Raw genomic sequence first — 282,855 nt, 5'->3', positions numbered from 1 at the left:
TGGCCACCGCTCCCAAGCAAAGAAAGGAAAAAGCCGGTCCGAGAGCTCTCCAAGGATCAATATGTACACACAGTGGTACCTGTTTCGCATGTTAAAACCGCCAACCAGCACCAGCCCCCTTGTCCACTGACAGACAAGCCTCTGAGAGCCAGTGGGCGGGGGAGCTGACTCTGAAGACTTGAGGATGCTTACGTGACGGCGAAGGTGCATACGTGGAGTCTGTCAGCAGATTTCCAGAGCGGCTTGCGTGTCAGAAAACTCAAGGTCGAGTCGGAACACGATACACATGTTTATACGCAGGCTGGCGAAAAGCGCAAACTATAGGCGAGACTGACAAACTTATTATAGAAATAATGAATGCATGCCTGTTTCACTCTCGAGATAACACAGAGGTGCTAATCCATACCTTTATCTCCAGTCGCATTGATTACTGCAATGCTGTCAAAGATCTACAGTATTAGCAACTTAGAACGACAGCAAAATTCAGCAGCCCGTCTGCTGACGAGGACCAGAAAGCGACCGCACATTACATCCCTACGTGTTTCATGATTGATTTTTAAGGTTCTGTAATTAATTTTGACATCACTTCATGGTGTTTGGCCCTCTAATCTCGCACATCTTTGATCATATCAATTGTCGCAGGCCCCACATTTAGTTTGCCTAAACACATTTTGTGATTCTGTTTTTCTTTGTAAATTAATGAATGGATCAAAATGGGATGGGAGTGCGGCAGGTGGCAGTAGATGAGATGTGAACCGAGGAAACAACAAGCTGTGAGCGGCTAATAGCAAAGACAGGAATAACGATCCAATTGCTCAATCTTATTGTGGCCCCAATGCTGCAAAGGCCTCTCACTGCCTTCTAGCCCCTCTGTGTGATTTGATTCCATTTGGAGAGCCTCATTTTCCCCTTGATCTCACACATTAAGGACCTTGCTATTCAACCGGTCGGGAAAAACAGTCAGAGCAATGGACTGGATTCGCACGCAGGTGCTGAGACAGAGGCAGGTCAATGTTTTATAGCCCTGGCCCTGTCCAGTTTGATCTGCTGGCCTGTAGTTCACAATGTGAGGAAAAATAAATAAACATTGTTGAAAAGGGTGAGGTCAAAATTTGGCTTTTTGGGGTTGGGGGGGGGGGGGTGGCAATAAAGATCATCCTTGGTGCGACAACAAACACCTTAAACCGGTTGCCAGCCAATCGCAGGGCACACAGTGTCAAACAACCATCCGCGCTCACAATTTACACCACAGGTGTCAAACTCAAGGCCCGTGGGCCAGATGTGGCCCGCCACGTCATTTTAAGTGGCCCACGAAAGCAAGTCAATGATGACAACCTCCATGATGTTTTCTAAAATCTGGACCAAACTTTCAAATTTTCAGATGCAATAAATCATTAACATATTGTAAACATTTTCTTGTTACCAAACCTCTCATTACAGTTACTGAAACAATAATCGAACAAAACATTAATATTGACTTCTTGATATAGTTTCAGTCATCACGGCCCTCCAAGGAAAACGGTCATTGTAATGTGGCCCGCGACATCAATGAGTTTGACACCCCTGATTTACACTGTTCAATCGCCTGCCATGCATGTTTTTGGAATCTGCGAGGAAACCGGAGTACCCAGAGAAAACCCACGCAGGCCCGGGAAGATATGCAAACTCCACACAGGAAGGCTCCGGCCTTCCTGTGTTCAACAATGACATCAAAATAAACACACCCCAGTTCCTCATTCCAAAATGCCACCTTGTGTCCGCGTGTGTGCGAATGCATGTGTGACATGCTGAGGATGGGACTACTGTACAGTTGCAGCACTGTTCTGCCTAGAGAAACATTCAGCCAATTATCCCTCTTAATTATCTATTGACCAGATGGAATTGATGTTTTTGGAGAGCTGATTGGATAATCAGGAATGTTGGCTACAATTAGTCTCCTTGGACGAGCGTGTTCATCAATCCAATCTGGCCTCCTTATTTGGGTCGTCTGTCGTCAGCTGCCTGGTATATTCACACTCAGGGTTGCTTCGGTTTCAATGGTTTGAAACATCAAAATGTTTCCTCAGCAAGAGACGAAAAGGCAACTAGCCATCTTGTCCCCTTCATTAACCTCCACATCTGTAGACAGGTAAATGCAGAAGTTTCTTGTGGAGCCTGATATCCAAATCGGGCTATTTCTGAACAAAGAAGATCCCACCTGCACACAAAGAACCCCGCCGCATTCATTTCTGCCCCGTCTTGCTTCTTGAATTAACAGCCCATTCTCTTAATTCACTTGGAGGGCATGCTGGCATAAAACCAGGAAGGCAGCAAGAACAGGAGCGCGCAAAAGAGGAGTGACACTTGATTGGGCCTCCACTAATTAAACCCTACCTGACCCCAGTGTTAGGACATCATTAGTTCTCCCTCGTAATCATCACACAGCAGCAATTCCATTCTGTTTAGTCCCATTGTGAGTTCCTGGAATAGTTAAAGGCAGATCGGGGGCAAGATTGAAGCTAAATAAAGCAAAAGTCTTTTTTAAACGCATGATTCAAGTTTGGGCGGCTCGGTCGATGGTCGATTTGTTAGCGTGTCGGCCTCGCAGTGCAGAGGTGCACGGGTCGATTCCTGCTCCGGCCTTTCTGTGTAGCGTTTGCATGTTCCCCCCGGGCCTGCGTGGGTTTTCTCCGGATACTCAGGTTTCCTCCCACATTCCAAAAACATGCACAGCAGGCTGATTGGACCCTCTAAAATTGTCCCTAGGTGTGAGTGTGAGTGTGGATGGTTGTTTGTCTCCGTGTGCCCTGCGATTGGCTGGCAACCGGTTCAGGGTGTCCCCCGCCTACTGCCCGAAGACAACCGGGATAGGCTTCAGCATGCCCGCGACCCTCTTGAGGATAAGCGGATCAGAAAATACATGGATGGATACATTTTCATATCACTATACTGTATGCCTGCGTTAGCGCTTCCATTTCCAAAGGGGAGCTAAGTAACGACATGTCCATCAGTTTCCATGATGCATCGACGCATCAGGGCTCGATTGATGATGTCTTGGTTGTGACTGTGCACGACTTTATTGATATAATTCAGACCAGCTATTCCGGACCTGAATGATCACAGTTTTTGAGTTCAGGTGAAGTTAACTTTTTTTAAGAGCATGTTGAACCTGCTTCACGGAATAACCTCGGGATGTACGATGGCACTTGCCAATGACAAATCTGAACGATATAAAACGGTTATTTGGACAAAAGTGAAATTTGCAGGTCAATATACTGTATAACATCAACAGTAGGGAGTACACAAAGCAGGGAACAAATGCATCGGCCTACCAATGAAAGCCAAACCTCCTTGGCAGAACTCAATTCAAACTAAGCCGTTTTACAAAAAGTAAGCCTCAAACTTTTAAAAAGATCAATACCGGCCATGTCTTAAAAGTTCTGCTTGTTGAGCACCATGAATTCTATCTTAATAGCGTCACTACGCCGGCACACAAAAAGCTGTTCAATAAAACGAGACTCCTTTAGAAATTGCAATTACCTTCTGAGGAAATTAATCATGCGAAAAGGAACAACGTGATAAGAACTGTGAACAGGTTATTACAACATGCCACGTTCAGCCTGGCTAAAAGCTTGCTTCCATCAGGAGGGAACAAAGTGCATCCTGGAGCCTGATTTCACATTAAGGCAATTTAAAATATTCAAGATCTGCTCATTTTCGTGGTCCGACTTCTGTGTAACTTAATTTGACAAGATTAATTATACAATTAAATACAAACTTCTCTCAATTATGTGGAGCAATGCAGTCCGCCTGCTCGGGCCGACCTCTCACCTTTGCTGAGGCAAGGTACCCGATAAGCATAATTTCATCAAGAGACGAAGAAATTGCTGCCTATTTTGTGACCGGGCTCAACTCAGCATATTAGTGTGCTTAATTGCGAGCAGACTTCGCAACTGTGCCTTTGACACGGAAAGGCAAAATGTTACGGCCGCTCGCTCACACATTAGCGACACCGCGGCGTCTCTTTTGCTGATTGACGGGACAATCGACTGAAACAAATGACTTAATTGTGTGTCAATTGTTTGTGTAATTACAAGTGGCAGGCTTGCCACTCCTGCTTCGCTGATTTCTCATATGTGAGAAGGACTTAATGACATCATATGCTGTTAAGGCAGCGGCCCGGGAGAATTACGGCACCTTCCGAATGTGTCATCACGTTGGTTGGAGGAGCTTACCCAATGATGCAAAAGAGATGTTCATGTTGTTCCTGCACCTGTGCGCATGTTCTACCTCCAGGATCTTTCTGCCTGAAAACACATTTGGCAGCTCTAAGGGGAAGTTATGACCAATTAGAATCCTGAAGCCGCCTTGGTCTCATTTTCAGATTCTTCCTTTCATCAACAGAGACAAAATTTTCGGTGTCGATTTATGCTTACGCTATGTTTCAAATCAGCACACACACATTCACGCACGCTATACGCCACCAAACTTTCTCTCTATAGCAGGTTTTGAAAAAGACATGACTGACAGTGCGACAGGATGTCTTTTCCTCCCACTTGGCGTCACTTCAGAATTGCGTTTTGCCGAAAGCAGTCATGAGCCCCTAAGCGATGATAATAAAAGCCCAAAAAAAAAATGCGCATGACAATGAAATGGCAAAAAACTGTGAGGTCACTCACATTAAACTTTGATGCTAGATAGGGGATGGCAAAATACTATCTGCAAAGGGCTTCGTGATTTTGAGAACTTTGATAGATTTTGAGAACGGGGTGAACATTCCAGAGGGAGCTAGCGCAATTTTTCCCTGGACCTAAAAAATGTACACCAATGCAAGTGTGATTTCAAAAGAAGAGCAAAATTTGATGCCGATTTTTTCAACCCTTTTCATGCACCCTGTAACCTGATAAACATGACAAGCTGTCCACTGTAGTAACCGCTGTCCCCAAAATGGGTTAAAATGATAGTAACCAAAAATAAAATAAAAATCTGTCACTAGTCAGCTAATTTTAGAACAGACACGCACTAAGGTGGTACCCCCGGGCACCAAGTTAGTGGCATTTGCTGTATACAACTTTATTTGTCAATTAACATATTCGTTTCAAATGACCCAGATAGGATACATTTTTTTCACTGCATACAAATGCCAAATTGGGACACCTCAATGACAATTGTGGGGGTTGGAATTTATTCATTACTTTTGAAATATTCTTTTGATCGGAGCAAGTATTGTTTGCGCATTGTTTAGATTTTAGAACTGAACCACTTTAGTGGTTTCAGTGAAAGACTCGCTGCTGGTCTTTAAGGGTTTTTTTCAGCGTCTGTTTAATGACATCATTTCCTACTTCAGAACTCAAGTAGCATGACTGATGAGTTCGTTGATAATTTCACTCTCAAACAGTTAGCACCCAGCAGGGGATTGATACAGACATACTGTATGAAAAACATACTTGGTGATTGCTGAATTCTGAAGCGCCTCAATCAGGGTAACTAATGAAATCAAATGCTGTTCAAAGAGTGCTCGGAGGCCAGAGGGCTTTTTCCTTGAATGAACTCCCTATCAAACTATCATGTGGCTTTTTCCAGTATCGTGCACATCCATCACTAACTTGATCAGAAATAAAAAACACTTGAAGAATATTTCAATTCGTTCAAGGATGTCCAAAAAGGCCTTTCTCGCCTTTCAAATCAAGTCACAAACGTTATCACGGATTTGTCAGCTTACCGCAAAGAGTGGGACAACATACAGCACAACAAGGGGACCTGAAAATTAATTGAATGAAAAAAACAAGGAACGTAACACAGTACATTTCTGTACAAAGAAGTTGGAATCATCATAATCAACGGTGCATCTCAAATGCCGCATTTTGTCTTGATCCAATTCCTGTTGGGCAGCTGAATAGGTCGCTTTCACATGAAGTCAGTCCATTCATCCATTTTTCGAACCGCTTTTTCCTCACAAGGGTCGCGGGGGGTGCTGGAACCCATCCCTGCCATGTTCGGGCAGTAGGCGGGGGACACCCTGAACCGGTTGTCAGCCAATTGCAGGGCACACAGAGACGAACAAACATCCGCGCTCACACTCACACCTAGGGACAATTTAGAGTGTTCAGTCAGCTTGTCATGCATGTTTTTGGAATGCGGGAGGAAACCGGAGTACCCGGAGAAAACCCACGCGGCACGGGGAGGACATGCTCCCCACACAGGGAGGCAGGAGCCGGAATTGAACCCGGTACCTCTGCACTGTGAGGTCAATGCGCTAACCACTGGACCACCGGGCCGCCTCATTTTAGTTATTTATTGTTCTTGTCATCACTTGTGAAAGTATAGTGTCGGAAAATTTTTATATACATTTATGCCGAGAACAAAATTCGTGCTAAATTCAATAGTTAAAAAAATTATTGGACCATGTGATGGCTTATTTATTTTCCGTTGAGGTAGAGTGAGAGGTGACAGGTACACACAAAACAGTGTGAAGGAAAAGTATGCTCATTGCAATGAGCTGAAGATGGTTGCTATGGATGAGCTCCATTCACTATTTTCATAAATATTTATTAATATTTGTAAACACTCTTTTTGACTTTTTTTTTTTTACAGTACTTTTGTACTTTTGTTGTAAATAATATGATAATGCACTTTGGGATGCCTGCGCAATACATTACACTGGTGTATATTTTCTGACGATGTCATTCATTTGGGAGGAGGTCAAAGAGAACCCCCACAACAACTACACCGATGGGAATACACAAATCCATCCATGGTCACGGGCGTCTGATGAGTTTCCTCTGGGTTGATGACACAAAGGATCCAAATGCCAATCCCAAGAGTTTCTTGGGTTAAAACATAGTACCCAATCCACAATCCAATGCACAGGATCCACCCCCGCAACGCAATCTATAGTCGCACCGCAGTCCTTGGTCACAGCTGCTCTCCCCCGCCTCGGGAAGAATTGCTTCCATTTGGCCTGTCACTTTGGCCATGGCCATGGAGGCTTTTCTCATTTGTCAGAGAGCAGTAGCGTTCACCGAGCTCTAGCAACTAATCTGTAGCCACTGGCTATACAGGAATGCGCACACATGTTTGGCATTGAACCAAGATCAGCACTGGTGGGCGAGGGCCTTTTTACACTTTCACCCCCAGGGAGAATTGAGGATAACGGAAAGGACAACTACAGAAACACTGTCATGATTTTAGACTTGACACGGTCAAGATTTTAGCAAAGACTGGCAAGCATTCGTCGTTCGATGATATACCATGTTTTTTTGTCAGGTAAGCAACAAAAGCTTGCACATTAATATACTGCAGCAGTGACACATAAAAAAAGGTGATTTGTGGATGTTTTTTTTTTTAATTTTCTGACAGTTTTGAGTAACGGCGGAAGAAAAGGGTCAGATCGCCGGTGAATCACAATTAATATCCATCCATCCATTTTCTCCCATTATCCGGGGTCAGACTACGGGGGTAACAACAAGCCCAGACTTCCTTTTCCCCAGACACTTCTTCCAGCTCTTTCCGGGGGATCCCGAAGCGTTCCCAGGCCAGCTGGGAGACATAGTCTCTTCAGCGTGTCCTGGGTCATTCCTGGGGCCTACTGCCTGTAGGACATGCCCGGAATACCTCACTAGGGAGGCATCCTAATCAGATGCCCGAGCCACCTCATCTGGTTCCTCTCAATGTGAAAGAGAAGTGGATCGACTCTGAGCTCTTACCGGATGTATTGAGGTGAAATTCTATATCTAGACCAGGGGTCACCAACCTTTTTGAGAGTGAGAGCTATTTCATGTGTACTGATTGTGTGAAGGGCTACCAAATTGATACACGTCCGAACTAACATTTGTACGAATTACATTTAATAAGATTAGAATGTGTTATTTTTCATATTGATTTTAATTCTCAGGCTCTGATCATCTTAAAGATGTCTCACAATACTGCCAGTGTTTGCATTTTTTAAATCATAATTTCTACTAGCAAATCACAATCCTAGCACTGGCGGGCTATTGGTGTTGTCCTCATGGACTACCTGGTGCCCGCGAGCACCACATTGAAGACAAAGAGCAAACAAATGCGTGTTCCAATAAGTGGATCAAATGAAAAACATTCATCCAAGCCGACAACAGATGATTCAAAACGTGGAGTACCCTACGCCAGGCAAAAAAGCTAAACTTGGACAAAATGTATAATTTCAACCACAGTTGACAAATAGAAGGTGAAACGGATTGGAGCAGCTCTAGCCGCAAGAAATGGACAAAGCACGACGGTCCCTTAATAAAAACACAGCACATTTCATTATCGACATAATATAACGTCAAATAAAAATGTGACAAACGTATTGTTAAACTCACTGACGGCGTCATTCAAATCCCAAAACTATTATCTTTGAGAATGCAGAATTCGTCCTGCATCTCATTACCCAGTTTGCCCCTCCAGTCTTTCATTTCCAAAACCATGCAAAACATATTAGAGCAAACACAGTTTGAGTGATGCTCATAACTTTTTAAATATATCTGACAGTCATAATGTATTCCCACATTTAATCATTCCTTTATATTGACATTTCTAATTAAGCGGCATAATTGGAAAGCCTCTGTGAGGTGGCAATCATGTCGGCGTCCACTGAAAAATTAATGCAAAAATTATTAATGAATCCGTCTGCTTTTAATTGCCGTGTACCTCGTATCCATTATTGCCGCCGCATCCTCCTTGAAATGGCACAATGACAAATACAAGTGTCATGTCAGCGCTTTCCGTCCTCATCGCACACCTCAATCAAAGCTAATCCATTTCACCTCGGCGTTGAGCAGTCAACAAATTAAAGTCCCATTTCATTTTCCTCCTTCATTAAAGCATCTTGTTTCCAAGGTGACGATCATTTAGCGACGGGTGCAAACAATTTGAAAGCCGCGTGGGCTTTTGATATTTTCACTGCAGCAACGGAATGGAAGCTTATTACAAAGGATAGAAATCAGCACACTTTTAATGCTCTGGTGCACGTATGAAAATAAAGACTTTTTCATCTCAATGAATATTTTAATATCAGACTTTGAAGGACTGCCCCCTGGCTTCATCATAAAGTCACTAAAATTCGGTCGTGCTTTGACTTTTGCGTGACCCGACTTGCTAATTTTTGAGACGCGAGACACCGTCGCTTTGCCGATTTATGTTTTTTAACTTCTGACTTCCGAGCAAAAATGTGCCATACCAACACCAGATGGTGGCAGTGAACTCAACTCAGCTGATTCCAGGCAAGGAGCAGTTTGGCAGACTGTCACACACAACATAAAACAGAAAAGTACATGTTCATTGAGGAAAAAAACACACAACTGCCTTAGGAAACAACGCTAGCACAACACAATGCACAAATGAGCTAGCAAATAGCATTGGTGTTGCGGTATTATCACTTTGATGCTGACAATATTTTGATGTTATTGAAAATCTGTCAATGAACCCAAAGATGTGGTATATGCATATGTAATACTGTGTATCCAAAATAGTGAGAAAAGCAGCTCAGCGATAACTGTGCAATGTCATAACGTCCAAAGTGGTTGCTTCTTTTTATGTGACGTTAAAAAAAAAAAAAGAAAGAAAGAGAAGAAAAGGCAGACACAGTGACCCACTTTGGCTGAGAGGCTGCACCAAAATTGGCTTGCACCATAAATACACCAAGACACTCTACAAGGCAACGTGACATTTTCCTGCATGCAATGAAACACGGCGATGAAGAAAGTCCCATTTTGTTGACATGTCACATGTTCTTTACTCACGTATGAGGAAAGAAAAACACAGAGCCAATAGAACTGACGAACGGGGGAGGGCGGGGGGGGGGGGGGGGGTGGCACTGATGACTTCTGAGACGAGCCTCTTTTGCATGCAAATCATATCTGAATTTCTCATTAGCATAAATGCATGAGCAACTTTAAATGCTTTTAATTTTCAATCTAGCCAAGCAGAGGAGTAATTTGTCACTGTCAGGATGGAAGACTAAAAGGGTGGGGACCAGAGGGAGCCAAGGACTGCACGCTCAAATGGAATCACAGAACATTTCTGATTTACTAATTGACTGATGTGCAGTTCAGTGGAATTGCCTTGAAGGTGTAAATAATTCTGTGTATATCTAAATGGCTCAAATGAGAAAGTGAGGGGCGGATACGCGAAAGCACATTACATGATGCTTCTCCCCGGGCCATGCTTTTCTCCTGTGATTCTAATTCCCAGCCTTTTACATTTTCACTGGTTGTCTCCAAAGGCTTGCGTGTTTGCTGTTTTTGTACTCAACCGCGGATAATCAACTGGAAATTAAAATGGAAAGTCAATTTCCTTCACAGCTCCGTGGCAGTACACAATGACAGACTTTCAAAGAGCACCGAAAAAACTCAAACTGCAAGGTTAGCGATATATCATTGCAAGATGTCACGTCACAATGACATAGTAGCCAGGTGCACTCAGTTACTCAACTACAGAAAGTACCGAGCGGCTTTAGCATAAATAGAAAAGGCAGGCTTAATTTGGAGCAATAAATTTAAAAAGAGAACCCCCACAACTAAAACCTCCTGAAAACTCGCCATCCTCATTTAAATGGCCGCCAACAGAAGTGAGGCACGCCCCAAGTGTAAACGCTTTTAAACCCGAGTTTAAAACGCTCTTTTCCCAAACCCATGATTAAGGTCTTTCAAACCATTTTTTTTTTAATATCACGTTCTCCAAAATCAACTTCTTGTACTGCCAGGGGTACAAAAGTGGTGAACATTTGTGAATACAGTACCAACTTTGCGATTGACTGATCATCAGAGCTATAAAGGAGCAATAACTTGAGAAGGGCTTCTAATTTTGGATCATATATTTAGGAACAAGAAGGGGTGGGTCAGAATCCATTCAACCGCTCTACAGATGCCATGAGACGTAACATTGCTAAATTAAGTCAATTTAGTGCACGCTGGGCATATTATAATTGATCAGTCAAGAGACTTTTAAATTATTACTTTGCAGCTGTTTTATAGTCATTTGCAGACCTATACACCCAAGTCCAACCACGCTACAGAAATATTGCACAATTTAAACAAAGCCAATGTCACCTCCGATGATTATTCAAGACTCCCGTCAATCCCAGTGCTACCATCAGTTAACAACCAAATTGTAAAGTCAACTTTCTCCTAATATTTTTGCTCAATGTCCAAATAATACTGTTTAGCTAGCCAGCTGGCTAGCCAGCTAAATGGATGGGCACAATACAAACAAAATCATGATCAACGTTGTTGCCTACTTTTAGCTTAGTTGTCTAAGATAAGATTCAGAAGTCAAAGATCAAAGTGCACAAGGGCTATCAATCATCATCTCTATGGCAGCAATAAGCACATTTGTGTGAAAATTGATGCCACACCTGCATGTTGACTTTAGTATAAAAGCTTACAATAGAAATACATCATCAAATGTGTTTTTTGTCCTGCCCTCTTTCCCTCCATTTTTTTAATGAAGCAGGAAAAAAAATCCGAGAATTTTCATTGAACTTGTCAAGCCAAAACAACTATGAACTCTGCTCCATGCTCACACTGCCTCCCAGTGTTAAAATATGAGTACAGCGGTTTGGCATACAGAATGTGCACACAATCTTAAAATATGGAATATATACAGTAAACCATCATAAATTGGACCGATTTTTTCCCTGTTTGTTGAATTAAAATTTATGATTTATGTCCGTGAATTCCCCCCTATATAAATACAACTTACCTTGCATGACAGTTGCCGGATAAGTCTTCCAACCATAACCAACTACAACGATGATGATGACAATGATGATAAGGTGATATATGGCATATCACACTTACAATAAAAACTGGGAGGAGTCTGAGCACTGCACTGTGAGATGAATAAATAAATAAAATTACACATATAGTTGACCACACGTGAGAAGTATCCAAATTGACAGGCTGCCTCGTTAAGGGCCGCATTTCCGCCGTATGACGTCATTTCCGGCGTCGCTTGAATGAATTTGTATTGAGCCACAGAGGATGACTCTCCTCCTCCACCTCCTCAATAAACATCCATTTTGAGGATAAAGTACTTATTTTACGCAGTAAAATGCATAACACTTGATTATTTATTCTACATGCATTCTGACTGATATACTGCCCATAATTAATAAACCAGAAAAAAAATCTCTGAATGTTGATGTGAAAAACAACTGTAAATAGCACTGCGATTTATCCATTTTGTATTTATATTGCACTTAATTGAACGGTGTTTGTTTGTTTTTTCTTCTTTCTGCCTACATTCTTGCTGCTGGAGGCTGTAAATTTCCCCAGTGTGGGACAAATAAAGGATATCTTATCTTATCTTAATTTCTTTGCAAGTGAGCAAATTTACAAATTTGGCAGGAGTTCAAAAAGATCTAGCGATATAAAACTACTCTGGAATAGCTACTGTTTGGACAGATTGAATTACATGTTAACTTTTTTTGGAGTGACGACTTCATGTTTTTGTTTTTGTAACCTTTATGTACAAGATTAAGAAGCAATTATTTCCTTTTGGGGGGGGGGGGTCATAGGGAATGTCCTCTGTTTTCCTTGAAGTCCAGTCCAATCGTTTCAGCGTACATTTTATGAAAGTCGTTGGCGTTTGTCAGTTGGTGCTACTTTGGCAAATGTCCACTAGATGGGAGAGTCTGCCTACTTTTTACATTGGAGCCATAAGAAGGAGGAAAAAAAAGTCATACAATTGAATGGTTTTCACACATAAATTTTATTCGAAGCACTTTCTTTTGACTGATAAACATTATCCAACACCTATTGAGTTAGCCCATTCCAAAGCATTTCACACTGGAAGTTTTTACCTGGCAATTCAGCACCGAGCTGTCATCACAGGAATAAATGCAAATCATTCATATCCATAACGAGAGAGGGGGGGAAACCCCCCACAAAATATCAAGGCCTCACAGCTAACGTAGCAAAACCACATCCATTTTGTCCAAGATATACTAAGTGCATTGAAATACAAGCATGTGATATGAGCAGAATGTTGTTGCTGCTCTGTTTTACTTACATGTATAGCCTATGACGTCATCTTAATGATATCTATGTGTTCCGTCGTATTATTGTTCTTTTAAGTCAAATGTTTGGTAATGCGCTTTGCTACAGCTGCAGCTGTTGTGAAAGCACTATATAAATAATGCTGCATTGTATTGTAAACTCACATTGTGCTTTTGTAGCAGCAGCAGCAGCAGCACATCCTTTTCAAGACATTTCTCCAATAAAAATAGTCATGTTATGCATGAAGAATAAAGTATATCATATACGAGATCCAGAGAATCTTACTGGTGATGCCAGTGAAGGCCATCAACAGATTGACTGAAGCAATGTGGCATTTGATTTGATTTGACCTTTAAATATCACAGATGAACTGGGCTCTGTGGTTGTTGTCTTATGACGACTTTCCAGTTTTGTTAAACATCCCTGAAAGAGCATGTTGCGGCCAACATTGGACCCGGAACAAAAAGAGAGAATACTATCAATATCACACACCCAAGATGGGCAATGTGTCACTTGTGAACTTAGACAATTCAATATCTTTGGCAAATGTATATAGGTACTGAAGCATACCCTCATGGAGTATGCAATATATTCACCAAAAAAGCTGATTCATGTGCTCTTCTGGCAGCGAGGTGGTGATTCACAGGTCTGGTTCACAGTTCGGAGGAACCTGTTTAGAATCTCAACTCCAACCTTCCTGCCTGGAGTCTGCAGGTTCCCACCGTGCTTGTGTGGGTTTTCTCCCACATTCCTAAAATGTGCATATCAGGTTCACAGCCTCTAAATTCGAGGGAAAAAAATGTTTTCAGGCGTGTCAATCATACAGCCGCTAGAGGGTTCAATCTGGCCTACAGGATGAGTTTCAAATGGGGGGAAAAAATACATTAGACAGGGTGGTGGCGGAGGTTGGGAAGGATTTTGAGAGTTGTTACGCTGATGTAAATAATGGAGTAAAAATCATTTCTAGATCTTCAGAAATAGATTTAATTTTAAAGCAAAATGCAATATTTGTCACTTCCAATTGCATGTGAATTATAAGTGCCTTTACCTCCAATCGCTGTGAGCCATTATGACTTTCATGACATCGAAGGTCACTCTTAACGTTTTGAAACATGACAGTTTATGAAATGAAAATGATCTATTTGTGTTGCTTTGATTGAAAACAAACGGAAACATATATTATTTACATAATAATTAAGCTATTATTTTACTGGTCCAGTCCACTTGACACAAAATAAGGCTGTATCTGACTTCTTATTGTGTATTAAAAAAAAAACGTGAGCCGAATGATTCACCCTAATGACATATGTGCGAATTCCTAATGCATATATTTGTTTGTCTATGTGTGATGTCACGTCAGTTTGGTCTAGGATGTTATTTGGGCGAGCTATTACCATTGATGTGCCTGTGAGGTGGTTTGTTTGGGTTGAATAATTTAACTGCTAATTAAAGTTACGCGACATGGGTTCATGATTGTGTACATGCACTCGAAACATGATGGTGTTGGTTTATGATTGTCTATGTTTTTTGTTTTTTGTTTTAAGTGCTCAGCTCACCCATGACCCTAATGAGGACACATGCTATTGAAAAAGGGTGGTAATATGTTATTTTGTCACAGTTTTAAGTCTAAAGACTTCAGAGGTGACAAATGCAGGTCCAGAAAGGGAAAACCCTGCCATAGCACAGTTTGGCTTTAGTCGAGGGTGCTTCTCCACAGGTGCTCCTGGAGTGGTGCCCGTTGAGTAGAAGCGCCTGTGGCTAAAGCCAAACTATGGTCGGGTTTTTACTTTCAAGACCAGGATTTGAACCCTCTGGCAGACTTGGGCCAATTAGCGGCATCCAGAGTTAAAAGCAAAAATGGTGAAGCAGCATTTAGCTGTTACGCTGCACACATATGGAATAAATTGTTAAATGAGGTGAAGTTAGCCATGAGTATAGATGCTTTTAGATCCAGGTTAAAAACCTTGTTCCCCCCCCACCCTCACCCAATACATACCATTGATTAAAGTCTTTTCCACATGTTTCAATAAATTTAACAGTACAGCCATTTAGTAATTTTATAAACCTACTTTTATTTCTTTACTTTAAAATATCCATGCATCCATCCATTTTCGAATCCTCTTATCCTCACGACGGTCGTCATTGGGCCGATTAAATGTTGTCAAAGTACATTATTTACTTCGTTACTTTCATTTTCCATGCTTTGCTTCTGAATGCCGTTAGCTATTGTGTTTGGAAATGATTTTAGGGGTTGTGTGTTTGCTTGTGTGAAGCACATTGAGTTGCCTTGCTTATGAAATGCTCTATCGAGTATACATCAACTCATTCAGTACCAGCCAATTGTGGACCAAGTCTGAAAAGACGTTTAAAAACGTCTTTGGGAGTGAATGAGTTAAATAAGCTTGCCCTTTCTATGAAAATCAACGGCATCCATCCGAGCCCATCACCAATTATCTTAACATAATTGAATGGGAATTTGAATGTGCATAAAAGGTGACATTTTAACAATCATTTAGAAATACTTTGTATCCGTGTGTTTAATAGCAGCTTGTGCCAATGTTGATAATGTGACCTCTGCAATTGGCTGGTCCGTCTCTCACCCAAAGACAGCTGGGATTGCCTCCTGCTCACTCACATCGAACCTTAATGACAACTGTATAAAAAATGAACGGTGGGTGAATATTGTGCCCTTGTCCCTCAGTTTGTGAGAAATACTGCTCTGAATCCATTCACTGACATTCCAGTCATCAATAGTGAAGCCCTCCAGCTGTTTCTTTTGAATAGAAGCCAGATCGCATCATTCATCTGCACATTTTGCAACAAAATGTCAATAAGCCCACATGGTGTAATTAATATACGATCCAAACACAAAAGTGCACCAAACAACACCAGCCAGGAGTACTTTGTACTAATCTACTGTCACTTCCATCACACGAATATCGTTGCATTCACTCAACACCGAATGTTCCCTTTTTAAGGCTCGTCTCCGCAAACACATTAAATTGCCATGCAATGCGCACATTCTTTTGCAAACGGGCAATGACACACTAATACAGACAGCTGACACACGAGAGACAGCGAATACGGTCTGCGTTCTAGTTTTGTAACGCTGGATTGCACCCGGGCGGAACTTTCTCAGGCTTTTCAGGCAACGTAAGCACAAAAGGAAAAAGAACGCCTTTGGCTTCGAGAGGCGCCCTCAGCGGCTCCTCCACAAAGAAGGCGTTCTCCTCCTCCACCACGAACTGAAGAGTCTGGCTTTTGTTAACACAGTAGATGCAGTTGCCTACGACGACGCACCGAAACGGCAACGAGCTGCCGAGCCTTTGCGACGCGCAATCGTGCCACATTTTCACGATGCTGTTGTACTTGAACACATTGATCCCCTGCTCGCGGGTCACGTCGAAGCGGTAGATGAAGCTCTTCAGCGCCACCATATCGGTCGACTTTTTCCTGCTGTTGTTGTACGGGCACTCTTGCCACTCGTCCCTCTTGGTGTCGTACTTGAGGAGGCGATAGAAGAGAGAGCCCCCGGACACGTAAAGCTCCCCGTTGCAGGTGGTGGCCTCGTGAGCTACGGCGAAGGCCCCCTTCGGCAAAGGGGCCACGGCGGTCCAGCGGTCCGTGCGAGGGTCATATTTTTCGACGGTAAACAAACACTCCCCTCCGACAGCGTACAGGTACCCATCCATGGACACCAGCTTCAGTTGGGCACGGGCCTGCGTCATGGGTCGGATCTCTGCCCAGTGGTTTGTTTTGGGGTTGTAACAGAAGACCTTGTCCGATACCCTCCCCTTGTCCCCATAGCCTCTTATCCCCCCTGCCACAAACAGGTAGTTGTACATTGTGCAGATTCCACAGCCTTTCGTATTGACGTCCTCCGGCATGGCTGTCAAAGCATTCCAGTCGTTGGCCCCTTGGCTGAATGAGTAGATGGTGTGACTTTCCTCCAGAGACCCCACGGACAAGGGGCTCTGGGGACGGCTTCCACAGCGGCTCGGCGGCCGGCTCCCGACGCGTTCAAATACGTCGTCGATCTCAGCGGCCATGAGGGTCTTCCTCCCGTCCATTCTCTTCTTCAGGACCAGATCGCGCTCTGACCCGGTCAGGCGCCCGTACACGCAGGGGTCCTTGAGTATCTGCAGGAAGTTGTCGCTCATGAAACCGTAAGCGGTCTCCTTCAGTTCACTAAGTCGCTGCTTTTTGGCGATGCTCAGAATCTCATAGCAGTTGCCCGCAGTGATTTGTTCCGTCATGCGGTCCATGGCTGCCTGCACGGCGCAAGGGATCTGGAGGATTTTGGCCCCCGTGATGACATCCACGACATTGTCCTTCGAAACATTCATCTGGGAAGTGTAAACATAGTCAATTAAGGTGGACAAAGTCTTATAGCTCATGCCCTTCACTTTGAGGATGTTGCGCGACAGCCGAGCTTTGAAGTAGTCGCTCTTTTCTGCCAGGACCGACTTGTGAGCGTTGATCGTCTGACCGCCAACTTCGATGACTAAATCAGGCTCGGTTCTACCGGACAATGAATTGACCGCATCTGAGCTGCCCTCTGGATTGCACGATGGGTCTGATTGATCCGTTGCTGGTTTCGTATCAGCAATGCGTAACTCTTTCGCTCTTGCGCCATTGGGGATTTGACTGCTTGCGCAGTTGGATTGCACGTGGGACGCACTCGAGTTCACCTGTGATTGAAAGTCCACCTCGTTCTTTTCTTTGGAGAGATGAAACTTATTTGCACCCCCCACGTATGAGCCGTTACCTTTTTGACAATCGTTAGCATAGTTTTCAGTTATCAGTCTTCCATCCAGCAGATATTCTTTCTCAAGCACCGTAGGGAGGTCGAAGTCTGGTTCGTCCCCCAAGAACCCTTGGACAAAACCTGTATGCAAATCCCTGGCCTTGTCAGGGCTTGCCACGGGGTTGACCGTGTGGCGGATGACATCGGCCTCGATCACGGCAACTCCTCCTCCCGGTACTTGACTCTCGGTCATCCTGACGTACTCACTTGTAATGGAGGATGTTGTCCGTACTGATCATTCTGGGGGAGGGCAAACTTCTGTCTTTTGTGTTTTTCTGCCACCTACGTGGAAGGGAGGAAACATGACTCATTAAGATGCAATAGCTGACGGGCATTCTTTCTCTGATTAAACCAAGACTGACATTGCAATGCGGTGTCGTAACTCTAAGGTATTGCTGTCTCATCATTTCAACCTAATAAATATGTGTAAAGCCAGCTTAGTGGGGGATTCGCATATTGGAGAAGTAATGATTAACGTATGATGACAAGAAGCAATGGTGTAAAGAAAGCACCAATATAGTGAACAAAATGAGCAATTTTCTATACCGCTTGTCTTCGGTAGGGTCACAGGTCAGTAGTTGCCTTTGGGTGAAAGGACACTGTCGATTGCTTGTCGGGGAATCACAAGGCACATTTTGACAAACCTATGAATAATTTAGAGTCTGTAATGAAGTTAACTGGCGTGTTTTTGAAATATGGGAGGAAACTACAATACCCAGATAGACCCCAGAAAGCAAAACATGTTCATTCCACACAAGAAGGAGGAAGCCAAGATTAGATCATCAAAAATGAAAACTTTGAGGCAGACGGGATGAACGCGAGTCGACCGTGCTGCCCACAAAACTATGAGATGGATGCAAAACAATACAGAGCATCGCGGCTCAAGTGCCAACATGCAAAAATGGGAAATAATTGTTGTGGAAATGCTAGCCTGCGTTGTGCCGTTTATCAAGGTGTCCTTGAGCAAGGCATCGTCCCCATTGCCCAGCTCAAATTTAACAGTGACGTCTCTCCTTTAAAGTCTGCAGGTTTGGTTCTTGTATGGATAGATATGCAGTACACGCATACTGTCCGCCAGGGTGTACTAAATGCTCCATTTGAGGTATTCTAATTAATATAATACATTGCATTACGGACAAATTAACATTCGCTTAAAACTAACAGGTATACAGAAAGAAACAGTGGGCCCTTATGCTACTAAATTCTTTTATGGTCACAACTGATATTGCAAATGACGGTGATTGTGTTCAGTCTAAAAACTGGAATATTGCACACGAGAAAACTAGGGCCACACACAAGGTCTCTTTAAGAGTCAAACTGCGTGACCTGCTGTAATAATCACCCGAGCAGTCCATCAAGAGCTTGAATCAGATACATTTAGTGCGCATGCGCACGGATAAATTACTCCTTCAAATGACAAGTAAAGGGTGAAAAGAGCCTCGGCTGAGCCTGTTCCGTCATGCTCATGCAACAATGAGCAAATAAGCGGTAAAATGGAGGTCGGTTGTCTGATTGCAACCTTTTAAAAATCTACGCTTATTTCCCTGCAAAGTTAAATGCAACCTACCTGTGAATCCAGGCTGTGATTAAAGCGCTCGGAACCCGCAATCCCTCCAAACAAAGCGTTACGTAAAGCCTCCACAATCCTGACCGAGCAGTCACCCGAGATGACTTTATTTGATCCACATTTTCGTCTTGATTCCGTCCGCCCGTTCTGCTCTTAAGCCACCCGATCCTATGAATGGGCTCGTCTTCGGCTCCCCGAATGACAAACCTCCCCGCGGCCGAGGCGAGGCGAGGCTGAAGCGGCGATCGCACAAAAGTCAAACCCCCCCCCCCCCCTCCCCAGGTGGGCGCGCCTACCAAACCAGCCTCCACGCGTGACCATGCAACCAATAAATGTGGCGCTTGTCCAACACTGGCAGCATGACTTGTCAGTGAATGTCTTGGTAGTTTTTCCCCTCTACAGTTGACTATTTCGCTAAACCACGCCCCTTCGCTTAGTATTAACCCTCAACTGTACAGGGCAAAGCTTCATCTGTTGGACGAAGCATCATTCTTTCAACACCCCACCCCGTCCCATGGTACCCCCATGGAGGTGGTTGATAGGACTATACCACGTACTGTAAAGTAAATGAAATCTGTGGATTTAAGTGTACTTTATCACTAAATATATCAAATGTACACTTACCACGGCAGAAGTGGCACAAGTACTCACACTCGGGTAAAAGTAGAGGTACAAGTAGAAGCGCTGATTCAACTGCTGTACCTAAGTTTTTAAAAAAAAAATCGAAACAATACAAGCTCTGAAACCTACTTCGGCAAAAAGAAAAAGGACAAACGCGAATTGATACTGTCCAGTATGCACAATAATCTCCGATAATAATGGTCATACTGAGAAGAAAAAAAATAGGACGCGCTATTAAACTGTTCACAAAGATTTGTTAACAATGTAAAGTGGTTGAAAGGCTGAATCAGCAAATGCTTATAACTGAAAAAATGCACAATACCTGGGGGGGGGGGGGGGGGGGGTTCAGATTATACAGATCATTTTCGACGAGTAGAATCTTGTAGTTTTTAGGCTAGCACAAAACAGCGCTGTTGCTACGAATCATTCCTGGAACCGAAAAAAATGAAACACTTATCTTAAACGAGGCCATGGATGAGGAATATCGTGCTTCTACGAATCTGTTGCATCGTCGTCGTTACCGCTCCTCAATTGATGTTCCTCCATGTCGTTGTTGTCAATCAAAGTGTCATCCGCACAGTTCAAGTTTCCCAAATCTATTTACATTTTTTATGTTGCATCACCATCTGTTAAAAAAAAGTAATCAGCATATTTTGACAACGTGAGGAAAAAGTGCACATATCTACTTTCAAATGTTAGGGATATTCAAGTACAGTTTACTTAAGCAACAAAGTAATTATAACGTCAAATCGACATTCAGAAACATTACGATGCTAATATAAAACCAAGAAAAAAACAATCAAAACAGTTAGTACTCACCAGTCGAGCCTTAATGGAATAAACACATTAGAAATAGCTTTTCTATAAGGATATATATACAGTATAAATACGAGACATTAGAATGTACTTGGGAGCCCTAGACACTTGATAGCATGGTACTAGATTGAGATTTATTTCCAACAGCATCAAATTGTGCAATTTTAGACTCCATTGCCAACTATCTGGGTCTGCACCCGGAGTAGTGTTTGTAGGCTTGTGCCTCACACCTCAACACAGTAGTTCTTTTGTACCTTTGCTCAACAACGGCAATGAACAACCTCCTTGAAAGAGGTTTAAAAGAAAAAAAGCACAACCTACAGAGCAACAGAGGGTCCATTTATCCTCCACGGTGAAGACTGTCCCAGTAACTGGTCGGCCATTGTATCTGTAAAAGGGCAGCGCGTAACCATCAGGCTTGTGAGATTTTGAGGTATTCAGATTGGAGGTTTCAATGCGAGACATATTCAGAGAACAGAGACAGGCCGGGGACAGATGTGTGCACACCAAATGAGCGTCTCCATGGATACCCCAGTGTTGTGCATGCCAGCCACCAGCCAAGACGAGTTACTCGTAGGCCACATTACAGAGAAGTGCAACTGTTTTATAAAGAACTGATGGACAAATACAATTATAATAGCACATTAGAAGAGGATCGCACTGTATGAGCTATGGACTAGTCTGTACACATTCTGGATCTGATCTCACCCCTTGAATGTAGGTGAATAGTGAAAATGGTTGCGCAACTGTGGATGTGGGCGTTTGGAGAGAGAAAATGCCTTGACCCGCTTTGCTCAGCAGTGGGAGAAACGAAGAGTGAAATCCCAGAAGTGCTGCATCAGGCTTCACTCACCTACCTCAGGCGCACTGCTAGTCCCAACATGTAGTAAAGGCAATCAATCGCTGGAGCATTGGATACTCTGTTCTTTCCGAAAACTGCTACCGTTTGTTTATTAATCTAACCCTTCACATCCAATCAAGTTTTTACAGTGCTTAGTACTTTGTATTCCCTCGGTTGGAATATACTGTCAAGCGATTGTTGAAAATGCTGCATTGTAAGAACACAAACTACATAAGTATCTCAATAAATCAAGGTTTATATATTAAGAACATAGCAGAAATACAGTACCATACATATAAATGTATACAACAACAACAAAAGTATGTTTTACAATCTTTTAAATATTCTTAACTGAGAAACAATGAGCATTCAGTCTGGAGAAAAAAAAAACTTTCCATGTCAAGAACAACAACAAAAATCTTCCATTTGTAGAGAACACTGGCCAGCCAGACCTCCTAGTCTTTCCAAAGCTCATCAGTCAACGTTACTTCAACTTTTTATCCATTATCTTTGTAAACGCACGAGTGGGGGAAACACTGGGCCACTTCCATGAAATGATATTTGATCCAACTCAAAGAACCTTTGTCTGATCTCCCTCAAAAAACACTTACAGACAATCCTGAGTGAACTCCAGATTTACACCTCAACTAGTCATGACAGATTTCCTTAAACTTAATCCTAACCTTGAAAAAAATAAAATGAAAGTATCTAACAACCACATTTTAACTTCACATGCATCATGCAGAAAAAAATGAAAGTCTCAACACCGTTTCACGAACTGTGGTCTTGTACAATTTATACAAACTATAAACAGTGGCAGGTCACAGAGTTCTTTTATGTCGCAATGAGATATCATCAAGAATACTGTAGTCGAGGCAAATATTGCTGTTCTGGTTGAAACAAGCCATTTTGCTTGTTGCCATTGCTCCGTCATAATTAGTAAAAGGGTAACATCAGATGTCTTTGGGACATACAGTGGGTATGAAAAGTCTACACACCCCTGTTCAAATGCCAGGTTTCTATCATGTAAAAAAAAAAAAGTCCAGCTGGGTGGTGGACAGTAAATATTTTAGAGAGCGAAAATAAACAACTGAGACCAAGTGGTTGCACAAGTGTGCACACCCTGTTGCAACTGGGGTTGTGGCTGTGTTCAGAATTAACAAGTCACATTGAAACTCTTGTTAACTGCGAGTCAGCGCACCCAACGGCGAGTAAGAGGGCTTTTTTTTTTTTGCGTTTGAGCACGAGCCTGAATGTTTTGTGCTAACACAGACTAAGGAATAATAGCACTCCAGAATACAGTACTTTATAAAAATAGAGTAGTAAGATAGTAATTTTTCATTGATGATAGCGAGTACATGCTTTTGGGTATGATTACATTATTTGACTAAATGTGTTATTTCCATCGTTTGTGTTCATAGGTTTCTTTTAAAAGGGCAAGTATCAAGTTTTTGGTATGATTTATCTTGGTTCTATACTTTTATAGCACAAATCCTTGCATTTGAAAAGGGGCGTAGAGACTCTATCCAGCGTATGTGTGCCTGAAATGAGTCAAGAGACATTTGAATGATTACATTGGGCAACCACCAGTTGTAATCAGAAATGGCTTTATGTGACCGAAAAACATTTTTGACGCTGATTTAAAAAAAAAAAAAAACGTATTTACTTTTTTCTAGCACTTTTTTTTTATGTTTAAGTTTGACCTATATTAGTTCGTGTAAACGGATTTTATCATGCATTGTCATTTTTAGCTATGACATTTCCGGAAAAAAATCCCCTTGTTGCCGAACCTAACCCTTAATTGATACATATTACCACTACATATATTTTAATATTACATATTATATTTTTGTTATTATAATATTAATATTGTTACTCTGAATATATGTGGTACAGAAAAAAAACAAGGGGAGATTCTGAATCAGCTCCAAAAAAATAAACAATCTAGAAAGGTTTATTTCCCCCCAAAAATTGTGTGACTGGTAATTCACTTCTCTTTCACTGGTGTACTGGTTGGGTGTCACATGTTAAGCAAGGGGATCTGCCAGATCAGGATGGTTGAGGTGTTGTCCTCATGGCGTGACTGTTTGGTCTTTTTGTTCACCCTGCGGTGGCCCAAACCTCCAGAAACCACCAGGAGAGAGCTGACGTCCACTTTGCTCTTGCGACGGCCCTTTTGGTGGTGGGCTGGATCATGGAGCATGTCGTAAAGGGCCCCGTCCTCGGGCCCGTGCTCCAAGGAACCTTGGGACTGAAATAAAGAGCCGCAGGATGAGGAAGAATGTGAGTCCTGCAGCGCCATGGTGGTGCAGCCTGCCTCTCCCAGCCATACTCCTTGGCCCTGAGGTGGGGTCGAATTAGAGTCCGAGGGGGGCAGAGCGGCTTCTCCGTCCTCTGGCTCTACTGGCTGGGCTGTCGCTGAGGAGGCGGAGCATGTGAGGCCTGAGGGTCGGTTGCACACTGCTGTTGCCACAGTTAGGAACTTAACTGGGCCATTGTGAGCATGCAAGGACACCATACCCCGACCTGAAGACACACACAACCCTCTGTTCATTTATAAGGGTTCCTACAGAATATGCACCTGAGTTATTTGTAAATGTACTGTTACAGCATTGCTCATAATCATATTCATTAGCCTAGGTGTTATTTGTTTCCTCATAATGCATACATATATCCACAAATACAAATATGCTGGACCTGTGTTACCTGTGACCTTGGGGATACCCTGTAGTCTGGGGACGGAGAGAGAGACAGTCACGCCCAGGTTGGTTCCGACCAGTAGCATACCGTGGCAAACCAGCAAACTGCTCACTGATACTCTCTGGTTCCCTGTGGGAAAAACGCAAGCGTGACGTTCGATACAACTTATTCGCTGTTGGTGTGGAAGAACACCTTTGAGATGGAACTGCAGCGGAGATTGTGACCAAATGGACAAAAACCTGCACAGATACTCCAGAAGAGTTGCAAGATGTTATAGCCAACCCCCAATGTTACTATTTGAAGTCCCGATAGTTTAATGTTCAGCCCTCTACTTTTTTGTATCGCTTCCTGTCATTACCGTTTGCTGATGAGTTGGAGCCTATTTGAGGAGGCTTTGGCTCATGTTTACTCAAAGCTGCATTATTTCATCAATTAGTAAATATGGAATTGTAAATATGGTTAAGGGTTGTTGTAAAACACAATGTGGAATGTGTTTTTGTCTTCATGGCGGCTGTGTCCCTTTCCCTTAAACCCAGAAATTGATTTTTCTTCTGCATGTGATAGTAATGGAAAATTGGCTATACAGACATTCATTCACAATCAAATTCATACTTCAGGCCAATTTTAGAGTCTTCAATTGACGAAACATGCATGTTTTTAGAATGGGAGGAAGCTGGAGTAGCCTAAGAAATCTGGGTGAACATGAAAATTCCACACAGAAAGGCCTATGTCCAGATTCGAGGTCCCAACCTCAGAACTGTGAGGCACATGTGCTAACCTTTCGCCCACCGTGTCCCAACACTTTTGTCCAATTGTGTCTTGTGAATCCCATGGAAAAAGAAACCACTTCAGCAGGCTATAAAATGTTGTTTGAGGAAGGTAAGTCTGCATATTTCTGCAGCTCTGAGGTTGATTTATCTCCAAGGCAACACGAAAAAACCTCCTGAATAAATGTAGTGCTTTTCAAGCCTCCGTTTCACAAAGAAACACAAGCGTGTTACATAACACAATGACCGATGCGTGATACTGTAATCAAGCAACAAGCAGCGCCTCTATTCAGGAAAGCTCGTGGTCGTTAGAGTGGAACAATGCCACCTGTTTGTTTCCCTTGGTCACAAATATCAGTACAACGCACTGTAAAGTCGTGTTTACAGCTCAGTTCATAAAGGAAGGCAATAAAGTCTGACATGTTGATGGATTGTGGGAGTGGAATTTAACACTCACGACAGATATGAGCTTTTTGTCAGCGCTACAAATAATGACGATCTAAAGAAATAACCCCAACCGTTTTTTACTGGTACATGGTGCCGGTCAAGTCACAGTTGCGCCAGCAGCTTCACTTAAATTTCCCTCCCACACAGTAAATGCTCTTTTGCCTGGAGGAGAAATGGTTTCCAGTCCTTGCGATTGACCCCACTGACGAGAGGTGACCTCTTACAACACCAACCACTCTGGCATTGCTCCAGGAATCACGCAAGCGAGGTAGACAGGTACATTCCTCTTTTCTAAAGCCCAGCTGAGGACAGAGAATCTTGGCCACATGTGCTTCTAATGCAGGCACGCAATGGGCAGAAAAACACATTGCTGGTTGCGGGAGGGTGAGGGGGGGGGGGGCTTGGTCAACTTTCCCCTTTCATAATATTTGGAGTTCTCCAACCAGAGGGTGAACTAAAATAAATCCTGAGGGAACATCCACACGAATCCTGATCCTACAGCAGAGCACCACTTTGATCCGCACTTAGCCCTGACAAGCAACAGCAGGAGGGAAGAGTAAATCTCACACACTACAATATGAAACAGCACCAGCGATTCAGGCACACTAAGAATAACAGCACCATGTGTGCAATTGTGCTTCTCTCTCTAAGGCGGGAGAAGATGGACTTCTTCTGGATTAGCCTTTTAAGCTGATAAAGTCCTCTGTGTCTACTGTTAATGTGCACATTTTCACTCTTTAATCAGGGTGACCAGAGCTCCATTTTGATCAAGCGGAACGGTTTGGTTCATGGTTGAGTTTAGCGATGTTATACAAGCCCTTCTGACATACTGTAGGTATGGACAAGATTTGTGAAAGTATTGCGCAAGAATTTTCATGACAGTCGTGACAGCAGCATTTTTGAAAGACTTATATGGTCAAGATAATTTCCCCCATATTTGGTTAAGTTCCTAAATTGTGCGACTTCCGGGGCATTCGGCTAGATACTATTGTGCCGGAACATTTTTCGGCACCCTTCTTTTGAAGGTGTTAAAGACGCCTCCAGGGTGACGCTAGTCTGTAACTGGTCATGATGACAAAAACAAAATGCTTCAAACAGCAGCTAGCTCGATTAATCCGGTATAGATCGGTATATCAGTGGATGGCGCATTGATCACTTCAAACACCTTTCCCGAGTGCTTCTGCAGACTTCATGCAGATCCGGTGACCATCCAAGAAAGCTCGCATTATAACCGATGGCAGATTAGAAATAATAGAAGTGTAAATGACAAGCCAGAGATATCATTTGTTGCCCCACCCCTCTGATGCTTGTCTCATTAAAACATGCATGGCTGCCTTTTTAGGTCACACAGCAGCAGACAAAAGCAACACCCTGGGCACGCCCTGCAACCTGATGGCCACCATCCTCTCGCTTTCTTAAATCAGCATTCTGGACAACAAATACATTCAGAAAAAAAAAATGCCCAATATAAGAGACAATATAAACTACTACTACCACAGAATGACTCTAAATTATGAGCTGCACGTCGCAAAGGATAAGCATGAAAATGACTGCTATTACAGCACATTATGCTAAGGCGTTTCTGAGGTAAGAACCACCAGACAGAGTTGCAATTGTTCCAACATGTGTGAACCTGAGATGGGCAAAATTTCAAGTGCTACTGACTGAAGCAATCACAGAAAAGGCAACACCCAAATTTTCCTGATATCCAATATGTTCTGTAAACACACAAAAATCCTTTCATAATTTTACTTAATGTCAACATTATTTTATTTGTCTGCTGTGGAACATTGAAGCACAAGCAGTATCTGTTCTGGGGTAACAGTTGACCACGCTTTGTTATTCTTTGTTATTATGAGTTAAGCAGCAAAATACCCTTGTTTTTTGTTTGTTTGTTCTGTTTTGTTTTGTTTTTTTGCCATCTCAGGGGACGGCCATTTTGCTACTTTCTGTCAACTCGATATGACATCACAGTTGCTCAAGGATCAGGTCACGACCAACCACGGCTCACCTGTTTGCTGATGTCGAGTCATGATTGGTCGTTACCTCAGCTTTTTTTTTTTTTTATTTTTTTATTTATATTGAACATAAAACATATATACAGTAATAATTTGACAGAAAATAAGGTAGATAAAAAAAGTAAAAAGAAATAAATCAATCTTCATTCAACACAGTTATTATGTTCAAGGGAGTAGGAAGAAGTAAAAAACTTATCTAGTCCTACCCCGTTATGTGATTGTATCTAATAAATCATTTTTATATCAATGAGAAAAGAAAAAAGTAAGAAGAAAGAAGTCTCCATTAAGGCTCATACTTTACCCTTAACCGTGATATTTTTACAACTTTTGGTTTGTATCGGGATTATATACTTCCACACCCTGACACTCTTGTGTCAATTTTCTCTTGTATTCATAATGGATATTTATATACCTTTCTCTATTTATCAACTTAGTTCTGATTTATCATTATATTTAATGTTTTGAATTTATCATTTTAACTCTGATTGATGTAGGTTGTTTGTACGATTTTTTTGAATTTGTTTTTGAACTCAGCATATAAGATAATATAACCTTTATTAGTCCCACACTGGGGAAATTTGCAGTCTACAGCAGCAAGATGCTGATTGCTCTGTGTATTTCCTGTGTGCATACATTTATTTTCGCAATACCCTTAAATTACAAGCATTTGTCAAAGGGATCTAATAATAGAGCTGTGTTTGAATCTGCCCAATGATAGGTCCCGCTTTAGATACTTGCTGAATTTGAGTCACTTTGTACCACCCCTGTGGGTCATTTGAAGTTCTAATGTAATTAGTCTGTCGACTAACTTGCGTTTCAGACCGGTTCCAGATCATGAAAACATGACATGTTTCTCTTGCAGCCAACCCTAGTACTTTATTTTCGTCACAGATGATGCACAGGCCGCACGTTTCCCCGCTCTAATTCTGGCCTACAGTAACAACTTTGCAGTCCCCTGGAAAGCATTCTGGAAAAGTCCAGAAAAGAATAAAAGCAAAGTGGTACCATTTGTGGTATAGTTTGTCACAGAGAGCAGCTTCCTCTTCACTTGCATGGAGCTTATTAGTCAACACGGGCACTCGGTACCTACAACAGACTGCTTTTATCATTCACAAGTCTCGGAGGGGGCGGCCCGGTAGTCCAGTGGTTAGCACGTCGACTTCACAGTGCAGAGGTACCGGGTTCAATTCCAGCTCCGGCCTCCCTGTGTGGAGTTTGCATTTTCTCCCCGGGCCTGCGTGGGTTTTCTCCGGGTGCTCCGGTTTCCTCCCACGTTCCAAAAACATGCATGGCAGGCTGATTGAACACGCTAAATTGTCCCTAGGCGTGAGTGTGAGTGCGCATGGTTGTTCGTCTCTGTGTGCACTGCGATTGGCTGGCAACCGGTTCAGGGTGTCCCCCGCCTACTGCCCGAAGACGGCTGGGATAGGCTCCAGCACCCGCCGCGACCCTAGTGAGGATCAACCGGTTCGGAAAATGAATGAATGAATGAAAGTCTCGGAGGGAGAGGCCTGCCGTTTGTAACAGGAAGGTCCCCCCCACCCCCAGATCATGTGAACACGCGAGCATTTCAACAACGTGGCTTTTTTTCTTCAACAGAAGAAAATAAATTGTCGCGATTTTCCACTTAAGTCAAGAGATCTTTTATTTCTTTTTTTTTTTTTAACATTTTGGTTTTGTACTTTCTGCCAAAGAATTGCATTCCATTTCCACAAATCTAGGCAATTCATGACTTGTGATTGGACTTTCCACATCCTTTTAGATGCGGCTGGACCTGAAAGAAATACCAGATGTGCAAAAAAAAAAAAAGAGCCCCAGGAATCTGCATCCTTTGAGCCAAATAGTTGTAAAAGTTACTGTCATCTTGAGGTAGAAGAAAAGCGAATGCCGTGAGAGCCGTTTCGGTCACCGTGGCGTTATCGATGCTGACGAGGGATTGAAGAACAGTAACTGGAGGCAAGCATTGCACGCATATGGCTCTCACAAAGCACGAGGGACATGTCAGATGACATGACTAAATGTTACTCGCTATCATTACAAGACAAAGACCCAGATCCGGAGTATGCACAAACGTGTAATCTCCCCCCTGGAACTGATTGCGTTCATTCTTTTCGGCTCTGCGTTTTTTGTTTTTTTTTGGGTCAAGGCTGATGTAACACAGCGGATTAAAAGATCTAAAGTAGCAGCCAGCGTCTCTGATGACTTCAGCATGCGACATTTACTGCGCTGACATTTAATTTGATTTGCGCTGAACGCTGTCAGCAATACTTTGACTTCAACCTATGTTGCAGCAGAGTCCTCCTCTTTTATTGTGAGGACACGAAGAGCCCAGGAATTTTCTTCAAATAAAACGGTGTCAGTGTTTCAAGGCTTGTGGACTTTGGCTAATAACCACGTTAAAGTTTTTCTTTTTATCTTAAAATGGCTAACCCTAACTAGAATATTGCGTTGCATCGCAGCCAAAGGCACACATATTATAACATGGAGACTCACAGCTAATAAAGCGAAGCGGCCAGTATATGCGCATAGTTATTTTGATGGCTAAATTTAGCTGCTGCGGTTTTTAATCGGGTGCGCTTCTCAGTACGGAAATTACAGTCTTTACTGTAAATGATGTGATCTTACCAGGTAAGATATTGTTGACAGGCGTTGCAATATTGATGTCCTGCAAGTGTTCAAGGGTCTCAGTGTGAAAGAGGCGCAAGGTGGAACCTGAGCTGAAGGCAATCCAGATGCCCACGCCAGCCACCACCATTTGGGACACCACCATACCCTCCTCCTGATGGGCCTCCAATTGCCTCTGGGTGGGGAAAATAGCACAGGTGAGAGGGCAAGTATAGTACCAGGAATAGGTGAATCATAAAAAAATAAAAAAAAGAACAATATGATGAAGACCAGCACGTGACACCCAAATGTGGGTCTCAAAGATTGGCAAGTGTTAAATGTGTAAAACTGAAACCACATCGAGGAAAAAGCACATTCTCCAAGCCAAAAGTTACATAACCGCACCACACACTGCACTACGTGGAGGTAGGGTTAAATTTAGTCGAGTGGTGTCCATTCACAAGCGCCTCAGAGCAATATCAAGAATTAGCTCACAATCAAGCAGGAAATGTGTTCAATGTGTGTTTCATTGATCAAAAGGAGTCACATGACAACTCAATGACTTGTAATACGTCTCGCCCTCTGTTACTGGCCGAAGTCTGATTCCTCGGTGGCGAATGGAATAAGAGCAAGATAGGCAGGTGGTCCAACATAATGAGCTTAATGAGGCTAAACAGATTATGAGTGAGTGCATGTCAGTGGGACGGGACTATTTTTGGTCCCTGGCAGGTGCTTCCTTTTCTGAAACTAGAATGGAACACAAATGTGGAAGGCTATATTCTTAGTCATATTTCAGACTATGAAAAGGAGGAGGCCCAATCGCGGGAAATCAGAGATCCCTTATTATTCTCGTCACATGAACTTTTTATTTTTAATCACCTGTGTGTTGTTGTTGTTGTTTTTAATTCTCACTATGACACCGTCAGTGCGACTCTGTGTCATTTTTAGAGGGACACATTTTCTCACGGACTTAACAATTGGATCGGAGATGATTTGGGCCGCTATCATGTCTTCCACTTGAGAGTACTTCCTGTGTGATTTGCACAAGCAGACGGGGACGGATAAGAGGAGAATGAGCACTTTTTTTCCCATACTCCTCACAAAGATTAGCCCCCCCCCTCCCAAAAAATGAACTGGCCTCTTTAAGTAACATGTGCGGTACCTACCTCCACAAGGTGTGTCTCTGTACTAATGATGAAGACCTGCCCGCCTGATGAAGCCCAGAGGCGCTCTTCTACAGCCAGCATGGCTTTGATCGGCAAGACTCCCAGCTTCACCACCTTGGGCTTGTCGCTGATCCATAACCCCTCTGCAGTGGGTGGTGACACATCGATATGACATCAAGACATGAGTCATTGTACATTGATGACAACCTTTGCACTTGCACTACTGCACGGCCCATTGCCATCTCACGACAAAGGCCAGTCTTCTTGAACTTTATCAAGGAAATGTTGACACTGCCTTTATAAATGTCACCTATAAAGGTCATTTGCATCAAGAACACTTCGAATACTGCCGGAGAGGCCATTGCCGGTTTTCATAGCCCCCCACTATGAATATAGATGCGCCGTGAAGCATTAGTCATCGCCAAGCTCCATCCTGCTCGCACTTCCTACACACTCAGCTCTCCATGTGGCTGGCACCCACGGTGGCAGATCGACACAGATGCGACACGCAGAGGGAGCAGACATTTGATTGCCCAAAAAAAATAATAATCTTAAATTAAACGAAAGCCAGTTGGTGTCGTGGCATGATTGTGCAGCCATCTGCAACGGTTCGATGACTTTTAGTGTAAAAGACCTTGCAAGGCGTACACAGTTGTGATGCTAACCCCATCTAAAACATTTACGATGACGTCAACAAGGTTTCCCGTTCAAAGTGAAAGCCCTCTGACCTTACAAAAAGATCCACGGGATAAACGGACATATTTTGCCCCCACTGACAAATGACCATTGTATGGTGTAAAAAAAACAAAAAACGAAGGAGCTTTGCAATGGAAAACCCAGGCAAGCATTCTCCCACCGAATCATATACGAGTGACAAATATAGCATCAAGTATTATCTTTCAGCAAAAAGAGTTGCTTTGGGGATGAAATGAAGCATTAGATACAGAGGATAACACAACAAAATGAGAATATTCAGCTGCACCAAAGCCAAACAAAGACACTGCCATGCTCTCTCCTTATTAGCGGGTGCCGGATGACGGAGGAAAAAGATGCGGCAAGCGGAGCAAGTTGTGATGGGAAGTCAAGAACACAATTCAGTGCATTTGACTAATGCTTCTCCCAGAAGTAATTGGAATGATATACTGTATTTTGGTTGACCAAATACATGCGTATTATTATGAAAAAAATGAACGTGAATAATGAGAAAATAAGTAAACTGGAGAGAATGTCTGAAAGCCATGTAACAGATGGAACAAAACGGGGAATGGCACAGACGGTGGGAAAAGAGTCCAGCCTGGATCTTTCCTCTCTCTCTGTGTGTATGTCTGAAAGCGAGGATATTAAATAGGTCACCTCTTTCAGAATGGCTTCTCCCAGACAACCAGGCAAATGGAAACAGGACCACAACACACACGCACATATAGACACCCACAAAAAGTTGACCCACGATCACTCGATGCACAGTCAGCACTTACTCCACCAGCCACCGTGACAGAGCCACCAACTTCGCAACAATGCACTGATTCACATGTGTTGTGGTTGAAACTGACATCCATTTAGGTCAGGCTCAGACCAAATATCCGCGCAAATGGTGCTCGGGTTTGAAAAACACATTTCAAGTAACGAAGTGAATATGATTTTGTTTGATACAATTACAGTGATGTCACCAAAATTGGCCTCATTGGAGCCATTTAAGGAAAGGGGGTCAACGAGCAAGTGCATTAGGCCATCCCACGGACAGACATACCCTGAGATCTGGAGTAGATGGCCACAGAGCCGCTGACCAGGCCAACATACAAACAGTGTTTCATGTAAGCCAAGCTGGTGACAGTGGATTTGTCTGGGGCGAAGAACTGCTGCAGGCGCACTTTCTTGGACCGCTGGCTGCTTTTGTAGACAATAATGCTGAAAACACAAAGAGATATATATATTTTACAGGCCTTTCAGAGGACAGCGGTTACTAGAGTGGACAGCCTATCATGATATCAGGTGAAAGGGTGCATGAAAGGGTTACATTATGTATCATAGTTGTAGAGTGGAGTGGTCTAATACCATCCTGCATTGTTCTGTCAGACATTTTAAAATCGTATGTAAAGCCCCCCTCCTCATTAGGGTCGTGCAATTCATCGAAATGTTGAGTTGTTTAAGTAATTTTGAGTTGTTTTGAGACATGCGCCATGCCATACCCTACTATCAAGCTAGCAAAATTGTTGGAGTTCGCCAGAGCGAGTCACTTGAATGATTGTTTTGGTCAATGTTTTTTTCAGACAGATGACCTTCCAGAACCATGCCACGATTTTATTTTTTTTAAATCGGGGTTTCAGACTGACCGTGGTTCGGAATAGGCGCACTTGCAGGGATTCAAACCTGTGCCATCTGCAATACAGGCAGCATGTGCCAATCAGAATGTTAAATTCATGGTTAGCCGTAATGATAATTTAGCATAAAAACACCATTCATTGAGTATTACTATATTTAAATATGGAATTGCTTGAATTGTACCAAGCAGAAATAATGATGTGCAATGTACCGAATATTCAGGCCAATGAACGTATGTTTAACATTAACATTACAATACTATATGCATATAGTATTTGTAGTTTTATTGAAGATGACCCCTTATTTCATTGCATGACATGAAAGAAATATAGTAACGCAACAAACCTCAGTAGCTCATGCTATTGCAAATTACACCTTGTACGGGGACATGTGACATTTAAGTATTTAGGGTGTGCAGTCATTTTTCGAATCTTATGCTTCCATTACCTGCCCTCCTCCATGCCAAGGCAAACAGTGGGTGTGACACTGGCTTTTGACAGCAAGACCTGGTTGTTTTGTTGGACTTGACTTTCATCATTTTCCTGAGGCTCTTCTGCTGGGACGTATGCCATGCACAGGATACGGGACTCCACATTAAAGCACTCCGTCACCTTTGGGCTACAGCTCTGCATGGCAACAATGGCTATCTGGCCCATCTGGTTGGTGCAACTCGCAACCTACAGAGTGAAATGTGTTTAAAAACTCAAGCCCCGCGGGATGTTTTAAACTGTACTCTTAAAATTACACACTAAGCCAAGACCGATGAGGCACCTAGTCATGAAAGCTAAGAAAACATTCACTGCTGGGAGAAATGCCTAAACCCAAAGTTATTATTAAAAAGAATGGAAAAACATCTTGATTGTGAAGTACAGAAGCGTCCGGTTACCTGGCATGTGTGCTTAATTTAACTATAGTCAGGAGTTGCAAGCAAAGGGGTGTGAAACTAGGTGACCTTAAGTGACCTTCAGCAGCCAGCTAGCTGCAGGATGCGTTCAACATGCGGTACCGGTATATTAAATCGCCACGTCTTAACTTCATAATTTTGTTATTGTTCAGTGCTGAAGAGGCTATTACCGCAGTAATTGTTATCTGAAAGAAGGCAGAAAGACATCGTACCCAGACACAACCGTGGCCCACGGCGGGAGTGTCTGCTGTGCTCTCGGTATTGATGTAGGGCTCCGGGTTGTGGACTGCACACTCCACCTGACACAGAGACCATGGAATATCATAGATTTACACAGTCACTTATCAGAAATTTTAAAAACAATATATATTGAATATAGAGTATACCGAACAGCACTTTGCAGAGTTTAAATAGCTACTGAATGGAAGAGACACGTCAAAAGCTCAACACACGATCAGGGACACAGACTTGGTTAAACTCTGAAAATAACCAAGGCATTTTCTTGCAGATGTCATCTTTACAAGAAATTTATTGGAGTACTTATTCATGCACAAAGCTACCGCCTGAAGCAAGAAAAAAAACAGTCTCACCTTGAACTCTTGTAGTTTCGACATGACCACGGGCATCTGTTTGAGCAAGAGGGGGTGTTTCTGCTTTTTGAGTTGATTTCCATCATCTTCTGCAAACAACCAGCCCTGAAGGTTGTCCTCCTCTAATGTAAAAATACACACGCAGAATGCTTGATCATCCTGTACATACTTGAAACTTATATGCGTGTCATCATAACAGTGAAGCGCCAAACAATTCAGCATTTTATAGCCTAGAAGTGGACTGTACCTAGAGCCAGTTTAGCCATTTGCAAGTTATTGATCCACGACTGTTTGACGGCTGGGTTGAGAGTATTGAACACTGCACTAAAGTATGTGGCTTTGCCCAACCTGCGAACAAAAAGAGAGGGGAAAAAAAAAGATAAGCACAGCGTTGAAGCTTGGAGCCTTTTTGCATTTTTGAGGTTAAACGTACTGTCAGATAAACAATGCAATAAACATGCCAAAGAAGCAGATTTCAATTTGTTATTATTGTTACGTACAGAATCATTTTTCGCAGACGTTTGTCACACATACTTTTGACTGTGTTGCCCATGCAACAACTTTTGATTCACTTTTACTTTCTGAGATTTTAATGTTTGATTAGCCATCCCTCCATTTTCTGAACCGCTTTATCGTCACAAGGGTTGCGGGGCGTGCTGGAGCCTATCCCAGCTGTCTTTGGGCAGTAGGCTGGGGACGCCCTGAAGTCAGTCAAATAAAATGAAATGACATCTGTCTAAGCTGATGCCACCTGAAGGGGGAGGACTCTTTCAATGCGGATTGATAAATGCAGGCTGACAAAAGACGAAGACATATCACTATTCTAGCGCTTGCAACTTTCCAAGCATCATCTCACAAGCTGAGGGCATCAGAAATGATGAGAATAAGAAAGTAAAAGCCAGAAGGAGAAGACAGTTAAGGAGAATGCAAGAAAGCCCCCCCCCCACCATAAAAAAGTGGGGTGCGCCCTTGGGGGAGGGGGGGCAGCATCCAGGCTTTATTGGTACATGTGTAATAGTGACATGAGTAATAATGTTGGGAAACAGCTGCAACGCTGGTTTGCCATGAGAAAAGGATCCGCATTTCCTCCTTTACGATTCATATCTCCGATTAGGGGTAATGCAGGAACATGCTCATTCAAGTGTGTTCTAATGGTCTCTTCTACAGCTATAAACACGGGAGTGGGAATAAATGAAGGAAATGGGATACACATGGGGTGAAGGCGAAGTGAAGGAATACCCATGCATAAATAAACGGCTGAGGATTATAGTTCATAGCTACATTAAATTGCAACAACAACAACAAAAACAGACTTGTCTTGTTTGCCGGGCAGCTGAAGCTGGATTCTGCAGCGGTCAGCTGCCCTAATCTCTTCTTCCTTTTTCAGTATCAGCCTCTGGAGACCCGAAACCCAGTCCTGGGCCACTGTGGGGTTCACATTCTAAACAGGCAGAATAGATTTTGAAAAGCCAGAAGCAAAGAGGAGAGCAATCAGATTAAGGGGAAAAAATGTAATGTATACATTACTAATCAATAAAACATTGTGTGAATCTTATGTGGCAAACAGAAGTTGAAGACCTCCAAATGTAGACAACAACAAAGTAAAAAAAATACATCATAAACATCTCAAGTGCCTTTTCGACAGACTGCATACCTACGAAACGTACACACATCATATCTCAGTTGAAAATAAAGAAGGCCAATTATTTGTATGCTCTTAAATGTTGAATTCCAAGTTTCCACGCCCCTTCATGGTCGTAAACTTGCACCTCTTAAGTGGTGTGAGCACTTGTGGGGAAGCGCTAATTTAAAGCTTCGTCACATTGTTTGGGGTCCCTTGCTACTGTTCTTCTTCAAACAAAAACTTTCGTACAAAAATTCAAAAGCTTAAAAAAACGTAAAATTAATACCACTGTTTCCAAAAAACTGGAGCAAAGAGAATTAAATGGACTTTGGTCTCCATCAAATAACGAACTATAATTGGAAGTGCCAGTTTAATAACCAGTGGCTGAATCTTTCATGGAGCAATTTGCAAAATTATAATTAGAATCTGTGTCATTCAGAATATTACATTTATATCAAGGGACACAGCCTCTTTTAATTGGTATGTCCCACTTAACCGATACACCTGAGACAAGTACACATAGGAGCTTAATCGGTAATGTACCTCACTCAGTCTGCCTAGTCCTAAAAAAAAAGAAAAAAGAAAAAAAGGGACTTTTCCATTTTCTTAACATCACTTTGGACTTCTTCCTGAAACAGTAAAGAATAATAATCCGGACACAGTGCTACGACACAGCTACCTGGTAGTTGCCTTTGAGGCTGCTGATCATGCCGGAGATCTGGTTGACCAGGTTCAGGTCATGGATTAGGTTCTGCAGATCCTGGTACAGCTGACCTGGGCCCATGTAGAGTTTGTCTACACAAAGACACAGAAGCATCAGTAAGTCACGTGTGGTGTACAGCATTCACAGGAAAAAGGCAGCACAGAGAGTGAGATGCGTCAAAAGGAGATGAATAAAGGGTGATAGGTCTGTTTCCCATGGTAATCGCCAAGAGCTATGCAAACTAGGCTACTGAACACGGGCCACATATATTTTTTCACAAGGTCACCTGAATGGCTTTACGCATTGCCTTTTTGCACTTCTCAAACAATGTGTTGGGGTGCAAGCACTTGCTGTAATAGGCAATGTGAACAGGTACCATTATTTTTTAGCCGAGCAATGCTGACCAGAAGATCCAAGGGGCTTATCCGAGCAGAGTAAAAAAAACATATCCAATGTCAAGGTAACAAATAAATGATATCTTATCTTATCTTATCTTATATCCCTGTGAAGTTTCCCAACTGTTAACTCAAAAAAAAAAAGGGAAAAAAACGGTCAGACTACGAAAATGCCAGTACTACCCTTAGAAATGTATGAGCGCCCCCTGCATGCTGCACATCATCCAACAGTTGATTTTCGCGATTTAGTGAGTAGCCTACTGCGTTATTCTTCTTTACTGTACTGTAGATGTTGACAATGTCATTAAAATTATCCGCATTACTTTTTATGTGCATAAACTACAGACAAGACAAAATTCAAAGAGGTATGACGCTCTTTTGCTCCACGTGGTTTCATCTGAACTGTTCGGTACAAAAGAAGCTGTATGTGATTTTCAAGGATCATCCGACTGAATAAACAGACAAGGGATTGAATTCCGGTCAGGAATTCAGGCAAAAAGGCTGAATAAACCATCCATGAATGATATATGGCGTGTCATGTCAGAAGCGCGTTCTGTAACGGTCCGTGTGCATTCTGTCAAGGCAGGGGGCTGCCTTACCAGAATGATTCGACTGAACATTTGTTCCAATATCCAAACCACTTTCTGTCACTCGTTTTTTGTTTCTCTAAATAGTTTGTACGTGCAAAACCATTTTTTTGTATTTGATGTCAATTTGTCTACATCAAAAATGAAGATTTCACACAAGCAAACACAGACACAGCATTTTAATGTCTACATCGAGAACTTCTGACAGAGGTAGAAGTGTATTCATTAGAATAACTGACCTCATTAAATTGACCATTCACTGCTGAACTGCGGTGATTGCCAGTGAAATTAGTGTCCAACTCGTGAATGACTCTTTGTGAGAGAGCCAGCATTTTCAAACAAAATAGACAAAGAGGAGCATCCTCACACGAGACCCACCCCAGCAATTAGACCGACCCCAAAAAAAATATGCCAGACTGATGGTATTGACTGTTGTTGTGTTATGAATAAGGATAAGTGGTTCGGATAACGGATGGAAGGATTTATACTTTTAACTGTCTGTTTTTGTATGCGTTGAAGGTGCACGTCCTCTTACACTGATTTGTTTTTGTCACATGAATTATATATTGCACAATTTCAGCAAGACACCTTACAATTTAATCGGGGGAGGGGTATCCAGTCATTTTTTTTCTGGCTTTCTCCTAGCATGAAGTGCAAACACACTTGTGTCATGGCCATTCTGTCAGTTGGAAGCTTGTGAATGCCCTTCAGATGTTATGGAAGTCTGTCTGTGCCATCTGTTACACAAACTCATATTCAGTACTGTACTGGCTGGACAGCTTATTTAGCTCATTGACAAAACAGTGACTGGTGAATTAATATGACATAGATCACATATTGGGCTCATTAGGTGTAGTAGTAGTCATTCTATAGTGAATAGGAAGAGCAGTGTGTCGGTTGAAAAAAATAATTGTATATGCAAGACTGTATTGTATTGTGCAGGTAGCATAAGAATTAAATGGAGCAACTCATCAACATTAGGGGCCCGCGATGTGAAATCGTTATTAGCTGTGGAACGGAAGAGACGTCACAGCTGCAGTTGCACCTGGCCTATTTAACCATTCAATCCTGTGTACGCCATGGCTGAGATGCAGCGGCTTTGAGAGGAAGTGTTCTTGTTGTGAAAGACATTAGCAAAATGAAATCCAGCAAGGCTCACAACTCTGGAATTACTTGGAGATGATTATGCTTGTGATTATGGTTTATTAATTATGTAGCTTTTGGACATGTTATGAAACCAAATTCACACCCTCGCGAGTAAAAAGACCTAAAAGTGGCAGGCCTCACAAATGATGTTTTGAAAGAATTTTTTCAGATAAAGGAGACAGCAGCAGTTTTGACAGCTTGGGGTTTGTTCCCCTCTAAAGCGGCTCAGTGGGCATCGGTGACAGGAATGAGCCAAGAGTTTCCACTGACATCATTGCACAGGACAGCTAACAGTCTTGAGGATTGAAAGGGGGAAATTATGCACTCAACTGGCGGGACAGACTTTTGGTAAGTTTTGGAAACATCTGTAAATTCCAGGAAAATGACAACAATGGGCGATAACGTGAATAATTTCATCTGAGACCCGTAAGTCGAGGCCCATAGACTTACACTGAAGTCAATGGGCCTGAAAAAAAAAATGAGGCGATTTTAGGGTTGCGCTCTATAATGCAATCCATCACAGAAGTTGTTGGCTGAGTGTTTCCCAAAAAGGTATCAATATTCATTACCTTAGCATTCTGGACTCTGTTCCTGAAAGGAAAAGAGTAGACAAGCAGACATACTTGGCTTTGCATTGATGACCACTTTCTCCCCAGAATGGGAGGTAGGGTATCGGGTGGTGTCTGGAATGTCCTCACTGGACCCAAACTCCAGCGCTTCTACAAAGCTCAAAGGAACACTCCACTTTAGAAGGTAGCGCTGGTCAATTGGGGCACCACCACTACTACTGCCGTCCTGGCACCTGACAAGAGAAGATAATGGTTTAAATAACAACAACAACAACAAAATTGAGCTGGGCAACCATTTGTACTTGGAAAAATAAAATGAGATTTTGCTCAAATTCAAAAGGATAACTGTTTCGGAGAATACATTGGTGAATGAAAACAAGGGTATATATTATCTCATTAAGTACCAGCCAATTCTGGACCAAGTCTGAAAAGACGTTTAAAAACGTCTTCGGGAGTGAATGAGTTATGTGAGTGTACATTAATTAACGATGCATCAGATGCACACAAAATCGCTGTTCAAAGAATAACAAAGGAACACAACGTGAATTCCATAAAAAGAAAAATTAACTCAAAGAACAAATAAATGTGACTTTTACTGTGGTCTTACATACTGGAGGTAAAATGTTATCACTTATATGCCGCTTTTCTACCTCGGGTACTCAAAGCGCTGTACAGTGTTAACTTATTCACCGACTGATGACACAGTATCTCATTTTGGCAGTAAAGAAGGGTTACAACAAAGTCATTTAATTTCGACCATCTTCAAAAGGAATTGCTTGCAAAGATACTTGGAAAAATTCCATGGTACAGTGGCTACCTATGCTTCCAAACCCAAATCTATAGGACATCACTCACACTTAGTGTTTAGCATCTCTCTGTTTTACTACTAGTCTAACTGAAACACACAAACCAAAACCCAATACGAAATAAATGAAAGAAACACGTCTCTCAGAAAACAACGGAACACAGTATATTGGTACTCATGGAGAGGAGAAGACGTCATTTAAGGGGGAGCGTTAACATAATTTACAGTAGTTTACGGTCACTGACCGCATATTGGCCGTGGCACACATCAGGACATCGTTGAGTAGGAAAAGGCACCGCTCCTTTGTTTTGATGACTTCACCACGCTCATTGTAGACTGTCTCCACCATGTCGTCTGAACGAATCAGGTAGCAACTCCCGTTGCTCAGAAGCTAACAGGATAAAAGTAAAGCAAAGAGTGTGCTTGAGTGTTTGTTTCCTTCGGTAATAACATTCAGTGACGCAAAAGTTAATGAGAAAATAAAATTTCATTCCTGCTCATTTGCTCAACTTGTATTCATAAAAAGTGAGATAAAAGCAAAGTCATGTGAGGTCATGAAAAGCAGAATCCATGTAAATTAAAAAACTGTTTCCTTTGAGAATAGAATAAAATTTTAAAAAACAATTAAAAGACAAAGTCATTTTAAGACACACAATACAATACAATGCATCTTTATTTACAAAATGTCGAAAACTTTCATATGTTGAACTAAGTCAACTTAAAAACCCGAGACTATACCCAAACGGTGCACACCATGTACAGACCTTGTTGAGGTAGCGCTCATTCACAGCCTTTGCAATGTGACGAATCTCGCAGCGCTGGTCGGCTTCTCTCTTCTTTTCATTGAGCTTCTCAGCCAGGGTCTCGAGTTCGGTTAAGGCCATCTGCAGGGGCAGGCGGTCTGCATGTCCCACTGGTGTGTTTCTGAGCATGTCCTGGTGAGGGGAAAAAAAACAGTCCACAAAGACCCATGATGTGTAAAAACAGTATATAACTGAGTTCCACTTTAACATGTAGTGCACTTTAATTTTAGCTGCCTTATAATAATAATGTAATCATGCAGTGTGCCACTATGTCCCAGTTGTTTTAAAAGAGTAAAAGTGAACCACATTTTTCTTCATGAAGAACCATTTTGCACGCCATGCATTTATTGGCTGTCCTTGATATGGCTTGCATTGACCCAGTGCTTGTTTTCAAGAGTCAAACACTCCATCTGCTGGTGAATTTCATACATGCAACACCTTAAATGTACTGTCTAACGTGAGCAGTTCGTTGACATCATACCTGGAGAAGCAGAATGAACTGTGGGAACCTCTGGATCGGTTTCATCATCAAGCCATACAAAGTCATCCTGTCAGTGCTTGTCTCTTGACGATGCTGGAATAAATAATACAAAACAAATTTGAAATATCCACCAAACAGGTGTTGGCTTTCAAACCAGCAAAGAAATATTTCACCAGCAAATATCGTTTTTAATGTCAAAATGATAAGTACTTAAATATCTAACCTTTAGGAATTCCAGGAAGCCAGGTTTTGATGCACAAGTTTTTCTCACGACTGACATTGCCGTACTGAAGTTGTTCACATACTCACTGTAGGCATCCAGCACCATCGACTTTGAGAACTGTTGAAATAGGCAAAATAGCAAAGAAGTGTTTCTTTCTTCTTCCTGTGTTCCCCACAACAAGAGCTCGACCTTTACCGTTGCACATTACTGCCTCTCAGGGTGGAATATTCTTCAGGAAGAACAGTGGTTTAAGAAATATGAGCGCAAATCAGACGAACGGAGTTAATGCTGTGTGTTGCATAGGAATTACTGTGAAAAATGAATCGTTTTTTTTTAACAATACATCATTATTTATATAGCCCATGGTTTAATTAGTGCTGCAATGCCCCTATTTTTTCTGTAAAAATTCTTCTTCTCCTCAAAGAATCACATTTTTTTGTCACTAAACATGTACGAAAAGTCAAACATGGACCACACACCAGGCCTGGGGAAGTTTTTTTTATATTTTAGAGGTTCCATCAATGGGTCCAAAACATGTGGGTCTGTAGCACCCCCTACAAGGGGTTAACAGAGCCCAGTTTCAGTACGAATACTGGAAGGCACACGTAGAAGCCCGAGATGTACAAAAAACGGTTTTGGGATCCATACCCTAAAATGTACTGTATATGAATGTACAATTTAGTGCCATTATTTTCATATTTACAGGGGTCATACTTTTGCCCACTTGTCCTAGATGCTTAACCCACCTGCCCTCAAATTTCAAAAAAAGGATACTATTTTTGAGGGGATAAACATGGGTGGAATGTTGAACACACGCAAGGTGGCTAAAATATTTACATTTTAGAGGGTTACTGTCTTATGTTCCAATACACCAACGTACCAGCACCATGACGTGGCCAGGGTTACGAGGGCCATTTATAGCTGCTCGTAGCTCTGCTTTCCAGTACTTGGTCTATCTTGATTCCAAGCTTACCGAGGCTACGAAGACATCGCCGATCATTGCCAGACTGTCCCATTCTGCCACTCGACTTGCCAGAGCAATCTGGAACAGGAAGTGGCACTGCAGGATCTCTCGCACTCTGTAGAAGGTCATCTTCAGTTTCCTGTCGCTCAGTAACCTCGGCTCAATCTGGGACAAGGGCTTTTCATAGTGCTGCAAGAGCAAAAATCATTTTACGTGTAAATGCAATCAAGTGCATCACACAACACAGACAAATTGCTGCTTCTGTCCTGGTATACCTCTAATATTCTCTTCAATGCATCAAGATAGTTCTTCTCACTCTCTAATATAGAGCCCAATATACATCGTCTCACCAGCTGTAGGGGACAGTTTTTATTATAGTTTTTAAATTGGTCGTTTTACGAAAATGGGAACTAAATCGCATTTTGCTTACTTGTTGCTGTGACAGCCCCTCTGGGGCTGGACCCAAAATTGTCTCAATGTTAAAACAATCCACCTCAATGAAAAGTTCAGACTCCTCATCTTCCAAACAGGTAGACTTCCTCTCTAAATCGTCATGAAGACAACAACAAAAAAAGAAATATGATTTCAATAGAATGAACTGTCAAGAAAGAAAAACAAATGCTGTAAAACGTGGTACAAACTGCATAATTGCATAAAGGAATAAAGTAGGGCATATTCATTTTTACAATTTACTTACCATTATAGAAAGACTTGGTTTTGATGAAAGAACGTCCCTTCTTAACTGCGGCTTTGGTTTTCTCAAGCCCATCTTTGGTCCCTTCTTTAGCTGCTTTCACCAACTTTTGCATCTTAAAAGTGGGACAAAAACATAATCAGCCGTTTTTAAAACACAACATCAAATGGTATACATTCTACCCAAACTGATGACTGCACTTTGAAAGTTTAGTACATGTAGCCCAAGTGCTACTGAGCGTAATGCAACACACAGAGTAGGAGGTGTTGTTAAAATATGGACGCTAATATAGGATGGCAGCAAGTAACACACAGCAGAGAACGACACAGTAACTGGGACATCTGATAAGTGTAACAAAGACTTCCTTATCTGGCATTAAGTGGCTCTAAATTTGTTCCTGCAGGTTTTGAACTTTGATTTATATATGTTATCATTAAGGAGGGTTGGATCAAAGGTTCTAATTATCTAATTAAGTTTCTGGCAGCTAAATGAACTTGTGCCCCAGTTCACTGTAAAACAATACGTATATAACTAGGCAACACAACTTTTGAACCTTCAGTGGGATTCATAATGATGAGAGCAGCCAGTGCATTAGTCAATGAGCCGAACCCACCACCACTACCACCACCAACACAAAGTAATGACATTCGTGCAGGAGAGGCGTACCACAGGGTCAGTTACAGATGATCACAGTCAAGTCATCCAGACTGAGAGTTAAAAAAACGGTTGAAACTAGTGGAACACAAGTCAGGCGAGGCGAGCTGCAGCTCGTTTACCTTCTGCTCGTGTTTTTGTTTGAGCTGCTGCAGCTCGACAGTTCCCACTGTATTTGCCATTAGATCTTTCATCTTTTTCTCATAGTGTTCTTTCAAACGGCTCAGATCCTGAGAGAGCTAAACAAAAGCAAAGCAAGCATTACTGATGACGCTTGGCAAGTGTGCTCTGCAGCAAACCCAAATATTTGGTTATTTTATGTTTGAACACAGTCATAATTATAATGACTAACAAAACGAAAGAAAAGTATATTCTTTCGATATTTAAATTTAAAAAGTGCTTTTTTGGGGAGTACTTTTTTCCAAACTCTGATTTCCATATGATTTTTTTCCACCAAATCAGAGGAGAGAGTAACATTAGTAGTAAAATAAAAGTGTATTATAAACATGTATAACTGTAAAAATGTCATAAATGTAACAAAATATTATTCTATATTTTTTTATTGAATTCAAATCATTTAATTAATAATATTAATTTCCATGTAATTTAAGGGGTGTAGAATACTGGGTAAAAAAAAAATCTGAATGTGTGGCTGATACGTTCACATGTGCATTTCAAATCCAAGCATACACTCAAATTTTTTCTTAGCTCTTTTTCCTGTTGAAACAGTAACAGGAAAGAAAAGGCTGAGTAAGTCCAGTAATTGTGGTACCCACATGGGTCTTCGTCTGGGCGGGCTTCCCCCTCATGAAGGCAACGGGCAGGCCATTCTCAGAGTGCCCTTCCCCATCGCTCGCCTCATCGTAGCTTTCAAACTCACTCGAGCTCCAGCCATTGTCGAGATCACCTCCTTCCTCACCGAGCTCCACGTCGTCATAAATCATCTCATCCGGTTCTGAGTGAGCGGAGAAGAAATCGGGATGTGTAAAATAAAATACATAACAGTATCATCTCTACTAAAATAGTGAAGCGATATGAAACATCTTGAGCAAAATGGGTTATAGTTTAATTGAAATTGACTCTCAATATGCATTATTAAGGGAAACAATGTTCTAATTTGCAGGTATTTTTTTCTATTTGGCAGCTTATGTGTTGCAGTTACAGGCGAAAACAGCATTTGTTTAGATTAGGCAATAAAACTCAAATTTGATTACAAAATGAAACTAAAATTAAAGAAGAGGTGCAATGTAATTGAAGCTTTTGACATAACTTGTAAAAAAAATGATGAAGACATGAAATACCTGTATTGGAGTCAGAGTTGTCCCTCGGAACATCATCGTAAATCACCTCATCAGGGTCTAAAACCATAAAGCACAAATCATGAGCTGCAATGCAACGCTCCTAATTCACAACCATGAGTGGATGTCCGCAGTGGTTTGCTTCCTCAATAAAAAAAGGAAGGAGGTCCAAGACCTCAGACAAATTTTGAAACAAAGTGAAACAGTCTGAAGGAAGGGCAACAACTGTGTCTAAGGACAGAAAATGACACTGTTTTATGCAGTACTTACTTTCCATCCATGAAGTATTTGCAGGATCCGATGCCCACTTTGCCAGAGCATCCTCCTCTCTAATAGGTGGGATATCTTCACTGAAAACACTTGGAAGACATTGAAACAAATCCATCAGTCAGTCTTTTCATCTTACTAAAACAGAAGTGGATTAACTGCAACGGTATTTGAGAGTTACGGTACCAAATGACAATGTGTCATACACACACCTGTCAGCGGAAATGTTCCCGGTCCGAATCACTGTGACTGTAGGGAAAGAATGGAGCAAATGTGGTCAAAGCATTCACTTCTTAGACAGATTTGAACCATAGCTGCTCGTCTAAATTGGAGATTATCCAACTCACTGGTCAGTGCATACATATTGGAGATACTGTGACACAAACCAGGTCCATACTGCAAGTGGGCTTTAAAGAAATGCTGTACTTTTTAAAAATGTGCCGCACGGTGTCACTAAAATTCCACTTTGCCTTGCAGCAGAGCTAGAAAAAAGTGAAGTGAAATTTCCAACAAAGCTTGTGTAGGGCTGGAACAAGCGAGATCGTATTACATTTTGAGGCGGAAAAGTTAAATTAGTGCTTTGGGTTTAAGTAAAGGCCGGCGCTCTCCGAGTGCCCTGCCATTCTCTCGACAGATGGTGTTTTCACATATTTCACTGGGTCAACTCTATGTTAAGATAAACCATATGTGCTTCAATATGGTAAAGAAGGCACGTCTGACTGTCTTGTAATAATGATGTCAAATGGTTTGATTTGGTGTAACTTTAAATGACTTTCACTCGAAGCTGACTCTATAGCATGCCAGTCTTTCAGGAAACAGCAAAATATTCAATGCCAAAACATTATGGCAGGGGACTAAAATTAGGATAGATTTCCATGTGGCAAGGCTTGAGGAAAAACAAAGTGAGAGACTGGAAAAGTGGGGCGCAATGAAAGTTGAGTAAGCACTTGTGTGCCGTGACCTTGGCTACAGTATGTAGGTCTTTGTGCAGGCTGAGAGGAATTTGACCCCTGGCAGAAAATGAAATGACCTTTGACAATAGCAAGACAGGCACTTGAAGCCGAAAAAGAATGCTTTCCTTTGAAATGTTTTCTTCAATTGTGTGGATGGATTGTAAAGGCATCTTTAATTAAAACGGTCGTACACCATTTTGAGGGGCTCCTAGATCCTGGCTGGTGCTGACCATGCCCTTGCCTGACTAGAAAAAAAGTGAGAGAAAAATAAATAAAAAACTTTGAATTGATTTTTACCATCCTCATCTGCAGAGAGGTGCCGAATGATGACAGGTGTGGTGTACGCAGGCGTGATGAGCGGTACGCCAGACGGAGTCGCATAGCCGCAGGGCACTGGTATGGAATAGCCTGAGGTGATGCCACCGGAACTGCTGCGGGTATCCGGGGATTCTCCAACTTGTTCCGTGGGCTCTACTGGTTCAGGCGGAGGAGAGGAGCAATCCTGCTGCTCGTGGTGCTGCGGCTCAAGTGGAGTGATGTCGATCACAGAGTAGGGATTGACTTTGGAGGAGCTCTTAGGGAGACTTCGGACATCGCTGGACGCTTCCTGCTGTTCACTCTCTGATGTGAGGAAACACATAGTTAGGAGATAAAATGGTGGCATCAGCCACAATATATCATTCCCTTGTAAACGATAAAATGACCGATTATGGTCACTTGTCACATTCAGGGGTTGCATAGTAAGTGCATAGTAAGGGTGAAAATGTGTCCCAAATATTCCTTTTACATTCATTAGAAATGTAAATATGAGCTTATAATGAGAATTCTACTTTCAAAATACAACACTTAATGCATTGCTCGCTTACATATTTTAGCGAGATGAAAATTAATATTGCCTCAAAATATGATGTAAGCATACTATTTCTTACAACCATAACAATATTGAAGGATTAATATTTCTGAGACAATATCAATAAAAGTTTTTGTCTTTGTCATGGAGGCAGCATTTCAGCAGCATGTATTAATAGAGTGAAGTCTATTTAGGGGTGCTGGAGAGGAGGCTGCATCAGCAAGTTGAATCTCAGATTTAGGAGGAGCAGTGTGGTTTTCATCCTGGCGGTGGAGCAGTGCACCAGGTCTATGCCATCGGGAGGGTGCTCGAGGGTGCATGGGGGGAGTTCGCTCAACCAGTCTACATGTGCTTTGTGGACTGGAGAAAGCGTTCAACCGTGTCGCCTGGGGCAATCTTGTGCAGGGCGCTTCATGAATATGGAGTATCAGATGTCCTAGTACGGGCAGTTTGAACCCTGTACGACCCGTGTCAGAGTTTGGTCACATTGACGGCAGTAAGTCAAATCTGTTTCCGTTGAGGGTTAGACTCCGCCAAGGCTGCCCTTTGTAAGCAGATTCCGTTCGTAGCTTTTATGCACAGAATTTCTAGGCGTAACCGAGGTGGTGAGGGTGTGTAGTTTGGTGATCTAAGTTTGTCAGATGATGTGCTGGCTTCTTCACGCCGCGACTTTCAACTCTCACTGGAGCAGTTTGCAGCGGAGTGCGAAGGGTCTGAGATGAAAATCAGCACCTCCAAATCTGAGACCATGGAAAAGGTGAGAATACCCTCTCCAGGTTGACAGTATTAAACTCATTCAGTACCAGCCAATTCTAGACCAAGTCTGAAAAGATGTTTAAAAACGTCTTTGGGAGTGAATGAGTTAATCAAGAAATGGTGCAAGTTAGAGATGATGAGTCTCTGCCTTGCATTACATTCCTTCACTAGAAATACTATAAACTGGCCCCAACTGCTGCTGGCCGCTGTCAACTGTTAGTGACAGAAACCAGAACCAGTCCAGCAGCAGGCAGTCAGTGATACAAGGTGTCATGAGAGAAATACACCACCCCACTTTAGGATTATCCAGATAACTAATCAAAACAAATCAAGGGAATGTGAACAACAATGACCAATTGACAAACACTCATAAGATAGTGACTTATATCTAAAGAAGACGCATATCAAAGAAAGTACTGTATTATTAACACAACAATTTGTGTGACACAAACCTGTTCTTTTAGCATCGGTTTCTAGAACATCCTCGGGTGGAGGAGGCAATGGTAAATCTAGCTGGTTCTCCTCAGTCTCCTCAGCAGCAGACAGGACATCTGCTGCTGCTTCAAAAGCTGTCAAGAACCGGCATTCGGATGATTCCGCTGAGGGAGGCGTGTCAGGTAAAGTGGAATGTATGTGGGGGGCCAGACTGGGGCTAACACCCTCTGCCGGATGACACACAAGGTCTCTGCAACTCTGATCCTTGTTGCTGGGTTTAGGGTGTGGCCGGTCAACCTCAAGGATGTCATCGCCACTGTCATCAAAGTCAAAGGCTTCCCCTTCATCTTCGTCTTCATCCAAAACTGCATATAGAAATATAAATGATTCCAAAATATGAAGGCGTATAACAGCAGATCCCGATTAGAAAGAAATGAAGTATAACTAACTATAGTTATCAATATTTTTTTTAATCAGAGGTTGGTAACAACCACCTATATTTTCTCCGGCACATTTACTCAAGTAACTTTCTCGATTATTGAGTCACAACAGCACTCTTGCCTGAGTACAAATTCTGCCGGCTGCACGGAAGACACTTGCCCGACCCACAAAGTGAATTTTATGCACTTTCCACATGGCCATTGAGCTCAGTTGGTTCGAGTCTAAGAGTGTGGTGCCAAGTCATGGGTTCAATCCCTGTGTGGAATTTCAGGACTTGTCATCCCCCAAAGGTCATTTTGGAGCATAAAAATTGTTCAGAACCCCCCCCCAAAATGAGAATGTCGATCAGTGTCAAAAGTCAAGAGGCTTCAGACATAACATCAAAGTAAAAGCCAACAAAGCAAGTGAGTGCTTTGAATTCGATTTCTCTTTGTTTTGCAAATGCAACAGCAAATTAGCAAATCTAAACATATGAGATCAAATGCAACATCACTAAAGGCTTTGTCGGAAAAATACATGTGAAAATAATCAAATGGGTTTTTCAAAAATAACTTTAATGCCTGGTCGCTCTATTTCTGTCCATTTAAGAGCTACCCACAGACTTATAATTAAGGGTGGGGTTAACAAGAACAGTGAATTTTCTCACCCCAAAAATAATATAGCTCCAAAAAAAGCAGATTAGGTTTTCAGCTGACTGAGTTAATGATTCAAGGAATCGCAATCGCATCAGAGCGCTCACTCGGCAACAAACTGGAAGCCCGCAATTAATGTCTTTCCAGTTTCCACACAGCAATGAGGCCAGCCAAATACACAGCTGTGAGGGGAAAGGAGTGCAGCGCATGTTGATTTATCTTGGTTTAATAAACGGGAGCAACATTTGTGACATTCAAAACAGAGTCAGACAAAGAGGAGAATACTGCAGGATGAAAAATGTGTCAATATCGGCCCTATACTCTAATATTACAGGTCTCCCACTTTTTCTAGCAAGCGCTGCTCAGTCTTCATTTTTCTGCAGTCATGGCTTGATTGTGTTATAATCCACATTATGACTCTCACATCCTGAATACATTCCCAAAGATAAGACAAAATTCCAACTTTGCACCGGGTGTTAAATTTCCCTCACAACAACGTGGCATGTGCTTCACAGTTTACCTTGTTAACATCTCATTATCTTTTAACAGACTCTGGCCCTTCATGTTTAAGTCATCTGCTTAAATTATTCTGGTTGCATTTTTTAAATATATAGTTAGTCGTTGTTATTATTATTATTATTATTATTATTATTAAAACTAGTACAGTGGAACTCAGAGGTCAAACATAATTTATTCTGGGATCCGGGCGACCTACATCAATGGAGGCAGAAATAATGCGTTCCAAAGATCAAACTGTGGTCATCATAAAACCTGGACTCTACACTAACTTAGGTGAGTTGAATCAATCGACCAATATAAACATTAGCATGTTAAGTTTCGATTGGGTGCAAGGTTATGAGGGGCAAACGCTCTGTGACACCGCGTTAAATGATGCGTATGTATGAAGTAACGCTTACTTTGCAGCACTTCTGGGGTACATTCTTCCTCTCTTTTGGACCATTTTAGATTTTAGGTGGAATGATGGTTCTTCAAAAACTTTTCTCATCCACATTAATGTTGTAATAAGTCATAAGGCTACATGTTTTCCATATTCCAGGTAGGGAGCACTCATATGGGTTGGTATCACGATATTTATATTATAGCTCTAAAATACCCTTTTTATTAAAATATTTGCAAAAATTAAAACTGCAAAATTTTCGCCGCTGAACAAAAACGATATCTATAGTTGAAATCAATAAACGAATGAATGAATGCACATTTTTGGGAAGTCGCAGTGCCCCATCGCTGGTAGTATATTTTGAGAACAGACCCATGGGCTACTCATGTTGTCATTGGGGGCTAACTAGTACCCACTGACACCATGTTGCGATATTGTTGCTGTTATTTTGTTTGTAGGACAGTGTATATTAATCATTTCGAACAGTACACATGAATCAAAGGATCGGCAACAATTCATTTGCAAAAGCGTGCTGTGAGTAAGTTACAACATTGACTCAATTTCTCTCATCTGCCTCGCTCTTAGGTTGGGTGTGTGTAACTGCTCACTCCTACCGTCTCTGCACAGTCGGCCGAGAAAGAGAATGAAAAAGTGGTTGGCCTCTTATCGATATTTTCAGAGGCAGTTCGTTTCATGCAAGACTGGACTAGTATTCTTAAATGCCATAAACCTGCTCAGGAAATGTGAACCTTACATTCCGTGACAGCATCAGCTATCTCCGAACAAAAGCTGTTTTGGCACTGGTACTCATTTGCAGGAGCACATCAAAGCATTTGACAAAATCAGAGGGTTCCTCTCTGTCCCACTTTGCTCATGTTTCTCTTATTTAATGGACTATTGTTACCCAGCTTCCCTTACCTCCCGCTGGAAATGTTTCACTCTGTTCTTTCATCATTCCTTGAGACACATGACCCTAACCATCTTCTTTTTTACACATTTGAGTAGGTATTTTATTTTTATTAGGTGGCTGATAATGTCTTCTTTCCATGCCATTACCATGAAATGAACCACATCAAAAGGGTGAAGCTTGCCGCGCCTCCGTGCCTAAGTGGCACACTGCTTGCAGGCAAGTAAATCTGAACTCGCAACTCGAAAGCTGGATACTTTGAAGTCCCTCACACAGCCGTGCATCCATCTTTGAATTACTGCTGAAAGTCCCTCACACTTTCTCAGGTGGTTGTTCCACCTTGTAGTCACGGTGCTCAAACACTGACGATGAATAGTGCCACAGGTCAACACTCTGACCCTGTGTCAATCTTTATCACATTCAAGGTTTGTGAAAAATAGAAAACCTGCAAGCAGAGATGTTATCGGTCGTTTTTTTTCCCATCTGTTTTCTCCTAATGGTGCATGTGGAACAAAGACAAAGCATATCTACTGGTTCACCGAGTGTGAAGGACATTATTTCCCTGGTAAACTCTTTTGGAGGGTACGAAGACAAATAGTGGATCTGGAATAGAACAGAACTTGATTTTTTATTGAATTTGGCCTAATGATGCTGCACAAAAAAGGGTCAGTAGAGTACGATCTAAATAGGCTGTTTTTACAACCGCATGATAAAAATCAATGGGATAACTTTTTTTTGTGCTAGTTACACACATTTTTTGGAGTGTATTTTTGTGCATGAGTCTGCTGGAAGGCGCACAAATGGAACAACCAAGCATGATGGTCATTGTTCACCATTCGGTAGAAAATTCTAAACATATCGATAATTTGTACCAACAGAATATCTTTGTATGAATGTAGGAAAGCTGTTCAAAATTATTCATTTTATTTTATTTTTTTGTTACTTCAGTGCTCACACTCTTTGGTGCCCACGTACCAAAAGCTCCAACATGAAACAATAGAGGAGATCAGGGCATGCAAACATTTCTTGCCAGCAATCTTCATTTATTCATAGCAGACTGCAGGAAGGATTGATTTTAAGCATCTTTCATTTTTAACTGGTTTTGAAAAAGTTCATTTTGGGGCTCTAACGTCACATTCCTGGACCATGTTTTCTGGGAACCACCCATTCGAAGTGCACATTATGCTTGGGAAATGACAGTAATAGTTAACAACACTAAATCTTAAGAACTGTGCAAGTGAGTGACCAGCTGGCGATTTCTCTGGCCTGTGTCTATTCCTGAATGCCGTGTTTAGTCGATCTGTGTAGTGAAGCAGCATTCAGTTAAACACTGAGGCACATTGTCTCCTGCACACGCAGCACATTTTACTCTTGTAACTCCCTCGATCGTCTGCCTACATTACACAGTGGAGGAGTGGCATTGTCTGTGTTTGCATTGCAAGGACTCATCCCAGCAAAAGATGATATGTAGCTGTCCACAAAGGGGTGAATAAAACGATTTCAAGCTGTAATTTTTAGGCCTGTCACGATAACATTTTCTAAGAAAACTTATTTGTGTTCCTATGAATTGACGTGAAACATGCAACTGAAACTTAAACATTGTATGAGCGCATGTGAGTGCCAACAAGCACAGCAGCAAGCACACAAGGTGACTGACAGGAGACGAAAGGAATGATGATGACGTATGTAAAATATCACACATATAGATAGCCAATTGTCAAGTCAGGAAAAAAAAAAAACCCCGATTGTGTCAATTTTATTCATTGAGTTGATATAGAATTTATAGTGGCAGGGCTAGTCATCTTTCTCTCAAAGATGACTAGGTTGGAATGTATTCCTAAAGTTGTTTTGATTATTCTAAAAGACCTTACACAAGATCGGGAGTGACTTTCAAACAGTGTTTGTTACCTTATTAACGTTTTAGTGCACTTTTAAAACAAAAGTACCTCCACTAAAACTTTGGCCCGTACGGGGATCGAACCCGCGACCTTGGCGTTATTAGCACCACGCTCTAACCAACTGAGCTAACCGGCCATGATAACCCACATGGTCTGTGTGATCTTTTCTAAGGGAGTGCTTTTGAACTCACTTTCGGCAGGCGGGGGAGGAAATTCTTCCATATCCATCTTTAAGGCTCTTCTGCTGTACAAGCTCAGTCCAGATAGCGTGCAGGGGATCAACTATGCGCACAAACATTCCTAAAGGAAATGAGAAGAAAGACAAGAAGACCTGTAATAAGGAGGCAAAACAGATGGTCACTTCCACTGAGTCTAAAAGTGTTCATGCTGGGCTCCATTCTGAAATCTGCGTGTCAACAGCGGAATCCCAACCAGTGCTAATTGACATAAATCAGTGGATGAATGAAAACAAAAGAAGCGCTTGTACTATCATGCGGTACAGTTGACACAAGCATTGAGTTGTGGTTTACACATTTTCATGCAAATTGCAGAATAGTGTGAAGTCGTGTCTTTGATTGACAACCATTACAATGAATAGTTAAATAGTATGGGGACCATACGTGTAAGTTTACTCAACTGGAGCCACATCAAATGAGGCAAAGTCGTTTCAGGTCTTCCACCAACACTACTCTATCTCGTCCCACATACCACCAGTTTGTCAAAGCATATTTTAAATAACAGATTCCTTAAATTTTTAGCTTTTAAAAAGCAAATAATAAGCATTTAAGGACCAAAGGTCAATGTAGTAATTTTAGGGCTCCCGGGAAGTGGTTCACGCAAGCTAACAAGAGACTAGAGCAATGTTAATTTAGACCTGCATGGGCATGAGAGCCACTGCATTCCTCACCAACACAGTCTTTGTTGATTCACAGCCAGAGGTAACACTTTCTGTTGAAGGCCTTTAACAACAACAGAAAAAAAATCTTGCTACCCTCAAGAATAGATTACAAGGCTATGACTTCATCATGCTTGTAGCATAAAACCGCCATTGTAGAGGTATGTATGATGCACATTTTATTCATGAATTCGTACAGCACAATACGACATAAGTCCCCGGCTGTCCAGTTATGTGGAAAACAAAGCTACAAGGAGGGGACACAGCCACCAAGATAAGTCATTATGAGTCTGAAAGCTTGTTTTGTCTGAGAGCAATGTGAAATCCTCCGCTTTTCTGTCCTCTGCCCCATGCACAGGGCACAAGGCCAGGAGGGAGAATGTGAACACGGGGCCTGTGTCTGCAGAGAGTTGGGTGACTGGTGGACAGTGCTACTGCTAATGCTAACACTTTCAGGTAGAGTCCACACGGCCAGAGGCAAAGCAGTTTTTACAATGGAGGGGGAGGGGGAGAGAGTGACCTATGACATTACCAAACAAAACTAAGGATGACAAATCACTATACAAGTTATTAGGAACCCCAACACCATATGAAAATGCATCCATCTATTTATTTGGTATCACGCATGTCCTCAGGTCACGAGTAAACTGGAGCCTTCACCAGAAGACTCTGGGTCAGAGGTGGGGGTACACCCTGGACTGGTTGTAGGTCACAGAGCAAAAATAGACCATAATTTTGTATGGACAATTTCAACCGAACACGCATATTTTTAAAATTTGGGTGTAAACCGCAGTACCTCCAGAAAACTTTTTTTCATTTATATTATTCAATACTTTATGGCTTGTCGATATTTAATTGAAGCTTGTGAGAGTATCGATACCATGGAAACAATACTCCGATCGCTAAGGCTCACTCTGGTGAGAAGATGAACAGTCAAGCCCTCACAAAATCTCAAGAGGGTGACTCATCTAACTATGAATTGCCTAGGATAGGGTATGAGGGAAGGAAGGGTGGGCAAAGGAAGCAATGACAATGTGTGTTATTCATCAAATTCAGAGAGTTGAAGTTACAAAGACAAGAAGAGCAAATTCAACTTTTGAGTGCCATGTCAGTCCAAGACAAAGTAGATATATTAGATAAAATATATACCGTAGATAAGGGGTGTGAAACTGAACCCAAATATATGTATGATAGTCTCATAGTACAAGAAAAGCTTTGTTCAAATATTCTTGCATTTATTTTAAAGGGGCATTTGTAACAAAGAAAAAGCTTGCAACATCAACATTTTTAAAACTGAAGATAATTTACAGGTTTGGTATTTTAGCTCGAAATATGAAGCCGGTGCACATCGTTTACTCTTGCAGACCACATAAAATGATGTGGAGAGCCAGATCAAGCCCCCCGGGCTTTGAGTTTGACACATGTACTTTAGATAGACAGAAAAAAAGTGCGGGATTAGAGAGATGGATAAAATAGATAAGATAAAATTCATCATTTATTTTATACCTGTATATCCTGTAATGGAAAACAGCTAAAATACATTTGTCTATTTTGTGATTTGTGTTGCCTTACTTATTTGTCAAAGAAAAAAAAAATCACCTTTCCATAAGACAACCATCTGAAGATAAACCTTTGCTGTGCATGACCACCATTGTAGGAACAAAAAAAAAGTCAAAAGTAAAAAAACTGAAAGGAGCAAAAGACAACATCAATCCACCCCATGGTTGATGACAGACTCAGCTGAGCATGTGATTACATGTTAGGATCGCTGAGCTACTTCAGTCAAGAAAATATCTGACTTCTTGGTCTAATACAGACAAATTGTTCTCCTGTGTTTAAAACCCCTAAAAATAATCAAATTTTCTCAACCATACAATCACCAAGCCCTACTTATTTGTTCTTTGGGAAGTAACCGACACTGTGTCGGTGTCAATTTTTGTTCTACAAGATACAACTATTTGTGATGTATCCTACAGGGTTCACAATTGAACCCCTAGGTTCAAGTAAGTTTATGTCTGGTTTATTTTTAGAATTCTAGTTTTCTTGTTGCAATGATATTTTGAACATGTTGCATTTGAACATATGAAGTAACAGCCAAGCCACCGTGGTGATTCGTTAAACAAATCAACAGGGGAGACTTCGATAAGTGTGTGGTGTGAACATCAATGGCAAAAGACAAATCACTGCTGACTGTAACTTTAATACCATTGTTGAGAAGATGAAATTACATTTTTATGACAACAAATACTGAGAAATTGGGAAAATAGGATTTTATTATTTATATATTTTTTTGACTGCCTGTAAAGACATATACTGTATTCCAGATGACTGGAGCTCGGCAGCCTGCTCTCTCAGGAATGCTATGCATGACTACTCGAATTTGTTGTTGGCTTGAGTAGGCCGGCTCCCAAAGACTTCACATGGAACAGACCACACTTCCTCACTCAATTTAGGAATAACTCATGTCAACTTGATTTATTTTTGCTTCAATAAAACCCGGTTCACATTATTTATGTTTACAATAACTACTAGCAAAACTGGCTATGTTTTATATGGTGAACGTAAGATGCTATGAATCCAGTTTGAATTTGAAGTTGTATACTGTACTGCATTAAGTACACCAGTGTGCTCATTTGAGAGGCAAAACTTGACGAAAATGATGTGTTTTTAGGACAAGAAAACTAAGTAAAATGACAGAGAATAAGGACTTCATTACCTTTTTTCTCCTGTCACCGTTTTATTTGAGACACTATGGTTTAATGAATTACTCGGGTTTTTTTCCACAGCCATTGTTTTATTTGGGACACTGTGGTTAATGAAACACCTGGCGCTGAAAAAACAAGTGTCTACAACTCGGACACGTTGACACTGAGTAATGTTATTGGACAGCTTTGGCAAATTGACAACCTGAGGCGCCACGTTAAAGGCGTGATCCAACACGCCGACTTGGAACATCAAAACTGTGCACTGCAAACGAAGCGGGAAGTTTTAGCAGGTTTTCAACCACCTACATTTAAAGTTCGCAAAACAGCTCTTGCGTTTTGGGCGGGCTGTATGGAACTTTACCATAAACAATAAATCACGTTCTCAACTCACCATTTCACGACTTCAAACAAGTGCTACAGTTGATCCCTTTGGTGTAATCCTGTTCCCGTTAAAAAGCAATGTTGGGCATTACCGAAAAGACATCAAGACACTTTCTCCTGGTATCCTCCTGAACAAGAATCACTTCGATGCAAACTGGCTCCATCCTGGGAAAACCCTCTTATCCAGGGCTAGTACCTGATTGGTCAATGGCTGAGCTCAGAAGGCGCCCATTGGCGGAATGAACGCGTCAATCAATTAGCCAACGTCTTCCTCTCCAGGAGGAATGGAATGTGCTCACGTGACTTGTGAGGTGGCTCCCCACCGCACAGCTGTCCAGAGGTTTGGGATCGATGGATGATCTTCTGAAGTAGCACGATTGCTTTCTAATCGCTCTGTTTCCCGATTTTATGTTCATGATTAATACCCAATGATCATTTCATTAACTTCACGCCCACACACTGATGAGATTCAATGAAAGAGTTGGATCAAAAATGTGCTACACTCTGGCGCTATTTAACAATATGTTATTGTTGTTGTAGGTTGCACATGTGCGCTGCGTCACAATGAAATGTGTTTTTTTAATATATTTTGCCACTTTCATGTTGGAACCAAACCATTAGGTCCACGTCTTAATATGATGGAGTGTTCACCTGCGATTCCGAATTTCTCAAACACCGTGTCCTGGGAGATTATCAGGTGTACTCTGGGAAATTATCCATTTAAATGTAATTCGTTCTAAACGTATTCGTTTTTACGACCAAAAAAAGTATGTTTATTCATTTAACTATGCCAGTGAGTCAGTGACCTCTAGTGACAGGCGGGACGACTAAATTGGAAGTCAGACTGACTTCCAATTGACGTCTATCAGCGCCACATTTTTTTTTCTCCTGAGGCGGACATTCATTGACCAATTTGTGAGGACGTCAATAAAATAATAGATTTTTATAACTCCCTATTTATATACTGTATATATTTTTTTCTCCTCAGTAAAAGTGTGATACAGAGAAGGAGCATGTTTGGCTAATTAAAATTATTCAACAATAAAAACACATTAGATACTATTTTGAACTGTACACTACAATGCTGGAGGGACTTTTTGGGAGCTGCACAGATTTCTGACAGGGCTATAGCACCCTCTAGCCCCGGTGGAGTGCAGTCCATGTAACCTGTTGCCATTCAATATACCTGTTGTAAAAGAAAACAGGCCCAAGTTTCACACTAAGTTAATTTTGCGACTTAATTTTTGACAACATCGTTTCTAGCATGCAGTGCATACTGTATAATCTTAGTGACAATTTTGTTTGGTGGTCTGCCATAAGTTTTGTAATTATTCTTTTGCTCAATACCTGTCGGAAGTGGTTGTCACGCCCTGTTTAATGTCAGTCTTCTATGGACACAGATAAAGACTTAACAGGTAAATTGGAAATGTTTTATCCATCTATCCATCCAACTATTATCTATCACTTATCTGGGGTCAGGTTATGGAAGCAGTAGCTTCAGCTAGGGAAGCCCAGACTTCCCTCTCCCCTCATCTGGCTCCTCTCAATGTGGAGGAGGAGCACAGGCTTGATTCTGAGTCCCTTCCGGATGACCGAGTTTCTTACCCTATCTCGAAGGGGGAGTCCGGACATCCTGCAGAGGAAACTTTATTTTTAATTTAAAATAAAATTCTATTCTTAAACAACACTGTTAAAAATGCACTTCAAATGAAGTAACAGGTAAAACAGAGTGTCATTTTTATATTAAGCAGGGCTGTCGGTAAAAATATTGTAATAATGTGAACACAGTAGAGACAGAGTGTTGGTATATAAACCAGTCTTTCCCAAAAAGTGAGGCAGAGGGAACGTGTGTGTGTGTGAGACTCATGCCTTTTTTTTACGGTACCAGAATAAAGTGCAATTGTACATTCACTACTGTAGGTGGTAGAAGTGACCTCTTTTTTTCATGCAAATTGATCATTTTTACTGTTATTTGTGCACGCACGCAAATAATAGTAGTTATTCTATTCAGCTGAATGTGCAGCTAATGTGAAGCCACGACTTGAAGATGAAAGAATTTTGACAAAAGACATTTCTTCCAAGGCTTTTGTGGAGGTATTTCCAGAGCGACGTGGATGAGGAAGCATTTGTGCAAGGTATGTCGTTATAAAACAAGTCAATACAACAAGCCAGTTGAATCATTTTATCAAGTAGCACCCAAGTGATGAAGTGGAAAGCATGTAAATGCGAGCAGAGTTCACACAAACTAAAAAAAGTTTGTTTGTTTTTAAAAATAGTTTAAGTCAACTTAAATTGTAAGGAAGCCAATTATAAAATGAGGCAAGCAACTTCCTTGCTACTCCTCAGCTTGCATGGGGTTTGACAGCAACATCAGCTTGATCCCCTGTAATATTTCCAGGTTTGATTTTATGGTCAAAGTTCCAGGCAAGAGAGTTGAACAGTTGCATGGTCTTCTTGTAGGTCCAAAATGGATTCATGATAACAGTGAGCAGAGTCAGGCCAATATAGAAGATGAGGCGTAAGGCCAGGCGAAAGTTGTTGTTGATCGCTGCCCAGTGGCTTAAGCATATCCACCAAATGTAGTAGGTGACGACCATGCGAATATGGAACGTGTGGATCATCACCCATTGGTTGGCTTTCCAAAGTTGACTCTTGCCCCATCCGACCTAGCACGAAGAGAGAAAGTTATTAAAACTTGACAGTACATAGTGTATATGTAAGTGCTTCCGTTGTGACACAAAGTAATATCATTTGTTGCATTAAGCAGGTGTATGTTAAAAAAAATAAAATTAAATAATGTGGCAAAGGTTATTTGAGGCGTGTGATGAAAAAATTTTGACACTTCTGGTTTTGAGCTATTGAAAAGCAAAACCAACTTGAGCACCTCAAGATAGAGCAGAAGATGAGAAACAATTAAAAAGAATGCTCAATATAAAAATTTGGGTGAAATTGGGTTTACAAAAGTATTTTCACATGTGTTTTATGAATTGATACCATGCAAAGTTGTGTTGGTGAGTTTCACTTTTCTACAATATTCAAATTCAGAGGAATGTTGGTAAAAACAGCCGATTTTTCTGATTTAAAAAAAAAGACCAATAGAACAATTCACAGTTTGTCTCCGTTTTTTTTTCTTCAAATGTGAATAATAGGATGTGCATTAAGTCCATACTAACTAATATGGTTGAAGCACCGTTTGCTTTTAATTACAATCTCAAACGACTACCGGCAATCTTGGTTTCATCACAATGTCACATCACACAAGCTCTAAGGAGTTTTTCATATTACCGGTACATGAAACCTGTCGACATTTCTATTTGAAATTGAAGTAAAAAGAAAACATTTCAAAGGTATCACCATTTCCATTTTCTTTTGCATGAAATTGTTTTTGGTTGCAATTATCACGGTGCTTTTGTTCCCCGGGTTCCTGATTTTTGAAGCAAGATTGTGGTCATGACAACCGTAATAATTTTGGTCATTCAGTATTGTGACGGGACACTTGAAGATCTTTTATCTGTAACAAATACATCAACTTGAAACGTATAAGATCAGTTTACCTTCAGAAGCATCCAGGATATGCAGATGAACGGCGTGCTCATCTCCAGCAGGAGAGCCACGACTGGCACATAATGGCCACTGGAATCCGATATAAATGCCAGGCAAACAAATGCTGACAACGCGTATAAATGATGAATTGCCAGGGCAAGGTCAAATGACCGAAACACGAAATTGTAGGTGTGAAATGCTACATTCTCAAAGAGAAAGTAGCCCGTGGTGGTGAAGATCATGAACCACGACCAGTTCTCCTGTCCCCTCATGATGTCTCTGCTCAACTCAGAATCCCAAGTGAGTGCTGTTAAGCCAGCTACTAAACTCTGGATGCCGTACACTGAACGGGTAGCTAAATGGTTCCAGTAGAACTTCTGTTTAGCTTGCAAGGAGTTGTACACGTGCGACAGTGTTGAAGACAGGAGGTGAAAGAGGAGCAAGATAGACGCATAGAAGCCAAAACCTAGGCCAATAAGTTGGAATCGAAATTCTAGCATTGCCTGGGAGGTAGAATTCGACGGAGGCAGCTTCTGCCCAGGATCCATTGTCAGGACGAAAGAGATCACTAACTTTGATAGAAATGAGGTTCCGGTCACCTGCAAGGTTTAAAGAGGTGTGCTGAGTGAGGCATCCAAGCGTATCAAGAAAAGGGTGCGGGGCATTTCCGCAAAGCATATCAAGGCGTGCTCATATTGGGGAGGAGAAAGGCATCTATTAGGTTTTACACTTGGATATGTACACTTAATTTGTTCAAGAAAACCTTTATTAGTCTCGCAATGGAGAAATTCCCAATTCACAGCAATTACAGCTTATTTTACATTTTGTAATATTGATATTTTTTTAAGTACAGTCACATTAGCTTTGAAATTTAAGAGATTGGTAAAAACAAAGGCAGCCAATTTATTTTGTCAGCGGATGTAAATAGCTGATGGAAGGAGTGGCACACAGAATCTCATCAAGGCCTCCAAATTTGGTGGTTCTAAACAGGTTCTGCTGTCAACAGAAATTTTATTCTCACTCCAGTTCAAATTAAAACATTGCAAACAAAAAAACCCCGTTTTTTTAATAGAACACTTATGCATAAACGCAGCCCGAAGTGCTATGTTACCCCGCCCCACTACCCTCAAGAACACAAACACACATCTGCAAACATACCAGGGTTCCAACAGGTTTCTTCGAGTTAAGACTTTTCAGACTATTTTTTAAAAATCATACCTGTATATGTAAAAATTCTATATCTATCTATTTTATTATTTCTGTCTATCTATTACTTCTCCCCCTCCCCACGGTACAGAGGTCAAGGTTTCGATTACAGGCCTCAGCTTTCCTCTGTGGAGCTTGCATGTCATCACGGTTTCCAAAAACATGCATGGCAGGTAAATAGAACACTCCAAATTGTCCCTCGGTGTGATTGTGAGCGTGAATGGTTGTTTGTCTGTGTGCCCTGCGTTTGGCTGGCAACCAGTTCAGGGTGTACCTCGCCTAATGCTTGAAGACACCTGGGAGAGGCTCCAGCAAGCCTGCGACCCATGTGAGGATAAGTGGCTTGGATAATTGAGCTACTGATGATTAATTTGGTGTACATTTTAAATTGTGTGCCATGTAATCTTATAATAAAGAGAATAGTGTATGTAAATAGCCAAGGGAAGGGGCGGCACGTACTGCAGAATCTCACCTTGAGCACAACACCCGAGTGGGCTCTACTGCCAACAGAAACGTTATTTGCTAACTTTCGTTCCAATTAGCACATTTCACAACGTTACATAAATGAAACAGGCAAACCTTCCCCCACTCGATAATACAATTTCAGAACTTGTATTTCTGTAATGTGAAAAACATAGGAGGTTCTCCACCATTTGGTGTAAATACTTTTTTTTTGTGGGGCGGGATCAATACTTATATACTCTGTCATTTACAGAAAATCAAAGTGGACATGATGCTTTTATGGTGTATGCAACGCTCCAAAGATCAGTCATGATAATACAGTGGTATAAATAATACACATGGTAGGCCATAAATTTCCATACATTGGGTTTGTGTATCTAAGATACTTACGAAACCTGTGCTATCTGAAACATTAAAAATACATACATTATACAAAAGTAGGTATTATCATTGGGGGGGGGGGGGGGGTTCAGTAACACATTCCCGTAAGTCTAGTTTGTATAGTCAGGCATACTTTGATAGAAGGGTCTTTTTTATCAACTCCTTGGCAGACTTCTCGTGAATTTACAAGTCATCAACAGTGTCTGGTTTTCTTCCATGTACTGTACTGAAGCTTGGACAACAACCCAAAAGAAGAAATCCATTAGGATAGAGATGGGCATTGACCTTGAACTGACCTGGCTTGCACCAAAAAAAAAAAAAAAAAAAAAAAAAAAAAAACAACTACAAAAAACTTTTGAGGTAATTTTGAATTAAGTTCGGTGCAGCCTTGTCGCATTACATAGCTTGACAATGAGCACATAAAAAAAAAAGTCTTCCACCCATCCAATAATTTCACGCAATTATGAACATTCCACGCTACACTCAATCATACTGTCAAACATAACCAAAGTAACCAGTGGCAATCCTTTTTTAACAACTAAAGTCGATAATAAAAAGCGTCAGTCGAGTAGCGCCTCAGTGTGAATGTGACTCAAGTCATAAACATATACAGTACTAGTTATATATTTGACATTAATACTGTGAAAATACTATTGTTGTTTTGTTTTTTTGTATGGAGGCCTCATAACACCCGCCCATTTGGTAAAAATCTTTTTTGGTACGTTACCCATTCAATAAGTGCGTTTTATAAGAGTAAATCTAACCTGTTATTTTTAAAAGATAATTCAGGTTATACTTTGTCAATTCAAAGCAGTCTTTCCAGTGAAGAGCTTCTCTGCACATACAAAAAAAAAAAGAAACAGTCACTCTGTCATCCAGTATTTTCTTATCAACCGGTTCCTAACAACTGAGGTTTGGCTCAGTGGTCCCCAACCATCGGTCTACGGCTGGTGCCATTTAGTATTTATTTTCTGGCGAGCAGACATGAGCTGTGAGCTATTTACTCAATCAGATATGGAAATGTAAGCGACAGCAGCCAGTCAGAATCCAGACGTTTCTTTTCTACTTTGGTTTAAAAGTTGAAGTAAACGGAAAGTAATAGTACAAAGTGAGGAATGACCGAACGTGCAGTTTAACACATCGCTGATGGGCAGCCATGACTTGGCATCGTTATCCAAAGAAGAGGGCGGTATCTTCAAAGCTTCATGGGGTAAGAGAAGCCATTATGCAAGGTATGTTCTCAAAACACGAGAATCTTCTTGAATAATTTGAACCGGTCTGGCTGCCTGCCAGCCGGCGCCCCAATCAAATTCTCCAAACTCTTGTTAGGCCAACTGCGTTAATATTTAGATGTGGTCAGAGCAGGGGTAACTTTAGGTCGACTTTCTGGCACCAAATTGTCACTCCGCCAGGCGCATCTCCAGACTTGTGCTTGTACGAAAATCAGGACCCGAGGCATTTGTGCCCTGCTGTCAAAGAACATCGAGCCCATTTGTGTTCATTTACAAAATACAAATGTGTAGAACAAGTTAATGAGAACTACTTCGAAAAAAAAAAATTCAAGCGAAAAGTCTGACTAATGTAGGTAGCCTCAAATGGATTAAAAAAAAAAAAACAGTCAGTCAGTCAGTCAGTTTAAAATACAAAGCGGCCAAGTACTCAACTTCCCTGTCACTTCTCAGCTTGCATGTGGCTTGACAGGAGAATCAGCTGAATTCTCTGTGGGGTTGTTTCCGGGTGCTGGCTTATTGCCAAAGTTCCAGTCGACAGGGTTGAACAGTTGCATGGTCTTCTTGTAGGTCCAAAATGGATTCATGATAACGGTGAGCAGAATCAGGCCGATATAGAAGATGAGGCGTAAGGCCAGCGGGAAGTGGTTGTTGATCGCTCCCCAGTGGTTAAAGCTTACCCACCAAAGGTAGTAGGTGAGGACAATGCGACAATGGAACATGTGGATCATCACCCATTGGTTGGCTTTCCAAAACAGACTTCTGGCCCATCCGGCCTAGCATGAAAAGAGAAAGAGCAGTTTTAAAAACTTTACAGTATGTCCTAGGGATGTCACAATCGCCACAATACTGTGATATTAAAAGTGCTTCAATATCAACGTGGTGTTATCACAGCATAAAATAATGAGCCGTTATTGCTTAAAATTCCGTTTTTGGGTTGGCTGTACGTAGGCTTGCGCTGAATATGGCAGCAACAGTGCTCTGCTCCAGCAATAATCGCGTTTTGGGGTTATATCAATGTAAACATCAGATGGATGGGGATAGAAGTGCACAGTAATATGATTTGAAAATGCCTATTTCAAAAACCTCCTGGAAATCGGTGTTAAGAATGGCTTTTTCATGTTACAGAAAGTAGAGTTGAGAATGACTAATGTGCTGTAATGAACTGAATGTAGTTTGAAAGACGGAACAGAGAAAGTCTAGCTCAGAAAAGGTACTATAACTTCCGTGTTTAAAGGCTATAAAACATGCTTTTACAAGTGTGTTTTAAAGAAATGAAACCTCAACATTTGACCGATACCATATAGAGTACAAAAAAAAGTACTGTATTACTATTTCAAAGCCATTGTTTTAAATGAAAATGCCATTTAGTTGCTGTAATTTGTTTCCAATGTGCAAGATGACTTTGAGTTTCTGATTTTATTGACCTGCACATGTAGTGCGCTCGCATTACCTTGAGCAAAATTGTGGAAATAATAATGTTGATCATTTTTGTCATTGTAATTGTGACATTTGAAAGGAGTTTCATCTCTAAATGTGTCCCAAAAAGAGCATCTATAAAAAAAATACAAGCAATGCAATATTGTTTCACCTTTAGAAGCATCCAGGATACGCAGGTGAAAGGTGTGCTCATTTCCAGCAGTAGCACCACCATTGGCACAAAGTGGCCCATGGAATCTGACATCACCCCGCCTCCGTATCCTGCCAGAGCGAAGAAATGGTGCACTGCCAGGCCGAGGTCAAGTGACCGAAACACCAAACTGTAGACATGAAATGCTGCATTCTCAAAGATAAAGAACCCTGTGGCTGTGAGTATAGTAAACCATGACCAATCTTCCTGCCCGCTCACAATGTCTCTGCTCAACCTTGAGTCCTGAGTAAGTGCTCGGAGACCAGCTACTGAACTCTGGATGCCAAACACTGCGCGAGTTGCTGCAAGGTTCCAGAAAACCTTCTCTTTGGCTTGCAGGCAGTTGTACGTGTGGCATCGTGATGAAGATAGGAGGTGAGCGAGGAGGAAGACTAATGCATAGAAGGCAAAACCCAGGCCAATAAGTTGGAATCGAAGATCCCATGGAAAGTGTTCTGCAATGGACTGGTAGGTTGCATCAGATGGAGGTAGCTGCTGTCCAACATCCATAGTTGGGAGAAAAACTATTAGCTCAGCAGTTTCAAAGAGACACGCTGTGCCAGACACCTGTAAGGTAAGAGAAAGCATAATGTATTTTATTTTCTACAATGGGTTTTAATTGTATTGTATTTATCTTGAGTAAGGTAACACTGTTTTATTTAATGTGTTTGCAATGGATTGTACAGCACTATGAGTAGATTAGGTATACAAAACACGACCTTGTAGTGTTCATGTAATTGTCCACCTGGGATTAGTAAATGTATTAGTAGTAATCTATTTATTCACAGTATCTGAGAGAGAATCAAACGTCTTCATGTGATGTTCAACCCCATTTAGAAACGTCTTAGCAGCGAAGAGACGTTTGCATAATGCTCCCTGTTTCTGTTCGTACCTTGCCTAAATTATTTGTAGCTACAAATTACGATAATTGAAATGAAGAGTCAACGAGAAAATAAACTAGTCCGTCAAAAACTCCGAGGCAGTCAAAATGAAGCATCAAGCCAGTCGCGTTCAAAACATGTATGCAAGAAAAAACATCTTTACAAACTCGTTATATAACACGCGGCACCGAATGAAACTCAAGATTGAAATTAGAATATTCGGCAATTTACATAAATTGAGATACAGTACTGTACTCACATCGGTGTTTGCATATGGTCACACGACTTCAATTTGGTCATATGACCAACACCCCGGAAGTCACGCCTACTTGGAATTTTCGGACACACCAATTGGACAAAATCTTTTTGTGCATTTTACTTGGCGGTTGGCAAATGAACTTTCGATGCATTACCCCCATCTAGCGGACTGGAATGTTGGAGGTCGAAAAGGCAACAACAACATCAATAACAATAATACTGTATATTAATTAATCTGATTCTGGACACAATTTCGGGACGCCCTATCCATTTGTTTCCTGTCTCCAAGTTGATATTTGACGTATATGAATATGAATGTATGCATCCGTGTTTAAAATTCATACCAAAGTCTAAATAACGAGTTTATTTCACGTTGAACCCATATATTTTAAAATATTTGGAAAAATAGTTCTTTTTTTCTGCATCAAGGCATTGTAGTGCCCCCAATCCATGTTGTAGGTGGCAAAAGAGAATCAAATGAAATAAAATGTTTTTTTAAATCCAATTTCTTCGACAGAAATACAATTGACAATTTTCAAACCGCTGCAGAGTCAACCAAATCTTGTGAAGTATTCCCATCTGGTGGTATGGTTTTGTCACTGCAGTGTCTTACCTCGTCTCGGGCTACTCTAACTGAACAAAATGTGACCAATTGTCACCCATAATGCTGGTGAGTAGACCGACTAAATTTGATTTATTTCTGTAAACTGAATTTAATTTGGTAGATTATTAGAACGTCGATTGCCTCATCCATCATGATTGTTTTCATTCCTCATCAAAATGCTGTATTGTCCACAAATACCTTTGTTGTTGTCTCCTGTTGGCACGTTCTTTATCCACGTGTTTTTTTCGTTCTAGACGTGCAAGATCACTAGAAATGATTCTCAATTAAATGGACTATTAAGTAGCAGAACAAACCACTCTGCTTTCATTTTTGTCACTTCAATGGTATGTTTAACATGATTGTAAAAGCTCTCTGCAAACGCATTTTCCCTGGCAAGTATATAAAATGAGGCTTCAAAATCGTGAAAAATCGAGCCGTTCATCAAGCCTTTAACTCAGCTCTCAAATGCTGGGGGCCTGTCCACTGAATGTGTGAAACCGCACCCCACTGATGAATTGATACTTCTTCATCTAGCATCTTTCTTATGCCGACAGATACCTACATGTCTGAGCCGTGAAAAAAAATCTGCTTAAAGTCTCTGGTGGCTGGAATATACCTCACTAGGTTAACACAGGCTTTCCACAACACAAAGAGCGGTACTAGCTACCAGCTAGCTCGCGAGCTAACTGGATTCTGGTGGTCCTCAAGCCGGCAGATGGGGCGGGCTCGTCTATGGCGTAAGCTCCTCGCATGGGAATTTAAATAACAACACCAAGTTGCTCTGTAAATCGTGCCATCTGGGGAAGATGCACTTTCTGGTAGTAGGCATAGATAGCTAGCCAGCTGCAGGCTGTAGTGGCAAAAATGGGCATTGTAATAATAACAAAAGGAAGCAAGCTTTGAGGTTCTTATATAGTGGGGCAGGGGTGACTCATGCCAGATACCTATACAGTATATGTGCCTGGGTCACATTTAGCAACAGCTAAAAAATAAATAAATAAACCGAAATAGTGAAACACTGTTTCGCGTTACATCTCTGTAATTCAATAGATTTAGTCAATAGTTTCTCTTTTTCAGCAACTACCTTCAAGCCTACATGACAGGCAGCAGCAGCAAAATCTGGGCCCCCATTATGAATAACAAACGTGTCGAATGGGGGTAGGGCTTCACAACAGTTTGTGGGCCCTCTTCACATGTCACCCCAGATTGACACCCAAGATTATTATTAACAAACAAGGTCTTCAGAAACAAATCTCCGAATTCACTTTACAGGGACTTGAAATATAGTATTGAATGTCGAAGTGCACACAAGTAATATTTGATTATACTGTATTTTATTTAACTATGATTGTTTTTAACCCAGTGAAGAAAGTGCTTGCATCCAGCATTGAATATATTATACAGTAGCTGAAGAGGGGAAAGAACAAGTGATTTAAAGAGGCTGAGAGCATATGTAATGGAGGGTGGGAGGGTTGGAGAAAGGGAAGGGGGGAGAGGGAGGACAAGCGGGTGGGTGCTGTGAAATCTGTTAACAGGGGAGCTCTGTGTGTTTGCTAGCTGCCTTGGCTGCTTGCCCAACTTGGCTCATTGTGATCAAGGCATGATCGTGGACTCCAGGCAGCCCTCGCCGCCGCCTTGGCTGCCGTGCGTCTGGACCCGGCCTCGCTATCAGCGCTGACATGGAAAGACCTGTGAGTGCCTTCTCTCCCTGCCCGCTGTCTTCCTCTGCCTCTGCCTGGTGTTGCCGTATGCTCTGTCGCAGATTCAGCTGCATTCGCATGTAAGCGTTTCACTCGTGTTTGGCTACCTCTGTCTTCATGGAGCTCCTATAGGTGGGAGGACGGCTGGTTATGGGGACCACCTTGGCAGCTTTCTCTTTGCACGCTCACCCTTGTCCCTTGGCCTGCCTTTCCGGGCACAGATGCCGTCCACCCGTGTCCCCACCATGCCTTTGTCTGGGTTTGGTATTGTTTTTTACACATTTACGTCACCCTTTCAAAGAAGGAGCCGAATAAACCCAGAAAGGTAGCATCCCCCCCAGAGAGGAGCAGCTGAGAGCGTGCGGCTGGTGTCAGCAACAACCGCTTAACTCTGACTTTGTGAGATTCAGACTCGGCTGCGACTATTCTCGGTGGTATGTCCTCATGATATGTTGTGTTTGGATTCCCTGACAACTCAAAGCGGTGCGCTAAAATGGCTCTGCGGCACGCTGCCTCTCAAAGTGAGTCCTAACTTCTCTCATGTTTTACAGGACTTGAGAGAGTTTGGTAGCTAGAAGAGTCAGGTCTCAGCCAGTCTTTTCGATTACTCAGAATAGAGGCTGCAAGGGAAAACCATTCTGAATCTTTGCAATGTGATGGTGTGGTGTGTGCGCTTATGTGTAACATTACCCAGATGGAGCTACCTCAATACTGTCATCGCTGCTCCACTACTGGTGGACTACCTTATAATCAGGTTTGGGAAGGTTACTTGAAAAATATATCCCAATACTAGTTACTCAAGTTCTCAACTTATTTTATAGTGGGGAAGGAGTGACTCATGCAGGAGCAGAAGGAGATAAAGCCATTCCAAGAGAAAGTGTCCAAAAAATAAATAAACAATGACGTCGACTATTAAATTAATTGTCACTGTGTAGTAGTAGTCCTACTCTCCTCACACTTTCAGCAATTACCATCAAGACACGTATTACAAGCAGGAGATTGGTTAATTAATTGATTGATCAAAGACCGTTTGAAACAATTGCCAAATTGCATGAAGTTATCCAACAGCGTTATATTCGGTTGTATTAATTTGTCCAAATTTTAGTCTTTCATTGACCCAATATTTCTGGGCCAAACTCAACATCAGCTGGAGTTGCTGTTCTGTAATCGCTCATGGAATCTTTGGCTAAGGAGCAAAGATGCATACCGTGCTTGCCACATTGAGATGTTTGGGATGTCCTGCATATGCGTTCCCCGCTCTGTAACGGAGCTGCATCTTGAACGCTCCGTCTGTGGCTTAATGGGCATGTGACTGTGTGCAAACGCAGCAGGCGTAGCAATGCACATGGGCAAGCTGTGTAGCTGTAAGACTGAATCGTGTATACCGGTATATATATTCGAGTAAGTCTAACTTGGAGGGAGACTTACACGATCACCTGTGGGAACAGCCCTTCACTCTCCACGTTTTTTCTCATTCTTCCTTCGGACTTTGGTATTTCTCAGGCTTTTCATGTTTTGTTTTGTTTTACGGATGTTGCTACCATTGGGGATCGTGACATCTATCATGACTGCAGTCTTCTAATGTTTATCCACCACCACTATGTCAGGATGGTTGCCTATCACCAGTATGTCAGTCTGGATATGCAAGTCCCGCAGGATCATGCCCTGGTTGTTCTCAAACACCTTTTGAGGGATCTGCCATTTCGATACTGAGGCCTCTAGTCCATATTTGGTATAGATGTCCGGGTACTTTATTCCTGCTCCCTGGTTATGCCGCTTCATGTCTGCCAGCATCTTATACCTTGCCGTCTCCGGGGCTTTTTTGAACAGCCCACACTGGGGTCCCGTCTGATGTGGTCGACGCCAGCCTCTATTGATCTGATATTTAGGGACTGTTCTTGTGCTGCCAATTAGCGCCTCTGTGCTGTCTTTGCCTTTTTTCAGCCATAAGCGGCTCGGATAATGGATGGAGTGATGGATATGGTTATACTGATTTACATTTCATTATTATTGCTGCTGAAAAATGTGTGCCTGTCCAGACACGCTGTGACCCGGCGCTCAGAAGGGACCATGAGAGAGACTTGGAGCTGGACAAAAAGATTGAGGCTCTCAGAAGAAAGAATGAGGCGCTCATAAAGAGATACAAGGTGAGGACAAGTGCTTGCAGGCGTAGAAAACTGTGTGTCGTTGAATATTTGCACTTGTCGTAATGAGGCCTTACACTGTGAAATCTGTTGAAAGTGTTTGTTCTCTTATATGCTTCCTGATTAGTTATCTATTTGGTCGAGTTGCCTTTAGGAGGTGGAAGAGGACAAGAAAAAAGCGGAAGAAGAAGGAATGGCGCTGCAGAGCCGTAAGGGCAAAGCTGATGATCTAACGATCACAGTAAACAAGTCCACTTGTGTGAGTTCTGACATTATTTCAAGCATTACCATTTTGAAGCTTTAAAATTATTTTATGGGCTTGTTGTCCATGGCGTGAAACAGGTCAGCCGTGTGGTGGTCACCAAGTCCTTTAACAGCGGCTCACCTGCTGGGAAAGGACAAGAGGAAGCAGGAGCAGGCCGATGGGAGGAAATTACTGTGCAGCCTGCCGGCAGTGTCGGCAGAGGGCACAAGAAGCAGCTCATTGTCACCATGGCTGGTAAAAAGGTGAGTTCTGCATTATTTTGGAGTGAGTCGAGAGTAGAGTCGCAGAGTGAGTGTCTTACATTCTGGAAAATACAGTCAATGCATGTCTCACAAGCATGTTTTGAACAACACGCCGATGATCAGATAAATAATAAATCAATTGCATTTTTTTTTGCACTTCATCCAGTACCAGCCAATTCTAGACCAAGTCCGAAAAGACGTTTAAAAACGTCTTTGGGAGTGAAATACGAGTGAGTTAAATACACCTGCAGAATCTGATTAAAAATTCTGTACTTTCAATTGAATAGAACTTATTGCATCATACTGAGAAGTGTTTCTAATATTAATTAAGCTACATGCGTCAAAGTTTGACACAGCTCTCAGTATGATGCTAGCAGTTCTACATAACTGGAAAATACAACAGCAAAAATAAACATGGTTATTCTTTACGGTTGATGCAAGATCAGATTTTTGGCATTGGCTAACCATTGTTCTTTTCTATTGCAGTACATTCTGATCGTGTAAAACTGCAGCCATCATAAAGTCAAATATTTTGATCCTCTCATGTTACAAAATATAATATTGGAAACACGTCTCAGTATAATGCAGTGTGAGTGACTCAAATATTGTGTTTCACTCTGTTGTTCAGATCTCATGTTTGTGATTCACATTTCTTCAACATGCACGTTAATTTTATGGCAAAGTCAGTCAAACATGACCAGGATCCTTATTAATATTTATGAAGGTAGAAATGTTGCTACAGCTGCAGCATTGGGATCTCATTGCAGGTGTACCTAATAAAGTGTCATGACAGTAGACCTTGCCACACTTACGCCAACATTAACAAACCCTTTCTAGGGTAAGAGAGTGGTGTGTGAGAAGCCTGAAAAGAGGCCAGACCCCCCATGTCCGTCAGATGTCAAGAACCCAGCTGATGAGCTCCAAGCTGGCAGTGTGGAGGTGGCAGGGATCGGAAAACAACCATGTCACATGACCAAGATGGACATTACAGCAGCACAGGTGTGTTGCAGACTTGAACTCTTTCCCGATGAGCCATTTAAAAGGCAGCTCCGACTCTCATGCCCTGTCTGTGTTTCCCCTCTCATGCATCACAGAGCTGTTTTACATAGATGCCAGACCGGCCACACCCCTGCAGCAATGGCGCACAAAGGCTGGCTGACAGGCGGTTTATCAAGGCTGTTGCTGGCATGGGATCAGGATAGGGAGGCTATTAATACAGCTGCTGCCCTCTGAAATGCTGATCTATGTGGTCTACATGAATTACAAATGCAAAAAAAAAATTACATAATACATTTCCATGAAACTTTGTAGGGCAGCGCATATGGAGAACACATTAAATTGGAAAATTCGCTTTAAGATTGCTGTTTGAGTCATGATCGAACTCCGGAGTTTAGAATACAAATAACCTAGTGTCATCTGTCAGTTCCCATCATCTTACTTTGTACATGTTCATAAACGAGCTAGAAAAGGGGCAGACAAATTAATTTATTAGAGTTTCTAAGGTAAAACACAACCTGTTCAGGGATGTTGGTTAACCTCGTTGTAAAAAATAAATAAATAAAATAAAAAGTTTAATGATGAAGACAAAGTTAAGACAAAATTATTTTCTCTCATTTGACTCAATGAAAGTATTCCTCCGCCACCAAAATGAAATTTCAAGAAAATGTAATGAACGCAATCATTTGGGACTTCCCCGGGACTTCCCCTAACCTCGTCTTCCATGAAGTAGGGAAGTGTAGCCTGATAGCATACAGTTAGACAAAGGAACGCTCATCATGAGCTGCTTTGCACTTCTGTTTTATACTCAAAATGAAACTTCAGTGACACTCAATCTGGAACAGGTTATGATATTAACCCAAGGCCTCGAGATCTATCTCATGCAAGGAAGGCCTTGTTATTGATGAGTTGACATGTTGACATGTCACATCAGATACAATTTGTTTTACTCTCCAGCACATGTTTAACATTAATGGGCTGAGACACACATGCGCATGAAGTAGCCCCCTTCAGCTGGGGTGTGAAATGCCACACTATCAATGACCTTATGCCACCCGAATGTGAAAAAAAAAACATTCAGACAGCTGTTCCGTTTCACGTGCGCCCGCAGACGGCGGATCGTCAATAAGATGACACACAGACAGCTGATCCTCGTTGCCGCAAGCGACGTCTCGGGAGGCGGCACTAAAATAGGGGTAGAGCAAGTTGACGTTATGCTCACTAAACCGGTGTGCGGAACATGCTGTTCTCTTTTCTGTCCCGTTATACATCTCCTGCACTGAATCTGCACTTGAATAATAGCCTGCGCTCCAGCGCACCAGTCATCTGTGACTCCCAAGTCTCCTGTTTCTTAACCAGTGCCATAAACAGTAATGCACTGTACTTTCTGCACAAAGAAAAATGCTGCTCTTATACATGGGGAATAATAGGACTCCTCTTTCTTGTGTGAATAGACTGCATGAAGATTAATGGCACATTTTTTCGAGTTGTTCGTGCTTGGAAATGAAGTGGGACTGAGAAAGGGGTGTGGCTATCTGGCACTTTGTAATGGCTTGAAGCGGGCAACTGCTATCTGTTCACACACACTGAGAGTGACAATGGAGAGGTGCGAGGGGAGAAAGTATGTCTGCTCCCAGCCTCGTATTTCTCTATTCCTAAGTGGTCTGCTCTCCTCCAGCACGATTGTGTTGCATTTTTCATCGCCCGCTGAAAAGGCCGATTTCATCTAATTAACATTCAACTGCTTTCTCGCCATGAAAAGGCTCATTATGCAAACAAAATGAGAGGTCTGGAAAGTGCCAGCAAAGGGTCAGAGAGGAAGAAGGAGTGTGAGACAGGCCAGATAACAAAGAAGAAAGAAAAGGTGGAAGGGTGTTTTTGTGTTGCTGTCAGTGGATTTATGATGAGAGCAAAGTGAAAAATCTGCTCGGGCACATGAGAGCACCGCTCAGAGTTCATTAGAGCACCTGTTATATTTGCACCAGAGCGGTCTGCTTTCAGAAATGCGTACACAATTTCCCTCCTCTTTTCGTGAATTGACTTGTCCCCCAAACTGTTCTGATGACATATTGCAGTGGGAATTTGCAATCAGGTCTTCCCTGCGTTGGCGCTCTTGATCCACTTGGGTGCGGTGTTGGCTCTTCATTCCCACCGTGACCCTCCTCGATTTGATTGCAGTCGATGGCTGCATTGATGAGTATGGCAAGCCATTTGAGCATTTATTCCAATTCCCTGATATCAGACATATATATCAGGGATTTGGAATAAATGCTCAAATGGCTTGCCATAGGCTCCGGCACACCTGCGGCTCTCGTGAGGATAAAGCGTTTCAGATAATGGATGAATGAATTATTTTGATGTGTCTCGATTCTCAAATTACTATGCATTCAGGTCACACGGACGAGCAAAAGGGTATATCTGGGGGAAAACGGAACGAGAATAGGTTGTTAGAACCGTAAACATCATGAGGTGAAGTTATGTTCTAACAAATGAATCTTAAAACATGTCACTACATACATATATATGGATGTCATATCTCAGCTCGTTGCGTAGGATGACTGGCTGCAGTGTCCGATTGGAGGTCTCACGACTTGTCACCGCAGAAACTGGCCTCTCACATTGCTCTTCATGAAGGCAGTCCTTTGACGAGTAATATTTAGCAGGGTGGCCTGGGTTGTTTAGCAGCAAGCAGGCCTGTTGGAACATGCATGGAGTAACTTCCCTAGTGGTGCCCAGTCTCCTTTGGGGTCCAGAGGAGGAGAAGGAGGAGGAGAGGAGAATGGAAAAACAGTGAGATGAGTACATGCCATTTTGATGTTCCAGGAAGGCAACATGTTTACACGGCTGTGATTGGTACAAACATGAGTGTGGACAACATCACCCTCACTCAGCTCTTTTTCTCCCTTTCATATTCTTTTCATTGTTTCCGTAAGAATGAATGCACTCAGAGGCACGTTGAGTTTCCTCCTTCCCCCGGCATTACGGCATTTTAAAGTTCTTTACGCGACAGCAGTAGTCTTTTCTCTGCCTACTTTATGAAAATAAAAAAGCGCTTTTTTTTTCTCGGAGATAGCTTTTACGTGATTTCCCACATTAGTCCCGGTTCACTCCAGGGTTTTTGTAACAAGCGCACACAGCCTCAGTCCTCTTTGATGTGTTAAAAAGCATCCGTCACATCTCCTTTTAGTATCGCACGCAATCCTTTCTGCTCCCATCACTGTAATCAATAAACAGGTTAAGAGCAGAATGAAGGGAGGGGACATAATTGCATTTACTGTACACTCTGCTTTTCCTGGTCTATTATCGCAGTGTATCCCATTGTGTGGATTCACGGTAATCATGACAGACAAACACACAGCTTTATTGTAATCCGTGCAACCCGAAAGGGACGACGTTGGCAACCAATCTTGCATTGAGGCAGCACTGATGTTTAGATCCACTTCATCATAATAATAAAATCTCATTGTTACTTCTTTTTGAATATCATCATACATCATCGTTGCTGTCATGTTGGCGATTAACGAGCGAATTGGAGACGAGATGCACTTCTTGTTTTTGGCGGCCTATCTTTAATGAGATTAATTTCTTCCACTCCACTGCACTGTTTAGTGCGTATTAGCGTGAGTAATGCTTCAAATGTATTCTAATAAAAACTAAATGGCATCCGTGCTTATGCTGCTCTTTAGCTGATGCTCTAGTCCAGGGGTGCCCAAACGTTTTGGACCGAAGATCTACTTTTCGATCAACTAACCTCACGGGATCTACCCTTACCGACACACACACACGCACACGCAACACGCACACGTACACACAAACGCACACGCACGCGTACGCACACGTACCCGTACACGCACACACACACGCCATGATGAGAAACAGCCTGAAACTGAGGCATGCGATCCACTTTTGCAGTCTGTTAACCATTGTAGCTCACACGTACCGTTTTAAAGTGCTTCCCTGGGCCCTCCTAGGTTCCTATTCTTTGCCCGTGCCCTCAGTGAATTGTACACGAAGCAAACTCTGAATGAGAATAATGTCGATAAAAGCGCAACAGCTCTGATCACAAGCTGCAATTGCAGACTGCTGAGCGCTAACAACTTCCGGTGACGTCATCACGCGCCACTTTTTTTAAAAAATATTTTGTGAAAAGGAGACTGATAGGATGATTATGGTGCAGCGTACATTAACACTAAGAATATATTACTAACATGTACAAAGACACACAAATGGTTTTGTTTTTTTTCTCCTCGACACTCTTCGGATCTACTTGGGACCTATCTCAGATCTACCGGTAGATAAGGATCGACGTAATGGGCACCCCTGCTCTAGTCTATTGCAAGGCGGCAATGCCGTGATTTTAATCTACATTCATGTACAACTGAACCCTCTAGGTCAAACACAATATACTTTCTTTCAAATGTGTTCACATTTAAAATCTCTTCTGCCATAGAAAATTGAGAAAGAGTCACCACCATAAACATTTAATTACCGGTACTGGTCAGGCAATATATAATATACTGTATATTCAATGTGTTGGTGACAAATACGCAAATGGAAATGTGTTCTTTGATATATTAGAGTGAGTTAACTTTCCATTCTACTGTATTTAGTCTACTAATAGTAAAGTGAGCAGGCAGGGCATTGAACCCCACTTATCCTAATAGTTTCCGTAGTCGTTCTTGGAGTGCATTAATGCGGCACTCATTTTCAAAGGGAGACAGGTCTGGACTGATGGCAGACCAGTTCAGTGCTCATATTATTTTACTGTGAATTCACGCTATAGAAACACATGCAGAAAATGGCTTGGAGTTGTCTTCCTGAACTAAACAGGGACGTTGCCGAAAACTAGAAAGAACAAAAAAAATCTCCACTTTCTCAGAATCTTTTGCTGAAATGTACCAGTGACGATGAAATGAAATTCCTTGCAACTTTGAGAAGTGTTGTTCTTAAACTGTTGGACAATTTGACCCACACAGTTTTTGACAAAGTGGTGAACTTGACCCCATCCTTGATTGTGAACAACTGAGCCTTTCGGGGATGCTATTTTTATAGCCAAACATAACAATTCATCCCGTTTCCAATTTACCTTTTCACTTGGGGAATGTTCCAAACTGGTGTTTTTTGAGGATTGTTTCCCCTGTCCCAGCTCTTTTGAAATGTGTTGCAGGCATTAGATTCAAAATGTGAGGATATTGAATGATGTCATGGATGATGGCAGATCCAACACCGGGCGCGACTTGAGAGGCAAATGTTCCCACAATATTGCAATCATAACCACCAGGGAATTTTTTTTTAAGTCTCACAAATGCACTGGGCTGTTTTTTTTTCTGTGTCAAGGAGCTGGAAATCACAGATCTCAACGTCCCCACATCGAAGGAGGAGCAAGAGGAGTACCTGCAGTGGAAAAAGAAGCGTGAGAAGATTGACAAGGAGAGAGTGGCGCGTCACAAGAACGCCAAGGGACAGTGGAGGCGGGCGTGGGACATAGACAAATCAGAGAACATGTAAGACTTCTTACCTCTGCCGCGCACGTCATTGAATGCTTATTGCTGTTGTTGTACGTGACAGTGGTTTGGGGTCCCAAAGAATTTTGCCTCAGCGTCAGTATTTTCAGTCAGTTATGTTTCTTCTTTTTTCAGCAGTAAAATATATGTTATTGTGTATTCCTCTCCCGTGTGATGTACGTTTCGGTGTCCCACACGTGTTTCAATGCTATGCTTGAATAATTTGACTTCTGCCGTGAAAAGGTGAATTTTGTTTAAAATTCCAAAAAGCTCACTGAAACCAAGAGTCCAAAAACGCTTTTATGATGTTGATCATTTATGGCAGACGGGCTGGGAAATTTGTTACGCACTGTGTTTGCTACAGAAATGTGTTTTAGTTGATAGTTGTTGTGATTTTAAAAATCAGCCAATGTTTTTAAACTCAGGCAATCTTGCTGTATATTATTCATGTTACAGAAGGTGTGGAAGAGAACAAATCTGAAAGAAGACTCTTGGCACTCGTAGCGGAGTGAATGAATGTACTGTTTAGGGAAGCATCAAAACGTAAAGAGACAAGGGAGGAGCGGCTATTTTAAGACGGGGCTCATCCCCTGATGGAATACCTTGCCTTATTTGGTGAGGCTTAAACAAGGACCACCGGGAAGAATAGAACACGTTTGCGTCTGATTCACCAATTGTTGAGATGGTATTCGTGAGCTGGCAAAGCAGAAATTCATCACGCTGCACTTTCATTATTTAAATTCTTGTTGCGTAAGAAATACACAACAATGATCTGCTAATTGGAATAGGCTTGAATGCTCATAGATGATGATCAACGGCGTCAATGGACAAAGAGAATTTTTAGACTACTGAGCATAATCTCTTGACAATTTTAAACTCATCGACTAAAGAAAACTTTTGCCTGTAGGTTTTTAGACAAATCCCTGCCGGACAGAGATTGGGTGCCTGCAAATCGAGGTGAGATGGTCCCCACCGAAAAATGTTCTGATGCAATTGTTTTACTTTCATCCCGATATTTTCTGTTTCCAGGAGGGCGAAGCACCAGAAGAGGACAGCATAGGTCTGGTGCTGACACACGAGGTGATTGTCAAAAGTAAAGCGGTTTTGCCTATATTTGACAAAGTATTGCTTTAAATATGAACATATACCACAGTACTTGTTTAAAGGCAAAGAAAAATTGGATTCAACGACTCATTGGCTACTCAAACTAGAAATATGGCACCAGCTTTAAAATCTGTTGATTCATATGAGCATCATAAAATATTGAATAGTGGGGCTCAGGAGGTTCTAGAGATTTTATAAATGTACTATCCGGCAGGAGGTGGTGCAGTTATGAATAAATAATCAATTTAATCTAAGCAAGGGGGAGCATTGAATTATGCATTACAACTTGGTCTTGAACAACCTGTTAAAAAAAAAAAAATCAACTTAAGGGGTTGTTCAAGATGGAACAGCCATTTAGCTTTGATGTCTACCTAAAAAATGAACACTTAAATACGATGGTGTGGAGGGAAAATCTGCGGCCCCTTTTTAGTTTTAAAAGGTAACTCATTGGCAGCGTGGTCATTGAGAAGTTAGCACTTGCTCATGGTTCGGAGGTTTTTTGGTTCGGATCCCAGCTCCGGCCTTACTGTGTGGACTTTGCACGTTCTCCCCTGTGCTTGTGTGTGTGTTTTTGGATACTCCCACGATCCAAAAAGCCCAGAAAAAAAAGGTTTTAATCAAAGGCGTAAACGCAACTCATTTAGTCAAGTATCCGCCCACTTCATGGTTGGTTCCCACCCACTCAACTCCACCAACCGCGCAATGTCACCAACTCAGAGAACTTCAGTAAGAACTTCATGATTGACTGCTACATAAGTTCACTCCAGAGGAGAGAAATTGGCTCGCGCTGACCGTGACCTTTCATTTGTCTTAGGTCATGAGAAGCGAGGCAAAGACAAGTCAACTAAAAACGTACAAGTAATGAGCAGCAACGCAAAAGGCAAAGATCGTCTGACCGGGAGGGCCAGAAGGTCAGTACAACAGCTCTGACATCTTCTTTTAGAGCCCGCTTGCACGCAAACAGCACTCGGATGAACAAGTTAATTCAACCATTGGGATATGGAATGTCTCACACCGCATGGGAAGACCCGATTTTCCGCACTGTGCGCTAAAATATAAATTCCCAAGGATGTCATGATAGATGAACTGGAAGTTGTGGCAGCTGATTAAATATCCCAGAAGGTTCCATTCACAAAAGTGAATCTGCCTGTCGGTGAAAATTTCCAAATTGTTTGTGCCCAACGCAGCAATGTTGGCAACACTCTGAACCAAATTTTCAAATTGTCATATGTAATTCACAATACCGGGTAGTTATATTTGACTTCTGATTTTAAAACTCCTTATCCATCATCTGTTGAGGTCCAATTTGAAAATGTAGTAATTCACGGCTGAGTTATTTTGAGGAGAGAATCCATTTAGGAAGCCAAAGAAACAAGTGACAGTCCAACACATCACTCAGGTGATACCTAAAGGGGCTTCTGACATATGGCTGCACTGCTGCCAGCTGCCAGTGGAACTATCAAATGCATCCCGCAATAAAAACATCAATGCTTCTCATGAATACGACTAAATGGTGGGCCTTCTTTTTAGATGGCAAGACCAAGAAGAAGAATATAACCTACAGGTGAGGTCAACCATTTTGATAGGGAAATTCCCCTAAAGAAGCTGAACACATCTGACTGTATGTCTCGTTCATGTAGACTTCTGATACACCATTGGAGGAATTGCTGGAGGAGCTTAATGCGCTGACAGACGCTGAGGCACAAGAGCAAAGAGACCAGGACTCAAAAACTAAGCCGTCGCAGAGTCCAGATATTTTAAACGCCTGTGAGGAAGTGAGGGGATCCAAAGGTTCTTTGGCTACTTTGAGAGCAGACACCTCAACGCAGGAGAAAGCAGATGCCTCGCCCCCTGGGGCTTCAGAGAAGAAAGTGCGATTCTCACAGGAGCTCATCCAGGGGGCTCACGCAAAGCAAATCACAGGCTTTCAGGATTCCTCAAACTCTGAATCCGGGCCAACATTCTTTTTAAAAGCTTCCTCGCAGAAAAAAATCTGGCACAAAGTGCCCCAGCAGCATCTGGAAAGTGCCATGGATGAAGAGAGTCATTGCCAGCAGCAGGCTTCTGAAAGTCAATGTTCAAAAAAAGACATCAGTGCCCCCACAGCGCCCTGCTGGCCCCCTGCTGACAAGGCCTGCGCTTCTCTACTGGAAAGCTCTGTCCAGCCCGTGGAGCTCACCAAGTCCAACGCAAACACAGGTGGGGTACTCCGCACGCACTCGTCACAGCATTTGGTACACCTGCACACTCTCCTGCTTGCGCAACATTGCCAAACAGTATCTTTTTTTTTTTTGCTGTCAAACTCCTGCTTCACACTTCAGCCCATTTATCAGTCATCTAGTAAGTCTGAGTGGAAATGTGAACATTTACACAAGTCGCATTTCAGTGCGCGGCCCTAAAATTTCAGGCTAGTAAAAAAAAAAAAGGAAAAAAAATGGATCCCTACACGGGATTATGCAGGTTGAACGAATGAAGTGGCCACCGAGTTACCCGACAGTTCAACATTGATCCCTGTTTTTATTTCACAGAAGAAGCTACTGACTCGCATGTATGCGTCTCCAGCCTGGAATCAGGGACGTCACACCCGGAACACTTTAGCTGCAACGACAAGGTCAGTGCGAGGCAGAAGCAGAGGGCCGAGGGGAATCGATAGGTGTATAAATTGACTGATGGAAAGTGCAAATAGGTGATGATGTTAAATGGATGACGACAGAAAAACGACCCGCGTGTGTGAACGGCCACCGTGTGATATTCAATTTCTGTTTAAGTATATCAGGCAGCCCCCGGGGCCAGTTAAGAGTCCAGCAGAAATAGCGTCACGCCCCTAGTGGAATAGATCTCCGTCTTCAAGTGTGCAGAGTGAGATGTATTGATTACCTACGTGATGAATGGGAAGGTAATCACCGTTTCCGCTGTCTGTTTGCAGGCAAGAGAGCACGGCAGAATTGTTTAACATGTTCGGGATGCAAATAATGAAAGACTCGAATGCGGATGCTCAATGGAGGTGTGGCTTCCTGGCCTTGCGGTGTGTCATATCTCTTTGATCCGACATAAAGGAGTATCGCTGCACCCGAGGACACGAGCATACGTGGCGACACATCATTTCCTATGTGTGCATTTGAGTGCAACGCCGCTGACTGCTTACGTGTTGTCGTATGCGGGCTGGAAGGTACGTTCGTGTAACATTACAGGAAGTTGGCCTTGAGAAGAGACATTAGACTTAGTCTATTTGTGTAGTGCCCGATTGTGCCCTTGGGCCAGTTTCAATAATGGGAAAACATCTGCACTATAAGGGGGAATGAAAAAAAAAAGTATGAGGAGCTACTGTGTTAGCAGCTGCGTCCAGCATCAGTCGGTGGCCTTTTGTAACTCACCTGTCACTTTCATTACTACATACAGATTTTTTTTTTTTCAGCAAATGAGTTGATTTGTAAACTAAACTACTGACATTGAACCTGTACGCTGTTGAAAAAACAGTAGAGACAGAGAGCATTTTACAAGGACCGCTCGGATGCATGGTCGTCTCATACCGTATCCATTTGCACATACGCACGCCATAACTTGTGCCGGCCTGATTTAAAAACGGAAAGATCCTCTTGACACGTTGACATGTTTCTACGCTTCAAATGGAAGCAATACGCGCCGATGTGTAGTTAAGAACATAATGGGGTCAAAATATGACTGTAATATTTTATGCACTGGAGAAGAAATGGAAGTTTTGCACATTTGTCGGTTTGACAGCAGGGATATGAAGTCTACTGGTCATGCCTTCAAAACTAAGATTTTTGCACTTGGTTTTTATGCCGTTTAAATTGACAGACAGTTGTGCAACTCGTAATTTGTCCACCGAGGCCTCGAGGCGCATCTGGGAGGGAATCACTTGAGATGTTGAAAATAAATCAAGCGCGGCCATGACCGTTTGCCAGTAACACAGATTCAACCGCAGCTGCCATTTCACGCTGTTTTCTTTTGTCGGTTGTGGAGGGGGGGGAAGAAAAAATTGACAAAGCATTCTGAGAATGTTGTCGTGCCTTGTATTTTCGCTTCATCAACTATAATTGACACAATGTATTCATCAACGCACACTTTCACTTGTCTATCACGCTTCTTCACGGAAGCGTTTTTAAAATGTGTTTCCATTCAACGGAGTCGAAATCACGCTACGTAGCCTTATCTTTTTTTGTCCAAATATGATCTTGTAGTTGGGGCCCGGCCGGGCTCAGCCCGAAGAGGCAACGTGGGTCCTCCTTCTCATGGTCTCACCACCCGTGGGAGGGGTCAAAGGGGTCGGGTGCAATGCGAGCTGGGCGGCAGCCAAAGGCGGGGACCCTGGCGGTCCGATCCTCGGCTGCAGAAGCTAGCTCTTGGGACATGGAATGTCACCTCTCTGGCAGGGAAGGAGCCCGAGCTGGTGTGTGAGGTAGAGAAGTTCCGACTGGATATAGTCGGACTTGCCTCCACACACAGCCTGGGTTCTGGTACTAGTTCTCTCGAGAGGGGTTGGACTCTCTTCCACTCTGGAGTTGCTCATGGTGAGAGGCGCAGAGCAGGTGTGGGCATACTCATTGCACCCCGGCTCAGTGCCTGTACATTGGGGTTCACACCGGTAGACGAGAGGGTTGCTTCCCTCCGCCTTCGGGTGGGGGGACGGGTCCTGACTGTTGTTTGTGCATATGCACCAAACGGCAGCTCAGCATACCCACCCTTTTTGGAGTCCTTGGAGGGTGTGCTGGAGAGTACTCCTGCTGGGGACTCCCTTGTTCTGCTGGGGGACTTCAATGCTCACGTGGGCAATGACAGTGAGACCTGGAGGGGCGTGATTGGGAGGAACGGCCCCCCCGATCAGAACTCGAGTGGTGTTTTGTTATTGGACTTCTGTGCTCGTCACGGACTGTCCATAACGAACACCTTGTTCAAACATAAGGGTGTCCATATGTGCACTTGGCACCAGGACACCCTGGGCCGTAGTTCGATGATCGACCTTGTGGTTGTATCATCGGATTTGCGGCCGCATGTTTTGGACACTCGGGTGAAGAGAGGGGCGGAGCTGTCAACTGATCACCACCTGGTGGTGAGTAGGCTCCGATGGTGGGGAAAGATGCCGGTCCGTCCTGGCAGACCCAAACGTATTGTGAGGGTTTGTTGGGAGCGTCTGGCGGAATCCCCTGTCAGAAGGAGTTTCAACTCCCACCTCCGACAGAGCTTTTCCCATGTTCCGGGGGAGACGGGGGACATTGAGTCCGAGTGGACCATGTTCCGTGCCTCTATTGTTGAGGCGGCCAATCTGAGTTGTGGCCGTAAAGTGGTTGGTGCCTGTCGTGGCGGCAACCCTCGTACTCGCTGGTGGACACCAGCAGTAAGGGATGCCGTCAAGCTGAAGAAGGAGTCCTATCGAGCCTTTATGGCCTGTGGGACCCCAGAGGCAGCTGACGGGTATCGACTGGCCAAGCGGAACGCAGCTTCGGTGGTCGCCGAGGCAAAAACCCGAGCGTGGGAAGAGTTCGGTGAGGCCATGGAAGCCGACTTCCGGACGGCTTCGAGGAAATTCTGGTCCACCATCCGACGTCTCAGGATGGGGAAGCAGTGCACCACTAACACTGTGTACAGTGGGGATGGGGCACTGCTGACTTCGACTCGGGACGTTGTGAACCGGTGGGCAGAGTACTTCGAAGACCTCCTCAACTCCACCAACACGCCTTCCTTGGAGGAAGCAGAGCCTGGGGACTCTGAGGTGGGCTCTCCTATCTCTGTGGTTGAAGTCACCGATGTGGTTAAAAAGCTCCTCGGTGGCAGGGCCCCAGGGGTGGATGAGATCCGCCCGGAGTTCCTCAGGGCTCTGGATGTTGTGGGGCTGTCCTGGTTGACACGCCTCTGCAACATCGCGTGGTCAACGGGGAGAGTGCCTCTGGATTGGCAGACCGGGGTGGTAGTCCCTCTTTTTAAAAAGGGGGACCGGAGGGTGTGTTCCAACTACAGAGGGATCACACTCCTCAGCCTCCCTGGTAAGGTCTATTCAGGGGTGCTGGAGAGGAGGGTCCGTCAGGAAGTCGAGCCTCAGATTGAGGAGGAGCAGTGTGGTTTTCGTCCCGGCCGTGGAACAGTGGACCAGCTCTACACCCTTAGCAGGGTCCTCGAGGGTATGTGGGAATTCGCCCAACCAGTCTACATGTGTTTTGTGGACTTGGAGAAGGCGTTTGACCGTGTCCCTCGGGGAGTTCTGTGGGGGGTGCTTCGTGGGTATGGGGTACCGAACCCCCTGATACGGGCTATTCGGTCACTATACCACCGATGTCAGAGTTTGGTTCGCATTGCCGGCAGTAAGTCGGAATCGTTTCCAGTGAGGGTAGGACTCCGCCAAGGCTGCCCTTTGTCGCCGATTCTGTTCATAATCTTTATGGACAGAATTTCTAGGCGCAGCCGAAGCGTTGAGGGCGTCCGTTTTGGTGGCCTCAGTATTGCATCCCTGCTTTTTGCAGATGATGTGGTGCTGTTGGCTCCTTCAAACGGGGCTCTCCAACTCTCACTGGAGCGTTTCGCAGCCGAGTGTGAAGCGGTTGGGATGAAAATCAGCACCTCCAAATCTGAAACCATGGTCCTCAGTCGGAAAAGGGTGGAGTGCCCCCTCCGGGTCGGGGGAGAGATCTTGCCCCAAGTGGAGGAGTTTAAGTATCTTGGGGTCTTGTTCACGAGTGAGGGCAGGAGGGAGCGAGAGATCGACAGGCGGATCGGTGCAGCGTCTGCTGTGATGCGGACGTTGTATCGGTCTGTCGTGGTGAAGAAGGAGCTGAGCCGAAGGGCGAAGCTCTCAATTTACCGGTCGATCTACGTTCCAACCCTCATCTATGGTCACGAGCTATGGGTCGTGACCGAAAGAACGAGATCCCGGATACAAGCGGCCGAAATGAGTTTTCTCCGCAGGGTGTCCGGGCTCTCCCTTAGAGATAAGGTGAGAAGCTCGGTCATCCGGGAGGGGCTCAGAGTCGAGCCGCTTCTCCTCCACATCGAGAGGAGCCAGATGAGGTGGCTTGGGCATCTGATTCGGATGCCTCCTGAACGCCTCCCTGGTGAGGTGTTCCGGGCATGTCCCACTGGGAGGAGACCCCGAGGAAGACCCAGGACACGCTGGAGTGACTATGTCACCCAGCTGGCCTGGGAACGCCTCGGGATCCCCCAGGGAGAGCTGGAAGAAGTAGCTAGGGAGAGGGAAGTCTGGGCTTCCCTGCTAAAGCTGTTGCCCCCGCGACCCGGCCCCGGATAAGCGGTAGAAGATGGATGGATGGATGGATGATCTTGTAGTGTAGTTATGTTACATAACCATACATCTAGTGGTTAAATGACCTGTTGCAAGGTTTTTACAGTTTCAACTGTGGTTACATTAAAAAGAAGAGGGGTGGGGTGGGGGGGGGGGGGGACGTCAGGTTACAGGCAGAAATGTACTGGGGAAGAACACAGTTAAGGTTTTTACAACCATGAAACAAAAATCTGTAATTTGATAGAAGATGTGTGCAGTTGACCTTATTTTTAAATCCCCTTTGGGAGTTTAGAAGTTTAGAATATTTATTTTTAGCAGGTTGTTCCACGTCATTTGTATTTCGATGTAACTGTCACGCCTCAAATGGCGCATTAAAAAGATGGTTGTGGCTCCACAGCTGTGTCCCTCGTTTTTTTTGCCCTTGTTATTCCAATGTGTGTGACAAATATGAAGAGGACATGGATAAAAAAAACAACAACAACAAAACAGTGTTTCTGTACTGTCGCCTCAAATTATGACCAACTGTACTACGTGACGCTCACCTCCTCCCCAAACACGCACAATGATTTTCAGCTGTGTAGACTTTGCATCAACCTGCATACGATCAAATCAAAAGCTTTCGCTCTTTCCCACTTGGCTGAGGTACCACACACACACACATACACAAATAAGTCAGAATATAGTAGCAGAAAATGTGACGCGCATGCACGGACTTTTCACGCCTATCAACCGTGGCCCGCTGAATCCGCTTTCATGTTGGATTTGATTAATTTCTGATGAGCTCTCTGCAGAGGTATCGAATTGAAAACTGCTCCCTCTTTGCCTTACAGGTGGGACCTCCCTTATGTGCTTCGACAGTATTTTAATTATCTCCTCCTGCAGCGGTCACCATAGCAGCCTTTCTATCTCTCGGGGACAACACACGTTGGCTCGCTGCAAAGCGTTCCGAGCTTACTTTCTGTCCATGTCAAGTGTTCTCTTCAAACAACAAAGCAGATTTGCATGCTTGCTACAGTCCGAGTGCACTTCTGTGCAAAGGTAGCCAATAGTTCCCAGGGTATGACGCAATGCGCCGCAGTGGGGGTGTTAATATAATAGAAATAAGTCCTGTAGGCTGTTTGAGGACTCAAGTGCAGTGTAGGATTACATTAGTGGCAATCCACAGCACAGAGAGGCCAGTTTGAGGAAAATATTGTTCGAGGTCAATGAAAAGCTCCAGAAAGGAAAACAAAAAGGGCTTGACTCTCTGTGTTTATTTTAAAAATATCATGCGTAGCTGATCTGAGCGACAGTCATATCTTACACGCGATGAGGTAACAGCTGGAGGCTCTTGAGGTGTTTCATTACAATCCGCGGATGTTACTGAAGAGGATTCGAGTACTGTGTTGACCCTGCCAGAATCTTAAGGCGGCCTGGCGGTCCCCACCGAGCTCTGTGCGTCATCTCCCGAACCCCGACGGGATGTTCACAGCAAGACCTCGGTGTCATCGAGTGAAGCCCGAGCTGAGACGAAACGATTTGGAGTGGCGCAATAAATGTTAAATCCTGTTGACGTACGACTGAATTGCACACGTCGGTTTCATTTGATACTCCATTAGAGTTCAATAATGCTCCTGAAACACTTTTGTTGAGTTGTTAGACAGTTATCACAGCTGGGTAAAGACCTTACGAGCGTCATCATGATGAAAGATTTTTTACGTTTACACATTTGTTTAGCAAAGATTTACACTCATCATTACAAGCCTATTTCTTAAGCAGCTGACATGGAAGTAAACTCCGATTTCTGAGGCAAACTAATGCGTAGTGCTTGTATTTATTATTTATGGATTTTTCATACCGTTGAATGCTTCAAAACAAGAACGAGGAAGTCATTGGTCTCCATCTAATGAAATGCGTTCTCATTTGCTCGGAAAATGTCTCTGCTGCATCATTTCAGCTTCATCCGCAACTGTTTCTTTGGATGTGATTCAGCTTTTTATTATGTAACTGTTTTTGCCTTTTTAAATGAGATCGTTACTCCTGAAAATCCCTTTTACAAAACTTCCTTATTCATCTCTGAATCCCTGTTATGTATTCCAGATAGGAAATTGTAGTGCATTACAATCTTCAGGCGTTATGTAATGCCGGTCAAAATAAAGGCCAGAGAAACTCAGTTTCTAGCAAACAACCCCCCTTTTTTGTGCATTGTCATAGGCAGCATGACAATGCAGTATTTGGACCACTTTTAAATGTATATGCAATGATTTATTCATTCATGGTTTTGAAATTGTACAATTATGAAAGTGTAGGTTTCAAGCACACAACCGCTTTTAGAGCAATTTTACTGGGGTGTGGTCTTAGATCAGGGCTTTTGACAGAGGGCCACAATTATACATGGTCAAACACACCCATACACACACGCACGCCCTAAAATGCTTCACTATATTTATTTGCTCATGGTATTTATTCATTAATTTTCTTCATCTAGGGGGGCCTGGTGGTCAACTGGTTAGCACGTCGGCCTCACAGAGCGGAGGTGCAGGGGCACGTGGGTTTTCTCCGGGTACTCCGCTTTCCTCTCACATTCTAAAGCAGGGGTGTTAAACTAATTTTTGGCGCGGGTCACATTTTAGCTACCGTTTCACTTGGAGGGCCATTATGACTGAAACCATATAAAGAAGTAAGGAATAACTGTTGATTCAACTATTGTTTAAGTTACTATCATGAGGGATTTGGTCACAAGAAAATGCTGAGAATATATCTCTTATTTATTACATGTGAGAATTAAAAAACTTGGTCGACAATTTAGAATGGATCATGGAAGATGCTGCTTTCGCGGGCCACATCAAATGATTTGGCGGGCCAGATCTGGCCGCCGGGCCTTGAGTTTGACACCTGTTTTCTCAAGACATGCATGGCAGGCTAATTGAACACTCAAAATTGTCCCTCGATGTGATTGTGAGCATCAATGGTTGTGGGCCCTGCGAATGGCTGGCAACCAGTTCAGGGTGTCCCCCGCCTACTGCCCGAAGACGGCTGGGATAGGCTCCAGCACCTCCCGCGACCCTTGTGAGGATAAATAAGCAGATGGATGGATGTCTTAATCGAATGGCACACTACGTCGTCACAGTGTATCCTGCACGGGCGTGCGCGTGTGCGTGTTTACAGTATAAACACAGATGAATATCGCTACATTACTCTGCGTATCTTTTGTTCATTTTACAGACCTCTCAGTCAAATATAACCTCAGAGTAATTTCATATCAGAAAAGATCATCCTCCTCCAGGGTGGAAAGAGTCAAAAGGTCACCAGCCGCCTACAAGTCGTAGCTTTCAGTAATAACGGTCAGCACGGATGAACCCGCTTCAATCAATGGGTTGGCCGTCGGTCGTTGGTTCTTTCATATATCACAGGGCACTGGAAACACATCTGTCGATTGTTGCACGTTAATAGAGAAGCCAGAGTATTGACAGAGCTTTCGTTGTGGCAAGTGCACACCTGTGTAGCATCTTTTGTCTTGTTTATTCTAAATTCACCACAAATAATATATTATGACAGTTGTGTTGTGCTTTCCTCCCCGGACTTAAGTTTCTGTTTGGCAAAGCAAACATACTCCACTGCTTGCTTATGATTCATGTCAGCAAGAAAATGACCTTTGGGCCCCAATGCAAAGTGAAAACATTATTTCGGGGCCCTTGTCATTCATGTACCTTCATCACCACTTTTTCTCCTCCTTTACGGCAACCACCAACCTTGTCAACCGCCAGCAGAGGAAGCGAGTATCTCTTCTTAATGGTTCTTTTCAGAGAGATGGATCAAAAATAGCAGCCGGCAGCATTGTGTAATGTGTTCCTCTCTGCCTTATACAGCGGGCGCTGAGATCGATCCACCTCCCTCACATGCTACTGGCAAATAGCTCGGAGTGAGGTTGCTCTTAATTCCGCCTCATAGTTGGACAGCTGTGACATGTGTGAAGTGGATCCAGTCAGAGCTGCTGCAACACATCTGTGAAAGGCGAAGAGGCCTTTGACAGTTCATTCCCACGAGATACCTTTTAAAAAATCAGTGGATCCGAAACTTTCCCTATGTGTCTTATATAATGAGACTGTGCAAACATCGGGTCATTATTAGGTTTGTTGATATCGAGATACTTTCATCATCACATGCAATATAACTACAGCAGATTTTTTCAAAAAAACAATTTTTTTACACCAAGAAATTACTTTGCTCTCCAAATACTACCATAATGATCAATATTAGAATACTGTCGTGAAGTAAGTGTTCATTAAAAAAAGGCAGTTATTGGGTTATTCCTAAATAAAGTATTTCATATTATTATATAAGCCGCTGTAAAATTAGGCAAAGTTTAAAAATGTACACAGTGCTTAAATATAGGGGGAAAAAAAACAAAAATAATGATTTAACCCTTTCATGCACCCTGTCACCTGATAACATGATAAGCTGTCCGCTGTAGTAACCACTGTCCCTGAACGGGTTCATTAAAATACATTGCACATAAAAGGTTTCGTTTTTTAACTTAAAAGTAAAACAATTTATAAGATTCAATGTAAATATATAGTCATGTACTTGAAAGTTAAAAATCAGCTGAACTGTACTTAAAAAAATATCTTGTTGAAAGGTTTTTAAAATAATAAGTACTGTATGGGATTTGGGCGGCCCGGTAGTCCAGTGGTTAGCACGTCGACTTCACAGTGCAGAGGTACCGGGTTCAATTCCAGCTCCGGCCTCCCTGTGTGGAGTTTGCATGTTCTCCCCGGGCCTGCGTGGGTTTTCTCCGGGTACTTCAGTTTCCTCCCACATTCCAAAAACATGCATGGCAGGCTGATTGATCACTCTAAATTGTCCTGAGGTGTGAGTGAGGGTGTGCATGGTTGTTCGTCTCTGTGTGCCCTGCGATTGTCTGGCTACCAATTCGGGGTGTCCCCCGCCTACTGCCCGAAGACAGCTGGGATAGGCTCCAGCACCCCCGCGACCCTAGTGAGGATGAAGCGGTTCGGAGGATGAATGAATGAATGAATGAATGTATGGGATTTAAGAAAAAAAATCATGTGATGTATGCATAACTAAAACCTTCATTGGAATACATTTGACGTCATTTCAAGGTTTAAATGCGATTGATTTGATTTGGATTTCATTGAGTGACTCTTTCACATATCACCCGAGAAAACCCAAGTTCCACTTGTGGTACTCATACCACACTTTGAGAATCACTCTCTTATTGGTGTCAAAGCCATGCAGCGGATTTTGGGTTATGGGCAGGGTATCTAACCTGGACTGGATGCCAGTCATTCGCAGGGCAAATCAATATCGACAACCGATCATCTAAACTCACATTCTCTCCTACAATATGGTTCAATTTAGAGTGGCCCATGAGTTCACCTGCCAGCGCAAAGGAAGGCTCACACTACCATGTGAGGCACCTTTCTAGCTACAAGACGTATACTCAACAAATACTTCATTAGCCACCCTAGCAACTTTGTAATGGACATTGAATCTTTTTTTTTCTTCTTGGTTGTGTACAGTACCTGTGCTGTCTGCCTCTACATGCTAGTGATTTTTTTTCCCCACTCGAATAAGTAGGTACTACGAGGTCCTATTTCTAGTAATCTAGTATCCCAAGTCTGCCATTTTGCTGCGGCTGTGTCCGTTTCCTTGCTGCCCTCAGTCGCCTCTTGGATAAATTGTGCCTGATACGGGAAATCCTTGTTATCTGTCATTGATGTCGTTCTAATGTAAGTCATGTCACTGGCTGATGTATATTTTTTTTCCCTCTGCTGTACTCTTGAAGTGGAAAATCAACTATCCCAGTCCGGAGTGTGGAGAGCAAAGAAAGGTAATGGAATACTGTATGGATCCTCTGGGCCTTTATCCAGGCTCGTTTTCTGCTTTAGCCACCCTTGTAAGACATTTGTGGAGAGCCCAATTTGTGTATTCGTGCTCGCTGTATTGTTCCGAATATTATATTAGAAGGCTGCAACGATGACATAAGAATCCATGAATCTGTTGATTATTTTGTTGATTAATCGAATCGTTTTTTGTTGATGTTGTTTTGTTTTTAATTTCCATCCCTACAAAGTAAATTTAATAGAGTACATTTCACTGTAAAAAGACTATATTTAGATTCCCTCGCAAAGTAAATTGTACTCTACAAAATGTATTGTGTATATTCCAAAAGAGGGCATTTTAAGTTTTAAATCATATCACATTGCCTGAAGTGTGACTGACTTCATTCATTCTTTGAAACGTCTCTTTTTTGTTACCATGTGAAAGCAAGAGCCTGCATGAATATCATCAAACCATAGAACCGAATATATTTTTCAGGTTGTTTATTTGTATATTTGGGATATAGTTATACCTATTGTACATAAGGTACCTTTAATAAAAATTATCTAATTACACTATAGGTTTATCAAAGCCAAAAAAGATGTATGCCCGCGTCTATATTATGTACATAACCAAGAGCACAACACATTTACAAAGTTATATGCGCATACCTGAGCATAACTCAATAATGCAAGTTCTTCTACATGAAATCCAGGCTTGATCCATGAAAGTAAATACAGCCGATATGTCAAAATGCAACAAGTCAGTGTTCAAGAATGGATGTGATGGAGCGAGTTCTGTCCCATTATTTCAGCAAAATATTTTGACTGGAGTTGCACATCCAACTGCAGACAGAACCTTAAAACAATCCAACGTGGGTTTAAGGCATACAGATGGCCCAAATAGACAAACAAACTTAAAAAAAATAGCTTAGATGGGGGTTGTTTGAGAGAGAGGGGTCCCCTTAAATATCAGTCATAGATCACAGCAAAGTATCAGGTCAAGTGGAGCTCAGAATCCATTAGTGAATTTGCAAAACGAGTGCTGTGTGTTTCTGTCCGACCAGCGGCTGCCTATAAACACAAGCCTATATGTACGATCACTTTTTTGTGACAGGGATGGAGGGATGTGGAGGCCCCGGTCACTCAGAACTCGTCCCGGAGCTCGGTGGCACGGTTGACGCGTCGGAGGCTACCTGATCCCGATCTCTTTCTCCTGGCCTGAGCGCGTCTTCCTCCTCCTCCTCCTCCACTCGCGTCTCCCTGTCCACACTCGCCGATCTCTGCGTGGCTCCGCGGGTCGATGCGTAAAGTCCATCCGCCATATCGTCGCTCTCCTCAGTGTAATCCCACTGAAAAGCCCGGGCGTGCGTCGTCGAGCCCTGCCCGGCGGTGTGGTTGACTGGCAACTGCGTGGAGTTCCACTCGGACACGTTCGCGGCGATGTTCGCCGGAGGAGCCGTGACCCCCGGCTTTGCGGCGGATGCGTTTGAGGATGCGCTGGTGGGCTTCCAGATGAGGCTGTAGTAAATAGCCAGGATGATGGCTGCTAAGGACACGGACAATACATAAGCAAAGACCGTGGCTAGTCTCACCCACTTCTTGTTGGTCTTAGCAGCCATCTTAGCCTTTTTGTCCCCCGTATAAGTAGCAGGTTTGCCCCTCTCCATATTGGGCATGAAGTCCCGCTCCCTCATATTACCCCTGTTTTTTCCTCGATGCTCCACCACCCCCTCCGTCTTGAAGCCTTCCTCTGACCCACAACCCAAGAAAAGACGGGAAGGCAGCAGTGTGGGCTCTTAAAAAATAAAACGAGGATTTACTTAGTGTCAAAATGAAATGCGTCCAGTGCATGCAGCATTGCGTCTCATCACGGACCAGCGAGCATCCACAGGCTGGGACGCGACATCCGACAAAGGTCCTTAACCTGCCCACATGTCCACGGAGCCGCTGGCTGTGTAGGCCCTTGGCCAGTCCGCGAGCGTTACACTGGATGTCATTTATCAAACGATGAGAAGAGATCACACGGCGCACTGTCCTATCCAGCAAATGAAGTGGCTGGCTCAGCTAAAAATATAGAGAGGGGCGGGGAGGGGTCTCTTAAAGAAGCCGCAGCTAGCAAGCAACTCACTCCAAAATATGTATTATCCCCAGAAGTGCGCTGAGAACAAGGTCTGGCTTTATCGTGTTTAATAATGCATTAAACGAGTAGACGCATTTACGCCAATAGAGTAATATTTTTCATGAAATGAGGGTTGGACAAGAATTCATACATTTTGTCTTCCTAAACCTTCCTAAATACCCCCAAACACACCCAAGGGCAGACAAAAGAGAGTCTGCTTCCAAAATGAAAATAAAGTTTTCCTACCTGCCCGGGTGAGTAATTGTCTTTTCAGCACAATGGACAGCGACTATGGCTCTTAACTATTAAACGCGCGCGCGCGCGCGCACACACACACACACACACACACACATTGGCACATGAAACTCCTCAAAGAAAGGTCTGAGATAAGATTTGAATGTGAGACCAGCAGCCGAGAGGCAGCCGCATGCAGGAGTTCTTATATGATATATGTTAAAGGGGAAGTCAAGTCAAAAATGTGTTTTACCATAAAATGTTCTGTGGCCTCACTGGTCTCAACACGGCATACTGGTTAATATTGCATTTGTGGAAAATGAATAAAGCAGTATAATCCACCTGTTTTTATCCAACTCAGGGGGGTCGGCCATTTTGTCACTTCCTGTGGACATCACATTTGCTCACGGTTCAGCTTATGAACGTCACATCACCAAGCTCAGAAAACATTCGTGATTGGTTGTTACCTGAGCCCCTGTGCGCGCTGATGTCATTTTCAGATGACAGTAAGGGGCAAAATGGCTGCCCTATGAGAGAGATAAAAGTGGGTTGTTTTTCTGTTTAATTCATGTTCCACAAGTGTTATATTAATTAGAAAACTGTGTTTAGACTAGTGGGGGGCTCATAGAACGTATTATGTTAGTGAACATTTTTGACTTGATTTCCCTTCATAAACATCAAATACAATTTCTGTCAGGCGTCATTTTGACGCCTGACAGAAAATTCCTCCAAGTTAAAGATTTAAGGAAAAACAACTCAGCACACTTTTTTTAGAGCAAACAACTTGCGTACTTTGTTGTGAGAACTAACATTGTTGTCATGAATATCTTCAATGTAGATTTGAGTTATCCCAACTTAAATGACTTACTGTTTAGCACCCCAAAATGCAAACTGTGTTTTTTTACAGTGCAGGACTAAATCGAAATTGCACTGAGAACTGGTTAGCTGCCATACTGAGTTGCAATAAAGGTGCCGAATGGAATCGAGGATGATGAAGAATGTATTGGGCTCCGAAACGAAGTGTACAGACATCATCCTTTGAGTTATGTTAACTTCATTTGCAATTCATATTCCTTTGGGCGCATCCTCGTGTAGGTTCTCCGTGTCCAACGACTCCACTTCACTTCACGGCTTCTTTCCAAGTGAGTGAGTCAGCGGAGAGGAGTAAAGTGTTTAAACATATACGTTGCAGTCTTAACAACAGTGGACTACAAAGTCACGAAAAGAAGACGATGAATAAGAAAAGATACTTTCTGGATTCCCCTGTGATCAAAGATTACATGGTTAAAGGAGAAAGATTTACCAAGTGGTCAGAGGTGAGTAAATATTTAAATAGAAATGCACTTTTGTGTTTAACTCCTTGAAATACTCTTTCTTTGATGCATTAAGTGTTTTTTTTTTACTTCACTAACATTTACATTCGCTGCATATATAGAAGAATGATCAAGATAATGTAATTTTAAAAGGTGACTGAATATCTACTTTTTAAAAATTTTATTATAGTTCATTTTTTATAAATCAGTCAGGGGAAAAAATTACTTCAAAAGTAATCTGGTGCACAATTTTGGATGAATTGGTTGCTCTTATGTTAATTGTCAACCATCCTACAAAGGTGCAATGATACAATTGCATTTTAGAGACATTTTCATATTGAATTGTTTCATTTAATTGGCATGTTTAAAAAAAAATCACATTGTTATCAGACCCCAGGATGCTTCCTGGTTCATCTAAATGACCAAATATGGTCCCCGAAGTGCTAAAATGATCACACTGAAATCAAGTTGTTCTTCTATCAAAAACGTGTCTCCAACAAGGACTCGACCAAGACTGTCCCTGTCACCATGAAGATTGACGTGAAAGGCTTTTACCTCTACTGGATGAATCAAAGCAAGGTAATACATTACAGTTGAGGCCACTGCACAAGCTAAGTTGTGTGCTGGCATCCGTCAGGCAACACGCATCATGTGGAAGTGGTGGTGGCTCCATGAGAACCACTAGAAAGCTGAGAGCTGCACTGCCTCTTTCTGTGCCAGCTGTTTTGTGGAGATTATTGATTGGCGCTGATTCGGGCCCGCCATCCCGCTGCATTTTGCAGCTCAACTGTGATGTACTCGCAAGAGAGGACGATTTGTCTTTGCTGCTCTCTCTTGCTATTTCTCAAAATGAGGCAACTTTTGTTTTACACCACATAAATCCAGAAAAATCCAATGAAGCCGACATGAAATGCACTCCTGCCTCGTGTCTCACCCATACTGGCACTGTTACGTGTTAAAAAAATAAAATAAAAAAAGCAGTGCAATCCAATTGTAAATGATAAAGCATTCACCCTGCATCCAAAATATTGTTTACTAATCAAAGTCAAGTTTTTTTTCCCCCTCCAGTCTTTGTCCATATTTGGACTTGCGCCTACGTCCTGAATCCCGTGATGGAGATGACTGTCTGCTTCTTGTTTCTAGGAGACAACGCTTTTGGATGTTGCTACTATCAGAGATACCAGAACAGGAAAATATGCGAAACTTCCAAAAGTAAGTATTATTTACTAGAAAATCCACCAACTGAGTTCGTAAGAATATCTGCAGGGATGCAAATCAATCTTTTGAGCCCCATTAGTATGAAAAACATATTTGCATTGCAAATATGGCAATAGCCGCATGAACCCAGCCCTTCTTCAGTAGACACAGGTGCACACACATCAAAATTAAACACACAGCTCATGCTGAATCATCGTTTCATGAGACAAGAGCGTCATCATCTTTTTCTTTCTTGATCAAGAGAAAATGGTTTGGGATCTCAGCTCCTTTCTATTCATCACTTGGCCGTCGCAGTGAGCCGCCATCTTCATCTTTCTCAGAGGGTTCAGTGAGAGGTGAAATCTTAGGGAGGGCGGGCGGTGGGGCTGAGCTCTTCGACGCAAGCACGTCTTCATGTTGAGAAGTTGGCTTTGGAGATGATGTAACCTCTTCGCAAGCATCCAAATTGTGTGTGTGTGCATGTATTGTGTGTGCGCGCGCGTGTGCATGTTTCCTCTTTGCATGGCCTGCAAAGCAAATTTGCATGTTGGGTATGGTTGTGCACACAGGTGTTCAATCACTTCAATTTATACGGGACACCGGACAACCTTCAAATATTTTCCAATTGGAAACTGACATAATCCACTCATAATGTCGTCAAGTTTGTCATCAAATCTTCAGTCATAGAAGTGTAAAAAAGAAATTAACTGCTGACCACCTTTTGGATGAGAATTCAGGTTGCAAATTTAGATTGCTGTTTGTGATAGTGTTTCAGACAACACAGAAGGCCTTGCTAGCCCTAACCGCTCACCACTGCGTTCCTCACACAAGTTGAAAATTTGACGATTGAGCTGTGTTTTAGATGTGTACGTATGCTTAATGTTTTGGTCTGTTTCCAAATTGAATATTGAAATCAAGAGGAGTGGTTTTTATGCAGAGAGAGAAAAAAAAGGTAAACTACACCATCTATCTCCACCACATCTCATTGTAAGCCATTTTGTTTCTACCTCTACAGCACCCAAAGGTCCGAAACGTGTTTAACCTCGATTTTCCAGACAGTAACCACTTGGCCAAAACACTGACTGTTGTCTCTGGTCTTGACACCGTCAACCTGACCTACCATAACTTCTTTGCCTCCAAGGATAAAGTGACACAGGTAATAAAGCACAGACGGCTTTATTGACACTGTCTGCTTCCTCCAGACGTTTACAATGTTAGGTTATTGTTGCTGATCCATTGCGGTGACAACAATGAAGCTTCCTTTTCTCCATTTGTGGTCTTTATTAGACTTTATGAATGCAATATCCGGCTTTTATCAACAGTAATGAAATCACAATTGCTATTTGTTCAAACTCCCAGTGCACTCATCTCATTCACGAGGTTGCTATTATGCCATTGCCCTCTTGTGGCGGGTTTCTATCCCTTCATATGTTTTTAATGTTGCTCGTAAGACATTGCAAACTCCGGTAACCTTCTGATTAAATGCGCACCAGAACTGGGCGAATGACATTCTTGCCATTGCCTACAATACTTCAAGAAATAACGCCTGTAGACAAGTCTTCCTGGACAAAATGTGAGTGGAATCCTGCGTGAGCTTCGATCGTGTTGAGTGAATCGCACAAGATTCAGTTTTAATTTGTGTCGTCTAATCCTTTAGTTATGTTCAGATTTGTCTCCAGACCAACAAAGATGGCAAGATCCCGGTGAAAAAGTAGGCTAACCCCCTCGCTTGCAGTGTTTGGCGATTCTGTGTAGTGTAACGTCGGTTTACAACGCATCAATATTGTGTGTGTTTATCAGCATTTATAAGATGTTCCCCGCTGATAAGAAGCGCGTGGAAAGCGCGCTGGCTTCAGCCCAACTCCCCAAAGGAAAGGTAACCATTTTCCAACTTGCTCACGATTGACAATCTATCGAGAGCGATGACATGTAATGTGAATATCATATGTTACAGTACGACAGTATGAAGCCTGAAGTTTTCACTGAATCAGCTTTCAAGGCCTTCTTGGCACATCTCTGTCCTCGCCCGGAAATCTACGAAATCTTCACTACTTAGTGAGTGAGACCAAAACGATACTAAATCGTTTCTTTGGTTCTAGTAACATTATAACGTTGTATTATTTTAAGAGAAAGTTATTCTTCCACTGGTGCTTCTATATTTTTGTCATTACATTCGTAAGATACATTATCGCACGTGTCATTGATTTTACAGGAGACAGTTGCTAGTGTAAGTTGAGGGGTTCGTAGGTTTTAGATGGATTGCTCTACGTTTAGAATGGGCAAAAAGGAGAGGACACTAGGTTTAGTTACCATTTAGCTTGTAACTGTGCGGCCAACCATTTATCCACACTATTGGTGTGAATATGAATTTGAAAGCTTGTCTCTCTCGATATTTGCCCCATGAGTGACTGGCTACCAGTGTATGGTATTGTCTTTACCCAAAGTCAGCAAGATTAGGCTCCTTCCATTTATGACACAGAATGGGAGTTAGGGTATAGAAAACGGATATCCTCATCCTGTTGTGAAGTTACTTTAAATAACAGAAAGTTTTACATGGCTGAAAGTCAACAAATGTGTTATGCAGTATCTGAGGAATTCTTGGTTCCCGACTTTGCCCTCCAGTTCCAACAAACCCACCATGACAAAAGAGAACTTCACCAAGTTTCTCAACGAGAAGCAGAGGGACTCCCGACTCAATGAGGAGCTTTTTCCACGACTACGGCAGGACCAGATAAAAGCGTTGATGTTAAAATATGAACCCTGCAACACCAACTGTAACAGAGGTGACGTTCCTCACAATACTAACTTGGACAATTAGCGGAAGTATTTTCATGTCTTAGACCTCTTTAACCTTTTTTTTTTAATCTGCAGGTCTCATTACCCCAGAAGCTCTCTTGGCCTTCCTGGTGGGTCCTGAGACTTCAGTGGTCATGCAGGACAGGCTGGCCAAGTGTCAGGACATGACCCAGCCCCTACCCCATTACTTCATTAAGTCCTCCCATAACACATACCTGACAGGTCACATATGTTTTGTTTGTTAAAAAAAAGCTACAAAAATACCGTAACACACATTTAATCCTCACAACTACTCTTCCACAGCTGGTCAGTTTTCCGGCATCTCCTCGCCGGAGATGTACCGCCAGTGTCTGTTGTCTGGCTGCCGTTGTCTGGAACTTGACTGCTGGAAGGGGAAACTTCCGGAGGAAGAGCCCATCATTACACATGGCTTCACCATGACCACTGAAATCCTTTTCAAGGTACTTGACTTATGCATAGTGTCCATTTATGCAACAAAATATATCACTAAAATGTGATGTCAGTTTTGTGGTAATTTGGGGATCTTAAACACTCAGGGCTCCATGTACATCTCAGGGGAGAGCGGGGCTGCCATTTTGTCCCGTATTGACACAAGCTCAGCTTGTTCGTGTCACATGACCAAACCTAGAAAACAAGTGAGATGTGATGTTCGCAAACTGAGCCCGTCCACAAATCGAAAAATGCAATATTAATCACTATATCATGTTTACACGAGTGGGGGCACATCGAACACACAGTATTACTGCAAGGAAAATTTTTGACTTGATTTGAAGTCTAATCTCTGGTACAATATTATTCTTCCATTGTACAAGTTGTTCCATTTTCTTGAAACAAATTAGTTTTCCTTCACTGTTATGAGTCAAATTCCGATTAATGTGATCTAAAGGTCAATAAAAGTCTTCTACTTTTTTACTGCAGAAATGACAACAGTTACAATTAAACCTTTTGAACATTTGTTTATTTTACTATCTTACAATGACGATCGTAATGGTCGTAGCACCGTGATGCCAAGATGAGAAATGAATGAATGAAAACCATGAAGGTCATCTATTCGTGTTACAGTGCAGCAAAAGAAAGTAAACAGCAGAAGAGAAAAATACACAGGAAAGCCCCCCCCCCCCCCCACATCGTGCCCGTGGTATCAACACTTCCATTTAAGGGCAGCATCTTGTCAGACCCAACGTTTTAGTTAAGCACATCTGTCCAGTTTAGACAGAGCCACCCTCATGCTTGCTTTCAAACTTTCAAATACCAGTAATCCTTATGAGCACTCATCTCATGTGTTTGTGTTATTGAGTTGTGTTTTCATTTCAACCCCGCTCTTGGTCTACCTCAATCAAGCCTAAATAAAAAATAAAAAAGGACCATACTTTTTGTGATGCTCAACAGGATGTGATTGAAGCCATTGCTGAGAGCGCCTTCAAGACCTCACAGTATCCCGTTATCCTTTCCTTCGAGAACCACGTTGACTCGTAAGAGTTTTTTTTCCCATGAGCTCATACTACATAGTAGTCCTAAATGTGTTGTAGTCTTTATCTAATGATCCAGCATGAAAAATGCGACCGTCTGAAGATTTTGACTGAGAGAATGTGTGTTTAGCAAAGCAGACAGCGGTGCGTCATTTTTGTGCTTCGTTTTAGAGTGAAGCAACAGGAGAAGATGGCCAACTACTGCAAAACCATATTTGGTAATGCCCTGCTGACAGAGCCTCTGGACAAATACCCTGTAAGTGCTCCAGTGCGGCACCACAGCAGTTGTATTTCAGTTAAACATTATTTTTATGGCAGTGCATTAGTTGGATGTCAGCTTTGCCCAGTGGCGGGCCATGCATTTTCTACCTCGGGCCTTCAGTGGGGACTTAACCAATTTAATCTGTGCCATGTGCATCATCATAAATCAATAATTATCAAAGAACATGCCAAAATGATCCAAAAAGAAATAAAATATACTATACTTGCCAGAGATTCAAATTATTAAATATATTCATATATGAAGCTCGCTACAAATGTGTTGCTTGTGGAAGTTGGCTGTGCCGAATTTTGTTTGAATCTACTAATAAGAGTGTCACCAACAACCAGCTTACTGGCCTTGTGAGGACAGATTTGAAATCTGATTGATTAAAGAAAACAGTCTTATTGCTAATATTGTATAGTTCAAGTTACTTCGGCCAGCACTAAGAATTTTAAAAAGTTTGAGTAGAATGGCAGCACAGTGGGAAAAAAAAAAGAAAAATTACATACAGAATTGAAAGCAGTGCAGCCAAGAGAACCGCGACAAAATGAAGAGCACAGACTGCTAAAAAATGTACTAATACAGTTTGAGAGAGCAGATTTTGGAATTTAGATTGAAAATGTAGGTCAATGATTTTGCTCGTGTTTAAACCCGCACAAAAATTTTGGTTCCGTATGGGCCACTGATATCGAATTCCTCTTGTATCGTGTCCTTACTCTTTGCATCAAATAATAAGCTTAAGCCAGGACAGCAAATCCCAAGTCCATCTGAGCTGATGGGCAAGATCTTGATCAAGAACAAGAAGGGAAGCCACGAGAACACAGACCAGACAACCAAGAAGAGCAGCACAGCAGCCAGTGACCAGATGACAACTGATGCTTCACCTGCACAAAACACTGACTCATTTTTCGAAGATCCTGTCCACTCAACCAATCTGGAGAACCAGGGTGAACAAGACTGATCCCACTAAATCACTCAAATCCCTTACCACAAATTGGTTTGCTTGGATCTAACCTGACGATTATTATGATGTTTGATCAGATGGGGATATGGCTGTGGAAGACAATGAGGACCATGAGGACACAGAGGAGCAGGATGAGGAAAAAATGAAGACCTGTGATGAGGTAGGGAATGTTGATCCCATGACCAAGCATTTTTTCTCTGGAAATGTATCATCCTCGTCCTGCCGGAAAACATCTGTTTAATTTCCTGTCAATCTGTCATAGGGCACAGCTGGACAGGAAGTCACAGCATACGAAGCAATGTCATCATTGGTCAACTACATCCAGCCGAACAAATTCATCTCTTTTGACAATGCCAGAAGTACGTCTTCGCTTCTTGAAGGAAAACTGATTCGAGGATATGTTTTGTGCACTGTTAAAAAAACAACAACTGTTAAACATTTTGCTCACCACTCCTCAGAAAAGAACAAGAGTTATGTCATCTCATCTTTTGTGGAGACCAAAGGGGAAGCTATGATAGCCAAGACTGCCGTTGACTTTGTTGAGTATCTTTTCATGTGGCAAAAGATGCACCGTAACACAAAATCTGTGTAGCTTTAATATTAAAATACACAAAGTAATTAGGAAATGAACTGTGTTACTCCTTAACACTCATCACTTCTCAGATATAATAAAAGGCAGATGAGCAGGATTTACCCGAAAGGAACAAGAATGGACTCATCAAATTTCAACCCGCAGCCCTTTTGGAACGTCGGCTGCCAGATGGTGGCGCTCAACTATCAGACAATGGGTAACAAAAAGCCATCTCAGTGACATACGACTCTAATTTTGTCCGAAAAGGGGGGGGGGGGGGGGGGGGGGGATAAAACAATCCTAGTTTAGCTGCCAGAATTTCTTGTCTCCCACCACAACAGGTCAGTGTTGCACCGTCTCAACACTCGTCTGTGCTCTGCTAGCCAAACAGCTCGTGGTGCCAAGAGCGATGCACCAAGAGGTTCTGTGTGTGTCTTTTCAGACTTCCCCATGCAGCTGAACATGGCTCTGTTCGAATTCAACGGAAGGACGGGCTACCTTCTCAAACACGACGTGCTGCGGCGCGGAGACAAGACATTTAATCCTTTCTGCGACAGGGTTGACACAGTCGTGGCAGTCACACTGACCATTAAGGCAGGTTTACAGGCTCTCGCTCAAACTCGGCTAGGGTTGCCTCGACGTCGGTTGCAAATCCAATAAAAACAAGCTACGAAGTTTCAAGCACATTTCTGATGAATGAGGAGTGTTTTCTCTGATGAGAATGAGGCAACAGCGATTGCCCTTTATTCTAATTTATATAATCATGGATGGACACGTATCTAAGTATGATAACAGCCAGATAACGTCTGGCAACTTAAAAGACGACCAATTAAAATGCACCTAAAACCACAAGCTGTAACTCAATGACATGCTAAGTCAAACGGACGTACCAATTCTTATTCAGGAGCAGGCTGAATAGTTTTATCTTGTCACAAAGAGAAAAGAAGGATGAATCCAATTTATTTCACAAAAGTGACGTTCTTGTTTATTCGTGTTTTGTAGGACATTTTCGGTCATGTAGTTTTATGGCAGTCTTGCTTAGCAACAAACAAAAGCAAATAGTTCAAACAATTGGCCTTCTGTCAAACTGCATTTGAATGGTCCCTGAATGTGTCTGTCATAGAAAGCCCCCCCCCCCCTGATATACAGTATTTCCTCACCAGATCTATTCAGGACAGTTTTTGTCTGACAAGAGTGTAAAAACTGGAGTTGAGGTGGAGATCATCGGGCTGCCAGGAGACCCCAAGAAGAAATACCGTACAAAGTGGTCCATCTCCCCTAACTCTATTAACCCAGTTTGGAACGAGGATCCTTTTGTGTTTGAAAAGGTGCGTGTCAGTTCACCTCACACACTCTTAAATTAGAGACGCGTGTTGATGTATTGTGACTTTTGCATTGCGGCAATTTGATCCTTCACTATGATTGTTGATAGATTCTCCTCCCAGAAATGGCCTCTCTGAGAATGGCAGTCCATGAGGAAAATGGCAAATTCCTTGGACATAGAATCATTCCCCTTGAAGCCATTCAATCCGGTCAGTCTAATGTAAACATGACAACTTAATCTCTGTTCTAATGTAAATTTGCCCAAAACAGAAGCAGAGTGTTCAAGGCCGCGGGATTTTTGCCAATTTGTTAATCAGTTGAGTAGCTTTGTTTTCATGGAAGTTTGTGGTGCCTGCAGGCTACCATCACATCTGCCTGCACAATGAAAGCAACGTGCCGCTCACTCTGCCTGCACTCTTTGTGTACATTGAGGTCAAGGACTACATCCCCGCTGCTTTTGCAGGTGCTTTTTTTCTTGCTCTGTGCCTTTGACATCAGATGGAGTTTGGTTATATTCAATGAAAGCTCCTCTTTCTTGCCCAGATAAATAATGTTTATTTCTCAGATTTCACGGATGCCTTATTCAACCCAACGAAAGGCGCAGAGAAGACGATGCGGACCCCGAAAGAGGTGCATAAATATTCAACATATGGGTTTTCTCCGGGTACTCCGGTTTCCTCCCACATTCCAAAAACATGCATGGCAGGCTGATTGAACGCTCTAAATTGTCCCTAGGTGTGAATGTGAGCGTGGATGGTTGTTCGTCTCTGTGTGCCCTGCGATTGGCTGGCAACCGATTCAGGGTGTCCCCCGCCTACTGCCCGAAGACAGCTGGGATAGGCTCCAGCACCCCCCGCGACCCTAGTGAGGATCAGGCGGTTCGGAAAATGGATGGATGGATGGAGTTAAAGAATTTGCAACATAGGCCATTTCATGATCCTGTTCAAATTTCAAAGGATTTGGTGACACGTGACTTTCATGTTGCATTTGTCGGGTCGTGCTGATGCACCGAGATGTCATGTCTTTTGAATTTGACATACACTGTATTCCTCGTGCTTGCTATTGGCTACCCAATGTGTTAATTGCAGTGCTGCCTTCCTTGCAAGGGGACTTAAGGAAAAATTGATCTCTGAAAAGTTATTTTCTTTTTTTTTTTTGTGAGGCACGAGGTTCTGTTGTTTACACTTATTTCTCATCATTTTTAATGAAAAATGCATATTGTTTATTTTTTTTCTATGCATTTCAGTGGGTGTCAATTTTACACAAATTTTCGTTATTCAATGGCCAGCCTGGTCCCTGTCCTCCACATTATTTTACTATACATCACATGTGACTGTCTACACTTCTCAACTAAAACCAGATCACCACGGCCTTGAAATTTCAAATATTTTTTGACATTTAGTCATTGTATGTCTTGGAGAAACAAAAACGGCATGGATGTATACACATAAACGAACGTTTCAAAATCCTGGCATTACAAAAAAAGCAATATCGTTTGAGTCTGCTACACATCGTGGACCGTTTATTGATATTTTTTTTCATCATTTTGATCAATTAATTAATCGAAGGGCGGGCCAGTCAACTGTTGATTGGCATGTCTGCCCCTCTTACAAGTTGTGAGCTTCGGTGACATCCCTTTTTGCGCCCATGCAGTCATCCTCAGACTACATTTCTCCTTATGAGCTGCCTTTTGTGCCTCAAACCGAAGTGACAAAGGTGAAGGAACCAACAGGTAATGCTCCTTGTAAAAATACATATCTTCATTTTATGTATTTATTTTAAAGAAGCTATCTGATCACTGCTGTGCCTCCCAGAGGAGGTTCCTTCTGAGCCAAATCCACTCAGACCTGAGGTCGGTGAAACACCATCCCACAGTGCGTCACCTGCAGCGAGTGCAGACGAAGCTGAAGAAGCGAGCACGCCAGACACTCTGCAACCCGAAGACCTTCCTCTGGATGCCGAACTAGGAAGTTTTATAACCGAGACACTTTCTGGTGAAGAGGATGTCATCCAGCCTGAGACGATCACCAAAGACGTAGAGGAGTCGAGCAGTGACTCGATACATTCTGAGCTAATCTCAAATGATGAACAAGTCGAGGAGGAGGTTCAAGAAGAGCCCGGTCCATTAAGTGCTTCACCGGAATGTGTGGTGTCAGATCAATTGTCTGAAGCTTGTGGTAAAGGTAAGTGGCAACGCAGTTGAAGTGAACGGAAGAAAATGCAGCTCAAATGATGTGTTAATTTCTTCTAAAACTATGCCGTCCACTGCTGACAATAAAAGCAATGCCTGCTTTCGCTGTTAGAAACACCCACCGTGACAACTGCAGAACTGACACAGCACAAGAGCTACCTGAAGGTCATCAAACGTCAGGAGAAAGAGACGAAAGAAGTGGAAAAGAAGTATCAGAGAAAAACAGAAGACCTGAGCCAGAAATATTCTGACGCTTTCAAGGCCTGCAAGAAGAAGGCCTCCTTGAAGAAAAAAGAGTGAGGCAATTTGTTTTGCATTGCTTTTCTCAAAAGGCCATTTCAGTCACTTTCCAACTTGTTTTGGAATTCGACAGCATAGCTCCAACGGTTGTTTTGTTCTTTGGAATAAATGATGTTCGCCTGCTATTAATGGAGGATAAGAACCGAGCCTTGCCGCGAATAGTGAAAATACACAAGCAATTGACACTCGCCAAAAAGGTTCATAATTGCCTACCGATGCCACAAGAGGCTGGAAAAGCATTACTATTCAATTAGATATGTTATGGCCTGACGAAATGAAGCTCCTCACCATTTCAACATAGTTTCTTGAAACCCAGATGGCACCAAAGAAATACTTTTACATCAGACCCAACTTTGGCCTGAGCACAAAACCAACAATGGATTTAAAAAAAATTGTGAGTAGGTAAATATATGAATAGTAAATCATAATTATATGAGACAACACTTTGATCAAACTGTATCACATGGAGATTGGCCGATATTTCTCAGTTGACGCAATTTTCTAACTCGAGCAAAATAGAAAATGTAGCGATTCAAATGAGTGAAATGTGAAGTGAACAATGATTTTTCTAAAGCGCAGGGTTGAATGAACAGTTCTGTTGCGGTGACTGATGGAGATGTGTTCAATTCTCTTCCCATTGTGCGGCAGGTCCTTGATTGGAGAAGGCATGTCGGACTGTCGCCCCACAACAGTGCAGGAGCACAAGCAAAAGCTGCAGGCCGAGCTGCGCGCTCTGTGGACGGAACAGTGTGATCAGCTGAGGAGGAAGAAAGAGCAGTGTGCCACGGAGGTTTGTTTTGAACTCATACACTCCATACAAGGGAAACTAAAACTGTAAAACTGAAATTCAATGATGGTAATTGGTACTCTTTTTAAATTTGAATCGACTGTACCTCATTGTACATTTCAGGTCTACTCATTGACTTGAGTAGACCTGAAATGTATCAAAAAAAGTTACAAGAGACAGCAAGGAAACGGATAATATGAAAAAATATATATATTTAACCCTTTCAGGGACAGCGGTTACTACAGTGGACAGCCTATCATGTTATCAGGTTACAGGGTTGCACGGGTTTTATTTGAGATTCAATTTGGGAGGAGGGACAGGAGAAAAATTGCATTTTAGGGGGTATTTTTACATTTGGTCTCAGGACAAGTGAATTTACTCAGAAATTGCATGGTTTGGTATTTTGTATGTGGATAATTTAAAATGTAACGTAAAATGTCCTCCAATTCCTGAATGACCCACCTGAAAAATACAACAATACTGGATTATTGCTGTTGTAGTTGTTCTGCGCTACAGAACAATGGTGTTCGTTTCTAATATTTCCGTGACCTCGTTGAGCAAGAGAAGGATCAGTGCAGCTCATTAGATGTGTGCGGGTATACCTCACGGTGCACATTTTTCGTATCTTCGCTGAGATGATATCAAATACTTGTTGTGATGTGGCAGAGACTGGCTAAACTGATGGAGATGGCCAGTGAAAGACACAGCATTGAACTGAAGACCTTGGAAAGGTGCGTCCTCACTGACAATACCCTCGGGACACGCTGAGTTTATTTAATCCGTGTGTTGGGATTATAGACTCCCTGCGATGTTCATGTGTGAGGTAGAGGCAACGTGAGGTGACATCTTGTAATGAGAAAACCTCGAATAATGAATGAATCGCCGTGTGGTTCCTTGAACCTACTTTAGCCAGTTGATGGCAACGCGCGTGCGTGTGTGTATTTTGTGCCCGCGTGTGTGTCCTGAGTCCCCAGATGGCATATGGTTATCGCAGGATAACTATTATCTAGAGGGTGTTTAAACAGCAGTGTTGAGCTGCGTTCTTCTCGCTTTCCACATTGACACTATAACGACACACAGAGGCTCTCGTTTCACTCGAAAGAAAAGGTCACGTCTGCCGCTCACAGCTGTGCAGCAGTGGTTGAAAGGCAAAAGGTTTTTTATTGGGTCATTTTTTTATTTGAACAAATATAATCAGACAATGATCCTTTCTCAACTTGGCTTGTTTGCAGTGAAATCAAAGACAAGAAGAAGACAAAATCTTTCCCACATAAAGCCAAGTGAGTTTTTGAACCTTTAAAAAAACAAAAAAATAACTACTCAGCACTTGTCTTGAAGAGAAATTGATTTGGGAGAACAAGTGATAAGGTGCACATTTAAATATTGACCATAATTGTTTTCTCAGGCTGAAAAAAGCAACAAGTCAAGAACTGTTGGATGAGCCTGATGAATCGGAATGCGTGGTAAGTCATTGAAAATTCTTTCACGAGAAAAATAAAACTTCAATTGCATGTGTGCCTCAGGCCACCTTCCAAAAACCATGCATGTTTTTGGAAGGAAACCTAAGTACCCGGAGAAAACCCACACAGAACATGCAAACTCCACACAAGAAGGCCAGAGGCCTCACGACCTCACAACCTCTGCACTGTGAGGTCAACGCGCTAACCAGTCGACCACCGAGCCTCCTTCTATTTACCATTCACCCTTTTAAAGAAATAGGGATCGTGCTTTTTGCCCCACGGACGTGAGTGTGTCTGGAAGGTTAATGTGACAGCTCACTCATCTTCATCTAACACGTATAAGAGTAACTATGGTAACGACGAGGCAGATGGTCTTGTGATTTGACGAAGAAAAAAAAAATCAGTCTCTTTATGTCATCCTCACACACACAGTACACACACATCTGCAAACATGCTCCAAAGAGGGTTGTTTATCAATACAGGTATGCACAGTGCGTATCCACAGGCAGTCTTTCTGAGCATAACGCCTGGCCGGCCCATTACTCAGAGGCTGTTTACTGGAGGATGTTTCATCCACGTGTGGCCTATGACTCAGCCCTCATGGCTCTCCTCCCTTGGCTCATCAAGATTCAGACATGTAGCATTTGGGTTAAACTTAACTCCACGCTTCCCCGTCCACTCCAGCCGTCCTCACCTCTATTTGTTAAGGTCACTGAGCACCTCATTTTGTCCCATTGAATCAGCATCAGCTCATTAATTTCACCAGCACAATAAGACGTTTAAACAGCAGGGCCGCGGTACTGACTAGCTGTGCGCAATTAGCATAAATAACCTGCAGAAGCATGACCTGCTATGACTTAAATGTATTGATCCTCATGCTCAGGTTTTCTCCCAAGGGCGCATTTCTCTCACGGATAGACACACACATACGCCCGGCTTAAGTGGGAGACAACAGGGAGCCACCAGGCGATCACGTTTTAAAAATAAATGCTTTTTTTGTTATGTTGTATTACAGTCTTGCGAGTACAGCTCGCAGCAAGAGACTCTGATGGTGAAACAGGCGGCCACGCTAGAGGAGATCAAGGCTCTCACTAATCAGGTACAAACTGACCTTCTTTTCGTAACCTTTGCATGTTGCTGCATGCGTCACCACCTTTTGTATTTTCTTTCACACAAAAAAAAAACACGCATCTGAAATTCTTTTTCTCCTCCCGCTGTGAAATTGGTACACAAATGTATATTTCCGGTACCGACTTGCTTATCGATAACACCGATGATCCGTCATCAGCGTGTTGCTATATGACACATTTGGTTTGAGTGACTCAATTCCTCAGCTCAAAAGGATGTCGGCATTTTGTTTTGAATTGTGAAATTCCGAGTAGGAAAAACAATAAGTGTTGGATAGTTTTAGACAGTGAGGCAGTGCGAAGGCCAGATGGAGAGCTCTTCTCACCAGGACTGGTGTTTTTTAAATTGAAGGAATGATTCAAATAAGAATAAGTCGATGAACAGCACTGTAAAAAAAACAACCAGTGTTCCTCATGGCTTTACCGTGTCAGTCTGCAAACTTGTCCTTTCATTTTAGTCATGGTTGGTTTTTCAGCAGCGTCACCGGTTCAGTGCAAGCCATCTGTTTTGGTTTACTCGAGCTGAGGAGGTTTCGCATTAAATTTGAAGTGAATGTGCAGACCACACTGAGAAATGGAGCTACCTTCTTCTCTATCTCTGTGTCTGTAGCTTAATCAGGAGGCCTTGAAGGAGCACGAAGACAAAATGAGGTCTCTTCCAGCAGAGGTGATGGAGGCTGTTAACGCCTGCGTGAGCGCCCACTTCCCCGAACTTATCGACAAGGCGGCTAACAATAAAGCAGAAGGGTCAAACATCTACGGAGATGTCTTTCTAGGCTAGAGGTACTCTTACTTCCTGAATCCTGGTCCTTAAGGACTTTCAATCACAAGAGCTCAGACGGATGTCTTCACTTTTACGATGGAGTGTAATTTTATGTGTGAGACATATGTATATATGAAGGAATACTGTATGAAGAAATTGAAGAGAAAATATGATACTATGACAATTAGGTCACCGAGTTCCAAGCATAACATCAATATTCAAATAATAGAGTCAAGTCCCTTTTAGTGGAGTGAGTCACTTGACTGTACTGTATTGGCAGCATGGTTCGGATTTCCAATGAAGTCATCTCGTCTGCCTTCAGGCTGCCTGCAACCCCGAACGGTGGTAGAGAAAATTCATGGAGGAATATTATGCAAAAAAGTGGACATTTGAATTTTACAGGAATACATGTGTACTTGCATTAAGATAAGGTCTGGGTCGGGATCACGTCAGGTTAGACTTATGCACATTCAACACATAGTCAGGTGATGTCACCATTACCATCAGGATGATCATTTTTTATGAATTCTTTTTTTTTCCCAGTAAAAACAACTCGTAAAGTGACCAAAAAATAAAATTAAACATTCCTGCCTTGATGTCAAGTTAACTGATCGACTAATGGTGAGCAATGCAAATCCTTTCTTGTTAGCTCGTGAGGGGGAAATGAGGCCTCAAATTTGCTTCATGAACCACTTGTACCTTTTTGACTCCTCTAGATGGGACTGTTGAGAAAGGAATTGAAGAAACAGCAAGTCAGTATACTTTCAGCCCAACGTTACATCTGAGCAAATTTGCTCTATAATTTGGAACAATATGTCCAGTTGTGCAATGAAGCAAAGAAGGAGACAAAAACTGCTACAGTATTGGGAACATCAGGGAGAGGTGCATGGTTTAATCATTAACTGGACCGACAAAACAAAAAGAGCAATCGTCAGGCTGCAATATGAAAAATTGTGACGGCTTTACAATGCTCCAACAGCACACAGTCCCCACCTAGGACTAATAGGGAAACGTTTCTGTCCAGGGAGCAGCTCTCAAAACCAATCAATAATAAAGACACGTGCCATTTGTTCCCACTCCAAACGCCGCTTCAAACATGGTACATTAAAATAAGATGCACAAAGCAATGTCCTCATCAGTGAGAGCCACTTAGTTCTTCAAGTGTTGACACGCACTCACATGCATTTATTAATGAACACAGATTTTTCTCTGACTCACCATCAAAAGCAATCTGGCCACTTCCCTCACTTCCTGTTTTTCCTCTCTCTGGTCTGTACGCGCTTCTTTGTCTCAATCAAACAAATTGACTGGCATTTAAAATCGGACCCGAGATGGACGGCACAGCTTGTGACTCTGAGTTCCGCCACCTCTTGCACAGCACAGATGACAACTGAGTTTCTCCACTGTGAAATGGTGCGAGAAGGAGATCAAACCAGGTGACGTTTGGCCACACGCTGACAATGGAAGGAAGGTCAAAACGAAAAACGTTCCCAGGGTGTAGTCTGCCTTCTGCCTGAAGTCTGCTGGGATAGCCTCCAGCAACTGCCCCCCAGCCCCTCAGCCCCTCAACCCTGTTTAGGACAAGTGGGGTTGGGGGGTAAAAATGGATGGATGGCTGGATGGTGGAAATTAGCCTTGAGGAAAATATTTTCCTGTGTTGAATAAATCTGTGTCACTTGTCTAAATTGAAACACAAAAATAAAGTAACGTTTCTGCAACTGTATAAACTGTACATTGAAATGAAATAGATTCTGTAAAAAGCGACAAATGTCATTTGATTGTAATGAAAGTCTTTCTCAACCCCTAGACTATTGAACAAAGTTGCCTTATGCTTCTTTGAAATTACACGACAAACCTCAAGCGCAAACTTTTATTTGGATCACAGAAAAGCATTAGTAGGCCCAATCCTGCAAATAATCCTTGTAGCGCTTGCTAGGAAAACAACATCTTTTGTCCACTGCGCTTTATTTGTTTCCAAGTGCTTTAATTAATGCAATTCACCTCCACCTCAAGTGCAACACAAGGAAGGGCCAAAACTGAAAAAAAAAAAACATACTGTATGCTTCTTCGTTATATAAGCACACATGACATGACTGTGAAGTAGTAGTGCATTTTTTTTTAATTCCTCTGGTGTGCTCTGAGAGGTGCCACAAGAGGTTGGGAAGTCATGCTCTTGAGTCCATCTTGCCATGAAGAGGATGCCATCTTGGATGAATACTAAGCAGCGCCCACACCTCCCACACGTCCTCTGGCTGTTCAAGCTCTGCGAGTCACAAGCTGTGTGTGTGAGTGTGGGTGTGGGTGTGTACGGTATTTGTGCTGGTGTAAGAATCTTCATACATTGCCTTTGAACATTTTACATGTGATTCGCCTGCATGTTTTTACTAGCATGCAGAAAAGCATGCAGGCAAACACTTACAAGTTACCCTTTGTCATAGTTATAGTCATAATGAGGAAAAAAGACGAGTTCTAGGCTCTCCCCTCTGCAGTCCGCCTCGGCTGCCTGAATGTTAAAGGCCCTGACTGGAAAGCCTTGTCAGAGATGCAAATTGTGTCTTTTCTCCAGGATATGTGTAATTATACACCCACATAAGCCTGGGCCAGAGATCACTCATACTGTTGCTGAATTACCTATATCTTAGCAGGAGATGAGTAACGGGTGATTCATTGTGCCTTTAGTAAACTCAACTTCCATTTTCGTACTGTGCTACTTTCCACTACTACTAACTTCCAGGGGTGACAGGTTGTTTAACTTACAAAAATGAAAAAACAAGAATTTGGTCCAAACCCTTGCGACTGATTGTTGTATTACAGATCTGTGACAGCACCTGATTTGCACTTATATGACTGCTATTCAATTAAATGACTGCTTCTCTTCTTCCAGAAATAATGACAATCTCCCAGCAAAAAGTCAACGTGACGTGACAGCGACATTTGCATCCAATGCAATTCATATTTAAAGCTGCATCAAACTATGTCGCTCAAAACAAGAGGAATAGCGTCAACTACATGTGGACTCAAAAGTGAAGAGGAGGCAGATGGAAATAGCTGAAGTAGTGTTTTATGACAAAAGTAGATAATGTAATGAGTGTCCGGCGTTAAATGTGTGGCGGGCAGCGAGTAGGTGAGTTCTGGGTGAAGCAAGTAAACTGATAGCCAGGTGAGGATGTCCTTCAAAACCACCGAGGAATGAGGGAGGGGCAAATATATAGACCCCAGAGAACTGTGTGAATATATCCAGTGCGCAGGGAAGAAAAAAAAGAGTATGGAGAAATTGGGAGAATGAGAGGTCGAGTTGTTGCTCATTCTGGTTTGTGCAATTAGATGTTGCAACAGCAGGTCACTAGCATGATTTGTATGACAGCAACAAAACAGTCATGAAATGAAGAAAATGTTCCATTTTTTAAAATTGTGTAATGTTATTAAAGGCAATTTTAAAAATTGAGGTTCCTGTAAGCACATATAAATCATCGATGAGCAAATACAATCCCGCATTGGCTTGGGCCGGCTCTGCTTGGCAGCTTTCCGTCTGGAGGCACTGTTGATGAGAAAATATGGAATTCAGCAAGGAAAACACACTTGAAATAACATAGCAAAGCCCAGTTGTGTCAGTTGAAGTGCCACTCCTGAAAATGGGAATCATCTGGCAACTGCACATAGATCAGGAGGGATCTATGAGTGATTGAGAGCCCTCCACAACCTGCCCTACCCAGCCTGAAATGGGAAAGCCACTGAAAGCAAATAATGTGGCGCAGGCACAAGACTTCTCAAAAAATGTATTGTGCCAGCACATAATCACCACAGAATAAAAAAGTTTTGGACCTAAAATTGACCCTTGGGGCACACCATGATAAATTTCAATATGAATTTCAAAGACAGCAGGAGCCGTAACAGTGAGCTAGAGCATATTCCAGCTGACTTTGGGGAAGAGACGCTTCAGGCCCTGGATTGGTCGACAACCAGTCAGTCCATTAGTTCCGATGGGAAATCTGAAACAATCTGTTCTAACGTCCGTCCTACAGTCTACGCTTTCATCAATTCTTCCATCCATCCATCCATTTTCTGATCCGCTTCTCCTCACAAGGGTCACGGGGCATGCTGGAGCCTATCCCAGCCGTCTTCGGGCAGGAAGCGAGGGACACCCTGAACTGTTTGCCAGCCAATCACAGGTTTTCATCAATTCACAGAATCAAAAGCAGATACACTGTGGTCAGGTATGCCTATTTTTTGTCTGATATTAGTACATTTCTCTGCAGAGTGTAAACTTGAAAACACATCATTCATTTCCCTCCTGCACATTTTGTTTTGCATTTTCTCACTGACACAGCAGATGACAGGTGGGTGTGGGATGGCTCATCGGGCGACGGCCCCCACGATGACACCATGTATTTATGTTATGCACTTAAAGCCAATGAATCAACCTCTATCTCCACCCAGAGTAAAGTCCTGTATTTAAACATAATGCTTCAACAAAGCTTCATTTGCTGTGCTCTGAGTGAAGCTCTCAAAGCTCTTCGTGTGTGTGTGTGTGTGTGTGTGTGTGTGTGTGTGTGTGCGTGCGTGTGTGTGTGTGTGTGCATTTGGAGGTTGGAAGCAGTGAATGTCAGAGCTTGTGTGTGGGAGAGAATAGATAAGCGTGGGCCTCAGGGCTGCTTGTTTATTTAAAAAGATGTGAACTTCCTCCTGGTAGCCTGGAACCTCAGGTGCGGTTAGACTGGGGTGATGTTTCATTTCTTCTTCTTCTTCTTCTTTTTCTTTTTCTTCTTCTTTTTCTTCTTCTTCTTCGTAAATGAGGGCAGCATTGAAACTAGTGTGATGCTTCAAGAGCCACTACAGATGATGGTCAAAATGGCAACTAGATGTGGTGATGTCAGTCTGCTTCCTGGCGTCCACAGATATGTCCTTGAGCAAGGCACCACACTCAGCCCCCCTGAATTTTTTTTGCATGCTTGTATGTGTGTGTAGTGTGAGATACTGAGAGGACTTGTGTACAGTACGTGGCAGCGGATATCTCGCCAAATGCAACTTTTCTGTGCAACCCTGAACCTGAACGCAATATTTGAGTAGAAGTACAAGTACCTTTATGGAAAAGAATTGACCAGTAGATAAGACTCATTTGAAGTTGGAACACTCTAAATTGTCCCAACGTGTGGTTGTGAGCATGAGTGGTTGTTGTGACCTGCAATTGGCTGGCAAACAGTTCAGGGTGTCCCCCGCCTACTGCCGATGACAGCTGGGATAGACTCCATCACGCCCACGACCCTCGTGAGGATAAGCAGATTAGAAAATGGATGGATAGATGGATGGATATTCTGGAAATTCTGTAAAAGACTGAGTCCATGGGTATGGGAAAAAGCTCCTTTTTTGGATTTTAAAGTAATGGCAAAGAAAACTCCAACCGTGTTCACAGTTAGACTTCGCTTGCACTGGGCATGAAAATAGAGACGGACGTTTCACTCAAGCTGCCTGCAAAGAAGTCATGTGAGATCTATCACAACACCTCTTTTAAATACAGCAAATAAATGTTTGATTGTTTTGTGTTCTCCGTGACCCAGCTCAACCTTCTATTCAAGTTGCTTCAAGTCATGGATGTGGCTGTGCACCAGACCTTTACACCAGGTGCAACTGAGCGTCAGACACGGCTGCTCGGTGTGGCTGTAAACAAAATACATTTGTAATCCATTTGTACAATGTATTGAGCTGTCAGAGGTGAGCGGGCCTGAGAGGCCGCAAATAGGCCCCGTCGGTGGGGAGATGGAAAGGAAACTCGGTCCGCTCTTCCATTTCCTCCACATCATTGCAGAAAGGGAATTTCCATCAGACCAGACAGATTGCAGAAGGGGTACACAGGTGGCACATGGGGAACATCACGGTGTGGCAAAAACAAAGATTTCAGATTGGTGTCCTCTTCTTAAACAGTCAACCAGGAAACAGGAAGTTACTGACATTTTTCATTTTGACTGAACAGTGAGTCCTCAAGAAAGGTTTGAGTGGCCATTTAAGCCATATTATTTTCATGTTGTTTCAAAAGATGCTGGTGATGTCACTTAAAGAATACATTTCGCAAATAGTTTATTTTTGTTGTTGTTTTGAAAGTCAGGGAGGGAAAAACACTTTTCAAAATCTGTCAGTTGTTTTTCCAATTCGTTTTTGCAAAACCTGCTGCCCCTGCGACCTGACCCCCAGACAAGCAGTAGAAAATCGATGGCCGGATGACTTTTATGCAGTCAACATATTTTCGGTAACAAAGTAATTATGTTTGTTTGTGTGACTTACTGCTAATATTTCCAATTCTTTCACTTCACAGAGACACATCCAACGTTGCCGTGTTCTTACTATGCGGTGCTGGTCCAATGAAGCAGCAATGTTACACATTTGAGAAGGAACCAAGAGGTTCTTCGTTGACAGTGATAAATTCCAGGAAGGTGACAGTATTCTGGTTTGAAAGTAGAAATTAATTACGTTTATTGAACTTCAGCTGGTAATTAAGTTCTCGGAGTGGAGTGGAAGCGCAGCCTGCTGCAAATTGGATTCTGCGTTGGTTTTCAGCATGCTGTAAATGTAATCGTCGTGGCTACGTTTCTCTTGAGTTTTCTGATTTTGGAAAAAGATGAACTGTTCCGTAGAGGACGAGGGCATGTTTGGTCATTGGTAAGACTTTTTTTTTTTTTTTTTTTTTTTTCCACCGAGTCTAGTCCCTTCATGTACTGCATCACTAATGTTGAGTTTCCGATCTAATTTAGTCCCAGGTGACAGTAGCCAAGCTTTGAATTACCAAGAGACTAAACCACAATTTTTTTTCCATTATCGAGTTTTGTTTCCCTGAAGAACATTGATACAGCCCAGAGTCTGCGGAGTCCCCTGTGACTTATTAAGGCATTACAAGATGCAGAAAGCACCTGAACTTGACAAAGGCTTTAATTTCAAATCAAGCATTCAGAGTGCCTCCTGCCTGTTTATGATGAGCAATGAATGAAAGATCAGGTATTTACCATGGAGCCTCCGATTGAATGCATGCGTCTGTCCAATTACTAAATTTCGCGCCAGCAAAACAACCACATTTCATTCACTTGACCTGTCCCATTTTGAATGAATGAGAATTATTTCTATGACAGTGATTCTCTACCAGGGTGCTTTGGCACCCTACTCTCGTGTCCTGTGAGAGATCACTTGAGGTACTGCAGGAAATGATCAAATTTCATTTTATTTGTCTGAAAATGATTCATTCATTATTAGTGACAAATACCTCTATACCTTTGGTCATCTATTTATGCCAGTGACAGACTTGCAAAGTGAATGAAATGCCCAGAATATGTCATGGCTTGCTGTAAGTAGGTTTTCTGAGGAAACCAGAGTACCGGTACCCTGAGAAAACCCACGCAGCCACAGGGAGAACTCCACACAGGAAGGCTGGAGCCGGTATCAAACACTGCACCTCTGCACTGTGAGGCAAACATGCTAACCGGTTGTCCACCGTGCCGCCCGTCAACTCAATAATAAAATACGAATCCTGATCAATAATATAACGTAAGTAAGCATAGGTGAAAATAATTTTTGGGGTGTTATTGATCATAACCCATTCTGAAAGCCTCATTTAAACCATTTTAAAACCAAATTATCCAAAGCCATAAACATAGAGAGGGGAATCAGGAGAGTAGACGTTGTAGATTATTGTGCGAAAATAATACCAATAATGTATTTACAAAATCACACTTGCTTAAATTGGATGATCTGATGGATTTTAAAACCATTCAGCCCAGAGGCTCTTCCAGCATAGATTCAGCCGAGATGAACTGAGAGGAGCGTGTATGTGTAGAAAATCAAAAAAGAAGAACAAATCGGACTTGGAAGAACTCTCTGGACATTGCCTTACATTTATCTTGGAACAACCTACCTCCGGACCTCCAAAACTGCACACCTCTTTCCACTTTCAAGTCCCGTCTAAAAACACACCTGTTCAGGATTGCCTACAACACATAGCTCTTCCATTTCCTATGTTTTTATGATTTTATGTCCTGTTTTTATATAATATCTCGTTTACAAATTTTTACATTGTATTTTCTTATTGTCTGTACAGTGTCCTTGGGTGGCATGAAAGGCGCTTTTAAATAAAATGCATTATTATTATTATTATTATCTTCCCTCTATTGTAACTTCTAAAATCATGATCCTGTCGGAGGTGTAATTAAGTTCATTTGCATGACAAAAAAGTAGAGAGATTTCTTTGAACCTCATATTAAAAACACAACCTTTTTTTTCCTTCTCTCCTTGAATTATCATTCTTTTCAAACAGCACATATTTCTCTCCAGGCAGAGCGTGCTGAATGGATGCGGCCACCACATAATGGTCCTCAGACGTTTGTTTCCTTGGCAACGTGGGGAGTGCATGTGTGGAGAGGGAGGTATAAAAACACACACAGCCCTTCTCTGGGTCTTAGTCTTGAGTGAACACTTTCACTGTCCGAGGGGAGATTTGGAGAACTTGTATGCTCTCCCAGTCGGTCGCTCGTCTTTCCTTTCAGCTCACTCGGAAGCACTTGGCTCGGCGAGCAGGTGTTGCAGAATGATGCGACCCAAAGATTTACGCCAGGGCTCCGGCACCAAGACCTTCCTTGATGCCATGCACGGCGGCAAAGTTCACCTTGCGCGCTTTATCTTGGACGCCTTGGACGGACGGATCATCAACTCAAAGACCGAAAACAGCCGCACCCCGCTCATTTATGCCGTCTGTCTCCAAGAAGCCGGGACGAGAGCCAAATTTGCTCGGCTCCTACTTGAGAAAGGGGCCGATGTCAACTGTCAGGATGAAGAGGGTCGCACAGCCCTGAGTCATGCCTGTGAGTTGGGTCACCTAGACGTGGTCAAGATTCTAGTTCAGTTCAATGCCGATCCAGATATCGCTGATGTGTGGGGTAACAGTGCTCTCATGTATGCCGCCTTTTCTGGGCACAGCCAGGTGCTTGAATTTCTGGTCCGGGCTTTCAAAAGACTTGGGCTGAGACTGGATCGAATGAATAATGCTGGACATACAGCCGTCGAGGTGGCTGACTTCTTTGGACACAACCACTGTGTGCAGATTCTAAACTTTCAGTACAGACGGAGTGTGGGCATTGATGATTCACTTGATCCAGGAAATGTTGGCGATGGAGAGCTGCCTAACAGACTCCCCAGGCAGGTCTTGGAAAAGTTCTCCAAACAGGTGAGCGGCAAAGAAGACCAACTACCGGGGCTGTTTCAGAAGCAGACGAAGATCGGGGACGGCAACGGACTGTGGAACCGCTTCACATGTCCCAGGAACCAGAGCCAGGAACAGAACCATCGGCACAAGTGTTTCCCGCCACCTCAGAAAGGCCAAACCGATGGAGATCAGAATATTTTCTTCATGGCCACACAACTCCAAAACTGCCAGCTTCGCGATCCGAGAGCGACGAGGACGCTCAACACGCCGCCCGAGGCAAACGCAAAAGAAGTCGAAGAAGAAACTGGACCCCAAGAGAAAGCACCGCAAAGGTTTCCTCCCTGCGGGAAAGCAAAATCATTCAACCTGGAGCTTTTGAGCATCAGAAAGCAGTCCTACCAGGGAGACGTGCACGACTCCAACTTGTCAGCCAGCAAATTCAAGAGAGCCTCGCTTCAGGATGACCAATGTCTCCTGGACAAGATGGAATGTCAGGGGAACTCCTGGGTTCTGACAAATCTTTCAGAAAAAGCAGCCGCGGTTCCAAAAGCTCCTTCGGGCATCAAGACTCAGATGGTCAAAGCCCTTGAGGAGAAGACAAAGACAGACGAGCTGCAGAAGAAGGGAAGTTTTGCCCACAGCGGCAGACACAACAAAATGATGTTCAGCCGAGGGGAGACGGAGGCAGGCAAGATGCCCGGCCGTGGCCCGGGGTTCATGGGCCTTGGAACCAGACTGCTCCGTCGATTCACCACACCTGAGTTCTTGAGGATGGTCATTGACTGTTCCTCGGGCTCGTCAAACGGCAGAGGACGAATGTCGCGCTCTGAGACCTTCCCGCTCTCCCACACGCACCAGCAGGTCAACAGTCAGCCGAGCGTGGATAGCATCAGCGGAGTCAAATGTGAGTTTGAAAGCGCCTCGTCTCAGTCGGCCCTCGATTAGGACCACAGAAAGGAGTTCAGATGATGCAAATGACAAGTAGTGTGACTTTCAAAGCACTTACAGTGCGGCGTGGTTGCTTGCCGATGAAGTTTGTGTACGACAAATCTAATACTCACATGCTGATGTCTTGTTTATCTTTGGGGGGGCGGAGCGGAAGTTGATTTATATGTACTATCACTGGCGAAAAATGTTCACTTTGACATTATCAGGGAATTTGTTATTTTTCTTTTGGTTATGATGCTCTCTTTAACTCATTCACTCCCAAAGACGTTTTCAAACGTCTTTTCAGACTTGGTCTAGAATTGGCTGGTACTGAATTGTTTAGAGAAGTTATCAGAAACACCCACCCAGGTATCTACAAAGCTGTGTGCTTGTACACCACCGCAACTACTTTGTCTTTAAAAAAATATATATATACTGTATATACAGTATATATATTAACCCTTTCAGGGACAGCAGTTACGACAGTGGACAGCGTATCATGCTATCAGGTTATAGGGTGCATGAAAGGGTTAATATCTCAGTTAGAATTTGCAAGTATACCTAATGTTCTGGCCGGTAGTTTATGAATTTTCACGGAAGGATGACGACTATAATATGCCGATGGTTTATATTGTAAAAATAAAAGTATTTGATATTGTTTCTGCATTTATAAGGGACTCTCTGGATTTTTGCCTCGTTGTATTCAGTGACAATGTGCTGTATGATTCACGCTGAATAAACACCAGCCCTTTCAACCACCTCGTCAAACCGTGTCGTGTGAGTGAGCGATGAATCACTGATATTTCCATACGCGTCATTTATTTAGGTTTGTACAAAAAAGAAAATCGAGCATAATTCTCTGTTTCATCAATGGTCCACACACATAGAAATACATGAGTCAAAGACCGGTGTTATGTGCAAAATGTTTCTCAACAGGTGGACATCTCGCAGCATCAAATGCCAAGCGTGTGTGCTTCTACTAGAAAAATCAAACATCTTGAGGAACAACACACAAGTCGCATTTCCATTTTTTTCCCCTCCCCCCCTAAAAAGTCTGTCACAATACAAATGGGCTTGTTTGTTCTCTGAGATGCCCTCACCCGTACATCCGTGTGTTCGCAAAACACGCGTGCGCACACTGGTATCCACACACATCGCTATACACTCACATTTCTGTCAAGAAAGTAGAATGACTTTAATATATTTTGCCGTGGTCGATAAACAGTCATAAATACCTATCAGTATTTTATGTACAGGATGAATTGAATCTGCTCATATTTAGGTCCATGGTTAGCAATGGAAACCTATTTGTAACTTCATATCATACAAACAACCCACAAAACACCTGTCGCAACTAAAGAAGACGTGTGTCAAAGAGGAGATTTTCCAGTGAGTCCACAATAGCAGCATGGCTTTCATCTAACCACTTGTTATGCTAATAACAGAGGATGCCCTTTCACGTCCTCGTTTGGTACATATTCAAGCTTTCACTTCAGGCCAGGTGTGCCTCCGTTTGGCCATGCGAAGAGTCTCCAGTCATTATTTGCTGCCACTCGGAGCACAACCGTGTTACTGTGCAGAGGTAAGATCCAACAGGTTGCAAAACAGCTCTTACAGCTTGACTCCACTGCAAATGATGCCCGCTATAAAAATATAAAGAGTTGATCTTTTGCAGTAGCATCTGACATATAGTTATGTGTAATATTGATTTGATATGCACCATCTTGTGTGTGTTGAAGTCCACCAAATGCCACAGGAAACCACTCATTGTTGTGACTGAGTAAAGAGACGAGTGATTGCATGCTGCCTTGAACTCACTCCTAAAGTGCTTCTGACATGCCCAAAAGACCATGCGGTGTCTTGCAACCCAACTCGCCTTTCCTCGCCGTTGTCGCTCAGGTGGCAACATGCCGTCTTAATCTGCGTCGATGCGGCCCGTTAGTTTGCGTTGGGCGAGGAATTGAAGCGCTGCGCGCTTTGGTCCTCACAAGAGACGCGGTTGGACCTTAAGTAGGGGTTGGGAACCCGGGAGCACCGGCGGGTCATCAGCAGCGGGACATGCGCTTGCGGTACTGCTCCACCAGGGGGACCAGGCACTGAGGTGAGCCGCTCTGCAGCAGGAAGGGGTGCTCCAGCAGGTCTGTGGCACTGGCCCGCTCCAGGGGGTCCCGAGTCAGCATACGGTCCAGAAAGTCCTTAAGAACTGGGGACACCTAGATCAGAGGGTGACAACGGAGAGCACATTCTTGGTTTCTGTGATTGCGTTGAGATATAGTCTACTTGTTTCGTCTCCTTTTTTTCCCCAAAAGGTCTCGATAAGAGAATCAATAAAGAATTGAATCGTTAAATCGACGCAGACCAAAGTTCATAGGGATGTAAACCTGCATACCTGGCTGACATTTCGCACGGTCGGAGCCGGCTCATCTCTCAGTCTCTTCATAGCTGCCACGGGGGTTTCACTAAAGTATGGTGGCTCTCCATCTACCATCTCCACCACCATGACACCCATGGACCAGACATCCACCTGGTGCAACACATACACACACACATAGAACATCTTCTAAATGATGGCGATGTAACAGACATGTCTTTTGGCAAGCGTGGTGCACCTCCTCACCTCAGTGCCATATGGCGATTTGGAAATGACTTCTGGAGCCATCCAATAAGGAGTCCCCACCAGAGACTTCCTCTTGGGGATGTCCTTACTGATCTGAGCACAGAAGCCAAAGTCTGATAGTTTGACCTAAAGAGGAGGGGACAATGGGAACACTCAGAAAAACCGAAATGACATACGAGAGAGCAAAAAGATGGCATACTCTTCCGTCTAATGTGAGTAGTATTGAGTCACTCTTGATGTCTCTATGAATGACTCCCTGCGAGTGGAGGTAGGCCAGGGCTTGCAGAACGGCTTCACACACTGTGGCAATCTGCTCTTCACTCAGCCTGGAATGTACAGAACACACAAATGGAGAGAGAGAGAAGCAGACCATAGCATTTTATCATTTGGCAGCCACGTAACCGTTATGAGTAGCACCAAATTAACAGCTCGAAATGTTGAAAATGATGAATCACCGCACATTAAAGGAAAGAAAATGAATGAGAGCAAAGGTTTCGCTCAACTGCCACGCTAAATAAAAAACGACCGCAAAGGTTCAGTCAAACATCCACTGGAGAATGTGACTTGGATCGCGAATTGATATGGCATGCCAGGAGACGAACTGCTGTATTATTCCTGCATGCATAGTTTTTGCCAAATAATATAACATTAGTGGTGTTAAATACACCGTATACGGTTACACAATAACATCCAAGAACAAATACTGCACAAAATACAATTAAGGATTTCAAACCAGGATATCATTTTATCTCGGTTGTATGAAATCTCGATAATGTGTCACTTTCCATATTTCCTAATCCGGTTTATTTTTTGTTTCCATGCAGGCTGTGCAAGGAGACTTGAAAGACAACCTTCGTGTGTCTTTGTGGAGCCAAAAGCAAAGCACAAACGCTAGTTGATGACACACTGCCTCCTTGTGGTAGAGCATGTATTTAACATACTCAATTTTGCTGAGAACCAAATTAAATCCTACCGGGTTTCAGCGACAATGTTGGTTAGTGCTCCACCTTGCAGATACTCCATGATCACCCACAGTTCTTCCTCCACAAGTGCCGATTTATACATCTCCACGACATTTCTGTGCTGATAGTCTCTCATGATCACCACCTTTGGATCACAATGGATAATAGTGTAGTACAGTACTGGCGTTGCCAACATCAGAAAAAAATTGCACTGTCTGTCTAAATCAAAAGATTTTAAAAAAGGAGATATTTAATGATCAAAATATTCCTCCAGAGCGTAATCTAATTCATAGGGCTGAATGACTTGATCCCCAGTGATATTTTTTTTTTAACTAGAAAACGTTGACGATAATTAAACAACGGTCCATGGGTCATTTGGTACCGGGCCGCACAGAAAGGACAAGGAATTTACATAATATCCGTTTTATTTATTTCAGAATCACAACGATATTTTGTTTTGAAAAATCACCGGATTCTCTGTTACAACTGTCTACAGTGTGTCATTCTTGACGCAGATCAGGGCGCGCTTCTCGGTCACGTGATAGGCTAACGCTAAAATGAAACCCAGTAGCTAGCAAATTGAGTAAAAAAAAAAAAAAACTAACGTCTTTAGAATTTTTTTATAAGGAAGAGGAAAAGGCCCAACCAGGAGACAGAAGACTTTCAAGTCTCTACGACTTTCAAGGAAAAGAAGACTACATTTACTAGAGTGTATCGGAAGTCCTACTTAAAAGACGGATTTATCACAACGGGAGACCCCCGCACCAAGCTCACTTTGCATAATAAGCGGTGATGGTGAGTCGTATTTTTCATACACTTTGTATTTTCGGTGTATCTTGTTTTGTAGGCACGTTACAATAGCAACCATAGAGTGTTGTGGCCACTGGCCAGATAGGACGTTTCTCGTGTCCTGATTGGTGTTCATTATTGTGTTTCAAAAATACCACAGTTTTCATGCGAGTCATATCATATGATTTTGTTGTATTTATCCGTCACACCTTAATGGCCGGTCTCTGAAAATATTGTCTGACATTAAACCGGTCCGTGGGGCAAAAAAGGTTGGGGACCGCTGATATATTAGAATGTCAAATGGCCGATGGGTCTCAATGTGACGTGTTTAATGAGATGTAAAATATCATTCTGCACTTAGTAGTTCATAAGGCGTAGAAAAAAACGTAGTGTGTTTCCTGTAACCCGACCGACCAAGAATTTCTACGTCAAAAAAAAGCATTTTTTCAAACATCCCCCTACATTTTTGTGTAGAGGGTTTACATCGGTGCAAACTCTCGCGATATTCAAGTTGAGCGCGTGCGTCGTTTGCCCTGTCGTCTGTCAACAACATTGAAACATGGCGGCGGCTGCGATCTGCGACGACAGTTTAAACCGCGTTTTCTGTGTTACAGTTGCATGCTCGCACCGTAATGTTAAGAAAATAGCATTCATTGATGTATCGAAAAAAATCAGCGAACTATTTGATGAACACCACGGGCCGAGTAAACACCGAGGGCGGAGGAGGACGTCGGCGGAGGCGCGCCCCGGCTCCCCGAGTCCGGAGCGGGGAGAAAACTAAAAAAAATTGTCCGACCTACCGACCCTATGCTGAAATTTCATGTTACCGGAAACACATTATCTTTTTTGTTTGGCGTAATCTAAAGGTTGTTTGATTGATTCTAAAACATTTGAAGCCAATCCAATCAATGCGTTAGTGAGTGTGTATATGGTACCTCGTTGAAGAGCAACTCCCTCCTCTGCTGCCTACGCAGGTCCATCATCTTCACCGCCACTTGCCGACCACTGTGCTTCTCTGTGGCAATACACACCACTCCAGTTGAACCCTCGCCGATCTTCACAAAGTTCTCCAGGTAAGACCTTGGATCACCTTTATCCACCACCATCTGCAGGGCGGCTTTGAACTGTTCATGGGTCACCTTTGGTGGGTCTGGCGGCGGTCGGGGCAAAGGGTGAGGGGGCCTGAAGGCGGGTGAGCATGTACCGGGGGGACTTGTGGCAAGAGAGCCTGTAGGGGAGGGTCGAGGTTGGGATGGGCTATCCTGTCGGGGGTAAGGAGGATTGGGGCATCCAGAGTGCCTAAGAAAGGGGTCTGGTCCATTGGGCCTTAGTCCCATATTGGGGGACAGCCCTAAAGTGTAGCTCGCTGAGGATCGCACAGTCCGCTGAGGTCTGACGCCGCTCGCTAGAGGACTGCTGGTGCCGGTGGGCAGGAAGCCAGAGTGGTACCTCACTGCTGAATCTGTCTGCATAGGAGAAGACAAAGTGAGTGATGTTAAATGGGAATCGGGTCACTCTGTATCTCATTTACCCCATATGAACCATGCTGGGATATTTGCAATGAAGCCAAATACCCCTCCAGGGATCTTGCCAAGCATATAATCTTTCACTATTGACCTACCTTTCATCTCGAACTGTATTTCCATTGAACTGTAAACCCACTTAATGGAAAGCAAATCGGCACACAACACTGTTGTTTGAGTGGAAGCTCTACAACCTAAGTATGAACATGATCCCTGAAGAACATTAAATTATGTGCATGCACTGAAAAATGTTTTTCTGTAATGAACTCGATTTTATTTCGTCCAGTGCTTCCACCAAATAAAATAATCTGGATCATGATTATCCCTGATTTACAGTCTTCGATGCACGTATCAGTTCAATCAACCACTCTTTCAATGTATGTTTTACGGGAGCAAAAATAAATAAACGTGGCCTTTCAACCGTGAGGCAGATGTTGGGCATCGTTGGTTCCCCTGTACTATGTCGAGAGGTTTGTAAATCATGTGTAATACGGTTTAAATCAAGTACTGCAATGTCAGGCTTACTTTCAGGTCATAGGAGGAGAAAGGCCTCCCCGGGCTGTTCTGGGGGTGCATGTACATCGGTACACTGGGTCGGAGCTCGGTCGGGATGACACTCTGATCTTGCTGCTGCTGCAGACTCATAGCTGGGCTATAAAAACATGCAACTGGTATTTGATTCGGTGGCATTCCTCTGGGTAGCTGAAAGTCTCTCTTCCATAAGACTCTTTCCTGAGGGCTGCCCGCATCACCGCCCGTGTACTTCCCCTGACTCAGCATTGCAATGTTCTGGTTCTGGCGTGCTTGAGACGGTCCCTCCAGTGAGCCGCCGCCAACCTCATAGGTGGATGTGGCTTTTGGTAAAATCCCATTGGGCTGCAAAGTGATGCTCTTCTTCATGCCTAAGTAGGGAGTGTTGGACTCACTGTGGATGGTTCTCGCTTTGTCCCTCCAATGATCCTGAGCAGCGTCTTCTTCATCTTCGTCATCTTGAATCAAGCCTTCATATTGGTAGGGATCTCCCTCGTTCACCTCTCCCAGCCTTCCCAAAGACTGGGCCCTCTTCCTGGCTGAGGGGCTGCTCTTCCGTAAAGAATTGGAGCTGGTCACAGACAGCCGGCTCATATCGTTGATCATGGCCGTGATGTAGTCTCCATGACCGATCATGCTCCCACGCACAATGGTCTAAAAGAGAAAACGACTTTAGAGTCGAGTATGGTTTGATACTGAAAAGAATAATCAGGGTTACATAATCACTGTTCAAAGCCAAGTTAAATTTAGACTCCGGAATCTGTCAAGGACATCATTGTCAAGACTACTTTGTAAATCCCTTGGTGGTTTTTTTGACAATGCTCTTAAAAAGATAGCGGCTGAGAAAATGGTGCACATTACATTACACAGGAAGAGGACTTTGATGTTATTCGGCGAGCAAAAGGCATGTTGAGGCAAAGGACCCAAGCCTGCCTCGACAAGGAATGAGACGAGCGTAAAATGTTTTGCCATCGCAACGCTAACCCTAAGCTTGTGGTATCTGATTAGTCACGTTGAGGGTAGAGTCATGCTCAATTCATGCCAGGCAAAAAGCCTCTTTTGTGGATCAGACTGTGTGCACATCACGTGGGAGGGAGATCGAATGACAATTTACCTAGCACCTCCAAGAAAGATGAGCTAATCACCTTGCCAGGAATTACATTTCAGAAGAGAGGCGGAATACAATAGAAACAGAAGCACAGCACAAAAGCAGTAATTATGGCAGCACACGTGCAAAAAAAAGCCCCCGGGACCGTGCAGGGTGTAATGCTGGCAGGCGAGGAATACATGGACCGGCATAACCAGGTAGCAGAAATAAAGTACTGGGACATCTGTACCGAATATGGACTGCAGGTCCCAGAATCAAGATGGCAGACACCACAGTGGGTAGTTGAGAACAACCAGACCAAGAGCGCGTGAGACTTCAAGATACAGACTGACAAAGTGGTGAGAGCCAACCAGCTTGACATCGTGGTGGCGGATCAACATCAGAACATAGCAGCCGTGCCCCATGTAGCAATCCTGGACGAGAGCAACATCTGGGACAACAAAACCCAGAGAAATACCAAGGAAAGAAAGACAATATGGGTGGGGGGGGGGGTGAAATAATGATTGTGGATTGGTGAGCAGGAACTCCCAAGATGGCTCCAGCAGATGCCAAGAAACACCTCCGACATCTCCGTCTAGAAGGGGGCAAAAATGGCTACAGCTAAGTTCCTCATCCGGCGTACCTCATGCAAGCTTAGCATGTTTTGCCCTTTTGTTGTTTTTGTAAAACTTTGTCCAAAAGATCGAGAGGACTTCACAAAGAGTGAGGAGAAAGACGATTGTGGCAAAGGAAGAAGTTCAGTGAAATAAGCGGACAAAGCTGCATTGTCACTTAGAAGCAAAGATGAGTTTGGGTTTTTATTTGATTTTCCAGTGGTCCATGTCTTTTTACACTTGAAGTGACGATCAAGAATGCAAGACGAATTGCTCTGGTAAGGAAAGGAGTCGTTTCTATGCTGGCCTTTCCATGACTATTTTTAATGACTGGTGCTTTACACCTGCTCGGTGACACATCAACTATTATGAATTGCCTATATGGAGCAATGAATTGTGTTGGCCCTTTCAAGGTTCAACATTTTACAGTCGCTGTACACAACAGGGTCATTAGCCCAACAGACAAGGGAGCAAAAACATCGGTAAGGGAGCAGGGCTTCCATTTTATCATCATTTTCGGAGACAGCCGTAACTCGCAGTAGCACTCGGCAACACTTGCACAATATCAAGACTGAAAGCAGGAGGAGTGACATACGGTTAAGGATTAAATGTTTGCAAGTGATTGTGACACAAAGCCGGGAGTTGAATGAGTCACAATTTCAAGACAAGGACAGAGTGGAAGGGGGGTGCGTACCTTCTTGGGCCTCAGCTCCACTTCGGTAATCCTGGAAGGGTCCACCATGGGCCTGGGCCTGCGCAGGTTCTCTATCAGGCTTTGCCATTGAGTGGGCAGGCCAACAAAGCAGCCTCGCTTGGCATCGAATGAGGTGTGGACACGGTGCTCAAAGTTCTTGGGCGCAGATATCTCGGGCCTCTTCTTTTTCTTCTTTCGAAACATCCTCACGTCCACAAGGGAGGCAGCTTGCTGGTGTTAAAAAAATCCCTGTAGAGACACGTTTTCATTTGTGACTTGTGAAATCAGTGAATGAATCACTTCTATGTACAGCAGGATCTTAAAGGTAAAGCTACATGACGAACTAAATATATCCTAGCTTTATTTGATCAAATGCGGCAACAATTTAAGTGTCTGAACACGTTACGTGTGATTTTCCCTCTTAGATTGCTGCCAACATTTTGCTCGTATCGCGATGAGGCATTACAGCCACGTTGTTTGAATTCCTTTATTGATAGTAGTCAATTTGACTCCTGGGGGCAAGAAATACAAAACTGATTTCATTTCTATTCAACTTTGGAGAATTGGTGCACATAGGCCAAGAATTCATCATTTTTTATTGGTGAGAGTTTAGATAAAGGTGCAGATATATGAATTTATTTGGAGTCACTAGCAATAAAGTGACTTGTGTCAACAGCACGTTCGTCATGCTTCATGTAACAGGAAGGTGCTACATGTTTGATTGCCGATTTTCATAAATGGCCTTTTTTTCCATCTATCCTTTGACATTGACATTCTACTTACGATATATCAAAAACAGCAGTTAAAATGGGCTTGTTTTTTTTAATTTAAAAAAATATTATTATTATTGTTATTATTATGGCCACGGCTTGAATTATACATTTGATTTGAACTCAAAACATTCATATTTCAAATCGTCTTTTTTCCACTAAAATTAATGGAAATTGCATTCATCCACCAAAAATGTTGTCATGCGTTTGAAATCAGAAAATAGCACTCTCGCGCAAGCCCAGTATTGTACTTTGCAAAAGCATACATTGATAACATAATTAAATCGAACATTAAGATGAACAGCACCGTTGCTTGCAGCGTTATAACACCACATTAATATCACTCGTTAGCCCATCTATGGAGTTTTGCATTGCAGGTGGACTTGAGATGAGATGAGTCAGTTGCCACCACCGAGCACTCATATCTCAAATTTCTGCTCACAAATCAAAGCAAAAAGATAAATCAGCTGAGCGACTGTTGAAGTATGACTGTAATCAGCACCTGTATTCTTACTTGAAAATGTATGGAAACATCTGCAGAGGATGCTTACATGAAAATAAATTCATAAATGGTTCGGGTTGATTCGTCGAAACACGCAGATGGGAAAGAGCATGCAAGCAAATGAATGCATATACAAACCTAACTTCCTTGGCAGAAATAATGAAGCTGCTCATTCACCCAAAACTATCGGAAGCCTTTCACGCACCAGTAATGATAACCTGCAAGCTGATAAGATGATAAGCTAGTCCACTGTAGTAACCGCTGTCCCTGAAAGGGTTCAAATAATTATCACATGTAAGTGTAAGCACGAGTGTCTACTGCGTCATCGGCCGCACTGACTTCTCCAACTTTGCGACAATGCTGCGGCTGTTTTCGTTCAAAGAGAGGCTCCAAGGAGAATGGATGCATTCGGAAGCAGATGTGTAATGAAGGATGTGTGGTCAATTAAGGCTTATTCATTCTCTGTGTCCTTTTGCTGATGAGCGTGTCGCTGGGCTGGCATGCGCCCGCAGGCTTTCAGTGAATTAGCATTGAAACGAAACGCAGACAAGACATACACACACACACACACACTCACACAAACATTCTATGGCACGATATCCTTCATAAACCCATTATAGCCCTTTAGCCCATTTCAGCCCTGATTAATGGCGCATGTGTCCACGATTGCATTTAATCCTTGAATACACAACCCTGTGTTTGATGAGCATGTAACCTTGGGCTTCCTGTGTACCGTAGTCCCTTTTTATTTCATCTTATCATTATTTCAGTTTTCAACTATTTCATCTCACGGGGAATGGAGAGCGCCCTGTCAAAGGCCAACCAGGCGCCCGGGCTCGAGATCCAATCTCCCGTCGTGCACTTTGAGAGGAGTGGCAGTTGAGGAAATGAGTTTTGCTGTCGTTCTCCACGCGGTGCTCGGCAGGCAATCACGTCGGCCCGCCTCACCTCTCGCCACCTCCGCCCTCGGACCAGCGTGCTTTTAATCGGCTTCAACGGCGCCCATTGTGACGCCACTCGGCGCTCACCCTGCCCGCCGCAGTGGGGTAAAACATGACTCACTGGTCATATCAACTCGGGCCTGCTTGGGGGGGATTATAGCAGGATGAGGGCTGGTTGGGGGTTGGGACGCTCAGCGTGAAGGGAAGTGTCACCCTCCGAGGATGATTTAGTCACGAGGCTAATATGCTAAGTGATGCGTAAGTGTACTGTATGGGTGTTTGCTCTTCCGATGTACACAATGTGGTGTGGCGAAGGACGATGACAGGGACATTATGGTGCGAAGGCTGTCAAGAGGTTCTGGCGTGGGAATTGTCGCCAAGTTAGACCTTGGATGGTAAATGGCAGTGGGGAGCAGTTGAGCCAGCAAGGGCTTCTCTGAATCACTTCATCACTTAAACACTTTTAAAAATACTGACCGACATTTCCAACCTAAATTGTAATACCATTCGTGCCAGGTAAGTTGAGGATAAACTGTAATTGAGCACAAAATACATAATGCTCAAGTATTCTAATCACATTTTACGACCACTTTTAAATGCAAAGAACCGGTCGAGTCATCAAAATGTAATCGGGATTTCGATTTTGGCTTCTCACAAACACATTATGCTGTTCTCGAAGAAAACCAATTAGTGTCGAGAAACGTGTATCCTCTGTTGAATGGCTCGAAAAACTGGTGGTGCACTCGTGATGGCACCGTTACCTGCTGTTATAATGTAATTTTGCTGAGTATGCCACCCCCCCCCCCCAATCCTCCCCTGCTAAATGAAACATCTGAGGTTAAACAGAACCACCTCAGGGCATTGCTTAACCTCAGATTTTAAAACATTTTCCCCGCAGGAAATCTCGGAAGCAGAAACAAGCCAGTCCAGAGTCAAACTGTCGCAATCATAAAATATGTGTTCGCTTTTGTTCTTTTTTTCAGTGTTCCGTTCTTTTCTATCATACAAGTACTGGAAGATAATTGCAAATATTCCACACTGTCAAGTATGTTGTCGTAATGCGGTGGTGTAAAATGATATGATGGTGCATATCGTATTATAATGGGACTGGTTGACGAATAAGTCAAACGTGTAAAAGGGATGATATTTTAAAGTATGTGTTTTTTCCTTGCAATCTCAAGAATGCACTCCAAAAAGCCAAATAAAAAGCAAAAAGTGGCCTCACAGTGCACGCCGAAATCTTACGTGAACTCATGCTTGGCAGCAATTAGAAGTGAGATTTATTTTGGTCCAATTCCAAATTGTCCTACCGTAAGAGCGCGTTTATGAGATCTACTTTTCAGTTTTTTTAGAGAGCCTTTTCACCACCGCCCTGAGAAAAGAAGCGACAAAACACAAGATTGCAATCGCTTTTACAGTTATGCAAGCCTCGAACCCTATCTGCTTGAATAGCTGCTCAACATGCAGATGTTGACACTGCCTGAGCCAATATTGACAGATAATGCCCATGTATCCTTTTACAAGCAGATCGATCAATATTTACTCATGGGTGAAATGCAAACGGTTACAATCCCACTATGTCAGCAATAGCCGGATGATAGCAACACAAATAGGGACAACTGCATTGTCGAGTACTTTACCGCATGACATAAAAGTATGAAACACATCCTTGTATTCATTATTCATGCCGGACCACAGTCCTCTCCCGAAAGGGAATATAAATGAACCGCTATGATATTCCAAGCAAGGAGATACACACACACACACACATATACACACTTTGTTGATTCGTGGCCATGGAGGAAAAAAATATTTAAAATGTTGCTGCCAATTATCGATTTACAAGCTTCAATCTACATCTAACTGGCCTAACATTGACCCAGTTGCATGCGGCAAGCTTATGGAGTCTTGATAACAACCAACTGTTTATTTTGAGCGGTCGATATGCGCAATGCAAACTTATGCTTCCCGGCCACGTCGCCGCCCCAAAACTGTTGGGACTTGACCTTCTGCCTCAGTGGCTTATCTTGGATCTATCAAAATGCTGAGGCAAAACTCAGACAGCTACTGCCTGGGCGGATGAGGTCATGTTGGAATTGTGCTTCATTGGGTATTTCCATCAGTGCAGCTGCAGAAGAATAACATGCGTGGTTAAGTGGGGGGGGGGGGGGGTAGTGGGGGTGGGAGGGGGTGCTGTTGAGTAGCCCGAGTGGAAGAGAACAAACTGAAAATGAAGCATGCAAATTGTGAAATGTTCAACCGCATAACTGCACAAATAAACAAGAAAGCGGAAATGAAGGTCCAGTCATCAGCCTACCCCTCTGCTGGATGGTCGCGCAATCCGTATGTTTCCTCCGTACAACACACCCACAACAGGAGAAGGCCTGTTTTCCATCCTGTCATGTTCAAAATCACCACCCCAAGCAGTAGTTGGATGCATGGGAGGGGATGGGGAGATCAGAGAGCGATTGGATTTTCCCGACGTTGGCGCTTCGAGCTGTGGCCAACGATTTTTTCCCCCCGCTTACTATTTGCCCTGATTTCTGTCTCTCTCGTTTTGGTTGGACGCGCTTGCATGAATGCGGTGAGCGTGCATGCAGGTGATGGTGCGGCAGGATTAGTATGGCGCACGTGCAGTCCTTCACTGATCTAATTTAGGACCCTCTGCAGCAGCGGTGTTTATTTTGCGCGCGATTCGTGTCAACTAGTGAGGTGAGGGTGGGAACTGGTGGGGATGAGGTAATCCTCTTTTTTTGTTGTTGTGCTTGTCAATGCACATACACTCAAAATATAATCCAGATATAATGAAACAGAAAATGTCGCCGTGGGATGGAAAGCATCACGTTCTACTGTTTTTTTATTTTGTTTGTTTTTTCAGACTATGCAGTGCGGCGGCAAGTTAAAAATTGCTCCAATATCAACTTCATCTATGATGAACGTTTTTGCCCTTTGAGTGTAATGAGACTCTCCTTCATGAGAGGAAAGCAGAGGGTGAATGGATGTGGGGGAAGCGTGGGGGGGGTCATCATCACCACCAAAAGACACACACAGACCCACTCACGCTGATAGCATCTGAGAGCAACGCAAACACTGGACGTGACCGGACAGTCCAATGGCGCCGTTTATTATTGAAGTTGACGCTTGCCGTTTTATCTTTGAAGTCACCTCTGTAGACACGGGAGGGATTGTCAATAGAAGCCGGCAAGTGATGTAACACGCTGCATTCAATGACACGGAATAACACATGCATATTTCATCCAAGTGGCGCTGATACGTCATGCACAACAAAGTGCTTAAAATATGAGGAATCTTTGGGAACGGTGGCACGCAAGCTGTTGCCTCTGAGACGTCGTCACATTGTGCAAGTGCGGTTGAAGGCCTTGCAGTGTTTTTCGAAAGGATGTCAATAAAAACTTTGGATTCGCATGAAATTCCTGACAAAAAAAAAAAAGATTCGTCTGCAGATTTAAGCAGATTGTCTCCGTATCCCATGATTAATGTGTACTCGTGATAAAATTCCATTCTAAGACAGGGGCACAATATTGCGCACACCCAAGGGCGTGTGAAGTGACATTTATGGACTATGTTCAATATACAGTTTATAGAATCTGAAGTCCCGAAAGGAACTGTAGTTCAGAAAGGACGCAAATGGTTGTAGTAAATTGTCAAGACAGATCATTTGAAACAAAGTCGGTTATAGCCATCTAATCTTTCACTGACATTGCAGTCTCAAGATGAAATGACCCACATTCTTTCCGAGCTCATTCATGCTGATATATATTTGTTGTTTTTTTTAAGTCACATTAGTCACAGCAGTGCAACGTGACTCCGAACCCATGGCGCATTTGGCATTGGACAAATAGTTCATCCATCCATCCATTTTCCGAACCGCTTGATCCTCACTAGGGTCGCGGGGGGTGCTGGAGCCTATCCCAGCCATCTCCGGGCAGTAGGCGGGGGACACCCTGAATCAGTTGCCAGCCAATCGCAGGGCACACAGAGACGAACAACCATCCACGCCCACACTCACACCTAGGGACAATTTAGAGCGTCCAATCAGCCTGACATGCATGTTTTTGGAATGTGGGAGGAAACCGGAGCACCCGGAGAAAACCCACGCAGGCCCGGGGAGAACATGCAAACTCCACACAGGGAGGCCGGAGCTGGAATCGAACCCGGTACCTCTGCACTGTGAAGCCGACGTGCTAACCACTCGACTACCGGGCCGCCGGACAAATAGTTGAAAGATGAAAACATGAGAAATGACATCCAGTGGTACCTCTACTTACGAATGTCTCTTCATACGAAATGTTCAAGTTACGAATTGCCTCAACAGGAAAATATTGCCTCTTGTTACGAAAGAAATTTCAAGATACGAAAGGTAAAAATATAGAATGGGCTGCTACTCACAGCTCCGAGTTTCCTGAACGCAACATACTTATTTATAGCTGCTTTGCTATTGGCTATTAACTAGCATTTTCCTGGCATCCCATTGGCTAAGATGGAACTCTGGATGTTGGGGTTGGAACGAATTGGGGCATTTACATGGAAAACACGTCTCTACTTACAAAATGTTCTAGTTAAGAAATTTCTTCCGAAACCAATTACAGTAATTTCGTAAGTAGAGGTACCACTGTATACAATCTGATTAAGAAAGGACCAAAAAGTGCAAGCCCCAAATTCTTCTCATAAAATTAGAAGCACTTGTCCAAAATGTATTGCTGAGAGGCACAATTAGGACTTCATGTGCTGTGTCGGTATTGACAGTAGGGGAAAAAGAACAGTAGCAATGATAAAACGAGACGAAAAAAAGAAGAATGTGGACACTCAGATGTAGTGACAGCTGAAGGAGGAGAAGGCATGAGCAAGCGCAGAGGAGCGGGATGGAGGGAGCCGACATAGAGGAGAAGGATTCAACATGTTGAAAGAATGGAGCAGTGTGTCTTTACAAATCACCCACATGCCATGCTTTTCTATCTCATTAAATTACACAGTCACAGACACAGTCCTCCAACGTGCGCAAGATGTCACCCTCTTTTTCCATCATGTTTAGCAGTTTGTATCCCCGAGCAAGCGAGCCTTGACTGAGAAGGGGATTTGAGGACACTTGCATCAAGTGGCTTCATGCATCATTCTGTCATCGGACATATCGCCCCAATTATGCTTGTTGACAAAATAAGACAAAACGGGCTGATTCATTCTGCCCTGCAGCGAGAAGTCCAGACATTAATGTGCACTTAATCTGGTCTATCCATTGTGGTAAACAGTGATGATGTAAACGTAGCGTTTTCAGAGACTCGAGGTGGCGAAAGGACGCCATACAGACGAATTACATCCCCGTTGAGTGACGTACTATGATAGAAACAAACAAACACGCGGTGGCGTTGTTGCACTGGTGGCCTCAACGGGTCAAAAAGGCTTAACACTGGACGCGTAGAAGCAGAAAATGCAAAAAAAAAGCTCATTTGTTAAAGGCCGCAAATACTTGTTCACCACGGAGTGTGACTGTCCATGCACGTTCGGAAAATGATTTTGTGTTTATACGGTTTGCACCGTGTAGGAAAATGCAGATTATATTTCATGAAACATTCATTTTGCACTCAGGTGCATACGGGGCAATTAGACGCAACCCAATGTACCGAATGGCACGAGTACCGATTTGCTCTCTTGAATCTAATGTATTGATGCAGAAGCCTGCATGCGCTCATGAAAGCTTTAATTCAATATTCTCAGCTTGTTCACTTTTTTTTTTCCAGTATTCGCACCAAGTCATTGTAACCCAGCACGGGCGCCTTTTCAACCCAGTCAGGAGTCTCGTGGCACGCTGTCCTAATTTGGACTGCCATTTTTAATCCTTGAGTGCTTGATGTCTCGTGGCTGCCGGTTACGCTAAGCTGCTAATGCACACGTTTCCCTCCGAGGGCTGACGAATGATGTAACAATAACGAAAGCGTTCATGAGAGCAAGCGGGCGGGGAGGGGGCACACAACAATGTCACCTACGCGTATGTTCTGTCATGCCGCATGTGCGATGCCTCAAATACTTCCTGTATGTGCCTTCTGGGTGCACGGGTTGCATCCGTTTTGAAATTGCAATGTGTATTATCGGGAAAATGATGATGCAGCTGCCATATCGTCTCCAGTGAAAGAGAAAAGCACCTGTCAGTGTTTGTCTATTTCAAAATCAATGAATATGCATTCATTGGTATACCAGCATGTTTTTCTGGCTGCAAAGAAGTTGCAAGACGGGCAATGGTGACGAGAAAACGTTGAAGCTAAAACGTAGACGCTCTTTAAAAAAAAAAAAAAAAAAAAAATTGTGGCTTCTGCTTGGAATTTACATGTTCCCCCCCATGCTTGTGTGGCCTTATGTTGGCGCTCCAAAGACATGCATGACAGGTTCATTGACGATTCTAGATGGTCCATGGGTGTCACTGTGAAGGGTTTGTATGTATGTGCCTAACTTAGGCTTCACCTCGCGGTCAAAGTCAGCATGGGATAGGCTCCAGCTCAACCCTTGCACCTTCCGAGGTGAAATCGGAAATGGATACATGGATAGATATTTCGTGTTTTCGTGTCGAGAGAGAGAGAGAGATATCTCATCTCATCTCATCTCATCAAGCAAGGTTCGGAAGGTGGAAGAGTTTCCAATCCAAAGCATAATGCACGGAGATGCATTTAGTGTAGCACTGCGAGAGGCTTGACCTAAACCCCATCGACATCTTGTGGGATGGACTAGAACAGACGTTTTGAGTAAGATCCTCTCATCTAATGTGTGTCATCTGAAAAAAAACAAAACAAAAACAAATCCTCCTCCAAACAAGTCCTCCCAACAGAGTGGGAGGATTAACTCCATTTTTTTCTTCTTATGTTCTCAGTTCCTGTGGATGCCATATGAATATCTTGACCCAAATAGTGCATCTCTAGATTACTCATGTGCTGATCATTCGCACACGATCACTACACGATAGGACCGTACGTCCAATATTTGTCAAGAGCGACGCATATCAAAAAGCATGACCTTTAAAGACTCTGAGAACGCGGAACCCTTTTCTGAGGTTGACAGTAGAGAGAGCAGAAAGCGCGGGCTCGACGTGATATCTTCTCGGAAGAGACGGTGAAGGAGATGCAGATCGTCATAGATGAGAACCACCTCGCGGTTCGACCCCCCCACCCGACCCCCCCCCCCCCCCACCCCATCAACATGTCTTGGCTACTCTGCATTCTCACAGCCTTCTCCTCCCACCACGCCGTACACTAGCATCCATCAATGCCATCAAGCTTCTTTTCCTTTCCATTCATTTATCCCACTATCAACAAAGGGAACGGAGCTGGAGGAATACATCATTGTTAGCAGGAGACGGGGAAAAAAAAACCCTCTTACCTTGCTGTCCAGTGACGAGGGGAGCCACTCTCCTCCAGGAAGGGTTGAAAGCAAGAGTGAGCGCATACACGCCAGCAATACACTGCTTGTGACACCGCTCAGGCGCACACACACACACACCCACACGGGGACATGAGAAGACTTGGCTCTCAAGCCAGCGAGCACTGCAGGCTGCCGCTTGCCTGGGAAAGCCTGATGCGTTCCTCCCTCCAGGCACAAGCGCACACTGCCATCTCAAAGGCTCTTCGTCGGGGCTGATTCATCCCCGGCTGCGTGGCCGCTCGGTGCTGCTGCGGGTCCGTGCGCCGGGGCCAGCTCCCGGGGACGAAGGGGAGACGGGAGAACGGACGACCAAAGCAATGAAGAGCATCCACGGGGGGAGAGAATACCTCGGCCCCATCCAGGTCCTTCCATCCCCACCCCCTCTACCTCTCCAAATCGCCCTCTCTCTTACACACACACACACAGTCTTCCTCCCTCTCTCTCTCTCTCTCCCTTTTTATCACTGCCCTCCTTCTCTGCCTCCTCCCACTACGTCGTCGCTGGGCTGTCTTTGTGATGGCAGCGTGTGCATGTGTCTACGCTCATGGAACGCATGAGTGTTTCTGTGTTACGTCTGGTATCCGATGACGGTAAGGAGAGGAGACCTCCGGTACACCTGGGATACCTTTTCATCCACGTGCCCCATGACGACCCCCCACCCACCACCACCACCACCACGCTGTCTCCTTTACACGTAACCTGGATGACATGAGAACATGAGGGTGCTGCCTTCACCTACTGTGCCGCTGTTCAGTCAAATGCATTATCCATGGAATGACAGGGTCAGGGATGGCAGATGGCAGGAGAGGTATAAAAGAGAGAGAGATGGTGCGGGGGGGTACTTTACTATTTCAATAGAAGGTACAGCCCTCCAGTCGTCATCCTTGCAACCTTTCGTCACGTGACTCGAAACAAAAGTCTTCCAGGGTGAAAACTAAAGGCCTACATACGAGCCGATCCTCAATACATGAGTGAAACATTGGCTTCTCTTTCGCCACAATTATTTTCTGAATCATTTATACAGCTGCTAAGGCGAAGCGCAAAGCAGGAAAATGTATTGGGGTCAAGTCGCGTTCGAAATTGCGAGCAGCGCAAGCAGAATTTGGGGCATACGTGTAAAAACAAAATAAAACATGGATACGAGGAACGCCTGCAGAGGCCCCCGGAAGAGGCTGAAATGACGATCGTTCCTCCTTACACATCGAATAAACCCAAGCGAAAGAGGGTCAACTGGAGCAATCTACAAAACAATGATATATTTGCCTCTTGCAGATGCGGAAACTATTTTCTATTATGACTTATTTTCCTCGTTTTCATTTATTTTCCTGGCAGAAAGCGACACCCAACTCTGTCGAGATGGCCAGGGATGGCAATGGCTAGTGATGAAAACAGCGGAAAGGGGCGTTGCCTGGACGGGGCGACCAATCACAACAGGTAAGACATCATACATGTCCTATCGCAGGGCTGTTTACAATCGGAAGATGGAAAGACTGATCGGGAGAGCTCGTGAAAACTCGACGATAAGGTACCTGACCCCCCCTAAAATTTTCTCAACGGATTTAGACGATTCACAAAAATGATCAATTTAAGAAATAAAACGGCGGATTTCCGCATATCTGTGGAAAATTGCCATCCCTGGATGGCCCTACAATATGCTGCTCAGGATCTCCAAGGCAAGCCAACCAAGCGTAGTTTCTTTCCACGCCTTTCCGAAAAATGTACACGTGATTTCCCAAAGTGAAACTGAGTGGGGGGGTGGGGGGGACTGGGTTAAAATCACATGGGCTACAGAACATGAATGCGCTTGTCTTTCAAAGTAAGAATTTGGGAGGGGGGGAGCGGCATGCTCTGGGGGCCTGTCTTCACAAATGTGGCCTGCTTACAACATTTCACTACTCTGCAGTAAAAGAAATCGCGATGGAATTTCTGCGATCGGAGTCGCTGCCTGCATGCTTGTTTTCTTTCATGCGATGAGCTTTTAATAAGTCCTGTCAAAAAGCGAGCAGTAGATTATATTGTGGCTATGCCGCGTTAGTACCTTGGCAGTGCATCATGTTAACCCCCCCCCCCCCCCCCCCGCGACATCATTTATCTGTGAATTTCAGCTGCTCTCGGCTCTCAAAGCCTAAAATTGAAAGTAGACAGTTTGGCAACTCACCAGTTGAGAGGATCTTGGCTGGCAGGGTCATATTTCCACTCAGTGATTAAAGTCACTTTTTCTCCAGTGTTCCCACATGCGAGCAGCCTGCCGTTGCATCGCAGCGCGTGGGTATGGTGGGGAAGGGCCAAGGCCAGGCGTTGTAATGGGAGGATTTGACTTGCTGATGAGCTGACCACCTAATCCTACTGTCATTCCTCGAGATCTGCTTTGCAAACTGTTTCTGCGTGTGTGTGAGTGTGTGTGCGTGTGCGTTGAGGAGATCCCATCGTCTCAGTAAATTAGCGCTACTTTAATCGGCTGGCTAAACCACGATTGGACGAAAGCGTAATGTCAAGCCAGAGGGCTGTAATAGTATCTTTAAACTAAGAGACGAAAGAGCACTGATTCTGAACCTTGTAAGAGGTACCAAACCCAACCAGTTCATATGCACGTTCACCGAACCCTTCATTAGTGAAAAAAAATATATACATATTTTTTACAAATTCAAGACATTTTTCAAAAACGCATTTATTAAAAACAGAAAAAAAAAACTTGGACATCAGAGAATCCAAAACTATGTGAAAGAATTTGGTCTAGATGGGCATTGTACTATATTACTTTGATCAACTAAGTCAAGTCAACAGTATTTATAGAGCACTTTCAAACAGCCATCGCTGCATACAAAGTGCTGTACATGGAGCAATTTAACATGCACAATAAACAGTAAGACAAATCGGTAATAAAGGCGGTAGAAAGCACCAAACGGTAAAACCAAGAACAAATCTAAGTCATGCTGAGTCGAATGCCAAAGAATACAAGTGAGTTTTGAGGAGGGTTTTGAAGATGGGCAGCGAGGAGGCTTGCCGAATGTTCAGTGGGAGGTCATTCCAGAGAGAGGGACCAGCAACAGAAAAGGCTCGATCCCCTCTGAGCCTCAGTTTAGTTCTTGGTACTTCTAATAAGGTCTGGTCCACAGACCTGAGGCGCCGGGCAGGTGTGTAGGGGCGGATGAGCTCAGAGAGGTAAGGTGGCGCGAGATTATTCAGAGATTTGAAAACAAATAAGAGGATCTTGAAAATAACTCTAAAATGAATGGGGAGCCAGTGAAGGGATGCCAGAGTAGGAGTTATGTGCTCCCTCTTACGAGTACCAGTCAAGAGGCGAGCAGCGGCATTCTGGACCAGCTGGACCAAGAGGAAAATTAACAATCAATTTAATGTATTTAATTAATTAATTAATTTTTAGTCTGTCTCTGTGTTGAAATTTCAATTTCCTTTCCTGGGCTGTGTCGCGCAGATTAATGCTGCCTTGGAAGTCTGGGTGGATGGAGCTCAGTTTCCCAGAGCAGATTTTTTTTTTTTGCTTGCTTTCAACTACAAACTATTAATTCGACAGCACCTCTGCTGAAGTTGTGACGTCCATTCTGATTGTTCGTGAATGAATAATCAATCCCAATATTGAACTGAATTAATACGTCGTTATTCTGGCCATCCCTAATGATGCATTAATGACACATGAAACATTTGAAGTGTTTTATTGAGGATGGTTTAGCACCCAACTTTTTCGTAAATTCGGAACTGTAGTGGGAAAAAAAAAGTATGTCGGAAAAAAATCACTATTAGTCAAAGAGAAGCTGATATAGAAGCACATGCAGGATGGAGAAGAATTGACATTACGCGATAACAGTAAAATAATCTTGGGGTGTTTTTGTTAGTTCAGTATTGTTGTGACAAAATCTGCATGAGCTGGAACCTAAACAACGGTCACAAACACGAGAGACAAACCCTAAAATCAAAGTGAAAAATCAAAACCTATGGGACACAACATGAAAACATTTTTCCATTGCCATCCAATACACGAACCGTATCACAATTTTGCCTTTACAAAGGCAACAAAGACCATCTTTGATCAACACCATCAAGAGAAGCTCCGACAGGCATGGAGAGCAGCACTGCATTTGGACCTCTGCAGATCTTTCCAATACAGTACTCAAGCTGAAGCTGTAGCCTTGTTGGCCGATGTGGACTTAGGAGGCAGCTGATGGGTTCCGGTTTGGTCAATTGGCCCAAAAAAAAAAAGGTTGGGGCTAGTACCACATGACCAGCAGCCAGAAAAGCTTTTCATGAGACCTGCAACAAGTATTGGCAGATTTGGATTCATTGGAACATGTTTTAACAGTGTACTATTGGAGAGTACACAATGAACACGATTTGCCTTTTTATTTCGTCTCGGTGTCGGTCGCCGGCTCGCCAGGGCAAACGACCACCTGTGAATTCTTCTTCTTGATGTAAAGCTCGGCACGCAGTTCCTCCAAGCTGAATTCGGTGGTGCCGCTGAAGAGCAGCTCTTTACAGTACATGCTCTTTTCCGGGTCTTTGCTCGCTTCGCCTTCTTTCTGTTGACGTTGGTGCTCCAGCAGCCTTTTCAGAGGAGTGTCGTCTCTGCAGGGCTTGCGTGCTGACAAAATGTTGTTCACTGTCGGGATGATCTTGCACGGTGTCCTGAGCGAGAGGTCGCACACCACAGAGGAAACGATAAAAGCTGACTCGCAACGGTCAAGAAGAAAAACTTGATCCACAAGCACAACAAAACCAATAATTTGTATCTTTTCCATTTGCCATTTGATTGAAAACAATATGACAGTCTTAAAAAGTGTTTGCTTAACATGCAGGTTATTGGATCACTCACATTTTTGGTGTCTCATCCAACTCGTCAACAAATGGTTGGAAAGTGAGCTTCGGAGGAGGTGCAGCCATCAGTGCGTTTCCAAATTTGGACTTCTGGCGCATCTTGGATGTCCAAAAAAAATGGAAAGAAATGTCAGCAAAAATCATGACAGTGTATACAAAACATACAGTATATTAAAAGGAATTCGCATGTGATCCCACCTTCACGTCGCACCATTTTTCCACCGCTTTCTCATTTTCCTTTGCCCTCGCAGGAGGAGGAGCCAACCAAGGCTCGAATTTCAGTTCTGAAGGAACGGCGCTTGCTTTGTTTTCATCAAAGATCACCACTTTACTATTGCTGCTGTGACTGCTACGTTCTTCCACTGGAGCGGCACGTACACTCAGGCCCCTTGAGACAGCTACACACATATTGACATTTAAACACTTTCTTGACCCTCGAAAAATTCTACACACTGCGTTTGAGCGCGGTCTTTATTTTTATGCTTACATTTAATTGCAGCTCCAGTTCGGACGATAGGCACGGCGGCCTTCTTCCCTCGCGTCTTGAGCTCGGCAAGCGAAACTCTCTCAGGCTGTTTGGTCTCGTCGTCACTGTCACTGTCATTGACTTTATTCATCGCTTGCCGAGACGCGCGAGCCTGCAGCAACCTAATAACAAAGAACATTAGGATTAGAGGCAGTTCATTTCTGGTTGAAAACAAACACACCCTTGTCTAACAGATTTTCTGAATTAAAAATAATAATAATAATAATCAAAAGGATTGAAAAACTTTTCTACACAACACATAAAAAAAACACAATGACAATGGACTCAACTCAACCCACTGCAGAATAAGTAGCACTTCAAGATCAATTCTTTAAAAAAAGAGGCTTCAAGCGGTTTATTTCCACTGCTAGTCTAATTTTTTTGTGAAACTACACATAAAAGAATGAAAGGTACATCTCGCGTATTTAAAACAAACATAGCTTAGCCTTTCAGCGTGCTAGCTTAATGCTACCGCTAATGAGCCTTTACGTTGCAGTGCCCTTTAAACAACAAACGCAAACGATACAGCAACATACTTAGAAAGACAATAGTACAATACTCACAGTCATTCATTCTTAAATTTGAAGAGGGACCAACATTAATGCCGCTTAATTTAACGGAGAGGAGCTTAGACATCTCAATCTGCATGTGATTAAAGCGTGTACTTCATAAAGTAGTGGATGGATGCCCACCTATGAAACTGCTGTAGTCTGTCAAGAGGCTGGGCAAACATACGAAGTCCTTCTTGGAAGATCAAATCGGCTTTGAGGAAGTTGCCACCATTCTCAAGCTCCTCAGCCCAGGCGATGTAGAAGGACGCCTGGGTGATCCCTATTCCCTGGGCCTTCATGTACCTGTAAATGTCCAAGCGCTGCAAGCAATGCCCTGCCTAACAGACACCACCCCGATATTAGGTTTGAAAATGTTAAGGAGACAGCTTGGTGTGAAATATCAAAAGACGCACATATTTGATCCAGAGGTCAACATAGCGAGGATCGTCATGGTATTTCTTTTCGCATGTATATCGTGTCACGGCTTGCTCCAACAGTGTGCTCAGGTTGCTCTCTTTTCCTCCCCGAGGAAACATTTGCTCTGACCATTTGATGTACCTGTTGAACACACAACCACACGAGCAGCATTAAAAGTGGTCACATCTCAACTGTACCATCATTTACGCTTACCGATCCCAAACATCAAGTGGATCATCTCCGTTGTACAGCCGCAATTCAGACTCAAAAGCCCTAAGGAAAAAAATGCAGCATATTCACAATCATTATCATCATTTTACAATGATGAAATATGTACGGTCATGTTTTATTCAAAGCATTCATACTGTCTCTGTTGGAGGATGGCAGGGCTGAGGCCATCTTTGCTTTGACTGAGTGCTTGAAGCAAGGCTGACATGTTTCTTCCACGTCTCAGAGGTTGAATGTTTTCTTTGCACAGCTCCCATTCCACATCCTCTCCTTCTGCCATTATGGAAAGCAGCTGAGCATAAAGATGAACATAGTCAAGAGCTGCATTTTTTGCACAAATGGCATGGCAGCAAACAGAGAGGCGCTAGTTTACAAAAGCACAGGCAATACGTATTAGCAACTTAGCTATTTGGTGGCTAACTATAGTTGTACATACATATACAGTACGTTTAGCCATTTTTTTTCAGCCACTTAATGACAATTTTTCAAAAAAAGCCACTAGAGACTTCAATTGCAGCTAAGAAACAGACAACCTGCGCAGAACCTTAGAGGAGGCTAGTGGAAGACAATCAGACTGAACATTGTCGAAGACAAGGTGCTAATTTAACAACTTGTTAGAGATACAGTATGACCTCAGATATGTGTATGCAATATTTTGCCACGGTCGCTTTTTTACCCAAAGCAGGAAACGACCATGAGGCACTTGGCAACAGACATGTGCATCAACTGAGCAATGCTATTTAATGGTTCCTTTTATAAAGTTAATTATTTGGGACATTTGAAATGTAAATTAAAAATGGTGTTTACGTACACGTTACGACTGAAGGACTCAAGAAGCACGCATCGTGTTTGTTTGGTTTTTTTTCATTATCCGGAAAGAGAAAAAATGTTGCGGTTGAAGCATGTTAATGCTTGGAAGAAAGCTTGCTGAGAGGGTTTCGTGTGCGCGCGTGCGTGCGTTATGTGCGTGCGTGTATAATGCGTGTAATAAATACATTTGAGTTGAGTGTGTGTGTGGGGGGTGCAGTGTTTTTCCTTCCAACTGTACAACACTTGGTCATTATGGAAGACCAAGTGTGTCGAAATCGTTTGTTGCATTTTAAAACCGACAACAACATTAATTAAATCGGAAACGTGGGTATAGTTACTCAACAGAATAGTGCATTTCCCTTGTGGATGAATAAAGTATGTATTTATCTGTTTAACTTAAGATCCAAACAATTAAGGTTTTCTTACATTGCATATAACACACACAACTGAGGGCGGTATTTCAGGAATTAACCACTCATAACACAACATTACGTAACTGCGTAACAAACAAATGCTCCGTTGTTAGATTAATGAACAACAACACATTAATGTGCCGATTTAACAAAACCATAGTACCTTGCAGGACAATCCAATTCAAACTGAAGAGCAAATGTCGCTTTTGCTCTCGACCGCATAACGGGGAGGCTAACGCGTTAGCGAGGTAAAATTCTCGTTACCTCGAGACCTTACAGTTCATGTTGAAAAAAAGGGTTGCATTTCGTGCACCCCCGACAACGGTACACAAGTTGCGTGAAATAATCGCTTGGTTGTCACTCACAAAATGCCTTGTGTGCGTCAAAGATCAAGCTTCTCCGTTGTTGACAGCAGTGCAGCAGCAAGCTTCGTTTTGAACGAGTAGCGCTGTTTGCTTGGAGGAAATTTCATTGGAGGAATTACAAACCGGTTATGACGTAACACGACAGCTTCCGGGTGTCTTCCTGTTTTGGTTGCAAAGGGAGGCTTGACGCCGGATTCCTATTGACTTTGAAGTTGTGCCGTCTTGCATTATATTAGCTTAGTCAATGTGTAACTTATCCTTACATACGCATAGGAATGGATAACCGTTGTTATTGTTGCACCGCCAAGTTCGGTGTCTTCAAAAAGGAGGTAAAGGTGTTTCGGTCTCGCGCGGGTCATTATGGCGCAATACTGTATCACATTTCTTTCGGGGATTTAATGTACGAATGTGCATTTATTTTTTTATTTTCTCCTAGTTGGGTTGTAAAAGCTGTAGCCGGTCCTTCTGCGCCAGCTGCTTGACTTATAACGCGGTGGTGCCACGTTATGGTAACACCCAGCAAAAGGTCTGCAAGCAATGCCATGGTGATCTTACAAGGTAGATCTGGTTTTAAAAAAAATACACATTGCAGAGATTAGTGAGCAATTCACTGAGTAAACTTCTGATTCTGCATCACTATATGTTTCCAGCGGGAATACGTCAAACGATGCTGGAAGATGGTCTCCCCCTGAAAACTACAAAAAGTGAGTTTAGCATCACGTTTGTAAAGTTAATGTTTCTCGGAATGGTGTATTCATAAAATAAAACAAAATTGCTCAACAGGCGAGTTGCTGCGTTTGAAGCCAAACAAGAACAGAAGACACAACCACATGGAGGCAGTATACGTTCTCTGGCAGGTCTTCCCCCTGCGAAAGGCCTAAGTAAGGAAGATCAGACAATTGCTGAAAGGCTTCAAAAGCTGAAAGAAGACTCTGCGCCAAGTATTATCATTTCTTATTTACAAACAAGAACAGTTTATGTGACCGTTATATCACTTGCTGATGCAGCTTTTACCTCCTGCACAGAGTCCATTCCATCTGAACAAGAACTTGAGACTCGGCTCGCTGCCCTTAAAGTTCCCAGCAAGCCCGTGCCTTCTTCCCAGGAGATGGAAGACCGATTAGCAGCTTTGAAGGGCCAAACTCCTCCTTCTCAAGCTCCCCCACCTGTGAGCACAACCCTAACATGCATGTCATGTTTAGTGATGCCAGTAACGCCTCACTTACTATCCAGTAATGGCTGCCATTTGAGTCACGAGCAGCCTAACAACTTTATCGTTACACATAACTGTAAAAAATCACTTGCAATAAAGAATTGGCCAAACCAGTTGTCATTTTTAAGCGAGAGATCAGTAAAGTAATTAAGTTACTTTCTCAAGGTAACTGTGGCATCACTGGTCTTGTTATCGTCACATACCTGTACAGTGTGTCTCATTGTGTTCCTCTTTACAGGTCCGCCAGCCTCCAGACAACAGGACTCAGACCGAGCAAGCCAATGATCTTCTTACTCAGATGACAGAGGAGGTTACCATTGACCATCAGCTTGCAGATCCTGGCTACAGTAAGGAAACACCCTTTATGAAACAGTTTTAACATAGGGCTCGACAATTAAGGGGCCACCACTAGTCAGCTTGTGGTGGCCCTGTCTGCCCCCGTTTATTCATAATATAAATATGATAGCTTGCCATGATTACTTCATATTCAGTGTCTTTAGACTGTACAAATTGAGTCCTGGCTGGGACTGTGCGCTAACCTCATTAAAATGAAGGCATTGCAATTGCACTAATTAATATCAATGCTTTGAAGAATAAACCCAGTCCAAAATTATTAAAATATTGACTTGACACCTCACGGCCATGCCGCGATCACCCTGCGAAACTACGATTTATTTCAAAATTGTCTTATCAGGCGACGGCGGACACATGAATGATCTTAACAAAGGAGAGGACAGGACACTACAGGACAATATGGATGACAACCAAGACCCAAGGAGGCAGCTTGAAACTGAGGCGTCACGTTTGCTTGAAGAGGCCAATCAGGAGCTGAAGAAGGATCATGGTTTCACAGAACAATTCCACAACATGGCCAAGAGGCTCGCACAGCTGAAAGGCCAGGACCCCGACAAAGGTTCGACACATAATCAGTCAATCACAGCAGCATTAATCGCTGCAAGAAAGCCACACATGAACTCTTATTGTCAGTCTAACGTTAGGAAATAAGATGCAACCGATTTTTATATTTTATATTTTTAAAAAGTATGTCCTTTCCAGTGAAGATGGAAGATTACAAACATCCTGACAGTGATGAGGAGACAGAGGACGAAGCCATAAAAAGGGTTTTAAAGCAGGTATGGCGGCGTGTGCATGTGGATGACAGTGCCGCTCTCATATGATACACGGGTATGGATTTTGTGATTTCATGTCAGCCGTTAGACGCTTACATACTGCGTGTATGGTTCATGTGTGTCTGTTGTTGCAGCTCTCAGAAGAAGCTGCGCTAGATGAGGCCAGTGGCTACAACATACCTCTAGAACACAGTGGACCCCAAAACACAGAGAAGGAAAAGTCCGCCAAGAAGCCTGTATTAAACAATGAGTTCTTTTCGAGTATTTCTGAGCTGTTAGTGATCATCACTTACAAATGATCATTGTTTTTGATTCGTTTGACAGACTCAAGCTCCGGCAACCAAGAGCAGGAATCCACCAGCAGCTGTAAGATCAGCTGATCCGCCATCAGACAGTGATGATGACGAACTACCATGGTGTTGCATCTGTAACCGTGACGCCACCTTACGCTGCCACTCCTGTGACGGAGACCTGTACTGCAATCGCTGCTTCAGGTAGTCGAACGTGAATTTGTTTGGATTTCACTTGTGACGTGGCTCTCCTGTGCTCCCAAATGATCCATGCGACTGTGAATGCAGACGATGACCCAGATAAAGTAGAGGCAAGCTGTTGCCATATTGCCGAGCATCGTGCTTATAAAGTATTTAGTGTTATGAATTATCCATCCACACTCTTTTTTTTTTTTTTTTTTGACATCCGCAGGGAAGGACACGATAATTATGACAGGAAGGAGCATCGCACCACCAATTACACTGCACCGAAAAAGAAAAGGAAGTCTTGATGGCAAAACTGCGCCGATGATGGCGGCCTTATCAACACCGCGAAACCGGATTGAAACACTACTGCATGTCGAACAATATGTGATGTATGAATAATTAACGCAATGTTTTTCATAATTTGTCAAAAGAGAAATATGTCTTGAGTTATTGGCTATTTTAAGCAAAGCCTGCGCCGCCTCAGGATCAAAAAACAAATTTTGTCGCGTTCTACTTTGCAATTTGGGGATTTTTAAATGTTGACATCGCAAACAAAAAGCAAATCATGCGCTCTTTTGGAATGATTAAGAACCGCAGACTGTCAACACTAGACTGACAAAAGATCCACGGAGTCCGTATAAAAGGATTAGGGCAGGTTTTGTTTTCCTTTGGCAGGCGTCTCAGCCACTCCTGTAATTAGGTTTGGATGTGTGTCGAACATCACAGCATCGCCCCGCTTCTGCTTGCGCTGTAATTTCATTACAGTGGCTGCTGCGGGGTATCTTCGAGAGATGCTGAGATCTGTTTTTGTTGTACTTTTGCAGTCGGTATAAGCACTTTGCAGAAATGTGTCAGTCTGTCGGAGAGGTCACAAGTGAAGAGTCTGACGGCCTCGATAGTGGAAATGGGGGCGATCCAAGCAAATTACTGTAATGGAACCTGATGGAGCCAAAAGACCCTCATGTGTGACAGAACAGCAGAGTGTAGTCTCATCAAGACACATCAATGTCTAGCCGACTGAGGAGGCGCCATCATCACGCTCCTCCGGGGGCTCCATTAAGCTTTGTATGGAGGTCGTTAATGTGTTTGCCTTTTCTGGTTATGTCGTACACAAGACAGGAAATGGGAGAGGATAATGGATGCGTACCTAATGGACCTTCCTGCCGATGATTTTTTGCTGTGTTTACTCCTAAACTTGACATGTCAACATCCCCGTTGGCTTCCTGCGCCGCGCTGAAAGATGAATGTTAGAAAATTGCTTTCTGGAAATTATATTCTGAGTCATTAAGTCATTTTTATGAGGGGGAATTTATTGAAAGTGTGTGTGTTTTTTTTGTTCAATGAAGTGTGACTCTTAGCATTGAAAATGTCTCTTTTTATTGTCATACAGCACACGTATATGAAGGAATATGTACATTATCAAGCAAAGGAAAAATGACAGGCTTACATATGATGTAAAATATCTTGGATAATATTACAGCCATTATTATGTGGGTGTTGTATGGGACACGGTGTTAAGACAGTCCACATATTCAAAGGAAATCAATGGATTCGACTGACTGCTGTGTTGTCCAACTGAGGCTGACCTGGGAAGGAGGCGGGAAAAAAACCCTGAGGATGTGAACCGCACATACAGGCATTCAAACGGTAAACATATTGGGAATTGGAGCCGATTCGAATCCATTGTCTCGATTCTTCATTTGACCTGGAGCTACTTCTTAAAGGGTCCTGACATTTTACGTAGTCCCTTTATCCTGTAGAGCAGCGCGTTCACAAAATCCTAAGAAACATGCACAAGGAAGCTCAGAACTCCGGTGATAATTTTTTCTCGAATCATGAACATGCAAACATAGTGTATCATATACACATTCGTGTTCTACAGCTGTTTAGTTGAGAACTGGGATGCACCCTGAATCGGGTGCCAGTCACTTACAGCAGCGGTCCCCAACCGGTCCGTGGGTCATTTGGTATCGGGCCGCACAGAAAGAATAACTAACTTTGCATTACTTCTGTTTTATTTATTTCGGAAGCTGAAAGCTGTTTTATTTTGAAAATTTACCGGACTCTCCGTTACATCCGTCTACAGTTTGTCACTCTTGACGCAGTATCAGGAGTCCTACTTAAAATACGGATTTATCACAACGGGAGATTCCCACGTACCAAGCCCACTCTGCATTATATGGCGCGACGGTGAGTCGCATTTTTCATGCACTTTGTATTTGCTCTGTATCTTATTTTGAAGGCACGTTTAAACGTGACCATAACGACCAGAGGGTGTTGCGGCCAGGTAGGACGTTCCTCGTGTCATGATTCGTGTTTATTATTATGTTTCGAAAATACCACAGTTTTCATGCGGGTCCTATTATATTATTTTGTTCTATTTATCCATCACACCTTAAAGCCCGGTCGGTGAAAATATTGCCTGACATTAAACCGGTCTGTGGGGCAAAAAAGGTTGGGGACCGCTGACTTCAGGTCACAGACAAACATTCAAACTCATATTCAAGCCGGTGTGTCTTCATGCCATTGGCATGGTGAGGAGATGCAAATGTCACACAAAGGCGCAAGCTGACATTTGAACACAACACCTCTAACCGGATATGATCGACTGCATGCAAGGGCAAAAGGCAAGAAAGTAGAAGAAAGATGACAACTTCTCACCTCTATTGGCTTCCTGCATTCCTGCAACAACTCCTGAAAGCAGCAAAAGAAAAGTACGGAAAACACGTTTCTACATTATGCAGTCAAAAGTGATTGAAAACTTGTTTCATCAATCAATCATTGGTGGGCCAGGTGGAGTTTGGGTTGGAGGAACTTGAGTAGCCTCACCTCAACACCAACACGTTAAATAAACGAGTAAAGAAAGATTGTTCAGCTCGTATCCGACAAAACAGGCATTTATTGAGGTGAAGCGGGGTTATAGTACAAGCGAGCCCTTCGCTGTCCATAATGTGAAAATACGTCGGCAGAAAAAAATACATCACGCGCATTTCATTCAGTGTCAACAAGGTACGTCCAATGACGCACGGTATACTGTACCAGTAGAGTGCTTCCACTGGAACGATTTTAGTAAGTTGAACCGAAGTTCAATAGGTTCACTGTAAAATACAAAGTGGACATTTGTTTATTCTATGATGACCGAGTAAGCTACGAGTCTAGGTCATTTGTAGCAGATATTCAACTAAATGTCTTTGTATGAAGTAAATATTTTCGAGTGTAACAATAATTAATTTTAAAATGTTTTTGGACTTGAGCGCTAAGTGATTGGTGCTCAGGTACCAAGCGCTCCAATATGAAACAATAGAGTACCACGACATTCAACAATCTCTTGCGAACAAATTTATTTACATATACTGTACATAGCACACTGCAGAGAGGTTTTCTTTCAAGCCAATATCATTTTTATCTGGTTTTGAACTAGTTCCATTTGGCCTCTCATGTCAAGCTCCTGGGCCATACGCAAAAGGGCACTCATTTTTTTTTTAATTTAAATTTTAGTTTAAGTTACTTCAATAGTTTTCATGACGTATAATAACCTTGAGGCAAAGGGGGGGGGGAATTGTTAACATGATCATGTGACTAAATATTGGACACAAAAGTATGTGTTCAAGCCATTTTCCTTGTAATCCTATTCTAAAATGTTGTCAACACACAATGATGTACCTGTACTCGCATTCTTTGACCCTCATCTGACAGCTCCAAGAGCTCATCGATGTCAATCTCCAACTCTGGGATGTCTTCTTCCTGCAAGAGCCAAAATAAAACGTTAAATAAACCACAAGTTGTTTCTGCATTCCTCTTCCCTATCCCTCAGTTACCCACATGCGACTGACAGAAAAGCTCACGGGGCACATCCCATCCTAAATCCCAGTGAAATGACTCTCCACACCACTGAGCAGTCAGTGGGATGGAAAATATTGTAAAAATAGAGCGTCAGTGTATCCACTGTGCCTGTTCACCCGAGTCATGAATGTAGTGACTATCACTTTTTTTTTTTAATAACTGCCAATTGAGGCGATAAAAGACATATCACAAATGTGTCATCTTCAGAAATGTATGACTTTGTAGCGCTGTCGAGTGTCCCGGGAGGAAACTGGACCAACAGAATTTTCAGACTCAGCAGATGAGCGCTCATATTTGACAGGGTAGTTTTGCTTTTGCTGGGGAATATTTTCCGGTTGGGAAGGTTTCATTGCCGGGGGAAGATTGGGCTTGGACGGTTCTCTGGATGATGAGAGAGCTAAACAATGTGAAGTGCTGAGCGGTGGAGTGGATGGACCCTCTCGCCAGGTCCCCCGTGCGCCATCTAATTGATGCATGTTGCCAGGGTGGACCCCGTGTTATTCTGCGTAGCTCTGCAGGACTTAATTTTGTTACTTTGGTTCATAATGTTTATTTCCATTTAGGGTTGAGTTTGTATTTTCACTGGCTAACTCTGGTTGCGATTTATTGCATAATATTTTTTTTTTCATGTACTTTACCATGGTTGACAATTTACTTTTGGTCTGCCATAATCCATTGCTGCAGCTCTGCATGCAATGTAGCTTTCAATGCTGGAAAGCCTTTCAAGAGATTCTCACAAGAAGCGACTACAGCTCATTTAAAACATTCAGTGGAAGTTCTCTGTCTTCATCTTTTACTCTCTTGACATTCTTTGGTCACGATAAGCAGCTGGTTAGTATTGGTGGAGCAGCTTGTGAATAAGGATAATTCCCCAAAGTGCAGTGAATGTAAACTCAGCCTCTGTGTGTGCAAGGAGAATAAAAAAATTACGGTACTTTTCTGTGACAGCACTCCAATATCTGCGATTCGTACTGCACAACATAGTTGATTTACCTGCAGCGTAAAAGATCTTGCGTTTTAATGAGGCCCCCGAATAGCATCTTAGTCACACTTTTGGCAGCTGAAAGCAATAAAATTAATGTCGGAGCTATTATAGGAATTTATGAATTTCAAAGTCTCCGCTTCAGAAACCAACGCAGATGCAGCCAACATAAGCAATTGGATTCTCTCTTGTCTGGTGTTTTGTCCCTTTGCCTGTGGGCATGGGTAACTTGTACATCTGTGATGAAACCATCATTGGTGAAAGTTACAAACAGATTTCGGGGAAACATATGCTGCCATCCAACAAACTTATTTTTTTAGAACGTCCCTGCTATGTTCAGCAAAACAATGCCAAACCACAATCTCCATGTGTTACAACAGTGTGGCGTCACGACAAGAGTGCAAGTACTATACTGGCTTGCCAGCAGTCCAGACCTGTCTCTCATTGAGAATATGTGGCGCATTGCGGAGAGTAAAAGATACCAACGCAGACCCCTTATTGTTGAGCAACTGAATTTGAATTGGACAATTAATGTGTTCAGTTCCCAAACAATTATTGGATCTTTTTAAAAGGAAATATGATGCAACACAGTGGTAAACACGCCCCTGTCGCAGCTTTTTTTTGTTTTTTGCTGGTATCAAATTGAAAATGAGTGAATATTTGCAAAAGAAAAAACAAACAGAGGTTTAACATGAATTAAACTTATCTTTGTTGTGTCTTGAAAAAGAGTCAAAAAGGATTTGTAAATTGTTGTATTCTGTTTTTTCATACATTTTACACTGCTTCCCAATTTTATTGGAATCGGGGTTTATACTTTAGTCATTAAATACCATTCAATTGTTTGTTTTACTTGGCCTCAAGGAATCATTTCACTTTCGACAGACTTGTTCATTATCACCGATTATCATGGTCCATAGCGGATAATCATGAACACATTCAGTCTAAAGGAACACAAAACAAGACGCCACTGAGACACGCGATGTTTTTACTGCCTTGATAATAAGGAAACTGTGCCCAGGAAATAAAAATGTCAGTGAAAACCCCAACACGATTTCAACTTATCAGACTGTTATTTTTTTCCATTTCCTGGTAGAGATTCAAGGCCTATCAGAGCCCCCTACAACATGAGTAATGCAAACACAACCAACATGAATGTATTAATACAATCATACACTGAGTGGGTAGCATAATTTCACTAGAATTCACTTTATGAGGATAACACAAGGAAATAAAAGCAGATGTGGACACAGATAGTGGTTTTGAGGAAGAAAGTTTTATCTGTCAGCATCCCCCAGCATGTATACGTCAGTTACTACTGTATTATTAATTTACTCACTTTATGAATGTGAGGGGATTAAATGATGACAGCCTACAAGCTTAAATGCCGCTGGACATTTCCATTTCTACTGCTCACACCTTCTAGGAGGTTTACTATTTCTCCTAAGGTGTGAAGTTTGCAAAGAAGCCGGCCAAGGCAGCGCTTGCATAAATTCGAGATGTGGTTAAATAATTTAAATAGCAATGCAAAGGACCGCTGGTCAAAGCATCCAAGCGGCAAACTCCAACCAACAGAGAACGCCTCCCTTGAGGCAATGCAAAATGTATTCTGAACTCCAGCCATAATCCTGTGCACATAGACGGGCTGTGCCAAGTTTTATATGATGTAAATACCCCAACATAATGATCATTCGCTGTAAGAAATATTGAGTGTTCCATTAACCTGCGATGCATGTGTTTGGAATGTGGGAAGAAACCGGAGTACCCACAGAAAAACCACGCAGGCCCGGGGAGAACATGCAAACTCCACACAGGAAGGCCGGAGACAGAATCGAACCCTGGACCTCTGCACTGTGAAGCTGAGGTGCTAACTAGTCGACCACCGTGCCGCCGGGAAAGATATACCGGTACATAAATGTATCCCTTGTCATCCCCTTCATCATGCCAATAAATGCGTTTGCTGTCTCTGTCCGAATTTGCTCCGAGGAATATAATTGTCTGATGACTAGTCAATTGGATAAAGGCGCGCACATGGTTTCGTCATTTCGCAGCACATCGTGTGCTAGTGGCCGCCTTGGCGATGTTGTCATTAATCTGCACCGTCATCCCGGGCTAGCCAATGGACATCCCTCTTCCCACCGCGCCGGGCCGCCTCACGTGGGAGATGAGACATCTGTTGCCATGGTTTCCCCTTGAGAGAATCCAATGCAAATCAGTGCGCAGCCGGTGACAGAATTGGATTGTGTCACACGTTGCGGGAGTGCGGTTGATGCGGATTGTGTTGCTCCACGGCGCTGTACTGTACATGCACAGGGCAGCTTTGGATTTTTGTCTGAGTGTTCCGCTTAGAACTGACATTCTGTCACTTTATTCTTGCTGCAACGTTGAACCACAGCTGAGAGCGTATTTAACTCGGTGAATGTATGAAGCAATCTCCCTCGCTTTACTCCTTCTTATCTGTGAATGTCAAATGATGATGGATATCGAGTCCCTGCCTCCACTGCTACGAGTGTGTATGCGCTTGTGTGTGCCCCCCCGCCCTCCTACCTCACAGTCAAAGAGCAGGTGCAGTTGTTCGTCTATCCACTCCTCAATGTCCAGTCTCCTCTGCAGGTCCTTGCGGTTGTACTTGACGGTCAGTTTGCCAAGCTTGCGGGGCCCTGGCTCGTCGACTTTCCCCGTGGGCTCGAACATCACTCTGGACTGGGGGTTTGCCTCTGACGCCATGGTTGCCACGGCCTCAGGAGACCCGTGGAAACACACCAAGCTCTCCGTTGTCACGAGAGCGCACACACGCAAGCAGGCGGAGAAGGCTCTGGCCCACTCGATCTCCGTGCACTGGTCTAGTATTCAATGTCTGCCTTTTCTGTAACACTGACTCTGACTCACACTGTTTGTCCCCCTCTCTCTCTCTCTCTCTCTCTCTTTCTCTGTGAAGCTCTCCTTCTCGCCTCCTCTTGCAACACCCACTGCCTACACTATGAGGCCGATGTAAGGAGATACGCCTGTTTGTGTGTGTGTGTGTGAGTGAGTGTGACATGTAGTGGAAGAGCATAGGTCAGTCACAGCCATAAAAAAAAAAACACTGTACAAAGACTAATCAGGAAAGGAGATGCCTGTAAATCAGCAAAGGGCAACAAACTGTGTCTGAAAATGTGTCAACATTGACATTACAATTTTTTTTTTGGTCCTCTTATAGTCTGTCATTTTGTTCCATTTTACAGCACAGTATTTGAGTATAAAAAGTGATTCTTTTTGTGTTCCTCAATCGTGATAATGATTTTGCCGTTGCTTAATGTTTACTCATCTTTGAAGTCAAATTGGCCTCCTCGGTTGCAATGCCATTAATAACAGCAACAAAATATAACAAAGAACTTTTATGGGTGATGATTATAAAATCTGGACACGTAAAGGTTAGTACTCTTCCATTAGGGAAAGAATAACCCACAAAAGTCATTGAATAAAAAAAAGTTTTTTTTTGTTGTTTTTTTAAAATATTTGTGTGTCCTGCGATTGGCTGGCAACCAATAATACGGATACTCAATGCAACTTCATTTCTGGAACACTTTCTCCACAACCGCTCCTGCATCAAAGTGCTGTACATAAAACATAAATGACAATAATACAATGGGAATTATGGATTGGAATGGTTTACGTTGACTAATTTTACTATTTTACGATATCTATTCACCCAGGTCACCCAGCTGGCCTGGGAATGTCTCGGGATCCCCCGGGGAGAGCTGGAAGAAGTAGCTAGGGAGAGGGAAGTCTGGGCTTCCCTGCTAAAGCTGTTGCCCCCGCGACCCGGCCCCGGATAAGCGGTAGATGATGGATGGATGGATGGATGGACGATATCTATTTTACTTTAGGCGACCCGGTGGCAGCGCGTTGACCTCACAGTGCAGAGGTACCGGGTTCGATTCCAGCTCCGGCCTTCTTGTGTGGAATTTGCATGTTCTCCCCATGCCTGCGTGGGTTTTCTCCGGGTACTCCGGTTTCCTCCCACATTCCAAAAACATGCATTGCAGGCTGATTGAACACTCAAAAATTGTCCCTAGGTGTGAGTGTGAGCGCGGGTGGTTTTTCGTCTTTGTGTTCCCTGCGATTGGCTGACAACCGGTTCAGGGTGTACCCCGCCTACTGCCCGAAGAGAGCTGGGATAGGCTCCAGCACGCCCCGTGACCCTTGCGAGGATAAAACGGATCAGAAAATAAATGAATGGATGGACATTTTGCTTAATGTCAAAAAGTGAAAAAGGATCGACAAAAACACCAGCCCTATTTGTTTCAAAATTATTATATTAGTCACGTCACATAGCACCTAATCAAAGGTCAATAATACATTGTGTCACCATACAGTTCCCAAAAGTTTCCAATGATCCCATTCCATTGTGATTAATAAGGTTTTGCTGGTAGGGACTCTAATCAGCCATTGCCACACATGCTGCTGAATTATTAAGAGCCTTCAGCCGCTCACCTTTCCAGCCACACAAATTCATCCATCTGTTATTATGCTAGTTAGTTCTGCACCGTTAAGGACCACAGATGTGCCGACAGCCTGCTCACCTCAACCATGTACAATGGAGATGAAAGCAGACCTAGTGAACGAGCTTGAATTACATTGTCTTTACAACAGGGATTGTCAACACAACCTTCATGATATACATTCATTATACTGTTGGACAGGGGTGCCCAGGTTGCCTGTTTTAGATGTTTCCCTCCTCCAACACACTTGATTTAAGTAATCGGGACCGTCATCGAGCATCTCCAAAGCTCAAGCTGATGAGCTAATATTCGAATCGGGTGTGTTGGAGGAGGGAGACATCGAAAACAGTCTGGATAAGGGCTCTCGAGGGCACCCCTGCCGTAGTCAATGGAGCACATTGATCATTGAGGACGTCACAGCCCAATGCCAACTTCCGGTTTCTCCCGAGTAGTTTCGCGTGATGATGTCAATCATGACTCAGTCTGAGTCAGCTCAAAAATCAGTCATGATGTGTGAAATAACGTGCCACGTGTATTTTGACATTTTAACGAAGAAGCGCGACAAAATGACATTTTACACGAATAAACTATTCTAAGCGGCCTCTTTTTAGAAGGTGAGGCAGTATCGCCACCTTTCGGAATAAAGTGGAAAATGCACCCAGGGCTGTTATTCACAAACGACTGTAAGATACAGTACAGTACCGTACTGTCTTACTAAACAAACACAAAGAAAAAATAAAAATGAAAAAGAAATTATAGGCATTTTACTCTAACATGTGCAATACTTATATCTGATTGTTTGCAAGAAATAGCCAATATGCAAACAATAAAAATGTCAATAAATGACTTTCTACACAAATGTTACACATTACCATCCATAAAATGCCAATTAATTTTTTTTAACAATAACTTTGCACTTAATAGAGACAGGGTGTGCTTAAACAAACAATTCGTCTCAACATGGCATCGTGAAAATCGATAAAAACTAATATATTTTGCTGCCTAATTCATACAGTATTCCACAAACGCAATATTAATCAAAATAAAGTGTTTTGATTAGTGGGGCATCATAGAAGATATTGTAAAGCAAATGTTTTACTTGACTTCCCCTTTAAATGTATTCAGTTTGATTTAGTGGGATTACGATTCGATGTCGTCACGTTTATTGACATGCAACTGTTACAGGTAATGGAATGCAGAACGAAGTTACAGATATAAATTAAGTTGAAACACAGGTTAGAGTGTTAATACAAACGGAAACAGTGGCGGTTGTTTCTAGAACGCCAGTTCTCAACTATGAGGACATGGCTGTGGGCATCTGCTTCTTTAAACTACAGCCGCAGGTAACACATGCTGAATGCTGATCCTACACTGCTATCTACTGACCAAATTGAGTACTTTTCGTCCTACTCAATATACAAAAAGATTGGAAACAAAATGTTAACGGGGAAAGGAAAACTCTTGGGGGGGGGGGGATACAGCCGTGATCACACTGGGCATTACACAACAACGTGTAAAAATTCCCCAAAGCCCAAAGAGAGAGAGATAGAGAGACATACACAGAGAGAGAAAGAGACATACAGAGAGAGAGAGGGGGAGAGAGAGAGAAGGGCGTGGCATGCTCACAAATGGAATTTCACTTCCTGTCTCTCTCAACCAGGTGAGTGCAGATTGAGTCACTTGTAGTGTCGTCACACGCCACAGTTCTTTGTCGTAATCAAGCGTTGGAGTCTTCCATTCTCAAAAGTGTCACCGACGGCGAGAGAGCCTCGGCAGGACTTCACTCTTCGTGGATGTTCTTCTGTTAGGTTTTGTGTGTGTGCGCGTGTGAGTGAGAAGGTAACACGAACAAGTTTGTGTTCACCCGTCGCGGCCTAGAGTGCCCAGGAAGACATTTGAAGTTAATTATTGGCCTCGGTTTCGTTACAGGTGGCGCTAGGAATCCGATCTTGAATTGTAGGAGTTTTTTTTTAATTGTTGTAATAATTATGGGTTGGTGGCCGCTGGTGTTGCTACTGGTATTTTTGGCGTGCGTCTTCAGTCAGGAGACAGGTGAGGAGTGTTTGGCCAAATTTAAGAAAGGCCGCGAAGATTTTGTGTTGGACGTCGACGAGTCCGTGAAGGACGGGGCCATATTCATCTCGTCCCCCAAACTGGACCGCTCCAGAGACTGCGTGGCGGCCTGCTGCAAGGAGGAAAAGTGCAATGTGGCCTTCATGCAGGGGGGTGCTGAGGAGAACTCCATCAAATCCTGCTTCCTCTTTAACTGCCTCTACAAGAAGAAATACGCCTGTCGCTTTGTAAGGAAGAAAGGTTACTACAACTACATCCTGGACTCTGTCTACGAGAGTTACCTTGAAGTGGATCTCCCACCAAGTAAGACTATCAACACACGCACAGGTCCTAAATATTTTTGAATCGATCACGACCCCTCTCGATTATTCACCTTCAACAAAATGTTAATATCATTTTCTTTCATGCTCTAAATCGGTGATTCTCAGCTGCACTTTGCACACGTAAGCTTGAGAAGATATGTTTAAAAATGTTATTTCTATATTTTCAATGGGTATGCTGTTGAACATTGCATGTTGTTTATTGTTGGTAACTTCTGCAAAAGTGGCTCATGACTCGGCAATGATAGAAAAACTCAAGTTCCAGAGTGACAACAGTTGAGAACCAACACTTTAAACATCTACTGCCTACACTGTTTTGCAATAAAGGTGTCTGAAACAAAGTCGAGGGAAGTTGCCGATAGCTTCAAAATGCTTTAGGACAGTGATTTTTGTGTTTACAATTTTGTTTCCTTTCAGATTTATTATACTTGTTCAAATAAAGTGATTGTTGATACGTGAGATTTATCATCATCAAGCATTTATGTACCATATTCACCAAGGCTACTACCTACTACCCTAATTTTTTTTAATAGTGGTCATGTTGCAGGTACTGGCAAGGCTCCAGACTGCCCCTAAATGCTGACATTTTGCCCTGATAGTTTGAGATAGTACAAGTAAAATTTTCACCCACTCACACATTCGTGACCATTGCATTTTCAGTTAAAAAAAAATCTTTATATTATTATGATGATTGAATGTTTTTGTTCCTGACAAAGCTCTGGTCCACACTTGACCCCATTTATCAGCAACATAATGAAAATAACAGAAAATATGAATATTTACTTCACAAGTCGATTACAGTGTGTGCCCCTGAATTTTCTACTTGCACCCCTAAAATCAGTCTGCTTAAAAAAAAATAATAATTTGAGATCTCAGATGCTGTTTAAAAAAACCACGGGATCCAAGTGATGGACTGAAAATGAAAAATGGACTACTTTGAATCCATTGTATTACTTGGTGAGATTCAATGAAGTCGCTGGTGTTATTTTTCAAGCAATATGAAAAAAATCGAGTCACACATCTCATCTGTGAATGACTTGAAATGACATCTGTGTCCAAGAGTTTCTCATCTTTTGGCAACAGAGAAATAGGCAATTAATTTGGAGGTCATTAAATGTACACCTCTCTCCTCAACATTAAGTTGCGCAGCTTTTTAAAAAAAAAATATTCTTCCCCTCTTCCCACAGTAGATTCCAGTCCCACTCTGTTTGCACTCACGACACATAAGGCCACATAACTAGGCTACAAACCTCCATTTCAGCATGTTGACACATGCCCAAGCCCTTACTGCCGCCGCCGTACTTTTCGTTTCTCATCTACCGCAGATTGATTTCACATGCGAATGTGTTGCGGTATGAGCTTGGAAGAGGGTTGAATTGGAATCCGTGTGCGCTCGGTGGTTGTGGAATAAAACTGTTCCCATGCTGTCTCACTTCAGAAGAAACCGACCGTCCACCAGTGGCCAATGGAGGCCAGGACCGCGTGGTCCAGCCTCAAGACAGCGTGACGCTGAACGGCTTGGAGAGCAAAGACGACGAAGGGATTGTGTCCTATTTGTGGCAAATGCTTACCGAGTATCCCTATGCTGTGATAGAGGTGAAGGCAGTGTTAATTGGCCCTTGAGTTCTCAGAACGTGATGCATCCAAATGGTAACCAAGTGTTTTTTTTGTTTTTTTTTAACGTAGAAAACGGGCTTCGATGACCAGATAATTGTGTCCAATCTGACGTCGGGAATGTACAAATTCCAATTGACGGTCACGGACACCATTGGTCAGTCGGACTCGACCAAAGTCACTGTTCTGGTTCTTACACCTGAACAGTCGGAACGTAAGTATCTCAGCTTTGTTCACAACTTTTTTTTCATAGCAACTTTTTTCAAGCAGCCTTTGAGGCTTCCCCTTTTCATACCAAACATTTCTGAGTTGTTTTAAGTAGATGTTACACTCTTGGAAATTAATGCAAACAGCAAAATATTTGAGCTTGTCAACACGGTGGCCAATGACTGGGTGAACATTTTTTTCTTGTTCTCGTATTAGCATCGTATGACCTACTGTTAGCAACATGATTTAGTTAGCAAGCTGACTGCATGCTCTTTAGTGAATGTACTTTGAATTTCTAAAAGGTTATTCTATCTATTGATATTTTGGAGTGAACGACATCACGATATGATGAAAATTGCAAAACATACCTGGAAGTGCAGATATTTACTCCGAAACGAGCCACCGGTTTCAGAAAGACAAAATGCTGACCGTAAACATCGCCAGAGAGTGCCTTATGACGGGGTGGACAGCAATTTCAGGGATTATGTGCAAAATGTTCAATATGATCATGAAGATACGTGATCAAAACTTTGTCATTTATCAAATAACTTGTTGTGGACTATAAAAATAAAACGCTTGTAGTATAAGCACACTGGAGTTAGCAGGGCAGTGTGTGGGACATGCCAAAGTAGAAATAAGGATACATTTTAAGCGACTTGCCATTGCACCGGGGTGGGTTCAAATGTTCGGACCTCATGGTTTAATTATTATGCTATGTTTTCAAGACGACGGTGACTCTGCATTTCATAGGCTAGTGTGCAAAAATCTGAGAAATTATATTACAACCATGACCGTAAGAGTAATATTGCTCCACTATGTATTTGATAGTGTGTCAAAATTGCTATTTTGAGAGAAGGAAACAAAGCAAGTTGAGGTGGGGGGGGAGTGTGGGTGGACTACTTATGAACCACTGTTTCATATGACATGTTGACGTGTATTTTGACGCCCCTTGAGAGTCGCCCGTTTGTTTCATGTTGAGACAATGCCCTCATGCTCGTGTACTTTCCTCGGGGCTTTTTACATACCTTCATCCCCCCCACCCTCTTCATTTTCACATTTCTATTTGCTTTACTCAGCATGACCCTGTTGACAAGGCAACACCAATACTTCTGAAGGGCTGACGTCCTCGTTGTTCTGGCATTGTGGGGACTTTGTCTTTTAATGTGATGAAACCTGTCAAGACTTGTTGACTTAATTCCTGCTGGCCGAACGATAGAATGGTACAAAGATAAGAGAACTAGAACATGCGATCGGAGCCCTTTTAATCTTGTCTTCCTTGATCTTGAATCCACTATCAGGGTGATTTCTTCAGAATTCCGCACGTGACCCGTTGACGTGAATCGTCATGCTTATGTTCTGAGATCGCCGCAAAACGGAAGTGAGGAACGTATTTGGTATACTCCCACTCCCTCCACCCCCGACTCAACAAAACCTGTCTGTCTGGTTTCGGCTTGGGTTTCGTAAACGTGAACACTCTTATCGCCCTCTATCATTTGAAAGTCATTAGAAGGCTTTTGCGTAGGTTTATCTATTAGTGGTCAATTCATATATTTTGTCAAAGTGGTTTACGGTAAGCGCACATTGCGGAGTCATGTAAAGACTTCCACAAGTTAGTTAAATTATCCATGAACAGCTTGTTTGGAATGTGTGTAGCAGCAGAGGTGAAAGTAGGGGGGGGGGGGGGGGTCAGCCAGGTTTCATTCAAGTGAAGATTTACTGAGTGGAAGATATCCGTCTAAATTCGGAGTGAACATTTTAACCTTACTTTTAATAAACTACTAATAAATCCACAGATGTTGTCAAACATTTCGAAGCGCTGAACAGCGACTCGCCAGGCTTCTCGTTCGGTCTTCCCCAGGTTGGTTTATTGCTGTCTTGTCCGTGTTCCTCTGAACGAGTTCTCACTGGGAAGTAAATTCCTTGTGTGTTTCTTGCAGACTGATTCAGAATCGGAGAAAGAAACCATTTCAAATTGTTGTTGGTTTCATATACCCATGTTAAAAATTTTTTGCATGTATGGCATTTTAGATGCTTTACTCCATATTGCCATGTTAATTTGCCATGTATTCCTCAATTTCTGCAATCTGGCCTGTGATGCAAGTAAAAGTAGAACTCAGGTTGCCATTTTTTTTTTGTCATTTAAAGTCATGTTTATCTTTACTCCCTCATAACAATAATTGTCCTATCCTGTCACTAGGATTTTTACTACGATAGTCACAGCAAAACTAATGTAAAAAAACAAAAAGCCTGTTGCCCGGTATGGAATTATGAATGTGAAGACCCCACTGTACTATGTACTTACAGTTGACACCGTCCGTTTTATAATGTCTGTTAATCGTCAACCGTCCATACAATAGAAGGCGTACTCCGCCCAAATTTTGGTGACACGCGGTCACTAAATGTGCAGAGGGAGATTTACTGCTTGGAAGCCAAGTCTGAAGCGGCCCAGGAGATTTTAGTATTTCTTACCTTTTATTCCGATCTGATGGGGGCGCGCGTTTTGATGATAAGCTTATCGTGTGATATCGTAATTCTTCATGAGACTCATGAGCTGGTTCAAACAAAAGAAAATGGCAGCTATAGTTTTCAGTTCACATCCGGTGTCTAGTCAAAGGCAGCTCTTTGTAAGGTCATGTAAGATGAGCACGGTGTGTTTCTCGTCAGCCACCCACAGACTGACAAACTACATCTCCTTTTGTGTCCCACACGCTTGACACAAGCATCCTCTTTTCACATGTCTCTATACACAACGCCGTCTTGTGTAGTCTGTACTTCTAAAAGCAGACACAAATGTTGGGAAGACCAAAAAACCAAAAAAAAACCCCACGATCAGCTTATGGAGACAGTAACTTTTGTTTGGTGGTGTGTGGTCTACATTGATTCAGAAGGAGACATGAGCAAGTTAGAGTAAGTGTACTGGTTGTTGCAGTAGAACAGGGAAATATCTTTTCATGCTGCCTAGTTTGGATATTAATAATTATAAACATTTGAATATGGAAAACAGCCCCCCCCCCCATGTTTTCAAGTACCTGTTAAAAGAAGAAAAAAAATCACCTAACAATTCCCTTTACTTCCTGCAGATCACTGCATGTCTCCAAAGAAGATTGGACCATGTCGCGGTGCCTTCCCCCGGTGGCACTACAACGCCGCTTCGCAGAAGTGCGAGGGGTTTGTGTTCGGCGGCTGCAGGGAAAACCTGAATAACTATCTTTCGAAGGACGAGTGCACAAATGCCTGCTATGGCACGGGTATGTTTAACTTCTCTTCCAATTATACATTTATAGTGTGGGGATTATTTGACATTTCTCAGGGACTTTTTTTTTTTTTTTTTTGGTGGATATAATGCTCTTGTCTACATAACAGGCCTGGGTACACGTTGCTTTTAAATTGCAAATGATGCTCTTTGCATATGTTTGCGTGCATTAGAAATATATGCACGCCGGAAACGACAATCGGTGGTTCCACCACAGTTGTTGCTCATGGTGGTCCTTCATTCAAAAAGCAAAAAGTTGACTTTTACTCATATTTTCCTGTCCGCCAGTTGCACGTGACCAAGATTATTCGCTTTAATAAAAACAACGTGCAAAATGACACTGTAAAAAGTACAGGAAGTCATTTAGGACGGATGCGGGCTGTAAAAAAAAAAACAGAATGCAAAATCGCACTTTAAAAAAAAAAATCCACAATTTAGTCGGTCCCTGAAAGGTGAACTGCGATGTAGCAAGGGACCACTGTACATCAAGTATTTTGTCCAAATATCTACATAAAATGAACTACATGTTTTTTTTCTTATTTATTATTTTTGTCAAAGCTCATGTGCAATTTCCGTGTCGTGACGTTGTGACACAGATGACCAATGATTCGAACTTTGAATTGCAGCATGATGCATGATAATTGATAATGAGTGTTCCAGGACCCACCCCACTGTCTTTCTGGGCCACTGAATGTCTCCACTTGTTGTCCGATGAATACTATCTAATGTTTTGTTTTGTTTTTTTTTCCTTAGAAAAAAGGGGTAGTGGTAGAGGTTTACCAGTTCCAGATCAACGAGGTATGTCGCGATTGTACCTCGTGACAGAGTTGTTTTTACTCGTAGCATTCAATTTTCTAGACTGTAACATGTCTTCTTGTTGATGGTGCTTTTCCTACATGTTCACTGGCAGAAAAGTGTGGCGTCGCATGCACCCCCGAGCAGTTCACTTGCGCAAACGGCTGCTGTTTGGAACCAGGCTTGGAGTGTGACTCAACCGCTCAATGTAGCGACGGCTCAGATGAGCAAAAATGCAAGGATTGTAAGAAGCTGTTGTGATTTTTTTTTTTTTCGAACTCGTTAAGCTCACTTGGGTGAAATTTAGGCTTACCTCAATTTATATATTTTCTTGTATTTCAGTGGACAACACATTTCAGATTTTGCTGAAGATTCCAGTGGATGAGCAAAAAGGTGATTTTTTTTTTTTAATTCCCTAGATGAGATTATAGTAGTAGAATCTCATTTTATTTCATGTTCTGTAAAGTGTTTTGTTACAGCTGTTGTGAAAGCGCTACAATGTATTGAACAATTTGTGATGATTTCCTTGTCATTCCCTGTTGTTGTCAGTGCGCTGCACTGAGCCCCCACAGACGGGCAGCTGCAGGGACACTCTCAGTAAGTGGTACTACAACCCTCTCCAGCAGGACTGCAGTCGCTTCAACTACGGCGGGTGCCAGGGAAACGAAAACCGATTTGACTCCAAGGAAGGCTGCCTCAAGGTCTGCAGAGGTGTGACAGGTGGGTGGTACTCGACAAGGTTTATTGTCGTTGAAGAAAATCAATGCGGTCATGAAAACTAAAATTGGGAAATAAATATTTTGGGTGACAAAATAACATGTTTAAGAAACAAAATGAAAATGAGAGGAAACAACTTTTTCCCTTCATAAAACTAATCGCCACAAACAACAACAAAAATGTCCCCCGTTTTTGTCTTTGCCAATTGCGGCTGACCTTGACCCCATCTCCCGAATTGAAGCTAAATTAAGACCAGGCAGTACATGGAAGGACAGATATTCACATGCTCAAAGAACAACTGAAATTTGTTTTAGTGTTTTTGTTTTGCAATAATGAACAGATCGTAAGTTAAACATTGGCTTTACTTTCCATTGCGATGTTAATGTGTGTCCACACTCTCTGCACGTAACCTTCAAAGCAGTATTATGCACTGCAATTATTACACTTTGAGTTCCCCGCTTTTTTTTTTTTTAACTCTCACACCCAACAAATACCCTGCATTTCTAAAAATAAAAAACTTGGTACTCACTGACTTGGCACTTTCATGAACTGGATATTTTAAAACGTGCGAGCAGTATGTAAGCATTCATGTCAGTCAATCAGCCGTTTATTTTCCTTAAGCACTTAAGCTCTATTGTTGAATTAAAGCTTTAGTTTGGACTGGTAATGGAGGCCTACTTTGCTTTTGCCAACACTTCCTTTAGCTGTAGGTGATTTCCTCAGATTGGTGACGCTGGTAAAAATTGATAGCCCCGGGAGGAGGGGGATCAAAGGAAAATTCTGCGGTAGCGTAATAATTTTGTGTTCTGTTGCTTTAAGATGTGCTCAGCGGGGCTGTATGAAGGAAAGCATAACAATGCAATTATAGTAAATCCTTCAGCAATGATAATCTGTTTAATATTAAAACATCGTGAGATTGTGTGGATTGCATCGTAACGGCAGCATTTTCTTTTTCCTCATTGGACCAAATAGACCAGCGCTATTTAATGTTGACCAACTATTAGCTCCTATCCCCGCTTTAAAATGCAGTTGGTCTAGATTAAAACTTAAAATATGCTCCATTATTGTAATTGCATCTCGGTAGATCCTCTCCCGTAGTTTAATTTGAAGACGAGATACTTTCATCAAGCCGATTCTTTATAATTCAGTCTCTTGGTCAATGTGTCAACCCCCATTGCAAAAACAAAAATCTCCATATTTTTGATTAACTTGTTAGTAATGATTTACCCATCAGCCGTCCTTGTGCAAAGGAATGATTGCGAATAGGGTCAAGTTAGATTACCGGTAAATTAACTCGAGCTCAGCATTTCCTCGTATGGAAGAAGCCAGCAGTATTTCTGAGTCAAATTACGGTAAATTCTTTTGTTTTTCCTGCTTCTATTGATCTGGGTTTTTCCCCCTCCCCAGAAAAAGATGTGTTTGCAAGAAGAGAGGAGTTTGAGCGGAGAGTGTCAGAAAGTCAGACAGGTATGGAACTGTCCTTGTAATTTACAATTCAAATTGAAATGAAACATTCTCCAAAGTGTTTTCTTTTCATTTTTTTTTCCTCCATCAAATGAACCGTTTGATCCTTTTCCAGGTGTTATAGCAATAGCAGCTGTCCTGGCTATCGCCATTGTCATCATATTGGGCATCCTGTTGTATTGCTTCATGAAAGGAAAGAAGAAGTCGTCACAGCACCACCGTGTGCCTGTCAACAACGCTCCGCTCACCTCCATAGAAGACAGGGAGCATCTGGTCTACAACAGTACCACCAAGCCCATCTGACCCCAGAGCAGACGCCAGAGCCGTGCCATTTACTGAATGAACTCTAATTGATGAGAGACAACCAGGTCTTCTCATTCCACACGTGGAACTGTTTTGCGCGTGTAAAGTTTGTCAAGGCAATATGTGTACAGGAGGCAGTGTCTTGTTGAAAATGTTAAGTGTGATGTTTAAATATTTGATTTTCACTCGGTTTGTTTTTAACACTGTTTTGTTGACTAAACATTTAGATTAACAGGGAACTTGAGTCATTTCATCCGTTAGATGACCTCGGCATACTTCGTTTAGCCCCGCTTCATAATAGCCTGTTACTTCAAAGTAAAAGTCGTCTTTCTTCAAGCGCAACACTTGAGCTTGATGTCATGCTCCTTTTAACTCACTGACATCTCCTGTCTGACTTGTCGTGCTTTATCTTCTACTTTTTACTCCCTTGGATGATCTGAATAACATAGGAACAATCCCCAATCTTGATTAAAGAGATTTTAGAAGGAATGTTTTGTTTTTAAAAGTGTTTTTATAGCCAGCTTAATGCATGCTAATATATACCTAAATGAAATAGCCTTGTTGATCACGTGACCCAAGTTGTTGTCTTGAGCAGTGTCATGATGGTTAAGCCAAATAAAAGAATTACCTCCACATGCTAGAAATGTTTCATCTTGTTTGAGCATAAAAGATTGACTTACGTGTTGTACACATTTAGTTGCTGCATTGTGGAATACTTGATCCATGTCCTCAAAAAGAAGTCTTCCATATTCCAAGGGTGTTCAGATTGATACTTGGGCTGTCACTATTGAATGGTTTTGGAATTTATTATTCTATTGATTACACCATTGAATCATTGGGAAAAAAAATCATTTTACTTTAAAGTTTACTAAACCGTTTTTCCGCTGGCTCTTCATTAACTAATTATTATATGGTATTGTTTATTGTTTTGAAGAAAAAAAATAAAATACAGCAATCCCCTAAGCGCTTTGAACCGGGTTCAGTGACTGGTTCACTCATTGTTTTCCAAAGTTAAAACGCATATTTGCAAGAGTCTTATTTTTGTTTCACCCCAAAAGATAATCAATCTGCTTTCGTGAATGGCTGTGGAAATCTGAGTAATTATTGATGACAGGCTGAAGTCAGGAGGATTTGGACAATTATAAGATAATTACTTGATAAATGATTACTTGATTGACAAATTATTGGTTGATGAATTTTATTGCTCAGCTGTCGATTAGTTTTGACGCCTGTCAGCCTGGTTACGGTTTGATGTCCTGGTACCTTCCCTCCATTTCCCAAGTGTACTGTACAGTAGATTGCAAGTCCCCCCCGACGTCGTACTTCGAGTTTTACCAGAGTCTTGTTTGCAAATTAATTTTTATTACTATTTAAGTAAAGAGTTTGTGTGCTTTTTCCACCTATGATATAAATTATACAGTTCAGTACTGGTCATTTTTATTGCTCAAGATGAAGAACAATGTCTACCTGTTTTCAAATAAGAATATGGACAGTCATCGTTGCCCTTTTTGACCAGCAGATAGCAGTGTTGGTGTGTTGAATGATCGCAATGAACTTGAGTTGGGGTTGAAGTTGTATTGTTTTATAGTTAATGAGAACCTGTTTGAAACGCGCTTCCTGTAATGTTATTTTAATGGTGCAGCCGCAATACGTTTTGTTCCGAACAGTTAAAGTTATACTTTGTATTGTCGGAAGGCTCTCGCTAAAACATTCAGCATAATCTTGCACGAAAGGAGAAAAGCAGAGGGGGAGAATTAAGTCAAAGCAAAAACACCCTATTCTTTTAATCAGCCTCACATAAATTATACAGCCCAACCGATTCACTGAAGCCCTCTTTTGTGAGTCAAACTTTCAGATGACCTGACCCTCATAAATGTAATTGTAACCGTTACAATTCGTTTTGTCTATTCACAACGCTGCCAAAGACGGTCCTTTACAAAACAGCACTATGAGAAAGAGAATGAAAATATATATCACGCATGTGCATTTGAACAATCTGCCTTTATGGTTACGTTTATGTGTGTGTGTGTGTTTTTAAATGTAGGGTGATGTATTATTAAAATATTTTACTTTCATTCTAAAACCAAACAAGGGAGAATTTGGTGGGCCAGTACGTTGATATACACATGCAAAGGATCAAAATTGAATGAAGAAGTAAATAGATGGTTAATAAAAAGGGTCCGTTTGAGTACAGATATTTGTTTTTTGCAGTTAATAATTTTGCGCTGCCTGCCAGATGTTAGGAGGAAAACAACGGATGTCAAAGCAGTCGTCCGTTTGCTACATTCACAGTCCTCGTATATTTTATAATCTTAGGGTAATGGGGCATGTTGGAAGTCGCTTTGCGCATAAATGCTAACCTAGATATTCATTTGCAGGTATGTATTCATAATAATATGTTTTATGGTGATTAGATAGTCTGGAAGTTGCTAAAATTGACCTTTGTCTGACATTGTTTCACAAGATAATTTCCGTTTTTCCGATAGAAATTGAACGCATCGTCTATACTTTGCTTCCCTTGAAAAAGATGAGACGGTTCAGGCAGGCAGTTGCAATCTGGGCGAGCGAGAGACATGCCTGAAGATGTGAATGTCCGTGGGACTTTAACATGTAGAAATTAAGGAAATAACGGCATGCCATTGGTATTATTGTCAAGAAACTACCGAGTCAAACTTTTACTCCTGGCAAAAGGTCGTCGGAACGCAAGAAACTAGCCAATTCGGTACGTGAGCCACATTCATCGCACGGAGCAAATCCTTTAACTTGACGCTCTATTTGCTGCAAGTAATTGGACAATTACGTCAAATGTAAAGAGCATTTGAAGCTGTAGTTAATATTGTTGATATGAATGGGTGCCTATTGATGTTGTTTTCGAACGTGACTGTCATAAACTAGCTTGTTGTAACGGTTTCAAGCGGATCTTTGAAAACGCTTCCGTCTCCAAGTCAAAGCGACAACTCCATACTGTAGTAAGTTCTAAATGTCAGCGTATGTCTCGTTACTGTTTCCCAGCCACGAGCCTTCTTTGGCTCAGTTATGCAAAACAGTGCAGCACATTCCTGACGATCTGCCCCTAAATGTGGAACTCTGGCATACATGGCGTAAAGATTTATTCGTACTGTAGTACTGTGCCGAATTGCTTTCTGTGAGTGTGCGTGTTTGTAATTTCACAATTTCAACGTTTGGTGAGTCCTGTTTGGGGGCGTGAGTTTCAGTGAGATAAGAGATGTTTGCGTTTGAACTGGACACTTTCAGTTATGCGAACTTTGCTCAGTTGCTTCACTCTTTTTTTGTGCGGGTGTGAGTAGCTTTTATGTTTAAGGTCCACTCCTGTGAGAATAGCTAAGGCGCTTGATCCCACAGAATCATTTGCCGTTTCCTCTTGTCCGCTTACCCCCCATGGTGCCCACATTTAGCCCAGCCAAAGCCAATTGTTCTTCTCTAATGAGTGCCCCAGTGTGATCCCGCAAGTTTCTTCTTTCAAAATGCAAGCTGAGCGAGGTCAATTGACCAGCTGCCGAAGAATAAAAGACCAAAATCAATCAGCTACTGGCGAAAAGTTCCATCTTCTCCCTTTTTGACCCCACTCGACCTCGCAGACAATATCTCAAGATCATTTCAAGCGCAAATGTTTTCCCCAATACAATTAGCAGCCGCCATCCAGGTGGTCTAGAGAGGAAACTGCCCAAGTGTTTCTTGGACCTTAGCTCTGTCACATATTTTTTGCAGAACTTTGGGAGGCTGCATCCGTGATGAAATTACTTGAGCTAATTTTGACATGCATCAGAATTTTCTTAACATATGTAGTGATTTTTTTAGTGTTTGGTTGAGGCTTGAAATTGCCCAAAGTTGCAGCTTTTGCCAGCTCGGGGTAGATTCACACGTCGAGAGTCAAAAGGGAAAATTTGAGACAAACATATGACAGCATTGTTTGTTTGAAAGTGGCCGAGCGTGTGCCATAAGTGATTTAGCATTCCGGGCGCCATATGGAGGTCAAGTCTGTGTTTTTATATCGTTGCAGTCCTGCCAAATCCACTTGAAGGCACAAAGCAGCTGCAAGTCCCATAAATGCTCAAATGGGTAGCTGACGATTATCCGGCAGCCTTGCCCTTAACCTGCAAACAATGTGAGGGACGTGGGGTCTGTTGACATGGCAATAACTGAGTAAAAGCTGCAACCTTATTAATTTTTTTTGGTTTGTTTCACATGAAACAAAAACACCATACTCAATTGCACTTGCAGTCGTGTTCATGGTGCTCGGTGGGTGTTACTCGCTGACCGCGACGTCTGTTCAAAAATGCCGTGGAGTCAAATAAGTGGCTCATTTGTTGTGTCTGTGTGGGCAGTGCCTTTGTCGAAAGTGAGGATTGGATTGAGATGAAGAGAGAGGCTCAGGGTGTATTGTTTACCCCTGTGAATAGAAAGCCGTTCGTCTCTTGTGGCCTGTGTGCGAGGTGATAAACTGCAGGAGTAATGTGGGAAAGACGGTCTCAGCGTGGCATTCTTCGCTGAGGAAGACGCGGTCAGAGGCGAGGGTCCTGCAAGATAAACATAGTGCCAGCGCTGAAATATTAAAAATAAATAAAGACATTTGGCCAATAGTCTCTTGCTTGCTGTGTCATTGGGTTGGATTCATATTTGTTTTCCATATAAGCAGGCCCTGACCATTGGTGCCCCTTTTAGTCTGTCCCCACCATGTCTGACTGAAGATATCCGACAGAGCCATTTTGGGGCAGACGGCGAATGCAACTTGACACGGTTAGCTCATGGCTGAGAGAGAAGGAGCTCTCCGAAGTATTTTTATCTTTTTCTCGCATCAGCTTGTTCTGCATGACCAAACGTCAATATGGGGCCCATTATTGTTGCTTGAAAGAGTCATTAAGTGCCTACTTGCACATCACTTTGCTCTGAGTTGGCAGCAGTCTTAGCATCATCCATTCGGTGCTCAGTCACAAAGGCAGAAGAGCAATCCGGAATGACTTGCTTTGCTTTGAGGACTTTGAACTAAATAAATCCTTGTGAAGCAGTAAATATACAAATATTTTACAGCTTGGGATAAAGCTCTGCTGTTTGTACTCATGCATTTCTAACCCCGAATCCAGGCAGTGAGGAAATTGTCGCTTTTCTACCCTGATTTTTTTCTCACTAAAATAAAACTCAACCTGTCAGTTTGATTAGGTTAAATGATCTGCAATCAAATGTTTCTTTTGGGTCAATGCCTTTTAGTTCTCCGTGTACTTCCCCCCTCCTCTGTTACCCCCCACTGAAAACGGCAGAGAAGGGAGAAGTATCGTTTTTGCCCCAGCTTCCTCTATAGACGGGCTAACTGGTTTCACTTCACCAACTATCCAGATGCCTCATTAAATGGTGAAAAATGTTCTGGGAGGGTTTTTTTTTTTTTTCATGGTCATGGTTCACTGTCCATGCTCACCTGTGCATGTTTTCTCATCCATCCCCTTGCACACTTTTGTTTTGCTTTCAAGAAAGGCATCCGAGCAATGGATTAGCGTGAAGCCCGGCAATTAGAAGAACAAGGAAGAAGTGGTCCATCGGTGCTCTTTTGTTTAATAACCATCGGAATGGCCTGACTTGCATCTGTCTCCTATTAGGGAGAAAATTGCTGACTCCCTTGCTCTGCGGGTAATGCATCCATCAGCTGTGGGAACCAAGCGCTCTGCATTTGGGCAAATTGGCAGCTCGTTCAAGCACAGGTGGTCAATTTAGCATAAATATTGGACTGTAAGGCCTCTCTTTTCTTTGGCCACGTCCTCTCCCTTTGGAAAACAAAAATATGGAATTGTGAGATGTCAGCTAATGCGTTAGCATTGTTTAATTCCGTCTTTACAGGATGTGGGATGCTCAGACTTTTTAATGGTCTAAACCAGGGGTGGCCAACCCGCGGCTCGCGAGCCGCATGCGGCTCTTTGGCTGGTTCAATGCGGCTCCCGGGCTTTCACACGACAAGTGTCGAAAACACCTCCGCAGTGGCGCTGCCATTCAAACAAAGGCGCTAAATACATGTAACGCACTCCGTCGGCCTATCATCAATCCCGTTACTTGATTGACGTAGAGGGCAACCAATCAGATGACTGAAACACCGCTCATGCGCAAACAACGGCGCTAAACGCTAAGCTAGTCAGCGAATTACCTCTGTTTTTAAGGCAGGGGTGACCAATATGTCGATCGCAATCGACCGGGAGCCAGCGGAATGGTCCCAAGTCGACCGCAAGGGGTGGGAGGAGGAAATGTGTGTGTGTGTGCGCGAGGACGTGATGCCCATGTGTAAGATGTAGCTCTTTGCAGTAACACAGTAAAAAAAAATAGACTCTTAGTCTCTGACTGGTTGGCCACCCCTGGCCTAAACTATTTCAAGCGCCATTTTTCATCAGCTGGATTTCTTCTCGTCAGACAACATTTATCACTCTTTGATAAGGCATGATGGGAAAACGTTTTTTTTTTTTTTTTTTAAACCAGGCGGTCCGTTTTATTTTTCAGATGTTTCTCTCTCCCCCATAGGCGCCTTTCGTTGACCATACAAAGATTAGCATCGTTTTAGTCTGGACATGGGCAAGTAGGGTGAGATGAGAGGTCATTGTCGGTGGGATTATTAGGATTTCATGACTTGGCTAAAACAAGTTCAAAGCCTACACCCAAAACATGAGCACCACTTGAGCAAATTACACACAAGGTACACGTACTTCAAACTCAATTGGCCCAAGTTGGAACCAAGGCTATATGGATAGTCCTCATTTGTAAAGGCGGCCATTGAGGCAGCATAGAGCTGTGTTGACATCAGCATGGCTGGGATCATTTACCATCTCATTTGCTGCATCATATCTATGATAAAGCTCGTGCTGAACTACTCATTTTGTTGCAATGGTTTTGCATTTGTATCGAGTAATAGTGATTTTTTTTAAACTCAATTTGATAGAAATCCAGACGGCACCTTTCTGGTTAAGAAGCAGATCTCTTGAGCACTTAGTGGCCAGCTCTGTGACATTCCTCTTTGCATTCCTGCACATCTTAATTGGCACGCCTCCTGGCAATGGGCTCGCTTTAGCCTCGGCTGGCTAGGCTGTCAGATCGGCACAGTGGCCAGCGAAAGCAAATGGAACAATGCAATCCTAATCCCCGAATAATTTCTGCTCCTCTGATCTTGCTGGCCCAAGAATGTAATGTTTTGAAGGCCTCGGGCTGACTAGGAATCACAAATGAATAAGTTCTCATGCACAGTGATCCATGTTAATGTACGGCAAGAAACCAGAGAGGAACTGGCTGTCGATTTGTTGTGGGGGGGGGGGGGGGGGCGCATCTCATCCGAGCATGAGGGATCGGAAAAATACATGACACCATAGAGTGGAGCTTTTGATCTCAGTTGAGCCTTTTGGAAAAAGAAAGAAAGCAAAGGGAATGATGTACATAAAATGAACTTCTTTAATATATTTTTACAAACTGGGCTAGTTCCCAAATGACTTTTAGCCAGGGGTGCACAAAAGAGGTGTGTTGTTGCACACGTGCGCAGCAAATATTAAAAGAGCACCAAATTTATGTGAATTGCTGCACATTTGCCTACCAACGAATTATCCGAACAAGGTATGAGCCCATCTAGATTTTCTTGGATTAATTAATCCGCATGCGGGACAGCGACGGTATCTGACGACGAGTGGGTGGGCTCCTGGGGCGTCTCTGTCTCACTGCATATCGTCCACGCCGTTCCGTCAAAATGTCTCTTTAACGTGAAACTAGTCGGCGAAAATGTTGGCGAACGCTGCCCTACAGAAGAACTGTCCCAAAACAGCTGATCATGCCGTCCCATACCGTAAATCTTGAAGTTCATCCAATGAGGTGAGAGGGTGGAGATAAAAAAAAAAGTTACAACCTCAGCTGCTCCTTTGAGAACCACAGCAAAACTATGCACTCCCCATAGCCATATAAAAATACATTTATGGGTATTGTAACGGCAGACTTTATCTTTATGTTTATAATATAATAAGAATATTGTCGAATTTATATTTGGCCCCGATCAGGATGAAATGCTTCTGCGGTGGTCAATGCTCTCGAGAGTCCGTTCTCCCCACTGGCTGCACTGCCCTTTCTCTCTCGAATTAGTCTGAGCTCATATCACAGTCTCCACCCTGCATACCTCGACCCAGGCTACACTATACATTGCAAAGTTGGTTGGCATGAGCAAACCCACAGCACGGAGGAGGCGGAATGACAAGAATTTCCTTTTTTACTTCCAGTAAGGTCCAGTAACCCTTTGGCCTCATTCCGCTATGCCTGCTGATGCCTGATTAAAATGAAACGAAAGAAAAGAAAACACACGAGACTTGCTTATCTGCAGTACTAAAGGAAAATACCAGCAAGGATCACCATTTCTCTGATTTACAGTATATGCTGTAAGTCTAGACATGACGTATGCTCGGTCTTTTTTTTTTGACTCTTTGTTTTCTTTTTCAGCTCCAAAGGCCTGAGTGCCATGCCTGAGGGGTCCCATTCTGTTTTCCACCAGGGCCCAATGGGGGAAGGTGAGCCCAAGGCCGCTTTACTCTTTTTTTTTTTTTTTTAATGAGCCGTGCACGCTTCAACTGATCATATAGTCTTACAGTATAGCCAAAGCTTTTAATTTGTCACTCTAAGTCCCTCCTGTGCGTAGGAGAGCGAACCAAAAAGGACAAAGACCGCGAGTGGAACAATTAGACAAAAGTAATGGCTTGGCTAGGCATTGAGCAGTCCTCCTACGGTCTTGTTTGGCTCAGAGCGTCTTTGTGTGTTTGTGGAGCTCTGCCAACCTCCGCCAGACCGCTGCGTGCTCGCACACATCAAAGCAGAATGTGTCAAAGACGCAGGCCGCTAAGATAGTTTGACCGTCCTGCGGTGATGACTACGGGGGGGATAAAAGAAGGTGTGGGGGGCGTGATCAAATGTCATTATTTTAGTGTTGATTATCTTTAGTCGCAGAGCCACGGCTTTGACACAGAGGCTCTTTGTATCTGTTAGCCTGTTCTGTCCCCGCCTCCCCTTCACTCTACATTTGGCGCTGGGTTTCCTCTCTGGCTGAAGAGTACAAATGTGTCAACGGTTCCCTTTTTTTCCTCAGTGCAGCTTTCGTTTGACTGGAAGAAATGTATGTCATCCACTTTAGTACTCCTTTTTCTTTCAAAGTCCAGACCGTGCACTGATCGTATTGTACACGCACACCCGTGCAGCTTGTTCACATTTATTTTGACCCAGTTGGGAGTAGTGTTAGGGTGACTTAACTTCCTTATTATTGATGGCTGGGTGGATGTTCAGGAACAAAGGGGGAAAAAAGGAATTCTGGCAATTTGTGTAATTGATTGATTTATTTACAGTGAAACTCCTCTACAACAAAATCATGTTTGCAGCAAGAAATTTTTCACAACAGGGGGCTTTTCATCATAGCAAATTTTATCTCTGATGTAAACACACACACACACAAAACGTATGTGTGTACTCTTTATTTATGTTCCAATACGTAGTGCGTAAATATGAGCATATACTTATTTGACACTTTATATAGCCAGTGTAGAAAAAAAATGGAAAGAAATTTACGATCAGCATTCACTTTCACTTACATCAATTTCTTGCATAATGTCTTTTACTTTGCTTCCTCCATCATTCATTTTTATTACTTTTATCCTGTCTTCAAGCGTGAATGCTTTTCTTTTCCGAACTCCGTGATCTGCAAAGGTCTGTTTCGTAGCCATTTTAGCAATGCAACGTGGGAATGGCTTTTGGAGCAGAAAAGTGGGATTGGCTTTCATGCATGAACATTTTTTTACACTGGGGGGGGGGGGGTATTTTCACCCATGTAGGTTTCATTGTAAAGGACTTTCACTGTATTTCCCTTGCTGATCAAATGTGGATTATTGGAAACACGAAATGCACACGGCCAAACTCGAATTTGGTGTGTGTGGTCAAGGCAAACATTGCGATGGCCATCTAAATGCAGTTGCTCTGCAAGGTCAAAGGTTTATGAACTCAGTCAGCTGTGTTCATGTCCTTTTTCTTCCACAACCAGCGCACGTGCAAATCCTTTGTGAGTTTTAGCGAGGAAAAAGCAGCCTATGGGCAAGTATTTTCATTCTTCAACTGGCGGACGCTCCCTCCTTTTTGATTGAAGAATTTGTTGCTTCAATAGATTATTTTTCCAGAGCAGCTAGATGACAGCCCTCAAAGTTTCCGCCTCGGCGCACCTTTGCACACCATGGTGGAATATCACGCCCACCGTATCATATGGCGTTAAAAGGTTGATGTACATCTCAGCTGACAGTTTGATGGTTGACGCTCGGACAGGCATCGGCAGACCTGCGGCAGCGCTCTCAAAGATAAGGACTCCCGCTCATCGACTTAACCCCTGGCAGGAATGTAGCTGTGTTTGCAGAATGTACAGCTTTAAATGGCTTCTGGGGGGGGACGGGCGGATCATCACCATTCTTTACAGCTTTTCCAGCCGAGTGGGTATCGGGACGTGGACATAGATAGATGATGGCAGCAACATTTTTTTGGGGTCTTTTTAATGTAAGTCCCGGAGAGGAACTCTTTAGCCACTTCATTGCTTTTCGTGTTAGACCACACAATAATCTTTGATTAAAAACTTACACTAGTCAACGTGCACCCAACTCATTCAGCCAGTACCATTCTTACACGATATTCCCTGCGGTTGCCGCTCCAACCTCACTGTATTGTCTCCGGCTCTCGGACTCTCCTCCAAAGCATCTATTTCATTGTAAATCATTTTACTGCGCCCCCACAGTAGCTTTCCAACAAAAGACGTCTTCCACTGGATTGCGCGCATTAGCCACAGGCCCTCTGTTCCGTTCTCCACAGAAACTCAATGAAATCGGTGTCTTTATGAGCTTCCTCCATATCACTTGGCCGTCGGTTGATGCATACGTTTAAAATAAGAAAACCTTTATTAGTCTCCCAATGGAGAAATTCCCGAGTCACAGCAGCAAAGTTATGAAAGGAAGAAGTAGAACAACAACATTTTTAAATGAGCTTATTAGTTCAACGCTAACTGCAACCTGCTATCACAAGCCAATTGTTTTTGAAAAGGGGTCTTTTTGGAGCCGTTTTTGCCTCTTGTGATTTATTTCATCAGTTCCTCCTCCAAGCAAAAGAACAATTTGGTGACAGAAGGGAAAACCCACGTTTGATTGCAAATTGTTGTATATACATTTATATACTGTGTATATATCTTATTTTTTATTTTTTTAACTGATCCTTTGAAATTGGCCACTTAAAGCAGTCTTGAAATTCATTTAAAAAGTTTTATTCACAGTAGAACAAGTTTACAAATTGCTTCAATATGTGCCACGTGATATCCGCCCCCCCCTTTTTTTTTTTTTTTAACCTACTGACACAAGGAAGCGAGGGAAGAATTTACCACTACCTGACATGATTGTTCCGCTTTAACTGAGGTCAACGTACTGATAAAAGATACGCGTCACTGACGTTACATTCCTCATTGGCATGCTCTGGAGTGTAATCAGTTTTACGGATGCCCAAACCGCTGAATAAACCACATCACACATTTTACAACCCCGCACGTGATTAACGACTTCGCATGAAGTCAATGAATTTCTTCCTCCACGCTTAGCACAGCTGTCCCGCCACCAACCCGTGCGGACTTTGGAGAGGCAGGCAAGAACACGACAGCAGCGTGGTTGTAGATCATCGAACTGGCGTTAACGTTTACAGTGGACTCGCGCCACCATCGAGCCCAGATGTGGAAGGAAACGTGAGTGTTGACTAGATTGAAGGCCGGCTGAGTGCGCGAATGCCTGAAGCGTTCTTGTTGGTGGTGGGGGGTGGGGGGTGGGGGGGGTGAGATGTCGATGAGGGGGAATCGTCACATGCCTATACACTGAGGTCACTTGGCACGGCCGGATCCTTTCAGAGCTGGGGCCGGCCACACGGGAGGTTTACAGGATTAAATGTGAACCCCCCCCCCCCCCCCCCCCCCGACAATTTAAATTGTGCTTATAAGACTGACTAATCTGCCTTTCCCAAAAATGTTTGCCCTTAATCAAGACTCCTAAATTGTTTCTAGTGATAGAATTCGTGTAAGAATATGAACTGATGGAATGTCATTTCTCCGTTTCGCCAATCTATGCACCTTTAACAAAAGGCGTTCTTAGAGTTCTCAAAAGTCCGGCTATTTTACCTGAACCCGGTAAATGAAGTGAGACTAGACAGAGTGAAGATGATTTCACTTGTAAAACACCAAAATCCCCCCAAAAGGTTCTCAGCCCACCATTTTGACCTTGAGTGTCAGTGTGGAATGCACTTTGTGCGTGCGTCTACTCTGCTGTCGACCGCCATTTATTTACTCGCCTTCAGGCTAATTATTAACATTAAAGTCTACTTGTGGGGCAAATGCTGCGTAGGATTACAACAGAACCATAAACCTTTGCTGTATACAGTAGATAGAGCACAAACCGCAAAAAGCGACCTCAATTCCTCCCTCCGCTCGGCTTTAGTAAACGAGTCTAGGCCTTGTGTAATTCCTGGCAGTTTGGCTCACGCTGTTTGATAATGGTTTGCAAAGAGCTCAGGGTCTTACCATGTGGGGTAGCCATTCACAGTCCCAGGTGGGAAGGAGCTTTTTCCCATCGGGGGGGGGGGGGATCAGGATCATAACATGAAATCTCTTTTATTGGGTCTGGGGGCATTGAAGAAGGAAAGCCAGTGGCAAGGAAGCGCTTCTTTATATTGTCGTGTGAAAGGTAATAACGTTTGGATCCAGGAAGGATGATGATGGGGGGGGGGGGGGGCTGTCTAGTGGATTAGAATGTCAAATTAGCCGGAAATGTTCACTTGTTTGCGAGGGAACTCAGAAACTTGCGGTAGATACCAGCCTGAAAGCAGTTGAAAAGTCCACAGGTGACAATCTGCTAATGCTAGTGATCATTTCTTTACAAGCCGAGAAACAGATGGACTGACTAAGAATGTTCTTCGAACAGATTTTTTTTTTTTGAGGGGTTGGGGGGGAGGGCAAAGAGGTGAAAAAAACACAAGTCGGAATTAATTGGGGGGTGGGGGGGAGACCTGTCTCAGGAAACAAGATTTGCCAGAGCCAAGAGTATATCAAGGAACCAGATGATAAAACAATCATTTCACCAGACCTTCTTGTCCGGGCTAATCCAACTCGAGTTCATTTTCCCCCTTGGTGCAGGTCGAGTGTGAACACAGTACTCAAAATCTGTATGGACCAACAACAAACAATTGAAGAAAATGTCAAACTTAAGTACAGATACTGTATGTGAAAAATCTACTAAAGTACAATCACAAAGTTTTTGTTGCTTCCCATCACTGCTCACGGCCGATGCCCTTTCAAAATCATTTAACCCGTCAAGCTGATGTCGCCGAACATCTTGTCATTTCATTGCCCTTTGTCACATTAGCCGTATGATTTTATGCGCTATGTCCACCTATTTTAAACCTCGGCTCCATTGTTACGCCTCTGATGTACCAAATTACAGCAGCACACGCTACATATCATATTAAAATAACACCGAGATAAAACCATTTTCGTTTCACCGTTTGTTGTTGTTTTTGCTTTCGACATACAGTAATGTGTACAAAATGTGATGAGTGCAAAGTACAAGGTGCAGCAAAATGTGAATCACTTTCAATCATCGATTGGAACATGACTCAGTATTCATAAAGCAGTTTGTGGTGTGTTCTTGTCAGAGCAGGTGAGCCCCCGCCCCCCGCCTCCCACCCTCCCTCTCAGTGTTTGTTAAAATGCTCAATGCAGACTCAAATAACAGACATGCCACTCTCGGGGAAAAAACTTGGAAGTAGTTGCTCTGCTCACCCCCAGTTTGTCGATGACAGGATTGTGCATTCCTGTCCTGTCCGCTCAGGAGAAGTATTTGCATTCCGTGTTTTGGAAAAGAACCCAATTTTCTAAGAAAACATTTGGATCAAGCGGGGTAGTTGTGGAAATACCGAAAGAGTTTTTTGATGCATAAAAGTCATAGTTGGGAAATGACTTTTTCATTCTCACTTATCAGTCCTGCTATTAACCCTTTCATGCACCCTGTAACCCGATAACATGATGATCTGTCCACTGTTGTAACCGCTGTGTCTGAAAGGCTTAAATTTAAGTCTGATGATGTCCTTCTGAATAGTGTCCTTTTTCATTTTTGTTTGTTTGTTTTTTTGCTTTGTCTGCACTTTCTGTAACGCCATACGGCAGTAAGAACATGATACAGTCAACCACGGGGAGATTTCTTATTTATTCATTTATTTTTTACATAGTATAATTAGCATTGTCTACTGCCAGTGCTTCCAATTTGCCCTGTGGAGCATGCATTATTTTTGGACTCGCATTCTCAACACTTATGTAGTTCCCCATTGGACACTGAATAGTCTTTATCATTCCGTTATGCTCTTAAGTGGCAGATGGCAGGCAGTCATGCCCGTGTCAGAATTTGTATTGCGGTCCATGCTGACATTTGTTTGCATGCAAGACCTGTTCAGGAGATGAGTCATATCCTCACGAGATTTTGCAAGCTCTTCGGAGCATCCTAGCTGCATGCTGTGCCTTATCGTTTCCACAGGGCGTGTCGCAATCCATACCCGCAAATACTTGCTCGGATGCATCCCAGAACATTTCAAAGGACATTATGGTTGGAATGAACATTCATGACTCATATCTTGAGGTTTCGATAGTAAACATAAAGGTTAGCATTGAGTTTGGGTTTTTTTTTTCCTCTCACATGCCGCTTTTTTGCCACCCTTTATAAAGGAATGTTCTCTAGTCCTACAGCCTTAAGGAGATGTGAATCATTTCTGTCATTCCAGTGACTGCGCCTTTTAGAAAAGTTAATTGCTAGGTTCTTCTCATTTCTGTAGTCTGTTCATCTCCGGAATCACCGCGATGACATCAGAGCCCGTCAACCGTTTGCATTCGGGCTTGTCCGATGTCGAAACTAGCCTGAAGTTCACATAACAAACAGCAGACTGATTAGTCATCAAGATGCGTCGTGAGTAAATGTCCCATCTGCTTTCGGCTCGGGACCAGACTGAAGGATTCACCGGTTTGTGAACTACCTCATTTTTAATCATCATTCACTACAAGACAAAACAATGATTTTGTTGTTAACTGCAATTGAGAACCGCTGCCCGAGAGGACATTTTGAAAGGAAGCAGCCTCAAGGGGCTCTTGTGAAATTACAGTAGTCCAAATAGTTAACTGTCTCTGGAGAGTCCTTTCTTTCGAAGAATGTGTTCATCCAATAACCAGAAAACTAAAACAATATTGTGCCTCTTTGAGCAAAAATTAATCATACAACAAAGACGGTTTGTTAAATTAGTCTCATGCAGCGTCAAAAGCCAAAAGAATCCAAATATGTAAAAGCCTTAAAGTGGAGTTTGCACACAAACGGAAGTGCACAAACCCGTGGATGTGGCTCAAATGGTGCTTCGTTTCAACTTTAATGCCATACCGGTGGAATTGTACGCATCCAGTGTGATGGGAGTGACACGGTAATAGGTCTGGCCTTGTCAAGGTGTCGACACATCCCGCTGAGATGAACCGCAATTGTTTGCAGATGTTGACGAGAGTCAAGACTACTTCCCTCTCATCCTCACTCACAATTTTTTTTTCTTTCCTGCATAACAAGAAGACTTGAACCACTTTACGTTGGATTGCACTGAGCCAGCGCTCCGCCGAAGCTCTGTTGATGGAGAAACGTCGTGAGTGGATTCAGTCGCAGAGAATTCATCTCGTGGTTGACCAAAGCTGTGGTACGAGCTATGCTGGAATCTTGCGCAGGTGTTAAGTGAACTAGTGATCCTTCACCCTATCATAGTTTGAAAATGATTTTCAGCGGTCTAGTCTCCAGTAACTGTTAACTTTTTTTATTTTGGCTTAAGAGTGCTTATTGTGGCATTTCTGCCCTTCCCTCTTACTTGGCATCGTCCGCAGTATACTGTTGAGTTATTTTGAAAGAATATTTGGATGGGAGGAGAGAAAGAAGAAGTGCATTTTGTAGACCAGACTAGCCATGGGCTGAATACCAGTTGGATGTTTTTACCATGGCTTTAAAAAGTCACCGTTTCAGTAACCTCTTAATAGTGTCACCGGCAATGAGCTCTTTAAATTTTTCGAGGGGACTTCTAAGCGGGGCACAATATGATTGGCTGCTTGCAACATTCAGTAAATGAGCCGCCTCTGAAGTTATTGAGAGGCCGGGTGCCCCCCCCCCCCATGCCCACCCCTCTTTCTCAGCGAGCAGAGATGGGAGGCTTGAGCATTGAAAGGAAGGATGGAGCGAGATGACAGATATTAAGCGCGAACTGCAGCACACTGACTGATGCCTTTTTGCTATGTCGAATAGTATCTTTAAAAAAAAACAAAAAATACCATGATACCAGCGGGTACTAGTTAGCCCAAATGGGACACTGAGACTTGCTAAGAGGAATTTAAACAGCAGAATGTATTTCTTCAAACTTAACATAGTACACTTGTTTGAATGTAGCAAATATTAAATATTTTGTTTCAAAATCGATTCTGTTTAAAAAAAAAAAAAAAATTGACCCAACTGTCTTGAAAAAGGGCATTTTTAGAGCTGCAATTTCAACACTGGAATACTTTTACATATTTATGCTGCCGTCAGAATCTAATATTGACCCACGCCGAGGCCAAACGTGGCACGACTCAGAAGAGCGACTTGGCAAAGGAAGCAGTTGGCGCATTCAAACTGGTGTGTAATCGCTCACCGCCGCCCTCCCTTTTTTGCACCATCAACCCTATAGTTTGTCACGGCGGTTATCCTCCCCACGAGTCCGCTCCTCTGTTTCTGCCACCGCATTGCTTTGGCTGACTTAGTGTGGATAGTGGAGCGAGTAGACAAGAGTAACAGGAGCGCGCACAAGTCCTCTTTTCAGCCCGGGACTGAGTCATGGAAAGTAAAAGACGGTGCCAGATGTGCACTCATGTGAATAAACCCGAGGGGCCATCATTCAGCTGTCAAACATCTTCGACTGCTCTCATGTGAAATTTCTGGCTCGCATAGCTCGCTTCAATCCAAGAAGAACAATACACGGTTGTATTTTCCAGTCGAGTCAAGTGGCTCTGCTGGCGAAAAGTGAATCCCACCACCTCTTCCACATTTTCTCTTGGGCTTGACGGTGAAGTTTTTCAAATGCGGGCTGACTTTCCGTGATGTACAGCTAATGATAAGCGTTTATGCTAGCGTGTCAACACCGATGTAGCCGAGAGGATTTCAAACTGACAAGGTGGGCTCCGTCTGTCAGCTAGCAGCACTAAATTATCCTCTCCATCCCCACTTGGCAATAGACTTTACCTGAACCATTTTGTTTTACAATTGTAGCTTTATTTGCTCCCAATTTATTGGCCTAAAGCTGAAAATACATTGACAGATACTTCAATTCTGGGTTTGACCCCTTTTGGACCCGACAAATACCTCAGGAAATTGAGCTCTTTTTCAAGTGGCAACTGAGTACCACAGCATCCCAGGCTTGATATGTTTGGAAAAATCCCCTCCTCATATAATTGAAACGCAATCTGAAAGGGGGTGTAAACAAGTGCACGTAGTTATTGGAAAGATGGACATATTATTTTACTTTATGTTAACTGTTTTGTGAAGCGCTTTGTTGCAGCTGTCGCTGTTGTGAAAGCGCTATATAAATCAGCATGTATTGTATTGTATTGTATCTGTAGCTCTCAAGGTTTGCTTGACAAAGGAAGTCCAATCGGGAACTGCTGAACTTGCAACCGCAAGAATTAAAAGAGCCCAAAGGAAAATTCTTCGCGTGAGTCTTAGGAGATATGCCGAGATCTCACAAGATGTGTCACACAGGACAGTAGTTGACAAAGGGCATCTGAAGTTTTGCGTTAAGACATGCGTTTTGTTTGTTTTTTCCTCTAAAAATTTCACAGGTACTGTCTGTGTCTTTTAGAGATATTCAAAAAGGTAGCAGTTGGAAATGTTAGCCCCAAAAATGCAAATTGATTTTTTTTTTTTTTTTTTTTTTTTAAAGAAAAGTGGGTTTTATGAGATGTCCCAGTTGATTTTTTTTTATTCTTCTCATCTGGACAGAATATCCTCGGTTACCCTCTCCCCTTTCCGCCGGAGAACATGAACAGACAAACGCAGCTTTCGAACCAGACTGTTACAACCAACTATGCGCAGAGCCATTGAATGGAGAAGGCCAACGTCCAGTGAGTCTCGTGTCCACCTTGTCTTCTGGATCATCCCGTGACAGTCACAGCCTTTTTGGGAGCACCGTGACGCTTCCTTCCTCCTGCACACCGCCCATACCAAGCGAGGAGGACATCGACTTGGAGCTGAGCCCGGCCGAAAGCACCGTAGAACAGACAAAGGACCCGAGTCCTGCCCTCGGATGGTCCAGCGGACGATGGAAGCCGCACCTCGTCGGCAACCAGTGGAATAACACCAACGCCTCCTCCAACAGACAGAGTGCGCCGATCCTTCACGTCCCCACGTCGCCCGTCGTCGCCGAAACAATGGCGCCCAACCCAAAACTGACCCACGTGGACCGGGTTGTCATGGAGATCATCGAAACGGAGCGCATGTATGTCAAAGATCTGCGCAGCATCGTGGAGGTGAGTCAGCGTTGTTCATCTGTACAACATATCACCCTCAGAATCTTAAAAAAAAAAGTGTCATCTGGAAGAATGTAGGGCTATGACTTCATGTCTACAGCCAGTGAAAGCAAATATCGTCGAGGCCAGGGGTCGGCAACCCAGAATTGACCCATATAGGACAAAAAAAACAAAAAACAAATATGTCTGGAGCCGCAAAAAAATAAAAGCCTTCTATAAAACTTACAATGAAGGAAACACATGCTGTATGTATGTAGGAGACTGGACTGTCTCAGAATTGTTTGTTATTCATTCCTTTGTTGTGTGTTCACAAACGCCCCCCATAGAATTTATTTTGTAATTTCCTCGCTTGCATTATTTTCGCTTTTCTTAGTGTCAGTGAAGTGATCATTAATTTCCGTTTTTAGGAGGCTGTCTTTGAACGCCTCTCGAGTCGAACGAGAAGAGAGAAGGCACGGAGTCAGACGCAGATGTGTCTGTGTTTGTCGAGACTGTCATAAGCATAAATACAGTGTACATTTTAAAAAACCAAAACCACAGCTCTCCTTTTTCGGAGCTGCAACATGTATCTATATCTATTTGAGCTATATTAGCCTACTATCAAACTCTTTTTCCATTTTCAAACATTTTTTATAAAGCTCCAGGGAGCCACTAGATGTCGCTAAAGAGCCTCATGCGCCTCTGGAGCCGTGTGTTGCCGACCCCCGGGCTCGGCAAATGAAAACGTTTGTGGATATTCACAGTTTCTACCTGGACTAAAGTTTTAAACAAATTTGTGAACAACCAGAAAGTAGTTGTGACTTTTAGCAAGTGTGCTTTAATGATCGAAAGATTAGTAGCCCGTGCTGATCATGTTTGGGGGGCAGTTTATGGCCTGGTCAAGATGTTGTCCATAAATCAGTGTGTTTATTTACATTGGTGTGAGTGTTCTCATATTTGCTGTTTATACTTGGACACAACGCAGGTCTTTCACGGCGCAAGCTTTGCTTTTGAAAGGACATCACAGAGTTGCGGCGTGGCCATCACAGAGACGTGCTGTATTGAAAAACGATTTTACCGCTGAACAATTCATTGATCCCTTTGCACGTTTTGGAGTGTGGAAACAACTAGCCAAAAGGGAAACCTCGTTGGGCCTCAATCATGCATGTGGCATAGAAACAGGAGCCCTGAGCACTCTTGCTACTAATGGTAATGTCTTTAACATGTGAAGCATTTCTGAAACGGGCTCTCGGTAAACCAACAAGCACCTTTCCTCACCTTGTCTCTCGCCGCACAGGCGTCTGAGTCTAACTCCTGACAAACACGATTCAAATCATGACCTCCTAGTATTTCGCTTGACATGCCCGGTCTGGCCACAGCTGTACAGTCAGCCGTACGAGGGCCTTCCAGCCAACACAAACACCAGTCCCGGGGTACAAAAGAGCGGCGGGGCTTTCCACAGGCTACAATGTGAGAACATATTTCTTGTTCAGATGTATCCGCTACCCTTTTTTTGTAATTACCGCGCACCCTTAATCACATTCATCCCATGAGTTATTTTGTTATCGCACCGTAGCTCAAATGAAGCAAAGAAGTGAGAAACTTCACCCATGACTTCATCAAAGCACCCCTTTGATACGACACATAAAACCAGTGACGGCTGTTCAAACTCTGTCCATCCGGTCTTTTTAGATATTGTTTTATCGCTCGCTCACATGCCTCTCATTCTTCACTGTCCATTCAGTGGGAGCGGAGAGAACAGCTGTTTGACCCAGATGGGCTCACACAACGCCACACATCCCCGACACCTGGCTCCAACCACGCAAAAGACATGACACCCAACATTATATGAACAAGAATGTGAGGGCCCCCTTCAACGGCGTCGCTCGCAGGCCGAAGTTGTAATCAAAAGTATTTTCGATTTCGGCTTGTAGAATTGCAACCACCGAGCCTCCCTATCTCCCACACTTTGCTAAAGGTCACATGTGCGTCGTGCTCTCATTGTGGAGGAATCCACACCCATAAAGCTTGTGCGCTTCTTTCAGTTGTGAGATGGGAAGTGCGCTCGATGTACTGTGTGACTTTTTGGGCTGTCTTTGCAGACACACCATCAGGGGTGTCAGGACAAATTGCTGGTATACTCTTTTAGTTGGTCTCCACATGTGTATGTTTGTTTCATGTCCACGTTCCCCGCTATATGTTTGTATGATATATCGAAACTATATCAAATTGTCATAATAATTATTGATTATATCAATGACAATCAAATAACATCTGATAACAAGTGATGTTGTCTTCCAAGTAGGCTAGCTAAAACCTGCGTTTCCTTGCGCCCTCTTGTGGTGTAAATCTGCAAGTGTAAGGATTATACTGAACTGTGTGAACTTCAAATTTCAACCTAAATCGACATTATTTGTGACGTGACCCCCGTCTCCACCACTGTGTTCCAGGACTATTTGGCTCACATTATCGATACGAGCAACCTTCCCATACGACCAGAGCAAGTGTGTTCTCTATTTGGAAATATTGAGGACATTTATGAATTCAACAGGTATGTTCTCTCTTCTGTAACCATACCGACACCGCATTTTTGCTATACATGATTTTACTCAGAACTCAAGAACTGGCTCAATGAAGAGAAAAAAAAACAATGTGATTAAATCATGAACTCATTCAGTACCAGCCAATTCTAGACCAAGTCTGAAAAGACGTTTAAAAACGTCTTTTGGAGTGAATGAGTTAATTCTCCACAGTTACTCCCTCTGTAGCATTTGTACTGATATGTAATCTTTTTAGTTTGATAACCAAGCGTGGGAATAATATGATTATATTCAATTTGCCTTTAATTAGGTGCTGATATTTCACCCAGTGACTCCAAGCGGGCACCAAAGACACTAAATGCAATTCATGTCAGCAGGTGGTGGCCCTTGCTGAGCCCACTTCTTGCCAAAACACACATTTAACATTCCCCAAATAGTGAGCCGCTCCTCTGGTAATTCCGCAGAAGCCTAAAAAGTGTAGCATTTTAACAGCCATTTAAAGTGGCATAGAACGATTTCTGTTTGGTATGTTCTTCCTGTTTTCCCTTCTAAAAGGAAATTCCACTTGCTTCACAGTCAGCGTTCAACTGAGGTTATCGTCACAAATTTAAAAAATATGTCTTTGCTTTTTTTTTTTCTCCTCTTGGGTTCTTTTCAAAATGTCATGATGATGCAACAAGGTTCATTCTCAATACACATCCATCCATTTTCCGATCCGCTTCATCCTTACTCGGGTCGCGGGAGGTGCTGCAGGCTATCCCCAGCTGGCTTTGGGCAGTAGGCGGGGTACACCCTGAATTGGTCGCCAGCCAATCACAGGACACACAGAGACGAAAAACCGTTCGCGCTCACAATCACACCTACCGACAATTTGAAGTGTTCCATTAACCTGCCATGCGTGTTTTTCATCGTTGCCCTGCTCAAAATCACTTCAGATGTGTGTGCTCTATTGACGCGGTCATGATGCGTGGTCTAATAAATTTCCTCAGCACTGTGTATGTTTCTTAGGCCATGGATTCTCATAACAGATTGAAACGTGTTGGGATGCTGCTTTTATGAGCTTTCAAATCAAGTCCAACCTGGCTTGAGGCTCAGCTTCACTGCAATCAGGCTGCTGAAGTATTTTACAGTGTGCACTGCCCACTAGTGGCCAGAAAGGGCATCTCATGATATTTTTGAATCGTTAGGGAGTCTAATAAGTACTTGACTGACAATAGGCACTCATGTATGAATTCCTTTTCAATAATGCATTTATGTTGTAGCGCTCCTCATTTTGTGGTCATCTGCATCTCTTTCAGTGAGCTGCTGCAGTCGTTGGACATGTGCGACAGCGACCCCGTGGCCATTGCCCAATGCTTTGTAGATAAGGTGGGTGGTCTCCTCCTCCTCACAAGGTTTTTCAGGAAACAGGCGGCTATACGTATCACGGGATTGTTTCTCTTTGGTTCCCCAGAGTGAATATTTTGAAATCTACACCCAATACTGCACCAACTATCCAAAGTAAGAGTTGCAAACGTACAGCTTGAGATATGATTCCCTGGAGATATGATCATGTTGGAGCTCTGACGATCATCTTTTAATAAATGCTCTAGTTCAGTCGCAGCACTAACTGACTGCATGAGGAGTAAGACCTTGGCAAAGTTCTTCAAGGATCGTCAGGCTGCTCTGAAGCGTTCGCTTCCTTTGGGTTCGTTCCTTCTCAAGCCAGTGCAGAGGATCCTAAAATATCACCTGCTTCTTCAGGTAAAGACTCTCTTCGGCGCTCGTTCTTCTTCTCCTTTGAATTACCGTGCCACGTTCTCCTTTATCCTTTTTTTTTGCCAATCAAAGGAAATTGCGAAACACTTCGGCCCAGACGAGGTGGGCTATGAGGTGGTCCAGGAGGCCATAGACACCATGACAGGGGTGGCCTGGTACATCAACGACATGAAGAGGAAACACGAACACGCTGTCAGAGTGCAGGTTTGCCTACAATTACAGCGCACAAACACAGTAACATGTGAGACGAATGTTAACGCTGGAGTTTACAAGTTGAGCGGCTTTTGCAGTCTTGTTTTGTTTTTTATATGCATACGCAGGAGATCCAGTCCCTTTTGATCAACTGGAAGGGTCCTGACCTGACCACTTACGGCGAGCTGGTGCTGGAGGGCACCTTTCACGTCCTGCGGGCGAAGAACAGTCGTACACTCTTCCTGTTTGAAAAGATGCTCCTCATTACCAAAAGAAGAGGAGAGCACTACGTCTACAAGACGTATATCTCAGTATGTGTTTTTAAAAAAAAAATAATAATAATAACTGCCATTAATTTATCATAATCAAAGTTTCGCAGTAAGGACATATTTTAAAGTGTTCTTTTGGAGGGGCAAACAGCTTTACACCGTTTATAATGATTTACTTTCCAGACATAGTCTTACTAAATTCTCATGAGAGCAGAAGATGTTCATTTTAGCAGCCCTTTCTTCTTGCGTAATCATAAAGCATCCATATTACTGTGATTTTTAGTGTTCCACCTTGATGCTGCTTGACAGTGCGAAGGATCCCCTGCTTTTCAGTGTTATTCACTTCAAGCATCCAAAGCAGCCCCATACAGTGCAGGTAAGCGTTGGACTGTAGAACGGCCTCAATTGTCTCATGACAAATAGCGTGTCAATCTCGTTTGAGACCTTACGATTGGTATTCCAACTACGAGTGCATTTCGGACTTCAATTTTTTTCTCGAGACCAATGAAGAGGAATTTTCGAGGTGCCTGATAACATCCGATGGGTGAGACAGAGTGCAGACCTAAAACTAATAAAAAATAAAGTAAAATGGAGCATTTTCAAAAAGTAAAACGACTGGAATAAAAGTTGACAAACCCACTTGACATGACTTTTGTTTTTGTTTTTTTGGTCGTTCACGCGCTGTCAGGCCACCAGATAAATATCATTCTGTGTCTTAGACCGGGCAAAGTGTCACTCTACAAGTCCTTCACTTTCCAAAATCGGCAGCCGGCTCCAACTCAGCCTACTTTTGTTTAGTCTGACGTTGGCGTAATTCAATTTGGGCGGGGGGGAAAAAGGCAAAGCAAAATATCAACGAACTAGACTGGAAAACTCCACTATTGTAACTCTGCTCCTGAAGACGGAACTCTATCTTAAAAGCTGAAGGTGCTTCAAAAAAGTGTTCTGTTCTTGAAGTTGCCAATACTAAGTAGATACTGTATGTTTCTTTTTCACTATACTTATACTGTATTGTTTCATAAATGTTTTGACGCTGTTTATCACTTAATTTTATTTTTTCACTCGATGAAAAATAGGGCCGAGTCTTCACTTTCTTTATTTTTAAGAACGATCACTGTAATACACAGTTTAGGATGCTGTTCGTGGGCTGCATTGTGTTTTGTGTTGCCCGGGCCCGGAATGCGTCATCCGTATCTTTAATAACACGGACAAGGGCCTGTTGTTGTAGGCCAAATCTGTAGAAGAGAAGCGTGTCTGGGCCCATCACATCAAGAGGCTCATTCTCGAGAACCACAACGCCATTGTTCCGCCAAAGGTACACAACAATGTGCATTCACTGTAATAACATCATCTCTTTCTAACCACGTTGTGACAAAACGTTATAATCCCTTCAAATTTTAGGCAAAAGAAGCTATCGTGGACAATTCTAACGGTGAGTGTGATTGTAAAATCACAAAGTGGGTTTTGGATTAAGTTAACCCTTTTGGGGACAGCGGTTACTGCAGTGGACAGTTTATCATGTTATCAGGTTACAGGGTGCATGAAAGGGTGAATTTATATTCTGTGTTTATATGTCTTGTAAACCAATTAAACAAAAAAAAAAGTGAAGTGACCATCGTCTTCCCACGTAGGTCTTGGGAAGTACCACTGTAGCCCAGAGAGGGTGAAGAAAGCCGATTCCTACCAACCGGATGACTTCCAGCTTGCAGGATGGAATGGGAGGAGGAGATCAGGTAAGATTGCAGACCTATATTGCAGACCTCACATATATTCATATATTGGGGCGGCGTGGCTCATTGGTAGCGTGGTCATTTCCCAACCCGGAGGTTGGTGCTTCGGTGCTGTGTCACCAGTAGGTGAATGAGGTGACGATGTGAAGCGCTTTGTGTACCCGAGGTAGAAAAACGCTACACAAGTGACTGCCCATTTGCCGTTCCACATCAACAGTCAAAGTGTTCAGTCATGTCTTTTTCATTCATTGTCTTTTTTTCCCACCCTCTCTTTTAGAACCTGCTAAACAAATTATAAAAAGTACAAAAGGTCAGTACGTTGTTTACCTCATATTTGTCAAAAGTAGCTTTGTCATGTCGATGCAAATTTTGTCTACAGGCCCACAAAGCCATCTAACGGTTTTGGTTCGCCTTTTCAAATTGCCATCGCACTTCTGCTTTGTTTGCGCACAAAGATGGCTGCTAACCAGATCAAAAGACCCACTCGCGCTCCCACGCCACTGGCCTCACCCTTAATGACGTTCATTAAATGGCATTGGCGCAAGGCTCCGTCCTCTGCAGTCCTTTTTTTTCTTCCCCAACAGGCATCAGATCAGCTCACATTTGTTGTAATGGATAAATCATGATGTAAAAGAGAAAAACCCCCCCATTGTATTCTTGTCCCGTGGTGATAGTCAGTTGCTCCCAGTTTACATCCATTTTGCACCCAGATGTAATGACGATATCCTTTTCATGTCAACCTTGCCATCTCGGTGAGGGAGTTGTTCATCACACAACAACCTGGATAATTGCATCATGTTCACTTTGAGAGAAGGAGGGTTTGTAATTGACATTTATCGAATCACAAGGCCTCCCGTGAGTCTGGTCTGGTCACCGGCCCTGCTTGCGTCCCGGCTGTAATTGCACAAGATGCATGTGATACTCGGCTTAATTGCGCACGAAACATTGAGCTTGAGTATATCAGGACACCATCATTTGTTAATGACTGCTTCTCTTGTGTTTTCTCCCCGCTCTCCTTACAGATGTGCTGAAGGTAAGTTTTGGAAATGGACTGTTTCCGATACATGTATTCCCAATCTCATCCATAGTAGTGTGCTGTGGTAAGAAATCGTTTGCACCCTGTCAAACGAACTGCGTCTGTGCCCTCACACACAGCATGCAGAGAGTGAGAGTGCCCTGCACCCGACTCAGCCGCAAGTGTCCCCAAGTGTCAGGACGCAGACCTCCAGTCTAAGCGACCCCTTGGATGAGAGGGCCTCCGCGGAGGACGCTGTGCGGCAGCAAAGTTCCGCTCCGGCAGAAGTGCGCTCCTCGTCATTCGAGGACGGTCTGAAGCTGCCGATGACGGAAGAGGAAAAACGGGAGGATGAGGAGGGAGACGGTTACAAGGAGGATTTACTGATGGGGGACCACCAGGTAGCAGACTTTGCCAGCTCGGTGTTGGCAGCCATCTCCTGCTGGCACTATCGAGCCCGGGCTTTGCTTTCTTCTCACTTCACAACGGTGAGGGTTTCCAGCCACCCACGGCTTCCGCGTTTCCTGCTCCATTCCGCTCGCTCACCGCTGCTCTCGACCCCTCTTTTCGCCCACGGCGGCCCGCGTCACACTCTGTCTGTATGTCCGCATCCCACGAACAGCTGCGTGCGCGCCATGCACAATGAATGAGTCAGTTTGTATTCATGTTGCGGTGGGCTGAAGCGCTCCCGCGCCGGTCGCTGTGAACCACCGAGGTGCAACGTGCTGGTTTTGTTCTGAGTTTGCACGGCTCGATGTCTGCCTGCCTTTGTCTTCTGTTTTCCTCCTGTTTCCTGTTTAGTGTCGGTGTCAGCATGCTGCGTTTCTTAATTACGTGGAAATTAAATTGGTGTCTTCATCCCTGCTTGACTTCAAAGGTTCATGCAGCCACCACGTTCAACAATTGTAATCGCGCAATATTTGGTTGCTCTTTGAGAAACATTTTCCCCTCCCGGGTTTTCCCTAATCACCTCCAGTGTTGCAGCACAGCGGATTCTTAATATGTGTCGTTTTATTTGGAAGGCTTCATATTCTTCAAAGGCCGTTTCAAGACGACGAATGTTTCTTCTGCTGAGCGCCGCCTACATTTTAAAAAAGATTTTGATACGACTCTTTCAGGATGAAGAACTCGGCGATCTCGCTCAGCTGACAGACACGCCCAGAAAGGAGACTCGAGAACCCCCCACCCGTGAAGCAAAATTGCAAGAACCCGGCTCGGTGAATAAGTGCCCGCTCACTCACTGCGACAATAGACAAGTCTAAGACATCGAGTTGAGCAGGAGCACCGCATTTCACTGAGGCCCGTTTAAATCGCGTGGCACTATTGTATTAGGACCTGCTCTCCTGCAGTCTGCACTGAGATTAGATTTCAGGTCCAACTGCAGCTCTGAAGTGAGGCAGGGCTCTTACTCGACTGAGCGGAGTGCACGTCAGACTTATTTTCTCAGGAATTCTCTCCAAATTGCACAGCATGCACTTGAAAATAGCAGTTGACTCCTAGAAACAAGGTTTGGTCATCCTCATCGAAGTCAGTCGGGCCTCTGAATGTAAACGCAAACTCATCCTCAAGTTGCAGATAACATTTTGGTTGGACTGCTTAAATGACTTTGATGTGGTCCATTAACTCATTCTCTCCCAAAGACGTCTTTTCAGACTTGGTCTAGACTTGGCTGGTATTGAATGAGTTAAGAGAATGAATGGCAAGTGCAGAGTGCTTTCTGTCTTTCTCCAGCTTCCGATGTCTAATTGCGTCCCTTTTTTGTATATTTCTTATTTTGTTATATTTCAGGTCCATTTGGAGGAGCTGCTCCCTTCAGACTGTATCACTCAAGGAAACGTCATCCATCAGCAGCCCGAGTCATTGGTCTGCCCCTCCCCAGCGCCAGAGGCCGTCACTCCGGAGTCCGTTGAGACCTCGAGAGAAGCCGGTGAAGAAGAGGGGCCAGGGAGCGACTCGTCGGGTCTTCAAGTGGAGGAAACGAGTGCGCCGATGAGTAGCGAGCTCTCCGAGGAGGAAGAAGAAGAAGAAGAGGTGGTGGCCGGGAGTCGGCGCATCCTACCGTGTTCCGTGTTAGATCAAGCGAGTGTCATCGCCGAACGCTTCGTCACCGACCTATCCCGGCGCAACAGCCTGGTCTCTGAGGATCTGGGCTCTCTGGCCTGCTCCTCACCCTTGACCCCTAATGAAGTCTTCATAAGCCCTTCCACCTGCACGGACTCGGAAGAAAAGTGCCAAGAGTCGCCCACCGTGTCGCCCTCTGAGCCGCAGGTGACCCCCGAGACTGAGCCGTCTGCGCGTGAACCCGCCCTCACTGAGGGGGAACGTCGGTCCACCCTCTCCAAACAGGATCTCCTCCTGATCCACAAGGTAAGGAGATACTACGAGCACGCCGAGCACCAAGACGCCAACTTCAGCATCAAGCGCCGGGAAAGTCTCTCCTACATCCCAGCGGGTCTCGTCAGGCATTTGAGCCGACAGCTTAACGATATTCCAGACCAGCACGCAGTCCCGGTCCACAGGAAAGTCCTCTCCCGTTGCAGGCCTACTTCTTGGTCCGTGTTTGACCTTCCGGGCTTGGACCGGAGTCCAAATGCGGACATTCACCAAAAGGCTCAACCGCAGAGATCAGAAGAAGTGAAGACGAGATCGCCTAGTGTCACGGATTCTTCTACCACAGATGACGACTTCCGACCGTCATCGGAGATGATCAAAGTCTGGCAAGACATGGAGTCGGAAGAGGAAGTCCAGCAGACTGCAGAAGAGAAAAAGACCTTCTTTGAGTGTTTGGACTCTTCAAAACGTAAACTCAAAAAGCAAACATCTCTGATTCTAGAAGAGAGTGAAACGAGTCCCTTATCTGATGGTTCAAATGCACTCGCGGAAGAGACCGACTCCGTTCAAGACTGCAAGCAGCTTCGAACCTTCATGACTCAAGGGAAGAGCCTGGTCCAGCTTCCCAGGCTCATTAGCTTCAGAACCAGTGTTGACGAGGACCAGATCTTACAGGACATGGGCAAGATGAAGAATAAGGTCTTCCAACTGGCACGGCAGTACAGCCAGCGCATCAAAAACAACCGGCCTATGGTCTGGCAGAGGAACCGGGAGGCCTCCACTCAACAAGGATTCAAGAACATGCCCGCTGTCCTTGAGGAGAAACTCAAGAAAAGAGGTGCATTTGATTTTTTTCGGAGGTTCTTTTCTGAAAAACTTTACGATCGGGTTTGTTTCCATCCTAGGCCACATTAAAAACTCATGAGAAAGCCAAGAGATTGTTGTCACATGTATTTGCCAGAAATTCCTGCAGTTTCGACAGTGAAGCGTGCCTCCCTTACTACAGTATTTTCTTCTCTTCATCAGTCATCAGTTTGAAAGAGACATCCATGCACTTTTGGGACATATACCTGTATTGTCCACTCAATGACGTGAATATTTAGTGCCTTGGGAAATTCTTTTGTGTCCGTCTCTCTGTAGACCATGATTTGTTCTGAAAGACACAAGTCCAAAACTTGCAAGAAAAGCTCACCCGCTTGCAAGTCGGTCCGGCACATATCCCTTGTGCTCGGTTTATGGCAGCAGACTCAACTCGTGTGCTCAACCGTGTGTGCAGGTAAACCCAACCTGAGACTGCCCTTGACCGCTTGTGAACCGATGGTCATCCATGAGGTGAATACACCAAGTCCGCTCCAGACTCCGAGTTCTGCAACCAGCTCCCGCAGCGCGCTGACCGACCCGCAAAGCCCTCAGTTAGAGAATTTCCACTGGCCCGATGTCCAAGAGCTGCGCTCCAAATACAACCCCGGCAGACCTGACACCGGCTCCTCAAACGACGCATCGGAATGTTCTCCGGTCAAGTGCAATTGCTGCTCTCGCACGGACTCTCATCAAGACCTGACGCAGTGTTCAGTGGCAAAACCCGAGACCTGGTACAAGGAGAGGCCGGAACAAGACTGGCCTCGGCCCCGGTCCAAGCTGCTGTGTAGGTGGGGCTCGCTGGAGTACATGCTTGGATCCCTGCCACTCCATGAAGTGCAGAACCTGCAGGAGCCCGTGCGGACCTGCTGTCAGAGCAGTCCGCCGTCTCTGACCGCCGCGCGATGCAGCGTCCTCGCAGAAGGAGACGAGCAACTGGAGGACAGCTCACGATGTCCCGGCAAGTCAACGGATCCGAGTTCAGCCAAGACGTCGGAAAGTCACCTGGTGAAGAGCTTACGGGAGAAGTTCCAGAGCTTGAGCACCAGCTCGTCAACATGTTAACTGCTAATATTTATCTTCACTAACCGTGAGTTTGTGCACCCTGTCTGTGCAGTGCAGTCCACGTTGGACTCACCCAGTGCTGGTTTGTGAAGGGATGTTCTTGGTCCGTGCAAGGTCTTAAAAGAAGGAAAAAAAAACTGTGTGGCAATATTTGTACATTTGGGACTTTTCCTCTCTCCTTGGCTGTAAATGTGTTCATTGACCCCTCGTTAGGGACATTACTACGATGATGATAAGCTTCCGTTCAATTCTCACTCACTGTTGGCGGTTTAATACGATCACTATCAAAGCAAAACAACAAGTGGCTGTGGGAAGAAGATTACCTCAACTAAGCTTACCGTGCACCAAAGACTTTCTTTCGTGGGTTGTAAATGTTCAAATCCTGTTGTGACAGCAGTCATTTGACTAATGACAGCTGTTTTCATGCATCACTGGAGCTTTATTCTTTTCCCCAAATGTTTATTTTTATTGAGTAATATTTATGAAACTGCATTTGGGGGCAAGCGGAGGCATGTAAATAGCGACTGTATAAACTCCTTTTGAAAGCTTGCTATTCCAGAAAGACTACTTGAAGTTTGCCATATTTGCAACGAAAAGAAAAATGGTGCGTGACCGCTGATGTCATGGACTGATGCGCGTACAGTATTTACGTGATGTATGTAGTCCACATCTGTCTGAGACGTCTTTATTTGACGGCATTCGGCATGAATAAACACGATTTTGTAATGGTCACAAGTGCACCGACTGCTGTATGCATGAATCAGTACGAATGCGTCGTATACAAAATGGAGGAATACTGTAGTTGTGAATACAATAGCCCTTTGCCTGACTTGTTCATTTTGTCATATGCTCATTTCCATATTACATTTTGACATGGCTCTTTTATAATGTTTCATTACGATTATATGTCACACCTGAGCAGGGGCGGTTCTGGATCAATTTCACTGAGGGGGCCGGGCTGGGGCCAGGGGTTTTGATGGGGGGGCACATTCAACCCAGGGCTAAAAAGACAGATTCAAAATCTTATTTGACTTTTTATTTCTTCAGACTTTGAAATTGTAGTCATAACATTACAGTGATGAGAAAAAAACTGTATTAGGAGGGCTAAAATGTCTGCAAGCGTAACAATACGTCTGTTGAGAATATTCAAGCCAGGGGATGATATGGTACCAGCCTGCCGGGGACAAAAATTGCAAATACACTGAAGCTAGATGTTTTACATGCATATAATTATCCAAATTTTAAAAGGCAATGTCTTATATATTGATCCTGTTAAATAAAAATTAAAATAAAAAGGGAGACTAAAAAAGTTACACACGCGCGCGCACACACTCACACACACGCGCGCACACACGCAAATAGCACTCGTGTCGTGGTAATTTCCTTCTCTGCGGACTGCTTCTCATTTTCCTGCTCATTTTTAAATGGCGCAGCACACTAAAGGGTCCGACTAGAATGTTAAATCACGCACTTTGGTTCCACCTTTCGCGTCGGCGACTCGGCACGACTGCGTAATCTGCGCTCGGGGGGGGGGGGGCACAGGGGGGGCCAGAATCGGTGCTACAGGGGCACTGGCCCCTGTTGCCCCCCCCAGAACCGCCACTGCACCTGAGGTTTCTTGGTGGCACAGTGTCCAAGTGGTTAGCACACCGGCCTCACGGTGCAGCGGTCCAGGGTTCGCTTTCCCCCTCCAGCCTCCCTGTGTGGAGTTTGCATGTTATCCCCGTGCCTGCGTGGATTTTCCCCGGGCACTTCGGTTTCCTCTCACATTCCAAAAACATGCATGGCAGGTTAATGGAAGACTTGAATTGTGTGCGATTGTGAGCGCGAATGGTTGTCGTCTATGTGTAACCTGCGATTGGCTCGGAACCAGTTTAAGGTGTACTCTCAGTTACCGCCGTATTTACAGTTTTACTTTTTATTTTAATATACATATAAGCGGCGTCGAAGTGCTTGACAAGGAATCTAGGCTACAAGGCGCATATGCGTAAATGCGAGTTACGCGGCAAGCTGTAGTAACGTAACCACGTCGTAAGTCCGAGGACTCACTGTATACCAGAAAGAACGTACAGTATTGAGTTTGGACGCTAATGGGGACGGCATAAAATATAGAAACATGCGCGTGTGCGTGCATGTGAGCCGCGCAACAGCGCGAATCAAACAACCGTAGTTTTGCCTTCAAAAGACGAGTGTCAAGTTTGCAAACAGTAGTTAGAGCGACACCGGATGTTCGCGCGAAGCGGCCATCACCGTAAAAGCGTACCGTTCTCTTCTCACTTCGTATGTTTTATTTTGACGCCTGTCATATCGGCTGTCTGTAATTGAGCGACTACCAGCACGGACCAAACTACAGGCGCGCACTGCGCCGCCAAATGACGACAAGCAGCAGCACGGATATTCTTCTGTTGGCTATCATTTATTGTAAACTCTTTTTGTTCTTTTGGAGCGGGGAAAAATAACAATTTGTATTTTTTATGAAGAATGGGCTGTGCAATATCTGGCTTGGCTGAAACTGCAGACTTGGGAGAAAAGAGCACTCGCGATGCTGGTGGAAGGGGAGGAGGAGCACATCTCAGCCAAAACCAGATTGACATGATCAAGGAGTCGTGGAAAGTTATCAGGGACGACATAGCAAAAGTTGGCATCATAGTGTTTGTCAGGTAAGGCTGGTGACACTTTTGTTAAGGTATTGTTGCATGCGCGTAAAACTGCAGAATACAGATCACATAGGATGAGTAAGCGCTCACCCATTCAGGGTCAGTGGCCATTTTCACATGGATGCAGCCTTCTCAGATCTTTTGATACCCTGTCATATTTCATTTATATTAACTGAATTCAAAGAACAAATGTAGAGTTGAATTGAATGCAAATTATAAAAGTATCTGTCTTTTCAGGGCTGCACACTAACTTTTTTTCAACTAGGAGCACAGTGGCCCCACACCTGAAATTTCAGGGGTGCAAGTAGGAAATTTAGAGACGCACACTTTATATGGACTTGCGTCGGAAATATTTACTCCCCCTGTTTCCTCTGTGTCACTGGTAAATGTGCTGAAGTGAGTTGTTAGCAACAGAAAATATTCAATAGTTGACTCAAATTTGACATCTGAAATATATACACATTTGATTTGCTTTAGTGACCCCAATGAAGTGATGCGATGGGCCAAATCTGCCCCCGAGTCCTTGATTTTGTCACCTGTGATTTAAAGTCTGCAGTGAAGTGAACCTTTGCTGCATGTTTCTGGAATATCTATTTGGAGAAAGCAAGCACGGGGAGAACGTGCAAACTCTTGATTCAAGATTCTAACCCGGAGCCTCAAAACTGTGAGGAAGAATTTCAAACCACTTGGACAGCAAGTACGGAATCTTGACCTTTTCATGTAATGCGTCTATGGAATGTTCTACAGAAATTCTGAATCATGCAAAATGTTGCCTTCCGTTGTGACCAACTTTATCGTGTGCTGACCCCGTGGCTGACATACTACATCCGAGCCATCATCCGCCATCATGGTGACCCTGCAGTGCACCACTTATCACTCAAAAGCCTGGGGTAATAACAAGACCCCCCTCACCCCAATCCCCCACCACCTCTTATCACATCATAACATTATAACAATGCACAGCTCCGGCTCCACGGCAGTTTACCATCAATGGCAACAGTAATGTATTGATTTGTGTGTGTGCGGGAAGACAAACTTTGTAGCGCATGGTTTTTGGAAGCTTTCCTTAACTAGGGAGTTTATGTGTGCTTGAGATAATTATAATTATTCAGAATATATGAGACTTTAACGGTATGAATGGGACTAAATCAGAAATTTAAAAATTACCTGGCAACAGTTCAGTTCAACAACTTTATTGTTGACGCTGGCGCTAGTGCTGGCTTCGTGTATGGTGTAACTTATGTAGTGGCCGGTGAGTGTACCGTAAACGTGAAAAGACGTGGTGGATGTTTAGGCCTCAGCTGTAGGATGTAGAGCACAGGGGTCGTAGGTCATTTGGCTTGGAGCCCGATTGTTGCCATGTGTCCCCAGTTTGACCTGAGCGTGTTAGCCTGGGAATGGATGAGCTGCTCGTGGCTACCGCGGAGCCTCGTCGTGACTTTTATTGCAAAAAGGAGACTTTTGTCTCCCTCCGCAAAGACGTTTTCTTCTATAGTGTTTCGATGAGACAAGACACATGCTTGAACATATGCAGCGGCAATTAAAATTCCATATGAGTGTTTACAGGGCCACATTGTGCGAAGAAGAGTGAGTCCGTTTTTCAAAAGATGGGGCAAACCCACAAAAGAGCGGGAGCTTTGTGCTTGTTACCAGTGTAATGACGAGGTCAGGCACAAGAGAGTGAATAAAAATTAAAGAGGCCAATTTGTGCTATTGTCTGCTCTGAAGTGCGCGCGTGTGTGTGTCTGTGTGTGTGTGTGTGTGTGGGTGTGCGTGAGAGAAATCGTGAACACATCCTCGCTGAATGCTGAAAAAAAGCCATTTGTGGATAATCTCTTTTTCTCTCTCTTTTCTCTTTTTATTCTCTTTTTTTCAATCTCTTTTTCTCTCTCTTTTCTTTTTTTCAATTTTTTTTTATTCTATCTCTTTTTTTGTCTCTCTCTCTTTTTTTTCCTCTTTTTACAAATAAATCAACCAGAGCCAGATCACAGTGGAATGTGCTTTTGGAAGGGTAAAGGGCAGGTGGAAAATGCTTGTTCAGGGGCAATGGCTGGCAAGAGTTAAATCTTATATTATATACAGTATATCTTTATTTATTTGCCCCTTATCTTGGTAAGGCGGTTGGAATTTGATTCTCATTTGGACTGCCATCCTGACAGCACAGTCTTTGAGGCAATGGTTTAGAATGGATGGGAAACATTTACTAACACAAGGGAAAAAAAATGTCATATTAGCCCTCCACCCTTGAAGTCGATAAATTATTTCATCATACATTTTTTAGAATTTGTCATGCCCAAGAGTCAAAACAGACTCGAAAATCATCAATGCATCAATGCATTACAGATTGACTCACAGAAGAGACAGCTGCCTGTAATGACGCACATGGCCAGCAGGTGGTTTCGACAAGCGAGGACAGCACGTCGAGTAAAGTGTCGAGTAGAGTTAGCGATTAGCTTCCGGAGGCTGTCGATGCAAAAAATCGGGACAGCCCAACAAGGCCCTCAAAGCGTTCCGGTTAGGTACACGAAGACCCTGATGTCTAGGAGGTACTTAGGTAGACCCTGGTGTAACCTTCCAGACCAGGAAATATTTTTGTGTGGGAACAAGGGGATTACACAAACTACCAGGGTACATTCCAGGAAGTTCCATATTTGGTTCCTGCGGCCTGAAAGCCCCTCATGATTAACAAGGCGAAAGAAGAATACAAAGTGACGCATAATGTCCTTTTGTTTGCCAAACGAGAAGACTGTGGTCCAAGTGAGCAACAAAAGGCATATTGGGGTGGTTGACAGGCGGAGGAGTGACGATGACAGGCTGCTCCTCTCACAGCGTCACCCTCGTCTGCTTGATGCTGTCGTCTTGGTAACAGGCTCTTCGAGACCCACCCCGAATGCAAGGACGTGTTCTTCCTGTTCCGAGATGTCAAGGACCTGGAGAGATTGCGGACCAGCCGTGAACTCAGAGCACACGGACTACGGTAAGTGACATGGTCAGTGTTGTGTATTAACCACTGTGATTATATGTCCAGTATGTTGTTAAGACTCAGCCATCTACTGCGCATGCGCGAGAATGTGTGTGACATGTGTGCAACTTCCGGTCGAGAATACGTAACAGAAAAAGAGTCCGTCTGCCTCGTTGTTGAAGACACCACAGTCAGTTCACCCTGAAGCTAAATTTCATACACCATACAGTCCCCAAATCCAATGAAGTTGCGACAGTTGCCAAATAAAACCAGTCTAAAATGATTTGAAACCTTTCCTTGCTGTATTCAATTGAATACACTGCAAAGACCACATATTTTATGTTCAAATTGACGAACTTAAAAAAAAAATGCAAGTAATGTATTGACTAATTTTAATAAATATTATGTGCAACATGTTCCAAAAAAGCTGGGACAAGGGCAACAAAAGACTGGGAAAGATGCTCAAAATGCAGGGGGAAAAAAAACTTTTTGGAACATTCCACAGACGATCAGGAAACAGTTTCAAGAGGAACGATTCAGTGGGATGAGTTGTAATTTTTGTCACGTTTATGAATGTGTAAAATAATGAAAAGGCACTTCTAAGCCCTATCTATTGAAGCACATTGTTTTCTTCTGATACAAGAGCGGGCGGTGACTTGGGAATAGTAAAATGCAGGTTCCACGGTGTGTGCCCTGTGACTGACCCCAGCTGCCTTCCGCCCGAAGTCAGCTGGGATAGGCTCCAGCGACTCCACTTCAGGATAAGCGGCGTTGAAAATGGATGGTTGGATGCAGGTTCCAGGGTAGCAACAGTTAACAACCACTGCAATTATTACTGTACACTTTCCAACACAATATTTTGCATGCAAAACTAGTTTCTCATCATCGGATTCTAAAAAGAGCAACACTTCTGTGGAAATCACAATAACAGAGTCACTCTCGAATCGTGTCTTATTCTCAAGACGCCACTTTTCCGTGAATGAGACGAAACGTAAAGTCATGCTGCATGCGGCGCAGTCCAAGTTGTCAAATAATTATAACGTTCCACTCCAGCGGCTTGCCAGTTTGTCTGAGGCAGCCAATTATTGCCTGCTGAGATAAAGATGCATAATCTTGCGTGACAGACAGCGGCACGCGCGCACGCACACACACACACACACACACACACGCTGGCTTGACTCGCGCAAGAGTGAACTCAATGAATGGATGCGCAATCAAAGTCACGTCGCCATTTGAGCAGCCCAAGCGTGAAATGTCAGCAGGCTTCCACCACGGAGCTGCCGTTTCACTCTCAGATCCAAGTTGATCAGGCAAGACGACTCTTTTCTCCTCTTTTTCAGAGTCATGTCTTTTATTGAGAAAAGCGTGGCCAGGTTGGACCAACTGGAACGACTGGAGGCTCTGGCGGAGGAGCTGGGGAAAAGCCATTACCACTACAACGCCCCTCCGCAATATTACAGCGTAAGACCTCACTTCTTCCCATGGGAGGGGTGGTCTCGATGCCACATGGCAGGATTCGATGCTGCTGATCGAGTTTCAACAGTTTTTTTTTCCAGTCCCTTTGGTGCATTTCTTAGATCAGAATTGAAATGTGCTAAATAATCTGTGCGTTTCTCAAAACTTTTTCGTACAGCTCTCAAAAGTAGCTACTTGAAATAACTCGGTGCCATCCGAATGACATGCAACCGGTTCAGGGTGTCCCTCACCTACTGCCCGAAGATGGCTGGGAGAGACTCCAGCACTCCGACCCTTGTGAGGTTAAAGCGGATCAGGAAATGGATGAATGGATGTGTGCAGATTGCTCGTCAATCTTGGCTAGAACCAGTTTTGGTCCGACCAACAAATCAGAGGACGCAAAAATCAATAATTGATTACAATTTCGTGAAGCAAATATTTCAATTGTTGCTCAGTGTTAAGGCCCTGCTGGCCCTGACCGTTCTGACCGCAATGAAAATGTTCAGTCACCGCAAAAACGGAAAGGTTCGTGATAATATCAAACATGTTTTCTTCTTGTCATAAGGCCCAGACTGATCGAAAATAACTGAGATTCACCGCCTGACATCAAAGGGTCGAGATGACGTGAGCGCTCGGTGACTCTGAAACGTCCTTCTGACTTTCAGATTTTTGTCTGAAACTCTGAAAAGTCTAAAAAAAATTCTTCTATCACTTTTTTCTCTCATTTTTTCTCTTTTTATTCTCTCGCCTTTTCTCTTTTTATTCCATCACTTTTTTTCTCTCTTTTTTTCTCTTTTTATTCTTTTACTTTTTTCTCTCTTTTTTCTATTTTTTTATCTTCTTACTCTATCGCTTTTTTCTTTTTTTATCGCTTTTTTCTTTTTTTATTCTATCGCTTTTTTTCTCTCTTTTTTCTCTTCTTATCCTATCGCTTTTTTCTTTTTTTCTCTCTTTTTCTCTTTTTATTCTATCGCTTTCTTTCTCTTTTTCTCCTTTTATTCTATTGCTGATTTTTCTCTTTTTTATTCTATCACTTTTTTTCTCTTTTTATTCTCTCACTTTTTTCTCTTTTATTGTCTCACTTTTTTCTCTCTCTTTTTTCTTTTGCTTTTCTCTCTCTTTTTTCTCTTTATTTTATCACTTTTTTTCCTCTCTCTTTTTTCTCTTTTTTCGTCTTTTTATTCTATTGCTTTTTCTCTCTTTTTTTTTGCTTTTTCTGTCGCTTTTTCTCTCTTTTTTCACTTTTTATTCTATTGCTTTTTTCACTTTTTTCCTCTCTCTTTTTTCTCTTTTTATTCTCTTGCTTTTTTCTCTATCGCTTTTTTCTCTTTTTATTCTATCGCTTTTTCTCTCCTTTTTTCACTTTAAAATAAAAAGAGAAAAAAGAGAGAGAGAAAAAAAAGCAAGAGAATAAAAAGGAGAAAAAAGCAAGAGAATAAAAACTGAAAAAAAGAGAATAAAAAAGAGAGGGAGAAAAAAAGCGATCGAATACAGCCGTTTTTAGCCGAAAAAGAGACCATGTAAAGTAAGGAGTTTAGCCCCAAAAAATAGCCAACAAAAACGACCATGTATAGGAAGGCTTTTTTAGCCGAAAATAACGACCATGTATAATAAGGCGTTTTTAGCCCCCCAAAAATGACCATGTATAGTAAGGCGCTTTTAGCTGAAAAAACGACCATGTATAATAAGGCGTTTTTAGCCGAAAAAACGACCATGTATAGTAAGGGTGTTTAGCCAAAAATATAACCATGTTTCGTGAGGTGTTTTTAGCCCAAAAAAACGACCATGTTTAGTAAGCCGTTTTTAGCCGAAAAAACAAAGACCATGTATAGTAAGGCGTTTAGCCGAAAAAAAAACGACCATGCATCGTCAGGCGTTTTTAACTTAAAAAAAAAAAAAAAAAAACCCGACCAAGGCGTTTTTAGCCGAAAAAACCGACCATGTATAGTAAGGCGTTTTTGGACAAAAAACCCCACCATATATAGTAAGGCGTTTTTAGACGAAAAAAACGACCATGTACAGTAAGGCGTTTTTAGCCGGAAAAAAACGACAATGTATCGTAAGGCGTTTTTGGACAAAAAAAAAACGACCATGAATAGTAAGGCGTTTTTAGCCGAAAAAAACGACCATGTATAGTAAGGCGTTTTTAGCCGAAAAAAAACAACCATGTATTGGAAGGCGTTTTTAGCCGAAAAAATAACCAGTACAGTAAGGCGTTTTTAGCCGAAAAAAAACGACCATATATAGTAAGGCGTTTTTGGACAAAAAAACGACCATGTATAGTAAGGCGTTTTTAGCCGAAAAAAAACGACCATGTATAGTAAGGCGTTTTTAGCGGGAAAAAAAACGACCATGTATAGTAAGGCGTTTTTAGCCCAAAATAAACGACCATGTATAGTAAGACGTTTTTAACAACAACAAAAAAAAACGACCATGTATAGTAAGGCGTTTTTAACAAAAAAAATGACCATGTATAGTAAGGCGATTTTAGCTGAAAAAAACAACAACCATGTAGTTATTTTAGCCGAAAGAAAAGACCATGATTAATAAAAGAACACAACTCCACAGCTCTGTGTGGTGCTTTGTCTCAGTGGTAGAGTGATGGAGGGCCAAGCCAGAGGTTGAGTGTTCAATCCCTGGTTGTTGCAACAATGTCTACTCTTTAACCACCATATACAAATTATTTGAGAAAAAACACAAAACAACCCAAAGGTTTATTGTGGTGGATTAGCTCAGTGGTAGAAAGCTGAAGTCCCAAGGCCAGCGGTTGGGTGTTCGATTCCCAGTGTTTGCAACAAGTTCAAATCTCTTTAGCCACCATTTGCAGTTTTATAGAAGAAAACACAAAACAAATAAGAAGTTATGTGGTGGTGTGCCTCAGGGGTAGAGAAACCATGTCTGAAACTCGCGGTTGCGTGTTCAATCCCCAGAGGTTGCAACGATATCCCTCCTTTCTTTGAACAACATGATAAGTAAGGCTTTTTGAAGTCGTTTTTTGTATCGTAAGGCGTTTTTCGCCGAAAAAAACGACCATGTATAGTAAGGCGTTTTTAGCCGGAAAAAAAACGACCATGTATAGTAAGGCGTTTTTGGACGAAATTTTTAGCCCAAAAAACCAACCATGTATAGTAAGGCGATTTTAGCTGAAAAAACCCCCAAGTATTTTAGCCGAAAGAAACGACCATGATTAATAAAAGAACACAACTCCACGGCTCTGTGTGGTGCTTTGGCTCAGTGGTAGAGTGATGGAGGGCCAAGCCAGAGGTTGAGTGTTCAATCCCTGGTTGTTGCAACAATGTCTACTCTTTAACCACCATATACAAATTATTTGAGAAAAAACACAAACCAACCCAAAGGTTTATTGTGGTGGGTTAGCTCAGTGGTAGAAAGCTGAAGTCCCAAATCCAGCGGTTGGGTGTTTGATTCCCAGTGTTTGCAACAAGGTCACATCTTTCTTTAACCACCATTTGCAGCTTTATTGAAGAAAACACAAAACAAACAAGAAGTTACGTGGTGGTGTGGCTCAGGGGTAGAGAAACCATGTCCCAAACGAGCGGTTGGGTGTTCAATCCCCAGAAGTTGCAACCATATCCCTTCTTTCTTTGACCAACATGATAAGTCAAGTTATTGAAGTCGTTTTTTGTATCGGAAGGCGTTTTTCGCCCCAAAAAACGACACAGTATAGTAAGGCGTTTTTAGCCCGAAAAAACAACATAGTATAGTAAGGCGTTTTTAGCCCGAAAAAACGACATAGTATAGTAAGGCGTTTTTTAGCCCGAAAAAACGACATAGTATAGTAAGGCGTTTTTCGCCCGAAAAAACGACATGGTATAGTAAGGCGTTTTTCGACCGAAAAAAAGACATAGTATAGTAAGGCGTTTTTTAGCCCGAAAAAAATGACAGTATTATAGTAAGGCGTTTTTTAGCCCGAAAAAACGACAGTATAGTAAGGCGTTTTTCGACCGAAAAAAAGACAGTATAGTAAGGCGTTTTTTAGCCCGAAAAAAACGACATAGTATAGTAAGGCGTTTTTAGCCTGAAAAAAACGACATAGTATAGTAAGGCGTTTTTTAGCCCGAAAAAACGACATAGTATAGTAAGTCGTTTTTAGCCCGAAAAAACAACATAGTATAGTAAGGCGTTTTTAGCCCGAAAAAAACGACATAGTATAGTAAGGCGTTTTTTAGCCCGAAAAAACGACATAGTATATATAGTAAGGCGTTTTTTAGCCGGAAAAAAACGACATAGTATAGTAAGGCGTTTTTCGGCCGAAAAAAACGACATAGTATATATAGTAAGGCGTTTTTTAGCCGGAAAAAAACGACATAGTATAATAAGGCGTTTTTTAGCCGGAAAAAAACGACATAGTATAGTAAGGCGTTTTTCGGCTGAAAAAAACGACATAGTATAGTAAGGCTTTTTAGCCCGAAAAAACAACCATGTATCGTAAGGCGTTTTTAGCCGTAAAAAAAAACGACCATGTATTGAGTTTAGCCGAAAGAAACGACCATGATGAAAAAAGAACACAACTACTGCTCTATGTAGTGCTTTGGCTCAGTGGTAGAGTGATGGAGGGCCAAGCCAGAGGTTGAGTGTTCAATCCCTGGTTGTTGCAACAATGTCTACTCTTTAACCACCATATACAAATTATTTGAGAAAAAACACAAAACAACCCAAAGGTTTATTGTGGTGGGTTAGCTCAGTGGTAGAAAGCTGAAGTCCCAAATCCAGCGGTTGGGTGTTTGATTCCCAGTGTTTGCAACAAGGTCACATCTTTCTTTAACCACCATTTGCAGCTTTATTGAAGAAAACACAAAACAAACAAGAAGTTACGTGGTGGTGTGGCTCAGGGGTAGAGAAACAATGTCCCAAACGAGCGGTTGGGTGTTCAATCCCCAGACGTTGCAACCATATCCCTTCTTTCTTTGACCAACATGATAAGTCAAGTTATTGAAGTCGTTTTTTGTATCGGAAGGCATTTTTCGCCCGAAAAAACGACATAGTATAGTAAGGCGTTTTTCGCCCGAAAAAACGACATAGTATAGTAAGGCGTTTTTTAGCCCGAAAAAACGACATAGTATAGTAAGGCGTTTTTAGCCGAAAAAAACGACCATGTATAATAAGGCGTTTTTAGCCCAAAAAAATAACCATGTATAGTAAGGCATTTTTAGCCCAAAAAAATAACCATGTATAGTAAGGCGTTTTTAGCCCCAAAAACCGCCCATGTATAGTAAGGCGTTTTTAGCCCAAAAAAATAACCATGTATAGTAAGGCGTTTTTAGCAGAAAAAAATAACCATGTATAGTAAGGCGTTTTTAGCCCCAAAAAACGCCCATGTATAGTGAGGTGTTTTTAACCAAAAAAAAAAAAACATGTATAGTCAGGCATTTTTAGCTGAAAAAATGACCATGTATAGTCAGGCGTTTTTCGCCCGAAAAAACGACATAGTATAGTAAGGCGTTTTTTAGCCCGAAAAAACGACATAGTATAGTAAGGCGTTTTTAGCCGAAAAAAACGACAATGTATAGTCAGGCTTTTTTCCCCGAAAAAAACCGACCATGTATAGTAAGGCATTTTTGGACAAAATTTTTAGCTAAAAAAAAAAACGACCATGTATATATAGTAAGGCATTTTTAGCCGAAAAAAACGACCATGTATAGTAAGGCATTTTTGGACAAAATTTTTAGCCGAAAAAAACGACCATGCATATAGTAAGGCGTTTTTAGCCGAAAAAAACGACCATGTATAGTAAGGCATTTTTGGACAAAATTTTTAGCCGAAAAAAACGACCATGTATAGTAAGGCGTTTTTAGCCGAAAAAAATGACCATGTACAGTATAGTAAGGCGTTTTTAGCGGAAAAAAACGACCATGCATATAGTAAGGCGTTTTTAGCGGAAAAAAACGACCATGTATAGTAAGGCGTTTTTAGCCGGAAAAAAAACGACCATGTATAGTAAGGCGTTTTTAGCCCAAAAAAATAACCATGTATAGTAAGGCATTTTTAGCCCCAAAAACCGCCCATGTATAGTAAGGCGTTTTTAGCCCAAAAAAATAACCATGTATAGTAAGGCGTTTTTAGCAGAAAAAAATAACCATGTATAGTAAGGCGTTTTTAGCCCCAAAAACCGCCCATGTATAGTGAGGTGTTTTTAACCAAAAAAAAAAAACCATGTATAGTCAGGCATTTTTAGCTGAAAAAATGACCATGTATAGTCAGGCGTTTTTCGCCCGAAAAAACGACATAGTATAGTAAGGCGTTTTTTAGCCCGAAAAAACGACATAGTATAGTAAGGCGTTTTTAGCCGAAAAAAACGACCATGTATATATAGTAAGGCATTTTTAGCCGAAAAAAACGACCATGTATAGTAAGGCATTTTTGGACAAAATTTTTAGCCGAAAAAAACGACCATGCATATAGTAAGGCGTTTTTAGCCGAAAAAAACGACCATGTATAGTAAGGCATTTTTGGACAAAATTTTTAGCCGAAAAAAACGACCATGTATAGTAAGGCGTTTTTAGCCGAAAAAAATGGCCATGTACAGTATAGTAAGGCGTTTTTAGCGGAAAAAAAACGACCATGCATATAGTAAGGCGTTTTTAGCGGAAAAAAACGACCATGTATAGTAAGGCGTTTTTAGCCGGAAAAAAAACGACCATGTATAGTAAGGCGTTTTTAGCCCAAAAAAATAACCATGTTTAGTAAGGCGTTTTTAGCCGAAAAAAACGACCATGTATAATAAGGCGTTTTTAGCCCAAAAAAATAACCATGTATAGTAAGGCGTTTTTAGCAGAAAAAAATAACCATGTATAGTAAGGCGTTTTTAGCCCCAAAAACCGCCCATGTATAGTGAGGTGTTTTTAACCAAAAAAAAACAAACATGTATAGTCAGGCATTTTTAGCTGAAAAAATGACCATGTATAGTCAGGCGTTTTTAGCCGAAAAAAATGACGATGTGTAGAAAGGCGTTTTTAGCCGAAAAAATAACCATGTATGGTAAGGCATTTCTAGTCCAAAAAAAATAAACATGTATAGTAAGGAGTTTTTAGCCCAAAAAAACGACCACGTATAGTCAGGCGTTTTTAACTAAAAAAAAAAACGACCATGTATAGTAAGGCGTTTTTAGCCCAAAAAAAACGACCATGTATAAACAGGCGTTTTTGACAAAAAAAAAAAAAACGACCATGTATAGTCAGGCGTTTTTAGCCGAAAAAACAACCATGTATCGTAAGGCTTTTTAAGCCCAAAAAAACGACCATGTATAGTCAGCCGTTTTTAACTAAAAAAAAATAAAAAATAACGACCATGTATAGTCAGGCGTTTTTAGCCGGAAAAAAAATGACCATGTATAGTAAGGCATTTAGCCGCAAAAAATTGCCGCCAAAAACGACCACGTACAGTAAGGCGTTTTTGCCGAAAAAACGACCATGTATAGTAAGGCATTTTTAGCCCAAAAAAACCATGAACGAAAAGTGAGTCTAAAACCCACCAAACACAAACCAATGCAGCCAAACTGGACAATCTGTCCAAAATTGATTAAAAAAATATATGTATAAAGATTGTGGTCATTAAAATGATTTAGCTACAAATACACTGTGCCTGCTTATTTTGCCTCATGGAAAAAAAAAATTATTAGATAAACATTTGTTTAGGCACAAGTTAAATCGCGAAGTAATATTCATCTCAATATTCAACACCCATATTGCATGTTTTACTTTCCTCTCATTCATGGCTTTTGCACAATTTTGTGGCCTCTTAATTGTTTTACAAATAGCACAAAAAAACAGAAATTGGTGTTTTGTTTTAAATAGCTTAGAAAAAAAACTGGTTCATTTTGAATAAAGGACACAAAAGATGCAGGGATAGTCAAGTAGCAAAAGTTTGGATGGAAGCCGCTTTCAGGATATGAATACTCTAACAATAAATCGGGGAGTAACTGACGTCTCGTGCCATATGACGACAAATTCTGAAACCGGTTCCAACTAGCTCACAGGGTGACTTTATTTGGACTCACCACAGTGTGCTCGATTACAGACTATGTTCCAGTACGTGACCCGCCTAATGAAGAAAGGCTACGAAGACGAGGACCGAGAAAACCAGGCGGCAGCCTCCCTCAAGGAAAGAGGACACAAGAGGAACACAGCACCATGAGCGGCTCACCAAGTCTTGGTGTACATGTTACCCCTTTGATAGCAGAATGGATCCAAACACAACAGTGACCTTTTTTTTTTTAAACAGCACTTTATTCGTCAACTTAAATGCCGCTGCAGGACTGCCACAGCACACGGCCCCGCTCGCTCACGATTCTCTGTCCTCAAACGCGCCTTTCAGTACATCTGAAACTTGTACGTGATTCTGTGCAATTAAAAGCCGCAGGCTGAAATCAAATTCATATTTTCAATTAAAGTGAAGCTTTTAACAGAAAATTTTGTTTGACAAAGAAAGAGGGCCACGGTGTGGCAGCTGAAGGAGGCCCTAACCATTCGACTTATTTCATTGCAAAAATAACTGCTTGAAACTAATTTCCAGGGATTTTAACAAAACATTTCCATGCACCCCTTGCGGCAAATTCATACATTTAAAAACATCCACCCCCCACTCCCCCTCCCCAAAAAAGGCAAACAGAGAGTGACTGCTTTGATGCTCCTAATTTGAACATAAATAGTGAGTGTAGCCACTTGACCAAAAAAAAAAAAAAAGGACATCCAACGGTGTTGCTCTTCTCCAAAGTTCGATTTGTGCATTCCAAGAAATCCTCCCAGGTGGCACGAAAACAGTCATAGACGACACAATAAAAGTGGTCACTGGGTGGACGAGCACGCATTGTGAGGGGAGACTGACTGTGGTGGGACCCGCTTCCATCGTGTCAGATTCGAACGGGATCAGTTCCTGCGCCTTTGAGCTTGCGGCTCACTGGGTGGCTTTGGTTTTCTTGCTTTTGCTCTTCTTGTCTTTCTTTTTCAGTCCGTCGATGTGCGCCCGCAGGAGGTTGGAGTACGCCTGCAAGTGGTTGCTCCCATCAGTGTGCATCATGTCGTTTAACATCAAGGGCTTCCTTTCATTGCGGCAGGTAGCATTTAATTGACCTAAGGCCGTTAATTGCCTACATACATCGATTTAATGCAAAATAAATATAAAAAGGCACATTTTGCTCCGGAATGAAAATTAGGTGCAGCGCTACACCCACTGCTATGACATCTCTCCGTCACCATTAAAGCCGCGACTAATGATAAAAGAAATCAAATTGCCAGAACGTACCATCTGAAACTTGATTACTTCTTTGGTGCTCACCTGCAAGACAAAAATGGAGATAACATATTTAAGCAGGAGGACCAAACACCAATAAGGTATTCAAATTTAACAAAAGGCTCACCACTGTGCTTATTTTCTTCTTGCCATCCGAAGCTCTGAGAAGACATTTATTGTCTGCGGGCTCAAAGGACTCCGAGTGGCCTTTCCTGGGCACTGGCTTGGTCCTCCCGTCATCTGGAGGACAAAATACAGAGGGCCAATGACCACAAAGTGCTTTGCAGGGCTGCATGGAGACAGCCCGTCTGTTCAAATTCATTGACCTGTTGTCCCACTGGAAAAAATGCACAGAGAACCATCATCTTCCAAATATAAATTAACTGTTAATCCATAAAACATTTCAAGCACTTCTAGGAGTCCATCCATTTTTCCCTTGTCACGCTGGCATGACACATGTATTGAGTACAGTTAATACAATGACATTGGACTGCAAGCAGCAGGCCTACTTACATTTTTTCAAAGTGATGACAACACTACCGGAGGATCTGCACTTCTGGAACAAACGTGTGAGTTCTGTGAGGAACTACAAGAAACAACAAATCAGCTTTTAATGATTAACTACTCAGGCATTCGCTCACAACACGCATACATACACAAATGTAAACTCTGACGTCAAAGAAGTTTGTCTCCACGTGTAAAAAATCATTAGACGGAAACAATCAGGAACCGACCTACAATTAATTAGTTAATTTCCTATCGTCTGGAAATGTCGAAATGGTACAGTTTTCCCAAGTTTAAACTTGCTGGTTGATAAAAAAAAAAACTTGAATAATGAATATTGTTGCTTACTCATCTCTGGTTTGCGGTATCGTTAATAATGTACCGGCGAAGCAAACGGATTACACAAACATTTCCCGTTTTTCATAACTTCTCTGCAACATGTTCCGAACGTAGTTTTTTTCGGGCATCGCCGTGACTTTAAGATGATGTTTTTCAATTAAAAACAAAAAAAAATTGAAAAACATAAACCGCATTTCACTTCATGTCACTGCTCACTTTTCTAGTCTACTGACTGACGCTTGCCGAATGAGACTTCTGTTAATTGTGTCGGCTGTACGCGTTTACCGAATGCAAATAACACATACATAACAACCAAAAAATCGGTGCTGCTTACCGAGTCGTTTTCAAGTAGCACCATATTTGCGACTCTGACGAGACGTAGCGTTAGCTCAGTGGCCGAAAGCTAACAGCTCGATAGATGCACACGTACAACTAGTGCTACTTTCTTCCTCCCCTCCGAGCATCTACTTCCGCCGACATCGCATTCGTTTACCACAGCGCCAACTCGTGGCCCGGAGCATAATTGCTTTGTAGTCACAATGAAAGAATGAGACATTGTTTCAGTGTAATTTTCTACATGAAGCAAGAAAATAGTCAAATCAATACATTTGGATATCAAATAATTAGCCGGATACACACACACACACACACAGCCACCTACACAGTCCACTGAAAGCAATTCTATATAATGACAACCATTTTCATCTAATGTCACCATATTTTCTGAAAATGTTTATTCCAGGCATTGACACTTTCACTAAAAATACCCCCAAAAAAGGTTTATTCGTACGTTCATACAAGAAAAACGTAAAACAAAAAGAGAAAACTAACACACCAAATTTATCTTCAAGCAATTTACGTAGTCTGCTGATATTAAGATGCAGTTAAACCTATATATGTATAAGGAGCCTTTATCCTTTCTCATTCTCATGGTGACAGTGCACAGTCCGCGTGGTGACCGGGCTCAGCGAAGTTCACCGCAAACTCAGAGTACCAGTCCCTGTTGAACACCGCCTGGAGCTGGGTTTGCACGGCCTCTATCTTCCATATAGAGTGAGGTGCATGCTGGGAAATCACGAGACCCACTCCAGCTGTGGTCAGGAAATAGTCACCATCCCAGTTGGACGTGCCTGCGTAACATTGATCCCATTAATAATTGATCACACTCCTGCAAAATAAGTCTCGAAGGCAAAGGGCAGTTATTCACCGATGTAGGCCGCTTTGTCAGTCACCATGTATTTGTTGTGGTTGACTCGACTAAAGGGAATGTTCGTCTGGTTTCCAACAGGCAGAATGTACAACTTCTAAACAGCAGAAAACAAATAATGAAATTGTTTATCTCAACCCAGGGTTGGTTTAGAAAAATCAATCAATCTGGATTACAAAAATAAAATTAACAGACTAACAAACAATCCGAATGCATTAATTCCTTACTATTTGAATGCTGATGTGATCCTTGACACTGTCTAAGGAGGTGAGTGACTGAAGGAAGGGGAGCATTCCTGGAAAGGAGTATGGCCAGCAGCTGATCAGCATTCGGATCCTAACTCGCCTCTCGAAAGCCGCTGCCCTGATGGCATTGTCAATGACGGGCCAGTAGCTGGAAAAACAAGGCAGTGTGGAAATAAACCAATAGGGTGCATCTCAATAAATGATAGCCTATATCTAGTTTTTCTATACAGTAGCCGGATTAGACAAGGGATTCGCTCAAAAACACATGCAAGGGGAAAATACTATTCAGAATGGCACATTCTAACTACTATCTATATTAAAAATTGGTTGATGTAATGGTCCAATTTCTTGAGATGTACAGTAGTTTTCAATAGCATCAAAATCATAAAAACTAAAATCATGAAACATTTCATTCAGATGAAGCAGGGTTATAATAGCTTTGGATTTTTCATTGTGATTCGTTTTAATTTTGTTTTGACTTTTGCATGTTAAGTTTTGGACGTTTTAATTAATTTTTTATCACATACGTTTTGTTATAGTTTCATTTGTAACAGTTTTCGTTTTAATTTTATCCATCCATTTTCCGAACCACTTATCCTCACTTAGTTTTGTTTTGTTGAAATATTGAATGAAATATTTGTGGACTGGGAGATTGTACAAACAAAAAGGTCGCTTGGTATTGTGTGTTAAAAAAATAAATCTACAATTCTAAAACGACTGTTTGACCTTCTTTCGTCTGCATAGCTGAAGAGTAATACAAAAATAAAAATACATTTAAAATAAACCCAGAAAGCTCATGTATGAACTTAAATGACAAAGACAAAAAAAATGTAGCTATACTTTGAATTAGTTGTATGAATATTACCTGTCACTTAATGGAATAATTCTTTTTTAAAGAACCCTTGTTTTTATTTTATTTCAAAATGTTCATTCAATTTTTGGTTGTTTCATTAGTTTTGCTAAACAATAATAATTGGGTCCCACTGTATAGCTCACATTTATATTTATTTATATTTGATGTTGGTCACCTTTTTGGGCGATGAAAGCGTATGCTGGGGGAATAGTCCATGACAGCTACGTCAATGAAGTGTTGAGCTTCCGAGATGATGGAAACAATGGCCTCGAGGTCCTGGGTCCGTGATTCAGGGCAGAATGATGGTGGAGAACTCTTGACGCAAAAGAACAAAAGTCCCCAATATATTTTTTACATGAAGCTGCATTGAGGTCTTTATCGTGGAACAAAAAAAAAAAAAAAACGGGGATTGAGATAGAAACTGACTGCAATGTAGAGTCTGCTGGTGATGTTATCCTTTTTCACCAAGAGGGGGTGCTCTTTATTGATGTCAGTGTCAAAGCTGGGAGGCCAGGACACCGGCAAGGAGCTGTTGGACTCTCCCATCACCCAATAAGACAGGAAGATCTTATAGAGGTCTCTTGCAAGACTGGAGCAGTTGTAGATGACCATGCCCAGTTCCTTTACCTACGCAGCCACACGTGTGGTTAAACAGCTCACACTTCCGCTGAGTTTCATGAAGCGGGTTTACCTGTGTCAGAGCCCTCCAGTCCATGTTGGCGCTACCAATAAATACATGCCGTCTGTCCACTATCCAAAACTTGCTGTGCATCACGCCACCTGTCAGGCGTCCAAAATTCACCTCGCGGACGTGAACTCCTGCAGAGGATGAACGTAAGGTACGCTGGTGAGAAACTAGGTACGGTATGTGCTCAAAGCCATCGTGCGCCACCTTTCTCGGCTAGGATCTTTAAGTCAGTGGAGTTTGAGTTGATGGAAGGAAGGCTGGTCACCACTCTGACTGAAACGTTCCTAGAGGGCAGCGATTGAAGTTGCTCGAGGATTTCCCGTCCCTGTTGTTGTCAGATTCACGCGTCAGTATGACAGCTACACAAAGATCGTACCCCATGAGAGGTTATACCTACTGGTCTATCAGAGGAAGAGGTGATGTTGGTGTCGTTCCCGGTTAATGTCCAGTAAAAAGAAACCACTTGCAGCTCTTCTGTTGCTATGGAGAGAAGCTGCTTCCAAGCTTTCTCCAAAGGGATCCCAAATGTTCCGTTGGCTTTGTATTGCACATGTTGAGGAATGCTCTCCACGACAACCATACTGAAAACATTCAATGCATGCACAGACACTGTTTTAAAATTGTTGGATTGCAAAGTGGTCGGATTTTTTTTTTAATCAATATTTTGTTCCTATTTTTTTCCACATTTATCACCCCCCCCCCCCCCGCCCCCACCCCAACATTCATTTCAATTGGCGTCATTTAGCGGTGTTTCCGATCAGGGTTTCACGCTGCTTGTCTGTAACGTGCCATATATTATGGAGAGGGAGAGGCCGTGTGCACGAGAATGTGTACGGGCTGGTTTCTAATAAGCCTCAGGCTGCAAAATAACAGCTGTGGATGATCGTTTTTTTTTTTTGTGATAGGCAATGAAAGGCATCGATCGTGACATGCAAAACGGCCAATCGCGATCGATGCCCGCAGCACCACTTGCGTCAATTATACCTGTATGTAGATTTTTGACTGTATAGGGCAGTCGTGTCAAACTCATTTTAGTCGCGTGCGCCATTTTCCATCAGAGGGCCGTTATGACAGTGAAACCACAAACTTATTACTTGTACACAGCAAATTAATAGATTATTAGTTTTGAAATCAGTCAACAATACATTACAGTGTAACAAATAAAGATGCCGCCCTACTAGAAAATTCAACCCGAGAAAAATAAAATAAACATTGTAATACTCGATGACCTTGGAAAATCTTTTCTACGATTACATTTATTTCATTTTCAATAATATGATTGAGCCAAGGAGGGTTGTCATTACATTTCTCCGCTGAGTGGCAGGGATTTACCTAAACTGTAATTCAACATTAACAATCTCATTACAGTTATAGTACTTGTAGGTACAATAAAACCGTTTCAGTGACAACTTGACAAGGCAACATTTATTTGGCTTGTTACCTGCACTGGTCCATAGAGACATCGTGATCTTGGGATGCCTGGGGTCTTTTCAGCACAGCAACAGCAAGCAGGACCCACAGGATGATCATTGTGGCCAAAACCCCAATTGAAGCCATGTAACAGGTTGACTCCTAAAACAAGTTCAATCATACAAAATCAGTATATCGTCAAAGAATTGAGGACAGCATACCTTTTTGTTTTGTTTGTCATGAAGTATACGGTTCGTGGAGATTCTCATCCTTCCATACGTAGTTGACCTAAAGTCCAGAAAGAAAGCAGAATGTTGACTGCGATTTTCTTTTTTAAGTAAAATAAAAATGGTACTCACATGAAGCTAATGCATAGCGTGCCCCACTTGAAAGAATTCTGCACTTCCTCCTGTTCAGCTTCACTGTACACAGCTCACTTCCCCTTTTTGCTCCCTTTCACTTCACCGTTCAGACCGAGTTTGGAATAAAAACAACTACAAATTATCCATATTTTCAAATTCAATTTATTAGAAAAAGACCCTCATAATCACTTGAGACGATGGTCAAACACAAAACAACACAAATAAGACAACACAATTGCCGATGTGATTCTTGATCAAAGAAACCGTAATGGAACCGATTGACACGCTTGTTTTCATTTCAGTTTTGTAAATTTAAAAAGACTTTGCTGGGATTAAAGACACCAATCCCATCAAAGCAGATTAGCAGCAACACATCACACATTCACTTGTAAACATCTTGCACTCAGGCTGCGAGAAGCATCCTAAACACAGCTTTGTGGCACTTGCAAGAACTTCCTAATTAATCGCGCGCAACATGGACCGGGAAGAGGAAGAACATCAACCTGCTGGTCCACCACGGTGACTTTCATCCTGCTGTCACACGGGCGAAAAGCCGGGCCAAAGGGATAATGTTGCGCCACTTAGTGCAAAAGCCCCAAAAACATTCGGAGGTAATTGGTAGTGATCAGACCACAAACTATGATCGAGGACTTACAAGTGTACTTTGACAATAATAACATGCGCAGAATCGACCAAATAGATTTTTTGTGATACATCGTGGAGGTTTGATGTCATCGAAGAAAGCCGAACGGCATCTCGTCTAACCGCTCGCAGCTGCTCGGAGACAACAGCACATTTAATCCAGCACATTTGAGGTTTGACAGCCACGTGTCATATTTGGTGACCTTCCTTTTTTTTCAGTTGGAAGGAATAACTGATCTGATTGCATCGTCCACTTAGCTCCCTGACACCATGATATCTGGGAGACAATACATAAACGTCCTACAAAATATAAATAGTTGACATTCTTGCATCAATCTGCTCAAAATACATGGACATGAAAGAACATTTGTTAATTAAGGGGTGGAGAAAAAAAACAGCAGCGGGAGCTCGCTGCTCATACTTAAAACTAATCTTATTTTCAACAATGAACACAAAAACAAATTTTAGTCAGGTTCCCTGAGATGATTCCTCCCAGATTTTGTTTTTTAATGCCATCAATTCATTTAGATTCATCTTAAAAATCGGTCACTTGAAATAGTCAAATTACTGGCAAATAACACACACAATCAAGTAGTGTTGAGGGCATTTGATGAGGAAACCATTTCAGGAAGTCCTCTACTTCGACTGTTACTATGTTCAGCATCTGCGTGGTGTTTCAATATTGTCGTACTCAAAGTTCAGTAGTCTGTGTTTCACGTCCACTTGCCACCCGTTCAATCTCACTTCCCACCTTCCGAGTCGACACCTGCGTTCGTGACGTTCAGGCCGAGGGGCCCCCCGACGTCAAACCAAGCGTCCCTCTCGGAGATCTTCTGGCGTCACGGCGGCCCTCCGCACGCTCTCCCCGGGCCTCTGACCGCCACCTCGCTTGGAGACGGAGTGGACCGTACGCCAGTCCCGTGAGGCTGTGGCTCTGGAAACACGACCCGCGAGTGAGGAGGTAACCTCAGGCTCAGAGGACCGAGCGTCCGGCTGCCAACTGGGCCCCATGACTGTATTGATGACTGCAAAGAAACATGCAAATTCATCTGGTGAATTACCATAGCAGGTATTCAGATTTGCATATGCTGCGGCTGACTTACTCTCAACTTGTCTTTGGACTCTCCTTAGTTCTTTCAAAATAGATGTAATATCCTGAAACACACACGCACGCAATTCAGCCTTAGTTTGAAAACAATAATTAAAAAAAAAAAAAAAAGTTAACTCATACCTTGTTGGATGCTTTGACAACAAGTCCATCACTGTCCGTATTAACTTCAGCCTCTATTTGTTCCCAAAGATCCATCCTGTCAGAAAAGAGCGCCCTGAAAACGGTAAAGCAACAAGATTATTGGACAATCCGTACTCTGTGTGCATCGAAAACGAACATCTTCGTTCAGAAAGAACCCCCAGGACAAATCGCAAAACCAGAACCGAATGACTCTTTGGGTGAGAGTTGGGGTACAGACTGGACTCGTTATAAGCCAACTACAAAGCACCTATGCACAATTTGAGTCTTCATGCACATTATTTTACTTTTTTTTTTTTTTAATTGCATGCAATATAGCACCACCATGACACTATCTTTATCATTAAAGTATTTAAGTTTGTGTGGTGATTGACCAGGATCATATTCTGACGGTCAACACAATGCTGATCAATTCAGTTCTTCAACCAACGTTTGGAAATTGTGCGCGTAAGCTGTGGTCTCGTGGGATTCTTACTTGATCTTCTCAGAAAGCTGCTCCGTGTTCTCTCTGATGGCCATGATGACCTGCAACACCGGGTTCAGCATGGGATCCTCCACAGTGACCTGCGCAAACAAGAAAGATACTCGATGACGATTCCCGATGGCTCGCGTCATGATGTTTTCGTGAGGCCTTGGGTTGTCTCAGACCTCCTCTCTGCTGGGTGGTTGCAGAGTGGAGTTCAGATCCGGCTCACTTGAGGGAAGGTAAGGTTCTGCTGTTGAAGAAGAACTTGGCGGGACTCTCTGATAGTTCAACCCCATCTCTGGTATACGCTGAATGAGCTGAAAAATTAGTGTGGGTGAGACTGATCCAGTTAGGGTGTTTACAGGGGCGGAGCTACACGGTGGCCAGGGGTGGTCATGGCCACCCCTTGTTACTTCTCTGGGCACCTCATGGGAAATCTTGATACCTGTGATATTTCTGCCATTTTCACATGAATGGCGTTTTCTTTAGACCCCTTGATACTCTGCCAAAAGTTGTTTATATTTACTGCACGTAAAAAAAATCTATACTCTTGTTCTGAATGCAAACTCTAAAAGAATCTGTCCTAAATGAAGAACAGTCAGTTCTTGCAGTCAACATCAATCAAAATAAGGACTTTCACACCACAGCAAGCAACTGACATGGCTGAGAAGTCATTCTTTATCATACCATCCCGCAGTCACGGTTCTCAGGCGACCAGCCTGAGAAAGTTTGTTTACCTTTTCATGAGCCGTCACTGCAGAAACGGGTACGCTTCTCTCCGCCGTCAAATTCGGCGGGCCACCTTCTCCTGTAACGTCATGAATCTCTCGGGCCAAGATGGCAAGATCTTTGGCAAGGTCTTGACTCAAGCTATCAAAGAGAGTGGAAACTTGACAACGTGAATGCTTCAGATTTCGCCATGAAACAAAATGATATTCCCTACCGTGCAATCTCGGCACTGTGGGTGGACCAGTTGCTCAAGCTCTCCCCATCCTGGTTCTCCTCAGAATCCTTGTTGCAGGGGTTGGGGCGCAGCAGAGGCATCGGGCGGGACCGAGCAATGCGGTGCGGACTGTGGGAGGCTGAGGAAGGTTGGGAGCGTTTGTGTTTAGGAGTGTTTTGATTGGAGTCGTACTCCTCATCTGATGTGGAGGTATAGCCACAACCTTTCTGTCGTCTCCGGGAGCCTTTGGCAGCATGAATTGGTTTGCATTATGGAGAATTAGTAGGAACGGAGGGAAGAAAAGGAGTGAAAGAGAGAGAGAGACAAATAGATACCATCATAGCACACCGGCAAGAAAATTTTGACACATGGGGTCCATAAACAGGGGTGGAGCGAAGTGGTAGCCAACGGTGGCAAAGGCCATCTTTCATAGCAATTAAAATTTAAACTCATTCACTCCCAAAGACGTTTTTAAACGTATTTTCAGATTTGGTCTAGAATTGACTGGTACTAAATGAGTTAATAGTTGTCGTAAGCATTACCTCATTCAGTACCAGCCAATTCTAGACCAAGTCTGAAAAGACGTTTAAAAACGTCTTTGGGAGTGAATGAGTTAATCAAGGATCTTACTTTCACACCTTAGCAAACAATCAACGCGGCTGAGAAGTAATTGTTCATCACACCATCTGCAGTCGGGGTCACAAATAGAATCATACTGCCCAAGACAAAAGCAAGAAAAAGGCATTAGCTAGTAAATTAAGCTCGGCTTTGTCCTTAGATTTGTTCCTGCGTGTAATATGAGTGTGTTGGGCAAGGTTGTTGACGTATGCCAAAATTTCCCCAAAATGACAAACAATGACTTCTCAACCCTGTACGCAGTGTAGCCACGGCCGACCTCCCCAAACTGTGAGTTGTGACATTTCAGGTACGCGGCATTTTATGGCTCTGTCTTCCACTGGAAAAACGTCTGCGCCCACCTTTGTCCACTCATGAGGAAAAACGTGCTGTGGAAGTGCTCATTTCTTATGAATGTCCGATAGCAGCAAATAAGAGAAATGAGCAAATGTTTGACTTCCACAGCGCAGCAGCTGAATGCAGACAAGAATAATACCGCTCACAATAGCCCATCACTACGTAAATAGTGCGACTGGTGGGTACTGTGCAGATGACTGTACAGGAGACATTATTGTTAGTAAAAGTATTCCCACCTAAAGCTTCAGTTAAAAAAAGGCCGCCCGAGTAGAGACATCATGAAAGAGATATAAGTTGAAACCCTTAAAAGAACCAAACCAATTCATCACCGGGTCAGACCTTGAAGTCCCGTACCCGTCAAGTTCTGGTCTCTCAAACAATAGTGACATCTTAACATGAAAGAAACTGCGTCATGCCAACACTTCAGGAGTCTTACTTTGCTTTGGTCTTCATTTTCAGAGCATTTTTTTTGTTTAGGTATCACGGGAATGTCAATATAATAGTCAAACATAGTCTATAATTCAGTGTTACTCACTTGCTGTGCTGCTGGCATATTTGGCACTGCTGGAGCGTCCGCGAGTGATGGGTGTTTTTGCGAGGGAGGTTTTCAGTGGCTTTTCGCCAGGTTTTGGCCCGATAGAAGATGCCTTGTAACCGGAGATGCTGCCAGATTCTGTATTACGGCTTTGGAACGCTGTGCTCTTTCCCGCCCACTGCGGGGCGGAGGAGTTCTCCGTGTCACTTGGTGTGTGGAAGGAGCTTGTCCGCCGGCGAGGCATGGCCAGCATATCCCACCTGGAGAGTTTTTTGGTTTCCTTCGCGGGGACGTTAGCCGCCTCCTTGGAGAGTCGGTCCGTCTCTGTGGTCTCGTTGTCAGAGGCTTCACCGAGGCGTGCTCGCCGGAGCATCGATGCCCGGGTGGGTCTCGGTGCTGAAAAGCTATTGACGCGGCTAAAATTTTGCGTCACCCTTGAACTCTTAACGTTGGAGCTCTGAAGGTCATCACTCAAGTCCACAGAGCCAGATTTGCCAATACTACGCCTTAGTCCGGTTGGTCTCCTGAGGGGCTCGCTCTTTTCTAGTCGATGGGTTGAGTAGTGACTAGATAAACTAGGTGACGAGGTCTCCCTTTGGAGACCACTCAGCGGAGGTTTTTTAGTAAGCGGGTTGCACCTGAGTCTACTGCTCTGCTGGCTGAGCGTACTCGAGGAATCCACATCAGACTCCCCGGAGAGGGAGTCTGGAATGGGAGATGGGGTGGTTTCAGACTGGCCCGCTTGGATCTTGGCCTCCAGAACAGCCAGGACATCCTCAGTCTCCTTGAGGTAAGAATGGGTGTCCTGGCTGCAGGTTCGCTGGAATAAGTCAGGCTCTTGGTCTCCGAGAGAAGAGATGTTGGGCAGTCTGGCACTGCTCGGCTCCTCCTTGGTGAAGCTCTCTTGTCTGACAAAGGAGGACGCTGAGGTGTCCTTGGATTCGGAGCTCGGTGTGTCTTGGCCCATAATCGAAGCAGACATGGTGGGCCTGGCTTTGCCTGACTCCTGGCTCCCTCTACGCTTGGTCAAAGTAGCTGTTGAAAAGGTTTTGGGTGACCGTTTTTTCTCAGTTTTTTCAAGAGTGTCGTCTGGGAGTTGTGAGGCTCCGTATTCTGTTTCGGGGGTGTCGTCCTCTAACTCGTTGTAGAACGTTTTTGATTTGTCAGACTGTCTGACCTCGTCCTCATTTGTTGTCTTTTCTGTGTTTGACGGCGGCCTCCTCCGCTGTTCTACGACGGAACCGTCGTCAGATTTGCTGGCATCACTCAGGCTATCGGGCTCCACGTCATCCTGCACTGACAATCTCTGAACGCCATCGTGAGAGCTGGTGGCCACCAAGCTGCTTTCCTCCACATTAAACGTTGAATGTGGATCATGTTGGATTTGAATGCTGGGAACTGGAACATCACTCTTCTCCCTCACGATACGTCGGGCTCTCGGGTCTTCGGAGCCGAAGTCGTTATTTTGGACGAGTTTGCTCGTGATTGTGGTCCTTGCTACAGTCAAACAATTGTTAACGTCTATTAAACACACATTGGGGAACAGAAAATATCATTCGTATTCATCAGGCTAGCTCAGTATCATGTTTTAATCAGGTAGCTTACCGCCTCCCGACAGCTCCATCCGGGACGACCTCTCAAAGTGGCCAGACGAAGGGCCAGTCTCCACGTCGACCAAGCTCGCCCAGCAAGACATCCATTTCGGAGCCCCCGGTATCGATGCACCTGCCGTCTCAACCTGTGTAAGGTAAAACGAGTCATTGTGTGTTTCTGATCACTTACTCGGATAAAGAACAGCTGATTTTGTTTTCTTTTTCGAATCAGCGAACAAACTAAGATAAGGAACAAATGGAATCAGAACAACATACATGAAAAAGTAACAATAGGTACGATTGCAAACTTCAATGACATCCGGTACAAGATTTCAATTCAAAATCAAAAATGTTTTATTTTTTTTTTTTGGTGTTTTTTTTTTAATGCTCAGTTTAGATTGACATCGTCAGAGAAGTGGGGTTTTTTTTGTGTGTTTTTATTATTGCGGTTGAAACATATCGCGTAAATACTGTTAACTATTAAGGTTACTTTACATAACAATTGCAGGAAAAGCCTATAATAATCAAATTAAGTCAAGTAAAATGTATTTGTATAGACTTGACTCACAGAAAAGTCTCAAAGGGCTGCACATACCCACAGTTAGATATTAACACCATCAGGGATTTTATCGCCCAAGGAAAATCGAACAAAATGCCATCTGGAGTACAATAAAAAACTTTGAGAAGGGGCCGCAGACAGGCATGGCTGGAAAAAAAATGGTCTGATACTGTAAATACCACACCAGGAGGCAACTAATTACAGGAATAAACACTGTTCAATTAGTACCCTTTCAACAGTCAATCCAAACTGAGAATGATAAGATTATCAGAATGTTCTTGATCCAGCTCTTCTTTTAGGCAGCAGATGGTGCGGGTGACCCTCGTGCATTGTCTGGTGGATTGGTTTCTGATTCGTTTTTACACCTTGTTGGATTAAATCAAACCGTGAATGCCCTAAAGAATGTGAGAAGAGAGAATTGTAGGGAATCAAAAAAGACAGATTCGCCAAAAGGTTGAGGCCCAATTTACTGACCTGATTTTAAGAGTTGGTGTTATGATAAATGATGAAATATTATAGCTTGATTTAAATTAAAAAAAAATAAAATCATTCAAATCCGAGCAGGAAGGTTTACCTTCAGCCCACTTGCTCCTTGCTGTGGAGCAGGCCTCACCTTCTCACTGTTACTCTGCCTATGCAGCTCCCTGCCCTCAACAATAAGACGCCTAAATGTTGCTGATGTATCTGCTTCACTGTGATTGGTTCCCTCTGGATTCTCAACAACACCAAACACCTGGAACAAAGCATTAAAAGTGGGTCATCGGGCCCGGCCAATATCCATGGCTCCATTTCCTGGACGAGACCTCATCCCAAGAGACACGAGACTGTTCAATTTGCAGAGCAAACGTGGTTTGATGGGTATTACTTCGCAAAGGAAATCCACAGCAGTCAGGAAAACTCACCTTTTCAATCTTCTTGCGGGCCTCTTCGAGCTCCTTATCCGGGTCATCTGCTTCAATGGTGTAGGTTCCCGCATCACTCAAAGTGTCCTCTTCTACATTTCTCGGGCCGCCGTGGGTCACCTTGGCATCTCCGTTCTGACACACGAGCGGCATCTTCGGCACCTCGAGGGGAACTGGTTGGTGGATCGGAGAGGATGTCTTGGGTAGAAGGGAAGGATCGACCCCATCAGGGCTGGTGAGGGTCTGGTCAGGCTGTGAGACTTCTGATGTTTCAGTTTCAGGTTTTGTGGGTAGACTAAATGTTTTTATATCCTCGCTGGAAGAAGACGTCTGCTTTGTGTGTTTGAGCCATTCCGCTTTAAATTCCTTTGCCAGTTTGGATCTTCGGCCCACACTGCTAAAAGGCCTTCCGGAAATGGTGGATGATGACCGTGATGAAAAACCGGTGCAAAGTCGTTCTTCCGTTTTTTCCCGTCGTAGGGAGCCAGGTCTCTGAGAACCAGTGGAAGCGGGCCCTTTGAGGGGAATAGTGTACCGTTGGGAGGGGGGAGTGCTACAGGCTGCAGGCTGGACTTGCTTCTCACCAGCCGGACTTGTGCTTTTTCTGGCCTTTTCAAGCTGGTTCCTGAGATTTGAAGGTTCCGACGGGGTGGTCTGGGAACGCTTCCTTCGGGGGTTATCATCGGAATGTCCGTCATAAAATTCGATGACAAATGCTCGGTGAGGATCTGCCTTGCCAGTGCCGGATTGAGACTGTGGAGGAGAGTAGGAGGATGGCTGCTCTGAGTCAGTGAAGCGCTGAGGAGGGGAGGCTCTCTGTGGCCGAGGTGAACTCTGGGGGTAGCCGGTTGGAGTTTGTGACTGCGGCAAAGTCTGCTCATCGATCGTGGGATCTTCCAAACCAATGTCAGCGACATTTTCATAGTGGTTTGCTGATGATGAAAGAACAAAGATAACGTTTGGAGAAACCAGAACTGTTACCTGCATTAATGAAGAACCTACTGACATTTGTACTCACCCTTGGTCGTCATCAGAAGCGACGGATCATTGATGTCGCAGAAGATGTTTTCACCCTGTGACCTTCTCCTCGTCATGTTAGCGGTGCTTTGAACCAGCCAGTCAGCAACCTTACTTTCAGCTGACATCACCTCGGTGGGTGTGGTCACAGCCTCAGCGGCAGGAGGCTTCTGCTGCTGACGGAAGGAGAACTTAGTGACATGGTCCTTGATCTTCATTTTGCCTGGGGTGCATTCATCAAATTCGATAGTGAAGGAGGCGTGGCTTTGGACCACGGGAGGAGTGGGGGTGGATGGGACATGGTCAGAGGGATCTTGAGTGTCCTTTGTTGGAACCTCCTGAAGTTGCAACTCTGGTTTCTTGGAAAGCCGCTGCTGGAACTCTTTTCTGGGAATCTCGAAGTAACTGGGCTCCTGGCGGTAGGAGAAGATGGACTTCGCCTGTTTCTCAGACAAAGAACCGCCGAGCGCATATCTGGAAACTTCTTGGACAGATTCTGGGGACAAGAATATGATACACAAAATAAACATCATCCGTTGTGGATTAACATCATCGCACTATAGTCCATACATGTTGTTTAACAAACCAATGACACAAACAATAGACGCATACTCAACTCATGTTGTTAGCCTTTTGGGAATAAGTCCATAAAGGCATGTTTAAATTCAACACGCATGTTTGGCCTCTCACCAAACAACCCTGACCTTGGTTCTCATAAACCCTATTCTGAACAGTCCAAAAAAAAAAAAAAGACAGATTACTGTTAACTCATTCACTCCCAAAGACGTTTTTAAACGTCTTTTCAGACTTGGTCCAGAATTGGCTGGTACTGAATGAGTTAAAAGTAATTCATGAAATGCTGACTAACGCTGTTATAGTTCTCAGATGAGACTAACTCCACGCAGCCATCCAATCATTTTTCCATAACGCTTGTTCAGGGTCCCAGGAAGCCTGGAGCCTGTCCCAGTTTAATTTGTGAATTTGGGCAAAAGGGACATCGGTAATTGGCGGCCAATCAAACACAGGGCAATTATGGTCAGCTCATCGCGCAAACATTGGCCGCCAGGCGTTTTGACGATTGACTTGTCAATATACATCATCACCAAAACAGAAAAACATCAATACGTCCAGCTCACAGTTGCTGAATGCAGCCCAACATCGCTCATATAATCTCTCCGACTGCTGCACAACATGAGGCTTACAATCAAGCTTCCTACCCCCTCCAGCGGCTTAGAGGGTCATAAAATCCAGCACGAGGCAAACAGGCACTGCCCGCTGGCTTGCTGCGGTAAGGGCTGGTTCATATTCCCCAACTGGTAGATGTGCCTTGGGCTGCATATTATCCCATCCTTCACCGACCCAACAATGGGCATCGGATCGTGATGCCACAGAAAAACAGGTCATTTTTAATTCGGTTCTGATCTCAGATGTGTAAGTAATCTGTATATCAAACAAATGAAAACTATAAACCCAGTAAGACACATTTGCAAAATGCATTCTTGGACCTGAAGTCTGAAGGTCGGTGGCTTTTCCGCTTTGGTTGTGGATTTTAGTGGCTGGATCCTCATCCTCTCCCCACCAGGATGGTTGGCCATAAAGAGGAGTTGGCTTGGAGATCGGTTTATCTGTAGAAGCTAAAAGACAAACGCAACGTATTGGCTTTGCTCACAAATGGAAAAATGTGAATTTTTTTTGGATGTGTTTTGAATCATGTTACAACAAATGTGTGACAAGTTGATGGCAAAAAAAAAAAGGGGGGGGGGTCCAACCATGTGACCCAAATGCTATGATGCATGCTGTATAAAGATAATCCTTCTGATACAAAAAGGGGATGAAGCTAATCCTAATCTTCAAGGGAGGAGAAGAATACAGCATCATGAATAACTGTTTTGTCTCTAAATGAAGGAATCTTGCATCTTAAAGACAGTACGTGCTAGGATAATCAAATTACGTTTTTGTGTCAAAACTCAAAAACGTAGATTTGCTCTATAGTCGGTAAGAACACTCTTCCGGTCTCAACTGGATTGTAAAATGTTCCACTGTTACTTTTCCAAAATCATAATTTCCAATATACAGTCAAGTACCGTGCCAAGTAGTGCGGCAAACTAATTGCTGCTTTAATGAGCCACACCCTGTAAATGTGCACGGTCCCGCCCTTGCAGACAGCGGCAGGACTGGACAAACTCCACATCCTGAGCAGCTGGAAGGGAAAACACGCAAGAGAGCACAGAAAAGATATTCGGAGCTCTCTTTGAAGTCGAGACACAGAGTCATGCCAGATTTGTTCACGTGACTAACACACAAAACCAACCCAAAAATATCAAAGGACAAAGTGCCCCAGCTTGTATTTCTCCAAAGCGGGGAGATTTTGAGTCATCGAGCAGTCGCTTGTAAGTGAGAATGATTTTGTGTCGCTGAGGATGAGCTCAGTTTGATGAGTTTGAGCTCGCATCGAGGTTACGATGGAGCAGCAAACAATGTGATCAGCTGGAAGAGCTTTTGACGAGACAAACACACTTTCTTTCCTAACGATTCTTGAACTATTTGCCTGTTGTTGGAAAATAGGATTGGCTGAGAATTCCTGCAGCTCACAGAAGCTTAGATGCCCTGAGAACAACTCCAAGGGGAGACCTAAGTCCACGCATCAGCTATATGCGCGCATGTGAAGAGCCGGCAGAGAGACCTAAACACCGTTTTAAGAACCTTTATGGGCGTGCATCCAAAAGGCCTCCATGTCAGCTGACAGGCATGGCTACCTCAGATAAGAACTTTGTCCTTCACCTTTTCACCCCTCCTGCGACTTCACTTTTAAATTAAATTAAAGTCAACTCGTGCAGACACTTCGGAAGTCTATTTCTTGACCGACAACAGATTTGGAAACCTCGGCTCACAAAAGGTTTGACTGATTGTGCAAGAGCAAGCACAAAACACAGCCGTTCGAGCCATGCTCACATGCTTTTAAAATCAATTCTCACTAAAAACTGTTCCTGTCACGCAAGCTGAACAGCTGTTTCCAAAGTAGTTGACTGTGATAACAGAGATTATGTAAGGGCTGGTTAATACCTGTAAGCGAAAGCGCTTTACGTTCGCCCTTCTGAGGTAGCTTGGCATTGGAAACTGCCTCTTTGCTCTTCTCCGGGCTGTGAACCTGCTGCTTGTCCTTCACGCGGGCCTCGAGGGCTTTGAGACCGAGCTGCAACTGGCTGGTGTACTTCTCATGCTGCGCGGCGTGAGAAGGAGGAAACAGGACGTGAGGCACAAGATACAACTGCTACGACAATGTTTTGCTCGAGATACGACGATCTACTCGCGGTCGTTCATTTTCGAAGCAAAGCCGTGGCTGCATTGATGATTCACTTATGAAATAGCAAAGGAACACATTCTGCCGAACCTACTGACCTTAAGAGCCTCCTCTGGCACTTTGTGTTGACTCTTCTCCAAGATATATACGTGAGCATGTGAGCACCGGTTAAAGAACAACAACATACACCTGATCAAACATTTGTTCATTAAAAAAAAAAAAAACAATTAAATAAAAAATAAAACAGACTTTGTGGCATTTGTTCTTTTTCACAAGACGCAGTTGGGACAGAAAAAAAAAGAAGACATATTTGAAAAGAGGGTGTGACGCCAAACGACGCTCGCGCGCGGTGTATTCAGTTGTAGCGACAAACATTTCGAAATGTCACCGTCTTCCCAAGATCATTCCGACGTGTTATCAAAACTAAATTCCACCACCCGCAAGATTTCAGTTGAAAGGGTGGGGTCAAAGGGCACAGGAGATTTTCAGTTCACACTTAACAATAATCTGAAACGGCTGACTGGAAAAAGCCACAAGGGATTAATTAACATGCCGACGAAGCTAACGGCCAACAAAGGGAAAATGTCGAATAGCGGTGACGCAAGCAGTTAGCCTGCTAGTGCCTCATTCCAGCCTAGGCAGAAGGCAGAGGCCAGGCAGTAGTTTGCCATGAGATCCGTTGACATCAGTTTGAAGACATTTTTCGAAAAGGATATCATAACCAAAGCGAATGACATCGGAAAGCTTGAGGGTAATGTACGTCTGGTCCGGAATTCGAAGGTCATTCACGAACGTCTGGAAGAAAAACCACAGATGTCGACCTCTTTGATCAACACATATCTGATATGCTCACAGATAGCAGAAGGTGCTTTGCAATTGGCTCTTTTCCCATTGAACGCTAATCCAGTGGTAGACCGAAACGCTGATGAGATTATGTTCTTATGCAAGGACAGCGACGACTATAAAAGTGAAACCTCATTCAAGTGTCGTGCAATCGCACCGCAACTGCAATTATGTCATCGTCTTCAAAAACTACTCATTGATGATAAATTATTACACGGCAACAGTAATCAGGGGGGAAAGAATGAAAGAGCATCTTTGGTCTGTCCCGTCAGTGAGGATAATCGTTGAAGTCAAGTTGAATTACTGTTACGGGTCCTCACACTGCTGCGCTCTGATTAGTTTGTCACGGCCCAAAGACGCTCGCTTGGAGAACAATCAGCTACCCTCTCTGACCACTCAACTCGGAGTCCATTGTGGATAATGAGGCAGCAGAGAGGACACACAGAGGAGACCAGGGGCAACGTTTAGAAAGGAAACCCACTTGATTACAGTTGCCGTCCCAAGCCTAGCTGTCATTTTGTGATTAACTCATTCACTCCCAAAGACGTTTTTAAACGTCTTTTCAGACTGGGTCCAGAATTAGCTGGTATTGAATGAGTTAAGGACTTGCACCGGGGCTGGTTCTATCACTCCGGTCGGAGGCAGCCGAGACTCACTCACCCCGTTCAAGCTACCCAGATCCTTCACCATGTGCTCATCTGCGTTTGGGTCGTAGTTGATCACAGCGTGCTGTTTGTCCACGCTTCGAGACTGCAAAGGACAGACAAAGACATGTCCGCTATGGGCGATGATCAGTTAAGATGAGGTGGGATAGGGTTGAACACGCCTGACATACAGGTAGAAGATCCATTGGAGCATTTAGTCACTTGCGTTCAGATCTCTAACGTAAATGTGGTTTGGTCTCAACGCGTCTTCATTCGTTGCTGAATATGCAAACCGTGCGAGAAATCGGAACCGATGTGCTTTCATTTCTGCGCTCTGGGACCTCTGTATGACAAAAAGCACGACCAGGCAAAATCGTTCGCACCCTTCAATGGGCTTTTTATCCGCATAGTAAAAGACAATTTGACGCGCATTATGTTATTCTAACTGCGCTGACAACGTTATGGCTCGCTTGCATGAGGCGGTGGTCTGAATAAAATAGCTCGCCGGCTTGATTACGTTAACCGTGCAGCAACAATGACACATTCCTCACTTTAAGGTCTCTGAAGACAAATTTCTTCAGAGAGAATGTGTCGACTGCAGCACTAGGAAACAGCAACTCGGCCACTGAACTCTAAACCAAAGACAAAGGAGGGAAGATATGTGTTCTAATTGCTAGGCCGACTCCAGGACTTGGATAGTTACCAAACTACAGCTGTCTTCGGTCATTCCAAATATGCGAGTCGGAAGGCACAGCGTTATTTGATACTGCTTTCATGCCAAACAGGATTTTCTCGGTGTCACAGAATATGGAGAGCTATGGAAAATATTCAAAGCATTAAAGTGTTAAATAGTTTGGGTGGTTTTGTGCTGAGTAAAGCATCAACTTAAAAAAATAAAAGAAACAACTGCAGCACTTTTAGATGGGGAAACTTTTTTTTGTGTGGACACAGATTGGTCCAACATTTTCAGAGCATAGCGCACAGTCGGGCTACTGCCAGTTTGGTCTCGTCACAATCGCAATGCATGCTGGGAGCCTGTGCCTGGTGTGCTTGACACAAGAAGGGCCGTTCTAATAATCTTTGAAGACATTAATGGAGAGGGGCGGTCAGGGTTAAAGTAACACCGCGCTGCTGTTTGCTGTGTCAACTTCGGCCTTCTATGCGGCGGCATCACCTAGGTGAGCCCTTGCTCCGAAAACACACAAAAGTCACACACCTGCAGCATGAGCTCGCAGTCGTCCCGACCAACAAAGATCATCTCCCGTGGCAACCGGTGGCGCGTGCCTGAGCTGCTGACGAGAAACCACGACGTCACGCTCATCCTGGTGCTGCGAGTCAGGATCTTTTTGGCATCCTGGAACATAAGACACAACAAACGTGGAAGAAGGTGCTCTGGTCAGATGAAACCAAAATTGAACTTTTGGGGCAAAATACAATATGTTATTGTATTGTTTGTTTATTGTAAAGTAACATTGCACAACCCCATGAACACACCATCTGCTCTGTCAAACATAACAGGAGCACCATGACTTTTCGCTTGCAAGGACAGGGAAGATGGTTAAAATTGATGGGATGATGGATGGAACCAATTACAGGACCATTTTGGAAGAAAACCTGTTGGAGTCTGCCAAGACCTGTGACTGGGATGGAAGTTTACCTTTCAAGAAGATAATGATCCTAAACATAAAGCAACATCTAAAATGGAATGGTTCAAAATTAAACACATCCAGGCGTTAGAATGGCCAAGTGTAAGTCCAGAACTGAATCTATTTGAGAATCTGTGGAAATATCTGAAAACTGCTGTTCTCAAATGCTCTCCATCTAATCGACCTGAGCTGGGGCGGGGGTTTTTTTCAGTCTGTGGAAGTGCAAAACTGATAGAGACATATCCCAAAAGATTTGCAGTTTAAATTGCAGTAAAATGTGCTTCTACCTTTTCTTCAGCCTCAAGGAGGCTGAATTATTTTGTTGCCCCACTTTTTTTTCTTAAAAAAAGGTTTAAAAAGAATCACATGAATTTTGTTCCACTTCATGATTGGGTCCCATTTGGTCTTGATTCTTCAAACACAAAAAAATAGGTCGAAAGTTCAAGGAAACTAATGACTTTTGCAAGTTACTGTATTTCTTACAAATAAAAAAATAACCTGTTTATCTACTTTTTTTTTTTTTTTTGTGCCTTGAGATTTTCTCAAAGGTTCATTTGGTTCATTAAAGGTTGGGAAACATTGGCTCATCTCTCTGCTAGGTCAGACCTGTTTATCCAAACAATTCCAGACTGGCAGTTACTGCTGAAGCCCATGCACTACGTACGTAACGTATTTGAGTTTCGCAGTCGACTGTACTGGAAAAGAATAGTGCAAGGGCTTGACAGGTGTGCCTGGTGTGTGTAGACGAATACACCACAAACCCAGATTATGAAATGAAGTCGCATTCAAATTAATTCTACGATCTCTGTTTAGGTAGGTTTCAAACCTGTCGCAAGAATGTAGGGCATTGGTTGAACTTCGGCTAAAAAGGAAACTTCCAATGCTCCCGGGTTGTTGCTTCCTGTAAGTGTTCCCTCGCAGTTGTAACTCGTGGCAGATTTCGACTGTGTATTTTACACCCAAGCATTAAGTTCAATGTTATTCGAAGTGAAGTCGGGCTTGATGGACTTGTTTTGGTTGCGGCCGAAACAAGCCTTTTGCCCACGACATTCCCCGAGCACTTCACGTACCTGTAAAGCCTTCTCCGTCTTACTCCTGAGCGAAGCCAGCGTTGCGTGTCTTCGTACGATTGAAGATCGACAACCAACATGTACACGGTCGGCGCCAGGTGACGGTAGCCAGGTAGATTTTGCTCACACCCTCTTTTTTTCCTTAGTGGAATGACAACCAGGCGAAACTCTCCGACGCCTCTCCACCTCCCGACACCATGACGTCACTTGTCAAGTACGGTCAAACCCATCTCCAAAGGAAGAGGTCTCACTCTTGTATAAAATTCCCAATTTGAAACGAACGAGGTCGGGAAAGAAAAAAAAAGGCAACATTTTTTTGGCTTTGACGTGAACGTGGAATATATACGTTGACGTTGTTTTATCGCGTAGACAAGAGAATAGAGAATCAACGTTTACAACAAAAAACAAAACAACACGTAAACATAGACAAAATTGCATTCATTATCCGAACCGCTTCTCTGTTAAAATAAATGAATAAGTAATTATGAACTAGTAACTGAATTTAACTTAATTCAGCTTTTGATGTATAATTTAAAATAAACCCTCCAAAGTCGCCACTTTCAGACGTGAGTTTGATTGATTGTTACCCAAAACGTAAGCATTGTTATATATATTCAATCTTCGTCCATGATTTGTCCAGTTCCACAGAAGCACAGAGATTGTTTAATGGGTAAATGATTTGCATTCGACTTTATTTTGTATTTTATTTTTTCCTGTATATTTAGGTATTTAAAAACCAAATGATGTTAACTCGTGTCGTTGAATGGCTATTTTTATTTACATATCATTTCTGACAATTTTTCAATCAACGGATGGTGTGAAAAATTACGTTGACAAAACGGCCAGTAGATGATGCCGTAGACTCAGTTTAAATTTTAGATTGCTCACAATTGGTTCGGAAACATTTAAATCAGAGTAAATTAGATTGGCATTTGATGAATGAATTGATCAGTGAATGAAACTGGTACATCGTCACACTTTTTGTCTGTGGAAAGTAAATCAAAAAAGCAAGTCAACGCCAAATACATTAAGCTGTTCTAGTTGGCTTTTTTATAACCTTTTTTTGTGTTTTTCTTTTCTTGCAGAAGCCCGCAACTTCTGTACTGACACTGACTGCTATTTGGAACTATCACCTACGCGGCGCTGAACTAAGTCATCTACTGTATATATGATGTTTGCTTGGCTTTCAATTTTGTGTGTTTTAGGCCACGCAGCTGGAGGCAGATGAGACCTGGTTGTCAGGTAAACTTGTCGTGTTGGCGGCGTGCATCCTTTCTTGCCAAAAACAGACTGCGAGGCCTGGCCGTCAACATCTGCTCCAGAGACTGTACCATCTGGATGAGGCATTGAGGAAGAGCTTGGTTCCCTGTGTCTGAGCAGCTGCAGGGCCTCAGACAACGACCTGAATGCGGCCTGTAGAGATAGAGTACGCGGCCAAAACACAGCCAGAACCTTTGTTTGCACATTTGTCTCACTTAAATCAGCCATGTTTGTCTGTTGGCCTTTTTGTCCAGACCATCAGCAGTAGAAAAAAAAAAGACTACACATTGGATTGTTAGGACCTTTTATTCCATCAGGTTGAAAGAAACAATTTCAAAACTGTGTACAAAGTTTATATTATTTGTTTACGAAAGCTGGTGTCCTCAGTCTTGCGGATATGGTAGGGCAGGTACAAAAAGTTGCAATAAAAAAAAAAAAATATCAAACAAATTTCCCTATTTTTCAGAAGGTGACAGCAAGAGGGGTGTGTGCATAGGAATAAGCAACAATCATATTTAACAAAAGAAGTTTTTTTGAAGTGAAAACAAACATCGTTACATTCAAGAAGGCATAATGCACTTTTGAGAAATGATTATCTGTCATCTTAACCACAATGAAAACCTCTAATCATACTTTAAATACACGTGTTGGATCTCATAGATCGCAGTTCAGCTTCAGAAACATTTTAAAAAGTTTTTTTTGTAATTCGTCCACAACACTTGAATATTATATCATAAGCTAATTTAGTCTTTTCCAACCACTAAAACAAAATCCAGATACAATCATTGTGGGGCAGCAAGGTGCATTTCATTGGCACATGAAAACGTAATATTTAAATGCTGGTTTCATAAATAAGAAGTTGGGGACCGGACATAAATTCCCACAAGAGGCAAACGAAAGGTAACTCTTGATGTGTTTTTTTCCCCCTGAAGCCCACTTTGTGTTGCGACAGAAATGTATCGTGTTTGTGACCTCACTGAGGCTGCAGAGGAAGTACTGGATGAGAAACACCCAATACTCTACTAGGAGAAAAACTCTACAGGAGGGAAGAGGTTCCGAGGGGTCAGCAAGGGCTCGACTGATCCGGATCTTTGGGAAACCCGGAGGTGTTCACTGTGCAGCATTGAGATTTCAAACAGAAAGGCAATGAGAACAAGACGATTTCATTTTATTTCAAGAGGACACATATCTGTGTGCAAACACTTAGGACTAGCTGGCTAAGAGGTGGACGTTAACTCACTCAGTGCCAAAGATGTTGTCACGTCTTTTAGATTCCAAACATTCAGTGCCAAAGACGTAGTTTAACGTCTTTGATGTTTTGTGTTTTTCCCCACATGAAGGGGTGGATGTGGCACTGATGCTGTTCGACTGAGAATTTCAAGTTGGGAAGAGTGGTAATGAGGCACAACCACCAAGATGTCGCAGCGAGTACCATTTTGGATTTGAGATCAGCCCTGTACACGGGGCCAGAGGACATAAAGGCGGTAGTCGCCCACACAAGTTGAGGCATTTTTAAAAGGTAATGTGCTGTATATGGTTAGTATGTATTGTGGTAGTTAGCAGAAGGGTGCGTTTGTTATAAATGTGACAAAGTACAACTGAGGTCTTGCTTGAGGATATGACATGCATGACGGCCACTGAACAATCTAAGCCAGCCCCCGATGGACTGGCAGTCTGGTGATGAGCATCCTTCACAACACCTGTATATGGCCAAATCCGTAATTCAGTTTAAAATCAAAAGCTATTCCTAATCATTGTTGCTGGTTTAGATGTTAGAAGTATCACAAAAAATCAAGAATATCATGATTAGTGTCACTGTTCGGTTTCATCCATCAAAAGCCAGTTTGAAATGGTTTTTCGGAATTTCAAAAGACTTTTGTATATTCTACTGCCGATTACTAAATAATGGAAAAAGATAGGCAATCTATTTTTCTTCATGAAAGAACAGTCTGCTATTTCTTTCTTTCACTTGGTAGATCTGGAAAAATCTGGCAAAATTCCTTAAAATGGCGGGCACTCTAACGGTTGTCTTTTGAAAACGGCGGGCAGTGAATGAGTTAACAGTCTCCAAAACGTTGCCATTCTTTGCATATCAGATCTTTACTCTACCAGACTCAATGAGGGTGTTTACAACAAGGGACGTATGCAAGACATATGAACTTTATTTCAAACGTTAACTTTTGAAGCTCCCCCAAAATGTTGAAGGTTTAGTTTTGAATAGCAGAGGAGGCAAGCAACGAGCACACCAGATTACCGACAGAATTTTGGTCCATCGTATTTGTTATCTCTACTTGAAATGATTGATTTCGGTTTACTCGGGTTCGAAAAATATAACAGCGCTTCTTGAAACTTTAGGCAGTGGTCCAATTTTTACGACATAGGTGGTGATGTGTGGATGCCCGTTCGCTAAACAGCCAGGAAATGAAGTCTAGTGTTAAATTTCGAATGGTGGTGGCGCAGGTGGTCGATTTGGGTGGGGTGGTGACGGCGGTGGTGGTGGGGGTGAGAGAGCTCTGTGTCTTCATGAACTTGGTCCTTCCTTGAGTAAGGAAGGTGAGGAACAATCGACGGGCCCCAGTCTTTTTGGAGGATGCAGTCGGCTTGAAGGGAAGGGATTGAGGGGGATGATTGAGGAAAGTGTAAGTGTCGGTCAGGCCACCCCACTCGCAGAGTAGGAGAACTGGGGGAAGTGGGGTCTCCGCTCACTGTCGAAAGACTCCATGTTCTCGTCTGGGTTGCACAAAAAACAGACACTTATCTTAAGTGGGTGGTGACCAAAAAATGCAGTCTAACACAACCATGAAGGTAAAACCATACGACGTTCCCTCACTTTGAGGGCGATTGCATTAAAAGCCTACAAAAATAAAAAATAAAAAGGGGGCACAGTTATAACCAAGAATGCGTTCCTGTACTGCGTGCGGATGTATTTTTATGCCACTGAGCAAAGTAGGAAATCGCACTTGGTAATCTTGAACTACTGTCTGTTGGACCAACGTAAACCCAGGAGCCAATAGGGTGACTTTTCAAAGTACGCCCTGCAGGCTTTCCAGGAGAGGGCAGACTTGTCTCAAGAGAGAGGCCTTATACAGCCACAATAGTTCCTTTATTAATGAGACTTAGTGGGGGATGAGATGAAGACTGTCATGGCTCAATGCTGGAACAATGAATCGATACAATAATAATAAAATAAAATAAAATAAAAATCACAGACTGTTTAGGAAAAGGAGTATGTGTTGAACATAACGGTGGATTAAAACTAGCTATTATAAGAATCCCATTGAAATATTTGGCATTACCTTGTCCAGGTGGCGTAATCGTGATGGTTTGCGCGGTGAACTCCTCATCAAAATATCGCGTGTCAGTCTCTGAGGTAACTTGGGGCTTGAATGGCGGGACCAACTGTTTCAGACAAATGGGTGAGAGTAGAAACGTGTCAGTGAGGAAAAAGTTGTTACAATTATGGCACAGGATTTCATCTTTCATTAAGTGTCCGTAAAACTCACTTTTTTCTCGTAAACGTCTTGCCATTCAATCCCGGCAAAGAACTTGTGCTGCATGATTTCCTTGGCATCATGAGGACCGCCACCTAGCCTGGATGCATAAAGCAACAAGTACTGTACACTCAAAAATGAGTACGATTGAAAAATTGGCTTTTTTTTATGTTAGATTTTTTTTTCATTGCTTTTAAATTGCCATTTTTCAAGACTTGGTACTGATAGCAGTTCCAATGATACAGTATTTCAACATTTTAGGAACACATTTTTTCCATTCATTTCAAATATTTTTTTTATTCAACAGTACAATGAATGTACACAAATCATAAAATCGCACAGTGGACTATTCAGGAATAATGACCAGCATTAAAAGGCAAAAATAATCGTATGTTGATTCATTGCTGTTGACCGTAATGTGGAGATACCTCACCTCTGCATGGGGTCCTTCTTGAGGAGTCCAGAGAGCAGCGAGCGCGCCTCTAGACCGAGTGTCCGTGGGAAGCGGATGTCTTCCATGAGGATGAGCTCAAACAGCTTCTCGTGGTCCTGGTTGTAGAAAGGCAGCCTGCCACACATCATCTCGTACATCACCACGCCAAGACCCCACCAGTCCACAGCACGGCCATAGTCGTTGTCCTCAAGTACCTTGGAGATTGACAGTAAACTTGTGCATTAACAGCTGGTCCAATACAAGAATGTGCCCTTGGGAAAAGATAAAAATGCTCAATGCAAGAGATTTGCTAATTTAACAAGAATACAGTATATGCTTATTTGTGATTCGAGTTTGCAATGGAATGGGTGGTACACCCAACTGTGAAGTAAAGCGTCACCCGTCTCGAGTCGCCAGATAACGTAAACAAAATATTTGTGTTTAACTGGTGTCCCAAATCATGCGGGTGATGAGTGCAAAAATCCAAGAGCAACTGTTGCTCCTTAATGTGCTACCAGAATCACCTGCTCTCCCCGCTGACCTGTGGTTTGGAGGCAGGCCGGGGCCAACCACGACTCACATCTCATATTAGGAGGGAGGATAGTGTTTCCCCAGTAGCTCTGCATATTTAATCACTCTAGGGCCCTTTCGCACATACACGTCAACAAGCTGTTTAGGTGTGCGGGCCACTTATAAAATAAAAAACAGGCAACCCCCCCCCCCCCCCCCCCCCACAGATCGGGGCGCTGTACTCAAACCAAATGCGCAAATCATTGGTCAAAAAAACAAACGATTTTGTCTCATAGGAAACAATTAATGAAATGGACTCTACTGGTGGTGTGCTCACTGAAGAATGCAACCTGTTGAATGAATAATGTGCTGCTGAGCACAGTTGTTCCAAGGTCCCCGCGGACTTGTACTGGATTCTACCTCTCCAGGCGGATGTTGAAGGTGAAATAAAGACTAAGAGAACAGTCTGTTCTCTTAAAGCTCAAGGAGAACGACGGTGGGTTAATTCACACCCAAGAATAGCAACTTCAGTTCAAGGATGTGGGGGGCTTTATAGAATTAGATATGGACACAACAGCGTGCGGGCCGGGAGTGTCCTGGAAAACAGATGATCGCATGTGTCCCTAAAAGGAACAGGACTGCCGCGTGTGCGCACACATGTGCCTGCGAGCACAGCGGAGGATGACCGGGTGAGCAGGGAGGAGTAACGTGAAGCCCGAGTGGGGTTTGGATTACTAGGCCGTCTCTATTTCCAGCTTTGCTGTCGTGTGATTCATACCGTGCGACAGCTGGGCCCGCAGCTGCCCCATATATGTAGAAGAGTGCCACAGCTGTGAAGCTGCCAGGAGCACAGGAGTCAAGCTCATCCCTCATATACGTAACCAGGACTGCCTGCTTGGTCCCCTGACTCAAACACTCTTACACCACCAATGAGCAGTGGAAAAAGAAAAGGGCAGAGAAGAGCGGAGATACAAGAAAACCAAAACATTTCTGAATGTTAACACCATGTCCACACATTATCTACCAAAGGAGGGGGACACCAGTCATGTTTAAGTGCTCAATTTTATAAATTGTGACCATCTTGGCCAAAACTTAAACCCACTCACCTGGCGAGTGACCCTCGCACTGATATCAAATTGCTGCAACAGAGAAACTCTGACCTCTGGTGTCCTTATCCGGAGTTTTTTTTTGAGGCCCCACATACAGTGAATGGTACAGTAATCCCTCGTTTATCGGGTTAATGGGGACCAAAACCACCCGCGATAAGCGAAAATCCGTGAAGTAGCTACCAATTAACATTTTTTTTAAGTCCGCAAACGGTCCGCGAGAAGCTGCGAAAGTCAACAAAACAACAGCTAGTCACATAGAGCAAAATATACAGTACTGTACTCCATGTACTGTATATGAAAAAAAATATATATATTTTTTATGAATATGTTTGAAAAAATCCGCGATGCACTGAAGCCGCGATAAACGAACTGCGAAATAGCGAGGGATCACTGTATTGTACTGCTTTAAAAAAAAAGATATATATTTGTTATTACATTACAAACAAGATATGGCACAGTTGTTAAGGAAGAAGCAGATACAAACTTTTTTTTTTTTTTTTCAGTTGACTCACTAGGGTTGATAATATTCCTTTTTCGGACTTTCTTCAGTCTTTTGCCGTTGTCTCAAACTGCCTTATATTGAGAAGCTATCATACCACCTCCAGCATTACTTTTCAAGCGGGCAGATTGATTTTGACAGGTTTTAAGTTGGGCAAAAAATAAATAAATAAAAATCACCATCATTAAAAGATATACCCAAAGCACGTTTAATCAGTTGATGCTCGATCCACTGTGGCTTTCATACTACAAATACTTTTAATAAAAGTGACCAAGTGAATTTGTCCCTCAAGTTCTTTCAGGTCAACAGCCCCCCCCCCCCCCCCCCAATCCCCACCCCCGCCGCCTACTCCTGATCTGAATGAAATATTCCCAGACGTTTCAACATTCCTGTGCAGCTCACACACAACAAGGTCATTGTTTACTGCAGAACAACCTGTAACACTGGCTGGGCTGCACTCCATAGAGACGCTCGCTCGGCAGCAACCCCATTGCCATGGAAACAGCCCCCGATGTCTCCTTGCTCTCGGCTGGAGCTGTCATACGCTGGACATCTCAGTGGAGATGAGAGCGGGGCTGTCCAAGTTTGTGTAAAGGGAGTACATGTTTACGTATTAGGCTGGCTCAAGTGTTTTGAATCTTCTGGTCAATATGGTTTCAGGTGCTTTGTTCTGAGCCATATTAATGGGAATATATACGTTCCAATATCGCAAGAAAAAGTGAGCACAGTGACTCTGATTCCTCCCAGGTCAATGTATGGCTCCCCTGATGCTGCACAACAGCTGTAGCCATTGCGGTCTTATTCCAGGGGCAGAAGCTCACGTTTCCTGAGGGGCTGCCGGCCAATGACACCCTGCTCCTCCACTACCACCCCCCCCCCCCCCCCCCAGCAAGAAAATTCCAAATGGGGGGCTAAAAACAACGATAAGGCAAATGCGTCAACACGCACATGCTTCTCCCGGAGAAACATTATTACACCATCAGTCAAATGCGCGTGTTCTTCCCCTCACATAAACGCTACCCACGCTCACAATGCACTATCAAGTTACACGGGCCTCACTGTGTAGGACTGGTCATACCTGCACGCAATAGGGAATAGCCACACCCTCCCCATCCAGCAAATATGAGAGCAGGCTGCTCTGCCCTGGCGCACGCCACACTCATTAAAGGACAGACTTCTGCTGGAGATTAGAAAGGCATTTCAGAACAGCTGCCTTTTCTTCCACATGCTTCTGAACAACTGATGTCCAGCGACACGCTGCAAATTTGTTTCGGGTCTACTCAGGTTGCACGTGACAGGATGGCACACGCTTACTTCTAAATGACTTCAAAACAAAGCTTAGACTTCTTCGAAATTAGAGACAGCAGTTCATATAACCCGGACACACTGATTCCTTTGCACTGAGTGCCTCTTTCCACCACAAGCGTTTTGGTAAATGTCTTTGGAATGCTGCGACTGTAGGAGCTTGGAAATATAAAGTACAGTCAAACCTTGGTTTTCGGACGTCTCGGTTCTCGTCCAATTCGGTTTTCGACCAAAAATTTCGTGTTTTTTATGCCTCGGATGATGAACAAATTTCGGTTCTCGAACAAACTGAGCGCACTTGAATGCACCATTTGACTCCTCTCGCCTTCCTAACACGAGGAAGTGACACTTCCTCGTGTTGCTTTCCATTGTGAGCAGACGCGTTCAGTAAACATTTTTATTTTAAAAAGAGCATGGTTTCGGTTTTCAAACAATTTCGGTTTTCAAACAGCCTTCTGGAACGGATTATGGACGAAAACCGAGGTTTGACTGTATTTGTCTGTTTTTTAAAAAACTGCATTATTGTAATAGAGAAACACAATTAGGTTACCTCAGGCGCAAGGTACTCTGGTGTTCCACAGAAAGTCTTCATGGTGGCACCATCTTTAATCCCCTCCTTACAAAGGCCAAAATCTGTTATCTTGATGTGTCCATCTTTATCCAGCATCAGATTTTCCAACTGCGGGGAATATGACAATAAAAGGCATATGCTTCTCAAATTGTATGAACATAGTAAATGACATTTTTTGGTCTATATTGATATCCATCAGTGTTTTCAGTAAACCCTGTCAAATTATCTTCTCTTCTGCTTTCACAAATTACATTTAGGATTTATAACCAGATGGAAAAAGCCTGTTTAAACAAATAGGAATACACACTTTAGCGACCACTGATTTCCCAAACATTATGAACATTGTGGTTTTGAAGCCAGTTTTATGATATCGACGGCACTCGTGATAGATGGCTACATGTAGTAAACTAATGAACATTCTTCAGCTCGTGAAATAAGACAACATGGCCTTTCAGTATCCCCACGTGCTAGCGCCTTCTCTTTGACTTCATTTAAGTCAGGCCGCTGTAGCTCACACGTGTCCAGTAGTGCCGAGCGAGTCAGCACATCTTCCAATCCTGCTACATTGGCATTTTCAGTAGCAGCTTGGCAGACTGAGATACCGCCTCATAAACCCATGGGAAACAGTCAGGGAATTGGGGGTGAGAGTGCTCTGCTGACCGGGCTGGTCTATCAGCTGGGAATGGTAGAGCTACAGATGCTTGCTGTGAATCACTCAGAGCTCAACACAAACATTTCCCAGAGCAAACTGTGATAAGTTCCTTCTTTAAATGGATCACTAAAAAGGAGACGTGAGAAGCAAGGATGGGACAGGACAAGTATCAACATCTACCTTTAGATCGCGGTAGACCACGTTTCTTTCGGCATGCAAGTAGTCAAGCGCAGACACAATCTCTGCACCATAGAACCGAGCACGCTCCTCTGAGAAGACACGATCCCTTGAAAGGTGGAAGAAAAGCTGAAGGGGAAACGAAAGCGATTGGCAGCAAGGAGACAAAGGGGTTCTGTTATTCCAGGGGGAAAATAACAACAACTGACCTACGAGTTCTTATCAACTACGAAAATAGTCCAAAATAGTTTACCTCACCGCCGTTCGCATATTCCATGACAAAGCAAAGGCGGTCGTGTGTTTGGAAAGAGTATTTCAGTCCCTGTAGACGGGAAAAAAAAAAGTAATTATTTGTTTCTATTATTTAATACAGATGGATGTAAAATGTAAGTGGGTGTTTCTCACTAAACATGGTCCAGAAGTTTGATATGTGAACCCAAAACCAAACTTGTGAAAAAGTTAAAAATGATATATGCTTCAAATCTAACTCTTTTGCATTTTACTTTGTTCACAGGAGACGGGTGAATGTCGCCGTCTACTCTGTTGTTACATGTTAGTACGGTTGTTCCGTGGACACCTGAGCACTCAAGTACCAAATCATTTTTCAATGAATTATTTTTACACTTGAAAAGCTTCACTACGTTCATAAGAAGATGGTACAAATGACCAATTATACGTAGAAAATTACCTTTGAACATTTGAGGATGACAGACACAGCAACTTATTAGCGGTTCGCGTCGCAGAACATGAAATGCCTGCAGCTGAACTGCGTGCATTTCAATTCCTGTTGACTCATGCGCAAGAATACACCCAAAAAAAATGACGTTCAAATAGTGTGGAAAGAAAATGAATCGACCGATGTTATCGTTACCAATTACACTGGCCACCACGCCCGATTTGTAAAATGTTCTGTTGTCGCTGAATGAACAAAATCGGGAGGGGGGAGGAGGGTTGTTTTTAAACATGTACACTGTATTTTAAAATGAAGCCATTGAGACTTAATGTTCTACTTTGCAAAGTAGTTGTACTCGTAGTAGTAGGTTGAGAACAGTTGTACGTTGTGGACTCAAAATATAACGACTTGTGGCTTTGTTGGCTAGTAGCACTTCCAAACATTCCTCATTTTACTAAATGGATGCTGCTCGACTAAATAATCACAGAGCGTCTTTATTAAACTACAATAAGCTTAGTTCAGGTATATAAAGGGGTTCCTTACTGTCAAGAAGGGGTGTTTTGAATTCTGGAGGACTCTGTTTTCTGTGAGTGTGTGTGCCACTTCATCCTGGAAAAAGAATCCACAAAGAGCATTTGTGCAACTGACTCCCACAAAGGTTCGGTATCAAGTCATTGCTCCAGTGTCCTCCCACCCCAGTCTTTTCTCTGCTTTGCTATCTCACTGGCAACCACTCACCTTTGCTACGATCACCTCCTTTTTCAGGATCTTCATGGCATAATAGCGTCCCGTGGCCTTCTCCTTTACCAGGATAACTTTGCCAAAAGTGCCTTTTCCCAGGAGTTTGAGGTATTCAAAGTCGTGCATAGTCTGGAGAGCCAGAGGACAGAGAGTGGCATCTGATTACAAACAAACTCATACTTAAAACGCGACAGGGCACACGAGCCCACTCCCAACAAAGTGGCATTTGATGCGCTGCTTCAGCCACCGTGCAATTCCCATTCTAATGGTTCAGCTCATATGTGGTTGTGCCTCGGTTAACCTTTAACCCCTGTGCTAAAGAGAAGGTTAGAAATGGTTGCGTGAGGGACAACCACTCTGGTGGCCTTGGACCTTTTTGTCATGGCACACATGGGGGGCTGGGATGCCTGGTGGTGGACATGTTATCTGGTGCTAAGCCACCCAGGGCTGATGTTGGGAGACTCAAAGACGCTGACAAGTGCTGAAGGAAGGTTAGATCAAGTCGTGCGAGCAGAGGGCAAAGTGCAATAAAGGAGATGATGAATGGCAGAAGAACAAGGACACACATGAGGCCTGATTTCCTAAGAACCCAAATAGCGGGCGCGAAATTGCATGTTTAGTCTATTACACTGTACATGCTGCTGGTGGTCATGTTGTATGTGAATTGCAATGATTGCAATCTTTTACGATTCTGGTATAGTGGGGAGCAAATTGTGTGTTCACTGACTAAAAGATTGTGCTGTTGGGAACACTTGTTAAACTAAAAGAGGGGTTTTGTATTAGTGGAACAGGAAAACAAACATACAGCGTTATGGATAACAAATTTATCACCCCAATTATTTTAGGGAAGCTAGCACAACACCATAAAATCCATGTCTTGTTTGATTTAACGCGCCAAAAGTGTATGGGGATTGGATGCAGACAGTGGTTCTGAACCGGGGTTTGGTAAATCGGTCTCAGGGAGTCGACGGAGCCTCTGCCATGGAGGTTAAGACACACCCGAATCAAGATGTCAATTAGTTATGACACGCGCGCTTGGCCATGGCAGATGATCTTTATATTGCTTGTCCAATCAGTGCTGCGGGAAATTTAGTTCGCTCAGTAGTGACCGTGCGACTGTCATGATAGTATGTCATATAATCTTTTAAAAAACTATACTTATGACAACAAATGAAGGGTTCGGCGATCGTGCATATGAACTGGTTGGGTTTGGTACCTCTAAAAAAGTTAAGAACCACTGGATGCAGATTTTTTCAGGGGAGAGGCCAGTACCAGTGTGCTGAAATGACTCAGATGTAAAGGAAAATGTTGTCATAGGCAGGACTCCATCTTGCTCCAAATTAATTCAGAAGCTTGCTAATTGTGTTGCTGAATAGATACTACGTCTAAAATTCAGCAATTCCAACAACGTTCAAATGAGTAGAAAACATCTCTTCATCCTCTTGTTTTGCCTGTACTACTGTCTGCTTTTCAGGAAAGGTAGTTAAAGAAGCAAAAATCCTAGATCACAATTCATCTCAGGTTTGATAAATAAATCTTTTTACATCTACTTTTCCCAGAATGCGCAACATGAATTGTGCATAAATTTTGCCCATTTGGAAGGCGCAGTCTTCAGTGCGCCCGGTTAAATATATCAGCTTTCACATCTATTTGCATGAGCAAGCAAGTTTGTGCACATTTTTGCATGTTTAGTGTTGATGCACACTTGGATGTGTCAACATAAAATGACGTACCACTTTTTGTCTGGGTTTGGTCAGGTAGACCTCCATATCCATGGGGTCTGGAGAGGAGTCCATCATCTCCTCTTCTTGCTTCTGCAGCCCTTCCGCCACTGTTTGGATGGCTTTTGTCCATTCTTCCCTAAAGGCAGCAGAGAGAACCTATCAACCTATTTACCAAACCAGCAAGCCAATCACATCATTGCAATTTAATCAAGAGGACTGCAATTTCAAGTGCAAGTTCTGCCATGTGGATCTTGTGTGGGTGTATATCTCTATAATTATAATACGTTATATAATAATGTATTTTAACTGCAGTTGCAGTGTTGAGCCACTATGGAGGCGCTATATCAATAGCTGTGCACAGGAAAGACCTGAAAAAACTACCAAAGAAGAAACCGATCAAATCGTGTTTTTCCCCGCGAGTTGGTGCTATCGGTGTCCTGATTTTCCCTAGTGGATTTCACAAACAGGTAAATACCGCCTTTATTTTTATTTGGCATCCAAGCATGTTGCGAGAAGCGAGGGCGGAAATGTAGGAAAAGACAAGTCGGCAAGGTGAGGCCACATCAATTTGTTTCCAATTAGGAGCATAACGCAAAGTTAACGTGTACGTGACTGAAACATTATTCTTTATTCCTCTTTCCATATTGTCTTAAAAAGACAGGAGCCAGTGGCTTTGACAGGCAGTGGCTAAATCAATTTACCTTGCTCAGGCATACTGGGGAAGGCATGCACTGTTATTTATGCCAAAAGCACTGCGCCCTAACACAGCAGGCCATCGCGCCGCCATCTACCAACTACAGGCTCCATACATTAAAAAGACATGAGGTGACAGCCATTCACAAAGCCGTGGAAGATAAGGAGAAGTATATTAATGATGGTAGGACCTAAAAACACTCAACTAATTAAGTTACAAAAATTTAAATATTATAGTTTCAATAGAGTGTTGAAGATTTTATTTTATTTTTTAATGGAGTACACTGCAGCGTGCTATTGCAGCACAGGTGGACATGGACCACAGAGCGCTTGAAGGCTGCTTCAAAATAATCCGAGTGTCTCAAACAAAAGTGACCCCACTTGTTCATCATTATCCTCTGCAAGTTTGAATAAACTAATGCTTTAACATAATATTCATATTCTTAACTTGAAGTATGTTTCCTGTAAAAAAAAAAAAAAAAAAAAGTGCATCCATTCAATTTAAAGAATACATACACATCATGGCAGGATGGTACCACCTCTGCTTCAATTTGAACCAGGAAAAACTTTGTAAAAATATTTCGATGCTTCCAAGTAAGCAACAGGGACGTGTACCCTGCATGTACACAATTTGTCTTTTGCTTCTCCGTGAGCCGAAAATGCCATGTTTCTCACTTGCCTCTCCTCGGGGGTGTCAACATGGAAGGTGCGCTCGATGACAGTGGTCCACTGCAGGCATCGGATGATAAATGTATTGGGCTTAGGTCGTTCTGTCTTCATCAGCTGGCATTCTGGCCATAAAATGAGGCAGCAGTTGGAAAGGGGAGACGAAGAGAAAGATCCACAGTTATAGCCATTTATCTTTATCTCCACCAAAAAACAAAACAAAACACTGTTGTCTAATTTGGAAAGTAACAGTACTCAGGTAGAGGAAAGCTTACGGAAAGCTGGCCGACCTCAGATTTGTTGGCGTTTCAAAAGAGCATTTTTAAAAAAAAAATTATTATTATTAATATTGTTGACTTGCTGTTGATGTGAAACCAAATTATAACAAAATTAATGAGAGGGGGGTGGGGTGCGAGAGTGGTGTTCGTTGTTGTTCTTTTGTTGTTTTTCTTATACTTTCTTTTGCCGTTGGCAAATACTTTAGGTGCCGTACTACCACCTTATGGCCAGCGGCCGCAATGCACAAAAAGTATTTGCCAACCGCCAAAAGGAAGCCAACATAATTATGGGATGGGGATTTTGTGTGCCAGTTTGAGCTCTGATTTTACAGTCATTTAGACAAGTTGTGCCTGGGTATAAATCGCAGCACCAGCCAAAGTATGAAACAAAAAGTGTGATTTATAGTCCGAAAAATATGGTTCGAATGTTCTTTGCCGTGTCTTTGGTAAAATGTATTAATGTTTTAATAATCCAATAATAGGTGCATTCAGGGAGCAGAGATTTCCTTCTGATCCTCTTTTGCATTAACATCAGCTGCCAAATGAAAAATGTCAGCATGTGTTGGAACACGACACAAAATACCCTCAATCTGATGGATGGAGGACAGCACAGTGGACCACCACTGAGACCCAACATGGCTCTGTGAGGGTTGGAACACAATCCAGCTGCCGCGCCCTCGTCGGCAGCGACGCGCCACGTGTCCTCTGCGCCGTGGTCTCAGAAAAGCAAAGCGACCGCTGATGGCGGCAGCGCCTCAGAGCAGATTTATAGAAGTCAGGCGGCTAATAGCCACAATAACTCAAAAGCGTCTGAGAGGAAACATTTCAACGAACAGTGGGCTGTCTAATTGCAGAGTTCAGTCATTGGAAGACTGAATTGAACACAGCAACTTTTTGAAGATGGGAAGCTTTCGGCGTTTATACATGTGTGCACAACACCGAAGAAGATGCATAGAGGAAATTTATTAACGCCAGGAGCCAAGAACACAAGTTTAGAGTGCAACTCATTTGCGAATATTTCAAAACCATTTCAGTTTAACAGTGCTTACCAAACGTATTACACCACCACCCAATTTAATGTTTGTGCAGCTACCCTTAATTAGCAGGCATTGGTAAGAACCCAAATAAGTGTAGTAACTTTCTGCAATTGCTAATACTAGGGATGGTTGAGTACCCATCCCAGGTATCGGATCGGGCCAATATTTCAAAGTCTCGGGTGCTCATGAAGGCGGAGAATACCGCCCACCAAACTTAAATCGCTGACAACGCCAAGTATTATTGTTAATCACATTTTTCAATGGGGATGGGTGGGGCAAGGACTGGCACTAATCCACTGATTAAAAAAAAAATCTGTGAACTTCCTGGGTCTTGAAAAAGTCAAAATGCACTAAAATGGCTGGCACTGAATGAGTTAAGACACAAAACCAAAAATAAAAAATCTGATATTGACCAAGTCCTCCCCGCCAGTGGTTGGCAACATTGCAGCGGTTTGACAAATTGATGAATCGTCATGAAGAAGGAAAGCAACGTCTTCGTCAACAATTATTTACCATTGCATTAACTGATATTTTATGCATAAAGAATACTAACGTATCAGTAGTCTGGATTGGTGAGTACTCAAGACTCACTGGTACTCGCACTTGTAAAAGTCTGAAAAAGTGGTTTCAAACATCCGAAGTTAATACACCAGCATGAAGGTCTTTTACAAACATATTTTTTAATTCTATCACGTACTTTCAAAAGAAGTTATTTTTTATTTATGTCTTTATTTGTTTTTATTCAGATTCAAATGGTCGGTTTTGACTTGCATTCTTGAAGAGAAGACCAATTTGGGGTGAGGGAATTCAGTTTGAAATTTCTGCAAAAATGATAAACATTGAGAGCTGATTGAAATTGTGAAATTCCCTGTTAAAGCAATTAATGATGCCGGATTGCCTCCTTTTTTTGTTTCGACAGGTGGTCTAGTAAAAAAATGTAAACACTGGAAAGACAAATACACAAGTCATTTTTTTATAGCGCAATCCTATCGTCCATTTAGATATTTAAAGTCAGTTCCGAATAAAATTACTCTTTCAAGCAAGAGAGACATCTGCAGTAATTGAAAATTTTGTGAACATACTGTTACAGCTGTTACAACAGCGCAAGTATGGAGAAAACAAGCTGCCAGGAATTTGGGAAGGGGTTGGGTGCAGTGGTTTCTTTGAAAGTAAATACTCACGTGCGACGGAGAAGTTATTTAAGGGAGTTTCCAACTGGTCGACATCTTGCGGTCGCTCTTTATAGCCAATGAATGTACCATCACTCTTCAGAAGAAAATACCTTGGCCTCCAGGTCTTGATATATTCTCCTGGGATGAGAGAAAATGTCAAAATTAGAGAATATGACAAAATTCTTTAGAAAAAATTGGGCAAGCACAACGATGTGCGGTATTTTGTTTCCGAGTGTGCAAATGCTTTTGCAGTCATTTGAAGCATGAAGGGATTGTTCTCTCGCTTTTTTTCTTTGAATTCTCCTTGGTGCAACCCTTTCCTGCGATGTGGTCATTACTATGCTGTTCTAGTGTTCGAAAATGAACATCTTGTCACCACCTTTCTTTTACTGTAGGTCAGCTGCAGCGCAAATGGTTTTGAGTACAAGTCAGGACCCTTTGCTCTGTTCCGTGTGTCTCCTTCACAGAAAAGTCACGTCGCCGGCCCTTCGAATATTTGAAATGTCAAACTGCTTGGCCGACACTACGCACAATGGATAAAGAGAAGTTTTGTTGAGTTTGCAGAGTGGGCGCTGTTCATATAAATTATATTCTGTAAAGCTCAAACTTATAAGTCAACCCCCCCCCCCCAAGCTTTATTCAACCCCCGCGGCTTAGACAATGCTGTATATTGACAGCGTTGGCCCAAAACCAGCAGCTTCATATTTGTTTGTACTGTTCCGCTGGCATAATCACTTTTTCTCTGTTCTGTATCGGCATTCCCCAATGCATTTATTTGTTGTCATCTATTCAATGTTTTTGTTCTTGGGCCAAAGTAATTAAATTACTACTTTGGCACCATCATGCGGCATAATGGTGCCAAGGAACTAAGTCGAGGTGAACTGAGGAGCTTCATATGGACAAAAGTAGTGCTTAAGCACCATATCAGTACCAACAAACCGTGATGAACTGAGTTGAGGACTTCAAGTTTTGTTATGTCAATTACAGAGTGTCAGATTTTCACTATTCATAGCACGGCGAGGTTCCTATTTGTAAGACTTTGTTGATTATTGATTTGCGAAATTATATTTCACCACATACACAAAACTAAAATAAATTAATAATATTTATAATATCTGAATAGCTGAGGAACACTGGATAGCAGTTTGCTGCACTCTATAGACGGCATTCGAAAAACAGTTTGTGTTGTTGAGACAACAAAGTTCAATTACATCGCTTTTCCATTTCTGCCAGTGAAAAGCATCGATAGCGAGTGGAGTTGTGCCATGCTGAGTAGGTACTAGGCAGTGGAAAAGTGAAAAACACGGTTGCATCTGACTATAGTAGATTCTTTGTTTGACTCAGTCCACTGTTTCAGTGGTTTTGTAAACAGCAGCAATGCATTTGCCAAAAGGCCGGTTCGAGTTGACGACAACATCCGTAACGACAAGTCATGCGTGTCCATCTCCAGCAAAACTCAATTTATTCTGGTGATGCTTCAGGAAATGCTGCACCAGATGTTGTGCAGGCGGGGGCGGGGGTGGGAGGGTGAACTAGCCTACGTACCATAGCACGGCAACGGTACATACACGGTGCAATGGGGACTTGAATATTTATAAAGGAAAAGAGTAATTCATTTTTAATTATGAAGACACATATTAGCCCCATGCAGAGTCGTCGCAAGCTGTCCTTAATTGCCCCATTTCCTCTCACACAGAAGTGGTGTGTGTGATGCGAGAGAGAGAGAGAGAGAGAGAGAGAGAGAGGGAGAGAGAGAGAGAGAGACGCATCGGGCATCTATCAATATAAGCTTCTGTTGCTCTTTCAGGGACACGTAAAAACTGATTAGGGATCTGTTTCACACCGTCAGTTGTGATACCACACTATTTTGTATTCATCCTTCAAAATAATTCAAAAGGGGAAAAAAACATGACCGCTGCCTGACTAAATGTCACTTTTTCAGACTTGCACTTTTTTGACATAAAATAATGGACCTCCGCTTCCTGCAGCACATTTCCTTGGACCACAGAATGACAAGAGCAAGAAACTCTAGTGGGATAAAGTCCAAATAGATTTCCGGGATGAGACAGATGCTTAAGACACTTAAGTAAAGTACGGACATTCTGGCAGAGTTGACCGGATAAGAACGAAGCACTCTCTAAATGGGCTGTCAAAACGTATTGAGAAGGTGTTGGCCTGAAGACAAAACATCTGCCCCCAAGTCCAATACGCTTCTGTCTTCAATCCGCAGCAGATGTCTCACATTTCTCATCAGTACAAAATAGATCGTTTTTCTTCCGGTTTTCTGCAGTTTGCACTGTTGCGGCAAATGTATCCCATTTCAATCAGATCCTCCATCATCTGTCAAAATTGAGTTCATTTTTAAGCATTTTTTTCTGAAGATAAGAATTCATCGAGCAAAAGGTTTTCGCAGCTAAGGATTAACTGATCACAAGGTTATCAAACTGACTTCATCACGGTGGTGGCAGAAAAACAGCTGACATCTAAAATGAGTAAAAATACATACAGTCACTGAAGTATCAGATGTCGACCACACACATAAGTTGCCTTCCTTTGGTCAGGTCCCATCATCTGGGCTCCAGCTGGTCTCTCACTCTGTGGTCAGTTTTGGCTGACCTATATCCCCAAGTTATAATGCATGCCAGTCCACACTCAGGACAGTATGTGCACAATGCTGACATGTCGTAATGTGACACCACCATTACAAACAAAGGTAACATGGCAGATATAAACAACATCTTCAGCAAACTCTCATTTGCATTCTTCAATTCAAAATAAATTGATATTTTCATGTACAAATAAGTAGTCGAGAAGGGCGGTTGTGGAAGGAATAAAAGTCATGATTATTCCTTGCATAGGTTTCAGTCCTGACTCATTTGTGGCAATTTCACAGAGTTTATGCTTGAATTGAATATGTCCATGAGCTCCAAGGCATCTTTTCGACATTGACTGTTTTCTGCTCCCCGCTTTTCTGTTTTGTTGAATTTTGATGATGTGTCGGTCAGCTAAGTGCGATCTGAGCGTCCTAACTGCAGTCGCACCAGAAACATACAGTATCTGTTTGCTATATGCATATCAAAGAGGCCTGTGACAGACTTGGAATTACTATTATTTTAATCGTAACGTTGACATTGACATGAAACAAAAATCTGATATTCCTCACATTGGGCAATAAATAAATACATTGTGTTTCGCGGATGGCAGAATTCAACAAGGTTGATGTAGCGTTCCATACTCTATGTATGAGACAGCTACTCATGGAGCATATCTGTTCGGAGAGCTGGCCTCAAGTCACATGGACACCCGTCATTCGAAGAACTACCTGCGCCTCAGTTATGTAACTGATATAAATGGCAATACGGACAATTTGTCTGGTCGCTATGGGGAGGCCACACACAGTACATGCACACGAAGGAATGTAGCACTTGGTGTTGAAACTTTTCTGAGCATGTAGATGCCTTCCTACAGTTCAGATGATGTTCACCTCAATGTTCGACTGGATGGATTTCAGGAAGAGTAGAAGCATTCCAATTTTTACTTGTACTCTTTGTTAGGTACATAATAGTCATCAGCTGGCTAGAATGATACAAGATAGTGTTAAAAGACTGTAATAAGTTTTGTTGGAGAGCTCTCAGTGGAAAGAATGTGGCAATTTATTGTTTTTTCTGAAAACCCTAAACACTGAGGAACATTTGTGGTCATAATATAATCAACACCAGTATTCTATTCAGTATTGCCCCCAAAAGCGGATTTTGTTCAAACTAATATTCATAATAATAATAGATTTAATTTTCATTCCTCTGAATTGCAAAACATTTCAGCAAACTTTGGTTTTGAGGCAGAACAAGTGATATTAACGCTAAGATTTGAAGTGTAAACTAGCCACTAGACATGTCTATTGTTAACATACTGCGTAGATTCATCAGATTTAAACATTTGTTTTAATTTCCATTCTCTTATTAAAAAAATAGAACGGTATTTCAAATTGAAGGTGCAGAAAATAAACAAAAGATGTCTCATAATTCAGTGACTGGTTTGATGTGTAGCGTCAGAAAAACTGGCAAAAAATTTAAATACCTGTTTTCCAGAATCAATTCTAATGTTTTATTCTGATTAATCACCAAGACAATCAGTCTGCTTTCATGGACGACTACAGAAATTGGAGAATATTTACACTTGAGAAGCTGGAATTCTCAAGAATATGGATGATTTTAAATTCAACAATTAATCGATGGTGTTCACATACAGCACGGCTTCCTTCGCGACCACAAAGGTGATCACATGACAAGAGTGGAAGTAGTCGCATCCGGTTGTCTGAGTTTGTGTCTCTGCAATTCTGCAAAGCAACCCCCCCCCCCCCCCAACACCACCCGCTAATGCTTCCCCCACAAACAGTCTGCCAAAACAACAAAGATGACCCTTGAGAGCTTCCTATTTACGCTACTTCCCCTTCCACTTGTACTCGGCTTTCCACACACAGTGCGTCTCTTGTGCGCGGGGATGACAAAATGTGAGACTGATGGTTAAGCTTTTTAATTGTTACGAAGACGCACACTACAGTAACTTATTTGCAGGGGTGCGGTTTTGCGACTGCAGGCCCTGTGAAAACACACACATTTCCACATTCACCATTTAACAGGATTAATGATGTTTTTAAAAGGTAAAGCTTCATGTCAGTGCTCTGCAAATGACGCTACGCACATCCTCACTAGAGTGCAGAACAAAGTACGGACCGCTGACAATAGACGATAGATCCCATAAATAACATGAGAGCCTTATGCTTTTAGTTCATCAACACAGCCTTCCAGTAAGCCACCTCTTATTTGATGTTGTGTACTCCAATACAGGAAACTAGCCAATAGACATTGCGACTACGACCTCTATGTGATAAGTGTTAGTGCGAAACTGCTGTGACACATTTACATTTTGAAAAAGAGAGAGCCCAAGCATTGCCAGTAAAGCATTGCTCAATAAAACTGGCCGTATGCCAGAAGAAGACAGATCTGATGCCAGACGAAAAATGACTGAGGTAGTGGAGGCGAGGAGGCTTCATCGTGGGCAAAGAACTGAGGAGCAGAGTAGTGAGACAGATCACTACATATGTTCCCCACATATGTACAACTGCAAGCGGAGTGTGTATTCGCTGTGTGTACTCTGCGTGTGTTTCGGGGAAAAGCTGTCAGGGACTGATAGAGTGTCTTTACATGACAAGCAGCTGCTGAGGTCGCGGATGCGCGCTGGGCAAAGTGGAAAATAATGAAGAGAGAACCACTGCCAAACAAACAGAATTTATCTTTATTTGCCAAATGCTGTTACGGCAGCTACAACCTGCCACTGACACACCCTCCATACCCCAAACCTGATCATCCCAAGGGTGAGAGGAAAAGAACAGGTTTGGCCACAGCTGCACATCAGGGCAAGTTGTCATATATGTTGATATAATATATCCACGTGGGTGAAACATCCAACGGCCAATGCCTCGATGGTCTGCGATTTGAACACAGTTGAAATGAGGACAGAGGTAAAAACACATCGAGGTTCATGCGAGGAAACCATTGTACATTACACGCTGGACTGAAAACGTTATTGATAGGGGACAAGCAGATGATAGGAATGCACTTCCTTTACATGCAGAATTCAATTTGGATTCAGAGGCCTTGACAGTAAGCAACTGTAAATTCTGACTGGATGAAGCGGGATTAATAAAGTAAAAAATGTGAAAAGGGGGTGGGGGGGAGAACAGAGAGTTTCTGAGGAGACTCCAGTTCAGTCTGTCTCTACATGACCTCGACAGGAATGTTGAGGACTCAATTGCTGTTGAAAACTTTCACATATGCACAAGATTGTCAAAACAATTCCAAGACTGTTTGGTGCATAACAGGCCAATAGTTTTAGTAAATAAATAAATAAATGAATTAGTACAATGCCCATGCTCGCCATCATCTGCCTGTACCCCCCCAGGAGTTGACAGCCTTTTGAATACCCTTCAGTGACGTTGTCGACTTTGGTGAGCTACATTTACTTCAACTAAATGCAATCGGGCAAGTCCATTTCCACGCAAATTTTACAGACCGCAGTTTGGCTTTGAGACAGAAACAGTAAAACTCTCTTTAAAAACATCAATTTTTAGACCATTTGAGACATCAAATGATTTTAAGGTCCCAAAATGCTGGTTGTCATGTAAAAGAGCAGTCAAAATGATGTTTTTGTCCATTTTCAATTCAGTGCGGTCACTCCATCACCCACAAAAAGGCATGCAACTGAATTAAGAACGACATTGCAAATCTGTTCCATGTCTTTTGAGGTGATTCAAGTGGATTTTTAGCACCTGTGAAAAAAAATAATAAAATCCTCTCATATGTGGTGAGATACAAACTACGACCGGGTGAATGCGCACTAACACAGTGAGGGGTACCAGAGAGCGTCAGACAAAATCCGGCTCTCAGTGCCCACACCCAGAGGTCGGACTTCCTGAGGGGGGCTGCTGTTGGTCTTTGTCCGCGCCTGGCCATTCATGGCTCGGGGATGAGAGGAAGGGAGCCAGCCCTAACTACATGAACAGAGTATGTGTGTGTTTGTGTGAGTGGTGAGAATCGGATGAGGTGATGGGAGGAGGGGGGGGGGGGGGTGGAGGATTAGGGAATTTAAACTCCATAGCATTGGAGGAGGGGGTTGCTGCCTTTTGTTGTCCCCCTAACACCCCCCTTCCACAGCCACCCTGCCATCCCCTCAGCCCTTTTCTGCCGTGTTCTGCCTGTCGGCTGCAGCTGCAGCCTGCCACCAAGTGCCCTGCATCTCAATGAGCCACAGGCGGCCTGCTTCCAGAGGAGACGAGGTCTTCCTGATGTAAGGGGTCACTATTGAGCCTTCACAACCAGCAACTCGAGAATGCACTGGGCCCAGAGTTATGAGTTGGGCCTCTCGCATTGCAAGGACACCTATTACTCACCCATTACCTCACTGTATCCATGTATGTCACCATTAAGTCCACATTCCATCCTTACCAGGCCACACTCTTCACCCCTCTCTTGATGATTTCTCACGTGCTGTGTTCTGAAACCACTTTGTTGGTTCTTCCTGGTCGTATGCAGCTGGATGCGGTACTTCAATGCCAGAGCTTTGGCAGTCGTATCAACAGGTTGCAGGGAAGGGCCACCCCTGCCTCTATGTAGCCTTCTCTATCGCCTCCTTTTACACATCTTTTGCTCCATCACTGTGGTTGCCGCTGCTACCCCAACAGGATAAAAAAGGAAGGAAGCAGGGTTGGGGCGGGGGGGGGGGGGGGGTGAGAGGGAGGCTGCGCCTCTTTCTCACGCTCATAAGAAAGCCCTCGCTTCTTCTCTGTGGTGAGTGACACCTGCTGATTACCATAGAGACTGTGGGTAGTTCCCCCTGCGACACGAGGGTTGAGAGTTGCCCCCCTTTTTCTGGGTAAACAAGCAGTCTATGGATATAGTTGAACCAACCTGGTAACCGCATGCCAAACAAGAAAAGCAGTTTGAAGCTAATTAGTGCAGTGAACTCTTTATGACCAGGGCATAACAGAAACATATTTACATGATCATCAAATGCCATTTCCAAAATATTTACCATTTCCTGAATGGGTTCATGAGTATATTTTAGAAACAAGAATAAATCTACGTGGAGGATACACACAGTACAGAGTCAACTATTTTTCTACAAATAGCTGAGCATCACCGTTATTCATTATACATTGTGAAATCTGGTGGCAGTGATGTGATTGATGTTGGAGACAGAGGTAACTCTCTGGTCCACTGTCACTTCCGCAATAGGACTGAGTTGTCAGCAGGGTCATTATCCTGGCAACAGAGTTGTGGGATTCTGGAAGTGGGGACGGACTTGCGGGATTTCAGCAGGAGGGGGCAGACAGAGGCAAAATGACTAACTTGAAACAGTAGAAGAGGGAGACCTTTGTTGGAATGCGCAATAACTATCGGACAGGTGACTGATATTGGGGGAAAAAAAATGTAATGTTCATCGGCCCGATATTAACAAAACTGGACTGACAAGAGCTGCCTCAAATAAACCAACATTGGTCTAGTAATTGTCAAGCCTCTGCTGCATGACATAGCTGAATATGGCATGGCCAGCAGGCGGCTTTCGTTTTCCCGGAGTGGTTTATTTGAACAGTTTTTGTTGTCTTTTCGAAAGGACCGCAAGCCCCCATAGCATTTAAAAATGTCTGGCATACCTTGGGAACTTGGCCAGCGTCTCTCTGTTGTTTGTTTGGCAACTGACTCCCACCATCGCTGGCAACGGGCAGGACAGCAATTCTGCCCTTCACCTCACAGATTAATATATAATAAATCCGTGCTTCCCCTGCGTCTCCCAAACACATAACAAACTGGTTTCCAAAAGCTACACTGCAGCGTGGTGAAGCTCGTCTGTGTATTGGTCTTGTGTGACAATGCGAGACAGCGAGGTTCTTGGATGCTATGATGTAACGAGATGTTTTTTTTTTAAACTGTCTACCTGTGTGACCTCTTTTCTTTGCAAATATCCCATGTTATAACGTGGAGGCCCACAGCTATTAATACAAAGCAACCAATGTATGTAAAAATGTGTTTTTATGACTAAATGTAGCAGTTGCGGCTTTTAATCTGATGTGTTTTGTAGTCCGGAAATTACAGAGTGTGTATATGTATATATAAGGCAGAGCGGACTCTGCGCAGTTGGCTTGCCGTGAGAAGAGGTAAGCAGTGGAGCTACCACCTTCCTCAGCCTCCTGGTCCTCCTATGATGCACAACAGCCAGCAGACAGCTGCAGCCCAGTCATTTACTTCTCTCCACCACATTTAGCAGGATGACTGCTTCCTATTACAGAAAGCAGGAGGTCCATGCCGACAGCCAGAAGGTTTTGGCTTCCCGGTGTGACACCCTCTGCTGCCGGACCCTGCCGACAGAGCAGGGCTCCAGGCTGCACCAGAAGGGTCCCATTTTGCTTCAAAATTTCGAGGGACTGCAAGTACATTTATCATCTACTCGTGATTGTCCGACTTTTACAGTTGCACTTTTCACAATTAGTATGATTAAATATTTTGTGTTGCGTGAAATGGTAGTGAAAACTCTCATGCCATCTCTTGGACCACCTACATTGGTCTCGCTCGGAAGACCAGACCGCTCACGCGCGTGTGTCCATGAGTCGCAGGACCGACAAACGTGGCAATCAGCTAATGAAGTCCAAATCAGAGCCAAGAGCAGTGAAACTGTAGCATCTCACGCACTTTCATGCACTCTTGTGAGGCGGATTGGGTCAGTGACCAATGTTCTGGGAACATCACAGAGTCACTGTTTAACTTCTGTCTCAGTCTTTTGCCTGCCCCTCTATCTTTCTCTCACAATACCTAATGCTATGTTCCCTCCTTTACCAACTCGCTGCCCCCTTCCCGCTTGAGTTGGAGCCAGCTGAGCCGGCTACCCAATTCCAACAGTTGTTGTGCCCTTCGTTAGTCTAACGAGGGGGCCGGCTCTTTATACTTGTCGACGAGCAAATGAGTCAAACGCACAAGGGCCAGGGAAAAGGAGAGGACAGACAAGCGCTGTTCGGTTGAGCTTCACTGAGCTCTTGGCCAGCCCACAATCTGCCTCTTTGATGTTGGACGATGCTGCGCATTTGACAGGAACTTTAGAAAAACACACTTGCTAAAGGAAAATGACACAGTGCTCCATTCCTGTGCCCGCTAGAAGCAGGAGCACATTTAAAGGGCGCCCCTGGAAATAAGACCGTGAAAAGAACAAGTATTGCACTGTCCATATCCATCCAGTAAATACGAATGATTCTCTGACTCTTGATAACGGCATTCCCCAAGTGTCTTCCCAAGCTAGCAAGATGAGGTGGTTCGGGCATCTGATCAGGATGCCCTCCAGGACGCCTCCCTGTTGAGTCGCTCCAAAAAGCAGGAGGCAGGACACGCTGAAGTGATGATGTATGTCTATCGGTTGGGAATGCTTCAGGACGGGGCTTCCATCCTGAAGATGATGCCTCCACGAAATGACCTCAGATAAGCGGAAGAAAATGAATGCATGGATCGATGAATGAAGAATGATGAAAAAACTCAAGGCCCGTCGCACACTGCGCGACGAGTGTGAACCCACTTTGGACTGATATAGCAAAAAATGACAGAAGAGGGCATGAACAAAGAGAATAATTTGGATCAAATTCACCATTTGAATGTACCCGACACGGTACGCAATGCTTGCAACATTTTAGCCACGAGCTTTTGCTATTTCACCCAAATGAAATTAGAAATATGGTCACCGCTAAGTATTGTCCTAAAACACGGAGACGGAATTCACGGAGTTTGGAACCGCAGCCTCCTCCCATTCAGCCCGGCGCCGACTGCGGTGACCCGCGGACAATGCCAGCCACTGCTTGGCACCAGCACAACCAAAGCATGCTCACAAGTGTGAGGCTTCACCGTCACTAAAATACACCCACTTCTGCAGCCCCTCCTCACTCCAGACTTTCTACATGATTTTGAAATGAATCTTAAAAACATCTGTAATGTCAGCAGTCACTGACGTTGATAAGAGAACTTGAGTCCAAGTCCGAGGTGGTGTGATGAAGTTAAATGCGTCCAACTGTGCGTGTGTAGAGTGGAGTAGTCATGCCGCAGCAGAAAACCAGCTCCTCAAACCATTCAGAGGAAGATCTTTAACAAAATAGTGTGAAGTCAAACCAAGTCCACGGAACGAACAAAATGTCCATGAAGGGTTATGACTTGTCAACAAATTAATGTGGAGTGTGCAGAATGAGCATTGCACAGACATTCGAATGCGGTAAAAGCAAGCTGTTACGACACCCTCGGGGAGCCACGAGGCAATTGGGTGGCCGCCACCACAGTCGACCCTGTTCAAGGTGCAACCTGGGAAGCAAGATGCTGAGGTGATGGACAGCAAGACATGGCTACTACAGGTTCACCTTCTGTGCGGTGGCTCTAGGGCAAAGACCGCATGACAGTGACGTGACACAGAAAGCCTTGCTGTCAAAAAGTCAGGCGGACGCCCTCCAATCAAAGCGCAAAAGGTTCTTGGTGACACTTCATAGGGCACAGCTGCTCGACTGTGACGGTGTGCCAACTCACTGTTCCTGAAATGTTGTTTGTTTAATGTCACAAGTAGACCGTTGTCACAGTTTGAACCTGAGCCTGCCAGGGTGTATGAGCACATTTTCAGCAACTCAGCATGACTGTTTATTTATCAGTCACTATTTCACGGCTGTTTTAGTTATATTTTTACCACTGCTTTTTATCGTATCCTACCATCTATGCCCCTGAGACTATGAATGGGTGGCACAATTCGCCAAGTATGAGGGAGGGCAGGGAAAACAAATGACAAACGCAATTCTGAGGTTTTACAATCAAACAGTTCTCTTCCACTCAAAGGATGTTCCTGTTCTCTTTTTAAACACAGTTTGACGCAAGAGCAATATCTCAAAGACTTTCTCAATTTCGGCAACAAGACCAACACAGTTAAACCATTCAAAAATTGTCCGTTATGTGACCCTCAGGCAACGGTGGAGATATAGTGAAGTGCTGAGATATAAGTGACATTCTGAACATCACAACAGCATACCCACAGTTGATGCATATTTTGTCACAGCTTGTTAATAATGCTGCTGGCCCCACTCTGAAACCAGGCCTGGGTGGGCCAGCTGACCGGCCCTGCCATGCACAGCCCAAAGAGACAACGTGGGTCCGCCTTCTCATGAGCAACCAAAGATTCAGCCACAAGTGAGTTGGCACACTGGGGTATCTTGGAGTCTTGTTCAAGTTCTTGAGCACTTGTTCAGGTGAGTGAAGGTGGGAGCCGAGCCTACAATCATTAACTGTGGGTCGTGACCGAAAGAACGTGATCACGGATACAAGCTGCCAAAATGAATATCCTCCGCAGGTTGCCCGGCATCTCCCTTAGAGATAGGGCGAGATCTGAGACGGGGGTCAGAACAGATCAACATCAAGAGGAGCCAGATGGTGTCACTGTCTTTGTATCTTCCTTGGGCCGGTTGAAACAAAGTCATGATTTTTGCTGCTCTGTACTTGTGACATGTGCAATGACAATAAGATTTCTTTTTTATTCGATTTCCATGAAGCGGCTTGGGCATCTGGCTCTTAACAGAACCCAAGTGGAAGACTATTGCCTGTCCAAAACAAAGGCACATCTGGCTTCTCGGCTGGCATGGGAACGCCTCAAGGTTGCGCTGGAAGTGCTGGATGAAATGCCTAGTAGAGGGAGCAACCTGATCCCAGATAAGGGCAAGATGAACAGCCCTTAAAATAACATTTTCATAAATTAATTACGATTAAGGAGATGGTTTGACACTTAACATGTAGAAAATTTTGATCGTTGTCTTCCGAAGTAAAAATAGATGTTTGCGATTGTCTGATTTTGATTCAACACAAGGGTAATCTGTGTGCTTTCCAGAGGCTGAAGTTCCAAGGATCTGGACAATATTAAATGAAAAGGTCCCTCGATGGTTAATCAATTAAGTCATCTATTAATTTGATAACTGAGTAGTTGTTGATTAATCATTGCAGCTCTAAATTCTACAAATAGGCTCATCTTATGGAAAGGAAATTTTAAACTGAATCAGGGTGGGGAAAAGGTTGCAATTAGTCCACCCCCCCCCCCCCAAATCATTCAGCTTTACTTGTGAATGTGGTCAATTTGTATGAGTGTGACAGCTCTCCGCGCTCAGAAGACAAATGGAGACGACTGCAAAGACTCACAGTAGCGTGTAAAACAGTTTTCTATTCTTGAAAAACGACCTTTTTTTCCCCTCTTGGTACATCTCTACATTTTAGTGTAGATGGTAAATCATTATCTCTTTATTCTTTTACATGGCAAAATATATTTGAAGACATTTAAAATGTAACGTTCGATTCCGTAGTTCAAAACCATATCGTCAGCATCCAACACAATAGCAGTTCTGGTATGGAGTTCCAGAAAAAGTTCTTGTGACCTTCTCTCAGCACCTTAACCCCTGAGCCAGAATCACGGTTTGACCCCCATTCCAAGTAAAGCCTGATTCCTTGGCCCCGGGGCCTTAAGAGTCATCACTGGTCTCAGACAGCTTGCTTATCACATTTACTGTAGCCTCTGGTGGTGGTGGACTCTGAGGGACAGCTGTGGTTGGAGGGCTGAGATAGTGTGCACACATAAAGCACTCCAAGTCAGCAGGTATGTGAGGAATGCCTCTTCATCCAAACACAGGGCTAACACCCGCCACACCACACAGCTATGTCAGAGCACTGCAATGAAGCCCACGGGAGACTGCGTGGCTATTGACCTTTGAAGATTTCAGTGATAATAATATACACTTTGAACTGTTTTAACACTTCTGTATATGTGACAATGAGTTACCCGAGTTAAGGTGAAAATTCATATATCCGAAATATTTAACGTACGTCACAGATCATGATAAAGATCCCTGCAAAATCTGAAAAGTGTTGCATCGAGGAGAACCAAGAAAAAAATTTGGGTTATTGAGGATTTTATAAGTGAAGCATATGTTATTCTCCCTCTTTGGTTGGAAATGCAGCCAAAGACGAGAAATAAGCTGTGTTTGACTGTCTTGTCTGACACCTTTGTTTAGAAAGAGGTCGTTTCGGAGAATCGGCTTCCTCTATTTGGTTTGTTGTGTGCGGCATGACTGATAATTTGTTTTTTTATCCAAAGATTTGCATGCTTGGGATAAGTTTTAGTGCATGTGGTGATGATGACTGTGCAATACGCTGCAACTGAATTGCAGCCGTGCAAGTGCCATCAATTGAATGTTATCATCACAGGATATTTCATCGGCATCGCATCTGTCATCTTAACCCCAACTTATTTTACAAAGTAGAACACCAGAACAGCTTAAGGATATTCAGAAAAACATATACCGCTTAAGTAGCCCAAAACATTTGACAACATATCATGTGAGAATCAAAGGATTCTTACATGTATTTTGAAGTTTTGTTTCTGTATTTTTTTGATTTCGAAAAAAGGCCCGTGGCTACAACAGTATAGGAAAAGAATATAAGAGTTTCTGGAAATATTCAAACCCACATTCGACAACTGTGTCATTACTAAGAGAGGTTCAGCATTTTTTACAACTGAGAATATTCAGAAATGGGATTTGTAAAAGCACAACAGTGCAACTCAATCCGCCACACATTATGTAATTGTCTTCAAAATAAAGACAGCTTGTGTTATAGGCTCTTCTGTACTTCAGATCATGAACATTTAACATCTACATGTGTTATCCTGTATATTACATTAAAACCGAACATAAAACATACATTTCAAAGAACAGATTTGTACCTCTTTTATGCAGCCATCCCTCCTTGACGATCACCACATTGGTCATGTTGGTGGACAGGGTAGAGGATCCAGGATTTCCAGAGGAAGAGTCACTTCGTTTTTCCAAGTTCTCTTCACTTGCCCCAGCACACGAGGCCCTGGTTATCTATTAGTTGGAAAAAGGTAAAAAATTAGCCCTATATTGAGGTGGAAGATTTTTTTTCCACCTGTCTGAATATTAACCTTCAGGTCAACTCAGAAGAGAGGCAATGAGACCCAGGAGCTGGTGCTTAAGGAGTCAGGCAGAAAAAGTCTCGCTAATCCTAATCATGCATTACAAAAAGCACAATCATTCTTGCCGGAATGACATTTTTAGATTGCGTTATGATAATTATTTAGAGGGTTTCGTTGACTGAAAAATAATGAATAGATGTCCTTTATTATTGAACGTTGCCTACAACCGTCTTAAGTATGTAAACAACTTTTTACCTGCCATATCTGTATGTTCTTGTTGTAGTTGTTACTCATGCCTGACCAACGGCGCAGGCAGGCACACAGAAATGTTGCTGGAACTCATCCAGACAAACTGCCTGCCTGATGTGCGCATAAGTAACTGATGCAGAAGACGCACTTACTCTGTTAAGTGCAGTGCAAACTTCCGTAGGCAATTAGGTAATAGTCAAGGTCTAACCTGTTGACACTCAAGAATGACTTTAAAATTTAGTGACAGAAATGTAGGCTACATTCACTGGGCCAGAACATTGGGTAGACATGGACAACTGAATGATATTCATTCAATACAAGAGCACTAAATCAAAAATCACTGTGGAACATTATTTCACAGTATGTGTATGACCTTGACTCAATTTAGAAAATATGACATGACCGTCATACCTCGGTTTTCGATCATAACCCGTTCCAGAAAGCTGTTCGAAAACCGAAACCATGCTCTTTAAAAAAAAAAAAAATCTTTATTGAACACGTCTGCTCACAATGGAACGCTACACGAGGAAGCGTCACTTCCTCGTGTAAGGAAGGCAAGAGGAGTCAAGTGGCATTCAAGTGCGCTCAGTTTGGTCGAGAACCGATTTTCGGTCGTAATCCGAGACATTAAAAAACTCTAAATTTTGGGTCGAAAACCGATTTGGTTGAGAACAGAGACGTTCGAAAACCGAGGTTTGACTGTATATGTTCTTGGAATTGAAACAGGATGAACATATTTTGGTGATCTAAATAAAACGATCTTTGCAAATATAGATAGACAGATAGACAGACAGACACACAAACAGAAGACATATGACTCTTAATGATCAGATGGCTCCACACACACACACACACACACACACACACACACACACACACACACACACACACACACACACACACACACACACACACACACTGTGATACCACAGTAAGTATATAAATGAAGCAATGAATCGAGCACTTTCTATAGTCCGGTAATTACAAACATCCAAATCCTATCAGGCTATCATGACAAACCACTTGACCTTTCCCTTCATTTACCTCACATAAATACAGCTTTGAACGCAGGACAGGAGAAAGAGAAGGGATCAATTTCACTACTTGTTCACACAAATGTCACACACTGCACCAGGCGATCTCTGCCCTTCCACTGAAATCAATTTGTCTGCTGCCGTTCCATCAGAGTAAATCCATCGGAAGAGCTCTGTGTGAGTGGCCTCAGCCATCCTACTGCCAGGGACAATAACAGGAAGTGGATGTGACTATTGACAGACTCTGGGTCATATCAGTCCAGCACTGGGCCCAAATAAATGTCTCACTGAGTGAGGTGATAAACACACTTTTTATTGTTGTTGTGCTCACTCATCTCAATGAGCAAAAAGAGTTTGGGGGGTATTTTTGCTCGGTGTTTTTGGTTATTGCAGTGAGGTTGTGGGCGGTTGTGTCCCACAAACGGTGTGTGTGTGTGTGGGGGGGGGGGGGGGGGGGTGACAAAAGAACATGATCTTGGTGAATATTTCTTTAAAAAAAAAACATGACATTAGCACATAAACCGCTTTAAAATCCTCTGTAGCCGATACAATCAGGGAAAAATAATTGGTTACTAAAGTACAATAACCTATTCAACATAATACATCTTTATATAACGCTTTCACAACAGTTGCAAATGCAACAAACGGCTTTACGGAGCATTTAACATCAAATATGTCCCACCGGGAGGAGACCCCGAGGAAGACCCAGGACACGCTGGAGTGACTATGTCACCCAGCTGGCCTGGGAACGCCTCGGGATCCCCCGGGGAGAGCTGGAAGAAGTAGCTAGGGAGAGGGAAGTCTGGGCTTCCCTGCTAAAGCTGTTGCCCCCGCGACCCGGCCCCGGATAAGCGGTAGAAGATGGATGGATGGATGGATGGATGGATGGATGGATGGATGGATGGATGGATGGATGGATGGATGGATGGATGGATAGAAATAATACAACAGAACACCTAGCATAAAAAGTTGGCAATAACATAATCAATATTTAAAAACTGAAAATGTCCACCAAACGATAATGTATACCACTCAATTGGGTGGAAAAAAAAATCTCTTCAAGAGGGCAAGGTGATTTAATCAAATTCTAACTCATGTTAAATTGGAGTCCGCACACGCTTTCCAAGATGTGTTTGGGAGATTTCATTTGTTGAATTCAATACAATTCAATAAAAATGTTTCATTCGATAAATGTTTCCACGACCCATACTGCCTTTCTCGTGAATAATCATCTATTTGCTCTATTTAAGTCGAGTTTTAGTGCATGTGACGCGATTAGAAATGGCAACGTCAAATGACAGTTTGGAGTTGATGATTTAGAGAACACCTTGCAATTCCGGCTCGTAGGAATTTATTTATGGATATTTTAGCTGAAACCTGTCCGCTAGTCAGAGGGGGCTCGCCAAGCAGTGGGCTAAATGTTAAGTCTTCCATCGTAGCTTTGGAAAATTGTGCTAAGATGGCGAAAAGCGCGGCCTTTCTAAGCTTTCAGGCCGTACCACATTGGAATAATCAATATACTGTATGTAATTTATGTATGAAATAACGGCCCACAACTCACTTTGGGGTCCCCACCCACCACTTGAGAATCACTAATGTAAAGTATTATTTTTTAGGTTTTTATTTTGAAGTTGGCCCTTGCGTTGCTATGCAGAGTAGCTTATGAACAAACATCGATGCAGCTGACTTCACTTAGCTGGCTCCCCGCAAATGGCTAGTCAGCCATTTCCCCCTCCACACAAAAAGATCAATTTCTGGAAGCCTTCATTCCATTTTCAAAATTCTTGGTGTGTTTTACTCTGGTTGACGTAGCTATTTCAACCAGACTTTGCATTTTGACCGATTGCCATTTTTCAGAAACATTGTCATGTTTGCTCCTTGGAGCTTATTTTGAGCGAGGGTGGCAAATAAATAAACATAATGGTACCTAAGCTATTGGTACTCTTCAGCATCTCGGTGCGCACACTGTTCGCACAAGCACGCACAAATGATATATAAATTGGGATGTTTCAGACGAACATACCGTGGTGCGTACGCCGCAGCCGAAAAAGCGACACATACGCAAGAGCGGCTCCGGAGCCACAACAGAGTGCTGCTGTTTTAATGGGAGCGACCTGTTGCTAGTGCGGCCTGTGTGGAAAAAGCTGGGCTCCTGCCAGCGCTGCAGCCAGCAGCCACTGAATGAACCCAGTACCCTGAACAGCGGGTCACATGGTCCTAAGGCCTCTGCGCCGCCACCGCCTGCCTGCCTTACTGTCGCTGTGGCTTTTAATCATTCATCTTTCTGGCTCCAGCTTTGGGGGCCAACTCATTCAATGCAAATCGGTGTCTTGAAGCGAAGATCCCACAGAGACAGAAACACACACACACACACACACACCATTTGTGACTTGAACTAGCGATGATAGTCACAAGTGTTTATGGCAGGAGGAAGAAATTCAGGCCAACCCCACCGCACTACTTCCTTCATCACAGATCAATGGTCGTAAGCTTGTTTATGCTCTATATTCTGCTCCTGCTGGGGAGGGCAAGAGTCAGCAGCTGGTTTACAGTTACAAAACGTATAGGCTTTTACTCGAGTATTTACATTTGAAGCGAGACCATCCATCACGCGCACTTGTTAATGGGAAATGGATCCTACAGTGAGAGTCGGACTGATCGGTCAAATAGAGAGTGTCAAGTTCCTCTTTGAAGTTCCCTGAAAATACTTTACAAATGATAGCCCTTAATCAGAAGTTAAAGCTCTAAAGCCAAATGCCCGTGAAATCGTCAAGGGTGGTATCATAGTGACAGAAGTCATCCACACGTCCGAGTTCTGGCTGCTCAGTACAATATGGCTCGGCAGAACGGAATGTACACTGAAAGGAGAAGAATGTTGAAACATTATGTGAAGAAACTCCCCACCAACAACAATGCTTTCAGCCTTTCGGTGTCACCAAATCATAGCCTTTGAGATACTCAAAACTGCAATTTATCTTTGCCACCAATTATTTGAGCAGAATAAAGATACACACAAAGAAAAAGAAGACAGTGACATGTGACAGTGTTACTTAATAGGTGACGCCAAGCATTCCTAAATGTATCTCTGGAAGGCAACAGCAAAAGTTTGTGATTTGCAGTAAATTTCCGGCGTTAGGCTTTTCTATTTATGGGTTAAATTCATCATTTGTTGGTTTAATACTTTAAACACCTGTAACTGGCCATGGTTCATTTTGTGCAATGGTATAATACAGACTGATGTTTTGATTTTGAACTTAAAATAAAAAGTTTATCCAGTTACGAAGGGTTCGGTGAATGCACGTATGAAACTTGCGGGGTTTAGGACCCACGTGGTTAAGAACCACTGTTTTACATATTATTTAGGTTTATAACGGTTAACTTCAGTTACGCTACACCTCAATCATCAAATCTAAAGGTGAGCTGCCCATTTATCATTTTGAAGTTTTACTATTAATGTTAAAATATTACTTAATCTGCTTGTATGGGTGATGAAAGAATTATGACTCCACAGGTTTCACCTTGGGGCAGATTCAAAGGAGTTTCCATGACAACCTATAGAAGAACTGTTGGTAAATATGAACAAACCCGAGGTGGACCAGCAATGCGGAGAAGATTGGAACGTTGCTTCAACTTAGGTGTTGAATACAAATCCACAACTATGATGGACTTGGACTCGCATCCATTATGCATCTGAAGTGTTCTGAAGAGCTTCACATAACTATTTAAAGATTCAAATTTGTTTTGTTTTTTTATTCCTGACCTGGTAAATGTGAGCAACATTAATTGAATAACTGTTATCAGTGTCTCAGGCTCCAATGTTATCAGAGGGACTTCACAAACTGAAGAAGGGTACGCTCATGTGACGCCAACAGTAGGCAATCATTGTGAGAAGCGTATCCTGCTCTGTGATAAGGTCTGAACTCCTGTGGCACAATGGGACACAATACATCTGACTGTGCACAGGGACAAAATTTCTAACACCATTCCACAAATTCTACATGCGTCTGATGGCACATTTGCGTCAGAGCACTTGGATTGGATGGGAGGCGGCTGATATCTTCTAAATAGAACAGGCAGCTCCAAACAGTCACTGGCTGCATCATTACGTCGACGTGTTGTGTCTTCCGGTGGTCATATGGCAAGGCCCCATGTGCACACACAGTGGACAGACGTAGTCTCATGACCAGCGAAAACATGCTGACATAAAGGCGTAAAAGGGTATAACATGCCTGGGGACATTGTACTCTGAGAAGGCAAATGGGAAACCAAGTGTTAGTCATTGAAACTTTAGACTGTTAATGTTACTACATTCTATGCGTTACTGCTACAATATGTATTTGGACCAAAAGTTAGCTCTCATAACAATATTGGAAACGTACTGTGCATGTCTTAACAGTCCAGTATTTCCTTGGCTAGTCACTTTCCAAATAAGTTTTTCAGGTTACCCTTAAACTGTGTTCCATATACAGTATCTGTACCTGTATTCCAAAATACCGAGCACTTAAAAGGCATTTGCTACATTGATGTGTTGCAAAAGCTGAAGTTATTCAATCAAAGCTGACAACAATACAGTCAAATAGGTTTAGGTAAGCACGGAAAAGCATCCAGTCCTGAACTTTTTAAACCTTTGAACGCAACAACAACGTTCAAGCATTTTCAATAACACTCAACGCCCGTGGGGAGTCTAAACACAGTGTCAACACTTCCTACGTGCTGATTAGAAGTTTATACAATAAGGAAATAACACGACGGCGTCTCTGTTTCAGGAGATCCCTAAAAACAACTGACGTGGCAGCACATTGTTATTGTAGTTGAAACGTAAAATGAGTGTGATCTTTAAGAGTGGGTGTTGAAGCTGAGCAACAACAGGCTAAGAAAGCTAATGATATGTGTGGCTCGTACAGTATAAAGCGTAAACAGTGTTCAAAACAATGAATGGGCCGCACTCTTGTTGGTCTCATTAGATTTCCTTGTGGGCCATAAAAGCACGACAAAAAAAGCATGTTAACGTACAATAGGGGCACAGCTTAAAGTTACAAGCGGGCCCGAGGCTGCGTCTCAAAAAAGTGGTCATTGTCAGAAAGCAAACATCTGAGGAGACGTTCAATGTTGCTTGTGGAAAATACAGTACTCTTCGCCGTAACGGCCCGGTTCGCTTTCGAAACTCGCGTCTAGCCGTGACTTTAAAGTAACTTTTACAGTCAACGGGAGTCGGGAAAGTAGTACATTTCAGGCTTGCATTAAGCGACAGAAAGGATTTGGGGCCTAGCGGGGCAGCTCGGGTGAGAATAACCGCATCCCATGTAAGTACAATGGGGACATACCCTGACTAGCTTTCGAGCTCTTATAGTGAACCACGCGAAAGAAACGCGGCCATTTACCTGAGCAGTATTTCAACAATGTGTCCGTCTCATTCTAGTGAGTTGATTCGGTGGTATTTTAAGTTGATAAATCCTTGAATAATCTGGACAAAAGTGATCTCATTTACTCCGTTTCTCTTGCCTTTCTTCCACTACACCTCCCAAATTTCGCCGTCTGCAATGCCTCTGTGGCAGTCTGGTCTGCCGGGTCCTAGAGCCGTCGATTTTCAAGCACACAGTACCATCGGTCCCGGAGGAGGGGAGGCCGTTAGAGGGGGGCTTCTGGTGAGCGTGTGTGTGGCCTCGATGAACTTTGACGTCCTCTGTGTGGGACTGCACTTTACACAATAATTAGCTTCAGCACAAAGAACGAACGTTGCCCTCTGCCCCTCGGAATCAAAAGCAACACACCATGTTATGAGAGAAGAAGCATTATTTTTGTTTTATTTATTTACTTTTTATCTTGACACTTTCTTTCTTTTTTTAACCGGTGGTAAAAGACCTCCCACTCTGTACTTCAGTATACGTACAGATAAAAGTAAAAATAAAGTACTGACTCGACTCCTTCAGTGAAAGTAAACATTAAACATAAAATTTTCTGACAATTATATGCAATACCGATTTTAATAATTTTGTGCAATACAATATAGCAATCTACGGGGCCCCTAAGGTGACATGAAAGAAAAAAAACGTTCCCTCGCAAAGATTGCTGGATAAAGCTATTTTTTTTTGCAACGGGGCGCTTTAAAACAATGCGTGTTGATGTACTTTCGGGTCATCTCCTGGGTAACTGAAAACAACAAACATGGATGGCGAGTTTAATGGAATTTTACTTTGTAAATTGGCTTGAAATACAAAGACTTTTGACCCGAAAGTACAAATACGCGCATTTAAAAAAAAAGTGTCCCCTTACAAAAAAAGCGTTATCTTGCAATCTTTGCGAGGGAATGCAACACTTTGCAGGGAACGCAAAACTTTGCGAGGGAACGCAATTTTTTTTTCTTCCATGTCCCCTTAGGCTTAGGGGCTCTGTAGCAATCTGTTCCCATGCACAGCTTTGCTCTGAACTATCAACCAAAAAATGTAAGAATTCTAACAAAATGAGAATTGAAAAAAGTCCTCCTTGCATGAGTTTTTTTCTGATTATACGCAAAATTTAGGAACATCACAGGCTGGTGGTTTTCAGACTGGCGCAAGACACTGCAAATTCTCCATGAATCATTCTTGGAGACAAACATCATCAAACAATTCTCCCAAAGAAGGCAATGTTTTCGGGAATATCTGGCTCATCCGAATCTGCTGCAGTCCAGGTTCCACGGTGCTACCGCTGTCCCTGTATTTTTCCAGCCTCATCAGACCCCAAGATCTCAATCAAGATATCATTCGTGGTTGCCTTTCGGGCCCTCCATTTATGTTCTTATTTCATTGTGTTGTGGTGTGCGAAGCATGAAAAAAGTAACAAATCTCTTTTGACTTCGAAATTAAAGTACAGATATCTGCTGTTTTAAAAATAGACCAAAAGTAAAAACTCTTCAGAAAAACAAATAAAGTGTAAGTATTTACATTCAACCACCGCTTCTTAAAATGCCCTCTGGTTTTCTTACTCGTGTGTTTTCGCAACCGTGAAGATATATTTTGTTTTGATGATCTCAGAAAGGCAACACGGTGGCCTTGTGGTTTGTCTGACAGTTCTGATGTTCTGCGTTCAAATCTTGGCTACGGGTGTACTCTTGTGTAAAGTTTGGATGTTCATCCTGTGCTTGCGTGTGTTTTCTCCAGGCACTGCCGATTCTTCCCACATTCCCAAAACATGCTGCTACATTCATTGAAAACTCAAAAATTGTCTACCAGACCTAAACCGGATGACACGTTTGTATGCAAATCATACTTGTCTAGCTATTTTTCTGCAAGATAACATAAGGCATGACAGAGTGGAGTCAAAACAATGAATTATTTTTAATCATCCAACTTTCCAGTTGATCCTTCGCACCAATTTCACAGCCCATTTAACCCTAACCCTTACATTTCCGGTCTAAAATGTAAAGATTAAAACCCAAAGTCATCACCCAAGCGCAGTGTTTACTTGTTGATCTATGACTGTTTTAGTTTATGGCCGCTGTGGAGTAAGTGTTTGCCAAAGAAGAAGGGGGGGGGGGACTTTTATTTCAGAGTCGCTGTGAGATAGAAATTGTTGCTGGCATTTCCTAACAAAGCCACGTGCCATGAAATTAGGTTCAGAATCAAATATAACCAACCTCTCTTGCTCTGGCAGCAGCTGTGTCCCACTAAACAGCATATTTACTCTACAACTATGCAAACTCTTTCCCTTCACCCCCCCCCCCCTTTTCACTTTATAATGCACACACTTGTTTATTTTAAAAAAAAAGAGTCAGAAACAGACACAGCAGAGCTTGCCAGAGAATACTGGAGTTGAACTGGGACAGGTACAGGCAGGCCAGTGCAGTTGGTTCAAGGTAGTAACAGACACTCTCTCAATTGTATAAAGCCCTCAGATGACTCAGATGGTGTTAACCCCTAAAGGCAATTAGTCGGGATTTGTTGGAGGAGGAGGAGAAAAAAGTCGAGGAAGCCGGGCTAACTGTTAACTCAACTTATAATTATATTGCGGTTGCAAACGATTGTCCTTGTCATTTTTATTATGGACAATGATTTGGAAGACGCGCTCTACGAACACTTAAATGGGAAGTCAAGTAAAAAAAAAAAAGCCTGTACAATAATAGGGGCGGCCCGGTAGTCCAGCGGTTAGCACGTCGACTTCACAGTGCAGAGGTACCGAGTTCAATTCCAGCTCCGGCCTCCCTGTGTGGAGTTTGCATGTTCTCCCCGGGCCTGCGTGGGTTTTCTCCGGGTACTCCGGTTTCCTCCCACGTTCCAAAAACATGCATGGCAGGCTGATTGAACACGCTAAATTGTCCCTAGGTGTGAGTGTGAGTGCGCATGGTTGTTCGTCTCTGTGTGCCCTGTGATTGGCTGGCAACCGGTTCAGGGCGTCCCCCGCCCACTGCCTGAAGACGGCTGGGATAGGCTCCGGCACCCCCCGCGACCCTCGTGAGGATTAAGCGGTTCGGAAAATGAATGAATGAATGTACAATAATATGTTCCAGGGCGGCCCGGTAGTCCAGTGGTTAGCACGTCGGCTTCACAGTGCAGAGGTACCGGGTTCAATTCCAGCTCCGGCCTCCCTGTGTGGAGTTTGCATGTTCTCCCCGGGCCTGCGTGGGTTTTCTCCGGGTGCTCCGGTTTCCTCCCACATTCCAAAAAAAAAAAAAACATGCATGGCAGGCTGATTGGACGCTCTAAATTGTCCCTAGGTGTGAGTGTGGGCGTGAATGGTTGTTCGTCTCTGTGTGCCCTGCGATTGGCTGGCAACTGATTCAGGGTGTCCCCGCCTACTGCCCGAAGACGGCTGGGATAGGCTCCAGCACCCCCCGCGACCCTAGTGAGGATTAAGCAGTTCGGAAAATGGATGGATGGATAATATGTTCCATGCGGCTCCACTAGTCTAAACATGGCGTTCTAATTAATATTGCGTTTGTGGAATACGAATTAAGCAGCAATCCAGCTGACCACGTGCATCTCAAAGGGTATCCATTTTGCCTTGTACTTGCCGTCGACTGAAAATGACATCACAGTGCCTAAAGGCTCAGGTAATGATCAATCATGACTCACTTGGTTTCTGGGTGGGGGGGAGGTTGGGTTGGTCATGTGACGTTTGTAAGCTGAGCCATTCGACACTGCAATGTCATCTTCGTTCAACAGCAAGTGGGAGAATGGCCACCCCGTGAGATGGTTAAAACAGGTGGATTTTGCAGCTTAATTCATGGTCTACAAAACGCATTATGAATCAGAATACTGTGTTTAGACTGACAGGGCCACATAGAACATATTATTGGAAAGATAATTTTGGACTTGACTTCCTCTTTAATAAACCGGTTTCGTCTGTAACTGTGTATGGCAACAACGTGAGAGTCAAGTCACCTTTTAATTTCTACGTTCATTATTTTAACATGATGCAGCATCCCTGTTTGACCTTTAGAGGTTCCTCTCTCCGCCGTATTTGGTAAACAGCATCATTGGAACAGGATAGTAGAGCCAGCTGCTGGTGTATACACAGGGGCCTCTGCCCCCAGCCCCTTCTGTTGTCGTGTGTTACCTTTGCCAAGCTGCT

General features: G+C 43.1%; 18 protein-coding genes, 1 long non-coding RNA gene and 1 other non-coding gene across 33 annotated transcripts; 7 read left to right on the top strand and 13 right to left on the bottom strand.

Annotated features, from left to right (window-relative positions):
• Window positions 1-12,689: 12,689 nt before the first annotated feature.
• Window positions 12,690-19,614, bottom strand: kbtbd11 (kelch repeat and BTB (POZ) domain containing 11). The gene is made up of 2 exons (XM_086127933.1): window positions 19,370-19,614; window positions 12,690-18,084 (listed from the first exon to the last, which is right to left on the bottom strand). Exon 2 carries the CDS (start codon window positions 17,993-17,995, stop codon window positions 16,091-16,093), a length of 1,905 nt encoding a protein of 634 aa, XP_085984059.1. The 5' UTR covers window positions 17,996-18,084; window positions 19,370-19,614; the 3' UTR covers window positions 12,690-16,090.
• A 2,269-nt stretch (window positions 19,615-21,883) lies between these two features.
• On the bottom strand, window positions 21,884-58,262 carry arhgef10 (Rho guanine nucleotide exchange factor (GEF) 10). Of its 2 annotated transcripts, XM_086127666.1 has the most exons (29): window positions 58,137-58,262; window positions 54,337-54,445; window positions 49,387-49,734; window positions 47,626-47,949; window positions 46,588-46,624; window positions 46,379-46,467; window positions 46,112-46,168; window positions 45,587-45,765; window positions 44,933-45,049; window positions 44,160-44,271; window positions 43,893-44,005; window positions 43,738-43,815; window positions 43,472-43,651; window positions 42,499-42,615; window positions 42,276-42,368; window positions 41,756-41,926; window positions 41,237-41,382; window positions 40,241-40,419; window positions 37,466-37,581; window positions 36,476-36,603; window positions 35,410-35,510; window positions 35,163-35,284; window positions 34,785-34,871; window positions 34,116-34,345; window positions 33,097-33,254; window positions 31,350-31,492; window positions 30,205-30,379; window positions 24,354-24,476; window positions 21,884-24,173 (listed from the first exon to the last, which is right to left on the bottom strand). In XM_086127666.1, the coding sequence occupies exons 2-29, from the start codon at window positions 54,371-54,373 to the stop codon at window positions 23,668-23,670; spliced, it is 4,266 nt and encodes a 1,421-aa protein (XP_085983792.1). In that variant the 5' UTR covers window positions 54,374-54,445; window positions 58,137-58,262; the 3' UTR covers window positions 21,884-23,667. The 2 variants fall into 2 exon arrangements, with proteins under 2 accessions (XP_085983792.1, XP_085983793.1); XM_086127667.1 differs by lacking the exon at window positions 44,933-45,049.
• Window positions 54,208-54,281, bottom strand: trnai-aau (transfer RNA isoleucine (anticodon AAU)). Its single transcript has one exon. It is a non-coding gene; the product is annotated as a tRNA-Ile (tRNA).
• A 2,137-nt stretch (window positions 58,263-60,399) lies between the features above and the next one.
• Window positions 60,400-62,235, bottom strand: LOC147196344 (protein CLN8-like). The gene is made up of 2 exons (XM_086127765.1): window positions 61,681-62,235; window positions 60,400-60,792 (listed from the first exon to the last, which is right to left on the bottom strand). Exons 1-2 carry the CDS (start codon window positions 62,215-62,217, stop codon window positions 60,469-60,471), a joined length of 861 nt encoding a protein of 286 aa, XP_085983891.1. The 5' UTR covers window positions 62,218-62,235; the 3' UTR covers window positions 60,400-60,468.
• A 182-nt stretch (window positions 62,236-62,417) lies between these two features.
• On the bottom strand, window positions 62,418-68,849 carry LOC147196343 (protein CLN8-like). Its single transcript, XM_086126821.1, has 3 exons — window positions 67,718-68,849; window positions 66,539-67,144; window positions 62,418-65,723 (listed from the first exon to the last, which is right to left on the bottom strand). Exons 2-3 carry the CDS (start codon window positions 67,085-67,087, stop codon window positions 65,397-65,399), a joined length of 876 nt encoding a protein of 291 aa, XP_085982947.1. The 5' UTR covers window positions 67,088-67,144; window positions 67,718-68,849; the 3' UTR covers window positions 62,418-65,396.
• On the top strand, window positions 68,330-84,841 carry ccdc9b (coiled-coil domain containing 9B). 6 transcript variants are annotated; one of them, XM_086126815.1, is made up of 14 exons: window positions 68,330-68,386; window positions 69,878-70,011; window positions 72,060-72,167; window positions 72,319-72,423; window positions 72,507-72,671; window positions 73,509-73,670; window positions 79,005-79,171; window positions 80,079-80,128; window positions 80,201-80,251; window positions 81,090-81,186; window positions 81,806-81,839; window positions 81,916-82,474; window positions 82,804-82,886; window positions 83,202-84,840. In XM_086126815.1, exons 2-14 carry the CDS (start codon window positions 70,000-70,002, stop codon window positions 83,226-83,228), a joined length of 1,620 nt encoding a protein of 539 aa, XP_085982941.1. In that variant the 5' UTR covers window positions 68,330-68,386; window positions 69,878-69,999; the 3' UTR covers window positions 83,229-84,840. The 6 variants fall into 6 exon arrangements, with proteins under 6 accessions (XP_085982941.1, XP_085982940.1, XP_085982944.1 ...); XM_086126814.1 differs by lacking the exon at window positions 68,330-68,386 and having other exon boundaries at window positions 69,834-70,011; XM_086126818.1 differs by lacking the exon at window positions 68,330-68,386 and having other exon boundaries at window positions 69,834-70,011; window positions 72,292-72,423.
• LOC147196342 (uncharacterized) lies at window positions 74,230-79,009 on the bottom strand. The gene is made up of 2 exons (XR_015102639.1): window positions 76,185-79,009; window positions 74,230-76,085 (listed from the first exon to the last, which is right to left on the bottom strand). It is a non-coding gene; the product is annotated as an uncharacterized LOC147196342 (long non-coding RNA).
• A 14,870-nt stretch (window positions 84,842-99,711) lies between the features above and the next one.
• On the top strand, window positions 99,712-112,787 carry plcb2 (phospholipase C, beta 2). The gene is made up of 28 exons (XM_086127281.1): window positions 99,712-99,788; window positions 99,873-99,926; window positions 100,016-100,091; window positions 100,170-100,270; window positions 100,838-100,998; window positions 101,087-101,233; window positions 101,315-101,472; window positions 102,422-102,504; window positions 102,673-102,757; window positions 103,500-103,710; window positions 103,805-103,887; window positions 103,990-104,086; window positions 104,186-104,270; window positions 104,391-104,515; window positions 104,741-104,892; window positions 105,462-105,626; window positions 105,731-105,830; window positions 105,980-106,084; window positions 106,187-106,251; window positions 107,275-107,353; window positions 107,436-107,804; window positions 107,925-108,108; window positions 108,761-108,902; window positions 109,566-109,630; window positions 110,132-110,179; window positions 110,305-110,362; window positions 111,375-111,458; window positions 112,097-112,787. The coding sequence occupies exons 3-28, from the start codon at window positions 100,026-100,028 to the stop codon at window positions 112,265-112,267; spliced, it is 3,189 nt and encodes a 1,062-aa protein (XP_085983407.1). The 5' UTR covers window positions 99,712-99,788; window positions 99,873-99,926; window positions 100,016-100,025; the 3' UTR covers window positions 112,268-112,787.
• A 7,822-nt stretch (window positions 112,788-120,609) lies between these two features.
• ankrd63 (ankyrin repeat domain 63) lies at window positions 120,610-123,103 on the top strand. Its single transcript, XM_086127615.1, has one exon. It carries the CDS (start codon window positions 120,636-120,638, stop codon window positions 122,370-122,372), a length of 1,737 nt encoding a protein of 578 aa, XP_085983741.1. The 5' UTR covers window positions 120,610-120,635; the 3' UTR covers window positions 122,373-123,103.
• A 53-nt stretch (window positions 123,104-123,156) lies between these two features.
• On the bottom strand, window positions 123,157-141,221 carry pak6 (p21 (RAC1) activated kinase 6). Its single transcript, XM_086127963.1, has 9 exons — window positions 140,768-141,221; window positions 131,172-131,420; window positions 128,771-129,430; window positions 127,658-128,188; window positions 125,945-126,078; window positions 125,171-125,297; window positions 124,972-125,097; window positions 124,744-124,878; window positions 123,157-124,567 (listed from the first exon to the last, which is right to left on the bottom strand). The coding sequence occupies exons 2-9, from the start codon at window positions 131,373-131,375 to the stop codon at window positions 124,400-124,402; spliced, it is 2,085 nt and encodes a 694-aa protein (XP_085984089.1). The 5' UTR covers window positions 131,376-131,420; window positions 140,768-141,221; the 3' UTR covers window positions 123,157-124,399.
• A 3,247-nt stretch (window positions 141,222-144,468) lies between these two features.
• On the bottom strand, window positions 144,469-149,034 carry bub1bb (BUB1 mitotic checkpoint serine/threonine kinase Bb). 2 transcript variants are annotated; one of them, XM_086126661.1, is made up of 10 exons: window positions 148,950-149,034; window positions 147,499-147,653; window positions 147,347-147,406; window positions 147,130-147,274; window positions 146,858-147,054; window positions 146,127-146,287; window positions 145,838-146,037; window positions 145,638-145,738; window positions 145,164-145,450; window positions 144,469-145,078 (listed from the first exon to the last, which is right to left on the bottom strand). In XM_086126661.1, exons 2-9 carry the CDS (start codon window positions 147,639-147,641, stop codon window positions 145,168-145,170), a joined length of 1,290 nt encoding a protein of 429 aa, XP_085982787.1. In that variant the 5' UTR covers window positions 147,642-147,653; window positions 148,950-149,034; the 3' UTR covers window positions 144,469-145,078; window positions 145,164-145,167. The 2 variants fall into 2 exon arrangements, with proteins under 2 accessions (XP_085982787.1, XP_085982786.1); XM_086126660.1 differs by having other exon boundaries at window positions 144,469-145,450.
• Window positions 149,035-149,099: 65 nt separating this feature from the next.
• On the top strand, window positions 149,100-153,125 carry zfyve19 (zinc finger, FYVE domain containing 19). The gene is made up of 11 exons (XM_086126663.1): window positions 149,100-149,278; window positions 149,386-149,507; window positions 149,600-149,653; window positions 149,733-149,890; window positions 149,975-150,117; window positions 150,401-150,509; window positions 150,857-151,075; window positions 151,219-151,295; window positions 151,427-151,528; window positions 151,617-151,786; window positions 151,995-153,125. Exons 1-11 carry the CDS (start codon window positions 149,225-149,227, stop codon window positions 152,071-152,073), a joined length of 1,287 nt encoding a protein of 428 aa, XP_085982789.1. The 5' UTR covers window positions 149,100-149,224; the 3' UTR covers window positions 152,074-153,125.
• ppp1r14d (protein phosphatase 1 regulatory inhibitor subunit 14D) lies at window positions 153,123-159,577 on the bottom strand. The gene is made up of 4 exons (XM_086126664.1): window positions 159,138-159,577; window positions 155,432-155,512; window positions 154,430-154,462; window positions 153,123-153,548 (listed from the first exon to the last, which is right to left on the bottom strand). Exons 1-4 carry the CDS (start codon window positions 159,315-159,317, stop codon window positions 153,480-153,482), a joined length of 363 nt encoding a protein of 120 aa, XP_085982790.1. The 5' UTR covers window positions 159,318-159,577; the 3' UTR covers window positions 153,123-153,479.
• Window positions 159,578-162,654: 3,077 nt separating this feature from the next.
• On the top strand, window positions 162,655-172,453 carry spint1a (serine peptidase inhibitor, Kunitz type 1 a). Of its 2 annotated transcripts, XM_086126659.1 has the most exons (11): window positions 162,655-162,913; window positions 163,004-163,450; window positions 164,906-165,063; window positions 165,154-165,295; window positions 168,369-168,536; window positions 169,295-169,339; window positions 169,452-169,580; window positions 169,679-169,729; window positions 169,886-170,056; window positions 171,461-171,520; window positions 171,633-172,453. In XM_086126659.1, the coding sequence occupies exons 2-11, from the start codon at window positions 163,063-163,065 to the stop codon at window positions 171,818-171,820; spliced, it is 1,500 nt and encodes a 499-aa protein (XP_085982785.1). In that variant the 5' UTR covers window positions 162,655-162,913; window positions 163,004-163,062; the 3' UTR covers window positions 171,821-172,453. The 2 variants fall into 2 exon arrangements, with proteins under 2 accessions (XP_085982785.1, XP_085982784.1); XM_086126658.1 differs by having other exon boundaries at window positions 162,655-163,450.
• Window positions 172,454-174,350: 1,897 nt separating this feature from the next.
• LOC147196333 (pleckstrin homology domain-containing family G member 3-like) lies at window positions 174,351-203,014 on the top strand. The gene is made up of 19 exons (XM_086127725.1): window positions 174,351-174,542; window positions 180,281-180,348; window positions 189,922-190,448; window positions 192,878-192,978; window positions 194,266-194,335; window positions 194,421-194,467; window positions 194,560-194,710; window positions 194,798-194,929; window positions 195,046-195,228; window positions 195,470-195,562; window positions 196,415-196,501; window positions 196,588-196,618; window positions 196,818-196,919; window positions 197,194-197,226; window positions 197,939-197,949; window positions 198,072-198,419; window positions 199,050-199,148; window positions 199,720-201,100; window positions 201,539-203,014. The coding sequence occupies exons 2-19, from the start codon at window positions 180,300-180,302 to the stop codon at window positions 202,183-202,185; spliced, it is 4,092 nt and encodes a 1,363-aa protein (XP_085983851.1). The 5' UTR covers window positions 174,351-174,542; window positions 180,281-180,299; the 3' UTR covers window positions 202,186-203,014.
• Window positions 203,015-204,523: 1,509 nt separating this feature from the next.
• Window positions 204,524-217,861, top strand: xgb (x globin). Its single transcript, XM_086127897.1, has 4 exons — window positions 204,524-204,845; window positions 207,712-207,819; window positions 209,145-209,265; window positions 217,294-217,861. The coding sequence occupies exons 1-4, from the start codon at window positions 204,667-204,669 to the stop codon at window positions 217,408-217,410; spliced, it is 525 nt and encodes a 174-aa protein (XP_085984023.1). The 5' UTR covers window positions 204,524-204,666; the 3' UTR covers window positions 217,411-217,861.
• Window positions 217,481-219,831, bottom strand: srp14 (signal recognition particle 14). The gene is made up of 5 exons (XM_086127898.1): window positions 219,683-219,831; window positions 219,019-219,091; window positions 218,633-218,745; window positions 218,518-218,550; window positions 217,481-218,259 (listed from the first exon to the last, which is right to left on the bottom strand). Exons 1-5 carry the CDS (start codon window positions 219,704-219,706, stop codon window positions 218,170-218,172), a joined length of 333 nt encoding a protein of 110 aa, XP_085984024.1. The 5' UTR covers window positions 219,707-219,831; the 3' UTR covers window positions 217,481-218,169.
• Window positions 219,832-220,112: 281 nt separating this feature from the next.
• pld4 (phospholipase D family member 4) lies at window positions 220,113-224,157 on the bottom strand. Its single transcript, XM_086127895.1, has 11 exons — window positions 224,111-224,157; window positions 223,973-224,039; window positions 223,783-223,913; window positions 222,739-222,922; window positions 222,546-222,666; window positions 222,345-222,472; window positions 222,080-222,280; window positions 221,829-221,968; window positions 220,783-220,948; window positions 220,556-220,652; window positions 220,113-220,478 (listed from the first exon to the last, which is right to left on the bottom strand). Coding segments are annotated over exons 1-11 (1,440 nt in total). The 5' UTR covers window positions 224,113-224,157; the 3' UTR covers window positions 220,113-220,275.
• A 102-nt stretch (window positions 224,158-224,259) lies between these two features.
• On the bottom strand, window positions 224,260-240,690 carry cep170ba (centrosomal protein 170Ba). Of its 6 annotated transcripts, none has more exons than XM_086127579.1 (19): window positions 240,495-240,690; window positions 238,995-239,132; window positions 237,795-237,884; window positions 237,008-237,086; window positions 236,390-236,448; window positions 236,054-236,210; window positions 234,496-234,624; window positions 232,992-233,486; window positions 231,974-232,905; window positions 231,646-231,804; window positions 230,526-230,658; window positions 228,921-230,441; window positions 227,414-227,657; window positions 227,208-227,340; window positions 226,653-226,787; window positions 226,480-226,568; window positions 225,987-226,080; window positions 225,859-225,910; window positions 224,260-225,780 (listed from the first exon to the last, which is right to left on the bottom strand). In XM_086127579.1, the coding sequence occupies exons 2-19, from the start codon at window positions 239,097-239,099 to the stop codon at window positions 225,560-225,562; spliced, it is 4,827 nt and encodes a 1,608-aa protein (XP_085983705.1). In that variant the 5' UTR covers window positions 239,100-239,132; window positions 240,495-240,690; the 3' UTR covers window positions 224,260-225,559. The 6 variants fall into 6 exon arrangements, with proteins under 6 accessions (XP_085983705.1, XP_085983708.1, XP_085983706.1 ...); XM_086127582.1 differs by having other exon boundaries at window positions 227,414-227,552; XM_086127580.1 differs by having other exon boundaries at window positions 228,921-230,417.
• Window positions 240,691-242,041: 1,351 nt separating this feature from the next.
• akt1 (AKT serine/threonine kinase 1) lies at window positions 242,042-278,878 on the bottom strand. Its single transcript, XM_086126812.1, has 14 exons — window positions 278,688-278,878; window positions 271,811-271,955; window positions 257,495-257,623; window positions 255,012-255,123; window positions 253,649-253,775; window positions 251,913-252,044; window positions 251,718-251,783; window positions 250,755-250,823; window positions 250,505-250,630; window positions 249,652-249,780; window positions 245,679-245,893; window positions 245,258-245,345; window positions 245,051-245,153; window positions 242,042-244,484 (listed from the first exon to the last, which is right to left on the bottom strand). Exons 2-14 carry the CDS (start codon window positions 271,854-271,856, stop codon window positions 244,405-244,407), a joined length of 1,422 nt encoding a protein of 473 aa, XP_085982938.1. The 5' UTR covers window positions 271,857-271,955; window positions 278,688-278,878; the 3' UTR covers window positions 242,042-244,404.
• Between the last annotated feature and the right edge of the window lie 3,977 nt (window positions 278,879-282,855).

Source organism: Hippocampus guttulatus, chromosome 13, assembly GCF_054856545.1.
Source record: "Hippocampus guttulatus isolate MCC_2025c chromosome 13, RoL_Hgut_1.0, whole genome shotgun sequence".
Classification (NCBI taxonomy): Eukaryota; Metazoa; Chordata; class Actinopteri; order Syngnathiformes; family Syngnathidae; genus Hippocampus; species Hippocampus guttulatus.
This window is presented reverse-complemented; position numbering and strand designations above follow the sequence as displayed.

Excerpts from the sequence above, each read along its gene's own strand:
- bub1bb (XM_086126660.1), bottom strand. The coding sequence starts at position 147,641 with ATGGCAGAAGGAGAGGATGTGGAATGGGAGCTGTGCAAAGAAAACATT. Across the intron at positions 147,055-147,129 it reads TTGACCTCTGGATCAAATAT|GCAGGGCATTGCTTGCAGCG; the intron begins GTGCGTCTTTTG and ends GGTGTCTGTTAG. Across the intron at positions 145,739-145,837 it reads AAAAATGGTGCGACGTGAAG|ATGCGCCAGAAGTCCAAATT; the intron begins GTGGGATCACAT and ends TGGACATCCAAG.
- akt1 (XM_086126812.1), bottom strand. The coding sequence starts at position 271,856 with ATGACCAATGTGGTGATCGTCAAGGAGGGATGGCTGCATAAAAGAG. Across the intron at positions 252,045-253,648 it reads CCAAACCCAGACAAAAAGTG|ACTATGCACGACTTTGAATA; the intron begins GTACGTCATTTT and ends CTGGCTCTCCAG. Across the intron at positions 244,485-245,050 it reads GATTACGCCACCTGGACAAG|ACGAGAACATGGAGTCTTTC; the intron begins GTAATGCCAAAT and ends TGTGCAACCCAG.
- ppp1r14d (XM_086126664.1), bottom strand. The coding sequence starts at position 159,317 with ATGGCGTCAGAGGCAAACCCCCAGTCCAGAGTGATGTTCGAGCCCACG. Across the intron at positions 155,513-159,137 it reads ACCTGCTCTTTGACTGTGAG|GAAGAAGACATCCCAGAGTT; the intron begins GTAGGAGGGCGG and ends TGGCTCTTGCAG. Across the intron at positions 154,463-155,431 it reads GTCAAAGAATGCGAGTACAG|GAGTTGTTGCAGGAATGCAG; the intron begins GTACATCATTGT and ends TGCTGCTTTCAG.
- kbtbd11 (XM_086127933.1), bottom strand. The coding sequence starts at position 17,995 with ATGACCGAGAGTCAAGTACCGGGAGGAGGAGTTGCCGTGATCGAGGCC.
- cep170ba (XM_086127579.1), bottom strand. The coding sequence starts at position 239,099 with ATGAGCGTGACGTCGTGGTTTCTCGTCAGCAGCTCAGGCACGCGCCAC. Across the intron at positions 236,211-236,389 it reads TGCCAGAGGAGGCTCTTAAG|CATGAGAAGTACACCAGCCA; the intron begins GTCAGTAGGTTC and ends CACGCCGCGCAG. Across the intron at positions 230,442-230,525 it reads GATGGAGCTGTCGGGAGGCG|ACGTTAACAATTGTTTGACT; the intron begins GTAAGCTACCTG and ends TGTGTTTAATAG.
- LOC147196343 (XM_086126821.1), bottom strand. The coding sequence starts at position 67,087 with ATGGATGTTGGACAGCAGCTACCTCCATCTGATGCAACCTACCAGTCC. Across the intron at positions 65,724-66,538 it reads TATCCTGGATGCTTCTAAAG|GCCGGATGGGCCAGAAGTCT; the intron begins GTGAAACAATAT and ends TTTTCATGCTAG.
- spint1a (XM_086126659.1), top strand. The coding sequence starts at position 163,063 with ATGGGTTGGTGGCCGCTGGTGTTGCTACTGGTATTTTTGGCGTGCGTC. Across the intron at positions 163,451-164,905 it reads TGAAGTGGATCTCCCACCAA|AAGAAACCGACCGTCCACCA; the intron begins GTAAGACTATCA and ends GTCTCACTTCAG. Across the intron at positions 169,581-169,678 it reads TGAGCAAAAATGCAAGGATT|TGGACAACACATTTCAGATT; the intron begins GTAAGAAGCTGT and ends CTTGTATTTCAG.
- srp14 (XM_086127898.1), bottom strand. The coding sequence starts at position 219,706 with ATGGTGCTACTTGAAAACGACTCG. Across the intron at positions 218,746-219,018 it reads TGTCATCACTTTGAAAAAAT|ATGACGGGAGGACCAAGCCA; the intron begins GTAAGTAGGCCT and ends TTTGTCCTCCAG. Across the intron at positions 218,260-218,517 it reads AAGTAATCAAGTTTCAGATG|GCGTACTCCAACCTCCTGCG; the intron begins GTACGTTCTGGC and ends AACCACTTGCAG.
- arhgef10 (XM_086127666.1), bottom strand. The coding sequence starts at position 54,373 with ATGGATATGGAAGAATTTCCTCCCCCGCCTGCCGAAA. Across the intron at positions 45,766-46,111 it reads CAACTCTGACTCCAATACAG|AACCGGATGAGATGATTTAT; the intron begins GTATTTCATGTC and ends CCGCTCACTCAG. Across the intron at positions 37,582-40,240 it reads GGTCATCAATGCAAAGCCAA|ACAAACTCTACATGGGCCCA; the intron begins GTATGTCTGCTT and ends GTCTTTGTGTAG.
- pld4 (XM_086127895.1), bottom strand. Across the intron at positions 222,281-222,344 it reads ACTGGAGGGCTCTGACACAG|GTAAAGGAACTGGGCATGGT; the intron begins GTAAACCCGCTT and ends GTGGCTGCGTAG. Across the intron at positions 220,479-220,555 it reads TGACAAAGCGGCCTACATCG|GCACGTCCAACTGGGATGGT; the intron begins GTGAATAACTGC and ends AATGTTACGCAG.
- xgb (XM_086127897.1), top strand. The coding sequence starts at position 204,667 with ATGGGCTGTGCAATATCTGGCTTGGCTGAAACTGCAGACTTGGGAGAA. Across the intron at positions 204,846-207,711 it reads GGCATCATAGTGTTTGTCAG|GCTCTTCGAGACCCACCCCG; the intron begins GTAAGGCTGGTG and ends TCTTGGTAACAG. Across the intron at positions 207,820-209,144 it reads CTCAGAGCACACGGACTACG|AGTCATGTCTTTTATTGAGA; the intron begins GTAAGTGACATG and ends CCTCTTTTTCAG.
- LOC147196333 (XM_086127725.1), top strand. The coding sequence starts at position 180,300 with ATGCCTGAGGGGTCCCATTCTGTTTTCCACCAGGGCCCAATGGGGGAA. Across the intron at positions 196,502-196,587 it reads ACGCCATTGTTCCGCCAAAG|GCAAAAGAAGCTATCGTGGA; the intron begins GTACACAACAAT and ends TTCAAATTTTAG. Across the intron at positions 201,101-201,538 it reads GGAGAAACTCAAGAAAAGAG|GTAAACCCAACCTGAGACTG; the intron begins GTGCATTTGATT and ends CCGTGTGTGCAG.
- ankrd63 (XM_086127615.1), top strand. The coding sequence starts at position 120,636 with ATGTGTGGAGAGGGAGGTATAAAAACACACACAGCCCTTCTCTGGGTC.
- zfyve19 (XM_086126663.1), top strand. The coding sequence starts at position 149,225 with ATGGATAACCGTTGTTATTGTTGCACCGCCAAGTTCGGTGTCTTCAAA. Across the intron at positions 149,508-149,599 it reads TGCCATGGTGATCTTACAAG|CGGGAATACGTCAAACGATG; the intron begins GTAGATCTGGTT and ends ATATGTTTCCAG. Across the intron at positions 151,076-151,218 it reads AGGCCAGGACCCCGACAAAG|TGAAGATGGAAGATTACAAA; the intron begins GTTCGACACATA and ends TGTCCTTTCCAG.
- LOC147196344 (XM_086127765.1), bottom strand. The coding sequence starts at position 62,217 with ATGGATCCTGGGCAGAAGCTGCCTCCGTCGAATTCTACCTCCCAGGCA. Across the intron at positions 60,793-61,680 it reads TATCCTGGATGCTTCTGAAG|GTCGGATGGGGCAAGAGTCA; the intron begins GTAAACTGATCT and ends TCTTCGTGCTAG.
- ccdc9b (XM_086126820.1), top strand. The coding sequence starts at position 70,470 with ATGTTGTGTTTGGATTCCCTGACAACTCAAAGCGGTGCGCTAAAATGG. Across the intron at positions 73,671-79,004 it reads TGGACATTACAGCAGCACAG|GAGCTGGAAATCACAGATCT; the intron begins GTGTGTTGCAGA and ends TTCTGTGTCAAG. Across the intron at positions 81,187-81,805 it reads CTGACCGGGAGGGCCAGAAG|ATGGCAAGACCAAGAAGAAG; the intron begins GTCAGTACAACA and ends CCTTCTTTTTAG.
- pak6 (XM_086127963.1), bottom strand. The coding sequence starts at position 131,375 with ATGTTTCGAAAGAAGAAAAAGAAGAGGCCCGAGATATCTGCGCCCAAG. Across the intron at positions 128,189-128,770 it reads TCTCCTCCTATGACCTGAAA|ACAGATTCAGCAGTGAGGTA; the intron begins GTAAGCCTGACA and ends TCTCCTATGCAG. Across the intron at positions 124,568-124,743 it reads CCGTGCGAAATGTCAGCCAG|GTGTCCCCAGTTCTTAAGGA; the intron begins GTATGCAGGTTT and ends CCTCTGATCTAG.
- plcb2 (XM_086127281.1), top strand. The coding sequence starts at position 100,026 with ATGTTCCCCGCTGATAAGAAGCGCGTGGAAAGCGCGCTGGCTTCAGCC. Across the intron at positions 104,087-104,185 it reads CTCTTTTGACAATGCCAGAA|AAAAGAACAAGAGTTATGTC; the intron begins GTACGTCTTCGC and ends ACCACTCCTCAG. Across the intron at positions 110,363-111,374 it reads CTGATGAATCGGAATGCGTG|TCTTGCGAGTACAGCTCGCA; the intron begins GTAAGTCATTGA and ends GTTGTATTACAG.